At 41.7% G+C, this 288,358-nt stretch overlaps 1 protein-coding gene across 1 annotated transcript; it reads right to left on the reverse strand.

Moving 5' to 3' along the window:
• Positions 1-38,007: 38,007 nt before the first annotated feature.
• LOC141978477 (uncharacterized) lies at positions 38,008-215,937 on the reverse strand. Its single transcript, XM_074940624.1, has 14 exons — positions 215,760-215,937; positions 178,699-179,103; positions 176,864-177,223; positions 154,791-154,955; positions 147,934-148,152; positions 141,806-141,906; positions 130,716-130,866; positions 120,564-120,644; positions 111,439-111,705; positions 89,869-89,939; positions 79,889-79,999; positions 76,121-76,218; positions 63,062-63,131; positions 38,008-38,469 (listed from the first exon to the last, which is right to left on the reverse strand). Exons 1-14 carry the CDS (start codon positions 215,887-215,889, stop codon positions 38,239-38,241), a joined length of 2,460 nt encoding a protein of 819 aa, XP_074796725.1. The 5' UTR covers positions 215,890-215,937; the 3' UTR covers positions 38,008-38,238.
• Between the last annotated feature and the right edge of the window lie 72,421 nt (positions 215,938-288,358).

The raw sequence follows: 288,358 nt of genomic DNA on the forward strand, positions 1-288,358 counted from the left end.
CCTTTTCCAACAGCTAAGCGGCTCGCTAACCCGAGGAAATGAAAATGGAAAACTTGTGATGAAATGTTTGTTTTTCTTTGGGACCCTGCAATGAGGTCAGCAAACAGTGGAAAGATGGAGGCAGTACTTGAGGATGGAGGGGGAAAAAAAAGAAATGGAGCTCTCCAGAGAGAGGCTCAGAGTGACCAAAGACAGCATCACAGCGATCAGGGACAGCATTGCCATGGCAGAAGACAGTACTGAAAAAGACAGGGAGATGCTGAGGCAACTCCTGGAGGCAATACAGAGCCAGAATGCTCTGCCGCAGCGCATGCTGCAGTTAGGGCAGCAGGCAATGCGGTGCTGTAAACCAGGACCCAGCTGTGTTGTGCAGCCCCTGGATAATACTGGGCACTGTGAACACCAGCAGCTCCAACCCACCACAGTGCTCCAGGAGGCCATTCCCTTCACAAACCCAAACTCAGGGCAGTGACAACGGTTGCACCTGGAAGTCCAGCTCTTTTGAGACATCTAATGGCCCGTATAATTGAAGCCTCACCACTCAATGTCAGAAGGCCCAATAATAAGAAGAGGAAGAGCAAAGCGTACACTCACCTGTGACTTGAGTTCCAGCCCCCCTCTCCTTTGTTGTATTCTGTTCTCCACTATACTGTGCCACTTGAATCTGCGTCTCACTAGTTAGAGGTTTATTTCTGTATTTCTTTGCTATATATTACAGGCTGGAGACTCTCTTTATTCCAGTATGTCACAGTAAATCATAATTCTAAGTTAATATTGGGCACCCAACACTGTATCTCAGAACAGTGGCCCAATCCAGCAGCCTTCAATTAAAACAGAATTTATACCATTTCATACCGCTCCATGTACACAATGGAATAAAATGAAAGAGAACCCCATCAGTATCATGAGCAGGGCATAGACCACCAGGCCAAGTGATTGGAGCAGGACTCAGGCATGATTGACTGGAGTCAAGGGCTAGAGCCAGAGTCAGAGTCAAACCAAGCATCAGAGCCAGATCCAGAGTCAGGAGCAAGCAGGGAAGCAGTAGCTGGAACAGGACAGGAATAAGGCTGGGAACATAGCAGGTACAGGAGTGATCACAGCTGCAGTCATATGTGTTAAGCAGCCAGCAACATGCTGAGCTTAAAAACACCCATCTCCTGCCTCCCTTCAGCCAATCAGGCAGGCTGGCCAATCAGGTGATCCTACGGCAACCCACCTGAGCTCATTAATCTGCCTGGATGCTGGCCTGGCTAGTCTTCAATAGGTGAAGGAGCTCACTCTTGACAATGAGAACCATACCTCTCAAATGTCCCTCATGTCACTTCTGGTAATCCCCAAATTCCCTCTGTCCCACAGAAAGCCGGTCCCTCCTCACTTTTATGGTTGGAAGTCATTTAAAACAGAAACAAAGAGCCATGAAGCTGAGGTTGTAAAGAGAATTCTGTACACGGAGGGAATGAATCCCACAGTATTTTACATTTCCTTCCTCAAGAATGTCCCCCACACCTTCATTTTGGGTCTTGGTCACATTGTGCATCTCACATTAGGGCCAGGGCAGGTTGAAAGTTATGCTCAGAACCATCTTCTCATAGCAGTGGGCCCAATCCAGCACCCTTCCATTAAAACAGGACTTACACCACTCCATACCACTCCACCTACACAATAGAGAAAAATGAAGGAGAACCCTTGTCATCGGTATCACAACAAAGGCATTGATGGTCACTCCTAGTGGCTGGAGCAGAAGTCAGGTGCCAGGAACTGGAGTCAAGGATTGGAGCCAGGCCAAGTGTACAGCTGCACATCTATCTGTCCAGGTACTTATACAATTGTCATTGCCACAATATCTGAGCATCTATCTGGGATGAGAGGGGCTAAGGGAGGCAGTGAAAGAGGCCCATTGGTGATGAGAGTGGTCAACTCTTCCTGCATGCAACGGATACCAAGCCAATAAGTGAGATGGCTGTAAATGCTGACAGCTGCTCATCCCAGCCCTGCACAAAGCGTCACCTACAAAAAGAAACGAGCATGGGGTGGATTTGCAGCGATGTGCCTCTATCATAGGCTGCAACAGGAAACTGTTGTGTCTGAAATGCAAAACATGCACAGAGAGAGAGGGGGGAGATTCCAGGCTGTCATACCACAATCTGTGGAGCAGAACTGCACCATGCAGGCACATGCTGCTGAAGCACCAAACGGCCATTGACAGTGAAATGGGAGCATATAGGAAAAACAGTGCTGGGCAGACATCTCTCCCCCATAATTACATGAGCTAAAGGCCACGACAGATCACACGTGGTGCCATCAGCTCTGAAATGGCCCCATGCCCCCATATAACAGATCAGAGTAACAGATCTCTCTGCAGGGTCCTTCCTCCTATGCACATCCATACACCAGCAACCAAGCCCTACAATAAAGATGGGCAAAGAGTGGGGAAAATTATTCATGCACAACACAGTGAGTTAGGAACCAAATTTCAATGTGCCATGTTCACGTACCCTTTCCTCATTTTGTGGATGGGTCTTTTGTACTTATATTTGTGCATAAATCAAAACTCCTTTTGTGACCAATTTAAATTAGCCGCAGGTCGAAGTAGTAGCCCCCACACCCTGCAGTTTCTTTGCTGAAGAACAGCAGGTTTTGCCACTAGCCGAGGTGCCAGGCTGTGATGATACACACATATCTGCAGCTGCTGCCTATGTTAGAATTGCCTGCATGAGGCCCAACCCCATGCCATTTTGGCAGACCACTTCCGCTTACCACGCTATGTCTCGTTCACTGTGTGTGGAATGGCTGGGGATCCGTACAAGCTGTTATAAATAGAACAATGTTTAATTAGCACAACAGTAGGACAGACTTGTTGAAATGTTCCCCAGACTGCAGGTAAGTGCCCTGACAAGGAGGCTATTATGGGAATCTTAATGAATCCTTCCTAAGTAGGCCTGCTCAGGTACACGTAGGCTGCAACTGCTAATTTTGTTTGTGAAACTTATGTTGGTGAACGGTGCTGAGTGACAACAAACTGGTGACCAGTAAATTGAATAAATGTGAAATGTTGCAAACCGTCCAGAATTCGGCGCTTAACAATAGCAAGAGACCCCGGGGGCTGAGTTCCTGTAATCCCAGGCCAGAGCCTTAGCACTAATGAAGTTTAAAGAAGAGAGAGAAGGAACCCTGACCCAGAGGCAATTAAACCAAACAAGGATCTAGCTGTAACTGTAATTGCTGAGACATGCACACCCGTACCCCATGCAATTACTTTGTGTGAGTTCAACAACAGAAAATTTAAAATCAGATACCTCAGTAATGGGAGACATATGCGATTCTAGCCTATTATACACTAGCCTACTTTTTCTAATAGTGGTGTCTCAGGCATGAAGTGAGTGGCACAGAAAAAAAAGCTTTACAGTGTCCACAAACTACCTTAACATAGTAGCGTCACTCTTCCTAACTCCCACCCCCTACCCGAGACATTTCACTTGTCCTGTCAGGGGACGGAAACAACATAATATGACTAAACGGACCAACCACACAGTGGTGACAATCAATAACGAAGACGCGAGCTAGCAAAGTTTAGGAACTAGCCTATACACGTACACAGCAGTTTTATCTGAACAGGCTCTTCCTCAAACAACAAATACATTCCTAAAAGTCAGAGCTTGCAAAGACAAAATGGGCTAAAGTTACTGAATACACTGTTTGGTGTGGACAGTTCACGCACCTGTACTGGACAGCACGACACCGCACGGATAGCAGTGAATGAGGAACTGATCATTTGTGCCTGCTGCTGCAGCTCACCACTACCGGGGCAGCCTCTCCCCAGGCCCAGCTGCTCTATCTTCTCTGTCATTCTGGCTCTGAGGCTGGAAAAACTTGCTCACCCAACTGGAGCAAGATACTGCATGGGGACAGGATGTGTGGCCAGGGAACTTGGCCCAACCACCTCTCCCCTTTGGCCTGTCCATTTCCTCTCCCATGCAGGCAAGGCACGTGTCTCCTGTGCGTGAGCTGTGAATGCACAGCGGGCTAATTAACATGGTGCTAGTTTTAGTCCATGCAAAATGGCTTATTGGACCAGGAAGTGATGTGAAATAGCCCAACTATGGGCTTGCTAATTACGTAGTCTCAAGTTCTGACCTCGCAAGCCCTGGCTCACGAGCATAGTCAACAGGACTGTTCCTGAGAGTAAAGGCTACTCACAGAGGGCAGGGGGATGGACCACTTGATGATTCACGTGATGATTCTGTTCTGTTCATTCCCTCTGAAGCACATGGCATTGGCCACTGCTGGAAGACAGGATAGTGGGCTAGATGGACCTTTGGTCTGATCCAGTATGGCCGTTCTTATGTCCTTATTTTGCCCCTACAATGAAAACATCTTGTGACGTGGCTGCATCTCTCCTTCCTGTTGACTTCTTCATGACATACAACCCTGAGTCTTATTTTGCAGATTTAGATCCTACCCTACCCGCAATGCAACATATTTACTATGAATCCACCTAAACCAGACAGCAACAAGGTATATTGGTAGGTTTTAGCAGAAATCATTATTAGCATCCTGATTAGATCCAGCTGTTACTGCAGTACTAACGAGTGGTTCTCCACAGGTATGTCTGAACACCATAGTAGTGTTATGTAGAAGTTGTTTAGCATTTTACTGGGCTTGATTTACTGCCTGCTGCCAGCAGATCCCAGCCAGCAGGCTCCAGGTGGTGAAAAGTCATCTGGATGGAGAGTGCAGTGGCACAAGCTGCCCAGAATCTCCACCCTGCTGAGGGGCTTGGAGCTGCTTAGTCCAGCCACCAAAGCAGGCAGGAACGTCTGGGGCATGGATGGGGACAGGGGAGTTTAGCGTGGTGCTGATACAGCCCGTCTTCTAGGCAGGGTCCACATACAGACACCTATAGAGACCCCATTGCAAATTACAGCTGCTTCGCCCAGCACAGCCCCCCAGGGGAGAGGGTCAGCCGTGCTTGGTGCCTGCCTTCCCCTGAGGGTGAATCTCCAGTGAATCGAGCCAGCGTTTTGACAGTGATTTGCGAGACAAAAATCAATTGTTGTGCATTCTAGGTAATGCTAGGGCTTGAATCTGTTGGCTTAGCTATACCGCCACTTCCCTTCTTGTAAAATGACTATCCCGCTCCTTAAAGGCCCATCGCGTTGCATTTAATTTGTAACTATCATACTGAAATCATATTGTACGAGCATACTGCTATATATTAAATGGCTGGTTAAGTGTGGGAGGCCTTTAAAGTACAAGATTGGCAAATGAGGTGATGGGAAGGGCTTGCTAATTATGTACAGTCTCCAAGTTCAGACCTCACAAGCCATGGCTCATGAGCATAGTCAACAGGACCGTTCCTGAGAGGAAAGGCTACTCACAGAGGGCAGGCTTGTGACAGCCAAGTTCACACCGAACAGAAGTACTATTGTAGCACACAAACTGAAATCAGTGGGACTATGTGAGCAGTACAGCACCACGCACTGTGAGTAAGGGTAGCAGAATCTGACCCATGAGGATTTGAAAGATTGGGGCCTTAAATACCACCAGATTGTTTTACTGTCAGTTGTCTTCCTGGTTTATGTGTGTGTATGCTTGTTTACATATGTGCATATAAATGTGTGTGCACTTATCTGTGTGTATTGTATGTTTCTGTGCATAGCCCCCTGCACCCCCCCCCCACACACACACACAACATGGACCACTTGATATAAGCAGCTCATGAATAGGGTTTAGCACTCTGGAGGTCCATAAAGAATGAGCGCTAGTTTTATGCCTAGTATTTATACTACCAACATTGTCAGTGCTAACAAAGATCATTCACGCATTTTGTGAGACTGTTCTCTTTTTGATCTGGGGATGACAGGTGGGGAAGGAAGCTCATGTTTAGATAATATAGATTTATATTGGGCTTGGGGTACAACCTTATTTTCCCACCTTCCAATCACAATTTTTCTTTTCTTGAAACTTTAAAAAAGAATCCATTCTATATTTTTCTTCTTTTTAAAAATACCAATGTAGTGTGTGTGTGTGTGTGTGGGTTTTGGGTGGGCTGTGGAAATTGATTTACGAGTCAACCACTTTTCTCTTTTCTTGCCATCTCTCGCTTGAGTGGTTTGTAGGCCTTGGCCCTTTCTTTCACTCGAGGAGAATAAGGTTGTCTATGGAAGAGGTCAGCGTTTCAAATTGGCGGAGTTCAACTGCACAAATGACATAGAACTGACAAGAAAAGACAGGGGGTTTGGGGGTCATAGACTGTATAGGTCCTGGTTAGGGTCTTTGCTTTGTGATGGGACCTGGCACCAAAATGAATTAAATAACAGGCTTAAGGACTATTGAGGGAGGGCTGAATGCAAATCAAAGATAAGTAGAAGTTTTCTTTCCTAAAAGGGGAATGATTTTTTTTCTTACCTCCCCCTTTCCATATCTGCACAGGCAAGGTCTGCATGTTAAACATGATTTAGCAGGCATTATTCTGGGAGTCTTTTCATCAGGTTTCTGCAGTGATTGCCTATCTTGGCCTATGATTAATGATCTGCTGTGCAATTTGGAGGCTATAATGACTCAACAATCCACACACAAACTATATAGTCACATTCCTTTTGCAGATTTGCCAAGCTGTTACCAAGGGGCCCACAACTGAGCAGGATTGTTAGCGAGATAGCTAAGCATTTCGGCAAATGCCATTCTGCCCTTATCTTGCTGAGAAGTGCGTCGGGCAGCAGGCTCATTTACAAAATTCAAAGCCCAGATTTCAGTGGTTCCTTTTTTAAAAAAAAATCTGGACTGAAATAATCATTAAAAAGGCTGGTAAGAAAAGAGCCCGGTATATGGCCTTGCAGTGATTATGCAGACAAAATACTTTCTTTGTTTCCAAATTTTGAATCTGATTAATTGAGGCCTAATGCTATTAATACAATCTGAAAGAGAAAAGTTAAGCTTCAGCAACCCTTGGCATAAACAAAATCTGAAAAACGAAGCAGATTTTGAAACACAAACCTAATCTTAAATTTAGTTTTGCTATATTAATACGTTAGTATGATTTCATTATACCGTCCACTTGTATCTGCAGCCAGTGAAAAAACTACCTGTGAAACAGCCCTGTGACAAGCAGTTTAATTCAAACTGTGATCCTGATGAGGATTACTTTTTAAAAATCCCATTTCACAACAGCAGATCTGTGGTTTGGATGTTGTTTTCTGGGGGGTAGGGGGGAATTTAAAAAGGAAAAGAAGACGTGGAGACAGAGTTGAAGATGAACACCACTTTTCAGGAGGACTTTAGTTACCTTACAAAAAATAATTACGGGTCGATTTACTTTTTATGCATCACTGCTTCAATAAATAATTCCTAGATGCAACCTAAATAACTGAGCAGAAATTCAAACAGTTGTGTTGATAGTCTGTTGCAATGACATTTACTTAAATGATTCATTCCATTTTAATTTTCTTTTTTGCCTGACTTGAGGGGAGGGGAATTGGAAAGTCATACAGCATATCCATCTTGCTACATCATACTATCATTATTATTTATTATGAAAGTGCCTAGAAGCTCTAATCAATTATGGGGCCCCATTGTACTAGGCATTGCACACACACAGAACACAAAGAGAGACCTTGCCCCAGAGAGCTGCAATTTCAGGCCCTGATTCTGAAAAGCATCCCTATTCAGGACAGCATTTAAGCACATGCTTAAATTGCACTGAAATCAACTAGATTTAAGCACATGCGTAAGTGCTGGGGATGGATTTAATCAACACTTAAGTGCTTTTCTCAATCAAGATCTAAGTAAGTACGTTACACTATGAGGTAGATTGTTTACAAGTAAGGGTGGGACATTTCAAAGTGCTTAGACATTGGCCTAATTCTGCTCTCATTGAAGTCAGTGATGAAACTCTCACTGATTTCAAAGCTAGTGCTTTGGAAAATCCCATCCTTAAAGAAACCTTTTCTGTACAGTAGATTTATTTACTTAGAAGACATCAACAACTAAATTCAATCGTGTCTGTAAATCATCCCAAGTGAAATGTTATCCAAAAAGAGCAAAGGATTATTTTTATTTTGTCGGTAGATTGTTAGCAAACAGAAACTGCATCCACATTGCCTCCCTGAACTAATTGTTTCACCAAATGTGTCTAAATGGGAACTTTAAATTATAAAACTTGTATAAATTGTCTCCTCTTATTGCTCATTTTTGGAATCTTTTTTGGTGCCATCACAGTTTTAAATGGTGGGAAGAACTGCCATGTCAGACATTCATTCATCCAGATACCACTGTGATCAGCACAAAATAGATGACTGTTTGCATCCACCTATTTTCTCTTGTGTTATTCTTAGATTGTAAGCTTTTTGGGGCAGGGACCATGTCTTTCTTCTGTGCTGGTACAGCACCTCGTACAATGGGGCCTTGGTCATTGCCCGGGGCTCCTCAGCACTACTGTAATACAAATAATACATAAATAATCATTGATTAGAAAGCTAAGAACATTCCTCTTGCAACATTCTCTTGCATTCATGGAGGAAGGAATTGGAAACCCTCCTGTGAAGGGATATACAAGCAAAATATAATTCACTTTTTCTTCCCACAGGGTTCATTTTATAGTGGAATTCACCCCGTGCTGAGAGCCAACACAAGGTGTACGCACCTTTGAAGTCCTTACACACACTTTAGCGAGTTCCGCCCATAGCTTCATAATTTTAAGAAAGATTTTTGGAACAAAAAAGCTCTTCTGTGAGATTATTGTTAGGGGAACAGCAATGATAGAGTAGCTGTGCATTTAAATCTAATGGTGTATGAAAAATGCAAATGTACATGCATTTCACATAAACGAAAGGGGAATATGGCAGGTCTGTACAGAGGAAAGATTTTAACTATGAAATACGGTAGAATCTCTGTAGGGTCATAGAAGTTCACAGAAGAATAAACATTAACAAATCCTTCCTTACTTTTGTTTGTCAATGGTGCCAGATCAACATCCCTATATAATATAGTCTTCTATCCCTTGAAATGATACAAATATGGGCAGCAATAGTGCAAAGTTTCCAAACTGCCAGCATTCCTCAATTTTGACCAGCCTTGTGAGAGGGTGATGTAATTCACCTTCCCCATCCATTGGCTTCTCTACTGCGAAAAATTCATGTTGAATGTGGCAGTGGGTTTTGTGATGTGGACAACTGTCTACTAGGTATTGGGCTGAGACCACTAACCTTATTTCACTTAGGACATCAAATGGTCATCACTGATCTGGGGCTAGATTTGAACTGGTGCTTCGAGATGAAAGTTACCAAGATTTTCAAAAGTGATTTTGAATGCCTCCATTTGGGGTGCCCTCCCTGAGACATGATAAAGAGGCCTGATTTTCAGAAGGCAGATGCTCAACGCTTTCTGAAAATCAGGCCCCTTTAAGGTGTCTCACATTCAGCACCCAAAAATGGAGGCATCCCAGGTTGCTAGTCACTTTTGAAAATCTTGGTTGTAGAGCTCTGTATCTCATTAATGATCACCTGAACCACTCAGTCCCATACTTGGCTGAAATTTATGGGAACCACATAGATCTTTAAATTGCAATGGAAATTGTATGGGAAAAAGTTGTCATATGAGATTTATGGGACTTCCTTGGTCCCAGTCAAGCTGGATAGTATAAGAACATGTTCTCTTTAAGTATTTTGACATTTTAATCTCTAGCTAAAAATGGAGACTACAAATGGAAATTACAGGGAGGCATACGGGGGGTAGGGGGGAAGTTATCAGGTTCCTCCATACCTCAGAAGAGGTTCAGTTTGGGTTCAATACAAATGTGGTTAGAAATTATTTTATATGGACAGACTGGCCCATCCTTATCAAGCACAATCAGTCCAAAGGCTTGATTATAATACAAGACCTCAAATACAATACCTTGCAGGAAAACTAGATTTAGTGATCTCTGACAAAAGAGGGATTGTGTGTGTATACTGTGCAATGTTCAAATATAGAGGGATGGCCAACGATGAAACCATTGTGGGGAAGGGCCAGGGATTCCTGTCTGGGAAAATATTTTGAAAATAATTTAATGTTTTCTGATACATTCTAAAAGCAAAATGATTCCTCTTTGAAACTTGGTGCCTTGACACCAAGGTGTTGGGCTCAGCACAGAGAGAGAGAAATTAGGTAGAAGTACTATATCTTTATGATTGAGGGGTTGTTTGGCAATATTCCTCAGTTGGGAAGGGAGCGAGTGTATGAGCTTCACCATAGGCTGGGAAATCTGCCCCACAACCGGTATAGTCACTGGGGCTTATATAAAGTGGTCGCCATGAAAGGATCACCATTTGCCAACACTTAGCAGACATTAAATATCTGAGATACCTGAGCATTTCTCTACACTTGGTATAGGAAGTAACTGTACTGACTGTTGGCAAATGTTGACTTCTCAATTGCAACCACTGTTTGACTGAAATAGCTTACAAATAATGAGTATATAATTTCCAAAGAATAAACAGGACTGACTGCCTCCACTTCTAAGAAATCCTGTCCAAAAATCACTGTGTTTATAAGAACGACTCTCCATGGAATCTCCATGGTCTGTACTTTTCAATTGTCATTTGCCCACTTAATCAAAGACTTAGAAAAGGTATTTGGCCAAGATTTGTAAAAATAGGAGCTCAAAGTTAGGCTCCCGAATCCATACTTATGCACCTAAATACACAGAAGTTCTGGAGCGCTCATCCGTTTTGGAAATTACGTCACTTATTTAAAAAGAACGAGGAGTACTTGTGGCACCTTAGAAACTAACAAATTTATTTGAGCATAAGCTTTCGTGGGCTAAAACCCACTTCATCAGATGCATGCCTATTTATTTAGATGCATGCATACTTATTTAGATGCCAAAGCATGGATTTACAACCCTAATTTTAGGTATCCATTTTTAAAACGTTGGCCATTCATTTAAAATTATTTTTGAATTTTTAACCACAAAAAGCACATTATAGCTTGCCAGAAGCTGAAGTAGAGTCAACAAGAACCTGCAGGATATTTCTACAGTGGTCTGTATTTTCCACACATGTTGTGGCCTTTCAGAGTGACTTCAGAAGAAATCCTGATTGTATTCTAGGATTTAGGATCTCACACTTATATTGTATTTTACTCTCCATGGTACAATAATGTACTGTAAATATAGGCATGTATGGCAGGTACTACATTCAAATGGCTTTAATAGTGATTGTGTGGCTACCTTCCTATGCTCCAATTTGTGAATTTTCCACTATGTTTGGTCACTGCTCCTCATTCTTATCATTTGCATCAATCACCATAACCAAAAGGTTAACAGAATGAACAGCCAGATCTAAATCATACTATTTCTTAGAGTTAACCACAGAAAAATGTCTGGTTTATGACACCTCAACTCAATTCTTTTGTGGAACTCAAGATCTAGGTTTCCAATGATACCAAGTGAGGGATAATGGTCCCACAAATTGTTAATATCTGCTCTTCCAGATGTGAACTTCATTAATTTAATCTAACACATCTTGAGAGATAATAATACACATATTTTCAATTACCACAATTACTTAAATAGCCCAGATCTTGCACTTAATAAAACCATTTACATTCACTCTAATGTCAAGCTCTGCAGGATAGTATGTTAATGCCAGAAACATGACATCTTCTAATTACTGCACTTCTATAAAACAGAAGCAAAAATGACTTGGTAAAGGCTGAGCAGAGAGCAGAGCTTACACTAGAAACAGGCAGAGATGCAGACCCACGGAGACAAAGCTGCACACAGGCAGATAGTACACTTACCTGCAGATACACACTCATGCATGATTGAAAACACCCCCACACTTCTATGTATGGGCTATCACATAACATCCTTGTTATCTTTTGGGAGGGTCACACCAGCATTGACTGAGAGTTAAACAGACACTGATAGCTTCCTGAAGTACAGGTCAGAGGAGAGAATTATCATGTCACTGCTCTTATAAGCCTTAGCATCTTTGCAAGACTGAAGCAGCTGAACCAAGAGAGAAAAGGGCTACAGTCCAAAACTGCATATGAAGGGAATTGTGGATGTGCAATGTGTCCAGTGTTTCTGTCAAAACAGGAGACACCTCTGACCTCTGTGATCTATTCTGACAAGAAAGAGAGCAGTATGAAGCAACATCAGCACTTCCTTGTCTAAGAGAAACCATACTGCACTTGGCACAGACAGACTGCAAAGCATTGGCCAGATTTTGCTTTCAGGTGCTTTACTGAATTTCTGAATTCCCCTATGGTGCTGGAGATTCTGATGCTCAAGGGTTGCATGTTTGTCATGTGTCTTCCACTTTTATTTTGGTGGACAGTTCAACTCCGAGGTTCCCGTGTGGCCGCTTAGAAACAAAGGGAGTGATTTTCAAAAGCACAAGCGGGGTCAGGCCCCTAACACCCAGTGAAAGCCAATCTGCTCTTTGTGTCTTTGAATACCTCCCCTCAAGTAAATAACAATATAAACACAAACATTTGTTGCCTAATAAACTATAAAATACATAAGTAATGAGTTTTGCCATTGATTTGAATAGGATGAGGATTTGGCTCTGTAGTAATAATAGCAGACTGAGTTGAGATGGGATGAGGTGCCTCAGAATGGGATACGCAAAAGCCAGCATGCTAGGGAGTACCTTGCATAAACTAGCCAAGGGGAGGTGTCGAGCTAAACCCCCCACCCTTGGTCAGAGGTAGATGCCTAAATCTGGGCTACAGGGAGGTGCACTCCTCTGCTTAGGATTCTCAGCTGCAAACCCTCTCTTGGCATTAGGTGCCATTTTAGCAATAAACTGGGGTGGTGGGACAAGGAGGACTTTCCTCCTAACTTTTAGCTCAGTGGTTAGGGTACTTCTGACCCCTGGTTCAAGTCCCCCTTCCCCCTGAGGTGAGAAAGGATTTGAACTGGGCATCGGTACCTTTCAGGTGAGTGTGCTAACCACCAGACCGTAGAGCTCTTGAGCATGCACTCTCTCTTCCTCCCTCCCTCTTCCCACCCCAGTGGATAATTAATAAAAGAATCTTTGGGCCAAAGAGAAGCAGGCAGAAACATAGGCACCCGGGGAGCTTTTACCACACAATTTTGGCACCGAGTGACTTCAGGCACCTAGAGGGGTTCGGGGCAGCTGAATGGGGGCTTTGTGAATCCCAGTGGGGCCTGATTATGGGATTTACGCACCTGTGGCAGTTAGGTGCCTAAGTCTTTTTGTGAATCTAACCCCGAGTCTTTAGTGGAGAATCATTTCCTCACCTTCCATCCGGGCAAAATAACAGCAAATGCCAGCAAAAAAGATCTTTAGGATGCAGACAGCCCCCAAAGAAACAGGAAATATTTAGGTGATCTAATCTACTGTTGATATGTTTTAGAGAGCTAGGGCCTTTCTGTCAGGTGGTGGGAACTGAGTTTGGGAGGCCATTCCATACACAGGGACTACATGAAAGAATCCAAAAATCAGGAGTGAGACAGGCAAATTAAAGGGGCGTTGAGGTGAGCAACACTGTCAAAGCAACGTCGGTGTTGAGGGATGCAATCAGAAACATGATCTGAGATACAGGCTGGTGCAAAGTTGCACCGGGCCTGGGAGATGATGAAGAGAGTTTTAGATTTGATATAATGGGCAAGGGCAAGCCAGCAGAAGGCCTCAAAATAGAGCGTATCATGGTTTGATTGATAGATGATGAAGATAGCTTTGGCTGCTGTATTATGGATAGATTGGAGGGGAGCCGCCTGGGTATCAGCCCATGCCAGGGAGGAGGCGATTATAGTCAACAAAGGATGGGATGATGACAAGAGCATGGACAAGTGTTTTAGCCCCTAGGACAGAAGGGCACATTTGAATGTTTGAAATGTGGTGGAGAAAAGATGGGGCGAGATTTAGTAACAACCTGATGCGTGAGGAGTCAGACGATTATCCCAAGGTGGCTGGCCTGAAGGACAGGAAAGATGGCGATGCAATCAAAAATAGGGGAGAAGAAGAGAAGCAGAGAGGGTGTGTGAAGAACAAAGGAGAGCTGAGTTTTGCCATATTTAATGTGAGCAGGCAGCCTTGGGGATATGATGTCAGACAGATAATTAGACAAAGGGTTGTGGGCAGAAGGGAACAGCACAGCTGTGGAGAGAGAGATTTGCAAGTCACCAGCATAGAGATGACAGTGGAAATTATCATGGGAGAAGGTGTTGGGGACAAAGAGAAGGGGACCAGGGCATAGCCCAGGATTCCCTCAGAGACAGAGTTGAGCAGGAGGGCTCACCAAAGGAGAAGAGCAGTCAGAGGTAGGAAGAGAATCACAAGAGGAGGATGCCACAACACTGTGATAAACTCTTACAGGGTTCCGCTAGTTTGGGACAGCATCATGTTCCATTATATTAGTGGTATTTCAATTCTGCATCCACTGTTGATGATTAGGTACGTACTGTAGTTTGGTGCTGGATCCTAAAAGGGTAAAGAAGGCAGCTGAGATTTATGCATAGTGACAGATAGGTTATAGGCGGTGATAGTGGAGCACAATCATAGAAGAGGTATACAGTGCTGGAAGATCAGAATACTCTCTGAGTGACGTATTGGCCTTGAAAACTGAAAGATCTTCAGGGAAAATGGGTATCTACATGCAAATACAAAGGTTCAGATTAGCATCCCAAACACATGGCCTGATCCTACACCATTGAAGTGAGTAGGAAATTCACCATTGGCTTCATTGGGATTGAGTTTGGGCCCACAGCCATAACTATTTAGGCTGGGAGTTTGAAGGAGTTAGATGCTTAAGTCCCATGGAAATTAAATGATATTTGAGTGCCTAAGTCCCGTAGGCTTCTTTGAAAATCCCAGCCTTAAGTATATTTTTCTATTGTCTCTTGATCACTGACAATTATGTTATGTCCTAGTCATACCAATAAGTAAATAATATTATGGTAGTTTCCGAAAGCCCCAGTTGGGATTGCCGCCCCATTGTGCTGGCTGCTGTATAAATATAGAAAAGAGACAATTCCTGCCCTGATGGGTTTGCAGTCTGAAGACAGTACTTATTTGCTTGTATGTTGCATTCCCATCTCCTAGCCGTAGTAATGTGTGTTTGCCCCTTTGGGGTAGTAATGCTTTAAATTCCACCGTTTGACTTTAAATCACATCCCTCTGCAGCTGCATGCACCTGTCGAATCACAACCACAGAAACATGTCCGTTGCAGAAAGAAAAAAAAAAAAGCAAAAATATATTCCCCCTCCCCCCCCAGATTTTGCATCTCCCATCATTCTTCTTAATAGTCATTTGCCATTGGTCAGTCTGCTGATCAGGACAGTTCATACAACCACTTGGCCAAACACACAAAAGTCAAAATCAGTCTTAAAATAATGAAACAATCTCTCATATAAAAAGGGTCCACAATATAAGGCATTTCCAAAGACTGCTTCACCCAATATTTCCCCCACCCCGCAGCCCAGTATTCAATATGAAGTTATAGAAGGGAATAGGGATGGAAAGAAAAGAAGTGTGTGTGTGGGGGGGAGGGAGTTGAGACTTTTTAATTGCAATTGTTTGGGTTGCTGCTCCAAGGTAAATGACAAGAAATGGAAAAACACCCCCAACACACATATTTCAACTAAAGCAAACGCTTGGGGTTATTTTTCCCCTGTGTCTGTTTGAAGCGTATTCTCCTGAGTTGACAAGCACGTGTTTTGGAGACCATTGAAAAGTTTCTGCCATAAATAGAGGAGGCAGCTTGGCTTAAGTGTTGCTAGGGAATACCTGGCAACAAGCAACAATAGCCCTTTTAGAGAGCCCAGGGCAAACAGTGAGCGTGGTAATGGGGTGGGCCTTGAGGGAGGCTCCTTGCCCAAAGCCCCTCCACTCACACTGAGCCCTCGGCACTGGGCTGTGTTCCGGAAATTCCCTGCACAAAGCCCCCTATTCAATAGGAGGTGGGCCAATGCATGTGCTTTTTTGAGGGAGAGGGGGGGCGCTGATGAAGGAGGGTGCTTTCTTGCCAAAAAAAAAAAAAATCCAAACTTTGTTGTTTTTTTTTGCAAAGTCTCAGAGAGGCACAGAAAGTGCTAAGTTTGTAAAAGAAGCTGAAAAGGTTCAGAAAAGGAGCATAAAGGAGCCAGGGAATGCCCCGTGAATTTTGAACAGAGAGCAGAAAAGGGACCCTAAAAAGCAATTAGTGATGCTGCTTGTCGCTGAAGAGGGAGCATGAAGGGGGGTGGGGGAGATGCAAGAGGAAGAGGGCAGCTCCAATCATTTAGTAAAGTAGTAGAGAGAGAGGCAGAGGCAGAGACAGCGAGAGATTGACGCCTTCTGGAATTTTTATAGTGAAAGCGGACACACAAATAGCAATGCACAGTGACTAAGAACTGGAGGAATTGTTGAATCTTGAACCTGGAGGCACATGCCAAACTGGGGCTCGGCTTCATCAACACCCCCCCCCCCGCCCCCCCCCCACACACCTTCCCAGCTCATTTCTGCAAAGCTTGTGAAGCAGCTAGATCAGACAAGGTTTCAACTGCTTTCCTTCTCAGCCTCTCTCTCCTCTAACTACCCTCTAGATTGCAAACCCAGTGACTGGGCTGTTCGGTGAAGTGTGGGTGTGTGTGGAGGGACAGGGAGGGAAGGGGAATATAGAAAATGCCCTCCCAATAAAACCTTCATTTCAGTTTCCACTTCTCCTTCTCCCAACATGTCTCCCAATTTCGTGAGTCGTACATAAAACAGAATTTGGCCATACAGTCCTTGTGAAAAATAATATAATATGGCCTACTCATTAGCTTGAGAGTTATAAAAATATAGCTGTCTAGATTGGGACTGAATAGCTATCACCTTAATGGATTGTCAGAAATCTGCTGGCAGCGGAAGGAGGTCAGCCAGTCCTCCTCTATCTTTTGTTCTAGACATCATTTAAGATCAGCCGTAGTTCATTAGAATTGGACAGTAATATTCTTAATCCCGCAGTGCGGAGGCCCCAGACACACATCTAGCCTGGGTCATCAGTGGTTTAGCTTTTGCTGCTTCGATCCTGATGGATTGTACATTTGTGAACAGTCTGATTTATGTTTCACAGAGTGACAAAAAACTTTTAATGAATGAATTTTTTTGTGAAAAATGTTGAATTGCTACAAACAAAAGTAACCACTAAAGGGGGAGGGAAGCAGCTCATATTTACAGAATGCATCCCTGTGTTATTGCTGCTTTACAGAGAGAGAGGAAGGAAGCTGCAGGCATTAGCATTATGTCTTGGAGACCTGCGTGTAAGTCCCTGCTCTGTCACAGACTTCTCGTGTGACCTTGGGCAAGGCACTTGCCTCTCTGGCCTCAAGTTCCCATCTGTCAAAGAGGCAAAAAAATCCATTCCTATCTCATAGGGGTTTTGAGAGGATAAATCCATTAAAGATTATGAGATGCTCAAATACTACAGTGGCCGTATAAGGAAATAAAATAGATAGATTATCTTAATTATGGCTTCCTAAAAGATGACTTGAACTTTGGTTTCTAACCTCAAAGAAACCTCATCTAAATTACAACCTTGAAATAGTCTTGTAAACCATACCATATTCCAGTGTGCCCTACTAGCTAGCACTTCAGACTGGGAGTCAAGGAAGCTGGGTTCTAGTTCAGGCTCTGCCATGTCAGTGCTCTGGGCCTCAGTTTCCCCATCTGTAAAATGGGGATAATGATAGTGCCAACCTTCATAAAGAATTTTGAGATCTACTGATGAAAAGTGCTCTACAAGAGCTTGCGATTATTATTATAATATGGAGACATCATATTATATTTCGTTGGAGCAGATTGTGGCTGTTTATGTAGCTGCACAGAATGGTAGTGGGATTAAGACACACTTCTTATCTCTGCACAGCCTTCCAGGACTTTAGGTCCAGTCATTTAGGGGTAAATAAATGCTACCTGATGCCCCTAATGCAGGACAAATTGTACCAGCACAATCTAGCCCTCTCTAATATAGCCTCAATAATGGGTAAAGAAATGTAAAAGAATATTGTATTGAATTGATGATCTGAGAGCAGAACTGGATCATTTTATGGGCTTTCCCATAACTAATCAGAACTTCACATATCTCACTGCTGATCACTTAGTGACAAAGGTAAAATACTTTAACCTTCTGGGAGGTTACACTAGTTTTTATGACTGAGATTTTCAGAGTTTGAGTGAGTTGTACACTCAGCTGCCTTAGGTTCCTTTGAAAATCCCAGGCTAAATAATTATCTAGCTACTTATCTTTTTGCAAAAAATTGAGCTAGACACCTTTTTCCTGAAGAAATAGACTAGCACTCCTTTTTTAAAAAAAAAAATGCAACAAGAAGGTGGTAAATATACTAAAGTGAATGTAAAAACATTGAAGGATCATAACCAAAAGGCCAGAAAAGTGATCAGAAAAATACATGCCAGAATCTCAGCTAGTATAAATCATTAGTGCTGCTTAGTTAATGAAGCCATAACTTACACCAGCTCTCAAAGAGCTGCAGCTTGAGAATCATGGAGCCATAAAAGGCCAAGCCTCATAGAATCATAGAAATGTAGGGCTGGAAGGGACCTTGAGAGGTTGTCAAGTTGTGCACCCACCTTATAGTAATTTATTTGAGATAACAGTTCCCTAGTTTGCTTATGAGACTATCCTGTGGAATTGTGTCAAAAGCCGTACTAAAATCAAGACATGTCATGTGTACTGTTCCCCAGCATCCACTAGGCCAGTAACCCTGTCAGAGGAGGAAATAAGGGTGTTGTGGCATGATTTGTTCTTGACAAATCCATTCTGGCCAGTCTTTATATCCTTAATATCCTCTAGGTGCTTACAAATTCATTGTTTTAATAGTGTGTTCCAGTATCTTTCCAAGTACTGAAGTTAGGCTGACTGGTATACAATTCCCACGGTCCTCTTTGTTCCCCTTTTTAAAGATAGGCGCTATATTTGCCCTTTTCCCATCCTCTGGGACCTCACCCATCCTCCATGAGTTCTCAAAGATACTTGCTAACAATTCCAAGATTGCTTCCGCTAGTTTCTTAAGTACCCTGGGATCAGGCCCTGCCAACTTGAATACATCTAACTTATCCAAATATTCTTTAACCTGTTCTTTCCATATTTTGTCTTGTGTCTCTTCCCCCTTTTTAATATTGTGTTGAATACAATTACCAATAGAATTAATGTAGTCACCATTAACCTTTTTAGTGAAGACTGAAGCAAAATAGGCAAACTCCTCAGCCTTCTTGATGCCATTAGTTATTATGTCTCCTTCCCCATTATGTAGAGGACCTACACTTTCCTTCATCTTTCTCTTGCTCCTAATGTATTTACAGAACCTCTTCCTATTCCCCTTCAGTTACAGCCATGCAAACCCACCTGTATCAATAAGGTTGGGTGAGTGCAAGTGAGAAAAGATTTGGCCTCCAGTGGGTAAAACACAGAAATTCACTGGAGTGAGTAAAAGGATTATGAAACTTTTCCATAAATTCAAGGTAATTGCCTTGACTTGTGCCTCTCATTGTATCAGGTCAGGGGCAGAAGGTCAAGTCAACTATAACAGACAAACTGGTATCATTTCCCTTATGCTTAGCATAGAAAGTGAGACTTCTCTCATCAACTTTACTAGTTAATAAGGAGCATTGTTTGGATTAGTCAGATTCCTCACATTCCAATCTTGTACACTGTCTGCTTCAAAATTGCATACAGTTGTAATACTCTGAAATGTTTAGTAGCGTATTTTCAGTGCTGATTGCACTAAAGTAAATATAGAATTCCAGTTAACACTAATGGAAATAGGGTGTCAAATCTGAAAATAAGCCACATTCTCCTTTCAGTTACACCAGTGCAACCCTCATTAACTAAGAACAGAATCTGATCCACAGAGTTCAGTGAAATGGCACTGGCATGACCTAGATCAGACTTTGTCCTTTTTCATGTGAACAGAGTGGAATAAAAAATGTTTGGTTTAAGATTTACTGTAAAAAAGAAGCTATCATAGAACAGAGAGGATTTTAAAAAAAAATTAATCAAAGAGGGTTGTGCTGGGTCCTAATCCAATGTCCACTGAAGTCAATGGAAAGACTCGCTGGACTTGAATGAATTTTGAACCAGATCCCGAATTCAGAATAAAAGTGGTGGGGTAGAGTCTCTGCTCCTACCCATTCCATGTATGCCACTCAGGCAGTGCAAAGGGAGCCAACACTTCCTGTGACTCCTCTACTGGGTACATCTTGGGTGTAGGGGAGTCCTCAGCAGGCAGAGCGCCCCTGCACCTGACTCCTCTGTCTCCTTCCCCACACAGCTTGGTTCAGGGGTATATCCCTGGGTAGAATGGTGTGGGGTGAGGGAACAGCCAGTACAATGTGCTCCTGCTGTCCTCCAGTGGCAAATGGTCCCTAAGGGACTATTAGCCAGCTGGTGAAATTAGAGCAGCCTGTCAGCTGCTCTAACTTGTGTTAGGACTGGGGCAGAGAATCAGGGAGCCTTAATGAACCCCCTGGCAGTCTCCCTGAGAGCAGCAGAGAATCTTCCTCTATGTCCATAAATGTAAGAAATCAAAAGGACAACTCTAAGCTGTCACACTGTCGTATGAATAACAGGTGTATGTTTCGGGTTGTGGAGAGCACTGTAATTAAGACAGAGAAGGAAGCTTAGACCAGTTTGCTATTATTTGTTTACAGTTTGTACAGATCATTACTTCAACTTTCTGTGTATATATATTCTTCTAAGTTCTTTTAATCTTAAAAAATGGTTAAATAGGTCTCTTAAAAATCATACTTTCAGTACCATAGACAGCACACTGTACAGTGACTTTATTCCATTACCTTAGTTCCACAGGGAAAAGTGAAAATATTATGGCAGAACAATAAATCTATCCATTCTGGGGTAGTACCCATATGACTGGAGAATAACTAATATTGTATCTATATTTAAGAAGCAGGAAAAAACGATCCAGGCAATACAAGTATGCAAGGCTTCAGAACAAATTGTGATGGAAAGAATAATTAAATTCATGGAAGCAAATGATAATGAGGATGTAATGCAATGTGGGCTTACCAAGGGTAGATCACGCCAGACTAATCTGATTTCCTTTGTTGAGAAAATAACTGATTTTTTAGTTAAGGGAAGTGTAGTAGATCTAAAGCATTTGACATGGTGTCACATGGGAAATTACTAGTTAAATTAGAGAAAATGGGGATCAGTACAAGAATGATAAGGTGGATAAGGAACTGGCTAAAGGGGAGAAGGCAGCATCTTGTGCTGAATGAATTATCAGACTGGAAGGAGGTTACTACTGGAGTCACAGAGTCTTAGAATTTAAGGCTAGAAGAGAGCACGAGATCTTCCAGTCTGACCTCCTGCATATCATAGGCCATCACCACCACCCAGCACTTGCACACTACACCCAACAATGGAAATTATACCATAGTATCACAGCCCAAAGGAGACTAGACTATGATGTACCACAGACAGAGAATAGGAGGGACCAATGTTCACCAGTACCCAAGGCCCCTGAAATGTCAGGGAAATGATTAAGTGAGATATACCCAGATAATCCTGGCAGGTGACCCAGACGCTGCAGAGAAAGGCAAAAAAAAGAACTCCAACCCCAAACCAAAACCAAGGTCACTGCCAATCTGACCTTCAGGAAAATTTCTTCCCAACCCCACATATGGAGATCAGTTAGGCCCTGAGCATGTCAGCAAGAACCAGCCAGCCAAGCACCTGAGTGCAAAGGTTGCTGATAAAAATATTGAAATAAGTATTGAAATATATTGAGTAAGTTTGGTCCCAAGACTGATCCATGAAGAACTTCGCTAGTTACCTCTCTCCAGTCTGATAATCCCCCCTACAGCAAGCACAATCCCTTGCCTTCTCCCCTTTCGCCAATTCCTTATCCTCCTTACAGTGGTTGTGCTGATCCCCATCTTCCTTAATTGAACTAATATTTTCCTATTTGATACTGCATCAAATGCTTTACTGAAGTCCAGGTGTATTAGGTCTACTGCACTTCCCTTACCTAAAAATCAGTTATTTTCTCAAAATAAATAGATCTACCTTTAGTAAACCCATGTTGCATTAAATCCCCTTCACCATTTACCATTATGAATTTAATTCTTCTTTCCTTCATATTTTACCCTAAAACCTTACCTACTACCGAGGTCACACTAATAGGTCTGTAATTGCCCAGATTACCTTTTTTCCCTTTCCTAAATACAGGTATGACATCAGCTATTCTCCAGTCAGATGGGTTCTTACCCCCCTCCTCTCCCCAATAGATAGATTTATTAAAAATCCTTGCAATTGGACTAGCAATCTCAAGTGCCAGTTCTTTCAATATTCTGGGATGCCAGTTATCCGGTCCCTCTGATTTGGGTGCATTAAGTGCTTTAAGATTTTCTTCCATCTCCGATGTGATCATTGCCATTTCTAGACACTCATTTCCATCAGTCATACTGCCTTCATGCACACCTTTCATATTATCATTGATATTGAAAACCGAGGTAAAGTATTCATTTTAATTTTTGCACCAGACCTAGATTATCTTTAATCTCTTTCCCATCCTCACTGTATAGTGGCCCAATCTCATCCTTCCTTGGTCTCTTTTTATTTATAAAACTAAAAAACCTCTTATTATTTATTTTAATTTCCTTGGCAAGAACTAATTCAGCTTGACTTCTAGTAATTCTCACTTTATTCCTACATTTTCTAACCCCCATGATGTAGTGTTCTTTGCTGATCAATCTCTTTTTCCATGCCCTCTACCCTCTCTGCTTACTCCTAGTAACCTTTTTGAGGTGGTTATTCATCCAGCTGGGTCCCTACAAGATTTTTATCCTTGGGTGGGATGCAAATATGCAAATATAGTTTTTCTATAGTTGATATGAACAAATTCAAAGACTCCTCCATATTTAAGTCCCCCAGCTCTTCAGTCCAGCTGACTTCTTTAACTAGTTCCCTTAATTTCCCAAAGGCTGCCCTTTGGAAATCAACAACAATGGTTTATGACTTGGTTTTGATTATTCTTCCATTTAAATTAAATGGAGTCAACTTGTGATCACTCTCCCCAGGACAGCATTCTGTGCTGCTTCATCACAGCTGCAGCAGAGGCTAGTGCCAGGGTCAGGGTTACTACCCCATTTCCAGTAGCGATAGAGAAGTATTAAAGCCATCGTGCAGGGAACTGGTAAGACCTCATTTGCAATACTGTGTACAATTACGGTCACCTATGTTCAAGAAAGATTTATTTAAACTGGAATGGGTGCAGAGAAGAGCTACGAGGATGATTAAGGGAATGCAGGGCCTATCTTATGAGAGGAGACTGGATAATTTGATTTGTGAGGTCTTTCAGAAAGAAGGGTGAGAGGAGATATGGTTGCTCTCTATAAATACATCAAGGGATAAATAACAGGGAGGGTGAAGAGCTATTTAAGCTAAAGGACAATGCTAGGACTAGAGCAAATGGGTATAAACTAGGCATGAACAAATTCAGGCTGGAAATTAGAAAGTTTCTAACCATCATAGAAATGAGGTTCTGGAACAGCCACCAAGTAGAATTTGACACTAGTTCCATCAGAGTTAAGATGCAAGCAAGTTTCTGATTTTAAAGCCAATTTTCAGATTCATACCCACACACCCACCCTCTCTCTAAAATAAAAGAGCCCTCCAACTTTTTTATCACATGAATACTTTCTGATTGCAGTTCTAGTAGTTCTGTTTGAAGCACACTGAAATGTTTGTTGTAACATGACAAAAAATTGCTTGAGAAATGTTATAGATACAATAATTTCCATCTAAAAATATACCATGCATAATCCCTGCTGTTCCCTTTTCGTCTTGCTTCAGATTAAGGCATTTTATAATGCCCTGAAATAGATAGTTAGGAAAATCATTTAGAAAATATTCTTATAACTAGGAACAGTGAGAGAGAAGAGGCTCATTTCTATAATGTACAAAAGGTCAGAAAGTAATAAACCTTCAACTCACCCCACACACCTCGCTGCATGGGAAAGAGACCTCAACATCTCTAAATCAGAAGACAACTGGAAAAAAATAAACTCTGCTATTCATTCTAGGAAATGTTAGCAAAGACCTCATTTTGTACTTCCCAGCTAACTCTGCAATATAAGACCAGAGGCCAGACCCTTTCAGTGGCTCTGGTGGTGAACCAGGCCTGAAGGCTAGTGTAATGGGCTAGTTTGGGTTCCCACTACTGTAAGTGAGACAGATATACAAGTTCTAATCCCCTCCCCGCACTTTGCAGCCCATGGTGAAAGGGATGAGGTCAAGGAAGAAGACCTGAATGGAGGGCTGCTGCAATCTCCAGTTTGCATGCTATTACCCATCTCTTGGGGGCCATTACCAGCTGGCACCAGTTAGAGCAGCCTGAAAGCTGCCCTAGTTTATGCTGATGGTCAAACCAGCCCCAGGATTGCAGGGGGATAAAGGCAATGTAAGGCTACCCCCTTTGTTGCCTGTGTTGAGTTCTGCTCAGCTAAATTTGAGTATTGGGGCCCTTCTGGCTAATGAGCAGAGCGCACTCTGGAACTTGTATGTAAAATGGGCAGAGGTGACTGGGGTTGCTGTGACAGGGAGCATGCACCAAGGTGGGGGATTTTAAGCCCTTGTAATGAAAGTGCCCAAGAGCCAAACTCATCTGTGGAGAAATCTAGTAGAAATAAGCTAACAGCATCCCAAATAAAAACACATAAGTGAATATGAGGCACGCTGTCCTTGGACAGAACAGGGAGCCCTCCTTTCCCTTTCTCCACCTGCAAAGAACTGTAGTTCAGATCTCCAGTTGGCTGAATAACACTAGTAATTACACTGCAATCAACCGCAGAGCAGGGTGTCACTGGGAGGCATTTGGCAGTATGCAAGGGGTCCTGTGAGCTTGAAAGCCCTGCACCTGAGCAGAATTAAACTGAGAGAAAGTTTGAATTATGATCAGAATTTTGTGGCTCAAATTTGAACTAAGTTTAGTATCTTTGGAGTCCATTGTATTAAAAACTAAATGATTTATGTGTTGTGAGATTGTATGTAGCTTCTCCAGGGAAAGGGGAGTGCTAACAGTTATCAGTCATTTGAAGCTTTGCCCAGGAGAAGAGACCCATTGTTTGGCTGATTACCCCCACAGCTGCCCATCCCCTGCCCAGCAATTAATTCTTCCCAACTCAATCCTGTCCTTGCAGTTCCCACATCAGTTCTGCCCCCACCTTGTCCCCGCAGCCTCCACTCAGTTCAGCCCCAATTCAGTGCCCCTCCCCAGCTTCACCTCAGCATTTCCTGGTGTTCTTCACCTCCTCTCCCAGGCCTGGCAGGCTGCAGCGAGGTCCCCTCCTTGCTTCCAGGCTGGGGGACAGCTCTAGGAGCTTTTCTCCCCGCTCTGTTCCCTCCCAGGCTGGGCACAAAGACAGTCTCTGGCAGAGCTTGTACTAGAACTCATGCCTCCTGAGGCAGTCAAGGGCCTTGCCCACAAGACCACCCTTCCTCTCCCCAGATTCTGGTTTGTGTGACATCTTTGTTGCGCTGTTTCAAACGGAAATAAACGTGCACCATTTTTCTTCAAGCATCTGTCTTGTGATCTGATATTTTCTCACAGGGTTTTAAACTTCTTTACACATATCACAACGTTGTGACTTGAAAGATGTAATATGAAAATATGCAGTCACATGGCTTTGTGACTGGATTTTAATTTCAAACCTTTACGGATATTGTATGATGCTTAGGGCTAGATCACAGAGTTCCTGGGAGCCCTGAGTAAGAGGATTACACAGCTCCAGGAGCACAACAAGGAATGAACTGTGAGACAGTCACTGTCAGGTCCCTGACTCCTCTTTGCATCTGGAGGAAATGAGATAAACCATGGAGCAGCCTCCTGCTCCCTCCATATTGGCTGGCACACTGGGGTGGAGGGTGGCGTCCAGGTTCCATCCCTGCCTGCCCACATGCACAAGCAGAGTAGTGTCCCTGCACAGGCAGCTGCAGCCCAGAATGCAAGAAGCCTGTGCAATGGAGAAATGAAGCATCTTATGACCCCTCAGGCACCTGCGCAGGTCACCATTTGGGTCACCATTTGGTCCTTACTTAGTAAATATATTCCTGTTCAAATGAATTAGTGTTATAGTTCACGTGTAGAGACTGTGATGAACCCCTGACTAGGCTACGGTGCACCTTAGAGGTTAATCTGTATAACCATACCTCCTTTATTCAACAGCTTCTTTGGTTGTCTCTCCCCCCAGGGCAGTTGGGTGGCTGCGATTTGTGGCGATCATTACCAGGCAGAAGTTGAGACCGAGGAGTGTGGAGACCTAAGAGGGTGGGTCACAGTGTTGCCAAAGAAAAGCTCTTTCCAGCCAAAGACATTTGGCCTCAGAATCTGGCTACAAAAGAATACACGTAAGAAAGCTTTTCCTGTGCACTACCAAAACACACATGGAAAGTGAATCCTATTAGAATCAATACCCAATAAAGGAATAAGAGAAACTTCTAGTCATAAAATGTACGAGAAGAAAAATATAACTGTAGATACAGCCCTGTGAAACTAATACACGGATGGGCAGAGATGGCGGTGAAAACTAATAGTGGTAAAAGAAAAAGAAAAACTTTAGAGCATTGAACACCATATCTTTAATAGTCTGCCACGCTACTTCTTCCTTTTTTGGAGTAATATAGATAATAAAAAAGGCCGTCTTGGCGACCTATATATACCATAGTACAGTATTCAAAAACACAGTTTCAAACCCCACTCACAATTAAGGGTGAACTCTTCTTTGATTTTAGCACTCCATTTGGAAGAGAGGTCTGGTCATAATTAGGCGCTCACAGCCATTCACCAGTGTGCCTCTGTAGGAAAATAACTGTCTTTGTTCAATTATGAATCTGCATTTTCATGTGACTCTTCACTGAGTATTCTGAATGGCGAATGCTTTCTGATTAAGACAGCTAGCCCTCTCAAATGTCAAGAAAAAGGATGAATAGTAAATCTGAACCACTAATTCCCTTTGCAGGGCTTAACACATTCTGACAGAGTAAGATGGCTGTCTTATATACAAGGACTATGGGCTCATCATTTATTTAAGTGGGCAAAAATACCCCTTTTCTATCTAAGTACATTATTGAGATTCAAGCCCCACCTCTCTCTCAAAAAATTGCAGGAGATTATTCTGCAATTATATTAGACAGTCTTATTCATCAGTCATCATTTTGCATGAGCTTACCAACTCATCTTCAGTAGGAGTCTCCTAGTGGTGGCCAGTTGTTATGGGACACAAATTCCAGCTCTAATTCTTGATGTACATAATAGAAAATAAAGGAGAATGAGAGGAGCCCACTATTACTGGAAATAGCCAAGCGTCAAAGACACAAACAGGAAAGACCCTTATGCCCCAGTATGATGGTCACATTACATTACATGCATCCGATGAAGTGAGCTGTAGCTCACGAAAGCTTATGCTCAAATAAATTTCTTAGTCTCTAAGGTGCCACAAGTCCTTCTTTTCTTTTTGCGAATACAGACTAACACGGCTGCTACTCTGAAACCTGACATTACATTTAGACTTCGTACAACTTAAATTTAGTTTTTACAATTTTGCCAGGGAATATAGCTGTTTATATTTATGCTTTTTAAAATATTTTTATCAATTTGAATTTTTACAGTTGTGGGAAATTTGGGCAGGTCAGACAATTATTTAATGACAGTAGATGCTGAGATTCAAAAGGCTAAAGCTTTATAAATCATTCAAACACAAGTTGTCAGCATCACATGTCAAAATATACAAGGTAAATATCAGTCAATCAGCAAATCATATCTGTTTTTACTATTCATTTGCTAGTTCGTTTGTAACAAGCCCAACTAAGAAGTCTAAATCATTGGATTTTGACTCTAAATTCTCAAGCAGCATTTTTCTAACTCTGCCAATCTGTAAATTTCAATTATTATCAATGAAAATATAATTTCATTGGCTTGTGTGTGTACAAAGAAATCAATGTTTACCAACATTCCCCCTCCCCTCACCCAATCTAATCCTTCCAAACCTAATTATATTCAAAGTTAGTTAGTAAAGCGGGTCAATATTGTTCAAATGAAACATTTTTTTAACTGAAAAATTGCAGGTTTTTTTAAATGATTTTTTTTGTGAAAAATTGATGACGTTCACATGGTTGGGGCATTTTGTGAAAAATAGCATGTCTTTTTCCAATATTTTGGCAACGTTTTTATTGAAAATTTTTATTTGGCAAAGTCCGAGGTTTCGATAAACAAAGTTCGTCCATAGCCATTCCAATAACATTTTATGCAGCTAAAAACTATTGCAGAAACACAAATAAGGGTGCGTTTCAATCACTTCCAAACAAAAACACATTTGAATTGTTTTGTGAACTTTTGGATTTTTCAACCAGTGCTGATATTTAGATATGGACGTAACCAATGTTTTTTTGGAAGCTCATAATGGAAACTGATTCTCTTTAATGGACTTTGGATCAGGCCCTCAGAGCAGAGAGAGGAAGAGCACACATCAGGGTTCAGAGTGATGTGCGATAGCCCAGACCACTATTCCAGCTCTTTGATAGCCCCCATCAGCTTCTTCAGCATTTAAATTAAGAATCTGACTCTGTTCTCCCTTATACAACAGTGGAATTTCAAGTCTGTGGAGTTCCGCCTGATTTACACCAATCTTTAAGGAGGCTCAAACCCTAGATTGTGATGTTGTCTTATATTCCCGAGCCTGCAGATAGTTTTGAATAATTCATTTTTAAAAGCATGTCATTATATGTGTACCCTAAATACACGTGCTGTGTCAAAAATCTCCCTTCAGTGCATCCTGCTAAGCTCTAACAAAACTTTTCATTTTAGAAACACTAGACAGGTTATTGTAAATCACCGCCTTTGAAGACGTAAGTTAATGCCTTCCCTTTGCTAAGCACATTTGTAAAGCTACACACAGACATTTTCCAGAGCCTTGAACAATTTAGTCTCACAGCAAGAAGAAAAATGATTTGCTTAAACACCTGTACGGAAAGTGATATCTAATCTTTTGTAGTCACTATTGGAGAGCGCTCAGGTCAATCAACAGTCAATAGAAGGTGGTGGTAACTCTTATTTTATATTTTATTTTACAGTCAAGGCTGAGTATTTGTTTTTGAAAGATTGGAGGGGTTGGTTGGCAGTGCCAGGGAACCGGATTCTTTTTATCTACATGCTTGATATGGTGAGGAGGCAGGTGCAAAGCAAGCTTTCCAATACTGTCTGCAGCAATAATCCCCACCTTAGCCTAGACTAACCACCTGCTCTTGAGGCACAGAGATAATTCAGTCGCCAAGTTAGTTCAGCCCTAAGTATCTCCCGAGTAAAGACTGACAAATGAGCCAAATTACAGCGTGATTAAGGGTTATGTCAATACATCAATATTTGATCACTAACAGTGGCCCCTGCTTGGTTCTCCCCAGGACATGGAGCTGAACTTTAAATAGCCTAAACAGATTAATATACCTGTAATTTATGCAGGCTCTGTTCCAAATCTCATTGAAGTCAACAGATAACTTTCCAATAGCCTTTGGACCAGCCCCAAGTTACCCACATTCTTATTTAAAATATTACTAGAATTTGGACTTTCTAAAGTTTGGTAGATTTTTGTTCTTGTATTTTAGCCTACAGTTTGAAACCCAATAGCATTTAATCCAGATTTTGATACCTCAGGCACTATGCAGCTGGTCATTTTCATGACAGAATTATTCATTTTCACCGTAAAATAGTTGCACTCTGTTTAAAAATACTTCCACGCTGAAGCCTGTCAGCTCCATAGTGTTTAACTGGGCTGCTTAAAGATGTTTCAAGCAAAAAATGCAGAGGTGTGCAAAAATGAAAGCTCCCTTTCTAAGAATGGATCTGTACTGCCTTAAATAAAGGTTTACTAAAAGGATGGAACAAGATTTTGCTTCATTTCTTATTTTCTCTAAATTGCTTTACCTATCCCTAATTAATACAAATTGACCACATGGGGCCTCCATTCCTTTAGACGCTGATCCATGATAGTGGTACTTTTGGGGGAAAAAAAAACAACTGCTTGGAATGGCATTGAGTCCTAACCCCAGCTACAGTTCTGGTTAGAATCATAGAATATCAGGGTTGGAAGAGACCTGAGGAGGTCATCTAGTCCAGCCCCCTGCTCAAAGCAGGACCAACCCCAACTAAATTATCCCAGCCAAGGTTTTGTCAAGCTGGGCCTCTAAGGTTTAAGATTCCACCACCTCCCTAGGTAACCCATTCCAGTGCTTCACCACCCTCCTAGGGAAATAGTTTCCTAATATCCAACCTAGATCTCCCGCACTGCAACTTGAGACCATTGCTCCTTGTTCTGTCATCTGCCACCGCTGAGAACAGCTGAGCTCCATCCTCTTTGGAACCCTCCTTCAGGTAGTTGAAGGCTGCTATCAAATCTCCCTTCACTCTTCTCTTCTGCAGACTAAATAACCCCAGGTCCCTCAGCCTCTCCTCATAAGTCATGTGCCCCAGCCCCCTAATCATTTTCATTGCCCTCTGCTGGACCCTCTTCAATTTGTCCACATCCCTTCTGTAGTGGGGAGACCAAAACTGGACGCAATACTCCAGGTATGGCCTCACAAGTGCCGAATAGAGGGGAATAATCACTTGCCTCGATCTGCTGGCAATGCTCCTACTAATACAGCCCAATATGCCATCCGCCTTCTTGGCAACGAGGGCACACTGCTGATTCATATCCAGCTTTTCATCCACTGTAATCCCCAGTCCTTTTCTGCAGAACTGCTGCTTAGCCAGTCAGTCCCCAGCCTGTAGAGGTGCATGGGATTCTTCCTTCCTAAGTGCAAGACTCTGCACTTGTCCTTGTTGAACCTCATCAGATTTCTTTTGGCCCAATCCTCCAACTTACCTAAGTTACTCTGGACTCTATCCCTACCCTCCAGTGTATCTACCTCTCTCACCAGCTTTGTGTCATCTGCAAACTTGCGGAGGGTGCAATTAATCCCACCATCCAGATTATTGATAAAGATGTTGAACAAAACCGACCCCAGGACCGACCCCTGGGGCACTCCGCTTGATACCAGCTGCCAACTAGACATCAAGCCATTGATCATTACCTGTTGAGCCCAACAATCTAGCCAGCTTTCTATCCACCTTCTAGTCCATTCATCCAATCCATACTTTTTTATCTTGCTGGCAAGAATACTGTGGGACACCGTATCAAAAGCTTTGCAAAAGTCAAGATATATCACATCCACCATTTTCCCCATATCCACAGAGCCAGTTATCTCATCATAAAAGGCAATCAGGTTGGTCAGTCATGACTTGCCCTTTGTAAATCCATGTTGACTGTTCCTGCTCACCTTCCTCTCCTCCAAGTGCTTCAAAATGGATTCCTTGAGGACCTGCTCCATGATTTTGTTGGGGACTGAAGTGAGGCTGGACTGGACTGTAGTTCTCCGAGTTCTTTTTCTTCCCTTTTTAAAATATGGGCATTATATTTGTCTTTTTCCAATCATCCAGGACCTCCCCTGATAGCCACTAATTTTCAAAGATAATGGCCAATGGCTCTGCAATCACATCAGCCAAATCCCTCAGCACCCTTGGATGCATTAGATCTGGACCCATGGACTTGTGCACGTCCAGCTTTTCTAAATAGTCCTTAACCTGTTCTTTCACCACTGAGGGCTGCTTACCTCCTCCCGATAATGTGTTGCCCAGTGCAGCAGTCTGGGAGCTGACCTTGTCTGTGAAGACCAAGGCAAAAAAAGCATTGAGTACTTCAGCTTTTTCCACATCATCTGTCACTAGGTTGCCTCCCCCATTCAGTAAGGGTCCCACACTTTCCCTGACCTTCTTCTTGTTGCTAACATACCTGTAGAAACCCTTCTTGTTACCCTTCACATACTTTGCTAGCTGCAACTCCAATTGTGCCTTGGCCTTCCTGATTAAACCCCTGCATGCTCAAGCAATATTTTTATACTCCTCCCTAGTCATCTGTCCAAATTTCCACTTCTTGTAAGCTTCCTTTTTGAGTTTAAGCTTACTGAAGATTTCACTGTTAAGCCAAGCTGGTTGCCTGCCATATTTGCTATTCTTTCTGCACTTCGGGATGGTTTGTCCCTCTAACCTCAATAAGGCTTCTTTAAAATACAGCCAGCTATCCTGGACTCCTTGCCCCCCTCATATTAGCTTCCCAGAAGATCCTTCCCATCAGTTCCCTAAGGGAGTCTAAGCCTGCTTTTCTGAAGTCCAGGGTCTGTATTTTGCTACTCTCATTTCTTCCTTTTGTGAGGATCCTGAACTCAACCATCTCATGGTCACTGTTGCCTGCAAGCTTGTGTCTGCAAGGCTCCAACATCCTTGAGAAATTCCTTTAACTCCCTTAAAAATACAATTTTGTTTATGGTTTTTATATGACTTTTGCTTATGAAAAGTCACAGATGTACACCACTGGAAAGTGAAGTACTCTATTTGTCCAGAGACTGGGTCCAGAGGTTCTCTCTAGTATTCACCTGATTTGAAGAGTAGCTTTTTGTCAGCAGAACTTGGGGACCCTTCTCCACCATCCCATGTCTCCAGTCCAACACGTTGCCCCAACAGAGACAGGGAATTCCATCAAGTCACTGTGCCCCACAGTCAAATTATAAAAGTCCAAGTTACAAGAAGCATCCGTCTCGATAACTCCCATGCAAACGTATGGCATTCCTAGTCATCATCCTTTATTATTTGCATTACAGTAGCACCTAGGGACTCTAAATGAGAGCGGAGACACGTTGTGTTAGCTGTGGTACAGACACACACAGTAATAGACAATTGTGGCCCTGAAGAGTTTGCGATCTAAATAGACAACACAGACATTGGAGGGAAGAAAGGAACTATTACCATCTCCAGCTGCTTTAATGGAGCTGGTAGTTTTCTCTGTCACCTGAGGGGAAAAGAGAAGGTGAATAAAAGGGAGAGGGGTAAGGAGGAAAGTGAATCAGCTTCCGGGCCTATTTGCTGATGGCTTATTTCAGCTAAGCACTGATCCTTCAATAAACTTGTGGTGGCAGAGGGGAAAACATTTCCATGAGCCAAGAACACTAACATTCCCTAGCAGAGCCTGGCTTTGTCTTGCTTGGTGCTATCCCTCTCCATTTGATTGTAACATCAGGATCTATTCTTCTGAGCAACTCTGATGCATATTTTGCAGGGGTTCCACTGAGCATATTGAAGAGCCTCTTTGCTGCAAGGGCAACACTGATGACTACAGGAAGACTAATTAGAAGAGGGTTTCTGTTTCTACCAGCCTTGTTAGCCTGCAGGGGGACATGCCGTGTGTCAATACACTGTATGTGTATTGTCTCCCCTCTTACTACCTCCCGGGTCAAAATCATTCAGCAAGCTGTATGCATATAATTATGGATAGGGTGCTCATCACCATACAGCAGTGCTGGAACCTGGAGCAGATTTGAGGTCCATTCTACAGCTCTTCCATAAAATTGGTGAGCCGGTACTTTGAAGAAGATATCTCAAGCATTTCTGATTAAACACATTGCTATTATTAAGCATAAGTTAAGAAGCAAGGAAAGCTATCTGAGGCCACTTTTGCAACAATTTCCGTACAAACTAAAATAAGGCATTGCCAATTCTGCTGCATCCTTCAGGGAAGCAGCATACCCCACTGCAAATTAAAACACAAAGAACTAGAGTGCCACACAACTACTCCAGCATCAACTCAGCAAGCACAGACTAGTTCCATAAAGTCTTTGGCAGTGGCTCCCAGCTGGACTATTCCAAAGACTTCAGGAAGCCGGGACTGACCATGTAGGCTGCTATCTCCCTCCCCTAGAAGACACTGCTGGGAGCTTAGCTATCTTGCAGCCATGGGGAGCAGCCAGGAGTCACTGCCGGAGGCTGCAGGGGTCAGAGACTGGCTAAGGGGGCTCCTGCCCTTTCCTCCAGGAGACCCTGCCAAAAGCCACTTTTCTATCAGGGGGAGGGTAGAAAGAGCAGCACAGAGTCCCTGCTAGAAACTACTGGAGACAGGGGGTAGTATGTTGGGCCCCTGCTGGGAGCCACACACCCCTCCAATGGAATGAAGGGACAGGCTGTAGACATATTCGGCCAATTTGTACTTTTTTCTTTTTAGTCCCAGGCTGAAGTGGAAGCTATATTGGATGGGCAGGAGGAGGAGATGGCACCAGAAGTTGGCTGAAGAATGTAGACAGAGGGGAAAAAAGAGGTTGGTCTGTGGAAATTAAAAAATAGGGCAAGGGGGAGAGTGCAACTAGCAGTCCTGGTTGCAAAATGGTCTTATTTGAGAACAATTTTTTTCAGGAAAAATTGCATCAGGGTTGAATTTTTTGTTTTTTTTGCAAAAATATTCCTGCCTCTTTAATATATTTGATTTTTTTCATCAAAATATCATCAAAAATCATTACCAAATTTTATTTAACCCAACCATTTTTTCAGTAAGTGAAAAATGTTGATGACCATTTTGATGACACTGTTGATAACTTTTTAACTGGAAAAAAAGTGCAGAGAAAATGTTGACAAAAACGAACAACAAAAAGAGGGAGAGGGCCTCTTTTGAGCACTTCAGAATGCAAACAACTTTGATATTTTTCACGTAGGTTTCCATGTTTTGAACCAGCTCTAGAAATTAGTAAGCTCTGTGCTTTTGACGTTTTGCATATTTGTTGTTTGGCTGGGTACTTTTTCTCTCTCTGGGCTTGGCTACATAGAGAGTTACCAGATGGCAAACTGGGGTGTAAGTCTGTAGCACATTAGCCTTCTGCACACTGGCTGGATGTGTGGACCCTATTCCCACACACTAAATTTTTTGTAGTGTGTTTTGATCTTCTCCAGTTTGTAACAACAATAAATCAAAGCGCACTACAGATCTTTTTTTTAATGCGTGGTAACAGGGCCCACATGGCCAGTGCCATGGCCAGTGACATGGCCAGAAGACTAGTGTGCTGGAGATTTAGACTCCAGCTTGCCACACACTAACTCTCCATGTAGACAAACTCCCTGTTTCCATATGTCTTTCTTTTCTATGTAGATTGTAAGTTCTTTGGGGGCAGCGACTGTCTTTCACTTTCTTTATACAACACTTAGGCCTCACTCCTGTCTGGGACCTCTAGGCAATACTGTAATATAAATAAGAAGGATAATGTTCAAGTGTATGAACAGTCCAGAGTTGGAAGACCATAGATGTCTAGGAGTTCACCACACTGAAGCTGTCACTCACATCCTTCTGCAGACAGAACAGATAAATTAGGCCATACATATTTTAGCATTTTCAAAGGCAAAAAACACACACAGAGAACTGAACAACTAAAATGAAACAGGTTTCAGAGTAGCAGCCCTGTTAGTCTGTATTCGCAAAAGAAAAGGAGTACTTGTGGCACCTTAGAGACTAACAAATTTATTTGAGCATAAGCCGCAAGTACTCCTTTTCTTTTGTAAAATGAAACAGGTACAGTTGTGTAATGCTGGATTTATTTCAATACACTGTGACAAAGCTTCTCACAAAGTGCTCTGGACTGAATTCCCAGGTGAATTAGTATCATATTTAAATACTGCATGCCTATGATTTAAATAAACAGCTGTTATACTCATTAGAAACAAATCTGCTCAACTGGAAGGTATTAACTGTTTCTAAATTGCACAAATAACGTTTATTTGGAATTTGATTCAGTTACATGCTTTTGAATGTCAGTCCACTATCCGTAATCTAATAAGCCCTACCCACAGTTTACAATGATGCAATAAAATATTGATTTAACTGTTTTCACATTGAATTGATCAACCGAACATATAATTAAGTCATCCTATAACTTTCCCTTAGTGCAAGTGCATTATCTTATTATTACTTAAACAGTCTAGATATGTATTTAAAGCCTAAATCAATGAGGATTGCGAATCTCAGGCATGTTTCAAGGCAATAATTATACCAAACTACTGTATGCATTTACTGGATTCTGATTAAGGCTTTGCAGACACTCACAAAAATATGTGTAGGGTCTAAATATATATTGCCAGGACCTCAGCTTAGGGTTGCCGGTTGCCAGGTATCCAGTTTTTAACCGGAACACCCGGTTGAAAAGGGACCCTGGCGGCTCCGGTCAGCACCGCCGACGGGGCCATTAATAGTCCAATCGGCGGCACAGCAGGGGTCTGGGGCTAAGCCAGGGGTCTGCTTGCCCTGGCTCTGTGCGGCTCCCGGAAGCGGCTGCTAGGTCCTTGCGGCCCCTAGGCGCATAGGCAGCCAAGGAGGCTCCGCATGCTGCACCCACCCCTAGTGCCAGCTCTGCAGCTCCCATTGGCCAGGAACTGCAACCAGTGGGAGCTGTGGGGGCGGCGCCATCAGGCACGAGGGCAGTGCACAGAGACTACCTGGCCGTCATGCACCTAGGGGCTGCACGGACCTGGTGGCCACTTCCTGGGAGCTATAGTAAGTGCCACCGGGACCCCACACCTCCTCCTGCACCCCAACCCCCTGCCTCAGCTCGGAGTCCCCTCCCGCACCCATACTCCCTCCTGGAGCCTGCAACCCCTCCAACACCCTGCCCCAGCCTAGAGCCTGCTCCTGCACCCTAAACCCCTCATCCTGGGCCCCACCCCAGAGCCCATACCCCCAGCTGGAGCCCTCACCCCCTCCTGCACTCTGAACCCCTTGGCCCCAGCCTGGAGCTCCCTCCTTCACCCCAAACCACTCATCCCTGGTCCCACCCCAGAGCCTTCACCCCCAGCTGGAGTCCTCACATCCCGCATCCCAACACCCTGCACCAGCCTAGAGCCCACTCCCGCACCCTGAACCCCTCATTTCTGGCCCCACTGGAGCCCACATCCTAGCCCAGAGCCCATACCCCGACCCCGTACCTCAACCCCCTACCCCAGCCCTAAGCCCCCTCCTTCACCCCAAATCCCTCATCCTTGGCCCCACCCCAGAGCCCATGCCCTCAGCTGAAGCCCTCACCCCCCTCCCGCACCCCACCTACCGGGCTGCAGCCCAGTGAGAGTGAGTGAGGGCGGGGGAGAGTGAGCAACGAGGGAGCGGGGAGAGAGTGAGCACGAATGGGCCTCCGAGAAGGGGTGGGGAAGGGGCAGGGTAGGGTTGTTCTGTTTGTGTGATTAGAAAGTTGGCTATCCTACCTCAGATGGTACAATACTTTGATTTCCACCAGCTCAGGATTTGGTCCAGAGTGCTTTGCATTAGGTATCTAAGCAAAATCCTTGTGAAAGACCTGTGACTGCTACAAATACACAGTGAAAATCATTGGACATGCCTAACATTAGTAAAACAAAACTCCCCCTGAAGACAAAGCAAAGGTTCCATAGGAGTCTATCGTAAGGTCTTATAGATTGCCACCTATATACACAATTGCTTTTGCCGTATGTGACATCAACATCTCCCATGAGACAACATCCTTGCAAGCCCGCTGGGATCAGCTTTTGTCTGATACATTTTCTTACTTTTGACTCTTCTAGGCAGATCCAGGTTCCGTCACTGGCTGACTACCCTGAACCAGATGCTGTTTATCTCACTTTACCCAATGATAGTTTAACAATATAATTTCAAAACGTTTGTGATCAGATTGAAAAGGCAAAATTAATCCTTCGTGCTTTCAGCCTATTTCTCACAACACACTAGAAATAACCTGTTGATTCTCAATAGTCATAGGCCAGTCACAGTAACCAGACTTAAAAGTGCACTGGCTGAGGTAAACGGAGAAAAGGGAATTCCTACACATTACGTAAGTATTTTATAATCATTTTAAAAAAATATATTATAAAGGCAGATAACGGGTCAGATTTTCAAAAGAGCTCTGGATCCAACTCTTCCCGTTCAAGGCACCTACATGAAGTAGCCAGTCTGAGCACAATTGTGGTTGCTGAGACCTTTTGAAAATGTGGCCCCTCATGTATAAAGGGGGCTACAGCATCACAGAAACCCTGACAGTTTAATTGTTGGGAACATTTCCAGGACTGTGGCTTAGCCACTGTCTCTGTGGGTGCCAAATGTACCCTTAAAATTTACATTTACAAATCTCAGTATTTGAGCCTCTATCTGATTTACTCCTGCAAGGACTACTCAGGTGACTGAGGGCTGCAGATTAGGCCTTGCTGTATTTACATGTACTAGTGTATTGATTGGAATTGCAATTTTTGTTTCTGATATGTTGTTCCTTACCATCACCGCAATCTGTGGTGTCTGCTGGAAAATGGTAAATCAGAAGCCTTCATAAGACATCAGGTTCCCTTCTGCTAGAGTTAAGGTAGTTGGTCAGATTGTTCTCGAATCATCCAGTGGATTGGCAATGACAGAATTGTGGATAAGAACAAAAAGTGGCAGGTAAGTCAAGAAATCAAGAAGATCTAGTTTCTGGATGTGTCGCAGTTCTCTCTGCACGGCTTTCTCATGCTCTTCACTTATCCCTCCAGCCTTCAGCTCTACCAAAAGTTGGTCCACGGTGATGCTGCTGGAGTGAGAGTCAATATTCCACAGAAATAATTGCTGGAAAACAGTAAGGAGGTTATTGTTCTTATTACCAGTTTTCCTTCATTTCCAGCTTATTTTCCTCACTAACAAAGTCAGCTACCTGTCAGACAGTCTGGATGCAATCTTTGGCTCTTGCTCTGTGTAGCTGAGTATGCTGAGAAAGGCAAAGGTGGCTCTAAACCACTTTTTCCCCTCCCTTAATCCCGTGGGCAGCCAATGGCCAAGCTGTCCCCCAGCACAAACGAGAGCAACCATAGGGCTGTTCTAATTTATGCTGGCCTAGAATGATCCTCTAGGGGTCATGCTTTGCCAGCTGGAGATGAGCAGAGCAAATTTTTCTCCTGCCCCACTCCCTTCAGCCTACATCACACCCCTTTCCACTATGGAATGTCCCTGCCCAGCCCACAGCAGGACCTGTCATGTTGTCTGCGTCAGGTGGGGCTGGTGCAAAGTTGGCTCTACTAGCTGTATGCCAACCCAGGAATCTCCCTTGCCACTGCAATCTTTATCGACTGGTAAATACTTAGAAGCACTTTAGAGATGCATAGAGAATCATAACAGTATCTGGGCAATAAGCCACAAATACCTTGGGCAGGTCACATCATCTCTCTGTGCCTCAGTTTGCCCATCTGTAAAATGGTGATAAATGATACTGGGCCTCTTTGTAATGCACTTTTAGCTCTACTGATGAAATGTGATGTCTGAGAGCTAAGTAATAATAATAATACAGTGCTAAAGGAACACTAGAGGCCAGAGTTTCAAAGGGTATGTCTCCATGGCAGCAGGCAGTGAGCCTCCCAACCTGGGTGGACAGACTCATGCTAGCCTGGATTGAGCTAGGACATTAAAAATGTCAGGGTAGACACTGAAGCTTGGGCAGCAGCTCAGGCTCTCAAGCCCCCGTAACCCCCAGGGTCTGAGCTTGGCTGGCTAGCCTGAGCCTCCATCAATGCCGCAACACCTACACTGCTATTTTAAACGTGTTAGCTTGAGTTAAGCTAGCACAAGTCTGTCAATCCAGGCTGGGAGGCATATGCCCAGCTGTTGTGGAGATGTACCCAAAGGAGGGGCTTCAATCCAGCCACTAGGTTTGTGCCTGAATATTTGCCTGTGCAATTTTTTTGTGGCTGCCCACCTCTAAGTTTGCACTTGAAAATTGCATTTGCTTGTGCAAATCAGGTGGTTAGGTATCCCAGTTACTCAATTTATGTGCTTGAAGTTCTGGGTGAAAACTTGAAGGATATATCCAAGGTCAGGCTTAAAGGGTCCACAGCTGTAATGTGATACTGCCAAGCCTCACGGGCCCCAAACTGGCCCAGCCTAAAACTTGTGGGTTTTTTTAATGTGTTGCCCCCATCTAGAAAATATCCGCCCTCCAGAATGAGAGATGCAACTATCTAAACATCCCAGCTGCTGAGCTGAGTGACTCATAATAAACCAAGCCAGGACCCGGGGTTTGTTCTGAGCAAGTGGAGTTAATGCATGGATACACATTGCACCACCTCTCTGCTCCTCTACCAGCTCTAGTCTTGTGTCCCAGCAGGGGACTGAAATTGATGAGACTGTTGTACTCAAAAAGAGCACAGGATCGCATAGCTAAGCAGGGACAGGCTTAGTCAATACTTGGTCTGACCTTTCACCCATACAGAGTTTGGTCCCTGCAGATTAAGGCTGAGGTCAGCAATGAGGCTGTATAAGGAAGTTAACACCGCAGGTGCAGAATTGTATTTGAGATGGATTTAAAAAACAAACAAAAGCATTTCATTTTCCATTTCTGCTGTCTGATCGCTCATGCTGGAAGAGTACAGACACAAACACACATCCAAGAAAAACATTAAAGCAAACTATGTTTGAGTGGGTTTTTTGTTTGTTTGTTTTTTACATTTAAGGTAATATTTTTGCAAAGGGAATCTGAAACTCTTGCAGTCTGCTCTGGACATACATCCTGAGACAATCTGCGTTACCTAATGCATGTTCCATAACTCCTGATCACTCCTTCAGAACCATAATGCACTCCTTCAGAGCCAAATACAAGAACATACATATTTATACCATTTTAAAAATACAGATTGGGAAAAATTCATCCCTGATGTTACTCCCTGGAATCACTAGTCTTCTTCTTCTGCACTTCTGTCAGCACTTTGTACTTTCACTGTCTCCTTCTGCATTCTGTAGTGGAGCACAAGCCCACTGTGTTGTTCATTATTTGTATTATGGTATCATTTTGGCCCCAACCAAGATCAGGGCTGCCCTGCCCTGCCCTAGGCAAACACATAGTACAAACACATAGTGAGAGACAGTCCCTGTCCCAAAGAGCTGAAAAACTAAACAGAGAAGATAAAGAGTGGGAGAAAGGAGGGGGTATAAATAGGGAAAGATAGGGAACTGAGGCACAAAGAGATTAAACAATTTGCCTAAGGTCTCCCAGGGAGCCTGTGGCAGAGGCAGGAATTGAATCAACATGTTCTGAGAGCCAGTGCCTTAGCCCCAAGACCATCCTTCCTCTTAAACAAAGTTACTCATGTGAACTGTAATGACTACCCCTCCTCCCCACATAGGTCATCCCTAGGGTTCCAGGGGGCATTTTCAGTACTGCAGCCCTGACCACCACTACCACGTGTGCTAAATAATAACTACAGGCATTATGCCTCAGTTCCATTACTTTTCAAATAAACAGTGACAAACACCTCCTTACGAAACGCATTGGCGAGAAATCCCCAAAAGCTTTCAAGTGGCCCAAGAAATGCTTTCACGTGCAGAACAGCTTGCCGAGAACCCTCTCGCACAAGCACAGTGCAGTTAAAACCTTACCATGCCCAGTGCTTACAAAACAGAGTGCCTGTAGGCTTGCAATGGTATTCCTGCTACCTGGGGAACAAAGAGTGAGCTGTGGTTCAGAGCAGACCACAGAAATGATAATAACAGCCTTCCGCTTGTCAACTGCACTGGCAGAGTACACCAGCAAGCACTCGCATGTGTCATGGCACATCACAGCTGCATGACTTAGCATTGCCTCTTTCTTCTGTAGTGAATGCAGTGCATACTGCAAGGGCAGTTCAACATAATGATACCTCCATCTCAGTTTCCAAGCAGCTGTGCCTCCATATGCTTTGTGTCATACTAAGACAACTCAACAACAACTACTGCTGTTCTGCCGTTTACTCCCTTAGACCTCAGAAATCAACAACTGTTTCTTTTTTCCAAGAATCTTTTTATTAGCTACCTATATTTTCCAGTGTTCCCAGAAACCTCCTGCACATAGTTCCCACTAACAAAAGTGACACGTACTGTACAGCATTAAGTTCTACTCCGTGTATTCAATCCTGTCAAACAAGCCCGTCTGATATTTATTTTGTGCTGCAAAAGCAACAGGCAGGATTTACCCCCAACTCTGCCCATCTAAAATAGGGGAAAAATACTTAAAGGGACACACTCAACTCAAGGCTGTCAGACCAACCCTGATAGTATTTATTTAGTCGGAAGTTTTCAGTGGTCCAAATGGACTACTGAGTGTTTACCTCCCGCTGAGATTCAATAGGCAATAGATACCTAACTGCCATTGTGACTTCGAAAATATCCCCCTAGTTTTTTTTCCACTTGCACTTATCACGTTCTATCAACCAAAATTAAAAACATGCTGCGTGCGTCAAATTCTGAGCTAGTGCAAATCAGTGGTGCTCAAAGGGCTCCTGGTTTACATTGGCTGAGAATCTGGCCAACCAACAGGATTGAAAGCATTTTAAAAATACATTGGCGAGCAAAACACCTAACAACCTATTGCACCCACAACAAACTTCACCCCAATCAAATCCTTGCAGAAAAACCCAAGGGAAACAAGTGAATTTTGCCACGTGACCAAAAAGTCATCAAATGCAGGTTCTGGCAGACCAAGGAAGGATGAGAATGCCCTACCTTCAGCCCCTTTACATTTTAACCAAGTCTCATTTATCTTGGGAAGCTCAGTTGATCATGTCTGCTGCAGTGTGCCACAGGGAAAGAAGCAGACTGCCAAAGAAGTGGAACCCAAACCATATAAAAGGCTTTATTAGACTGTAAGCTGCCTTTCTAGTCTATAAAAAGAAAAGGAGTACATGTGGCACCTTAGAGACTAACAAATTTATTCGAGCATAAGCTTTCATGAGCTACTGCTCTAAGGTGCCACAAGTACTCCTTTTCTTTTTGTGAATACAGACTAACACGGCTGCTACTCTGAAATCTTTCTAGTCTATGTTAATACGGAGAACAATGAGGCTAGAGCTGACCTCAGGTTTTCTGACTGACTGTTCTTCTGGCAAAAAGTGCTGAATTTTGACTAACAATGATCTGAATGACTTGTTTCAATAGAGTCAAAATGTTTCATTTCAATAAAGTTTGTTCTGATTTGGAACAACAAAACAATTCAAAATTTTGGAATTTCCCACAGAATGGAAATTCCAGGTTCTGACCAGCTCTACAAGAGGGCCTGATCCTGACTGGGATCCTGACTGGAAACACTACTTGAATACAAATGAAATAACAACAACAGTAAATTAATTATTATTATTATTAGGTTAGAGCCACCACTTTAGTCTTCACCGGGAAATCAAAATTAGCCTCACCTTAAAACCTACCATCCATTATTGTACATGTTTCCCTGATGCAGAAGTTAAAAATACCAGCCCTCCTAAACTAAGGCTGGAAGAGTATAAGCCTGAAGTAGGATCAAAACAACAATCAGAATGGTGATGGGTTTTGCTGGGGTTGCAGACAGACCATGCATGTGTACTCTGCTGTCCCTAGGCTCCCCTGCTGGCTCGCATTCTTGAGAGTGAGCAGGGGACTGAAATTGCTGAGAGCCTTGACCCAGGCAATTTCAATGCCTTTGCTGGCACACAAGAATGGATCTGGCAGGGGAACATAGGGATGGGGCATCATAGGGCTGTTGTCATCTGTATACCCATGATGCCACCAACTCAGTGTGGTTTGTTTCGGTCATACAGCTTACCGGCTGGGATTTTAAGACCTTACACTAAGAATCACTTTATCTGTCAGAAACTCTCTTTTCAAGTACTGCCATCCTCTAATTAACAGAGCACAGCCATGCTATAGCACTGAGATGGCCACAGTCTTAGCTGGAAATCCTGTGCATTCTGATTAGTCAGGATAGCCAATAGCACTACTAGGAGTTGTATGCAAGATTAACATTTGGGGGCCCAACAGCTGAATGACGTTTTACTGACTCATTAGGAATTCTGGCCAAAAAGTGCCATCACAGAAGCTCCCCAGACTTCCCTATCTCTGAGCCAGCAGCTGTTTCGTCATCATTTACACAATGGATTCATATTCTGCTCTGCAGAAACTAGGAATCTGCTCTTCCATGCCACCACCCCTTTATAGCCCTGACTTCCCCAGTGGCCATATATAGAAAAGCCAAATCCGATGACATTAATAGAGATAATTAATGTCCAGAGAAGATTCTCCATCCCTGATAGAGAGCAGGCCAGCTGCACACAAACTGCAAAGAAAACAAGAGTTAAGTTCCCATTTCTCATGTAGCCAAGCAATGAGGATTCTTCATTTACGCTCAGGTTTCCTGGTATGACTTGCCAGTTTTGGAAGATGCTGTATTCTATGCTGAGCCCACAGGACTGTTTCTCCGCACTGCACCTTTCAGTACATTAGAGGTACACAGCCTTATTCTGGAACTGCTGTCTGAATGGAACCTCCCCTGAAGTCAATGGAAATTGCACATGTACAGTGACTATCAAGGTGGCTACGTCATTTGTAATAAAGTTAATGGAAGAATGTTAAAGGAAACTGTACAATTAAATCTGAGTTAGGGATGTATTAAGCAATAGGATAAGACTCAAGAAGTCAGTTCAGGTAAGTAACCCTATGAGTTTTTGTTAATGCTAGAGTTGGGACAGAGCCACAAAATTCAGATTCAAGTTTAGAGTCGGGGTCTAGTTTTGTCCAGTATAAAGACTTGCCTTAATAGTGAAATTAGAAGCCTAATTCAAGGAAGATTTTGAACCACCTCCACCACAACCGCCCTCTGGCTTCCAGTTGAAACTAATTATGAAATAGCCCTTTCCTCGGCTAAGGGTTTGATTCCTATCTTAGATATAGCACTGAGTGCTTTGTAATATCATTCATGCAAATGCAAGTGCGGTAGCTGATTTTACAAGATATGCAGAGATCCCTATGTGCTCAGACAGGTTCTTCTGTCTTACGCTGTGCTACAAATCACAGGCGACTCATTGGTTGCTCTGCACACCAGACACCCAGGATCATCAGTCCTCACTGATTAAAAAAACCCAAATACACATGAGAGAATTAGAATGATTCTGACAGAGAAATGGAGAGAACCAGCAAAGCCTTGCAGACCAAGGCAAGAGACTTTGCAAGGGATGGGACAGAGGGGAGGGTGATGGCACTGAGGGATGGTGCATCTTTGGGTTTTCATTCCTGCATCTGTCACTGCCTGCAGCAGAACATCGAACCATACCCAGGCCCAGGTGTTGAGGCAAGTGAAGGAAAGGAAGAAGAGAGCGAGGCAGGCCTTGGCTCAGAGATTTCCTTATCCTTCAAACAGAGTCTATGAGCCAAGACTAGTGTAGGTTTTTCTTGACATGACAAAGGTGCAAGCAGCCCAGCATTACTGCATACTCCAAAGGCCAGCATGAACCTATGTGATCAGCTGAGAGGAGATCTGGGAAGCATTATGCAACAGGAGCCATACCTTGTGAGGTCACCATTGCCCTAGGTTTACTAACCCACATGACTTTTCACAGGTCTGTAGGGGACACCATTGCCATCAGCCAATCTGCAGCCTCCCCTTGCCTGGAAGGCTCCCTCAGTGCCATGGGGAGGAGGATAACCAAATACACAGTGCCTTCCCCATAGACAAAAGCCAAGAGCTGGAAATGCAGACATTCTGTCTGACTACCCACTTTCAATTTTGTGGAAGTCCTGCCACACCCAGCCTCCACTTGGAAAGTTTCCCTCAAATCCAGAGCATTCTCTGATACATGGCCACAGTGCTCCCTTTGGAAATTTCCCTAAATGCTCACACCTGAGAGCGAAATGGAACCCCTAACACTTACTCCTGGGACATAATGCTTATAATACTACCATGTATATTGTCTTGAAATATACACTCCAAACCCAGTGGGGACAGCAACATGCTTCCCAAGGTTTAATCTCACAAATGAACCATGCAAACGTATGTACTTGTGCTTGAGGTGTGATTTAGAGAAAAATGTCCTGATGGTTGCAAAGTATATAAAAACAACAAATCAACAAAAAGACTACGATGAAAATATCAACAGCAAACAAATATTTTATAACAGCAAAATCATGTTTTGTTTTGTTTTGTTTTGATTTTAAGGCCTTTTTCTGTTAATTTAGAAGTCTTCTCTCTCTCTCTGGGTCTGTGCCCAGGGGTCAATCAAAGAGAATTCTCAGTTAGCAGGATACAGTTTGTAAAGGGAACTATTGGCTAGCTGATTTCAGACAGCACTATTATTCTTAGGAGTCACTTTGACTGCTGCAAAATTATTCCAGTGAAAAGGTTTTTTGAGGTAATGCACAATTAAGGGTAACCCCCTTTGCTTAAATTAAAATAAGAGTGTAATGAAGAATCTGACTCCTTCCTCTAATTTTACAAGTTCAATGGTAATCTAACCATGCCACTCATTTAGAGAAACCATTAATTTTGCTATGTGGCTGAAACTAGAAGGCCTCAGCTTTCTTTCTCTCACTTTTCCCCCCTCTTTTTGTTCTTTGTCTGTGCACCTGTTTGCACCACTTTAGCATCCCATTTAAAAAACTTTGGGTAATCCTCTGGCACTAACCCTGGTGTGATAATACTGCTGTTATTCAGCAGCATAATTACAAAGGGCAACACAGATAAAACATGTCTTTCACTTCTGCTTTGAATATGCCAGTTTTGCCAATCTTCAAGGTGAATGGTTTCCAAAACCTTCCGTATTTAATGCTAATCTAAATTCTTCACACAAATGAAACTTCCAACACCTCAGACAATGAAAAATGGTTAATTCTGATTCATTTGAATGAACAGTAATGATCAAAAGTTTTACAACAATACTTTGCCCTTCTGTAGCCTCTTCTGTGCTAAGGTATCAAAATGCTTTATAAACCTCAATGAATGGATCCAATCAGAGCCCCATGAGACAGTTAATGATTATCCCCATTTTACAGATAGGGAAACTAAGGCAGAGGGAGGCTAAGTGAGTTGCTCAGGTCATGCAGCAAGTCAGTGGCAAAGGCAGGAGGAAAAACTAGGTGTCCTGGAACCTAGTTTTTTGCTTTACCCAGTACACCATGCTCCCTTTGACTTAGAAAATACAGTTAAAATTTACAATACGTATAATTACTGATTAATGGAGATTTATTCAAAACATTAACTAATGTCTATCCAGGGCTCTTGGCATCTTTGCTATATTTTAAAAATACATTATTCACAAAATAAAACTAAATGCTACATGTTTCCCATAACCAAGGATGCAGAAAATCTCACTCTCCACTCTCAAAACCCAGACCTCGGCTCCCCACTCCCTCTCCAAAAATCTTAGGGGAATGAGACAGTGAATTCTAAAGGTTGAGGCTTTGCATTAAGAATTCCCAATGGCAGCTCACTCTCTTTCAGACCATGGCAGCTCCAGCATGAGTGCCTCAGCTGATTGCAGCTGTGGAAGTTATGGCACAATCAGCCTGGTGGTCCCAAGCCATTTATGGCTTTTTAAGGGAAAACTAATTCTTTCAACTCCACCTGGAAATCAACAGAGAGCCTGTGTAGTCCTGGAGCACAGAGATTTGTCATGTGCTCATGGGGAGAGACTGTACCTAAAAAGTGAGCGATTGCATTCGGCACTAGCTTCTGTTTCCAAGTTGATTTAAGATGTAGCCCTATGTGCAATGCCATTATAGTAGTGTAATCTCAAGGAGAAAAAAGCACAGATCATCTCTGGATAATCACAGATTCAACTACTATCTCTATGGGTTTCAGAGTAACAGCCGTGTTAGTCTGTATTCGCAAAAAGAAAAGGAGTACTTGTGGCACCTTAGAGACTAACCAATTTATTTGAGCATAAGCTTTCGTGAGCTACAGCTCACTTCATCGGATGCATACTGTGGAAAATACAGAAGATGTTTTTATACACACAAACCATGAAAAAATGGGTGATTATCACTACAAAAGGTTTTCTCTCCTCCCACCCCACTCTCCACCAGCAGGAGAGTGGGGTGGGGGGAGAGAAAACCTTTTGTAGTGATAATCACCCATTTTTTCATGGTTTGTGTGTATAAAAACATCTTCTGTATTTTCCACAGTATGCATCCGATGAAGTGAGCTGTAGCTCACGAAAGCTTATGCTCAAATAAATTGGTTAGTCTCTAAGGTGCCACAAGTACTCCTTTTCTTTTTATCTCTATGGGATGATTCATAGATCTACCTCTCTACAGACCTGTATCCTTCCACCCAAACTAAAATCTCAGCCTGTCTGGATGATATCTCCTCATGAATATCTAGCTGTCAGCTCAAGCTCAAAATGACTAAAACAGAGCTCTTAAATCTCCCTACCCCCTTCAGGCCCTCCCACACTACTTCCTTTCTCAGTCACTGTGGACAACACCACCTCCCTGCCTGTCGCTCAGCCCCATAACCTGGGCATTGTCTTCAACTCAGATCTCTCTCTAAGTCCTCAAATCCATGTTCTGTCTAAATCTTGCCAATTCTTTCTGCATAACATCTCTAAGATTCAATCTTTTCTATCCATCCACGCAGCTAAAACTCTCCTCCAGGCTCTGATCACCTTGTGTCCCCATTACTGTTATCCTTTTCTCTGGCTTGACAAATGCAATTTTGCCCATCTCATATCCATTCAGAATGCTGCCTCAAAGATGATTCTCCTAGCCCATTGCTTTGACCATGCCGCCCCTCTCATTGCATCCCTCCACTGGCTCCCCATTCTCTATTGCATCAAACATAAGCTACTTATCTTCACTTTCAAGGCCCTTCATAGCCTATCCCCACACTACCTAGCATTTCTCAGTCCCTACTGAAATATCGACTCAAGCCTCAGGTCAGTCCATGATGCCAGCTTCCCTCACCCACTTGTTAAATTTTCCACCAAGCACCTTTGTGCTTTCTCACATGCTGTCTCTCACTCTTGGGAAGAGCTTCCTGTAAACATTCACAAAACTAACTGATTATCCTACTTCAAACTCTCCTTTTCCATGATGCCTACACAAAAACTTGACAATGCTTAGTCTGCTGTTGTCCCTTGACCACTGCCTACCATGTTGACTAGTACTGCTTCCTTGTACTCCTCCGTCTAGCTGACTGTTTCCATCTGTTGTCTCTTGTCTTATTTGGGGTTCAAGTGCTCTGGAGCAGGGACCATCTCTTTTGGTCGGTGTTTGCACTGTGTGTAGCATAATGAGGTCCTGGGTCCATGACTGGGGCTCCTAGGTGCTCTGGTAATGCAAATTAAGTAAGTAAGTAATTAATTAATAATGGCAGCCAATTCTGTACCCAAAATAAATGGTCACAACCCTCCTGGACTGACGTAGATGAAAAAAAATCAGTTGGCCTTGTCTCTACTGCTTTAGGATCAACTAGCAGCAGCTGGGGATCTAATAGTTCTTCCCAAACTACAAACTTGAATCCCAAATGGTGGGTACAAACCCTCAGTTAAGAGGGCAGATATAATTACTATATTTTCTGGTTGCTTCCTTCATCCTACCAACATCACTTCTGTCTTATCTGTATTGAGCTTCAGCCAGCTAGTTGTCATCCATTCCCCAGGCTCTACCAAACCCAACATCTAGCAAACACCGAGTAACACTGGCTGGAGCAAATGAAACAGAGACGTAAAGCTGGATGCCATCAGCATAGTGAAAACAGTGCAGCCCCTGCCTCCTAACTAGCCTTCCTAACAGCCCTATGGACACAAAAAAGGAGGCATGATGGAGTCCTGAAGACCCCATGTCAAGGAACTAACAGGGCAGGAGGGTAATTGTCTAGTGCAGACTCCTGTGACCTCCCAGGAATAAGAATAAAGCCACTGAAAAATGGCCTGGCTTCCTTATCCTCCGGTTCACAGGCAGCTTAGCAAAATCTTATGATGATCAAAGGCAGCTGATAGATCTAACAGTATCAGAATGGACACCTTTATCCATCGCAAAGAGGAGATCATCTACCAAAACAATTAGTGCAGTCTCCATACAGAAAGACTCAGGTTTCATTAGTCCCTGAAAGACAAACCATGAACATGGAAGATCTGAAAAGATGTATGCCCCAACCTTGAATCACAGTCCATGCACGTCATAGGTAAAATTTTCATTTGTCCCACATCCAGTCTCACCCTGACAGCTTGATTAACAGTGAGGCCAGCTGTATGAGTTGAGCCAGACACCATTTAAGATTGCCCCACAGTTGTGAAATTCCAAGGTACTTCAGAGGAAACATCAACACTGAATCCCTGAGCACTAACAGCCTGGATGCCTCCTATGACATTTCAGCGAGGAACTTTCCACAGCTCATGCAAAAATAACATCTTCTGAATAAAGAGACTAAGAGAAACTTCACAAGATCTTCCCACAGAGTCTATTTTTCCCCAGGTAAAAGAGGGGCTTTATTCCTATGGGTGGGCAAATCTTCAAAGGTACAGTTCAACCAGAATAATTATCTAAAGATTTGGCTGCTTCTCAGAGCCTTTGCAGGAGAGAAATTGGAGTGGAAACTGTGGGTTACTGTGAATGTTTAGAGCTGCCATGAGGGGGAAGAGAGCAAGGAGTTAAGAGTTTGTGTAAACAGGAAATGAAGTCAGTCTTGCTCTGTTCACACCAATCACAGTATGCTGGGTCTCTGTAATCTCTCCATAGTGTCAGAGTGGGATCGAATAAAATTCTGACAGATCACGGAAAGGAAAAGAGAGAAGCAAGCCCTCCAGCCCAGCCAAAACAGCTTCACAGAGGTAGCAGCAGAACAGGCAGAAAAGAGGCCTGAAAAACCCAGCTCAGCGAGAACTGCTATGGTGAGTCCAGATTTTGCAACGGGGAGTGAGGGTAGGAAAGTAGGAGACACTGACACTAATGCTAGGCCCCCAACAACACCAGTTTGCCAGATGGCCACTCTGATTCCAGATATTCTGTCAGGCTTCTGGTTTAGACCAACAATCAGAGAAGAAACCAGTGAATACCTTGCTCTGTACAATGGGACCAGAAGCCTCCCAGCTTCTCAGAGGAAACAGTTCAATACTGTTAAAGAACAACTGGATAAGTATTTCATCCCACGCCACAAGGTAATTTTTGAGCAGGCATGATTTCACTTACACAAGCAAGAGAAGGGGAGTCAGGAAATGATTTCAGAACAACACTGTACAACTTCATTCAATACTGTTGCTTGGGGAAATGAGTAAAGAACTTATCAGAGATAGTGTCATTGTAGGGCTGAGGCACAACCAACTCTCAGAAAGGCTCTAAAATGACCTTAACCACACACTAGAGACAGCCAACAATGTAGTCCTCCAAAGTCAGTACATAAATAAGCAACAGACTCTTCCCAGCAATAACTTCGAGGAGGAACCCCCTGTAGAAACCATAGACATGAGGAGGAAAATGCCTCAGAATGCCCAGAAATAATACCCATGCAGATCAGTACAAGCACAAGAGGGATCCAGAGAGGGCTAGGCTAATAAGAGTAAAGAAAAGGAATAAAACAAGAGCATGAAAGAACGTGTATGGTGTGGCAAATCCCTTCACAGCAAAGAGCTTTGTCCAGCAAGGAATAGCGCATATAGGAATTTTCTAAAAAGGGGACATTGTGTCGCACTCTGCCAGGCTAAATGCATAGTAGCAGCTGTCTTTCAAGAAGATGATCCAAAAGACACTGTGATCACACACCTTGGAGCCATAGGAGATGATGAAAAAGAACCACAATGGATCACCACCATCGCCTTGGGAAAGAATGAAATAGACTTCTGATAGACAGGTGCTGATATAACAATGAATCCAAAATCACTACATAGGAGGATGAAAGCACCAACACTTCACGAGCCAAAAAAACATATTGAAAGTCTCAGGACAGCCCCCATTAAATGTGAACGGAAAACATTTGGCCATTTTAAACCTTGGAAAGAAGATTACATCCCAAGACATTTACACTGTAGGTGGCCTATGGACTTGTCTACTTATCTGCCAAGCAATCACATCCCTAGGCCTGGTTATAAGGATAGAACCAGTTACCATGGACCTAGAAACTGAGATCAGGAAGATGTTCCCTCAAATCATTCCAAGACGGGGAAATCAGAGGGAGAATACCACATTAAACTTCTGTAAATGCAAAGCCATTTGCTCTGATGACATGTAGGAGAGTCTCCCTCTCTTTAATGCCCAGGATGAAAGCAGAGCTCATACCAGATAGGTGTCATTTCCAGACTAGATACCCCCAAATGAATGGTGTGCTGGCATGGTAGTGGTTCCAAAACCAAATGACAAGGTTTGGATCTGCGTAGACCTCACCAAGGTCAATGAGAATGGCTGTAGAGAGTGACATGTACTCTCCTGTGTTGAACACACCTTTGGACAATTCAGAGAAGGAAAAGTCTTCCCAAAATTAATGTCCAATCTATTTTTTGGCAGATACCCTTGCTGCAGAATCTGCATTACTTATGAACTTCATCACACCATTTGGAAGGTTTTGTTTCATTAGGCTAACATTTGGTATATTGTCTGCTCCAGAACACTTCCAGAGCAAAATGTCACAAATCCTGGAGGGTTTGGAAGGGGTTCTCTTCCAAATGGACGATATCCTTATATACGGATCAACTCAAACCCAATGTCTCTTTTGAGTCCTGGAAGGACTAGGGAAAAAAGACTTAATGCTAAGTGACAAGTGTGAATTCCCAGAAGACAGAGTCAACTTTCTAGATCAGGTCATTGATGGAACAGGGGTCAGACCAGATCCAGAGAAAGTGCAAATGATTATCCAGATGAAAGAGCCACAGAGTGTTGGTGAAATATGCTGATTCATGGGCCTGGTGATATACCTGGGAAATGGAGAAGTCAAAGCCATTGCAAGATCTCCTCAGTCCACAAAATTCTTGCTATTGGGGAACTAAACAGAGTCGGGCATTCAGAGAACTAAAGCAAAAGCTGAGAACTCCACCAGTTTTGGCCCTATATAAGCCAAATAAATCCATCACAGTTCCAGATGATGCTTCATCTTCTGGGATATGGACAGTCTTCCTTTAGGAATAATCACCTTCACTGTGGTGCCCAGTAGTGTATGTCTCATGAGCAGCCACCAATACAGAGCAGCACTACACACAAATAGAAAAAGAAGCCCCAGTCGCTACATGGGTTTTTGAATGTTTCAGAGACTTTCTAGTGGGCATCAAATGTCATGTGGAAACTGACCACAAACTGTTAGTTGCTCTTCTAGGCTCAGAAAACCTAGATGAGTTACCACCTAAAACACAACATTTTTGAATGAGACCCATGAGGTTTCAACAATCAGTTGCTCATGGACCTGGGAAGAATCTTGCCACAGCTGATGTACCCTCCGAGGCCCTGAAATCAAACACACCACAGCAAGTTTAAACAGGAGGGGTTGCTCATAGAAGCTTTTGTAGATGCAAGACATACCACTTTACCAAGCACTGAAGAACTCTGGAAATAACTGAAAAAGAGGCAAGAGGCAAATGAACTCCTGAGTCAAGTCATAATTTATCGCAAAGAAGGCAGGATAAAACAGGCACATTCAGAAACCTCTATGAAATCATCCCAGGCAGTTTTTCTGGATCTTTCTATAAACCAAGGTCTACGGCTGAAGGGGTCCAGACTGGTTATCCCTACATAAATGCAACCGAAAATCCTTGACACGCTGCATGAGGGACAGCAAGGCATTACAAAATGCAGGGAGAGAGCTAAACAGCCCAGCCTGGGCTGAGCAAAGAACTACAACAGAGAGTTGAGAAATGTGATATTTGCGCTTGCAGGAAAGCCACCAGAACTCTAACACCATCTGCTCTACCAGACTGACCAGGACAGAAAATCAGAATGGATTTTTTTCTGTTTGAATAATAAAACCTATCTTTTGATGACTGATTATTTCTCAAGATTCATTGAAGTCGCCAGGTTGCTCAAGACCACCTGAAGTGCAGCTGTGGAGAGGAAAAAGCCTGTGTCCCTGCCTGTTTCAGGATTCCCGGGCAAGTCATCTCTGACAAGGGTCCTCAGTTCTCCTCAGAGACCTTTAAGAGGTTTTGCAGATACCTGTGGTTTATTTCATTTCACACAACGCCCACAGTTCCCTCTGAGTAATGGTGAAGCAGATTGTTCTGTGAAGACAATACAATAACTTCTTTCTAAATCCTCAGATCCTCACCTCCCCCTGTTGGCATACCAGTAAACACCTTTTGCAAATGGATTCAGCCCCAAAGAGCTATTGATGGCAAGAAAGTTGAGGTCCAATACACCCTGATTACTACCCTGAGAATGAACCTGTGAACAACATCCCACCTGCCCACATAGAACAACCAGCATGTCCTCCAGATCCTCTCCCTGCAAGGAGATATCCAGCAAGAGAAAGACGGCCTCCTGCATTCCTGGAGGCTTACATAAGATCTTGAGAATCAAGGAAGTCAGAGGACTAACAGCCAAATGTCTTAAATGGGGAGAATAAACCCCTGACCAAAGGCTGCAAGTTCAGGCAGCCTACCCTATCCTTCACAGGGCTGTTTGTTCTTGTTTTGTGTTGATATTTCATTCCTGTGATACGCTGTTGTTTAATGTAAAGTTTGAATAAAGGTTTTATGACACCCCCTTCCTTTCTCAGAAAGGGGGATGTGGTCCTATTGTGAATGTTTAGAGCTGCCACAAGGGTGCCTATTGCAGGGAGGTAAGAGTCTGTGTGACCAGGAAATAAAGAGTCTTGCATTCACCCCAACTATGGTTTGCTGGGTCTCTTTAATTTCTACAGAAACCCCACTAGAACAGGGTTTCTTGTGATATCTCTCACTTCTTTGTCCTGGCCAGATTGCTGGGTTGAAATATTGTGAATAGCCTCTGCAATGATATTTCAGTGGTTCCACTTCTGGATCCAGCTGAAACCAGAAAGTGCAAAGGAGCTGTAAATTCTAATGAAAAACAAAACAAAACAAAAACCGAAAGAGAGAAAGATAAACCAGAGTTCCAAATGTCCAAAAAAATTTCATTTCAGTTTGGGGCAAAGGCCTGGGCTGGTTTTCCTGAAGCAGTTCATCCACCCCAGTTATTTCCTGTTCTTATAATGTATAAAGTGCATTTGTTTATCTTTTTATTTGTTTATCATGAACATACCATGCAATATATGGCTGAAAAGACTTGTAGGATTGAGGACATGGCAAGAGTCCTTGGTTGGTTTGGCTGAGGATTGCTGGGTGGCAGATGCTGGTTCTGGATGCAGAAGGGTTGTGCAGGGATCTTCCCCCATCCCTTCCACTCCCATCCCACACAGCACTATATACATTTAGGACGCAGTTGCTCTAGGCCTCATCCAGCAAAATGTTTAAGTATTGGCTTATTATCCTTTTAATTCAGTAGGACACTCAATGCTTATGGTTAAGTACCGTCACGAATAGGGACGGACTTAAGTTTATTAGCTTTGCTGAAATGGGGCCATCGGCAGTGGTGAAAGTAAGCCGGTCTGGTACGGTTCGGCGTACCGGCAAGAGCCGGTACACAGCTGACTGTACTGGCAGGGGGCAACTTCCCCAGGCCTCAATTTAAAAAGGGCCCTGGGCTCCCGGCAGTGGCTGGAGCCCCTGGCCCTTTAAATCGCTGCCAGAGCCCCGCTGCTGGAGCCCTGGGGTAGCGGCGGCAGCTGGGAGCCCCGGGGCTCCAGCAGCAATTTAAAAGGCCTGGGACTCCCGGCCGCAACTACCATAGCTGGAACCCCAGGGTAGTGGCGGTGATTTAAAGGGCCTAGGGATTTAAAGGCCCTGCCCCTTCCGCCTGAGGCTCCACCCCTTCCAGTTGAGCCTCCCTCCTTGCTCAGGAACCTGGCCCTGTGTACCAGTAAGTCCCTTAAGTTACTTTCACCCCTGGTAAAAGGGCGTGATCCTGTAAGGTGCTGAGCAATTCCTAGAAGTACTGAGTGTCTTCAACTCCCAACCTCAAAGTTCATTTTGATCAAAACTTGTACTGTGTGAAATTGTCACTTAATGTTGATTTTCAACAAGTGTTGGAACACCGGGGAAGTTCCAGAAGACTGGGAGAAAGCTAATGTTGTGTCAATTTTTAAAAGGGTGAATGGGGTGATCCATGTAATTACAGGCCTGTCAGCCTGACATCAATCCCAGGGAAGATAACAGAGCAGCTGATATGGGAATCATAAGAATGGTAATGTAATTAATGCAAATCAGCAGGGGCTTACAGAAAACAGATCCTGTAAAACTAACTTGATACCTTTTCATGAGATTACAAGTTTGGTCGATAAAGGTAATAGTGTTGATATAATATACTTAGATTTATTTAAGGCATTTGACTTAGCACCGCATGACATTTTGATTAAAAATCTAGAATAATATAAAATTAACATGGCACACATTCAATGGATTAAAAACTGGCTAACTGATAGGTCTCAAAATGTAACTGTAAACCGGAAATCATTATCAATTGGCTGTGTTTCCAGAGGGATCCAATAGAGGTTGGTGTTTGGCCCTCTAACATTTCTATTAATGGCCAGGAAGAAAACATAAAATCATCCCTTTGCGGGTGACACAAAAATTGGGGAAGTGAATACTGAAGACGACCGGTCATTAATTCAGAGCAATCAGGATTGCTTGGTAAACTTGCACAAGCAAACAATACGTGTTTTCATATGGCTAAATGTAAATGCATACATACATAGGAACAAAGAACGTAGGGCATACTTACAAGATGGGGGACTCTATCCCGAGCAGCAGTGACTCTGAAAAAGATTTGGGGGCCATGGTGGACAGTAATTGAACATGAGCTCTCAATGTGACACAGTGGCCAAAAGAGTGAATGCAGTCTTGGGATGTATGAACAGGGGAATCTTAAGTAGAAGTAGCGGTGTTATTTTACCTCTATAGTTGGCACTGGTGCAACTGCTGTTGGAATACTGTGTCCTGTTCTGGTGCCCACAATTCAAGAAGGATGTTGATAAATTGGAGAGGGTTCAGAGAAGAGCCAGGAGAATGATTAAAGGATTAGACAACCTGCCTTGTAGTGCTAAACTCAACGAGTCTATTTAGCTTAACAAAGAGAAAGTTAAGGGGGTGACTTGATCACAGTCTGTAAATCCACGTGGGGAACAAATATTTAATAATGGGCTCTTTAATCTAGCAGAGAAACTATGGCTGGAAGTTGAAGCTAGACAAATTCAGAGTATAATTAATGAGTACATTTTTAATGGTCAGAGTAATTAACCACTGGAAAAATTTACCAAGGCAAGGGTCATTGTGCATTCTCCATCACTTTAAATTTTAAAATCAAGATTGGACGTTTTTATAAAAGATCTGCCCTAGGAATTACTTTGGGGAAGTTCTATGGCCTGTACAGGAGGTCAGACAAGATGGTCACAATGGTACCTTCTGGCCTTGGAATCTGTGAATCATCTGAATGGAATAAATCTATTGAATTTAATGTTTGGGCATTAAAGGCTCCTATAAAAATATGGTTCTGCATCATTTCATAGATTTGATATGTTTTGATCATACACCTTGACTGTACCTTATCTTTTCAATAGCTTGCTAGATACATTTTTTCTTTGAATAGTTAGTAGGTTGTAGATACCAGATAAACTGTGAACAATTGCTAAATCAATACAGAATGGAGAGAGACACACATCTGAAATATGTCAAAAACAAAAACAACAAAAAACAAACAAAAAAGCCATTAGAAAACACTAATTTTTCAAAAACTATCCTCACGCTATCTATAACTTTTTTCTGAGACAAAAAAGAGAGAGTTCTATGTTTTTAGAAACAGCCATGGCCTTATTCATGCTACAAGCCAAACCACTTAAGAAGCAGAACCTTTGTAGTGCCACAAGGATAATACAAAAAATAAAAAAAACACACTTGCTTCCTCTTTTATTTATGAGTATTGACATTCTTGCGCAGTATTAGGAGAGCTCATTTAGCTTCCAGTTCTAAGAATTTCTGAATCTATAGCCAGTAATTATTGGCATTCAGGGGTACAAAAGAGAAAAACAAAGCACACAAATTCTAGCACATTCATGTGGGATTGGGAGTTGAATTAAGATCTTCACACCCCATTGAATTATCAGCCCCCCTATTAGAGCCTTATTAAAATGGTAATGATTATATGCCAACTATAGGCAGGCTCCCGCACCTGTCAAAAATACCCCGATTATCCTGTTCATTCAACTGTCTGGCTCTTGAATCTGTGTCTCAGGTTTACTATTCTGTGAAGTTGGAAGGGTATTTTTAAGAAAAGATACAAGAACAAACACTTCCATAGGGGTGAGAGAAAATCCTCTCTGATTTCCTACGCCTAATGCCCATTTGGTATTATGGTATCTCGGACAGCAATAGGAGGAAACAGATACTATTTCACTGGAATTGAGGAAGAAAACAGAGAGGCAAACTACAAGCTCTTTATCAAAAAGAAAGCACTCCTGCTTTACGATCAAAAAGAACAAAACAAAATCTTCACATCATTACTCATCTAGCAACCAGAATCGTGTTATATACAGCAAGAAAGACTGCCCTGAAGTACAAAATAATACTCTAATATTTTTAAAGGAACATCCCTCTTAATTCCAACTTTTGACCAAGTCCACAGCTTTTCCTACTGAACTGCCACATTCTCCTGGCTTCTCTTTTAAAATTAATGAAAGCATTTTTCATATTGATCTTCAGTAACCAAAGCCTAATCCTGCAAATCCTTACTCACATAAGCAAGGGTTTGCAGGACTTGGAAGGATCCCCTATACCTTATATTTTAAATTAGAAGTTTTCACTTCAAAATGATAGAGAGATATTAAGCTTCCTAGAAGGAATTTTGTCCTGTTGCCTAATAAAACAGAACAATGTGCAATAGCTTCTGCTAATATTAATAGACAATCCTGAAGGAAGAAAGTATTTTTCACTGTTTCAAAAATGTCTTGATATTACCACTATTCTATTAGTTTGTCAAATACCAGAATATAAAAGAATGTTGTTATAAGGGCATTTAGGGGTTGAATGCCATCCACAGAACCTGAGATAGATGCTATGTCAGTAACTGCCCTGAGCACTTTTGAGAGGTGGAACAATCAACAAAGCAGAACTTGGTTTGCTCCCAAAAAGCATTTTTGATTTGAAGCATTTCTTGTGATGAAGTATCAGAAAGACCAGTAAACATTTTTTTAATTTAAATTTTAAATTAAAGAAATTTCTAAGAGCTGCATTTAACGGGTCTAAGCTACCAAAGATATGATTTTATGAACAACAGGCCTGATTCTGCTCACTCTGATGTCAACGGCAAAACTCCTTTTGCCTTGGGAACACAGATACAAATGTGATGGCTGCCATTATAAGAAGACAACTACTGTATACAGAGAGGTAGAACACAGAGGGATCAGGCCCCAAAGTGCCATAATTGTTAAGCTATGAATTGTGGTTGTAACTTTATTTTCTGTGACTGTATATTCCAATGGGGGGGGGAGGCGGGGGTCCTCAGTTTAACAGAACTCAGTTTTTAAGTATGTTTTAGTGGGAGTGGGAATACAAAAATAGATCACAACATCATTACAAATGTATAAATAAATAACAAAAAGATGGAACTAATAATATGTGCTCAATAGTATCACCCAGACTAACTTGTTTGTATGTTTTTTCCTGCTTCCCACCCCTTTGTCTCTGTTTGGCTTTTTGGATTCTAAATTTGTTGCAGCGAGGTCTGTCTCTTACTGTGTATTTATACTGTGGCCTAGCACAAATGTGGTCCCAAGCCTGCTTGGGGGCTTTGAGCTCTACCATAATATGGGGTGGGATATTCAAAAGCACTCAGTGTTACTTCAGTGGGGGTAGGGTTAGGCCAATGCTGAGCACATTTAGAAACCCTACTCATAAAGAATCATAATCCTTTTGGTCAAACTTTTCAAGCATCCACTAATATGAAGTGCCTCACTGCCTGGGTATGCAAATCAAACACTTGAGCCCTCACTTTGAGCAATAACAAATAGGAGGCTTTGCACCCATATTTCTACACCCTTACCCACCCCCAGTCCTAATCCTGATCAGAGGCTGAATCAACTTGTGGATCAAGTTAGTGCAGCTTCTGGGCAGCTCTAACTTGTGCTGATGGAGAACAGCCCTCAAGGAGCCACTCCACTAACCAGGATCACCAAGGACATTAAGTTCTGACCCTGCCCCAACACATCTTTCTTCTCACTCTTAGCCCACCCTATGCCAGCTCAGGATTCCCCATTTATAGGGGAATTCTCATCTCCTGCCTTAAGGCAGATATTAGTTCCTTTGTGCAGGACTTTGGAGAGCCTGTATAAATGAAGTGATAGACAAGAGCAAAAGTGTAGGGGCAGGAAGCTGTGGGAAAGATAGAGAGGCCACTGGGGGGAAAGAGGGTACCTAGTAGGGATGGTAAGTGAGAACAGGGAGGTAGGTGGGTGGAACTGAGTAAGAGAAGTGTCATCTGACTGGATTACTGTGCGGCACTCTGGTGAGAAGTTGTGGGGATCAATTTGGGGAGTGGGAGTATGTAGTATGCACAGCAGGAGAGGAGAGACAATACCAGGAGATGAGCAGTGAGGAAGGAGCTGAGACATAGCTGGGAGGAGGTCCTTCTACCTCCCTTTCTTTGATCAAAGGGCTGCTGCACAATTCTTCAAATTAAAGTTTTAAAAAATTTAAAACAAATGTTTAAAATTCTAAAATGTTGAAAAACGATGGAGAAAAATACATCTATACAGACTAAGATGACTGTGAACTAAACATCTTTAATTCACCCAAACTGAGTTTGAAAGTAATCAGAATATGAATATTTAGGAAAAAAACCCAAATTACATGTTACTTTTGAGTAATTTTTCTGCCCACGTTTCAAAAAACATAGACATTATTTTGTGTCCCTTTAATCCAAATAAATAAGTTTTGCCATCTTGGTTGAAAATAATGTTTGTAACTAGAGAAAAAAGCTGTTTTTTTCATGATTTTTAAACCACTGATGGGTCACTTACCCATTATTAGTGAGGGTTATGAGTTAAAAACCTATGAAGGGATTCACGCTAATAGAGGTCAGTGTTCACGTCATACCAGTTTGAACAAGAGGATAGATGGATAAAAGACAAGGTAATGATTTGTGACAGGGGCCCAAAATTTAATTTAAACAATTAAATTACCCTTCTAAGAGATCCCCAAGGAAATCTATTAACATACCATCTCCCCTCATCCCCAAAGCATACAAAAGCTGCCTAGTAACTGCCCAGCATCACTGCCTTTGTAAGATGTTGGATGATCCCAAGACAAAAACCATATGCTATTAGTTTAATGGTAGAGTGATCAACAAGGGTGGGCTATTCTTTAGGTTTACTTGCCCTACAAACGAGACAATTAATGCCATGCAACAAAATGTCCCAGCAGAAGCGTAGGGTCTGATTTTTCTCGCATTTCTGCTGGTTTTTCACTTAGATAATTCCATCAGTGTAGTTGGAGTTAGTCCTGAGTTACTCTTACATGAATGAAAATAGAATCAGATCCTTAGAAGGTGAGGCAGGCAAAATGAGCTCCATATTTGTGAGCCACAAAAGCAGCCATAGACACTTCCCCCTGTTTTGAGGAGCATACTCAGGATTTGAACTGAGCTGGCTCAACTGTGGTGAGCAAACGGGTCCTTTTTTCAGCCAGCCACCCTTTTGTACCGGGGCTCACACAGCCTGGCTGCCACTCAGGCTATGTCTACACTTTCGCAATAAGTCAACCTAAGTTACACAACTCCAGCTACGTGAACAATGTAGCCGGAGTCAACGTAGCTTAGGTCGACTTACTGCAGTGTCTACACCGTGCTGGGTCGACTTACCCTACTCTTCTCGTTCGGGATGGAGTATCAGGGTCGACCAGAGAGCGATCTGCAGTCTATTTGGCAGGTCTTCACTAGACCCGCTAAATCGACCCCTGGTGCATCGACCGCTGGAGCACTGATCTGGCAGTAGTGTAGACATAGCCTCAGTAAGCATCTTGCCTTGTTGGTGCCTCTGGCCAGTCAGGGTATGCAGCTGGGAGTGAGCCTCCCGGCCTGGGTAGACAGACTTGTGCTAGCAGCATTTGAGCCAGCACACTGAAAATAGCAGTGTGGATGTTGCAGCTTAGGCTGGAGCTTGGGCTCTCAAGCCTAGGGGATTAGGGACCTCAATTCTGACATTTCCTAACTTTGCTGTGCTTGACTTTGCATCCTTAACATCTTTTTAATGTAGTTTTTTGTATATAAGATACATTAAAATTACAGGACTTAGGACTTACAGTGGTTGGGGCACTAGTGGTTAGGGTACTAGCCAGGACTCAGGAGACATGGGTTCAATTCCCTGCTACCTGTGTGACCTTGGGCAAATCACTTAGTCTGTTTCTGTGCCTCCGTTTCCCCATCTGTAAAATGGGGATAACAGCACTGCCCTACCTCACAGGGGTGTTGAGAGAATAAGTATGTTAATTACTGTGAGATGTACAGCTGCTACAACAATGAGGGCATATATGACTCTAAGGGTATGCGTGTACTACCTGCCGGATCGGTGGGCAGCGATCGATCCAGCGGGGGGGTCGATTTAGTGCATCTAGTCTAGACACGATAAGTCGATCCCCGAGCACTCTCCCGTCAACTCCTGTACTCCACCAGGCTGAGAAGCACAGGCAGAGTCGACGGGGGACCGTCAGCAGTCGACTCACCGCAGTGAAGACACCGCGGTGAGTAGATCTAAGTACGTCGACTTCAGCTATGTTATTCACATAGCTGAAGTTGCGTAACTTAGATCGATCCCCCCCCTCCCCAGTGTAGACCAGGGCTAAGAAATAGATAAGATCCACTTGGCTGTTTAACACACCATCCGGCAGGGTTCTTCCCTAGAGGATATGTTCCAATGCTTTTTTCCTAGTATTGTTTTAAACTATTAAAGTGATGGGCTTTCCATCATTTACTGTACTTGGCCAAATACTCTATATCTAGATGTGATTTAAAGCTATGAAACACAAGTAAACTTTCAAAATAATAAGCTAGGAACACACACATTCTGCTGAGTTATCATACCCACTGAGTTACATCTGATTTGCCTTCAATTAGTCCCCAGTCTACATGTGTGTAACTTTGGGCTCAATCCCACAAAATAATAAGTATCCTGGTCCCAATTCAGTAAGCACATGCTTAACTTTAACCAAATGAGCAGCCCCACTGAATTCAAGGAGACTACTCATGGGTGTAAGGTTATGCACGTTTAAATCTTTGCAAGATTGGGCCTCAGAGTGGATCTCAAATCCAGTTACAAAGATCTATAGCAAATCCAGGGTGGCCACCTAACAATGAAAGTGGGGTTTCCTCATTCTAGAAGACTGGGTATTTTTAAAGTACAATAGAAAGGTTCACTTACCCTAGCATTGTACATTTTCAGTTCCAAGGCTTTAAAATCCATGCGGCCAATCAATGCTCTCATAAAATTGCTGCAAAATATCAACAACAGAAATAAAAAAGAGGCACTTTTACATAACATGATTATACTTTTTCTTGATGGTCTCTAAACTCTTTAGTGCTCCTTAGAAAAAAAGAAATAAACTACAGATGTCAAATTCCATTTTATTCTCTATCATTTTCTAATTGATTTCTTCACATATCACTACAGATGATCCTGAAGTAAAACTTTTGGATTTGAACAACTGTCCCAGTCGAAGTTGGGTCCAACTCCAGTTAGCATTAAAGTTCAGCATGTACCACTCGTATTCTGCCCTTGGTTCCTCTGGATATGCTTTCAGTACTTCCATTGAAGTAAATGGAAGCTGGATAGGTGTCTGAGGACAAAATGTGACCCATAAGGTCAAATTTTATTCTGATCTACTTAATTCAGGGCAGGATTTTGCCCATATACTAAGGTCCAGATCCTCAAAGGTATTTTGGATAACTTCTATTGATATCAATGGTAGTTAGGACCCAAAATACATTTGAGGATCTGGGCCCAAGTTCCTAATTCAACAAAGGACTTAAGTATGTGCTTAAGTGCTTTGCTGAATTGGGGCCTATAGTAACTGAGATTTTTGTATTTATTCTGCTGTACATCAAAAAAGATTTTCCTGCCAACAACAAAATTCTTGCATATGTCAAAAAAGATTTCACTGCCAACAAAGACTCATCTAACCCTTTTACATAGTAATGACTAGACAAACTGGAAGCTAAACTCACACAAGTGTGCTGACTCCCCTCCCTCTTACAATGATGTAAATCAGAGTAGCTCCACTGAAGTCGGTGGCATTCTTTCAGATTTCCCTGTTGTTTCAGAGAAAAATCTGGCCCATGAATTTACAGGGTGACTACAAACTGCTGTGAAGCAAATCATGGACATCATGCTTTGTGGAGTATTCCTGACTGACAACACTGTAGGAGGAGAAACTTGTCTGGGTGTAACATCAGTTTCGTGTAACTTTGCTGAAATCAGTGAAGATACATCAGCATTAAAGCTAGTGTAACAGCATCAAGAATCAGGCCTATTATCTTCCAAGTCCAGGTTGCAACGATATGATAGACAGCAACTCTTTGTACGGTACACCCATCCACCTCTTGTAACTGAGACCCATACTTACTGCCAGGTCTCGATGCAACCAATCCAATAAGTGGTAAATTGGCATGTTGGGATTTTTGTTCTTGATTTGCAATTATTACATAAAACTAGCTCTGCAAATATAGGCTAACAAAGTTCTTACCAGCACGGGGGGGGGAAGAAAACAGACCAGGTCTACACTTAAAACTTTTGCTGGTATAGTAATGTCAGTCCGGGATGCAATACTTTTGTGTGTGACATTTTTAATATCAGCAAAAGTCCTAGTTTGGATCCATTAAACTGGCAAAAAGTGCTTTTGCTGTTATAGCTTATGTTGTTCAGGGAATTGATGTAAGCTGCATCTACACAAAGAAGGTTTGCTGATACAACTATCCCAGCAAACCTTTTCTGTGTAGTCTAGGTGTTTCACATACTGGATCTCTCAGTGCCAGGCAAATTCACCTTTGGTCTTTATTCTGAACAAGTCAGGTCCATTCTTAATTTCTTGTTTTGTGAGAGCAAAATACAGAGACGGTGACATATCTGAAGAAACTTCCCCATGCGCCTAAATAACCAAAATCTCATTTCCCTCTTGTAGGGCCATATCCTGAAGTCCTAGGAAAAGGCCATATCCTTTACACCTAGGGAAGGAAGGATGGTCTTGCAGTAAAGACATTGCACTAGGACACAAGAGATCTGATGTCAATTCTTGGCTCTGCCACGGGGGTGACCACCCATCCATTATTTTAAGGGAGCGTCCTTTATTTGTCCCTTAGGGTGACCACCCATCACTTATTTTAAGATGTATTGAAATGTATTAAAACTGATAAACATTTTAAACATTAAATGAAGCTTATGATAATTTCACTGTATATTTGAGGGCAGGAGAAATGTACACTTGAGAGAAAAACACGATATGCTAAGGGAAATGATGTTTCCCTAAAATGTCCCTTAAAATAAAGCGTTGTCCCTTATTTTTCATAGGGTTTTCCCTTATTTCCACCCAACAAAGGTGGTTACTCTATCTACCACAGACTATGTGACCTTGGACAAGTCACTTAATCTTTGTGCCTCAATTTCCCATGTTGAAAATGGGGATAATAATACTCCCCATTTCCCTCTCTTGTCTATTTCGGCACCTTTGGGCAGGGGCTGTCCTAATACATATTTGTACAATATCTACCTCAATGGGGCCCCTAAGTCCTGCTATAATACAAAAACATAAAAAACAGTGATAGATTTCTGAATATGCCTTTTACCAGCCAAGTTTCCAATAAATACAAATGAAATGTTAACTATTACCATGACTGGAAATAAGGGAAAGCATCTGAGGAGCCTGTGAAAGGAGACTATACTCCTGGAGTCCTGCTACATGGGAGCAATCTGTGCTTCCTCATGCAGCAGGCAAGTCATAAGAGAATTCTCAGCCAAAAGCATGATGAGACCTTCCCCCACTTACGCTTACCCCTGTGTCATTTATTTCTGAGAGATTGGACCACTCCTCATTACACCTCACATTCCAATTGCTCTGTCCTTGTTTCATATCCTGCTTCTACAGAATCTTATTTTCCTTTTAGCCAGAGCTATGTCAGGGTTCCCTTCCCCCCCTCTCCTGCCCCCATCCATGCATTTGAAACAAAAGTGTAAACTACAGAAACTATTTGCATTTCACGGGTATTCACACATTGTGCCAACACGATGGCCCAAAAGTTTGGCGGGTAACCTTGCCCAGAGAATTCGTGAGCTGATGATGAATGGCTGTGAAGCCTTTGTGATTGCTCAGGCTCCATTGTTGGTCAAACAATGAAGGAGGACACAAGTCTGGCTCAGGAGAGCAACGGATAAAATTGTTGGGCAGAATGGCGGGCTCCTGCCGACATGACCACTTGTTGACATTGAAAGGATTCAACAACAAGTGAGCAGAAACAGAAACGATTCTGTTCGGCAAGGCTATTAGTTGCAACGTGTGGCACTGGCGCGGTCACTCCTGATGTGTTTCCTCACTAATGAGCTCTGAATGCCCTATTAAACTGGGAGGCTATAGGCCCAGAGCCACTAGGACAATGGTATGCATGAATGACTCCCCCAGTTCCTATTGGCTGGTCAGATGAAGGAAGCAACTGGCAACACTCAGATTTAAACAGGGCTGACAGTACAGTTAAATGATCATTAATTAGAGTTGGTGAACAGATAGGGACTCAAAGCAATTCTTAATGACAAGATAACAGTCTAACATTACTCAGCTTTGAGCAAGTTCAAGCTTGCACCATGTCTCGTTCTTTGTATTATACAGATTGTCATCACACTGATTTGAGGCTCTTTCACATATTCACAAACAAAAACACTTTGTTAAAAGTGTGTCAAGGTTCAGAATGTGAATCCATTTTAAAAATAAATAAATACACTCTTTTTATAAAAAAAAAACTAGGTTAAAAAAAAAAACCTGCTAACCAACTAAAGTCTGCAAATGGACAGATGAGGAATCCAGCCAGTTCATCTTCTGCCATATAATTCTTCATCACCCACTATCACCCTCCCTGACATAACATTGCCCATCCAACCTTAGTTTTGCCCTTTAGTTTGCTTTGTCTTCGGACATTTCAATGGATAATGAGAACATTCAGCATTACAGCAGTAAGGATTCACAAGCAAGAGTTTGGAAGGGAGATAAATCATCATGATCCAGGGCATAAACCAAACTCTATCTGATGGGGTTAGCAAGAATTTTTTTCCTGGGGCAAGTTATTTCGTAACTGCCGACTACTGGATTTCTTGAATTTCTTTCTGAAGCATGAGGTACTGAGCATTACTGGAGACAGGGCACTGGCTCAGCAGGACCGTAGGTTCGGTATGGCAGGTCCTATGTCATGGAAATATGCTATTGGATATTTATACTGTTAATTTTATATATTGCTTAGTAAATGCATAAGAAAGTTTTCTAAAGAAATATAGTACCGGGCAAATGAAATTATGTCAGAGCACTGCAAGTTCTCTCACTGTGTGATGTGTTGGTAAAGCAGAAGACTATAGTTATGATTAGCATTGGAAAGACTGATGTGTTTGTTTTTGAAATGTGTTGATTGTATGGCTTTGGAGTTTTCTGGGACTGTATGCAGATCTTGCAAATTTGTATTTTAACTATGTTAATTAAGTTCTGTAGCAACTAATTTATGTAGTTTTTCCACAGGAGGTAATGATGTAGTATATGTTAGTGATACTGCATACTGGAAATGGATTCCTTGAATGAGAGATTATACAATCTCCTGGCAACTGGGCTGTTCTGAAATGCACCCATATTTTTGCAAATGTTAGGGGGCAAAGTTAAAGTTGGGTGGGTGATGTTAGTTGGGTGTGGCAAGAGTGACCGATGAAGGGTTGTATGGCAAGGAACTGGCTGCATCCACTATTTAGACTGTAAACTCCCCAAAGCAGGGATCATCGTTTTGCTCTGGGTTTCTACCTTGCTGAGCACAATGGGGTCCTGGTCCATGACTGGGGCTCCTAGGGGCTACCACAACATAAATAATAGATTAACTCTTTGTTTCCAGCCTCCTTTTGAGGGGCAGGAGGTTTGAAGGAGCAGATTTTTTTTTTTGAAAGAAACTAATTTTTGGTGGGTGTTAGCTTGCTCTGTAGAAACACTTTCACCTTTAATGTCCTTTCAATGAATAATTTTTATTGTGAATTTCCCTGTTTGATGTTTTGTCTTTTTTTTTTTTAAAGAGTTCTGAAAGTTTAAACTGGGAACCCTTGCTCTGAATGATCTTATTATTCTGACCAAAGTGGTGCTCCAAACAGCAGCTCCTTAGGTAGTATGTGGCTGTTTGTGAGACTTCTACACAGAAGGAAAAGGAGAGGGAACCAGATGGAAAATTTTAATCATGCAAAGATTTGCATCTCGAAAATTATAAGCATTTTAGGTTTCTAATGTGCATAATAGTCTCTGCTTTCCCCTGTGGCCGTACACCTCTCTCCAGCCCAGTTGCAGGGGGGAAGTTCATAGGGGCTGGGAATTGGGCTTTTAGTGGGAAGCCAGTGTCAAACTTAACAATGGGGTAGCTCCCACTGTGCCATAATCAATTCTTGCATGAAAAATAATTTCTCAGTTTCCATGTAGGCTAGTAGGTCCCAAATGTCACTCTGTTCCCTAGATGCAGAGAGACGGTGTGATTCTGCTGCACAGGGGTGGGCAGGAGTTGATAATCCTACAGAGCCCAGATAATGTGAGGCATCCCCACACTGCCCTACGTAATGTGGCCTTAGAGGCAACAAGGATGGAGCAGAATGGAATTGGGGGAAATGGAAAATAAACCTATATTTATTCCCTAAAACCCCACAAAAAGGAGGTTTATCTATCTCTTGGAGCACCCTCTTCACCAAGTCCACCTGCTGAGGCAAGTCAGAAGAAGTTGGTGGGCTTAGAGGATTTGGTTCATAATACATTGATCCATTATGTGATGAACCCATTGTATTACCACAGTCAAAGTTAGGTTCAATTTTACACTTAAAGCAGGAGCTCAACCTCTTTGTCTTGTATGAAAAAAACAGGGTATCTGCTCTGAATATTCAGCACATAATATCTTAGCAAAGCTTGAATTTTCTGAGTTTCAAGAAATGTCTGACACTCTGTTAATGAATGTCTGAGTTCCAATAAGTTTAAAAAGTTCACGTTCTGGATCTCATGATTTTTCAGGCCCCTTTAGCTTTAAAAAAAACCCACCATACACATTATAGAAAGTCAAACATTTGTACCCAGTGAGAGTTTGGGGCCCTGTCTGGAGTTGCAGAATTAATGAACTTAACAAAAAGGAAAAAAACAAGTTGTTAGCATTATTAGAATCATAGAATATCAGGGTTGGAAGGGACCTCAGGCGGTCATCTAGTCCAACCCCCTGCTCAAAGCAGGACCAATCCCCAACTAAAATATCCCAGCCAGGACTTTGTCAAGCCTGACCTTAAAAACTTCTAAGGAAGGAGATTCCACCACGTCCCTAGGTAACCCATTCCAGTGTTTCACCACCTTCCTAGTGAAAAAGTTTTTCCTAATATCCAACCTAAACCTCCCCCACTGCAACCTGAGACCATTACTCCTCGTTCTGTCATCTGCTACCACTGAGAACAGTCTAGATCCATCCTCTTTGGAACCCCTTTCAGGTAGTTGAAAGCAGCTATCAAATCCCCCCTCATTCTTCTCTTCCGCAGACTAAACAATCCCAGTTCCCTCAGCCTCTCCTCATAAGTCATGTGTTCCCGTCCCCTAATCATTTTTGTTGCCCTCCGCTGGACGTTTTCCAATTTTTCCACATCCTTCTTGTAGTGTGGGGCCCAAAACTGGACACAGTACTCCAGATGAGGCCTCACCAATGTCGAATAGAGGGGAACGATCACGTCCCTCGATCTGCTGGCAATGCCCCTACTTATACATCCCCAAATGCCATTGGCCTTCTTGGCAACAAGGGCACACTGTTGACTCATATCCAGCTTCTCATCCACTGTAACCCCTAGATCCTTTTCTGCAGAACTGCTGCCTAGCCATTCGGTCCCTAGTCTTTAACGGTGCATGGGATTCTTCCGTCCTAAGTGCAGGACTCTGCACTTGTCCGTGTTGAACCCCATCAGATTTCTTTTGGCCCAATCCTCTAATTTGTCTAGGTCCCTCTGTATCCTATCCCTACCCTCCAGCGTATCTACCTCTCCTCCCAGTTTAGTGTCATCTGCAAACTTGCTGAGGGTGCAATCCACACCATCCTCCAGATCATTAATGAAGATATTGAATAAAACCGGCCCGAGGACCGACCCTTGGGGCACTCCACTTGATACCGGCTGCCAACTAGACATGGAGCCATTGATCACTACCCATTGAGCCCGACAATCTAGCCAGCTTTCTATCCACCTTATCGTCCATTCATCCAGCCCATACTTCTTTACCTTACTGGCAAGACTACTGTGGGAGACCGTGTCAAAAGCTTTGCTAAAGTCAAGGAACAACACATCCACTGCTTTCCCCTCATCCACAGAGCCAGTTATCTCATCACAGAAGGCAATTAGATTAGTCAGGCATGACTTGCCCTTGGTGAATCCATGCTGAGTGTTCCTGATCACCTTCCTCTCCTCTAAGTGCTTCAGAATTGATTCCTTGAGGACCTGCTCCATGATTTTTCCAGGGACTGAGGTGAGACTGACTGGCCTGTAGTTCCCAGGATCCTCCTTCTTCCCTTTTTTAAAGATGGGCACTACATTAGCCTTTTTCCAGTAGTATGGGACCTCCCCCGATCGCCATGAGTTTTCTCTCCAATCACATCCGCCAGCTCCTTTAGCACTCGGATGCAGCGCATCCAGCCCCATGGACTTGTGCTCGTCCAGCTTTTCTAAATAGTCCTGAACCACTTCTTTCTCCACAGAGGGCTGGTCATCTCCTCCCCATGCTGTGCTGCCCAGCGCAGCAGTCTGGGAGCTGACCTTGTTCGTGAAGACAGAGGCAAAAAAAGCATTGAGTACATTAGCTTTTTCCACATCCTCTGTCACTAGGTTGCCTCCCTCATTCAGTAAGGGGCCCACACTTTCCTTGACTTTCTTCTTGTTGCTAACATACCTGAAGAAACCCTTCTTGTTACTTTTAACATCTCTTGCTAGCTGCACCTCCAGGTGTGATTTGGCCTTCCTGATTTCACTCCTGCATGACCGAGCAATATTTTTATACTCTTCCCTGGTCATTTGTCCAATCTTCCACTTCTTGTAAGCTTCTTTTTTGTGTTTAAGATCAGCAAGGATTTCATTGTTAAGCCAAGCTGGTCACCTGCCATATTTACTATTCTTTCCACACATCGGGATGGTTTGTCCCTGTAACCTCAATATTCCATTATTCATTGTAATGGAATCCTCTTACATTTCTAGAGAACCCTACTGTTTTCATTCATGAAAAATTCTATAGTTTTCCCTATGGGAGGAATATAAAAATGCAAGGGAAGTACAATTGTGACGCTCAGGAGCATAGTGATGTAGCAGTTCTGGATTTAATTTCTGTAAGGTGGGTTTGTTGCCTGTCCACACTTTTGGGGTCTGAATGCATTGTTTTGTATCATTATTATTTTAAATCAATAAAGACATTGAAATATTAACAAACGCTTGTACCCATACATTTTTTAAAATTGGTTTGCTATTTTAACCATTGTATAAATATACCAGCTTTGATTTTCTGATAATTACTTCCATTATGAACTGATTAATCTTAGTTAACATTTTTATTTCAGTAGTGCCTAGCCTAGGGTGTTCCATCAAGATAGGAGCCCAACAATGCTGGACACTGTATGAACATATAGTAAATGATGAGTTATCTTAAAGCCTCTCTAATAATTACCTGTTCCTCCTAGTAAAAGGATAATTGAAAAGAAGAACTGTATATTCACTATGTATTGTTGCCTAGGCTGATCTCTCATTAGGACTAAGTGGAGTTTTGAACGTGCGCTGAGTGGAGAATATACCTGTATGCTCCACATATGAAAAGAATGTTTGGTGTGATTAAATAGGGAAGTCGGGGCACTGCTTAAGCTATGCTGTCTGGCAGTGGCCCCCAAAGGAACTGTTCTCCATCTTGGAATAGCCAGAATGGAGCAAACTCTGGCCATATCCCCTCCATGCAATGGACGGCACAGGAGCTGGCTACACTGCCTTGGGACTCCACCATACCAGGGGAATCCTCAGCTAGGGCGATCCACAGGCTTTCTAGCCTCCTTTGCACCACCCCAGCAGTTCAAATGGCCGGGGGGAAGAGGGAGAACATTAAGCCCACAGTTCTGTGTCCTCCAGATGATACATTTCCTTCACTTAGTAGCGCATAATGATGGTATTCAGATTAGACGCATCACATATAATGGTATATAGGGTTACTAGCAGACTAACACTATTTTAAAATCCTCAGTGTGATGATATCTGTTTTCTTTCTCAAGACATACATTAATATAAAATGATATTTCATGGCATTTAAAGACAGGCAGGTAATATACAGCCAGCCTCCCTCCTTACGGTCTGTAATCCATTGTTAGATACCCTGTTGATGTAAAGTTAGTTAAAAATGCAAAAAAAAACCTCTTTCAAAAAAGCATTCAGAGGAATGCCATCTCTGTGAAGATTCAATGAAAGCAAAGAACATTCAGATGCATCAAACTGTAATGTCTCCCGTCTCAGATACTTCTATACCATATGGCCAGAGAGAAGCAGATGGACTAGGTCACAGCAAAGGGAAGAGAGAGAAAGTCTGCATTGTTATCTGACCCACTGGGCCAACACTAACAGACTGTCCCTAGTGATCAGGCTATTATCATCAGAAAGATCTGATAAGAACCTGATACTTGCATTTATTTGCCCTCAAGTAGTTCTCAGATGTGGCATCTGATCAAAATGACTTTATTTTGTAGATCTATTTATTTTGAACTTGGAACATTTGAATCATAGAGGAGCAAATGACTAGGCTGCACTTGTCTTTTATTGATTTTAGAAATCAGGTTATTCCTACCTGATCACTTGCCTAAAGTTCACAAAACAGCTTGTCTAAACACAATACATTCAACAACAAATAAAGAAAAACAGGATTTTTGTTTTATTGCTGCTCGCGCTTCCACTGACAAACGTTAGCCAGCCAACTAAAGCGGTACAGTATAGTGCCTGCCAGAAAACTCCTCTGATTTTTGTCAGGATGTTAATACAGCAACATAGCAATCTTCAGTTAACACTAAATTAATTGCCTTGCATTAACAGCTACTAAAGTCCCTCAACATATTAGATCATACTGTCCTGGCTTCCAGTAGCTTCAAAGTCAAATGGAAATCATTTTAATGGATATTATTTTGGGGGATGGGGGGATTTCATGAATTAGTTCTTTTGAAAAATGCCAGAATAACAGTCCTAGAGGCAGAAGACTATTTTTTCATTGGGAATGGATGTTAAGCACCTCACAGAAAACACAGACCCGAGATAGCAGGAGCAGTTACAATGCAAGGATTATTTACTGATAGGCTTTTCTTTAATGGCACTTATTACTGTAGTTTCTGAGCACCTCACAAATATGAATGGATTTATCCCACAACTCCCTCATTAGTATCATTATTCCCAGTTTTACAGATGGGAAACTGAGGCAGAGAGAGCTTACATGACTTGTCCAAGATCCCACAAGAAATCTTTGGTAGATCCAGGAATAGAACCCAGATGGCCTGAGTCCCAGGGTCTTTAACCACAAAACTATCTTTGCTCACAACACGTGACCAATGTGCCTCAACCACATCACTGAGGGAATGACTGTTACTCAGCTTTCGGTCCCCACGTCCTTTCAGTTCTTGGTTTCTTATGGCTCTACCAACCAGAGTGCCAGCTGTGCTGGTAGACTTTATGAAACGGGGCAGTCCTCCAGGACTGGGCTGAGACCAACTCATTTTATACAGCCCATCCAATAGCCGTAAAAAAACCCCCAAAACCCTGGCATTTGATCAACGGTGACTGTGTCAGATTCAAATTGGTGACATGGAAGTGAAAGGAACACTGTTCCATTACCTGTCCTCTGAGATACTGTTGAATACTGGGCTGTAAACAAGAAACGTATGGAGTTAAATTGTGGCTCCACAGCCATGCCCATGGGTGAAGGGGCAGAGATGCATTGCCCCAGCAGGAACTCATAGGGTATGTCTACACCGCAGTTAAACGCCCATGGCTGGCCTGGGTCAGCTGAGTTGGGCTCGCAGGACTAGGGGCCATAAAACTGCAGTGTAGGCATCCGGGCTAGAGTTGGAACCCAAGGTCTGGAACTGTCCTCCCTCGCAGGGACCCAGAGACCAGGCTCCAATCTGAGCTTGAAAGTCTACACTGAAGTTTTAGAGCCCTGCAGTCCAAGTCCCATGAGCCCTAACTCAAGCACAATGCCACCTGGAGCACCAGAGAAAGGGAGACCAAAACTAACCCCTGTGAAAGAGTGCCATGTGTACTCCCTCTAGCCCTACAAGCTCGGCTGGCCAGTGCTAATGCAGAGTGCTCATAGTATTTGTGTTTGCCCTTCCCCATTTGGGGATGCCAGTGTCGCCGTCAGCTATAGCCTGGAGCAGTCCTTGTGTTCAGGTTGTGTATGGGCTGTGATTGTGAGCACAGGCTAGCAGAGTCACTGTGCAGGTGAGCAAGGTGGAGTAAGGTTTTTGGCATCCTCTGCCCCCACCCCCACATGGTGCAGTGCACAGGGCCAGGCACCAATCTAGCCTAGGAATGAAACTTGACTTTCTAATTATTGAAAAATCTTGTCTATGGTCTTTTCTGTACAAAATAAAATTAACAAAATAATTGTGTCACTATTTGTCTGTCCAACCAAGTGTAACCCTTGCCCTGGCTCCCCCGGTTTCTACCGCAGACTGAATACACAAGTTTCTTTTCAGGAGTTATTTCATAGCCCTGACACTTGGGCATACAACTGACAGAGATGGAGATGCCAATTTTACAATGAACAATGGTGCTGAGTTCTCATCCCAAATGGAAGCTATTTTGTAAAGGCAGATTCTGCTGACCAGACAGTGCTGTTTGACCTTAAGCACAACCACAAAAAGCAGGGAAATTCTGAGCTTAGAATTTCCAACCCTTATCAAAGTGATAATTTCAACCCTGTCACTCAAATGAAAACACAGCAATTTAATGTTACTAAGAGACATTATTAGGACACTCTGAACCTAAGCAATTCTTTACTGATTTTGGAATCATTGGCTAGTGTCCTTGAGTTGCATTCCCCTATTGTTACACTGTACATTTAACTCATTTAACACTTGCATGGAGAGGAGGAGATTGTGGGGGAGTCTGTGCCCCAAAGTGCTATAGAGGTGCCCTGGGGGTTCCCTGCCACTCAACATGGAGAGTAATTTTGGAGATGGACTGGAGGAAGGACAATGCATGCATGCGTCTGTCTGTGCGTAAATTGTGGGTGGTGGGCATGGGAACTAGAGAACCCTTAAGGGGAGAATTTTGGCCCTATAGCATTACATACAGTACACATGGGCCACTACACCACCTGTTTTCTAGACCTGTATGTTGGGTCTGAGATTTGGCCCAGTGCAGATTTCGTGTGCGCATAGAACTGCCCTCTGTTACCGGACTCATACTTTAACAGCAACAGCAGAGTTCCCTGAAACGAGACATTTCACACAAGAACATACATGGAAAAAGAAAGTGCCTGTGTGTGTTTCTTTTTTTTTTTTTCAAGAGGCTTGAAGTTCTGCTCCTGTATCCATATTGAGCGGTCTGAACAAGTGGCCCAGAATACAGAAATGTCAAGCACTCAGCAACTCCCAGTGCAGTCAGAGGGAGCTGCTAGGAACTTTTCAGCACTTATGAAAAACGGGCCACGCATCTGGACAGCTTCATACACTTTAAGGGCTAGGGGTGAGATCTGCAAAATTGCCCAAGTGATTTAGAAGAACAAGTCCCATTGACTTTCAGTGGGACTTCCGCTCTTAAGTCAATTAGGTGCTTTTGAAAAGCTTGCTCCAGTAACTAGAAATGGACTAAAAATGAAAGTCAAAAGTGAACTCTGTCACAATATTCTCATTGCTCTCCCATGTATTGTCTTGGCTTGACGCTGCATATACTTTTTATTAAAAGCCACACAAACAGCACTGTCTGAAGCTTGTTGGAATGTATCAGTTTCTGGATTAAGCTGTCCCATTGTTTTGACGAGAAGTTATAGTTTAGAGATCAAATAGGACATGGCCTAGCCTAATCTAATATCAACAGCCTGTAATAGTGAAGGGACACTCTGCACTAGAGAGCAATCTAAGTCTTTAATTACTTTAGCTACTGATAGATCGGCTCTCGCCCCCTCAAATTCCTTTGTCAGCGAGGAGTTAAAATTCATGAGCATCTAGGCCTCTGAATACTTACTCCAGTGCTGCTATTTTCTGTGCCAAGCTAGCCATCACTGCGAAGAGTCGGAGGTCTGTCAGGCCATCTGTTACATAATAGTCAACAATCTCTAAGATCTGGGGAAACAGAGATGGAGAAAGCAAAGATGATGAAGGGTTTAGAAAGAACAGATTGCTGCCTTGCTTTAGCAAAAAAAAAAAAAAAAAGATAATAAGCTCTGATCGAAGCAGAGACAAGATTTATTAGCATAGCCAGCAAAACAAACAAAGCAATTTCAGCAAGAAACCTGACAATGAGCCTAATAAACACTACATTGCATTGTAGGTCTGTAGGATCCCCTCAAAACATTATGGACCTGATTCACATAGAGTCACCTGCACATATGTACACCAGAGTGGTAGGTGTTTTAAGAGAATTCACTTTAAAACAGTGTATAGAAGACCACACAAAAACCTTCTACCTAATGCACAAACACTCTCTGCCACACAACTGGAAAGTCAGTGTGACTTCCTCTCCCTAACAACAAATTAAAACCAAAAAGTTCTGTACAGTATATTCATCAAGTAAGATTTTAGAATATTTTTCAAGTAAGCCCATGATACCACATGTTTGCAACATGCCCACATTTTAAACAACAGTAACTGCATCCTTAGCTAAATACTCGCAAAGCAAATTATTATTGTGTTAACTGTCTCTTAGGGCACTGCTGTAACACAAGCAATAATAATAATAGGGAGAACCATCCATGATTAATTTATATTATATTGAAATGGGTTTTCTTTGTCCTCTCTCCCCTCTGCTCATATTGTCTTCTATTTGCTCCAATACCCTACTGTTGCAGAACTCCCCATAAATATAAACACAAGCTAGCTGCCTCTACTGTGCTGACATCATGGAAGTAGCTACTTTGAAACATTGCAACATAACAAAATTTGTTACCAGACTGTACAGAATTCCCCGCGCCCCCCAAATCTATATAAAGAGCCAACTTTTGCCTCTAAAGCCTTTTAGCATGGAGGGGAAAGGACATTGGAAGTTGAATCCACTCCTGTGTTTGCTCACATCCTGATCAAAATTAGGTTTTAAAGAATAAACAAACCACACCTACTTCTCTGTCCCTCTTTGGATAGTATAGCTTTCACTAAGGACAACAGTCTTATAACACATGTGCCTAACGAGAACCCACAGGTAATCTTTTGTACAAAGCACCTTAAAGCAATAAGAACTATTATGCTCTCTCTAATTACAAGGCCCCTTTGACTGTTACGCACTCTGAATGCATAATTTCTATCTAGAAATTTGTGGCTGTGATCTAAATACCTATCACATGAAACTAGAGGAGGAGGGTTGCTGGTGTGTGTATGTGTGTGCTTTCCAATTGTCTTTGTGTTTCAGGCACTGAATGCTATCCAAAGACTTGTTCCTGGATCCTCCCTTTTTAGCCTTTCACAACAAAAACCACGAATAATAAAGTATGCCTTTAATGTTCCCATTGTGCAAAGCTGGTCTTGTACAAAATGTTGGCATAATACATATAGTCCTGCTCAGGTACCCTGCTCTTATCTTCTGTCTTAGCTTTGCAAATGATGTTTAATGTTAACAGGGAACAAAATGCATGAACACTGAGGGAGGAAAAAGGGGATGTTTACTGAAGGCACATGCACAAACAACAAAAATTGCTGGGCTAACTTTGCAGTTTAATTTTTCATAGAATAGAAACCACTGACAAAGCAAACATGGTATAATGGAAGTAATTAAAGTCTGTACTCATTTTTATTATTGCTATAAAAGAAGGCCACTCGTTAAATAAGGTCTGAGTGTATAGTGCAATGCAGCCTTTTTAGATTTATTTGTGGATCATGCACAATAATGCTGACAGATGGAAAAGATGAGCTTTCTAGAGTCAGTAAAAGTAAACAATAAATGTAGGCATCACCAAACTGGATTGTCATCATGCAATATGAGTTGTATAATGATGTTAGCATTGGCGTCTGCCATGGGGCCATTGCTTTGGAATACTAAAATTAAGCCATTTGATATGTGTTTGATGTCTGAACAAGTCACATCATTTGCCACCATGAACAAATTGCAACTGGGCCTGGCTGGGTAGTTCCAAGTTTTAGCTAAAAATGTGTTCAGATCAATCCAAGGTCACTGTCATTTATCTAAATGGCTCTCCTCTTTTTATCATATGAAATTCGTCCCCGCTCTAGTGTTAAAGTCTTATCTAACATTTCGTGCTGAGAATGTAAAGCAGGGAACCAAATACAGTAGTACAAATAACACTTTATTTACAGTTTCATGGCTTTCAGATTTCCTGTCTCCATAATCACTTCCTACTAATTTCCCTCTGTTTTTGTTTGAAGTGGTAGTCTTTTCAAAGAAAGTGTCCAAAGAAACAAAGCCTTTGTAAGGTTCAGATTAAATCATAGAGGATTTTATACTTTTCTTTATTTCTGTGTTTCCTGGTACCGGTTTTCTGTTAACCAAGTTTATGCTCTTTGTCAAATGAGTTTCTATGTTTCAAACAGGATCATGATAGAAAGACTGCAAAAAGGCAAACAACGGAGGGCCTGATTCTCAACTGGGGTAAGCTGGCACAGCTAAGGACTGGATCACTGAGTTTGCTTTTAGAAGGAAAGCAAAACTGAATGTTTATATGTTGGACATCAACAGACTTTCATACTGTACCCTAATTCTTACATAGCATGAACATTTAAGCAAAATGAAAGTAATACATTATTTAATATCTGTGCCTTTCAAAAAATACAAAGTAACCAAGGGGCTGTGCTTGGAGACTAATGTGTGTGTTTCGGTCGAAAGTTCAGATAAAGGCCTACATTTTCAACAGTGACTAGTGATTTTGGGTGCCCAGATAGAAACAACTTAGCTTAGCTCTTTATGAAAACCAGTCCCCTTTATATAAGTCTCAAATTAGGCACCCAAAAATGTTGTCTCAAATTAGACACCCCAATCATTAGTCACTGTTGAAAATGTAAGCCACCAATTTAAAAAAAAAAAACCCATCTATGCAAGAGCAAAATTTAGCCTCTGAGCAGCTTTCATGCTTCCTATTGGCTCTGTTCACACCTGCAAGGCCAAAAGTTATGTGAATCAATTTGAAAATGATTATTGCTATGTTTAAAAAAAAAATCGAACTTTCATGGGTGGCCTCCTGCCCACCATCTCTTAACTAGGCCTGGAGCCCACCCCCATCTACCCCTAATGTTTTCTGGCTTACTTGGGCCTTGCAGGTCTTTCATCCCTCCTACTACTGTAGTACAAAACAAGGACTAGCCTATCATCCCTCCTAACATGCTCATTCATTCTTGTGGTATCTTGTTGGCCATCAGTGTCCCAGGAAGGAGCTGACTGATTTGTGGTCAGAAACTAGGGTGGTAGGCTTCAATGATGATAATGTAAGTTTAAACCAAGGGTAACACAAGACAACCATGGAACATTAAAAACCCCGCACATTTTGCAGTAGGTGTGGCCTTGTAATAGCCCATTAGGTCATCAAGTGAGTTAGAGCGGCTCTTAGAATTAAAGGCCGTTTTGTGGCCTTCACATCTCTGTGCAGCTTCCCCAATGGTAAAGTGAGTATTATCCAGATTACCTACCTCACATGGATGTTATGAGGCAGAGCTTGTTTTGAGATCCTTGGATGGGATGTGTTATAGATGCATAAAATATTGCATGAAGAATAGTGTGCATATCTGTCACATTTGCTCCCTACTCCCATATCATTCAAAGCATAAACAGAGAGACTGCTTTGGATCTGATTACCCTATATACATAAAGTTCTTCGGCATCAGTTAGTACATCTGAAGGGACAATTTCTTTCAGAGCCATCAAAACTTGCAGGCAGTTCAAGTATCCATCTCCATCAGTATCCACCTAGAAAAATATCCACAATGTTAATGGTCAGCATGCTAACCATCCTTTGGGTGGGATTTAAATTTTATAGAGTTTATTTGCATTTCCCTTCTTAGGGAAGGTCCCTGAAGACTCCTAACTCCTTTTTTCTCTAGCTTTAAAACTTTTCAGCTATAAGATTCTGTGTCATGACCATGGTCTTCCTGTTTGAGGAGTAGGAGGGACACTTTTCAGATCCATCCCAAGCTTCCTTACCTCCCCACCAGGCACCCCTCACTCAGTCACTTTTCAACAGGTAATATGACTTTTAGCATGACAGGAACTTCAAGAGTGCAAATATCATGTGAATGTAAGTAGCCCCTGAAAGCAAATAAGGTAGCCATTGTATTCTAGGACTTGAAGAATGACTGTACGCTCCAATTTTCCGCATTTATCAATGGACAGAACTGAGTATTTAAGTTTCTTGAGGAGATAATGTGTTGTGCACATGTACCTCAGAAATCTAGGCTGATCCTCTCTGGGTTAGTACTAGCCCTAGAACTTGCAGTGAATGGGAGGGTCACAGGGGATTACAGGCTCCTGGGGGGAGTGGGGGAAGAAAGAGAGATAGACAGACAAAGAGATAGCTAAACCAGTTTGGTTAAGCAAGAACTGATCTGAGCTTCAACTTTCTACCCCAAACAAACATTTTTTAAAACTCCAGGAAGATTCGTATGAGGGGCTCTTCCTTCTCATCCTCTCAACTAAAGCTCCATCTCTCCCAGCCCTCATAGGCTCCCTTCCAACCTGCAACCTCAAACAGTACCCTTGTGCTGCCTTCCAGGTCTTCCTCTCCTTGACTCCCTTCTTCTCTCCCTACAACCAGAACAGGCTTCCCTGGCCCTCATCAGGTGCACCCTCCCTCCCCCCCCCCCCCCCCGCCACGCTCCGCCGCCTTCATAGGACCTTTGAAGATCCTTGCTGTATCTGAAAGGTCTAACAGTGGGCCTACTGAACTGCCAGAATGCTGTTGCAGTGAAATGCAGGACATGCTGGGGATTCTCCTACTAGGTACACTCCAAAGTGCATTGTGCATGACTTAGGAAGCCCCAAAGTGCCCGTCACACCACATTACAAATCCTCAGTGCTTACCAACCTAATAATATGAACTTCAAATCTTTGAGTACTCACAGACATTGAATTGCTCTTCAATGAACATGCAAGTTAGCCAAAGTCCCACTAAAACTCAGTTGAAGTTAATAGGATACACTCATATGCTTAAAGTTAAGTAAGTCTATCTATTTTGGAGTTTTATACTGCCTATCTCTGTAGTATCTGAATGTCTTCCACCTAAAATCAACAGCAATAGTGATGGTCTTAGGACCTTTCAGAAGTCTGGCACTTCTTAGGGTCAAAACTCTGCTTGGGGTAGTTTTCTGTTATTTTGTTTTTTAAGAGTTTAATAATTTCATTTGGCAGGGGGGACTGGAAGGGGTAGAAGGGAGAGCCAAGTGTTGTGAATGTCACTCTTATGACAAAGAAGACTGCATGCTTAAGTATTTGCAGGATCTAGGTCTTAATGGCAGGAGAGGTTGCTGGCCTTTTCTGCCACAGAACTAGTGTCTAGAAGTCTCTGAAATCATTTGATGAGGACGTCTGGCAAAAAAAAAATGCATTTTTGTTTTTTTTGTGGGAAAAAAGTGAAAACCTCAAGGGTGAAATACCAAGATATTTCTTGTTTCATGTAATCATCCAAACCTTGATTTCCCTCCCAAGAAATTCAACAGCTGTGCAAATTTTTATCCACAGTTAAATTAGTGCCATAATGTAGCAAGTACACTAAAGAGAGAATAGCAACCTAAAAATGAAAAAAAGGGACCTCCTGAAATTTGAATACGCTACTTCAATCAACTTCATAGCCCAAGTCACGGATTTGTAAGAGTAGCAGCTTAGTAAACCCCTTAAAATATGCCTTTGGTCTAGACAGATGCTTAAGAACGGAGGACTTCTCAGAAATATGGGATTTAAGAGGTCCATGAATGAAGAAGAATGTGCTCCCCGATTCTATAATGCACAAGAACACTGGCAAGGTATGGGATGCATTCAAGCTGTGAAGAGATGCAAACATTTAGTTTGTTTCCTAATGTTTGGCATCTTAGTCCATGATGCAAGACAAAAAAAAATCCCAAATGTCTAATTTGACATGGCCTAACATGACAAGGACTGAAAGAAAACCTTACCCCCCGATTGAGCTGTCACTGCCTGCACAGAAAGTGACTGTTCAGTTGAAAACACTTTGCAACCAAATGCAAACTGAACAGTCTTGAAAAGTAGAATTTTCTTTTGTGCTTCAATTTCAAGAAGAGTGAAAAGAGGCAAGAAGAGAGGCAGAAGGGAGGGAGCCGACCATTTTGCACTATCAGCACTCCCTGCTGTCTGCTCCACAGACCATCGTTGGCAGACAGCCCCAAAGGCAGCAGCTTGTTGGCCTTCCCAACTGGGTGAACCGTACTGTGATTGCAATGACAGATATGCACAGGGGAAACACATTTGGAGGGAGCTGGAGGACCGTGATGGAGTCTCAAAAATGGAGCTTTCCTAAGCCATGGGTCAGAATCTTTAGTTCAAGTTTATCTTAAAGAGTTTGGTAACTTAGAAACTACTATTTATGTGTGTGTGTGTGTGTGTGTGTGTACACACTCACACACAAACACATTCACACACTCAGATACACACACACACACACTCACACATTCAGAATAACTAGCATCAGCATATCTCAGTACAGCTGTTGAATGCACTGGATATAAATTGTGTTCAGTACTGCACTGTGATTTTATGCATTCCATGGACTAGAGCTGTACAAGACTATCCATTTCAATTAATACACTTTGCTAATTCTCACACTAGAGAATTGAGAATGTCGTGAAATTTCAAGGCATTTTCAAATTCAGCTCAGGGTGAAATTTCTCCTATACAGTTTTACTTGCAAAAATGAAAACAATTTGTACACAAACATAGAACATGTTTTCATGAAGTTTCCCCAATGTGAAATATTCCAGTTTTTGAGCAGAAAACATTTGTAATGGGGAAAATCATGGTTTTCCAACTTCAAACACCTACCTTTCTTTCTGTGGAGAACAGCTTATAACTTGAGATATTAGAAAATATTCAAGCTTTATATGAAAGTAACAAATCTATGATTTGACACCGTCTCAATTGGTGATTTGACACATTTTTAACTTTTAGAGCAGAGCTGAACTTTTGACCTTTACATCCTCTTTAGCCTGTAGTTTATACTTTAGCTTCAATACTGGAAATTTATAAGCAGTGGAGCTGTCACATTACATTCACCTGATTCATTGCTTTCAGCACCTGCCTGCATGGTAGCTCCCTTTTTCTGTAAAAAAATTACTTTAATGATTGCCTACCAATGAACTGCATAAACTGTTAACAAAAATAAGTATGGTATCATAGTGAACAGTGTTCCATTACTACCTCGGAAACACTGCATGTTCAGATCTTTACAGCACTGAACAAGTGCACATCAACTACTACTGGTAACGAATTCACCTTTTAGTAAGTGGAACATATGCCATTATAAATGACATATGTGACACAGTAAAACATAGCCAGGGCTTATGTGGTGCATGGATCTTGTGCTGGCCCCTCTGCTTAGAGGTGAGTTTTATCCTAAATGAGGCAGGTCTTTAAAAGTCCCTGCTTTGTTCACTGTGCAGTACATTGGCAAACAGCAAATGAAGCCGAAAAGCCCGACCTCCCTGAATGCAATCAAGGAATGCACCGTGAATGAGGCAGGATTCAGTTCGGACCCTACTTACATACTGTGCAGCAAAATGCTCATTTAAAGAGCTGGGCTCCACCGGAAAAAGGGGACAACCTGGTCAAAATGAGGTTTTGAAAACCTCATCGAAAATTTGAAAACTATGCACATGGGCTGAAAGCTGCCCCCAAATAAGTTTTTAACTTGTGCAAACAGTCCCTGTACAGCAGGCTGACATGGGTCTCACTGAGGCTGGCAATGCTACAGGGGTCAGAATTTCCCCTACACTGTTTCAAGCTGTGCTGGAATAAGTTTTGGCAACGTATTAGGAACAAAGGCTTTTGTCAGACTCAGACATTGTGATCTCATTGATAGGCAGTGCATCTCAGCAAGCTTAACTGTAAGTGTGGGAGCCAGTATGACAGTGTGCTGGGAGAACGTCACCACTTGTTACCTAGGAGTCAATTCCAAGTACTTGCATTTTGCAACCTACTGGAGGAAGTCGCCTCTTATGGCAAAAATCTAATGGAAAAAGTGTATTGCACAGGAATGTAGGAAAAGGCCAAGCTTGGTATTGCCAACCTTAAATGCTCAAAAATCATGTATCAGGCTCCAAAATCAGGAGATTGGCCCAAAAAGTATGGTTTGGCTTTTAAAAAAAGATCAGATCCAGGTTTTGGTCTGTTTTCTGATTTTTGAACTCCTCCTGTCTCTGAGAGAGAGAGAGAGAGAGAGAGAGAGATTACAGTGTAGCCAACTCATACATTTATCATGAGTAATGCAATTTTAGCTTCTGCTGCAGGAGCACTCACTAGAGTAGTGGTTCTCAATCAGGGGTACAAGCACCCCTGGGGGTATGCAGAGGTCTTCCGGGGGTACAGCAACTCATCTAGATATTTGCCTAGTTTTACAACAGGCTACATAAAAAGCACTAGTGAAGTCAGTACAAACTAAAATTTCATATACTGCTCTATATACACTATACACCAAAATGTAAGTACAATATTTATATTTCAATTGATTTATTTTATAGTTATATAGTAAAAATGAGAAAGTCAGCAATTTGTCAGTAATAGTGTGCTGTGAGTCTTTTTATATCTGATTTTGTAAGCAAGTGGTTATTAAGTGAGGTGAAACTTGGGGTACACACGACAAATCAGACTCCTGAAAGGGGTACAGTAGTCTGGAAAGGTTGAGAGCCACTGCACTAGAGGATCCACCGGAGACCTGGGCTCTATTGTGCTAGGCACTGTCCAAAAACTCTTTACTCCAAAGAACTTGCAATCTAGTGCACTTAACAGTGGTGGTTTATGTTGAGGGACTTGGAACTGGAGCGTACCAAGCATCCATTATTTAGGAACAATTTTTAAACCCTGATGAGCTACTCTGGAGTCAAACTGGTGACCTACAGATGAAAGGCTCTGTAGCACATTACGAACACCCTGAGTTAGTCCCCTGCTAAGAGCTAACATTGCATCTTTAAGAATGAGTCTTGCTTTCTGGAAAGATAAGTTTATTAAGTCTAATTCTGATGTTTTTGGAGCAGGATCTTCCAATCTCTGCATACAGGCAAAACCTTCTTCACATTGCTCTCAGTCTCTCAAGCATACTACAACACAGGCTCCCACCCTGTTCTTAAGGGGACAGTACTCATTAACCAAAATACAAACACGAAAAATACAAAATGAATATTAACAAGGCATTCAAATTCAATTAACTACGAAGTTTTGCAACAAAAAATCATTCCAACAATTACAATTATTTCAGAGCTCTTACGCTAATTTTATACATGTATATTTTCACCCCCAGAAGGGTAAAAAAAAGGGAGCGAAAGAGGGGAAAGGAGGGAGAAAAGGAAAGGGAAGGAGAGAAGAGGAGGAAGGGGGAGCCCTGGTGCCACACCTCCTTACAGATTGGCAGCAATGGATGCAGCTGGGGAAAGTGGGGGGCCCTTGTGTTCACTTTCCCTCCCAACTGGTATCACCAGAGGCAGATGAAGGAAAAATCTAGTGGAAGACAGATCCTCAGGCAGCAGGCACACATCTGTGTGCAGTACAGCAAGGGCATGGCAATTCATGCACATCATTCGGGGGGAACCTGACTGGACTTCTTTTTAATTGATACCTGTTTAGTTCATTTACCCTCTTGTAACTTTCCCTTTAACCATACTGTTTATTTCTTGTCTTCCTGCTTCCTTAGGGGCATGAATGCGTTTCTGATTCTATCATGGTAGCCTTCATGCTGAGTCTAAGGATTTAAATTTCTCCATTTGCCTTTTTGATAAGCTTCCTCCTTGTTTTAAATCCCCTTTTCTAATGTTTAGTGCCACGGTGCTAGTGTTTGGTATGATCCCCCTACCCTTCTCTGAGAATGTTGAACATAATTACATTTTGCACACTATTCTTTAGTGGCTCATTTATACTTAATATACATCTTATGCTGTTCCCTTACATGGTGAGCTAGAGAGTTTCTGTGTCCATATTTAAAATCCTCCTTCCACTACGCCTTCAGCCAAACTTTTCAATAGTTTGAGCACAGCTTTGTATTTTGAAGTTCTTTTGGCAAAGACACGTAAAATTGCTCATCATCTTTTTTTGCATTTGACTATGGGTTATTTCTGTCAAGGTTTTTCTTATGGTGGGCTGGAATGGTACAGAGAAGGACCTGTTTTCGCTATCCACAGTATGGGATTTAACTTAAGGTGGTGTGTTACTAGCTGAAACTATATATTAAATACCCAGAATCAAAGGTGCTGGGTGCATAAAACAGTAAAATAAATACAGGACTTTGGCTCATTTATTCTGACAAGTGATTTCAAAGACCTGAAACATTCAGGATTCACTGCTTGCCCTTATTTTGTGTGTCACTGATTTGGCTAGGATCTAAACACAGAGCTTCACAGTTATTGAACCACTGTCCCAGACTCAGCCAAGGATTGGAACACAAAGCAGGACTGAACAAACCAGCAGGCAGAGTACAAAGGAAAAGCAATTGTTCTGCTTTAGCAGCAGCACTGTTTCTGCTATGCTTAGCATCAGAACAAGTTAATTTGGGAGCACAATCTTCTTAAAGGAAATGTTCCTCAGCACAGCATCCTAAGAGTTCATGTGGTGAGATGCCCTTTTCACTAAGTACAAATTGGGAATTCTACTTGAAATTTATTTTTATGCTATTAAAATCTGTATTTCCAAATCTCTTGCTGGCATCTTGCTGAAAACTGACATGTCTGACTGTTATAATTGGTTCAATCACATCTTGGGTTAATATTAGCTTAATAAGCAGAGGAAGAATTTTACTGTTGGAAGATGAAATTTCCCTTGAAGTATCAAACTCTTTTCTTTCCAGTGTCCTTGGTAAAAGATGCTGCTCTCAATTGCCACTTCACACAGGTAAAAATATATAATTGTTAATAAAAGTATTGCTTAAAAACAAAGGGTCAGATTCTCAGCTGGTGTAGGATGGCAAAGCTCTGTTGAAGTCAATAGAGCTACAGAGATATATACTGCCTGAAGATCTGGCCAAACATTTATAAATGGTATATTGAAATATGATAATAACTAAGCAGGAAGACTTTCAGAACTGATAGGGCTGCAGCTTTGTTGAGGCCACTTTGAATCACAGCAGCAGTGCAAAGCAGCCCTAAAATTGGATTAACTGGCCATGGGAGGATCACCTCAATGTAGGGGTCTCCTCCCATGACACAGAGCCAACATAATGGTTCATATGCCCCAACCCTCCCTGCAGCCAATGTAAGGGACAAGAGTACAAGAAAACAGGTATGGCCAGGGCTTCCCTGTGACTCAACAATCCTCAGTTACCTTAACAGCTCTTTGGGACAATTGGTAGTCCACATAAACTAGATCAACCTTTAGGCTGCTCTAACTTATGCCAGGGGACCACCCTGGGGCATAGCTGGTCTAGGATAAAGGTTCCGCAAAGGTGGCTTAAAGCCACCTTTACATGCAGTGCTGACTTTCACTGTGCACTTCTCAGCTGCATGGGCCTTCGCTTCTCTCTTCATGGTGAGTAATTCCTGAGCTGGATGAAACGGTATTTTGACGTCACATTTTTTTTGTGAATGCTTGCAAAATTTCACAAAAAAACAGAACAAACACAAACACAAACAAACAAACATGAGCTGCTCCCCCAGGGCTCGGCTCACTCTCTCACCTGCCCACACAGCAGCAATCCAGGTGAACTTCTCAAGAGAACACGTGTGGGGGAGCTTTTATGCCTCTTTACTCCCCTGTGTAGCTGCAGAGGGCTAGCTACAATCTTGCCCTCAGTCATTATTCACTGACGTAGTGGGCTGAGTAAAAGTTGAATAAAGACTCAGAATTTGGCCCTTAGAATATTTGAGGGGAGAGAGGGAATTGTGCAGTACATTGAAGGCGACCGTTCAGCATTCTCAGTTCCAGAGGGGACTGAAAGGGACAGTATTACAACAGGGACAGTAATGCCGAGCCCCTTATGTTAAACACTGAACACAAGAACAAACTCAGAGCCAGATTCTACCACGCTGACTCAAGTTGTACAGTTCCTTAACTCCACCAGTAGTCTTATTTTCTTCAACGAGGATACTCACAGAAAAAGGAACAACTCCGCATGCAAATGGGTTTCACTATCAGGGCCTAAATGAATGACTATCCAGCATAGTGGTCTCTTTACCCCCATCTACCTAGATCTACTTAAAATATTAAGGCAAAACCCTGCCGTGAAGATCAAAGGATTTTCACCCTTAGTGAGAAAGGTAAAAGCAATATCACAGGCTCTAATACTTGGATTCTGCTTCTATTACACTCTCTTATTTCGTATAAAGGTAGCTACCCGATCTTGACCTCAGACTAACACTGAAGTCTATAAGGGAAGATGGCTAAAGAACTAAAGCAGAGGGCCTCATCCTCCCTGACTGAACTAACCTCGTTATCCCTCGCTTGATTCTTGCTTGCATATTTATACCTGACTCTGGAAATTTCCACTACATGCATCCGACGAAGTGGGTATTCACCCATGAAAGCTTATGCTCCAATACGTCTGTTAGTCTGTAAGGTGCCACAGGACTCTGCCGCTAAAGCAGACATAGTCATTAAGCTCAGGCAATAAAACAAATGTGATATTTTGAAGAATGTATTTCATTGCTCTGTTTATATAGATACTTTGAATTTACAACCGTTCACTAGGCATTCAGCATATGCTAAACGGACAGTGAAGTGAGTGAGTGAGAGGATAGAAAGAAATATGAGGTCTCAGAATATATTAAAGTCATGAATGAAGATGGTAAAGGTGTATATGTCTGCATTCAAATGATGTATCATCAGACAATGGTGAAAAGCACAATGAAGTTATACAATTTTAAAATGAAAATATCAACCGGGAGACAAAACACAATCATTTTATTTTAGTCCTAGCTCTCTGAGTAGAGCGGTAAAAGGGTTATCGTGCCCTGTCATATCAAACGCAGTGGAATAACCATAAGAGCCATCATTCTCCAATCACAAATGAATTTAAATAGGGAGAGGCATGCAAAAAAAAAAAAAAAGGAGTTGTTAAAGCATAAAACTACTGTATGTCTCCTGATAGCTGGACTCAAGAAGCCTGGTTAAATACTGACTTTCTTTCACAGTCAATCAGATAATAAGACCCCTTTAGAAGCACAGAATAGTTAAATTCATCACCATAATTTAATTGTGGAAGGTTATTAAAGAGCACTTCGACTCCCCTCCTGCTTCGGCGCTGCTTTTGTGTATTAAACTCAGACTAATCAAATTGCAGATTCCAAGAGTACTGTATTAGTCATCCCCATCCCTTTTAATTTGTTTAATGGCCTCCCTTCTTTGTGTGTGTGTGTGCGTGTGTGTATGTGTGTTCGTTCTGACTGGCTGTGCAGCACTAAGGCTCACGACATGTAAATAAAGAACGGACAGGGGAACAGTTCGCCGAAGAGAATAAAGCGTGCCTCCATTCTAAAGTTACATTTGATGTCAGAGTAATTCATGGGACGTGTACTGCAAGCAATGCTGCTTATTATTTCTGCTTAACTGTCTACTGACACAGGAGGAGAGGGGAGAGGGGTATTAAAAAAAAAAAAGGAAGAAAGAAAAGAAAAGAAGTCTGAATTTACACTTACCGCTTCAAAAGACCTTTTGTACTTAGCCAACTTCTCCTGGCTGAAGATGCAGTATTTTGCCAAAAAGTCGACTGAAAAAGAAGACAAAAAAAAAAGATAAAATAGGACCATAAAAGAACTCTTTCCCCCTCTTTTTTTCTTTTAGCTTTTTTTAAAAAAATTAACATAACGAACACTGTTTTTTAAAGGCACAATAATGCTGACCTCCTATAAAACCACAGAACCATCTTCCTGGTAGAAATTTCAATTTCAGATATACTTTTTAATTTTTTTTTTGGAAAAGTCTTTTCACCTGGCCCAGGGCACAAAGTCAGAGTCAGCTCTGAATAGGACATGTTTAACATGTATAACACATAGGAGCTCCATCCTGGGGAAGCTGCAGTCTGGGAGCGTGTCGAGGTTTTGTTGTTGTTTGTTTTTAACTGGCCCAGAAAGACTATTTTCAGACTTTAGTTAGATGGATAGGGTCCATCACTTTTCTCAAAATCTAACAAATACCAACACGCCCTTTTGTTTAATTTTATTGTCCAGGAAAGAAATAGAAATAGGACAAAGATATCAACACTCCCTCTTTTATGTCTAGGACAGAAATGGATATATCTCATGCTATTGTCCATCTGGCTGAAATCAGGAAGGAAATATTACACTATGGCCAAATCTATCCTCACTTGGAATTTTTCCTCTGCTTGATTTTGTTGTTGCCTGTGTCCTGACCTATCGTTTCTGGAAGGCGAGAAGGGGGAGGTATTGGATTGTATGAAGGTGGCCTCATTTCCTCACACGAACAGAAGCAGGAGACACTGCTCAAAGTAGGATGAGAAAATTTGAAGGGAAATTTTTTCTGTTATGCTAAAAGTGCAGATCTGAGGTCTGAAGTTGTGGAACCAATGAGTCCCATATAGAGTAAAGAGTAAGTAACTACCGCAGGCAGACTCTTCAAATCAGTTATTTTTTCTTTTCTTCCTTCCTCAAGTCTCTAGATCAGTGGTTCTGAACCTATTAATCATTTTGGGCCACATATGCGGCCCACAATGTGTTACCTGAGCCGCAGATTGAGAACCACAACACCTCCCACACCCCGCTATACCCAGTGCCCCCAGCCCAGAGACCTCTCCACAGAGTGGGGCCAGGAGCGAAGCCCTGGTGGTGGGGCTGGGCAGCAGGGACCCCGTACCCTGTTGTGGGGGGCCGAGTTGCAGCTCCAACCCGACCCTGCTGCCAACCCCGACCCCTGCTCTGTAGGGACAGGCAGAAGTGCCAACCCAAGACCCTGCTGTGTGGGGGCTAGGCGGCAGCCAGACCCCGAAGCTGGACCCTGTTGTGCAGGGCCAGGCGGCAGCCCTGACCCCTGTTGTGCAGGGCTGGTTGGCAGCCCCGACCCTGGACCCTGCTGCAGGGGGACAGGTGGCAGCCCCAACCCCAGACCTGCCACGTGGCAGCCCCAGCCCTGGACCCTGCTGCCCTTTAGCACAAGCTGGGCCACATGCAGCCCGCGGGTTGAGAACCACTGCTCTAGATCATTGTTTCCATAACTGTATAATAGTTTTGTTCTTCAAATGAAGCAGTTAGATACTATTTTTAGTTCAAGAAAAGTGCTGTCAACTGAGGTCCTGCAGAGAAAAAGGGCTGGATCTCAGCTCCTGTGATTTCTTTTTCATTTAGAGTGACCACAGGCAAGCAGAGCTATTTAGCTTGTGAAAGGGGCCAGGGAACCCAAGAAGAACTAAGTGATGCACTGGCTGTTAAAGAAACAACCCTGAAACGTTACTATTTGCATGTAAGTGTCATTGCTCATTTGGGGCTGTGTCCCAGATGGAACTACAGGAAAAACAAGAGTGTCTCAGTGTCATAGTCACTCATTCTCCACACACCAGATGAATCAAATCTCCATAAGAGAAGCAAAAGTCTCATTGATTTCTACAACAAAACAACAAAGGAGATTTCTGTGAAAATAAAGATATAATCATAATTTGACAGTTGCTGTTAAATCCACTGTTGTGGCACATGTATCTGCATCCTAAAGAAAACTACATTACCTAAAGACACAATGAGAAAACTATGTTTTGAAAACATGTAGTGTTTGCTTGTTATGTATCTATACTGTAGGCAGCTGCTTTGTATCTAAGAAAGAGTCCTGTCAGAGAGAATCAACTTTTCTAGTGACATACTCTGCTTCTAAAAAAGAAGTGCATCACCACAAAAAATTAGCATTTCTCCAAGATCTAACTACCTATACTTTCAGGGTGGAATTTTCATACGTGCTCAGCGTTGGCCTAGCTCTGTCCATAATGTCAATCTGAGGGCTTTACAACATCCCACCCTCTGTTAAATAGAATTTGTATGATTATCTGTATTGGCGCCACCTGGTGATTCCCAAAAATATAACACCACCCTTTTAATACAAGAAATGTTATCAAGTTTACTGTTAGAGTCTTGAAATTTTCTCTCACCAAGTATTTCAGAATACTGCTATTTAACTTCAAGCCACATTATTCAAATATTAACTTCATAACAAATGTTTCTAAATTCACTCTCCAGAGTATAATACATCACTTACTGAAGCAGGTTTTAGGAGAACTTATTTAATTAGATTCAAAGTTTTTAAGACTGGAAAAGTCTTTCAGTTCACATAGGCTGACCTCGTGCACAGTAAAAGCCATAGAATTTAATAAAGTTACTCCTATATTGAGCCCAATAAATTGTGTTTGGCTAAAGCATATTTTCTAGAGAGGCATCCAATCTTGGTCTGAAGACTTCAAGAGATGGAGAATCCAACACTTCCCTTAGTAGTTTGTTCCAATAGTTAATCACCCTCCTTGTTAAAAATGTGTGCCTTATTTGTAATTGGAATTTTTCTGGCTTTAGCTTCCACTCATTGGTTCTTGTTATGTCTTTCTTTGCTAGACTAAAGAGTCTTTTAGAACCCACCATTTTCTCCCTGAGAGGTACTTATAGACTGTAATCAAGTCACCTCTCAATTATATTTTTTTTATAAACTAAGTAGATTGAGCTCTAAGTCTCTCACCATAAGGCATTTCCTTCATCCCTAGAATAATTTTTGTGGCTCATTTCTACGCCCTCTTAAATTTTTCAACACTCTTAAAATGTGGACAACAGACCTGGACCTACTATTCCAATATTGGTCTCAACAATGCTGTATCCAGAGGTAAAATCTCCTCCCTACTCCCACTCACTAGTCCCCTCTTTATGCATTCAATGAACTATGGCTCCTACATGCTTTTCAGAGTCACTGCTTTCCAGGATAGTTCACCCCATTACATAGGTAGGGCCTGCATTCTTTGTTCCTACATATATGACCTTGCTTTTGACTGTATAAAATACATTTCATTCAAATGGGACCAAGTGATCCAAATCGCTCTGTATGGCTATCCTATCCTCATAGTTATCAATCTTTGTGTCATTCACAAATTTTATCAGCAGAGATTTTATATTAACTTCCAGATCATTGCTAAAAATATTGAACAACATTGGGGCAAGTTTTTATAAACAGCTGCCTTAGACAAATCCTCAACATCAAATGGCCAGAAAAAATGATAAATGAAGCACTTTAGAGGAGGATGAAACAGAAACTCATAGGACAGGATATGATGGGATGAAAATAGAGATGGCAAGGGCAGATAGAGAATAGAACCGAACAACATAACAAGAAGGTGTTGGACTGGAGTCCCCAGGGTAAGAAGTGACTGGACAATTTGGAAACACAACAGAAGCAGAACTGAAAGCTATTCAAATGACATGGGAAGATGCTAAAGCAGTAGCAAGACACGTTTTTTTTTGGCTCATTTTTTTTTCCACCATTTTTGCTCATTTCACCGAGGCCTTGTTTCCCCATAATTCCTTCCCTGACAGTATTGTTGCTCCTCACTTTAGCATTCATGTCTGCAGTTACTAGGAGGATATCCCTTTTTTGGACCTTGTCTACTATGCTACATAACTGATTGTAGAAGTTTTCTTTTCCTCTTGGCTAGCTTGATTTGCTAGATTATAGCATCGAATAATGTACACCTGCTGGAAATGTAATGTAAATAATGCTATTATAATTCTTTCTGAAACTGGTGCCCATTCTATCAGGCTTTTAGCAGCTCTTCTTGCTAATATCAGACCCATGCCTCTCTCTGTACATCACTGGCATTTGGTAGCCCAAAATATAGTAGGATGTGCCCATCTGACAATTATTTGTCCTGATGTTACCCATTTCACTTCATTTAGGCCTAGTTTATCTACTTTATATTTGTCCATACTTGAGCTGTGTCCATTAGCTACTTCTTAATCCCTTTAGCATCCGCTTTATATTGTATAGTGCTAATTTTTAATCAGAATGCAGTATAGAATCAAGTCAAACACCTTACAGCAGTCTAAGTATTCCCACTAAATATTCCATCTACTTAGTTACCTTTATCAACAAAATTTGTAATCTCATAAAAAATGAAACCATGTTTATTCAACAAGACCTATTTTCTATAAAGCCATGTTGACAGGCATCAATTTTATTCCTATCCTTTAATTCTTTATTGATTGAATCCCATAATAGCTTTTCAATTATTTTGCCCAGGACTGACGTCAGCCTAACCTGCCTCTAAGTACCCAGGTCATCCTGATTGTCCTTTTCAATAGTGGCAGGAAGTTAGTGCTCTTCCATTCTCATGGAATTGCCCTGGCATTCTGAGATTTATTAAAAATTAATATTAGTGTATCAGATCTCCTCATCCAACTCTTTTATGGCTCTTATATGTAAGTTATCCAGACCTGATGATTTAAAAATGTTTATCCCAAGGAAAGGTTATCTAACAACCTCCTTAGTTACTAATGGATTGGAAAGTAGTTTGTTATCCTCACATGATATGAGGACACCCATCCTGTTTCTTTCCAAACACAGAACAGAAATATTTATGGAATACTTCTGCCTTTTCTGCATCCATATCAGCAATTTTACCATCTCCATCTAGTAATGGGCCTATGCCATTGGTCAGATTTCTTTTGTCCCTGATACATTTAAAAAACTACTTCATATTGTCTTTAGCCCTACCAGACATGGATTTTTCCTTCATATATTTAGCTTCCCTTATCAATTTTCTATGCTTCAAAACTTCTAATTTTATTGACTGCTATCTATTTCCCATTTTTACAAATGATATGTAGAATTTTTATTGCTGCTTTCATTTCCACACTGAACCAGGCTTTTACCAAACTAACTCAAAAAAACAATTTATAAAGTAAACAGTACTGATTCTGCTGCTGTCTATTTTAAGTACTTATATGGCCCCATTGCTGTAATAATTAGGTGCCTCACTATCTTTAATGTATTTACTCTTACAGAACCCTTGTGAGTGTAGAGAGGTACTATTACCCCACTTTACAGATGGGGATCTGAGAAACAAAGCAATTAAGGGTGAAATCCTGGCCCCAATAAAGTCATGGGAAGTTTTGCCATGGACTTCAGTGAGGTCAAGGGTTCATCTTAAACTGAAGCTTAATCTCAGACTTGCCCAAGGCGATGCAGGACTTCTATAACACAGGAGGGAATTGAACCTGTATCTCCTGATTCCCAAGATAGCACCCTAACCACTGAACCATCAATTTTCTCTAATCTAGCCTGCCTGTATTCTCTTTCTCAATCTCTGTAACTGGCTCCTGTCTCTATGTACGAGTCTGAGAGAGCCAAAAGGAAGTGTAACAACTTCAAACTTCCTATCAAAGCTTAATCCTTTATAGCAGCTAGGTAGATTTGTACTATGGACCCGTCAGATAACATAAGGCTGGATTGTGGCTGAATAGTCACCCAAGGGCGTAAAGAGGCCTCCCCGTATCTCTACTGCAGGTGCAGAGACAGTAACTAGGAGCTGTGCACCTGGTACTTCCCCCCCTTTGTGTAGGTGGGCAGAGAGTGGGCAGTGAGAGGTGGAGTCCATAATATTATCTTGTTGCTTGGGATTGGAAATGAGGAGGCAAATCATCAGCCAGCAGCAGTCATAACAAAGAAGAAGGTTTGAGAATTAATATTAATAAGAATTAATAATATTAGTACCTAGTTGGTGAGAGGATCCACATGTACCTGCAATGGGGTTGCCAGAAAAGCCCATAGTTTACCAAAAGTAGAGCCATTAGCCCCAAAGTTTCCAGTATAAGTTTGGTTGTGCTCTAGCCACCATATAGTGAAACCATTTTTTTAAACATTATATGTTTAGATCCAATGGATACAAAATGAGTTTGGGCTATAAATGTGAGGCCAGATGTAGATGGGCTAGGCTCCACTGAAGTCAATGGAGCTGCACCCAGGTACGCTAACTGAGGATCTGGCCCATGAACTTTTAGGCATTTGTTAAAATCAAAGTGAACCTGAATAAGGTTCAATTTACAAGGAACTTAAACAATTGACAGTATGGCAAGCCATCCATTCTGGGTAAGAGAGAAATACAGTCATAGAGCACAAACTACAGAATCTTTAGATAATGGCTATAAGAGAAGATGATACTGATTTAGAGGAAGCTGAACACAGCTGCATGATTGGAGGCCAGATTAGATTCTGTTGGAATCACACTGCAGAACAAAACTGGAAAAAGAGATCTCTTGGGGTATTCCAGCAGTACTATCAGGAATATACCTACAGCAATGTAGACTGGAGGGGGGACACCAAAACAACAGTAATGCAAGTCACAACTCCAGCACATACATTTTCCCTGATTGCTACTGTTGCAGCTTGGTGGGCCATATTAGAACACTGCATTTTTCATCAGTGCAGTCGTAACTGTCTCAGTCCTTTTATCCTACAGCGGCTACGCCACCATATAGTTGGGGAAAGGGTCATACACTACTAACAAATACAGATTTCCAACTGGTGTTTCTGGGAGTGGGCATTTTAAGTCAATCTGTATGAGCTCCCAGGGCTTACTAGACTGGGTCATTCCCCTAAAAGTGGTCTGCCTCTCTTGGCTGGCACTTTCCTTTCTTGACATGCAAGACAGAAAAGTATCCAAAGTCCTTAAAATCTGTCATCCAAAAAAAATCTGTTGGATACCAGGTTCAGTGCCTTTTCATATCCTAGGTGGCCTGCTGCGTTGTTATCATGGAGGCATCCCTGTATTATTCTCTGCAAACTTGCTGGCAAGACAACCTTGTTACCTTCATACACCAGCAAGTTGGTAGTCGGATCAATGGATAATTTTTCCTGAACTGTGTTGAACCTCCCCAGTCTGGGTCTCCTTTGGTAGACCTGTTGGTGCACTGAACGTAAATCAGGATCCTTAGACTGTTCTTGCCAGATATCCTCTCAAGAGCACGCTGAGTCTATTCTCACTACTTCCACCCGGCTGTGAGCATCCACAACTGCATTGTGCTTTCCAGATTTATGGTGAACTGTGAATGTATAATCTACAGTTTGTGAATCTCACTCATCTGCCGAAGCAATGGGAGAATCCATCCACTGTGAATCCACCTTCACAGGAATCCTTCTGGGTTGTGGAGATGGATTCAGAAACTGTCTGAATATACAAATTTGCTGTTAGCCTACAACTATATTTGGAGCTGGGGGTGTGATTCCCAGCTTCAGCAGACACATTTGCACTAGCTCTTATGAAGCTAGCACACTAAAAACCAAATCATACCTGCAGAAACATGGCAGCTTAGATTAATCACCCCAAGTACAAACCCACCCCGATGCCGTGGTATGAACGGGTAGCTAGCCCATGGGGTAGCTAGCCCATGCCGACGCTCACCCTGGACTGTGCTACCACAACTACTATTTTTGGTGTGCTAGCTCAATGAGAATTAGTGCAGGCATATCTACTAAGGCTGGGACTCAGGCCCCCAGTTCCAAGTCTAGACATAGCCTTACTAAGCTGGTATAATGGCACTGCACATTTTTACAAATCTCCTATAGAATCTGCAGAGGCCTACAAACCGCTGTATCTCTTCCTCCAGGTTTTTAGGAACCTTCCAGTCCTTTATAATGTTCAGTTTCTGGGGGTTAGGGCTCCAAGACATTCTCACTGACCATATATCCCAAAAAGGTGATGCAACTCTTCGCAAACTGACATTTGTTTCCTGCAAGTTTAAACCCTGTTTCCTTACAAAGTTTTGGAATTCTTTCTGCTCCTACCAGATATTCCTCCCATATTCTGTGGAAACAAATTAAGTAACCTAAATAGGTGAGAATGTCTTCAGTTCTCAAACTTTGGGTTAGATCACTAACCACCCTCTGAAATGTCCCTGGTGAATTTGAAAGGCATTCCACCAAACTGAAAAAACCCATTAGGGTGTCACAGAGGCTGTTTTTCTCAATCCTCAGGTGCTACTTTAATCTGATGGTATCTGGATACCAAATCAAAACTACTAACATATTTAGCTCCTGACATTTTATCCAGGGTTTCTGCTATGTGGGAAAGTGGGTAACTATCTTGAACTATCCCTCTACTTATGGCACAGCTTACAGTTAAGTTTGCCTGACACTTTCCATTATAAGGACCTGTTTTCAGTTGCTTATAACTTTGCCAAACTTAAACCATTCTGGCTGAAATTTTTCACATGGGGTGTCTGCCTAATGGTAAATTTTGGACAATATTAGGGGGAAATGCATCGTTTTGCCTGTGTTAAATTAATCCCACAAAAGTTTGCCAGCAGGGACTTGAAATTTGTCAAGGTATTGAGCTGGTATCAGGGATATGACTTTTACTATCCTTCTCAAAATCCACCTAAATTTGGCCAAGTTATATCACTCTGAAAATCTTAGTTTCCACATGCTCAGTAGAGACTTTAACAAGTTGGGCAGCTAAATTCTCCTAATGTTCCATCTGTACCGAGCATTCTGCACCCCAGGGCTGTAGGGGCTGAGACAGACTTTCTCTGCAATTGCTCCTCCTAGTAGCTAAGGCCCACTATGGTGCTGGGCAGTAGAGCTGAGTGCAGAGAAACTGTCTGAACTTGTGCTCTCCCTGCTGACTGCCAGTATCTTTGAAACCCAGGGGTAACATGTGTGCCTCATCTCCCGCTAGAGGGTGGCCTACTATTGCTATAATTTACTCTGTTAGTTCAAGCAGCAGAAGACTGTGCTATAGATTTAAAGATTCTAATGCCGCTGATGAACCATGTGGAAGTCAATATAGTTCCACATGATGGAACTTCTGTTTTTTCAGTTTGCTTTTTAAAAAACCTCGGAAATTATGTACAAAAAACTACATTACAAGAACATGAAACACTCAAGCTTTTGTCCCAAGCACTCAAAAGTTAGGAAATCCATAATTAAGTAATTAAGAAAATATAATATGTGATCATGTAAATAAATACATCATAATGCATATGTACAAAGGGGCTGAATTAAGGTTGCACAGACAACCTTATGAAAGCAACAATGGAAACAAGCTCAAGGGGAAACTCACTAGCAACCTTCATTACTACTTCTCTCAACAATACACTCTAAGAATGTTTTTTACATTTACTCTGTATTTTTAAAATTATAATAAAGATCTTGTAGCACGTTACCAACATCAATGAATTAAGTATCACAACATCCCTCTGAATTATACATTATCCTTGTTTTACAGATGGGGAAACTAAGGTGCAGAGAGATAAGTAACTTTTCCAAAGTTGGTGGTAGAGTTGAAAATCCTCAGCTATTCTTTATTGTGCTTTAACCACTGGACCATGCTCTCCTCTGGGAGATCTGTGTCAGAGTTCTGAAGGACATTAAAATACTCCCACACTGTCAACAGTGCTAATAGAATAATTGGCAATTTGGTCTATGGTACTTTTCCTTTCTCGAAGGAGGGATTAGAATCTTCAGCCAATTAAGTGATGAGGCTGACTGAACAACCCTAGATGTTTATGAGACAGAGAGGAAGGAAAATACAAGTGAAGGGATAATCAGGGACTCAGGTAAATACTAAACCTGGTGGACTATTAATAGGCAGCTAAAGAGCAGATGTGCACACTCTAGCTTTGCTACAGAGTAGAAACTACCTCGTGCCTGCATCTGGGCATTCAAAAAGAGGGTTGGGGACCCAGATGCTAAGGTTCACATCAATAATTTTGAAGCAACAGTACACAGTACTGTCTATATTTGCTTGTGCAATTAACACAACTGGTCTCAAGAACCAAGCATCTTGCATGTGCAAATTGCTCTCTAGCATAGCTGATTAGATGCCTATCTGAATGTGTAAATACCCGATTTGCATGTGTAATTTTGATAATTGCATACATCAATGTAGGCATGCAAATTATTCATATGCAAAAATGTAGGGGGACCCAAGGTTTTGCTTCTGAAAAATCATGTCCATCCTGACAAATACTGTCCCCATAAACATTTAATTGTCTGACACTCCCAGAAAATCTGCCAATACACTGTAAGTTAATTATAAATGGATAACTTTCTATTTTAGTTTGAAGTGGATGTAATGCCCTTCTGTTGTGTTTCACGGACAATCATTTTATATTTACCCTGCCACAAGTAACATAGTAAAAAAGACTACAACACATCTCTAGACAATGCTTCCTAGCCGGGTGTCTTCCCATGTGCATCGTATTTGTCACAAAAATACTGAAACTGTATATTCAGACTAGATTTGACTCAACACCACCATTGTGAATCAGATTCAGAACTCCCAGAGAGAGAGAGAGTCTCTGTACTCCAGTGTAATATACATGGAATCACAAGGAACATTGTTTAAGATGAAACAGGACAACTTTTCACTAGCTCTTTGCCTTTACTAGGCTGACTCTTTAATCCATCCATCTAAACTGTTCTTACATACCTCACTTCTACCATACCACGTTTAATCTTCATTTTTGTCAAATGTCAGATAAGCTTGAATCTTTTACCTGCTGCTAGCATTTATCTAGCCGCTCAAAACATCTCCTGACACTGTAGCATAAAGCAATATGTGAACCAGACAAAGCTGAAAAACAGACGCTGCTTCTGATTCACACTTTCCTGGATAAACAAAAAACGAAAATAAGAATTTATAGAAAATTACTATGATCTACGTTACAAATGCCTTAGTTTTTTCAGAATACATCACAACTCTCCAGCACCAAGCAGACCTGGCTCTGTTAGCTTGCTTCCTTCCAAATTTTTAAGATGCTCTATTCAAGAGCATAAGTCATTAAATAATTTTCAGTTAAAGTCTTCTTATCTTAAAAGCATTACTAGACAAGGCCTCTGAGTGTTTCAAAGATCTTGCTCTATCAAAACAAACAAGTAAACAAACTCATGGTAGATATTTTCATCCCTGGCACTGATATGCAAGCTTATTAGAGGGGTGATAGAAAGCTTGTGGGCTTAATTCTTCACTTGCTTGAACTACCATAGACAGCTGGCAAAAACTTGATCAAATCAAATCAATTCAAAGGCAGTGACTGACGTGTCAGAACAAAATGGAAAGCCTTTTGTTTCTGTAGAATCCAGGCCTTATCAGCTCATTCTATCACTCATGCGTCTTCAGGCCACTTGCAAATCCTCCTGGATTTATTGCAGATGTATCAAGCTTACTGGAAACAATGGTACAAGCGAAGAGGCTAGTCCGCTATCAACTCCAAGCTCTGGATAATACCAATGGGAAATTATTCACACAAAAGGTGCGCTGGGGTGACAACTGAAGAGAACGCTTTGGCCCATTGAAGATGCTAGCAGCTTGAACAAAGCTAACACCCTAATACCAAACAGCTAGCTTTATCTGATTACATTCTTAGTGCTTGATGGCTCCTTCGCCCGCCCCAATTCCAATACCCTCCCCCGCCCCACACACTTGCACTAAAAGGACACAGGTTGCTTTCTTGCACCATGAAATGGTAATCTGAAGAACTACCACATTTAAAAAAAGAAACAAAGCAATTTATTCCAAACAAAGAAAAATACATTTTAATCTGCAATAATTTGTTTTTAATTGATCATTGAGATAGTTTGAGGGAAAAGAGCACAGAGACATGATTTAGGTTTACCACATTCTCATGTGCTTTTGAGATTAACAGATTATTCTTTTGCCCATTTTCTTACATTTGGGAGATTAGCTTTTTTTTCTTTTCCTCTGGGCCATCAGTCCATTTCTACATGTTAGATCATTGACAATTGATATGGAAAAAGACCTATTGGGTCATCTAGTACACCCTGCGAGTGAAGAAACAACCCCTAGATAAATGATGTATCAGGCAGGCCTTGGGTGCTGCTGGACTGAGTTATTAGACAGGGAATCTGGCTTGCTACTTGGCTTTGGCAAGTCACACAATATCTCAGTTTCCATCCCTGTTAGACACCCATCTCACGGTTGTGTTGTGAAAGCCCTTGGGAACTGCGGGGTGCCGAGTACATTTGAAAATCTGCCCAGTTCACTAAATGGGAGTTGAGTTCTTTAAAAATCTGGCCCCAGTGGTAAGTGCTCAGTGCCTTTGAAAATCTGGCCCTAACATTTGCAAAGCACTCTGAGAAGGTAAAAAGTCCTACATAGTGCTAAATATGATCATATTTTCCTGATAGCAAACATTACATTTCATCTTAGCCACAAGACCAAGCTAGGAACTTCTGTAATGCTGGTTTGGTTGAAATATTACTAGATACATTCACAAACTGACCAAAGCCAAAGACATCACTTCACCTCAAACATTGGTGGGATTCTTATAACAAATCTGACTCTCTGATCAGTATGACTAGAGACTAAGCCAATAAAACATTTCAGGGAGGGACAACTTTTGAGGGTTTTTTGTTTGCTTGTTTGTTTAGAAAGAAGAGGAAATGTTATTAAAAATAATCTTGGTGGCTGTTCTAAAAGAGACTTGTAATAACACCTTTGCTCCCCATAATCTGGCAATGCAAAATTATGATCTTTGTTGAATACCTCTTTAGTCATTCAAGCTCTTCCTCCATGGGGAGTGTGCCTGATCACCTGGATGACCCCTGTATACATTTAAAGAAACAGTAAAATCTCTCCACTACACTTTAAACCCTTAGATTTAAGCTGAATCTCAGCTGGATTTTGACCTTTGAGGTCAATGTCACCAACCAGTTCATTAGGTGAATGCTTGCTGGAAAAGTGCTGTCTTGCATCACACCCCGAGAGTGACAAGAATCTGGCTCAGGCTGTTCTCAGCTCTGACTGCATCCCATGCTAAGAATATCCTGCTCACAGCCTGGAGAGTCTGAACCTTGCTTTTGTCACCCTTAGAAATTCACATCCATGGCAGTTGTTGTGGCTGGGAATCACAAGTGAGAGACACTCCACTTTCAGTCCAACTTCTAAAAATAATTACCAGTACCATGAAATGGACTTAGGAGTGGATAAGCAGATTCTATAGAGTGTAGGGGTAACATGGTTGTGATGGTTTGCCCCACTTAGCAAGCAGGCCTGCTGTCATTTCTGCTTAGTCTTCACTGTCAGTCCCAGGTGAAATGTGGATGGGACTAAAGTATGGATTACTGTGGCCAGGTCTGCATCTGAGACATGAGAGGGCACTCTCCCATCTAGCCAAAGTAGTAAGAATATGATTCTGGCCACTGCTGCTATCTGGGCTTCCATGCAGTGAGGAGTCAAAGGTACCCCAAGCTTGCTCACTGCCTAACAGCTGGCAGAAAGAGACTCTCCATTGAGAAACTAATGAAATCCAGATGAGAGAAATCCAGCTTGGAGAACAAGACATAATTTACCATGACACATAATTTACCCTTTCTAATGAGACACACAGACCTACTGCCCCAACTCCACTCATTCACTAGGGGAGAAAGCTTCCTTATTAGGAGAGGGGACAGAATAGGAGGAGGGAGAAGATTAAAATTTTGTGGCTGTTTTGAGTTTTTCCTTCTGGGGGTTGGAGGTGAGTGTGTAGTTTGCCACAGGGAGTAGGAAACAATGGAGGATTTTGTTGTGTGTTTCATTCCAACTTTTGAAATCTCCTTTCAGTCACACTGTCCACGCCTCTGTTCCCCTGTTACTTGAGGGCATGCACTGAAAGACCTAGGTACTAGAGGGAGGAGGGCTTTACACATAACTTAGATATATAGATAGACACCAGCCCCCTACCTCTAAGGGTATATCTACACTGCAGCTAGGAGTGTGCTTCCCAGCATGGGTAAACAGACATGCACTAGCTCTGCTCTAGCTCATGTGCTAAAAGTGTAGCCAGGGTAGCACTGATGGCAGCTCGGGCTAGATGCCTGAGTATAAACCCTCCTGGAACACCTGTTATTTTTAGTGCAGTAGCTCAAGCAGAGCTAGCACATATCTGTCTACCCGTGTTGGGAAGCACACTCCCAGCTGCAGTATAGACATACCCGAAGAGCAGGATACTAGCCTGAAATGCATCCAGCCCCTGTCTCTCAGGGTTAATTAGACAGTTGCTCCAGCCCATCGGTTAATGGGGACTGAGGCAGCGCCATCCAGTCTCTAGGGCTGGGGTTGGGATGAGAAACACCATCACACAGAAAAACACCCTCCCTCTCAGAGAGAAAAGGGGAGGCTGGATAAGTGACAACATCTGAGTTGACATCTGTGAATGTGCTGCCCCAAACAGAACTGTCTTCAGTTCAGCCCAGACTGCGATTTACTTTTGGTGTAAGGGAGGGACCTGCAGCTAACCATGCAGAAGTAAGGAGTGTCCCACACTGCAGTTATTGTTGTAACTCATGTGCAATGTCCTAGATACCATGTGATGGGGATTAATAAACAAATAGATACTAAATGTCTGAATTCTACCCTATAAAAGATCTACCCTCTACAGAAAGAATCGGCCTCATTTTGTATTTTATTTTGGGGTCCACAATTTTATGTTTGACATTTTAAGAGTTCCTCTTTTTACTCCTATTTTCCAAGAGAAAACTTGCCATCTCTTTTAATTTTATGTGGCTTGTTTTTTTTTTTAAACAAAACAAAAAGAAAAACATTTTGATGCACATTCTTGTGGTTGGTCTTAGTCCCCGTTGCTCACTTCATCAAAAGCAGATGGTGTTTGCTGAATTTTGTTTGTTCCAAAAATAAGCAACATCCAACTGTTAGCTACAGGAGTGTGAAAAAAGGCCTGACGTGCAAACAAATTTTCTCCCTCCTTATTCTAACACAGAAAGAGTGTGACTATTTCTGTATATGCAATTCATCAAACCCTTTCCATTACCCAGAAAGTGACTTTCCCTTCTAACCTACCATTGGCACATATCACTCTAAAACAGGTCGTGTCAAACAATAAGTGTAGACAAAACTTAACCAGAGGGTACCTGATACTCTTTGTAATGAGGATTATCATCCAATGTTTAAACTGATGCAACCCACAGATGAGGGAAGACACCTGCTACCTCCTTGGATTCCTGGATTGGAACTAAGCTGCTAGTGAATTCACAGCCTGCAACTGTTCTTAGAACCCCTCTGTAAGGTATAGAGACAGAAGGCCTCTGTGGAGGTTGCATTGTCTCTCCAGGGGATATAAACAGTTCCCAGGGGAACCACAGGTTTTAGGAGCTGGACTCCTGCTTCTACTGCTAGAGTTGCGGGGAAGACAAACCTGCTCCCCTCTGGCAGAAAAGTTCAAAGCATACTCAGGGAGAAGAATCTCAGAGTTTTCCTGCCATGGTACTCTCTTCTATGGGCTTTTCCACATTGGGAGGCAATCTAAGTCAGGGGTGGGCAACCTGTGGCCTGCAGGCCACACGCGGCCCATTAGGGTAATCCGCTGGCGGGACTCCAGACCATTTGTTTACATTTGCACGGCCACCCGCAGCTCCCAGTAGCCGTGGACCACAGGTTGCCCACCACTGATCTAGGCCCTGGGAAATGGGCCTGCCCTCGATTACCATTTTCACAGGGTTAAACAATGTATGGTTCAAAACAGTTTATAAGAAATTTAAGCAGGAACAAAACCTTGTGTTATGTTTTGGCTCTGAATTTCAAATGTAAGATTCTGAGACATAGATTCCCAGGCCTGGAATTCCACAGCTGCAAGGTGTTTACCGCCTCCCATGAGCAGCTGAGCATCTTGTGTAGACTAGGCAAAAAGATGCTTTTCTTTCAATCAATGTTGCTTAACTCAGCTGAAAACCCAACTGAATAACTATGTTAGACACTGTTTAACACCTCTAGCTCAATTTTAGCAGGTCAGGTTATACCTGCCCCGCCCTCAGGCTTTAGCATAAGCTAAAGTACAATGGCTTTGTCTTGACTTGAGTTTTAGAAATAAATTAAGCTATCTAGCAAGAAACCTTTAAATCTAGTCCAGTCTATGCAAGCCCTAGTGACCTCATTGGGAGCTGAGGGCATTCGACTGCAAGCAGAAGACACTTAGCAGGACCTTAGTCTTGACATGCCAGTCCCTGCATAAATACAGGAGCATGAAGCTTCTGGGAACATCTTTTCTGAATAAAGTAAAAAAAAAAATATATATATATATATATATATATATACACCAAACCACCATCATCCCTGCAACGTGCCCTATTATGTTTTTAAACTACTCCCAGTTTGCTTAGCATGTATCCAGAAAAGTCCAATTACACTTGTCACTTAATGCAAATTGCTGGATAAATAAACATAGAAACAGGAGCTTAGTGACTGTTAGGTTTTCTTTAAAATTTGGTCTAAAGGTTCATTATACTACACACAAAAGAGAAGGGAACTCCTTACAATGAACTTATTAAAGGCACATTTTCCACAGAAATGATCATAGTGTAGTTGTATAATAGCATATCATTTGCTTTGTTGGCATTTCCAGCATGAAGCTTCCAGATAGTAGGCACGAATAGTGAAAGGAGCTGCAGGGATGCCACTTGTGCTGTGAGAGGTGTCAACAATTATTTCATGGAGGAGGATTCTTTACCCAACAAGGGGAGCATATCACAGCATTAGCAGAATATACACATTTACACGGAAGAAAAAATGTAGCACAGTTCAGCAGTCAATAAAACAAAGCAACTTATTTCAGTACATACATCCTATAAGTTGTGGAGCCCCCTGACTTCCTATGGATTCAAAACCTTGAAGGAGATAATGGTACTTTGTCTGAGCAGCCACTGAGTAAAGACTAAGGGTTTATTCTACCCCACAGCAGCTGTGAGTCAGGCTCTGCGGGTCTTGAAGCTGGGTCTACGTGAGTCCTGGGAGTCATCACACTCCAATCCTCTACCCAGCAGCTGGGATTGGAGTCCATAAAGCCCAGCAGGGGCATGATCCCTGCCGTTATGCTCTCAAGGCTCCTAATTGAGCCACACCTCTATTCAAGCCCGAGGAGGAAATGAAAAGTTGTCCATACAGCTAGGCTCCACCCTGCCTCTCTAGTATTTACCTATACATGCCTTCAGAGCCTGACCTCCTGGGAGCCTGACTCCGCCTGGTTCCTGGTAACTGACTCTTGATTCCTGCCCTCTGATTTGTCTCTCAGTTCTGATCTCCTGGTATCCCAACCCAGCCTAATTCCTGGTAATTGGTTCCTGGGCCCAGGATTCTCAGCCCACACCTGACACTAACCCGTAGGCCAGGCCACCCACACCCCGGCCCTGACACTGTACTGCTGCAGCGACATAGCATAGACACTTCCTACATGGATCAAAGGGGTTTTTCCATCCATGTAATTAATCCACCTCTCCAGCTAAGTCGCCGGAAGGATCCTTCTGTCAACTTAGCCATGTCTACACTTAGGGTTAGGTCGACCTACCTAAAGCGCTCAAGGTGCAAAATTTTTCACAGCCCTAAGCAATGTATCTAAGTCAATCTAATGTTTAAGTGGAGACCAAGCCTAAGAACAGACCTCAGCATTTTGCCCTGGGCTATTATAATGTAATAAGTTAAAGGGAACAGCTATAAAACTGGGTATATTCAATGGCATTAAACCTGACTTTGCCCCTGCACCACAGGCGATGCTCCATAGGGTTGAACAGGGTGCACAGCTGGGCATGGCATTTAAATTACTTTTAGTATCCAACCTGACCCAGAAGATACTGTCTCCGTGCATGGTGCCAAAACAACCCAAAGGTGAGCTCTGCACTACCTGCCATCTGTCATACCCAGAGCTGGAGTCTGGCTACTGATGACATCGCTCCAGGGGACTTTTCTGGTAAGAACACTTCTTTCAATTTGGTTGTAGCCAGGTTCTAGGTGTGTGGGTGGGTCAGGGCATTAATGAATGAACATAAAGGAGTTTTTTTCTTCCTCCTCTTTGTGCTCTCAAGAGACTTTTTACTTGCTAGGGCTGATGGCTGTTTTAACCTTGTCAGTCCATTCCCAGGAGTTCTGTAGTATCCTGTGCTGCTTTGGGAAATTTTGTTGTTATCCTGAAAGGGCAATTATTAGGGAAGTGGGGATTAAGTCCATTATACATTGTTTGGACAACTTTCTTTTCACTGAGGGTTGTGACTCAGAAACTTGCCAGCACATTTCAGCCTCTTTTCAGGAACTGGCAGCAAAACTAGGAGTGCTGCTGGCTGAGGACCTGGCATTTGTGCTGACTTTCATGTTGTGGAGCTGGATATTCTAGTGGGCAAATCAAGGATAGCAGAGGCAGAAGTGTCATCTCTAGGTCACTGGTACAAGCTGTACTGGGAGCATCCAAAGCCATGTCCTGGCCACTGCTGGCCACTGCTATGTCTGGCCACTGCTGGCCACTGCTATGTCTGGAGAGCACAAACCTAAGCACTTGATTCAAATCATAAAAGGTGACTGCCTAGCATTGCAGTAATTTCTAAGAGCTTTGTTATTATTATCTGTGCCATGCTGGATGCTTTACAGAATCCTTGGAACAGTCCAAATGAACAGGGAAAGAAGGCCAGTGGGTGTGGTCCGATATAGCTCATGGCGCAGATACTATAATGAGAGGTGTGTAAAAAGAATCGAGATACACAGATGCTCAGCTTGCAGGCTGAGTTTCCCTGGAAATGTGGAGCCTATGATGATGACCTTATGGCCAATGACCCCAGTGATTTCGTAGATAATGGCTGTTGTGAGGGGCTCAGCCCAGACGGCTACAGGAGAGTGCTCATATTGGGTTCCGGGAAGCGCTAAAGGACGCTCCCCCAGCCTTTGGGGAAGATCTATAAGGTCCAGGAACTCAAATAATTATGGGGGTCAACCAAAAATGTAACAGGGGCAGGTGTGAAGGTCAAAGGGTCAAAGAAAGGGAACCTGAAGGGGACACTGAGCAGAGAACCCCGGACAGTGCCCACTGCTCCTCGAAGGTGTCAAGGGAGCCAGTGGATGCCGCTCAGAGGAACTCTGCCCGGATACATGAGTGAAGGCAGGATTGGAAATATGCCCCACAGTCAGAGGAAACCCCCTCAGCCAACCTCCTGTCCCTGGTCTTATAGATGGCCACTTTGGCCGGCGCTAGGAGGAGGTTGACAAGGACATCCCTTGACTTTGTGAGGCCATGGATAGGGTGTGTGTATATGAAAAGGTGAGGGGGAAAGTGCAGCCAGAAACATAAAAGGATGGTCAGGAGGAGCTGGAACAGGGGCTGCAACCTGGCGCACTCCAGGTATACATGCACCAGGGTCTCCCTCACACTGCAAAAAGGCTAGGTGTCAGGGACGGGGGTGAACTGCATCAAGTACACGCCCGTGCTCACGGCTCCGTGGAGGAGCCACCAACTAATATCCCTGGCGGGCCTTGGGACTAGGGAGACAGGTATATTAGCTCCAGGATAAGCAGGACCTTTTCCCTTGGTAGCTGAACAGAGGTTACTCTAGGTTAATTAGGACAGCTGGGGCCCATCAAGAGCCTGCCAGAACCTTTTAAAAGCCTCCCCTCCAGCCAGACAGGAGCCTGTGATAGGAGCTGAGGGAGGAAGGTGAGCTACTAGAGAGCTGCACAGTGCAGTGCAGTGCAGTACAGTACAGTTGCTAACAAGCATTAGGAGAGAAGCCACATAGGTACAGCAGTGAAGGACAGGAGAATCCCTGCCCAACATGGCGGATGGCCCTTCCGGGCCCCGGAGGTCTGAGAGAAGAGACTCTGCCAGAGGGCAGAGACTGAACCAGGTGTCTTGTCTGTTGTCACCATGCCTGGAGGGGCTCCCAGAGACTGAGACGCTCCCCTCCCCCCATCAGGGAGGCTGGAAAGAATCCTGCTCCGACAGGCAGGGCCGGCTCTAGGCACCAGCAAAACAAGCAGGTGCTTGGGGCAGCACATTTCTAGGGGCAGCATCCCGGCGCCGGCCATGCCACCCCTAGAAATATGCCCCCACCGCCCCAGCTCGCCTCCACTCCACCGCTGCCTGCTCCCCTGAGTGCGCCACCGCTGCCGCTCCGCTTCTCCCCCCTCCCTCCCAGGCTTTCCGGGCGCAAAACAGGTGTTTCGCACAGCAAGCCTGGGAGGGAGGGAGGAGAAGCCGAGCGGCGGCACGCTCGGGGGAGGCAGAGGAGGTGAGCTGGGGCAGGGAGCGGTTCCTGGTTCTACCCCCCCCCATTACTTCCTGTGCTACCCCCCAACCCTCGCTCACTTCCGCTCCGCCTGCTCCCCTGAACGCACTGCATCTCCCTCGCCTGAGAGGGAGGGGGGAGAAGCAGAGCGGCGGTGTGTTCAGTGGAGCACGCAGAGCGGAGGTAAGCTGGGGGGGAGGTTGCGGGGCAGGGGAGCCGCAGGAAGCAATCGGGGCGGGGGATGCGGCATGCCTGGGGGAGGAGGCGGGGCTGGGGATTTGGGGAAAGGGTTGGGAAGGGGCGGAGTTGGGGTGGAGCACACAAAAAAGCAGGGGCAGCAAAAAAATGTTTTGCTTGGGGCGGCAAAAATCCTAGAGCCGGCCCTGCCGACAGGGTGTGGACAGTAAACCCAGGGGCGTGGGGAAAATTCTGAGGGAAAAGAGGAATACCCCAGCCCGCCACTAAATGGAAGCATGAGACCCACTGAGGTGGAGAGGAAGCTTTGTCACACTAGGCTTAGAATTTTTAGCCAGGGCACCATTTTGGTTAATTGTTACCTGAATTTATAAAGCTGTGGCCTATTACTTGAGCCTGAGCAGACCTCTATGTGCTTTATTTGCCAATCACATGGTGGCATGAACATCCAGTTACAATCAGCTGAAGTAATGCATGTTAAACAAGCTCTCTGGGCCAAGGTTTTTTAACATGGCTGTCTAAATTTCATATGCAAAATTTGTGCATGTACCCGTTATATGTACAAATCCCATATCTGAGTAATTGCCCATGCACAAATAGGCATATATGATGACAGTTTGTTTTACATGTACAAATGTGGACTCTGAACTATGGATAAACACAGAGATTTCACATTTACATGTACCAATGTGGACTCTGTGTGTGCACTATGGATAAATGCAGAAATTTTGCAAGCGTAATTCAGGCAGGTAGTTCTGAAAATATGGCCCTTTGTGTTTCTGCTGCTAGGAACAAGACATACCTTTTTACAGAGGAAAGAAATGTTAAAAGTGCATTCTTGTCTATCTGAATAACAGCAGGAGTAAGTTATTTTATAGTAGTGCTAATGCCTGAACTATAGCAACACAATGAAAAGTGTGGGTGCACTGGACTTATAATGTGCTTTGTAAGCAAGAATTTTGGAAGGCTACTGTTCTCTCCCCTTTTTGATCTCTGTATTTTTACTGAGTAAACAACTTCAAACGAACTCAAACATAAGAACTCACAATCTTCAAAGTTGGAGATAGTCCTAGTCTCAGGTGCTCGGAATGCAGGAATTTGAGTCTCCTGAAGTTTTGAGTAAATGTGTAAGACTTGAGCTTGTCTTCCTTCAGCTTTTCGTTGTTGCTCCATTCCCAGCAGAATGGTGTGGTCCAGTTTGGAAGGTCTTCCTCTATTTTCATGACTGGGTCTTCTGGACTCTCCAGGCCTCTTATCTCCAATCCAACAGCCATCCATATCCTTATGTGAATCTTCAACTGGTTCTTTCAGGACTGGAAGATATTTAACACAAACCACACATGAAGGTAATAGTATTAAGAATTGTTCCGAATAGGAAAACAGATGAGGGACCAGGTGTATCTCCTTTGGCCATTTCCTAAAAGATTCAAAGCACAAGATTTGGAGTCAGGGTTCTATTCCCAGCTCTGCCATCAATTTGCTGGGTGAACTTAGGGAAATCGCAACCTTTCTGTGACTCAGAGTGGGAGAATACCTGCTTCACAAACTGATGTGAGTCTTTGGTAGCTAAGGTTTGTAAAGCACTTTGAGATCCTCAGAGAGTACATATTATAGAAGTGCAAAGGGAACTTTGGGAGAAAATCAAATCCTATGGGTGCATGCTATTGTGGAGCGTTATACAAGTTGACACAAACATTTTTATTTTACATCACCTACACAGCACTATATATGAGTCACCAAGTCTCAAGAATAATTGTTAATACAGGCATCAACAGCTACAGGTTTTGTTCTGCTCCCAGTCCAGTTTACCCTTACTGATACTCTGAGTGTTAGTTCAGTGGTTCTCAAACTTTTGTACTGGTGACCCCTTTCACACAGCAAGCCTCTGATAAATTAACACTTTTTAATATATTCAACACTGTTATAAATGCTGGAGGCAAAGTGGGGTTTAGGGATGGAGGCTGACAGCTTCTGACCCCCCCCCCATGTAATAACCCCCAAATAAATTAACACTTTTTAATATATTCAACACTGTTATAAATGCTGGAGGCAAAGTGGGGTTTAGGGATGGAGGCTGACAGCTTCTGACCCCCCCCCCATGTAATAACCTCGCAACCCTCTGAGGGGTCCTAACCCCTAGTTTGAGAACCCCGTGTTAGTGTCTAAAACATGTAAAACTTCAAAATCTGGTTTACCAAATAACAGTACCTGTTGATGCATGCCAAACCCATTCCTGCTCTGCTTTCATAAAAAATGTCATCTTAAGAGACCAAAAGTATATTATTTCTTCCCATTTATAAACATATCAATGGTGCTGTCATAAATATAAAGGGAAGGGTAAACACCTTTAAATCCCTCCTGGCCAGAGGAAAACCCCTTTCACCTGTAAAGGGTTAAGAAGCTAGGATAACCTCTCTGGCACCTGACCAAAATGACCAATGAGGAGACAAGATACTTTCAAAGCTGGAGGGGGCAGAAACAAAGGTTCTCTCTGTCTGTGTGTTGCTTTTGCCGGGACCAGAGCAGGAATGCAGGTCAGAACTCCTGTAAAGGGCTAATAAGCATTCTAGTTAGATATGCATTGGATTCTGTTTTGTTTAAATGGCTGATAAAATAAGGTGTGCTGAATGGAATGTATATTCCTGTTTTTGTGTCTTTTTGTAACTTAAGGTTTTGCCTAGAGGGATTCTCTGTATTTTGAATCTGATTACCCTGTAAGGTATTTACCATCCTGATTTTACAGAGGTGATTCTTTTATTTTTTCTTTAATTAAAATTCTTCTTTTAAGAACCTGACTGCTTTTTCATTGTTCTTAAGATCCAAGGGTTTAGATCTGTGTTCACCTATGCAAATTGGTGAGGATTTTTATCAAGCCTTCCCCAGGAAAGAGGGTGTAGGGTTTGGGAGGATTCTGGGGGAAAAGACGTTTCCAAGCGGGCTCTTTCCCTGTTATATATTTGTTAGACTCTTGGTGGTGGCAGCAATAAAGTCCAAGGGCAAAAGCTAAAATAGTTTGTACCTTGGTGAGTTTTTAACCTAAGCTGGTAAAAATAAGCTTAGGGGGTTTTTCATGCAGGTCCCCACATCTGTACCCTAGAGTTCAGAGTGGGGAAGGAACCTTGACAGGTTGCCCACCCTACATTCTAGATTCTGGGAATGATCCCATTTCACCTCTTTTCTTGGAAACCCTGTGAATAAAATGATTACTAACCTTCTCATAACTGTTGTTCTTCGAGATGTGTTGATCTTGTCCATTCCAATTAGGTGTGCATGCGATTCATGCATGGCAGCTGGAAAATTTTCCTCCTAGCAGTATCCGTTGGGTCTGCCTGGGTGACCCCTGGGGTTGCGCCTTCATGTTGCTCAATATAGAGACCTGCTGACCCCCCACCTCCTCAGTTCCTTCTTGCCAGCTACTCCAACAGAGAGGTAGGATGGTGGGTATTGGAATGGATGTGAGCAACACATTTCAAAGAACAACAGTTACGAGAAGGTGAGTAACCGTTTTTTCTTCTTTGAGTGATTGCTCATGTCAATTCCAATTAGGTGACACCCAAGCCTAAATTTTGGAGGTGGGGCCAGGGCTTAAATGTTCGCTGACTGGAGCACTGCTCTACTAAAGGCTGCCTCATCTCTGGCCCGCTGGGTAATTGCATAATGCGATGTGAAAGTATGAATGGAGGACCACATTGCTGCTCTGCATATTTCCTGGGTCAGAACATGTGCCAGGTATGCTGCTCACAAAACCTGCGCCCTGATGGAGTGCGCTGTAAGCGGAGGGGACGGTACCTTCGCCAGGTCATAGGGGTCCTGGATGCAGGATTTGATCCATGACTAAATCCTTTGGTAGGAGATTGGAAGCCCTTTCATTCTGTCCGCTACTGTGACAAACAGCTGAATGGACTTCTGGAATGGTTTTGGTTCACACTGATACCCAGCAAACGTCCAACGAGTGAAGTTTTTGCTCCCTGCTGCTTAAGAGCGGCTTAGGATAGAACACCAGGAAAAAGTTGTTTTCACTGACATTAAACTGGGAAACAACCTTAGGAAGGAAAGGTGGCCCCATTAGTCTGGAAGGGACCAGACTGAGGTCCCAGGCTGCGACTGGCTGTCGGACATGGGGATATAACCCGTCAAGACCTTTCAGGAAACGGCTGGCCATAGGGTAAGCAAAGACTGACCAGCCCTCTGCGCCTGGATGGAAGGCAGAAATGGCATCCAAGTGAACCTCTATTCATGACATGGACAGCCCCTGCTGCTCAAGGTGGAGAAGGTAAGCCAGTATAAGGGGTATGGACACGAGCATCGGAGACAGGTGGTCTGCGCCGACCAGATTGAAAATCTCTTCCATTTGGCCAGGTAGGTAGCCTTGGTGGAAGGTTTCCTACTGCCCAGGAGAACTTGCCTGACTGGGTCCGAACAAGCGAGTTCCGTCAGGTTCAGCCATGCAGCCATGAGGTGCAGCAACTCAAGGTTTGGGTGCTGGAGACGGCTGTGATCCTGAGTTATCACATTTGGGAAGAGCAACAAGGTGATTGGGGCTTCCATGGACATTTTGAGGAGAGATGTGTACCAGTGTTGATGGGGCCAGGCTGGAACTATCAATATCACTGTGGCCTTGTCCCTCCGAACTTTGAGGAGCACCGTGTGAACAAGAGCAATGGGAGGGAATGCATAGAAGACGTGGCCCCCCAAAGAAGGAGGAATGCATCTGCGATGGATGGGCTGTGATTCAGGAAGGAGCAAAACTGCTGGTACTTCCTGTTGTGTCGCATGGCGAACAGGTTTATCTAGGGAAAGCCCCACTGTTGGAAGATGAAGTTTGCGACGTCCAGGCACAGGGACCACTTGTGGCTGTGGAATGACCTGCTGAGATAGTCCGCCAATTCATTCTGTACTCCGGGAAGGTATGATGCTTCCAGGTGTACCAATGAGTACACAAAAGTCCCACAGCATGAGGGCTTCCGGGCAAAGGATAGAGGAGCGTGCACCCCCTGTTTGTTTATATAAAACATTGCTGTGGTGTTGTCCGTCATAACCGATACACACTTCCTTGCCAGGTGGACATGGAAGGTCTGGAATGCTAGGTGGACCACTCTCAGCTCTCTGACGTTGATGTGGAGAGCAAGCTCTGCCTGAGACTAGAGATCTTGCGTCCTGAGGTCTTCCAGATGTGCACCCCACCTCAAGGCTGATGCATCCATCACCAGCGAGAGTGGTGGCCGAGATGTGGTGAAGAACTCATGCACACACCACCTGCAGGTCGAACCACCACAGGAGGGAGTTGAGGACCATACAAGGCAGAGTGACAACCCTGTCCAAATTGTCCCGAACTGGCCGATATACCGAGGCTAGCTATGAGTGGAGCGGCCGGAGTCTGAGCTTGGTGTGCTGCACCACATAGGTACAAGCAGCCATGTGTCCAAGGAACTTCAGGCAATTCCTTGCTGTGGTGGTAGGGAACTGCCTGAGACGTCAAATAATATTGCCCAGGACCCGGAACTGCGCTTCCGGGAGGTACGCCCTGGCCTGCGTGGAGTCCAATACTGCCCCTATAAATTCTATCCGCTGAACAGGGGACAGAGTTGATCAGTAAAGGACACTGAAAAAAGATGCTTGCTGAGGCAAGAGCTAAAGGCGTTCCAGCTAACCGTTACTGGCAGTAAGAAGGAACTGAGGGGACGGCAGGTCGGCAGGGCTCTATATTCAGTGCCATGAAGGCATGACACCGGGGAGGCCCAGGCCGACCTGACGGATACTGCTAGAGGAAAAGTTTTCTGGCTGGCATGCACGCAGCGCGTGCACACCTAATTGGAATTCATATGAACAATCACTCGAAGAAGAACTATTTTTGCCCATGCTATTGGACCGACACGTCTCATTATTAATGTTATTTTAAATGACACAATAGCTATAAACATTATCAGCTGCAGATACTGAGAATCACAATTAAACCCCTCAATATGGCAACAAGAATATGCCAAATCCCTGTAACAATTTTAGAGGTTCTACTTTTGAGGACACAGCCATAGTGGCATTCTCCTGTATTCTTCCAATATTCAGGTTTTTTCCACTGAAGACATATTCAATTTCTTTACTAAGATAGCTCCGCTCAACACAGTTTGATGAGCTAAACAGAAGAGAAACCAGCCACAAGACTTGAATGGTGAACTGTGACAGGATGTACTGTCCCACAGAGGCCCTGGGGAGTCATTCTTCTGGACCTATCAAACCCCCTCCCCAAAATGGATGCTGGGGAAAAACCCAACTATCTCGTCCTCTATTTCAGGATTTTATCCAGAACCAGTGAGGGTTAAACAAGTAGGTTATTTGGCAATTAGGTATTGTTAATATGCCAATTAGGAACCATATAATCTGCTGACTTTTGCTGGGTATGGAGAAGGGAGCTCAGAGATCAGCCAAACTGCCCACAAGTAAGGACTCTGACCCATGTAGGTGGCCTGAGTGATTTTTTCCCCCCGTGCTTTGAAATATTTATGTTTCTTTATTATAATTGCTGCCGTTAACAAACTACAAAGAAACAGTGGGGATAGAGAGGCCCACGTTTAGTTTGTTCTACTAACAGTATAAAATAAACACATAAGTGCAAGAAGTAGGAAGACAAGATATTTTTCCTGCTGGACCTGTTACTGATGGGGAAATCTGGGGTCCATTTGGGTGAACTCAATAGATTATACATAGAACACCAATGGAGACCAAATCTTGCTAACCTTACTCACATAAGTAGTTCCCTTTATTTCAATGGCGCTATACACGTGAATAGGGTGAGGTGGGTTTGGCCCCAGCTGGAGCTAAGTTAAATGAAGAGGAGACCAACAGCTCAGAATGACAGAAGAGTTAGTAATGCTATAGAGCCCATTTATGCCTGCCAGTGCGGTTGTGACAATGGGCGGAAGACAGCCATGATTCCTTTCTGGTAGGAAAAAGAAAGAAAGAGAGAGGGAAAGAAAATTGCCAGTAAAAGAAAAATTCATTCACAGGAGGGCCATCAATAGGAGGGAGATTCCTAGTTGGTGAGGAACCTCCTTTGACAGGAAATTCCCTACATGTGTTGATTCTAATCCAGCTGGCTTGATCTGAATTTGTAACCACCAGATGCAATTCAAGCAACTATGGATATTCAAAAGAAAATCAAATAAAACCTTTTTAAACCAATAAGTAGCATTCTTGTACACAGATGAAAAGTCAAGAAATGGATACAATTGTTCCCCCCCCCCCCCCAAAAAAAACTATCGAAAGACCTCTGGTATCAAGCTGCCTTTCATTTGTATACATATCAGATTATGGAAGATCTCTCTTTATACATTTTTTAGAAAGGATGGCAGCCTCAGTTCAATAGAGTTAGTGAGACAATCCTTTAAGCTGTGTCAAAATGCCAGTTATTCTCAGATGCCACCCAGATTTGAATAATTTTGAGAAAGACAAAACCACAGAAAGGCAGAATTGTTCTTTGACTGCTGCTGCCTTTGACACGGCTGCCTCCCTCTCCTTTTTACCAAAGCATCTTCCTCTCTCTATCAGCCATGACAAGTGCCAATCAAACCTTCTGCTTTCTAAGGTTCTTTTTTTGGGGGGAAAGAAACATGAAACATTTTCTAACAATCACTGAAGGCAGGTCTACTATCAGTGTGTGGTCCAGGGGAATCCAGCCTTTTCCTTTTTCACTTCTAATCTCTGACCCACTGTTTACCTCTTTTTTTATATACACTTTAATCTCTCTGTTGCTCCAAAGGATCCTAAACAAATTGTAGGTCAGCATGGATTAGGCTGCTTTGTTACCAATGATTAGTACATTTACTTTTGCTTTAACATCTTCCGCAACAGCTTAATGTCAAAAAGACCCAGCAGAAGTTTGTTTTATCTCAACTGAAACTATATCCACACTGCAGTAGAAATGCATTTTCTGGTTCAGAAAAAAAATAGAACACAATGGGTCCCCACTGCTAATATCTCAACTCTTTTAAGCAACCCCCTTAGTAATTCCAGAGCTCAGAGAAGTCTGTATTAAGCAAGCATATCACCACATTCTATGCTGTTTTTACCATGGGACAAATTAAAAATTAAACTTCAGAAAATTTTCTTAGGAGACCAAATTCTGCTCTGATTTTCACAGGTGGAACTGAGGAGCAACTCCACCAGCTTCAGAAACAATTCATAAAACAATGCTGTAGACGATTTTGCTAAAAGGGGATAGCCAGTTGCTAAGAAAATACGTTGAAGTAGGTGGCCAGGGTTTAATGAGCAGTATTATTAGATATACTGGGCTAAATTCAGAGGTGATGTTTAAGGTGGTTGAAATCAGACCTCCATAAACAATGCTATACTCAGGCCAACTCCCTTAAGCCGACTTATACCTGCTCTGCTAATGCTTAATGGAGTCGACGTTAGTGTAACTTACACACTGAGGGGCTATAGGGACGTATAAATGAAAGTACAGTAAAGTGCTTTCACTTATACCTCCTTACAGCTCCTTGACTTCTAAGGCTATGTCCACACTATGAGCGAGGCATGTGATTGCCAACTCTCAGACATACTCGTGCTAGCTCGCTCAAACAGTAGTGTAGCCATGGCAGCAGGGTAGCATGGGCTAGGTGTGCCAAGTACAAAGCTGCTTGAATCTCCTGGGTACGTACTCAGCATAGCTAACGCGGGCTGCCACCTGACACTTCCTGTGCTACCCTAGCTACACTACTACTTTTATCACATTAGCTCACTGAGAGCTAGCACGAGTGTGTCTCTGGGCAGGTCTACATTGAAAATTCTGCTGCGGTGCAGTTGTACCACTCTAGTGCTTCAGTGAAGACGCTACTATGCCGACAGGGGTTAAGTCAGTATAACTGCGTCACTCGGGGGGAAGGGGGGATTTTTCATGTCCCTGAGCGACACAGTCATACTGATGTAAGTTTATAGGGTAGACCTGGTCTCCGTGAGCTGGGAATCATACCCGCAGCTTGCAGCATAGACATAGCCTTAGTGACACCAACTTGCACTTCCTTATACATCAGCAAAGCAAATGTAAGCAAGTCTAAAAACTTTAAGACCTTACCAGCTGCTAGGATCATCTTCCTTTCCCATTGTTCTGGCCAGGTCAGACCTTGTTTTAAATCTTTCCACTGGCACCCCCATTTCCACCACACCAAGTTCAAGGTTTGTGTCATCACCTTCAGGGCCCTCTTAATCTCTCTGATTCCCTGCTTGTTTCCTCTCCTCTCTACTTGTGTCACTCCCCTGCCCTCAGTTCTACCAACAATGCCAGCCTTGGTCTCTATTTGTCTGCATCGCCAACAATCCACTTTGTTCTTTCTTCCACATCTTCCCTATGTATGTATGGAGTGGCATCCCTGAACTGAGTTATACACTCTCCTCCTTCTGATCCCCCCTCAAAAACCTCTTCTACTGTGATGTCTACAGGAAATTACCTATCTAATAACAGCTAGGCAGAGAAGAAGTTGAAGACAGCTGATATTTCTGTCAGTTTAACAAAGTTGTACATTGATCTTTATTTTAGAACTTATTTTTCTGGTTTCCATGTCTGGAATAAAATGGTGAGACAAATGGCCATGTATAATACAGTCTTTTACTGTCTCTGCTTTACAGAAAAATATATGCTTTTAAGCTGTTATCCAATAATACTTTTGAAGTTTTAGAAGGTTTAGGAACACACACACACACACACACACACATACACATACAAAGAGAAAGAGACTTACATATCACTTCTGAATCTGGCCAATAATATTGTTTGTGAAGTGCAATATATACACAGCCAGAGTTAAAATCAGAATGAGAGGGAGAGAGATCATGCACACAAATGCATACACTCCTACAGAAAAAAAAATTAATTACAAACTAACTAAGGTGACAAGTTCAACCAACCACCTTAAAAGCTAGTGTTATCTGGGAATTTATGGTGCTCAGCAGCTCCCAGGATCAGATTCTTCATGTGGACTAATGGCAGAACTGGGAGATCCAGAAAACAAATACACAAGCCAAAAGATCCTATAAACTGAGGGACTAGAAACTTACATTTCATTTTATTTGGGGACAAGTCTGTGATTTGATAACAAATCACTATCCTGTATTATTACATGGTAGGCTATGCACAATAATAAGAAAACAAACACAATTGTTCAAAAATTCACAAGCTTACCTGTATCATGCTGAGCCTTGTGAATGTGTCCAACAGAGAGAGGGTCCCTACTCTCCAGCTTGGATTCAGTTTCATTCAAGCCTGTCAGACATCATTAATATAAGCAAGACTGAAGAAATACCAAAAGTTTTTCTAAGATTCTAAACATGAAAGAGCTTATAAATATAATTCATAAGCCAGTACAAATGCATTTTTCACCACATTATTCCAGTCAAAGCAACCAAAAAAAACCCAATTCTAAACTAAAGTTCAATATAAAACTTTGTTAGATTAATGGAATCATGAGTACATATTTTTCTGTCAATCAGAGGAAGTAAAAGGCTTAATTATCAAATATTGTGATAAACACGCACTGCCTCTGGAATGCATTTATTTCATAGTTTTTAATACAATATCCTAGTTTATCTGGCAAAGTCAATGTGCAGATTCATCAAGATGTATGGCAAACATCCTCTCAATCACTTTGCTTTTATGTTTGCATACCTTCCCCATTTTCGGTCTATCTTTTTATTGTGGGCTGGGGGTTCCTTCTTATGTCTAATCCAGCATTGGTCCCACAAATGCAGACCCTTACTCCTGCATAGAGTCCTTTTGCATTTAATGGGACCCTGTGTGGAAAGAAGGTACTGTCTAGTAGATTCTTACAGTACAAGCTATTCGGGGCAGATATCCAACTTGACTTTGCAAATGTGAGGACCCTAGAAAATAGTTAGGTGCTCTATACATAAATCACCACCATCATCACATGTAAAAGCCCTGTAGATTAAGTCAACTCATTCAGGTAAAATACACAAGGATCTTAAAGCACTCTATTTCTGAATTAATGCTGTAGCCCAAGAACTCTCTAGAATGTAAAAGTATAATTAGCCAGGCCAAAAAAGACTTTGAAGAGCAACTAGCAAAAGACTCAAAAACTAACAGCAAACATTTTTTTAAGTACATCAGAAGCAGGAAGCCTGCCAAACAATCAGTGGGGTTACTGGATGATCGAGGTACTAAAGGAGCACTCAAGGATGATAAGGCTATTGTGAATAAGCTAAATGAATTCTTTGCACTGGTCTTGACTAAAGAGGGTGTGAGGGAGATTCCCACACCTGAGCCATTCTTTTTAGGTGACAAATCTGAGGAACTGTCCCAGATTGAGGTGTCAATAGAAGAAGGTTTGGAAAACTGGTAAATTAAACAGTAATAAGTCACCAGGACCAGATGGTATTCACCCAAGAGTTCTGAAGGAACTCAAATATGGAATTGCAGAACTACTAACTGTGGTATGTAACCAATCATTTAAATCAATTTCTATACCAGATGACTGGAGGGTAGCTAATGTGACATCAATTTTAAAAAAAGGCTCCAGAAGCAATCCTGGCAATTATAGGCCAGTAAGGCTAACTTCAGAACCAGGCAAATTAATTGAAACTCTAGTGAAGAACAGAATTATCAGACACTTAGATGAATACCATTTGTTGGGGAAGAGTCAACTTGGCTTTTGTAAGGGGAAATCATGCCTCACCAATCTACTAGAATTCTTTGAGAGTGTCAACAAACATGTGGACTTGGGTGAACCAGTGGGTCTAGTGTACTTGGACTTTCAGAAAGCCTTTAAAGAGGACTGTCATAAAAATAAAGGGAAGGGTAACCACCTGTCTGTATACAGTACTATAAAATCCCTCCTGGCCAGAGGCACAAAAACCTCTTACCTGTAAAGGGTTAAGAAGCTCAAGTAACCTGGCTGGCACCTGACCAAAAGGACAAATAAGGGGACAAGATACTTTCAAATCTGGAGGGGGGGGGCTTTGTCTGTTCCGTGTGGCTTTTGCCGGAGACAGAACAAGAAAGCAAGCACTCCAGCTTCTTAGTAAGTATTTAGCAAGGAAATGCATTAGATTATCTTTTGTTTTGGCTTGTGATTTTCTCTGTGCTGAGAGGAAGGTGTATTCCTGGTTTTTCTTTTTGTAACTTTAAGGCTTTGCCTAAAGGGAAATTCTCCGTGTTTTGAGTCTAATTGTCCTGTGAGATTATCTCCCATTCTAATTTCACAGAGGTGCTTCTTTTACCTTTTTTTTTTTCTAATAAAGTTCTGGGGTTTTTTTAAGAATCTGATGGGTTTTTTTGGACACTAAAAAAACCAAAGGCTTGTCTGTGCTCATCTTGTTTATTCTCAAGCCTCCCCAGGAAAGGGGGGAGGGTGTAGGTCTTGGGGGCATATTTTGGGGGAATAGGACTCCAAGTGGTCCTTTCCCTGATTCTTTGTTAAATCACTTGGTGGTGGCAGCATTTACCTAATCCAAGGTACAAGGGAGAATTTGTGCCTTGGAGAAGTTTTAACCTAAGCTGGTAGAAATAAGCTTAGGGTGTCTTTCATGCGGGTCCCCACATCTGTACCCTAAAGTTCAGAGTGGGGAGGGAACCCTGACAAGGACACTCACCAAAGGCTTTTAAGCAAAGTAAGCTGTCATGGGATAAGAGGGAAAGTCTTCTCATGGATCAGTAACCGGTTAAAAGACAGAAAGTAAAGGGTAGCAATAAATGATCAGTTTTCAGAACGGAGAGAGGTAAGTAGTGGTGTCCCCCAAGGGTCTGTACTGGGCCCAGTCCTATTTAACATATTTATAAATGATCTGGAAAAGAGGGTAAACCATGAGGTGGTAAAATCTGTAGATAATACACAATTACTCAAGATAGTTAGATACAAAGCAGACTGCAAAGAGTTACAAAGGGATCACATAAAACTGGGTGACTGAGTAACTAAATGGCAGATGAAATTCAATATTGATAAATGCAAAGTAATGCACATTGGAAAACATAATCCCAATTATTAATACAAAATGATGGGATCTAAATTAACTGTTACCACTCGAAAGAAATTTTGCAATCGTGGCTAGTTTTCTGAAAACATCTGCTCAATATACAGCGGCAGTCAAAAAAGCTAACAGAATGTTAGGAATCATTAGGAGAGTGATAGATAATAAGACAGAAAATATCATAATGCCACTATATAAATCCATGATATGCCCACACCTTGAATACTTCATTCAGTTTTGGTCACCCCATCTCAAAAAAGATACATTAGAACTGGAAAGGGTACAGAGAAGGGCAACAAACATGATTAAGGGTATGGAACAGCTTTGGTATGAGGAGAGATTAAAAAGAGTGGGATTCTTCATCTTGGAAAGGAGATGACTAAGAGGGGATATGATAGAAGTCTATCAAATCATGAATGGTGTGAAGAAAGTGAATAAGTGTTATTACTCCTTCACATAACACAAGAACCAGGGGTCACCCAATGAAATTGATAGGCAGCAGGCTGAAAACAAACCAGTGCAAGTACTTCTTCACACAATGCACTGTCAACCTGTGGAACTCATTGCCAGGGGATGTTGTGAAAGCCAAAACTATAACATGGTTCAAAAAAGAATTAGATAAGTTCATGGCTATTAGCCAAGAGGATCAGCAATGCAACCCCATGGTCTAGGTTCTCCTCACCTCTGATTGCCAGAAGCTGGGAGTGGGTGGCAGTGGATGTATCACTCTATGATTGCCTGTTCTGTTCATTCCCTCTGAAGCATCTGACATTGGCCACCATTGGAAGACAGGATACTGGGCTAGATGGACCATTGGTCTGACCCAATATGCAACTTTTATGTTTTAGATAACATAGGAAGTATGTCACAATCTGCTTCTTGATCGATTATGTATTCTCCCATACAAGACGCTTGTGACTAAGTCATAACTGACCCCCCTATTGACTATAATGGGAATTTATTTACCCCTCTATTGACTATAATGGGAATTTTGTCTGAATAAAGATTGAGTAACGTTAGCAAGAACTAAGTAGGGACCTCTAGATTTGGCCCATGGTATAAAAATCCTATGATTGAAAATGTATATTTAAAATAACACTGTCCTAACTGCAAAATATTTACAGGCAAAGTTAATTACAAAAAACAATTATTAAAATCATTTTGAGAATAGGCTTTCCCAACGCTGCACCTCATAAATGATCCTGGGTGGCTCAGACTAATTACAGTACATGCACAAATCTTTCATAAATAAAATACTATTGATGTTTTCACACTAATTGTTCAGTAACTCTCGCCCCAGATGTCCAGGAGTAGTTGTACTAAGTTCAGAGTGGGGAGGGAACCCTGACAAGGACACTCACCAAAGGCTTTTAAGCAAAGTAAGCTGTCATGGGATAAGAGGGAAAGTCTTCTCATGGATCAGTAACTGGTTAAAAGACAGAAAGTAAAGGGTAGCAATAAATGATCAGTTTTCAGAACGGAGAGAGGTAAATAGCGGTGTCCCCCAAGGGTCTGTACTGGGCCCAGTCCTATTTAACATATTTATAAATGATCTGGAAAAGAGGGTAAACCATGAGGTGGTAAAATCTGTAGATAATACACAAGTATCTACAGATGTCCAGGAGTAGTTGTACTAAAACACTGTAAATCAATTTAGCAGTTCAATTCACACACAGTGACAGATTTTGTGACAAACCAGATCATATTTCCTATATAGATAAACTCAGCTAAGCAGTCTGTTGGAACAGAGTAATTTGAACGGGTTCATTCTAAAAATATCTATCTATCTCTATCTATCCACATATGATTCTAGACGGCGGAAACTGTCATGTTCTCATTTTTACCCAAATCCCAGTAACAACGTTCTCCTCTGTTGTACTAAAAATGTTACCTCTCCAGGCAAGTCCATTATATCAATTGCAAAGAGCAACAGGAAAACATTAACCAATTAACAAAAATAATTGATTGTATCACTCTGTGAAGGGGATATTTCCACATGTTATATGTGTCAACTGTTTAAGAACACTTTACTAGAAGCCCAAAAAGCCACAATCCCACAGCTGAGGAAGAAGGTCTTATTGGTTAAAAAAAATAACCTTGTTTGAAGAGGAAGTGAAGGCAGCTATACATTTAAAAAAAAAGAGTAAGAAAGGAGAAATTGACAGTAATGAATATAAATCAGAAGCTAAGAAGAGTAGAAAAGTGATAAGGGAAGCAAAGAGACACAAGGAGATATCTCTGGCCAGCAGAATTAAAGAATTTTTAAAGTATATTAGGAACAAAAAGAATCCTAACAATGGTGCTGGTCCATTACAAGATGGAAATATTAGAATTATGAATAATAATGCAGAAAAGGCAGAAGTGTTCAATAAATATTTCTGTTCTGTATTTGGGAAAAATAGATGATTTAGTCATATCATATAAGTCTTTCCATTCTACTTGTATCTCAGGAAGATGTAAAACAGCAGCTCAGAAGTTAGACATTTTTAAATCAGCAGGTCTGGACAGCTTGCATCCAAAACTTTCAAAAGAGATGGCTGAGGACCTTGCTGGACGGCTAATGTTGATTTTCAATGACTGTTGGAACACATGGGAAGTTCCTGAGGACTGGAAAAAAGCTAATGTGCAATATTTAAAAATGATTAATGGGATGACTAGCGTAATTATAGGCTTATCAGTCTGACATTGATCCCAGGCAAAATAACTGGGCTGCTGATATGAGACTCAATTAATAAAAAATTAAAGAAGGATAATATAACTAATGCCAATCAGCATGGGTTTTATGGAAAATAGATTCTGTCAAACTAATGATATTTTTATGAGATTTCCAGTTTGGCTGATAAGGAATAGAGTTGATGTAATATTCTTAAACTTCTGTGTAAATATAATATAAATATATAATTAACAGGGCACACATTAAATGGCTTAAAAACTGGCTAATTGATAGGTTTCAAAATGTAATTGTAAATGGGGAATTTGTCATTGAGTGGGTGTGTTTCTAGTGTGCTCCCACAGGGATTGGTGCTTGGCCCTACGCTATATAACATTTTTATCAATGACCTGGAAAAAAAAAACATAAAATCAACATTGACAATGTTTGCAGGTGACACAAAAATTGGGGGTGTGGTAAATAATGAAGAGCAGTCACTTCTATAGCGAAATATGAATCACTTGTGAAACTGGGCAAAGCAAACACCATGTGTTTTAATATGGCTAATTGTAAATGTATACCTCCTAGGAACAAAGAATGTAGGCCATACTTACATGATGGGGGACTTTGTCCTGAGAAGCAGTGATTCTGAAAAAGTCTTAGGGTCATGGAGGATATCAGCTGAACATGAGCTCCCAGTGTGACTCTGTGGCCCATAGAACTAACGTTACTCTTGGATGTATAAACAGGGGAATCTCAAGTAGGAATAGAGAGATTATTTTACCTCAGTATTTGGGACTGGTCTAACTACTATGTAATACTGTGTCTGGTTCTGCTGTCCACAATTCAGAAAGGATGCTGATAAATTGGAGAGGTTTCACAGAAGAGCCATGAGAATGATTAAAGGATTAGAAAACATGCCTTACAGTGATAGACTTTAAAGAGCTCAATCTATTTAACTTAACAAATAAAAGGTTAAGGGGTGACTTTATTACAGTCTATAAGTACCTACATGGGGAACAAATATTTAATAATGGGCTCTTCAGGTATAACATGATCCAATAGCAGGAAGTTGAAGCTAGAGAAATTCAGACTGGAATTCAGTTGCCTTCTCCCACACCCCAATTGCTCCCACAAATCCCTTTCCACCCCTCTTTTCTCCTACTTCAACCCCCATGCCCTAAAACAAAGTCTCTATAATATAAATAAATATATGATCATATATTAAAATTAAACACAATGGAACTATTGAGAGAGTCTGGCCTATCATCACACTGACCACTCTGTATTTTGTACCCTTTTCCCTCACCTTTTGTTTTCTGTCCTTTAGACCATAAGTTCTTCAGGCAGGGACCTTGTTTTCCTATATGATTCCATAGCAACGAGTACATATTTGGCATTACTGCACAGTAAATAATAAATAAAATGGGGAAGCTTAAGGGAAAGCTTTGCACCATTTATTTATTCACTCTGATTCCTTCTATTTCTGTCCATCCTCCTGGACTGGTGTCACTCTGAACTTGATCAAGGAACATCTTTTAATCAGAGCCAAATCCCGGGGGGGGGGTTGCTATGTATGCTCAACTCTTCAAAGGAAGTCAAGAGTGCTCAGCCCCTGGAAGGGTAGGGTTTCAGTTTCATCAAGATCTTCAATCCCTATTAAAAGTATTTCCCATAGAGCATCCTAAGGCCCTAATCCAGCACAGCACTTAAGCACATGTCACATGTTTAACTTCAAGCATGTGTCCCACTGAAATTAATGAGACTACTCAAGTACTTAAAAATCAAGCATGTGCTTCAGTGTTTTGCTGGTTCAGGGCCTAAATTCTCAATTGCCCCCTTAGTTCCTTACAAAAAAAGGGCTTTGCTTGGTTGGTGAACTAATGTAATCTTTCCTTTTGTTTTAAATGTATTTTCCTTTTTGCATTTTGAAATTGATAGAAAAAATTATCCTAAATGTCCTACATAACCTAGAACAGAGGTTCTCAAACTGTGGTCTGTGGACCACCAGTGGTCCACGAGCTCCATTCAGGTGATCCGCGGATAGCTCCCTCTAAGGTGTGCACCTGGGCGGCCGCACACGAGAGAATGAAGGGCCACCCACCTAATTAGTGGAGCGGTGCAGGCGGGGTTCCACTAATTAGGTGCCTGGACCCTGGAGAAGACGCACATGTAAGGTGAGGTGGTGGCCTTGGGGGGAATAGGGGGTAGGTGGGAGGGGGCAGTGGGGTGAGAAGAAGGGGTGGGGGGGGATTTGGGACATGCAGGGCTGCAGGGGCCAGAGAAAGAGATGACTTTCCCCAGCTCCAGGGCTGCGGCTGCCAAGGAGAGATGGCCCTCCTTCCCAGCCTCAGCTCTGTGGCTGCTGTGGTGGGGAGATGCCCTCCCTCCTTCCCAGCCCCAGCTCAGGGGCTGCAGTGATGTGGGAGAGAGGGCACATCCATCACATTAGAAAGGTAAGACTACTGATATTAAAATATGAGTTGTGTGCTTTTATTTGTAGAACAAAAGAAGTAAATTATTATTAAGGGTTTTTTTATATAGCGCTTTTATCCAAAGTGTTTTACAATAGTTAGCTAATGGTACAAACAACATTTGGAAAGATCATTAAGTGGTCTGCCGAGACCCTCAGCAATTTTCAAGTGGTCTGCAAAAAAAATCTTTGAGAACCACTGACCTAGAACAGTACTGAAAGAAAAGTATCTCTTATAGTAAAGTAACACTAAAGATTTACTTTGTAATGAAATAATACAAAATAATGATTTTCCCATAGTATTGGAGCAGTATTGCTTTTTGATAAAGTGATATTAATTTTACCATACATTTCCCTTTGTTTGATAAGCTCTTGCTCCTGATTTTAGCTGACTCAGGTATAGATTAGTTCATTAAAATAATCTGGCCCTCCCATACTCTGCAAGTTGACAGGGTCTCAGTTCCACAGAAGGCTGAGCTATTCATCATCAAAATCATTTATGCCACAAAAGCAATGCATGTGGATTCAACCGGTGCTGGTCCTTCAGAGGATACCTAATGCTAATGAGTTATCTGCTCCCTGAAGATCACTATGCTTAATTCATCAGATGGTTTAAGCAGTAAAACTTGACTATGCTTTCATTTCAGTAGCCTTGAGAGAAACTCTAATTCCTACTTTATTAAGAAATGGAGGTTAAAAAAATTAAAAATATACCACTAATGTAATTCCATTGATTCCAATTGATTTACTCCTGATTTTAAACCCACATAACCAAGAGCAAGAATCGATCTATGGTATTTACTTAGCAGGGTGTCAGTCACCATCCATCAGAGAGCTTCATGCCTTTGGTGGCTTTAGTTTCTTAATCCTCTTCCCTCGCTAGCTAATGTCCTTTGCTGGGGAAAGACACATACCCAACATGTGTCTCAACCTCCTCAACAATACTAGGTAAAGGTAGAAGCTATTTCTGGCATAAACAGTTGTCACTAGCCGATATCTAGGGTGACCATACATCCCGTTTTGGCTGGGACAGTCCCCTTTTTAAACCCTGTCCCAGACAGCCTGTCTTTTTTGGCAAAACTGGGTATTTGTCCCATTTGCTCTTGATCTAAGGAAGTGGTATGGGGTAGGCAGAGGTCTTCCAGGGGGTACATCCACTCATCTAGATATTTGCCTAGTTTTACAACAGGCTACATAAAAAGCCCCAGCGAAGTCAGTACAAACTAAAATTTCATACAATGACTTGTTTATACTGCTCTATGTACTACACCAGTGGTTCTCAAACTTTTGTACTGGTGACCCCTTTCATGCAGCAAGCCTCTGAGTGTGACCCCCCTTATAAATTAAAAACATTTTTTATATTTAACATTATTATAAATGCTGGAAACAATGCAGGGTTTGGGGATGCTCACAGCTCGTGACCCTCTGCTGGGTCCCAACCCCAAGTCTGAGAACCCCTGCTATACACTGAAATGCAAGTACAATATTTATATTCCAATTGATTTATTTTATAGTTATATGGTAAACATGAGAAAGTCAGCAATTTTTCCGTAATAGTGGCTGTGGCACTTTCGTATTTTTACGTCTGATTTTGTAAGCAAGTAGTTTTTAAGCAAGTAGTGAAACTTGGGGGTAAACAAGACAAATCAGACTCCTGAAAGGGGTACAGTAGTCTTAAAAGGTAGAGAGCCACTGCCCTAGGTGGGCACAGAGGAACATCTGGGCAAAAGCAAACAGGACAAATGCCAAGTTTTGTCAAAATACTCTGATGTCCATGATGTTGGCATGGGTGAGCAGTGGCGGCGGGGCTCAGGCCGCCAGCTCTGCACGGGGGTGGGGCGAGCGGTGTGTGTCTTGGGCGATCAGCCTTGCGCGGAGCGCTTGGGCAAGTGGTGATGCCCAGCAGCTCTGGCCAGTCCTGTGCCAGAGGGAGACCTTCGGGCCAGCCCCACGAGGTGTCCCGTTTTCACTTTGGGGAATATGATCACCCTACTGATATCAGGAAAAATCGTGTCAGCCAAGCACAGAATAGCATATTTCCCTGTTAGGGCTTCCCTCAGCATGCTCAATTACATGCCCTTTAAGGCATTGGCGTATCCAGGAATCCCATCACACCTTCAACTATTTCTTCAACAAGGATCAATCACTATCACCTCTCTCCATGTTCCTTGAGAACAGAGAAGTAGCACATTAACATGTTGAATGTTATCACTTTTGAGAAGAAATACCTGTTAATTGGGGGAACAAACAACAGTCTTCAACCAAAGAAGCTCCAGCTATAGATGATTTTATTTCCAAGTCTGTATTTGTATGTAGTTCACTAGTAGATAAAGAACTTTCTTCATTCTTCAGAGTATTTGGTGATTTCATTCCAACAGTCTGCAAACAAAAGAATGATCAAAAAGAAAACTTAATCATTGAGTTACCATCACGAACATATAAAGCTATGTAAGACCTGATCCTGCACAATTGAAGTGAATGAGAGTTTTGCCATTGACTTCAGTAAAGCAAGATCAGACCCACAACGGAAATATATATAGTACCCTTCATAAAGGCCACAGAACATTTCACAAAGAAAACATTAGGCCACCCAGTTACTACAGTGATTTGTTGCATTAGGGCAGGGGTTCTCAAACTAGGGGTCAGGACCCCTCAGGGGTCACGAGGCTATTACATGGGGAGTCGTGAGCTGTCAGCCTCCACCCCAAACCCTGCTTTGCCTCCAGCATTTATAATGGTGTTAAATATACAAAAACGTGTTTTTAATTTATAAGGGGAGGCGGGGTCGCATTCAGAGGCTTTCTGTGTGAAAAGGGTCACCAGTAAAAAAGTTTGAGAACCACTGCATTAGGGGCTCAGTCCTGCATCATTCTGAGCACTCTGACCACAATCCAACAATGCACTTACGCACATGAGCAGTATTGACTTCAATGGAGCTATACACGTGCTTTAAGTTAAGCACTCACTTTGCTGGAGTGAGGCCAGAGTGATCAGCACAATGCAGGACTGAGCTCTAGGAATGTGTAAGCAGACAGACAATTGGATAGGCCAGTTAGTTTAGAAGGTAAGAATCAAGGCCAAGATTTTCAAAGTGGGGCTGTGTGACAAAGTTCCTCCTCTACCTTGGTGGGTCTTGCACTTATTGGTGGATTTGCTCGCCTTGGAGCTTCATGGCAGCCCTCAGTTTGGCCGTTTTTGTGAATTCACAGTCCAGGTCAATGCCTCCTGTGTCTGACCAGGAGTTGGGAGGTTTGGGGGGAACCCGGGCCCGCCCTCTACAAACCCAAACCCGCCTTCAGGTTCCAGCCCAGGGCCCTGTGGAATGCAGCTGTCTAGAGTGCCTCCTGGAACAGCTGTGTGACAGCTACAACTCCCTGGGCTACTTCCCCATGGCCTCCTCCCAACACCTTCTTTATTCTCACCATAGGACCTTCCTCCCGGTGTCTGATAATGTTTGTACACCTCAGTCCTCCAACAGTCCGTGTTCTCACTCTCAGCTCCTAGTGCCTCCTGCTCCCAGCTCCTCACACGCACACCACAAACTGAAGTGAGCTTCTTTTTAAACCCAGGTGCCCTGATTAGCCTGCCTTAATTGATTCTAGCAGTTTCTTGATTGGCTGCAGGTGTTCTAATCAGCCTGTCTGTCTTAATTGTCTCCAGAAGGTTCCTGATTGTTCTGGAACCTTCCCTGTTACCTTACCCAGGGAAAAGGGACCTACTTAACCTGGGGCTAATATATCTGCCTACTCTCCTGTAGCCATGTGGCCCAACCCTGTCACAGGCTGTTACAAACCCATGTAAATCAGAGCAGGCCCAGAGGTTGAATTGGTGTACTCTGTTGACTAAAACAGCCCCATGGGTCAGGGATCACCAAGATGGTTTACATTCACTTTTATCCCTCCCCATATACTCAGATGCACTGAGTAGAGCTCTACTCTACTCCTGAGGTTCGGGACCATAATATCGATAAAAAGTAGCCACATAGGAAGGGTGTTAACTATTGAAATGGTCAAATTGGAAAAAAAAAAAAAAAGCTACAACTTACCCTAACATAGTTTCCCCATAAATCCTCACCACAAGAACTCTGAACTTGGAAACCAAGTTGGCCTTAATTACTTCTTGTTAATTGAGCGTATAAATAGCAAGCCCATTTTAAAAGTGGCTGGTTTTGTAGCTATTACAAGTTTATTTGGTTGAAGTGTTTTTTGTTGTTTATAAAATATCGCTGTAATTGAGAGGAAACAGTAAAAACTCATTCTTAAATACTTACAAGAAAAACACCCACATGCTCAGAGAGTTAGCTCAACCTTTTACACCTAAGAAAGACATTGAAGTCCCAATTCACTGTTGCTCTGCACCTGGTATAGTCATTTGCAGCACTGTAAAGTGGATGTAAAAATATTATTTATTTGTATCACTGTAGTGCCCAGAAGCCCTAGTCAGGACCGCATTTTGCTAGGCAATGTGCAAACACAGAAAATGCTCACCATTCTGATTCAGTAGCATTTTACACTCATCTTGCACTTATTTTGAATTGGGGTAAGTGATGACACATGATGCAGGACAATGGTGAATAAGGCCTCAGAGCTCTTCTTTTTCTAACTTAGCCTTTTTCATTTTTTTTTTTTGGCTCAGATATGGATTCCTGAGTTTGTATATATTTTTAATGTAGAAATTTCATAACTCTCTCTCTGTGTATAGTTACACTGGTGGGAACAATAACAGAAATGTGAATTTAAAAAACACCCTTAAAAAGTTTGAAACTGACTTCTTTGTAATAAGAAGCAGACTTTCTATCAACTAAACTGCAAAATCTATGGTTATAATATGTATTAGCATTTAGAGGTATTGTTTTGACCACTGGAGGGCTCCTGTATTTTCCATTTATTAAATAAAAGCATTAAACAACAGCTGGTACCATCTAGGACTGAATAATTTGTAACTAACAATCTATTTGATGAATATCATCTTTCCTTCTGTCTATACTGTCTGCAGACAAATTGTGAAACTACCAGATGTATTAATTATTCAAAATTATTCACAAATGTCTTCATCAAATGTTTCCTGATTTGTAAAGCACTCAAATTTTGACATTACAATTAAATATACACCTCACAATTTGCACTGTAACTAACAAACCTTAAGTAGTGAGCATAAACTTTGAATTTTATATTCACTTGTACCAGTTGCAGTTTTCAATGGCCTAATCCAAAGCCCATTTAAGCCAATGGAAAGGCTCCCATTGACTATATAAGGTTTTGGGTTAGGACAAGTTTGCACACTATTCATTAGTTGCACAGTTACATCAGGAGGGAATAGAAACAAATCCCGATAGCTTACATCAAGAGCTAATGCAGCTAGAATTTTCAAATTTTACATTCAAATTCACAATTCAAATTTTCCTTTTAGTGAATCTTTGAGCTAAAATTTTGCTTTTTATGTGTTTTTGAGCTAGGAAAGCTTGAGTGCTCAATTGTTTGTAGAAGCAAACACAGCCAAATAGTCTTTCACTTTCAAATTCAAACACACAGCTCTCAGCTCATTGATCCTCACTGGGTAAACAAGTGACAATCAAAGTAAATTGCAGGCTATTTATTGGACCAACTTCTGTACTCAGAGTACCTTTCTCAGACCTGGGGAAGAGCTCTGTGGGGTGTCTCTCTCACCAACAGAAGTAGGTCCAATAAAAGATATTACCTCACCTGCCTTGTCTCTCTAATATTCTGGGACCGAAATGCTATGACAACACTGCATAGGCTAATTACAGTCTATTTAATAATGGGCCAGATCCCCTGATGGGGCAAATCAGTGGACCTTTGCTGAAATCAGTGGAGCTGTACCAATTCACCCTGAGAATGTGGCCCTATATAGCTAGTTATAATCTTTAACTCTCTAACTTGTGGGACCACAAAAGCCCTTCAGATCCCAGAGGGCCTGTGCCTCCACGTCGGCTCTATGGCTTTGACAATTCTGGCCTTTGTAATAAGCTTCAATAAGTCTGTGTTAACAGGACTCCTCTGGCTGCAGCTGCCCCTGAAACCCCATCAAAGGTATATTCCTGCCACAGGCAGTGCTCTACATGAAGGACCCAGACTGGTTACCTTTCCTGGCCACAAGGGGGATGTTGTCAAACCTCCTGACCTGCCCTGGATTACCTACTCCTCCCCTGCCTGGCCCTCTTCCTACACATGGGTCCTCAGACCAGCAAAGCAGCCTTCACAGGATCTGGAGGAAGGTGACATGGAGATGACTTCCCAGATTTCTTGCAGGATAGCGACAGAGAGAGAGAGAGCCTTCCTATGCAGAGATTTGGGGACCCCATTCATCTCCCCACATAGGTAAGTGTCACTTCTTATATGAGACTTTTTCTCCCTCCCCATCACTTGCAAGTCCTAATCATCGTGAGGATATTCCGGGCAGACAATACAAACCTGGCATAATTTCCATTAGAAAGCCAAATTAAACATGTCATGTTGACAAAAATCTCCTAATGCAAATTAAAAAAACGACTTTATGCAATCCTGATGAAAGATTAATGTTTCATATGCACTTTAAAATGAGGAGGTTGCTGGGAGCCCGAGAAACTAAAAACCCAGAACTCTCTGGTCTGCCATAAAAGACTTACTAAAGTAAATATTTATTTTCTAAAATGATAGGCTAAGCTCATGAAGTAATTGCTTTCTAGTTTTTTTTACAGCAATGACCAAATGTCCTCTTCACAACTCCAGCATCCACACAAATAAATTCCTATTTTTACAGATTTTAACTTTATTTTTAAAAAAAATTATGAAGGAACTTTAGTGTGAGGCCTTCATTCCCTTAGGCTTTTCGTTTTTTGGTAAACATTTTTTAAGTGCCACCAAGTGCGATTTCTGCATGATTGCATTTTCACATAAGACCCACTGCATTTATGTGTACATTTGCCTCTTGAGTTACTGCTGGATAGATAGACACTGGTTTTGATTTGCAGTACACTGCTATTGTGCTCACTTTACTGCTTCCTAGTGTGCTACATTATCTATTTTTTTCGGGGGTGGGGTGGGGGGTGGGGATGTACTGTTGCCCATCACCGTGGTATCTGAGCATATTCAACATAAAATTGATTGACATTAGCAAAATCCTTAATCGGCTTCATGGAGTCTGTGGGTTGTCTTCTCCTTTTTGAGTTACAGAAAGCTCTCCTTCGGGTATTTTTGTTTGTTTTTGTCTGGTTTTCTTTTCACTAGGGGAGGGGAAGAAAGGTTGAATGTCATTCTCGCGGAAAACCTTTATCTAGTAGGAACATTCAGCAGTAACTTGCTAAAGGTGCTCAGAATCTGGATCTGCCTATTCCCCTCTGGAAGTGTGTCCCACAGTTACAGCCCCTCATCTGAGAATGATTTTTGTGCCCAGTTCTCCCATACTTCATGCTGGGCTTTGTGATCTGCATTGTTCCAAAGAACACAATTGTATGGACGGTGCATAGATAGAGAGGTGGACACAAAAATGAAGCAGAAAAATCCCTAAGGTAAAACTCCAGAGTCAAATTTCTTTACTAAAGCTTTATAGAGAAAGCTAGAGTTAAGGTTACATTACAATACAGACTTCCATTTTTATGTGGTCGCTACCAGAGGTGGATTAATGTATTGCAATGCATAATTTATCCAATGAATGTAGCCACTTTTTCTGTTGATGGAAAATCATCAAGCAGCTTGCAAGTCCTTTGAATTTATTTGATGTTCAATGACATATTTTTGCAAATTGAATTTTTCTCTGCAAGTATTTGATATTCAATATTGGTTATTTGAGAGGTGTAAATTAGTTGTGATTGGTCAGATGAGCCACATGGGTATTAGGTGAGACTTGCACTGGAGTGGCTGAGGAGCATCCAGAGGAAGAAGCGTTCCCATTCCCTGTATGTTTCCAATATGCTGCAGCCATTGTACCATGACAAGGTATGCATGCCAGCCAAGGCCAAAGTGGTGATGAAGTCCTTCATGAGTGATCTCTACAGGCAGAGGAAGCACAGCTGCATTCACACCACTAACTCCTCCAAAATGCAACCCATCTTATCGTGGGTGATGCCGGAGGAAGTGGTCAAGCATTCAGCCACACACATGATGGGTCTCCCCCTAGAGAAACATCTCTACCTTTCCCCCTAGGGCACATATCAGGCGGGAAAAAGAGAGAGAACAAGAAAGGAGCCATGTGACTCCCATGATGCACCATGCTGCTCAGTCAGAGGAGAGATTGTGTTGCATTATGGGAGATGTAGTTCACCCAGGTAGCCCAGTCCACAGGTGAGAATGGGGGAATCAAGCATCTGAACTATAGCTCCTATACCCACAGAAAAATGCAGTTAAATGTTGATCTGACTTGAAATGAAATATTTCAGGTCAGTTTAACAAAATCTTGTTTCATTTTTCCTGACAGAAAATGGAAACTTTTTGACAAAATGAAAATCTTCCTGCAGAAAATTTGAATTCAGCAGAAACTGAATTTTTCACTAAAAATGATTCAGATGGAAAATTTCCAATCAGCTCTATTCTTCAGTCTTTTTACATTTCCTTAAAAATTATACCCAGTCCAAAATGGCAAAAATCCATCAAGGCTACCACTGCTGCCTGGGAATTTAGGATCAGTAAAGGTTCCAGGAAGAACACAATATTTTAAATATCTCAGCCAAAGAGTAGGCATATCCTTTCCACAGAGGAACAGTCTCAGTCCCCTCCAGTTCAGTAGGATTTATTCCCCTTCCTATCAACGTGACCTGGGTCTAGTTTGGATTGAGCTGCAGCCACTCGGTTTCTTCCAGATTGCTATCTCTGCTAGATACTAGAGCACAAGCTCTTTTGAGTGGGCTTTAGAGGGGCATTTTGCAGGTGGCTGGGTAACATTTAGCCGGAACCCTAAGACCATTCTGCTGTAGCGCTCTGGGAGATAGTGTGAAAACTGATGTGACTTCTTTCAACAACACAGCCACAGTTCTTATCTTTTAATGTAGGAATTTTGACCCTGGAAGATTTGTTGTTTAGAGCTATTGGTCAGATTTCATTATGAAAACCTGAAACACAACTTAATGGGCTCCGATTACAGAGTGAAAATAATTCTATACCACAAAGTGTACCAATGGAGGAAGGGCAGCCTTGTGGTTAAGGCACATGATAGGGACTCATGAGAGCTGGGTTCAGTTCTCAGACTCTGGCATAGACTTTCTTGATCCCCTTAAGGGAATCACATAAGCTCTCCATTCCCAGCTAATCATACTACTTCCTTTCTCCCACTTTTTGTCTGTCTTGGCCATTTAGAATGTAACCTCTTTGTGGCAGGGACTGTCTCTCACTATGTTTGTACAAGTGAATAGTTCAAGAAGACCCTGCTCCCAGTTGGAGCTTCTGGGCACTACTATAATATAAATAATAATTATTAAGGTGCTGAGTAAATAAAAACAAAATGAGTGTTATGGCACACCCATACTTTTTGTGATTTTTTTTTCAGTTTGATCATAAAAATTTGACAAAACAAAATCCAGACTTTCCTTAGTGTGAACTGCTGGATAGTAAGACTAATTTTCAGAGAAATACTATGTTTTATCGTATCTACTACACTGCACAAATAGCCTCTTCCTTTGTACCTTGCACACCGTAAGCTTCCATTTGACTTCACAAGGAATACAGGATTGGGATCAAAATACCCAATCCTAAGGATGGGAAAAGGACCCGTCACCTAAGGACCTCCCAGCTGTGTCACTATGATGCATACAAATACAGCTCAGATATTCACAGTAACAGCAGGAAGAAGACTCGGTCATGCTCCAAAATAACAGGCATCTACAACTCAAGCTTAAGGAGAATCACTGTTGGCAGAACTGAACCTATGATGCAGAGTGGACAGTTTTGATTCCATCCAGTAGAAGGCAATGGTCTAACCAGCCCTTCACACTGTTAAACATATTTCTCTCCTGGAAAACAGTCTCTTATTTCACTCCTACCTTTAGCTGTGCTAATAAAGATTTACCCCGTGAATTAAATGCAATTAAGTCGACTTTTAACCCCCTGAAAATGAATCCCTTAATGTTTTTAATCTTTAATGTAGCTAATTTACAGAGGTCCCTTTAAGAGTGCTTGTTAGGTGTGTACATCATAAATGAATAAAACACAAAAGAGAGGCATGAAAGCTGTTTGTTATGGGCTCTGCTGACATAGCATACTGTTTCAATCTAATATAAGAAAAATAAGGTGCAATTTGAGCAATGTGACACCAGCTGTTAACTTTATAGGCTACACTTTAAAAAAAAACAAACCAAACATGCATACTGTATTTTCAAAAAGCTTCTTAGTCAGGTGCAAAGAAAGACACAGGTGATCAGCAAGTCCTTCTGAAGGAACATCTGTTGTAAAAAAGACGAGAGAGATGGGGAAGGTGCCATTTTCTATCACTATAGTAAACACCTAATGCACCGTAAACAGAACAGGTCATGCGGTAAAACATGAAGAAGCTCTTTTTAATCATCTGAATAGAAATTTAATATCTTTGCATTTGCTAAGCAAGGCGACTTGCCCAAGCAACCAGATACACAAAGCTCTATATATTTGTTCTGCTTTTGTTGCTACTGAGTGAAGCTTCTAAGTCACAAGCATTAAGGCTGGTTTTTATTAAGTAGTTTTGCCATTGAGTAGACATTAGGAAAATTAGGGTATCTGAACACGTAATAGTGGAGTGTAAGGAAACCTGATAGATCAAAGGAAAATAGCCACATATACAATATAACAAACACCTACAACCTCCTTTTTATTATTATTATTTTGTTTTTTTTGCTATTGAGTTTCTGGGTCCAATTCTAGGCCTGATTCACCAGTTCATTACCCCTGTTGTATATCAATGTAATGCAGCAGAATTACAGCATCATAAAAATGGAGTCATGCAGTGGTGAATCAGGACCTCTGGCTAGTGCTGAATGACATGAGGAAAAAACATTGGCAACCAGCCTACATTAATGTCTCCACCCATTGCTCTCACACGTAGCGCTACACCAGGGCTGGGGTAACAGCAGGAGAACCTGAACAAATCATCATCCACACGAGGCCCATCGACTCATGATGACGTTTAAGCAGTATATCAGTGCAGTCATTTTGCAACAAGTGAATGGAAAATCAGCCTGCCTCCAGGCATATGCAAAAATGTGGCCCTGATGTTCAAAAGGGAGACCTTGCAATATAGCAACATTAATATTCCAGTGAGTATGTTTTAGCTTTGGCCGTGTTACCTGATGCATTACCTCCATGAAGGATGATCTCTGCCAAAAGCATGAGTCTCCTGAGCGCACTAGGAAAGCAAAATTTTCAGTTGGGGGGGGAATGAGGGGGAGAGGTGAGCACACAGTTGCTGTCCAAAACATATTAATAATAGAAGTGGGCTGCATTCAAAATGCCAGCAAAGCCACCACAGTGACATTAGAGCAGCAGTTTACCACATTTCCTGGCACTGCAATGTTATTCCTTGAAGTATTGCTTTTGAGGGTGGTCTTCCAGGAATTATGCCAAATATATAGGGCACCCACTGCTATTCACACTAGATGTGTTAATGCCGAATATACTAGCCAGACTGGCAGGCCTTAACAGAGCATGTTACATTTTTCTGAAGCTGTTCAGCCCATGCTAAGTTAGCCAAGTTATCCTAGATAGCAAAGCGACTATCAGTTTTGCAGAAAGCTGAGATATCCTGCCTTTCCAAAGGCAGAAAATAAAATGTGACCATAGGTGAAGACTGGGAAGAATATAAATGAGGATAAATGCCAACTCAGAATATTGGTGTAAAGAATACTTTCTGAAGCAATAGAAGCAAGGAGAAGTTAATATATATTCAAACAGAAGGGCTCTATATTTGAAACAAATTTTGGCCCTACTACTTTGAGCCAAGAGCTACATACAAGCACCATTTCATACACACCAGACTTAGACCAAATTAACTTTATGTCTTTTGTTCATGCGTTTGTTTAGATTTTGTGAAAGGTGCCAGACAGAGCCCCGGAAACTGACATTCTCTGTTTAATAACAGAACAGCTACCCTGCAGGCAGCTGCAGGGCAAGCTTCCCCCACACTGCCTGATCAAAACACCTCAACACTTATCTGGAGGGGCCCTCTTTATCGTGAGAGTATAGGTCGGCCCTTGGCCACTGTGATGAGACTGCCAGTGGGGCTGCCAGTTAGTGCCAGTTGTGGTGATGGTAACTGTGGTGTGGACACTTATCCCTGGGAACTAGACTGAAACCATCAAAGAGCCTCAGGTGTATAAGCAACAACTTTAGGCCACTGGTAGCCTTGGCCACAATCCAAACAACAATCGAGAAGCTAGGCTTTGTTTAAAAAAACGATGTATTTTTCCTTACATGTTTGTTTTTATAGTTAGCAGATCAGACTATCATTATATGGCTGCATTGTTCTTACTCTTAACATATGAAATGTTTTGGATCAGATACAGGAACCTAGCTAGAGACTTTATCTACCTAAGGAACTTTTACTCAGTCTTTAATGTATTTCTCCTCACAACATACCAGTGAGCTAAGGAAGCACTATTTTACAGATGGAAAATGAGGCACAGTAGAGCTAAATGCACCAAAGCACCTATGCTTGAGGTAGAACTAGAACCCAGCTCTCCCATACTCCAGGCTAGGGCCCTAACAATCAGACCATCCATTTCTCTTGAAGCATAGCTTTTGCTGCTCCAGATTAGCATTGTATCCTGCTCCAATCATGGCTAACAGTCTGCATTTGTTTTTAGATATTTTTGGTAGCCCCATATAACTTCTCATTCGATGTTTGTGAATAAGAATTCCATATGCTCTATTAATGGATAGCTCCCACCATTTTCTTCATATACAGACTCATAGTTTGATTAGTTTTTCTTTTTTTTTTCCTTTATTTGTGTGTTGGCTATATAATACATGTCCCAATAAACATAATGCATATATGAATGCATCATACTGGATCAACCTCAAATGAATATTTGATTTTGTTTTAATTTGCTTCCACATTGTTTGCTTGGATCCCCAGGGCCTATGAGTGAGATGCAGTTGCATAATGGTTTGAGAGATGAGAATTTGATATTGATATTCCTACATTTATGCAGAAGGTGCAGGTGTTTTAAAGTATTTATGAAATTGCTTGATTGACTCTCATATAGAAGCCTATTGATGATAAATTTAAGCTTTGCAGCTAGGGTGTAAAATTATTATATTAACATTACTACCGGTCATGGATGTCATAAATCTTAAGAGAAAGGATGCATATGTCACATACAGTGCATGAAAAAGTTGTTCTTTTACCATGGATAACTTACCATTGTGTAGATACTCTGCTGATCAGCTATTCCATTATTTGAATAAGTATCTGATGTCTTGTTTTCTTTCAAGAAGGCAGGTGCAAGATGAAGCAGGAAACCTGCCAAGAAAGATAATAAAGTGCTATTTGGTGCTGAGGACCAATGCTTAACATTAATGCAATGCTGCTAGCAATTAAAGTGGCTAGTATAGTAATAAGAAACTGGGAAGAAAATAATTTCTGATCCCAAGTGTAAGAGGTTCATTTCTTTAATTGTCATCATCTTTAGTACATATAAAATATTTGTTGGGATTGTCTGATTGCAGACAAAATGAAACGAATAAAAAACCTATAATGCACAAGCCATTAATATGTTACAATATGATCAATTGCTATTCCAATGGAGAGGAATCTTACAAACTGAAGCAAACAAAATTACAATAAAATTAAACAGGAAAATAATGGGAAAAAATTAAAGGCCATACACACATTGGGGAGCAATTATCCACTTGAATAATCCAACTGCCTTTTATGTGCTTCACAATCTAGACTAAAGCAAGAGAGGTCTCAGAAAGAACAGCCAGAGTTTCCCTATGTACTGTATTCACCTTTGCAATATTAAATTTGGGTTTGTTTAAACAACTTCAAAAAGGATCCCATGCAATTTCAGTATTTTATTTGGTTCAACAAAGAGTGGCAAATCCAACATGTTGTTCAAAACTTTTAAGTTCAGTATTGCAAGAACCAAAAGCTATGGAGGTGGAGCTGCCAGGGTTTTTGTTTGATTAGCTATAACCACCTATGTCCTAAGAGATTCTGGATCCAGGAGACTTTCTGAAAGAAACATGATTCCGTCGATTTTATAAATTGTGTTAAAATTCATTAAACAAATGAAAATAAAATCAAGAAAACATATAATCAAACCTAAGCCATTGTTAATACTAAGCTAAACTAAAATAATACTATACAACCATCAACTCAATATCAAACCAAGGTCAAATTAAAAAAATTAGCAAGTTAGTCTCAGTGCTGGAATGGAATTAAATCATCAAATTAATTCTAAAAATAATCAATCCTTACAAATTCTAAAGGGGATTCCAAGTGGGCAGTTGTCCATTTGGTTATAAATCCCAGATGAAGAATATTACAAAAGTCCATCGTATTTGTAACTTGGAGCTGGTTAAATGTCTTAATACTGAAACCAAATTATTATCTAATGTCTGAACCACAACCTCAGAGCTAATTATAAAGCTTCCTACTTAGAATTCTATTCTTAGGTGTTGACTAATAGCCCCTCCACCCCCCACCCCACATCCAACAAAGAAATAATACAGACTTTAACACAATACTCTCAATAAGCAGAAGTTTAACAACTCTTATCTACCAGATGTTACAGGTAACGATTTCAGGACTATTAAACGACCCAGGACTATTAAACACAGACCACACTTTAATAAGTATCTTTATGAGATGATATTTAGGGATTTCTAAACCTGGGAGCTTTCCTATGTGAACTCTATGGGTTTTTACAGACACACATGCATACACTTTCAGACCTTAAAATTAAAAGACTATAAAAAAGCTGGGATGTCTCCCAGCTAATAAAAACAAAAGACAAACATAGAAAAAAGGAAAACTAAGACACCAAACTGGGGGGGTCTCAAACTCTTCAGCTCTCGCAATCTTCTGGACACTTGTAGAGTAGGACCTGGAATTGTGGTCAAGGAGTCAGACAGTGACATTCTGCTGAGACAGTGCTTCTTGCTAGCAGCTCTTCTTTGGGTGCAGGGAGACTGGTCAAAGGCTGCTGTTTATGTCTTGATTTCCTCTCCCCAACGTGGCTGGAATTCTGGAATGTTGGGTGGGTTGTTGCCAGACAGGAAAGACTTCTTGGCTTAAAATCTTTATTTCTGTGTTGGATGTGGGGTGGGGGAGGGGCTATTAGTCAGCACCCAAAAACAGAACTCTAAGTAGGAAACTTTGTAATTAACTCTCAGGTTGTGGTTCAGACATGTATGGTTTCCTATCTTTGCTTACTTCTTCTTGCAGCACTTTCCTCCAAGGCCATCAGACAAATCAGTGAACTTCTGTTTGAAACAGCAATTTTAAAAAATATTCAGTGTTTACATACCACAGATATTGTAAGTCTGTGACACTTATTTTGTGGAAAGGAGGGAATTGCTAGGGTTCTTTTTCAACAACTAGTCACTCAACATTCATCCATCAGCAAAATTAAAAATAATTTGACTTATGATCAATGTCATTACTCTTCTCACAAACAAGAAAATTTACAGCAATCTTTCTATTTTGGAACTGGGCTGTGTGTCAAACAGCTTATCTTGTGGAATATTCATCTTGATAGAGAAAAGTGGCTTTAAGACCTATCAAGATGAAATCCATTTAAGAAATATAATTTTTAAAATTTATAAGAGGTCTTTTATTCCCCTATATGCTATTTCTCTCACAGTACACCCAGAGTAATGCAAGTCTTTTAGAATTAATGAGGCAAAGTCGTGTCCTTTTTAATCTTCTCCACAGCTACTTCAGAACTACAAGCCAGATCATGGAGGCAAAGGAAGGCTGTGAGATGGGAAGTTGGCTCAAGATTTAATTGTTGATTTTCCATGTTTTATATCCTTCTGCAAGTTCCAACCTTAAAAAATTCTTTTTGCAAATGTGGATGGCTTCTCAGCTTTATTAATAACGTGTGCAATGTTTGTGCCCATGTCTCAAGTTATCTTTACTATAACAAATTTCCTCTTTGCAGCTGTGACTTTGTCAGGATTATTTTCTTTTATCACACAGAGTGGACAATAAGAAACCAAAGCCAGCAAAAAAATTCAAAATACATATCAAGCCAGTGACATAAGACACCTTTTAGAGCAGATGCCCTAAGGGAGAAAATAAGAGTAGGAAGAGATGTCAGAGAAGACATGCCACTGTGCTAGCTACTGTAATTATCTGGGGCATGTATAATGTGCACTGAAAACAATAACATAGATGAGGTAATTTATCAGTGTGGAGGAGGTGCAAATTCTAGTATTTTTGTGTTACACTCACACAACTGCATAACCTCACTAGGATTGTACAAGTAACTGAGGGAAGAATCTAGCCCTAATATAGGTAACCATTTTTCAGTTCTCGGTGTTGCAAATTTAAAGAGAAAATTGTAAATATTCTGCCATTATAAAAAATACATGTTCCTTAATATCACTACTGCCTTTGTATTGATAAAGGCATTCATAGCCTCATCCTACAAAGTCTTATTACTAAGTGTAGTGACTACACATGGTAGTTAGGAAGTTTTTGTGGGATTGGGCCTTTAATGGGGTCATTGATAGGAAGTCAGGTTACGAGCCTAAACATGGCAGGTAAACCATGCACTCAGAAAAAAGACACTTCCTCTGCCCTGTCTCTCCACCTCGCACCATTCCTCACCCCTAACTCTGGCTGGAGGAAAATGGGAACAACTAGGACACGCTTGCAGCTGCAGGTTTGGCCCCTTGGGGCCCTCAGATTGCTCTAACAATGCAGGTGAACTGGCCCTATCCAGAGGCTCTACCACAATTGGGGAAGTACAAAGTTGAGATTTGCACCACCTTAGTACACTGCTCCCTGAGCAGCACTCCCCTCCCCTCGCCCTCCCACGCCCAACATATGGCCCTTTGTCATCTGTCCTTTATTAATTTTCTAATCCATAAGAATACTTGACTTCTCACTTCATGACTACTTAGTACTGTTCGATAAGAGACTTTTCCTTTGGCCTTTAGAAAGTGCATACAAATTATGTCAAACGGTCCTCTTCTATTCACCACTTTGCTGACATGCTCAAAGGATTCAAACAGATAAGAGAGGCATGATTTTCTTTTGCCGAAGTCATAACCACACTTTGTTTTCATTTCTCTTTTTTCCTTTTGCGGTATACTTCTGTGATTCTAAATAGTCTCCATATTGAGCCCAAGGATTTTAATTTCTCTCTTTCTCTCTTTTTTGTTTAATGTTTGCCTTTAGGGTCTCCTTGATTAGCTTATTCATTTTCATTTAAGTCTCTTTTCTAAAATTTAGTTTGCACAAGGGGAATACTCAGGGAAACTGTTGAGCCAGTTTTCCCACTGCTTTGTGCTGCTAGAGATTTTGTGTTCAGGGGAAAAGGAAAAGGAGTACTTGTGGCACCTTAGAGACTAACCAGTTTATTTGAGCATGAGCTTTCGTGAGCTACAGCTCACTTCATCGGATGCATAGCATATCGTGGAAACTGCAGAAGACATTATATACACACAGAGACCATGAAACAAAACTTCCTCCCACCCCACTGTCCTGCTGCTAACAGCTTATCTAAAGTGATCATCAAGGAAGGCCATTTCCAGCACAAATCCAGGTTTTCTCACCCTTCCCCCCCCCCCACAGACACACATACAAACTCACTCTCCTGCTGGTAATAGCCCATCCCTCTTTGAAACCTCTCTTTATAATGCGCATGATAATCAAGGTGGGTCATTTCCAGCACTAATCCAGGTTTTCTCACCACCCCCCCCCACACACACCCCCCTCCAAAAACCACACACACAAACTCACTCTCCTGCTGGCAATAGCTCATCTTACAATGTGCACAGCAATAATCCAAGTTTAACCAGAACGTCTTGGGGGGGGGTTTGTAGGAAAAAAACAAGGGGAGATAGGCTACCTTGCATAATGACTTAGCCACTCCCAGTCTCTATTCAAGCCCAAATTAATAGTATCCAATTTGCAAATGAATTCCAATTCAGCAGTTTCTCGCTGGAGTCTGGATTTGAAGTTTTTTTGCTTTAAGATAGCGACCCTCATGTCTGTGATTGCGTGACCAGAGAGATTGAAGTGTTCTCCGACTGGTTTATGAATGTTATAATTCTTAACATCTGATTTGTGTCCATTTATTCTTTTACGTAGAGACTGTCCAGTTTGACCAATGTACATGGCAGAGGGGCATTGCTGGCACATGATGGCATATATCACATTGGTGGATGTGCAGGTGAACGAGCCTCTGATAGTGTGGCTGATGTTGTTAGGCCCTGTGATGGTGTTCCCCGAATAGATATGTGGGCACAGTTGGCAACGGGCTTTGTTGCAAGGATAGGTTCCTGGGTTAGTGGTTCTGTTGTGTGGTATGTGGTTGTTGGCGAGTATTCGCTTCAGGTTGGGGGGCTGTCTGTAGGCAAGGACTGGCCTTTCTCCCAAGATTTGTGAGAGTGTTGGGTCATCCTTCAGGATAGGTTGTAGATCCTTAATAATGCGTTGGAGGGGTTTTAGTTGGGGGCTGAAGGTGACGGCTAGTGGCGTTCTGTTATTTTCTTTGTTAGGCCTGTCCTGTAGTAGGTGACTTCTGGGAACTCTTCTGGCTCTATCAATCTGTTTCTTCACTTCCGCAGGTGGGTATTGTAGTTGTAAGAATGCTTGATAGAGATCTTGTAGGTGTTGGAGCAAATGCGGTTGTATCGTAGCCTATCTCCCCTTGTTTTTTTCCTACAAACCCCCCCCCCCCCCCAAGACGTTCTGGTTAAACTTGGATTATTGCTGTGCACATTGTAAGATGAGCTATTGCCAGCAGGAGAGTGAGTTTGTGTGTGTGGTTTTTGGAGGGGGGTGTGTGGGGGGGGGGTGAGAAAACCTGGATTAGTGCTGGAAATGACCCACCTTGATTATCATGCGCATTATAAAGAGAGGTTTCAAAGAGGGATGGGCTATTACCAGCAGGAGAGTGAGTTTGTATGTGTGTCTGTGGGGGGGGGGAAGGGTGAGAAAACCTCGATTTGTGCTGGAAATGGCCTTCCTTGATGATCACTTTAGATAAGCTGTTAGCAGCAGGACAGTGGGGTGGGAGGAAGTTTTGTTTCATGGTCTCTGTGTGTATATAATGTCTTCTGCAGTTTCCACGATATGCTATGCATCCGATGAAGTGAGCTGTAGCTCACGAAAGCTCATGCTCAAATAAACTGGTTAGTCTCTAAGGTGCCACAAGTACTCCTTTTCTTTTTTCTTTTTACGAATACAGACTAACACGGCTGTTACTCTGAAACCTGTGTTCAGGGGGTTTCTTTGGAAAATATACTAGTGACTGGCTTGAACTAATTATTTGCTATAAAGCCTGTTTTAATTTAAATTTCTCCTTACCATTGGCATCCAGGGCTGCAGATCCAATATCATGTTTCATCCGATATCCCAAAATGTCTTCTGAGGCATTGTACCATTCTTCCACATCATTCTGAATACCTTCATCTTGGCCTGTCTTTTCCCAACTCTGGTGATCCAACAAGGAAAGCCTGATTTCAGCGAGTGATTCATCTTCACTTACACACCCAATGTTCAAAGACGCAGTCCTTTTAGAAAGTTCTGTTGCAACACAAGAAAACATTACTCTTATAAATTCCACTGACTTGGTCTGAAAGGGGTATGTGAAGCATCTGATTAAAGTGAATTCACTTGAAAAATCACAGTAGCATTAGGGAGAAGTAAAACTCTGGGAATAGTTAATATAATTATGAATAATATCAATTCTGTCCTTCATTCCTAAGATTGAAAGACCAAGAAATATGTGATGAAGCACATTCTCAATACCCCCTTATATGAAAAGGAAATATGAAAATTAAATATCATGAGTCTGATTCTTCATTGCTTTGCACGTCCGTGTAGTCATTTGTGATGTATGGGAAGTAGGTGTAAGAAGCTACAAAATCAAAAATCCTCCACTCAATCACAATAATGGCAGCACAAACAGTGGTAAAGTTAGCACCACTTTTCACAGGGGTAAGTCATGACCCAAGCTACAAGTCAGTGGAGAATCATCAGGCCCCAGGACTGCTTTAATTATACTGTATATTTTACAGATTTATGTTGTTGATGTTGTTGAATTAAAAAATGTTACACTTTTGGAAAATATTTGAAACAAATATTTGAAACATTCATCTTGCAACCAATGTTCAGATTATCTGCTGTGGTCCTAGTCTTCCAGCATCAACATAAATGTATTTCAAACTAAAGTTAGGCTCAGTTAGAATGATTATTGGACCTGATTCTGCATTCATTGAAGTAAATGGCAAAATTCTTATTAGACTTCAGTGAGAACAGAATCAAGTCTGCTTTCTGTATGAGTTAGAGCCAGTTTCCCAAACTTGGGACACCGCTTGTTCAGGGAAAGCCCCTGGCGGGCTGGGCCAGTTTGTTTACCTGCCGCGTTCGCAGGTTCGGCCGATCACGGCTCCCACTGGCCGTGGTTCGCCGCTGCAGGCCAATGGGGGCTGTGGGAAGTGGCAGCCAGTACGTCCCTCGGCCCGCGCCCGGTTCGCCTCTCCAGGCCAATGGGGGCTGTGGGAAGTGGCGGCTGGTATGTCCCTCGGCCCACACCGCTTCCTGGAGCCCCCATTGGCCTGCAGCGGCGAACTGCAGCCAGTGGGAGCTGCGATTGGCCAAACCTGCAGATGCGGCAGGTAAACAAACCAGCCCGGCCCACCAGGGGCTTTCCCTGAACAAGCAGCGTCCCAAGTTTGGGAAACACTGAGTCAGAGAATAAGGAACTTATCCATCAGTCTGTACTTATCCATCAGTGCATAAGCAGCCTCTCTACATCAGTGAGCTACTTCCAAGAGTACAGACTGGGAATTAGATTCTAAGGTGTGAACTCTTTTCTGTGTTTTAACATCAAGATCATAACACCTTGAACCAGAATTGTTACCCCTTTTGAACCTGAACAGCTACTCAAAGTTCAGGGCCTTAGGATGTCTTTGGAGCAGAAATTGATGATAGACTAGTATATTTTCTTTGATGCAGCCTTCTTTATTTACAAAGAACATACAAAGTCCTGCTTCTCTGAATGCAAGAGGGGCCAAAAGCAAAAGGAGCCATTTCTTAGTTTACAGCTTTGTTCAGCCAGCACCCTTAATTCTAACCTCTCTCTAGACTTCTCCAGTGACAAACTGTGCTTATAGGCTGACACACACACACACCCCCTTACCCAAACAGTACTCATTCGACCCTCTCCACCCACTCAGTCCAAAACTTCAGGGCAGGTTTATAACTGCTTTTGTTTTAGGTGGGGGCTTGTGATTAATTTATCGTGACAGTTATGTTAACTGAATTGTGTTTTCATACCCAGTCTCAAAGAGGTTCGTGATCCATGCAGTCACCAGTACCTCTCAGCATAACAATATGCTTAAATTTGGCTCCAAATGTGGGCTAACTGGGTAGTAATCATGGGGTGTTTTATATTTCATACCTAAATAGGTCAGACATGGAACAGACAAAAATGTATACAGAAAACTACTGAAAAGAAGGAGGACTGGTCGGAACCCAAAATTCCTGCTGAAGTGGAAAGAAAATTCAAATTTTTCTGTGGAACAGGGAATCTGAATTTTTGTTTTGGAATAACTGAAAGGTTTAATTTCAACTTTACAGTTTTGACTTCTATGTTATATTATACATTAAAATATAAATCATAATAAAAGTAAAAACAGTATTGTCAAAATGAAATATTATGACCTTATTCAAATGAATAATTTCAATACTTTTTGGTCAAAATTTTTGGCTAAGTTGATACTTCTCATGGAAGATTTTGATTTTGCTAAATCTGGTTTCTGATGAGAAAACATTCTGTCACAAAAATGTGGACCGGCTTTCATAATACATGGAATTCATCTCAGTGAAGAGGGCCTGTGGCATTCAGCACCACTTAAGCCCCACATTAAGGTTTTACATGGGATTCAAAGTGGTGCAGAGGGCTTTGCATGGCCCTATGCACTGAGGTAAATTCTTCCAAGAAGAATATATCAGTAGCTGTGACATTATAATGAAGTGACAGGTTTCAGAGTGGTAGCTGTGTTAGTCTGTATCAGCAGAAACAACGAGGACTCCCTGTGACACCTTAGAGACTAACAATTTTATTTGGGAATAAGCTTTCGTGGGCTAGAACCCACTTCATCAGATGCATGGAGTGGAAAATACAGGAGCAGGTATAAATACATGAAAAAAATGGGAGTTGCCTTACCAAGTGTGAGGTCAGTCTAACGAGACAATTCAATTAACAGTAGGATACCAAGGGAGGAAAAATAACTTTTGTAGTGGTAATGAGAGTGGCCCATTTCAAACAGCTGACAAGAAGGTGTGAGTAACATTAGGGGGAACTTAGTAGGGGGGAAATTAGGTTTAGGTTTTGTAATGACCCAACCACTCCCAGTCTTTATTCAGGCCTAATGTGATGGTGTCCAGTTTGCAAATTAATTCCAGTTCTGCAGTTCCACATTGGAGTCTGTTTTTGAAGGTTTTTTGTTGAAGAATTGCTACTTTTAGGTCTTTTATTGAGTGACCAGGGAGACTGAAGTGCTCTCCTACTGGTTGTTGAATGTTATGATTCCTGATGTCAGATTTGTGTCCATTTATTCTTTTGCGTAGAGTCTGTCCGGTCTGGCCAATGTACATGGCAGAGGGGCATTGCTGGCACATGATGGCATATATCACATTGGTAGATGTGCAGGTGAACAAGACCCTGATGGTGTGGCTGATGTGATTAGGTCCTATGATGGTGTCACTTGAATAGATATGTGGACAGAGTTGGCACCAGGGTTTGTTGCAGGGTTTGGTTCCTGAGTTGGTTTTTTTGTTGTGTGGTGTGTAGTTGCTGGTGAGTATTTGCTTCAGGTTGGGGGGCTGTCTGTAAACGAGGACTAGCCTGACTCCCAAGGTCTGTGAGAGTGAGGGATCATCCTTCAGGATAGGTTGTAGATCTTGATGATGTGCTGGAGAGGTTTTAGTTGGGGGTTGTAGGTGACGGCTAGTGGCGTTCTATTACTTTCTTTGTTGGGCCTGTCTTGTTGTAGATGACTTCTGGGTACCCTTCTGGCTCCGTCAATCTGTTTCTTCATTTCACCAGGTGGGTATTGTAGTTTTAAGAATGCTTGAGATCCTGTAGGTGTTTGCCTCTGTCTGAGGAATCGGAGCAAATGCGGTTGTATCTTAGAGCTTGGCTGTAGACAATGGACCATGTGATGTGGTCTGGATGAAAGCTGGAGGCATATAGGTAAGTATAACCGTCAGTAGGTTTCCGGTATAGGGTGGTGTTTATGTGACCATTGCTTATTAGCACTGTAGTGTCTAGGAAGTGGACCTCTTGTGTGGACTGGTCCAGGCTGAGGTTGATGGTGGGGTGGAAATTGTTGAAATCCTGGTGGAATTCCTCAAGGGCCTCCTTCCCATGGGTCCAGATGATGAAGATGTCATCAATGTAGCGCAAGTAGAGTAGGGTCTTTAGGGGACGAGAGCTGAGAAAACTTTGTTCTAAGTCAGCCATAAAAATGTTGGTATACTGTGGGGCCATGCGGGTACACATAGCAGTCCCGCTGACTTGAAGGTATAAATTGTGCCCAAATCTGAAATAGTTGTGGGTGAGGAAAAAAAGTCACAAATTTCAGCCACCAGGTTTGCTGTGATAGTATTGGGGATGGTATTCCTGACGGCTTGTAGTCCATCTTTGTGTGGAATGTTCGTGTAGAGAGATTCTACATCCATAGTGGCTAGGATGGTGTTTTCTGGAAGATCACCAAAGGACTGTAGTTTCCTCAGAAAGTCAGTGGTGTCTCAAAGATAGCTGGGAGTGCTGGTAGCATAGGGCCTGAGGAGAGAGTCTATATAGCTAGATAATCCTACTGTCAGGGTGCCAATGCCTGAGATGATGGGGCATCCAGGATTCCCAGGTTTATGGATTATGGGTAGTAGATAGAATACCCCTGATCAGGGCTCTAGGGGTGTGTCAGTGTAGTTTTGTTCCTGTGCTTCTTTAGGGAGTTTCTTGAGCAGATGGTGTAGTTTCTTTTGGTAATCCTCAGTGGGGTCAGATGGTAATGGCCTGTAGGATGTAGAGTCAGAGAGTTATCTCGCAGCCTCTCGTTCATATTCCAACCTATTCATGATGACGACAGCACCTCCTTTGTCAGCCTTTTTGATTATAATGTCAGAGTTGCTTCCGAGGCTGTGGATGGCGTTGTGTTCTGCACAGCTGAGGTTATGGGCCAAGTGATGCTGCTTTTCCTCAATTTCAGCCCGTGCATGCTGGCAGAAGCACTCTATGTAGAAGTCCAGTCTGTTGTTTCAACCTTCAGGAGGAGTCCACGCAGAATCCTTCTTTTTGTAGTGTTGGTAGGAAGCTTTCTGTAGGTTAGTGTGCTGTTCAGTAGTGTGTTGGAAATATTCCTTGAGTCGGAGACATCAAAAGTAGGATTCTAGGTCACCGCAGAACTGTATCATGTTTGTGGGGGTGGTGGGGCAGGAGGACACTTCAGTCTCCCTGGTCACTCAATAACAGACCTAAAAGTGGCAATTCTTCAACAAAAAACCTTGAAAAACAGACTCCAATGTGAAACGGGAGAACTGGAATTAATTTGCAAACTGGACACCATCACATTAGGCCTGAATAAAGACTGGGAGTGGTTGGGTCATTACAAAACCTAAACCTAATTTCCCCCATACTAAGTTCCCCCTACTGTTACTCACACCTTCTTGTCAGCTGTTTGAAATGGGCCACTCTCATTACCACTACAAAAGTTATTTTTCCTTCCTTGGTATCCTACTGTTAATTGAATTGTCTCATTAGACTGACCTCACACTTGGTAAGGCAACTCCCATCTTTTCATGTATTAATACCTGCTCCCGTATTTTCCACTCCATGCATCTGATGAAGTGGGTTCTAGCCCACGAAAGCTTATGCCCAAATAAATTTGTTAGTCTCTAAGGTGCCACTAGGACTCCTCGTTGTTTTTATTATAATGAAGTGGGCTCTAGAAATATTTGAGATAGGCAGACATTAGTATTGGAGGCAATTTCACTCTCAGACTACACTTCACAAAGTTCACCACTAAGCAGGCAATGCAGCCAAGTGCGTATTAAACAGATAAGGAAATCAAGTTGTAAATGTGTGTGGAACAGATTTACAAAACAACTATACCAATATTAAATAACACATTTCAACCAGATTACACATTTTAAACACATCTAAAAACCCACATTTATAGGCTGCTTACAGTGTTGTTGTAGCTGTGATGGTCCCAGCATACTAGAGAAAAAAGGCGGGTGAGGTAATATCTTTTATTGGACCAACAAGAGATATTGCCTCACCCACCTTCTCTCTCTAATTGACAGGCTGCAATATACGAGATTAATCTCGCCGAGAGAGAGATTCACTTTCAAATGAGTGCATTTGGATATAGGGGCAGGGAGAGATCTTACAGCTGGACACTCTATTAGAAGTCTGGTTTGCTGAAGGAGGATAGATTTAATCACGTGCTTAAAGTTAAGCTTGTGCTTAAGTGCTCTACTGAACTGGGGTCACAAGTATGAGTCTCAGGAGCTGTAATTTCTGTAATTATTTTGACAGACAAGATAAATGAGATTAAAAATGTTTTGGTCCATCCTCTTTGTCATGTAGCAATGAGTTATGCTGGCTACCTGCTTTGTTAAATACAGTATCTGAATTCATGCATTCATATTCTGAAGCCTTCTTTTAGTGGATTTTATTATTAAGTATTATTATTACAGAACATTGACATCCTTAGAGAAAGCAGAACCATACTTTGGGTAATTCTGAACATAACTGAATATTCTGAGTTCAAAATTCCCAGAAAAGATCTAGATTGTCAATGGTCTGCTCACATGCTTACCATTCAGCAAATGCTTAAGCACTTTGCTGGATAGGGGTTTAAGTTGTGGTCTCAATTAAAACAAACATTCCCAGCAATTTGGAAAATCATGCTATATAGGGCCTGATCCAAAGCTCATTAAAGTGAGTTATAAGATGCTTATCAACTTCATTGGGCTTTGAATCAGCCCCGTATTTAGCTACGTAAATATGGAGTTATGAGCCTAACTTTATACTCTCATTTTTAAAAGTTTTAGCCAAAATGTTTTGTCATAAACATTTGTAGAGTGCTATATACATTTATGTTATTACACAAAAGGGGAAAAAATCAGGAATCAGATAGGAAATCAACCTGAGAGATCTGATATGTCTTCCTCAGAGGAGTTCCCTTCATCGCACTGAGACAAAGAACAGCTTGTTCGTGGATTAATTCCTTCAAGTTCATTGAATGCATCTTGTGTACCACCACTAAGTTTGGATGTCTGAGATCTGACATCAGATGTAGTATCCGAGCATGCTAAAATATACAGGATAATGAAAGTAGATTAAAGAATATTTCAAGAAAAGCTTGTTTCATTTCTTTTTAATCAAGACATTTGTATTCATTCAACTTCACAATCTTTTAAAAGAATCAAAACTGTGGGTCTGAAAGTAGCTGACAGTGTCCAAGCTGATCCTGCAGCCTTTCTGCACACCCAACTCCGGACAATGGCACCGGCCTAACAAATTGCTCCTCCCAAGGGAAGGGAAGTTAGTTTTCAAAACGTACTCTTGCCCTCCTCTCTCCACCTTGACTGGCTCTTTCTCTCTTCTTTGGGCCTGGAGGTGCTCCCATACACAGGCAGCAACAAGTTAGTGGCTTCTGATATGATGCCAGGACAAAATAATCTTGCAGCAATCCATTCCCTTGGATCATTTTGCATCCTGGCTGGCTGCAGTGACCCTTAGGGAGTGCGTCACCCTGGGGATCGTTCTCCTCATTGGGCCAGTGACTTATCATAAGATCTTCTTCCCTCCCTTGGAACCGCAGAAAAAAATCTGCTGTATGTGGCCAGCAGAACAAGGATATCATTTGTCTGGTGGGAAGGACTGGACAACATTTTTGCCCCATTTACTTCCTCTTGGCCTTTTGCCTATTCCCTCGTCATGGCGATCTGCAATGCTAGGGGCAAAGAAGAGAGCCACATTTCAAAACCAGAGCCACAGATTCTGCACTCCTGCTCTCCTGGAGAGAATGTCAGGCCTACTCAAGTGTTGTCTCTATGGGCCTCATCTGAAGCCTAGGGAAGTCAATGGAAAGGCTCCCATTGATTTTAATGGGCTTTGGATTATATTCTATGTCATCTCTTCTAGTCACTTCCTCAAAGACGATATAAAGCTTAGTATTTCTCGGGCTAATGGAGATACTTCTTTAGCTCAAGGGGTAGGTGTAAGCACTCAGGAGTTAGGTTAGCTGGAGCGAAGGCAAAGCACTTTTAACAGCTGGAATAGTTGCTCAGTCTGAATCTGCTCAGGATTCTGGAACCATCAAGTTCACGTTGGACATGCTCAAAGGATTAACATGCGCATTACCATAGTCAACTCCCACATTAGCAGCTTTACATTCTCCAGTTTGCATTGTGTCCCACATGATAGTAACATGCTATCAATCCTTACACTTAGGGGCCTGTGCTTTTGGAACAGAAGGTATAGATTTCTATCTCCACTGACAACCGTGAAGTCTATATGGCTAGGGCAAGCAAAATAGTTGACAGCCATGAAGTTTATACAGCCAGTGAATTGTTACCATGAACATATTATGATGCATCAGTAGGCTGTGAAAAATCTTTGCAGATTTTGTGAGTAGGTCTGCACTAAAAGGGCAGTTGCTTTTATTTTACTGAAGATAGCCCTATTGAAATTTCAGATGCTGATCATGTAATAATAGCTAGCTCTTTCATGACTATAAGGGGGCTGCTGCTATGTGTATACTGCACTCCTGTGAAAAAGGCATTGGCTCCCCTTCAAATTGTTCAGCTATGAGTGTCTTCAAACAATGAAAGGAAAGCCCTAAGACATAACATGATGCATGTTGTCCCAATAAATTCTTGTTCTGCATGTCCCTTGGTCTCATTATCTCAACTACCAAAATAGCTTATAAGTTTGGTTATGTAAAACCTTGTGAAGTAAATTCTCAGCACTTCATTTTGTCCTTAGTTGAAAAATGTCAAAGATCTTAAAATCAGATCATCACATGATACCTACTGATTATAGTTGGCACTGGTAGCTACACCTACAGTTAAGATTGCCCAGCAAACTGTACTGCAAGACCCTGTTTTCAGTTGCTTACAGCTTTATCAAATTGTAACAGTTTGGTCTGGAATTCAGCCATTTCCAAGAACAAAGTTAAAGGAAAATATGTTGTTTTGTGCATGTAAACAAAACATCTTATGACCATTTCATTGAGTTCTAGCACCTCCAAGCACTGGAGCAGGGACTTGAAACTTGGAAAGAGGTGGCCTTTTTGTCATAATTGTGTCTTACTATTCCTGTGGAGAAACTGCACACAAGTTGCAAAGTGATAAGCCTTTGAAAATGTAAGTTTGCATACGCTCAGTAGAGGCTTGCTGGAGATTGTCAGCTAAATTCTCTGAAGATTCCATCTGTGCTGAGCATGCTCCAGCCCAGGAGGGCACGGGGAGGGGCAGGACTTTCCCTGCAATTGCTTCTCCAAGCATCTGGGAGCCACTTTGGCACCAGGCACCAGAATTGAGAGCATGAAGATGCTCTTTCTTGTAGTCTCAATGCTGCCCCTGCTGGCTCCCAGATAGCATGGAGGAGGAAGACAACAGCCTACTTCACAACACAACCCTAATTCAGCCCCAGAGTAGATCTATCCTGTTCACTGAATGAGGTATAGGTCCTGTGGAAAAAACAGTATGTGATCATGTAATTAAAGACTGTATCATAATGCATACACACAAGGGGGCTGAATTAAGCAAATTTAATTTTGGCATTTCCTACCTTTTGAGTGCTTGACTTTGCAACCTTAATATTCTTTTAATGTTTTTTTATCTGTAATATAGAGTCACAGTATATGAGTCATACTCACTGCAGGTCAAATTCATCCTTGGATAATTTATCCAAGCATAAATTTTGCTCTATATGGGTGTGATATTCTTTAAGGGACATATATTAAAATCATTTAAAAAGATATCCCTACTTCTGTTACAAATAACATCTTTCGTTATCAAAACAAAGAAGTTTACAAATCTTATTTATACAGAATCTAAATTTGGGGCAAGTTTGACAAGTCTTTTTGTATATATGTTATCTCCCTGTACTCTGTTTCTAAATCTGGAATTTATCTTCAGCCATAAGTTTTAAAGTCAATGAAGGGCGTGACAAGATGGCTGATGTTAGTCTGGTGGGTCCTGCGCTTTTCTTGGCGGGGAGCTAAGATGCCACCCCTTGCTCCTGTTCTTGGGGCGTTGATAGCCCCGCTAGTGGCCCAGGAAGGTGGTAAAGGAGGGAAGTGGGGGAGGGGTCTGGGTTTGCTCCTCACTCTGAGCCCCAGCCCCTCTCAACCTCTGCGGGTTTTTACCCCCTTCCTCCTTGGGTGGGGTACCTTCAGTCCTTAGATGCTGGGGAAGGGAGTCTCCCTCCCCTACTGGGGCAGGGTCCCCCTTACTTTGGTTTTCTGATTTTCCAAGTCTCACGGCACTCCTCCAAGCTCCAGTCCTCCTCCTCCTCTGTCTGCCTGAAGCAGGGGGGTTTTATTAGGTTCCTAGCAGGGCCTTAATTGACTGCAGGTGCTCCAATTAACCTGCAGCCACCTTCCCTAGTGTACAGGGAACCACACCTTAATTAGCCTTGAGCTTATATATTTCCCCTCTAGCAGTCTCCCACTGCTCCCTGGCTCTCCTGTATCACAAGGGTTAAAACATATTATAAAACCTCCATGCACATTGGCTGAGGGGCATTCATGGTTGATAATGGTTGTGTTCTGACATAATTTAAATATATATGATCAGAAATAAAAAGCAAGAAACATGTTCTATATTATCATTACACTGATGGGCTTCACCTAATTATTAGCCAGTACCTGAATAGATTTGCTGTCAAGATTAGCAGAAACATGTAGGCAGAGAAGATGAACTGCATGAACTATAGTACTTTTAGAATAACAGAGTTACTAAAAAATGAGACATGTGGCACCTTGTTTTTCATGACTTACTTTCAAAAGCTGGATTTCCAATATAAAATTTAATTAATAAAGGAAGTTACTGAATGGGGACAAAATGGCCAGCTATTCCAAGGAATCATTTACTAAAAACTAACCTAAATTCTGTCGGGACTATTCTGTGACTCTGATTCAGGACAGTAGTTAAGCATATGCTCAACTTTAAGCCAGTACTTTAGTTCCTTTTACGTCATGTTTGGATGTTTTTCTTCAAGATTGGATTTTTTTTCTAAACAATATACTCTAGGAGTTATTTGGGGGAAAATAGCCTGTGCTATACAGGAGGTCAGACTAGATGATCACAGTGGTCCCTTCTGGCCTTGGAATCCGTGTTTAAGCGCTATCCTGGATAGGAATGCTTTTCTGAATCGTAGCCTACGTTAGTAAACTGCAACAAGTATCTTGTGACCATTTTCATGATCAAAACCACAAATGAAAAAACAAATTTCATCAAATCAGATGAAGTAAAATGGTTTCTAATGTAATAAATGCTCTGTTCATTACACATCATCATGCTAGATACATCTTTTTTTCTATCAACATTTTTAAAAAATGTTTCATATGAGTGTACTTATGTATGTTGAGATATTATGACAAATATTTTTTACAAAATGAACTCTGAAAGTAAGTCTCCAAAATCCATATTTAAGACACTAAATAATTGGCCTGACTTCCAAAGATATTGAGCACCCAGAAATTTCCACTGAAGCCAATGGCAGCTGTTAGAGGCTCACACTTTTGTAAATCAGCCCATTTATTTAGTCACCTAAGTATGGATTTTGGAGAATTAACTTTAGGCATCCATTTTTGAAAATCTTGGCCTAGACCTTTTAAATCACAATGCACAGGCCAAAAAGAACAAAATTTAGCCCTAAAAATTAAACAACATAAAACGTCAAATTGGTAAAGCCACAGAAAACACAAACATATGGGTAATAGAATAAGACAGAAAGCATACTAACATGCGTGAGTCCCAATGTCATCTCTGGATCACCAGTGTAACACAGCATTATTATTTGTTATTTGTACTGAGGTAGTGGCTAGCAGACCCCTGCCCCATTGCACTAGTAATATATAAATATATAAATGTGTAACGTGGCAAGACACCTGTTGTGACTAAGATAAATAATAATAATGAAACAAAATCTCTTTGCAAGGGAAAAAAAGCCATATAAAGCTTTAGATTCGGAATAGCTTCTTACTTAGTCTATAATCAGTTTTGATTTAGTGATGGCACTGTTAATTTTAGCCCACATATTGTTACTAATCTGAAGATGTGAAAAGCTAAAACTTTTCTGCTCTAAAGAGCACTGAATCTGTCTTTTCTAATTAGATATAGTTAGTTCAAGCCACAGATGAGATTATGAAATGATTTTATTTAGGGTCACGCTTTTTGAATGTATGCTAACTCTTCCTCTATTAACATTATCATTTTTCTGAGTTATAACTCTTGGGATCATTATCAAAAGGTCAGGAGAGAGGTCTGTAGCACTGCTGTTTGCCTTTACATCAGGGTTAGTGACATGTATGCGAAGGACCTTTAGAAAAAGTGAGATAGTGAGATAGAAAGAAGGAATGGAAGGCATCACCACACTAAATGAAAAGCAAACAATATGCATATCAGCATCCTAAGGAGCCATACCACTCTGCTGGGAAAAGCCAAGACAAAAGAATTATCTGACACAACAGTTCAAAGCATATTGCACCTGTCAAAATGTCTGTCATCTTCTATAGAAATGCACCATTCTAAAGGAGAAAAGGGAAACTCTAGCAAAGTCACTCAGAAACAACAGACCACTTTGTCTCTTTCCTTCCAGCCAACTCCTTCATCTGAAAGCCATTTAACTCAGTGCTAAAGATTGCCTGGAAGGACCAGACAATAGGAAGTTCTCTTTCATTGTCAAGGACAGTTACACTTTGAAGATGATGCTCAAAAGGGGTTAAAATGGGTCAACAAGCAATTGTTGGTCCTATCCAAGGAAATGTGAACAGAACATTGTTAAAGCCACCAAAAAAAAATCTATCTAAAAGAACACATCTTTAAACTAGGGGAGGTGTGGGAAGGGGGGGGAACCCAACACATGATATTGATTTAATCACAAAGAGAAATAAAGATAAAAAATCAGTAGCACAAATGGATTAATGGGGAGTTTGGGTCTAGGCATTGCAGTTGCTAGCTATATGCATCCAAGTTGCAGAAAAGGTGAGAAAAACAGGAGGCAAACAATGGGAAAAGAGGAAAAACTAATTATAAACTAACAATGTTTTTACCTTGGTGAGATGTGAATCTTCAGGAGAGCCTCATTTTATATTGCATGTTAGTTAACTACATGGAACCAGGATTTCATTAGCAATGTATTTGATTTTACCAATTACTTAATCTAAAAACAAAACAGAAAGCCAGCTCCATGCCTACATACATACATATCTTGGTTAATATTTTTATAGCTTTAGTGAAGTGAACCTCAATGTTTTTGATTTCAAGCCTATGGGGAAATAATAAATGCTTCTCATGTAAAGAGGTTTTAGAGGTAACTCATGACTTTAAATCCTAAATTAAATCTTTTGTAAGGCAATAAAGTAACTTTATGCTATCCCACTTACCTAAAAACAATTATTATTTAGGATTATTTGTTGTTATTAATGGAACCCTTGTTCTCTGCTCCTCTCTTCTGGTCTATTTCTAGCATTTACTTGGGGCATCATGTGTGAATAGAGGCACTGATCCTGCAAACACTTTAGTTCAATGCTACTATGAACTGTAAAGTTACTCACCTGTATCAATCTTTGCAGCACTGGGCTTTAGATTATAAATTCCTTAGGGAGGGGAACATGTGTGAAATCTTGGCTCCATTGAAGTCAATGGTAAAACTCCCATTGACTTCAATGGGACCCCATGTATTTAGATGTTTCTATAAAGAACCTAACACAACTGTAAGTTCTCAAAATGTTTATCACCATGATAGTTTCACATACATTTTTCATAAAGTAACATTTCTCCTCTTTTACTTAATTTCCGTACTGCAGGCATAATGACAACAAGAATAGAACATACGTGTAGCTGAATTAGAGGGCATATAAATTGAAACAGCAGATCAAGCCCCCCCGAGTGTTGGAATGTGAACTCCCTAAGGATTTTGGAGAGTGCACAGGTATGGAGCCAGATTCTCAGGTAGTGTAAATTGCACTAGCTCCTGAAGGCCATGGAGCTATGTCAATTTCAAGAAGGCAGACTTTAGTAAACTCAGGGAGTTGATAGGTATGATCCCATGGGCAGCACATCTAAGGGAAAAAACAGTTCAAGAGCACTGGCAGTTTGTCAAAAAGACGTTTTTAAGGGCACAAGAGCAAAACTATCTCACTGCATCAGAAACATATGAAGTATGGTAAGAGACCACCCTGGCTTAACCAAAAGATCTTTAATGATCTGAAACACAAAAAAGAGTCCTACAAAAAAGTGGAAAACAGGTAAAATTATGAAGGATGAATACAAACAACACAAGCATGTAGGGACAGAGTTAGAAAGGCCAAGGCACAAAATGAGATTATCTAGCTAGAGACATAAAGGGTAGCAAGAAAACATTCTACAAATAGAAGCAAGAGGAAGACCAAAGACAGGGTAGGCCCATTAATCAATGAGGGGGAAAAACAATAACAGAAAATGTGGAAATGGCGGAAGTGCTGAGCAGCACCATCCCTACCCATACGCAAAGTACGCAGCTGCGTAGGGCACCAGGAAATTTGGTGCCCCAAATTTCCTGGTGCCCTGTGCAGCTGTGTGCTGCTCCAGCCCCTGCCCCAGTCCAACCCAGCCCTGCCTCTTTCCATCCCTGGTCCGCCCCAGCCCCTCCCCCGCTCCACCGCTTCCCCAAAGCCCCCTCCATGCTCCGCACCCGCCCCTTCCCACCCCCACTCCATCCCTTCCCCAAAGTCTCTGCCATGCCCATTCCTGCCCCTGCTCCACCCCAGCCCTGCCCCCACTCCCTTGAGGACTGCAGCAGGGTCAGGCCTGCACTCACTGGTGGCGGGAAGTGCAGCAACCCGGTCCCAGCTGCGCCGCAGGTGAGTGCTGGGGGGTGGTTCCCCCTGCCCCACAAGCCAGCCCCACCCCACCCCCGCAGAGGCCTGAGGCCCCACACATCCCTCCCCCATGAGTGGGGGGGGCTGTGTAGGGCCCCAGAATAGCTAGGGACAGCCCTGGTGCTAAGTGCCTTTTTTGTTTCAGTTTTCACCAAAAAGATTAGTAGCGATCAGACGTCTAACACAGTGAACGCGGGGGTAGGGGTATGTATGTGGGGTAGGAGCTGAGGCTAAAATAGGGAAAGAACAAGTTAAAAATTACACTGACAAATTAGATGTCTTCAAGTTGGCATGGCCTGATGAAATGGATCCTAGAATACTTAAGGAGCTGACTGAGGAGATATCTGAGCCATTAGCAATTATCTTTGAAAACTCATGGAAGACAGAAGAAATTCCAGAGGACTGGAAGAGGGCAAATACAGTACAAATCTATAAAAAGGGAAATAAGGACAACCCAGGGGAATTACCGACCGATCAGCATAACTTCAGTACCCAGAAAGATAATGGAGCAAATAATTAAGCAATCAATTTGCAAACATCTAGAAGACAATAAGGTGATAAGTAACAGTCAACATGGATTTATCTAGAACAAATCATGTCAAATCAAGCTAATAGCTTTCTTTGACAGGGTAACAAAGAAGGGGTAGAGTGGGGGGGGTAGTGGCAGATGTGGTATGTATTGACTTTAATAAGGCTTTTGATATTGTCTCACATAACATTTTCATAAACTAACTAAGGAAAGATACCTTAGATGGAGCTACTATAAGTTGAGTGCATAACTCGTTGGAAAACCGTTCCCAGAGAGTAGTTATCAGTGATTCAATCAAACTTGAAGGGCATATCGAGTGGCAACCCACAGGGACTGGTTCTCGGTCTAGGTCTGTTCAATATCTTCATCAACGATTTAGATAATGGCATAAAGAATACACTTATAATATTTTCAGACAATACCAACTTGGGAGGGGTTGCAAGTGCTCTGGATGATAGGATTAACATTCAAAATGATCTGGACAAACTGGAGAAATGATCTAAGGTAAATAGGATGAAATTCAATATAGACAAATGCAAAGTACTCCACTTAGGAAGAATCAATTGCACACATACAAAATGGGAAATGACTGCCTAGGAAGGAGTACTGCAGAAAGGGATCTGGGGTTATAGTAGATCACAAGCTAAATATGACTCAACAGTGTTACACTGTTGCAAAAAAAGTGAACATCATTCTGGAATGCATCAGCAGCAGTATTGTAAGCAAGACAAGTGAAGTAATTCTTCCACTCTATTCCGTGCTGATAAGGCCTCGACTGGAGTATTATGTCCAATTCTGGGCACCACATTTCAGGACAGATGTGAATAAATTGGAGAAAGTCCAGAGGCAAGCAACAAAAATGATAAAAAGTCTAGAAAACATGACCTATGAGGGAAGATTGAAAAAATTGGGCTTGTTTAGTCTGGAGAAGAGAAGACTGAGGGGAAGGGGGGACATGATAATAGTTTTCATGTATATAAAAGATTTTTACAAGGAGGAGGGAGATACATTTTTCTTCTTAACCTCTGAGGATAGGACAAGAAGCAATGGGCTTAAATTCCAGCAAGGGAGGTTTAGGTTGGACATTAGGAACTGTAAGGGTAGTTAAGCACTAGAACAAATTGCCTAGGGAAGTTGTGGAATCTCCATTATTGCAGGTTTTTAACAGCAAGTTAAACAAACACCCGCCAGGAATTATCTAGTTAATATTTAGTCCTGCCTTGAATGCAGGGGATTGGACTAGATGACCGATGGTGGTCCCTTCCAGGCCTACTCATCTACGATTCTATGATTCTATAATTTACAACAGCTGAGAATCTAACCCCTTGTGTTCCGTTTAGGCCATCATAGAGTGATCAGAGTCATGAAGCTCAAGTATATAATGGCCTAACAGAACAACGAATCTGCAAACACTTGAAATTAGGGGAAGTTCAGATTCAAATCTGATCCCAGAACCAAGATTACAACTTGGACACACCTCTAACAAGAGTTACAGATGGCAAGCATAACAATATATAGAATATAGATACCTATAAATAAGTTAACCTTACAACTCTCTCAATATTTTGATTTTTAGGCTGAAATTTGCTATGCTTGCTCTAAATCAGAGTGAACTTTTCCTGAAAGATTAATCAAAAATGGTAGCACCAATGCCAAATATTTGCAAGGCCGTTTTTTAGTTAAGAAATATTTCATGACTTTTTTTGACCAGTTCAGATCAGTAGAAGCCACTTGAAATGTAAAATTTAGCAGGGTCATAGGTTTTCCTAGGTTTGGTGACAATCCAGTTTTATTTGGCCACGTTATTTTCTTCACAAACATGAACCAGATTGTATTAAACAATTAAAAAGAATGATCTCCCAACGTTACACTGGCACTTAGCACATCTACGTATAAAAACTGAGTGAAAAGTTCCACTGAACATGCCTCGTATATTGCACACTCTTCAAATACTGCTTGGAATACAGTATTATTTATTTCTTCAGGGACTTTTTATGGCAATCATCACTATAGGATCTGAGTACTTCACAAACATTCATTAATTTATCTTCATAACACCCTTGTGAGATAGAGTGGCATTTTCATCTCCATTTTACAGATGAACTGAATCACAGAAAGATTAAGCTAAAAATAGTCAAAGATTTGTGGGTGCCCAATCTGAGATGCCTAGGGCTTAATTTTTCATACTATATATTATTTTGTAGCACATTCAGCGCATGCCTCCCACAGATTTCAGTTGCAGCTGTGAGTGCTCACAACACGTCTGCAAACCAGACCCAAGGGTCTCAAGCAGGGCACCCAAAAAATAAGGAACCCACCATTAATGACCACCTGTAAAAAGTCTGGCTTTTGTGACATGCCCTGCATCACACAGGAATTCTTTGGCAGAGGCAGGGATAGAAGCCACTTCTCCAGGGCGGCATTCAACTGCTTTAACCCTGAGACTTGTCCTGTCTCTTTGTACAATCCTCTGCCTCATTCTCCCTACTTCTGCAATAAATGGGGCTGGGATTCTGCAGACAACAGCTTCCTTCACTTCACAGACTTCACTTATACCCAGAACACAGTCTCCCCTAAGGACTGAATTAAGAGGGGGCCTGTGGAAAAACAGTATGTGATCATATAATTAAAGACTATAGCATAATACATGCATACAAGGGGGCTGAATTAAGGTTGTACAGACAACTATAATTCTGGCATTTCCTAAATTTTAAATGCACAATTTTGTAACCTTAACATTCTTTCAATTTAGTTTTTTGTCTGTAATTACATAGATGTTGGTTTAAAAAGCAAACAAAAAAACAGAAATTTCATTATGTGGAATCATATTGACTCCCACCTGCATTATCAACAGGGTTAGAACTGTCAGATCCATAGCATGGGCCTCTACCACTTGAGCTATCAGGGTAGGCAATAGCAGTAGTACATTGTAAGCTTCTATGTGGATCAACCACCAGAGGGAAATGAGAAACATTTTACCAGTGGGTTTCAAAGGTACGTGCTGACAGCACAGGAATGCTGAACCTTGGGAATCCTAGGTTCATTTCCATTTTCTTAGGGATGGGTGTTCTAGTGTTTACAAACATCTCTTCACTTCTCTCTCTATTTAGTTCTCCAATCCCTAACTAGCCTCTTCCTGTCCTAGTCTTCTTCCCTAGACAACCCTGTCCCTGTCCCAGCCTTCCTCTTTCATCTTTTGTCTCAGTCTCGCCTTGCCCCAAGCTCCTCACCCCTCTGCATTCCAGTCAGGCTACTTCCTTCCATGCAATCTGGGCATCAGCAGTGGGGGCACTTAGCCCACAGGACACACAGTCTCCATGTTTTTAGTTTTGGTGCTTGGTGCCACGGTGGCCTTTGGCAGCCAAAAGACACTACTGTAGGGAAAGTTTTGCTATACCTGGAGCTCCTGGGGTGGAGCATGCTAAGTCACCATGTCAGGACAGCACAAGCACAGTCTCATCAGCACATAGACACTGCCTAGGGATAGAGCATGCTCAGTGCAGATGGAATCTCTGGAGAATTTAGATGATGAAGTCTAACAAATCTCTACTGAATGTGTGGAAAGTATGGTTTTCATAGTTTATAATTTGTCAGAAGTTGGGCATATTTTCACGAGACTAGCAAAGGGCACTTTCTTGATACCAGGGTGGCACCCTCTGCTAAATTTCATATCCATGCTCCAAAGTAGAAACACTAGAACTTCTCAGTGCAACACCTGTATGGATTTTTAACATAGGCAAAACAGCATATTTTGTTCCCTCCTTCTGTTCTCAGAAACTGCCAGAACATATTTGCCGAAACTTTCCAAAAAATTCAGCCTGAGGCAGACACCCAGAAGGAAAATTTCAGCCTTAATCGTTAAAACTTGGCTAAGTTATAAGCAACTGAAAAGAGGGTTTTAAAATGGAAAGTGTTAGGCAACCTTAACTATAGACATAGCTACCAGCACTGTAACTGGCATAAACTGAAAATATACTGACATGTACAAACACTACATTTCTGAATAATTTTTAAATGCATTAAGGTGTGGTTAGCAATTAGATCTTGCTGTGATTGCTAGAGCTGTTTGAATATTGCAAAACTTTTGAGCCAACTTTTCCGTTGGTGTAACTCCATTGAAGACAAGCAGGAAATTCAGCTCATTGTTTGCAAAAATTCATTTGAAATATTAGTGGCTATTCACTTTGACCATGGTGATGCCCCACTTTCATTCACTATTCATATATAAGTCTGCACAAATGTTAGGAAGGACAGCCATGCTCCAGTGAATACCTGTATTCACATATGAATAAGTGCACAAGCATGAATAATGAATAGCTAAGGGTCAGAGTGAACAATTCATAGACAATACAGACTGAGGTTTGTTTGCGCAAACTATTAGAATACTTTTCAGTAATGAATAAATTCATAAAAAGCACAAGTCTGTTCATGAATGACTCATAAAAAGAAATGCTAAATTCATCTGACAATTTATCTGCAATAAATCATTTAACCAGCTATAGTGATTGTGCACTTCATAAATACCTCAACAGAATTGTTTTTAAAAAGTGTTTACATAAACATGGCTCTGTTAAGAGTAGGTTTTTTTAGTCCTGTTGCTCTATCAGGGTGTCCCCCCCGCCACCATAATGAATCAATTTCCTGTGTGACCTCACAGTCATAACTGCTACCTTATTGACCAAACAAAGTTTGCTTATTACCATTAGCATGGCAGAACCAATATAGTTGGGAGATTAAGCAGGCTTCATCCTGTTTCATGAATCAACAAAATGGCTAGCTAAATTCTAATTTCAGAATCTCTATAAAGAGGATAATCTAACAGACAATGAGAACACAGCTTGACTTGGAAACCTCAGTCCAAGTTAGCTCTGATGACAGTCAGAAAAATAATCTTTTAACTTACAAACTGACCACGTTTTATGAGGGAGCAAGAAGAGGCAGAGAGAGAATATGCATGGATGTAACTTTTTGCAGAACTTTTTTTTTTTTTTTTTAGTGTAAGTGTTCTCTCTACAATTAGTGATAGGCAAATTGGTCTGATTAAGAAAGAGATTCCCCTAGTTCAGGCTGATTGATGTAATTGAGGTGATCATGGATATATTCACCTTAACTTGAAACAACTGAGTGGATGGCACAGATTCAAAGAGCAAAAGCCATATCATCTTGAGCATTAAGACTCCAAGGAGCCAATACCTACTTGATCTTTGACCTGAGGCTACAGTTCACCTTGAAAAATCTAGTAATAAAGAGAAAGAGGCCTTATGGGACAACTTATTTTTCTCCAGTCCCTATGGCTGAAGTAGATACTTTTTTGAGCCCTAGCTATTTTCTCTAATCCCTCTGTAAAAATCTATACAGTGTAACTGAGGGTTTCTAGGGAATTGCCCCCTTTCTCATCACAGTAGCGGAAAATCTCTTCCTATATCTTGTAATAGGCACTAGATATCATGCAGAGCCTTTATATGCCAGTTACAAATACTTCCAGGCACTAGTTCCTCTCATATACTAAGTACTGAAACTTCGCAGGAAGCATAGGATCAGAGAAAATGTTACTGGCAACATACTTTAGGAGGCTAGCAAGAGCAGGCAAGGGAGCTTAGAGAACAAACTAGATGCTACTTAATGCACTACTGGAAGGCACTCAGATCCTACTGCATTAGGGAGGTATAAGAATCTATATAGAATAGAAACGTATAAATTTCTCTTGGCTTCTCCTAGAGGCTTTGACACTTTGGAGAGAGGAATAAATAAATACCATGAGTGGACATTGTCCAGAGAAGGAGCAAACAGCTATCACCAAGGCCTTCAGTTTCTAAACCCTTCTTGATATTTAGATGATCTTTTATGGCCAATTTTGTGTTAGAGGTTTCTACAAATTCAAGCCCATTAGTGGTTTAATAAAAAAAAATTCTGATTCATATAAAATCATTTAAATGTAGGCAAAAATAAATCCTTCACAAACAAATGATGAAATTTCCCTGAAAAAAAAATTTCACCTGAAGGAAAATTTGGGGATATTTATTATTTTGACCATGGAAAAATGCTACCTAGTTCACAGCTGAAATGGAAAAAATTCTAGTCTGGATCAAGATTTTGTATATACCTTGCTGTTAAGCAATTAAAAAAATTAATTGTGATTAATCACACAATTAATCGCACTGTTAAACAATAATAGAATACCATTTATTTAAATATTTTTGGATGTTTTCTACATGTTCAAATATATTGATTTCAATTATAACACTGAATACAAAATGTACAGTGCTCCCTTTATATTTATTTTTATTACAAATATTTGCACTGTAAAAAACAAAATAAATTGTATTTTTCAATTCACCTAAGTACTGTAGTGCAATCTCTTTATCATGAAAGTTGAACTTATAAATGTAGAATTATGTACAAAAAAACTGCATTCAAAAATACAACCATATAAAACTTTGGAGCCTCCAAGTCCACTCAGTCCTACTTCTTGTTCAGCCAATTGCTCAGACAAACAAAGTTTGTTTACATTTGCAGGAGATAATGCTGCCTGCTTCTTGTTCACAATGTCACCTGAAAGGGAGAACAGGCATTCATATAGCCCTGTTGCAGCTGGCGTCGCAAGATATTTACCTGCCAGATGCGCTAAAGATTCATATGTCCCTTCATGCTTCAACCACCATCCCAGAGGACATGCATCCATCCTGATGACGGATTCTGCTTGATAACAATCCAAAGCAGTGCAGACCAAAGCATGTTCATTTTCATCATCTGAGGCAGATGCCACCAGCAGAAGGTTGATTTTCTTTTTTGGTGGTTTGGGTTCTGTAGTTTTTGCATTGCAGTGTTGCTTTTTTAAGACTTCTGAAAGCATTCTCCACACCTCGTCCCTCTCAGATTTTGGAAGGCACTTCAGATTCTTAAATCTTGGGTTGAGTGCTGTAGCTATCTTTAGAAATTTCACATTGGTACCTTCTTTGCATTTTATCAAATCTGCAGCAAAAGTGTTCTTAAAATGAACCACATGTGCTGGGTCATCATATGAGACTGCTATAACATGAAATATATGGCAGAATGCCAGTAAAATAGAGCTGGAGACATACCATTCTCCCCCAAGGTGTTCAGTCACAAATTTAATTAATGCATTATTTTTTTAATGAGCATCATCAGCATGGAAGCATGTCTTCTGGAATGGTGGCCAAAGTATGAAGAGGCATATGAATGTTTAGCATATCCGGCACAGAAATACCTTGCAATGCCAGCCACAAAAGTCCCATGTGAACACCTGTTCTCACTTTCTGATGACATTGTAAATAAGAAGTGGACAGCATTATCTCCTGCAAATGTAAACAAACTTTGTCTGAGCGATTGGCGGAACAAGAAATAGGACTGAGTGGACTTGGAGGCTCTAAAGTTTTGCATTGTTTTGTTTTTGAGTGCAGTTTTGTAACCAAAAAAAAAATCTACATTTGTAAGTTGCACTTTCATGATAAAGATATTGCACTACAGTACTTGTATGAGGTGAATTGTAAAATACTGTTTCTTTTGTTTATAATTTTTACAGTGCAAATATTTGTAATAAAAAATAATAACATAAAGTGAGCACTGTACACTTTGTAATTGAGATCAATATTTGAAAATGTGGAAAAACATCCAAAAATATTTAATAAATTTCAATTGGTATTCTATTGTTTAACAGTGTGATTAAAACTGCGATTAAACACAATTAATTTTTTAATCACGATTAATTTTTTTGAGTTAATCGAGTGAGTTAACTGCGATTAATCAACAGCCCTAATATATATATATATATATATATATATATATATATATATATATATATATCCAAGTCAGCAGGTGATTTTAAAGCACTTAGAATAACCCCCCTTTAAAGAGAAAGTGACGCTCAACCTTAACTATAGAATATCTGGTATGCTGTTATAATCTTCATGATGAAAACGAACAGTTTCACACAATTCTATTTGTACTGTTTCCCGTCAGTTGAAGAGATGATAGAAGAATTATTAGCTGATTTCCCAGTCCTCTAAATGTTCTCTTTCTCTCCTGGTCATGCAATTGGCCTACATGTTTTGAATTACTGAGAGACAGAGCACTTTTCATATTCTCTTACAGGTCTCTGCATGGTCTTGTCATTAGGCATGGTCTTGTCATTATCATCAAATCCAATGGGACTTTTATTTGAGTATAAAAATATTGGGGTGTGGTCTATTATTTTGGCTATAGAGGAGCAGACAATGTACAGCTCCAAGTTTCTTTGACAAACTGACCGGACTACAAAACCTACTAGTGGTTCTTTCCAATCCAAATAACTTTATTATTAATTTGTGACCAAAACAGATGTTGCTGTCTATTCTAATTAACTAGGATGCCCAAGAGTGTGTGTCATTTCCCCTGTATACACAAGGTGCCAAAGGAAAATCAAGGATAGTTTAAATCCAGATATACAACTTAATCTGCATATGCACCCAAGACTACACAATAGGCACGTTTTATAAATCTAACATAAGGTACTGATATGAACTTCTAAGAAGAGCAAGCATCTTTATCAGAATGACTTTGACTACTGGTGTTATCTTCAGTGTGGATCACATTGTCCTTGGTTAATATTCTGAAAAGAAATAATTGAAGATAATTTTATAAATGGAAACTTACATGAAATTTTGTAAAAATCTGAAATTTTGATGAAAGGTCAAGATTTTTGAGAAAAAATAATCCATTCTTCCCCCCGCCCACACACACACACAGTCTCCTTTTTCAACTAGCTCTTGAAATAACTGAGTCACGATGGAGCTGGAAAAACATGTGGCTGCTACTGATGCTCTTGTTCAAGCAATGGAACAACAAGTCAAGAGAGACTTAAGATAATAGAATCATAGAAACGTAAGACTGAAAGAGACCTCAGCTGGTCACCTATTCCAGCCCCATCTCCTGCCATGCTGAGACAGGTTTATGTATACCTTGACAATCCCTGACAGATTTTTGTCTAACCTGTTCTTAAATGTTCTTCAATGACAGAGATTCCCCAACTAGAAAGAGAAAGGAAAATCCTGAAGGTTATATAGCGAGGGATACGTTTAGCACAAGGCCTCTAACTACTTGAACTGTGGGATCAGATGTAGATTGTAGTTAGATTATTATTTAATATTTGTATTGCTGTAGCATCTAGAGTTCACAACTGAGATCAGGGCTCCATTGTGTCAGCACTATATAAATGCATAATAAGAGAGTGTCTCTGTCCCAAAGAACTTACAAGGGTGGGAGGGGAAACAGACACATAGAGGCTTGTCAAAGACTGATGAGGAGCAGAACTGGGAAGAGAACCCAGGTTTCCTGCATCATAATCCAGTACTTAAGTCACTGGACCATGATATCATCTATGGCTATAAATATTTGCACACATAGTTACAGTGCAAATTGAGCACACAAACCAAAGATGATGGTTTTTAAAAATCAAGTCCTAAAGGTAGCAGTAGGAACTCATTATTAGGAAGTAATCTAAAAAGGCGGCTGCAAACTGGCTGCAGAATTTCAGGAGATCCCATGGAAGCCATAAGTCTCCCACATTTTAAAAGTGATGGCACTGTACTCTGGATACTGTGGTTAATAATCAGTGTTTTTTAAGCTGCTGACTAATCCCATTTCAAAGAGGAGTAGATCAACGTCCATTAACTGTTAATATGCATCAGCAGGGTCCATATGAACAATTCGTGCACGGCAGATTTACACCCTAGCTTGGCGTGAACTAATTATGATTTTGCAAACTAATTTTTGTGATATTACAGTGTGCATTTTGATAGGCATATCTGACTCAGAAAACACATAAATGTGTTGGTGGATGTATTAAACATATTTGTTTTGTTTGGCTTTAATGTATTTTGGCATCATTAATGTAATGCAGAGGTGGCCAAACCGTGGCTTGCAAGCCGCATGCAGCTCTTTTACAGTTTAAGTGTGGCTCATGGAGCTCCCCCCATATGCCACCCCATTCTCCACCTACAAGACTGGGGTTGGGGGAGCTCAGGGCTTCTGCCCTGCAGCAGCGTGGTGAGTATAAGGGCTTCTGCCCTGCAGAGAGGGGAGTCTTGGGCCTTCAGCCCTGTGGGAGGTCTTGCTGGAACTCGGGGCTTTAGCAGGAGTGGGGCTGAAGTCCTGAGACCTGGCTGGCGCACCCCACAGGGCTGAAACCCCAAATTCTGGCTGACGTGCCCTTCAGGGCTGAAGCCCAGGCTGACACACCCAGCTCTCGAACTTCTGAAGATTATCGTATGTGGCTCCGAGGGTCAGTAAGTTTGGCCACCCCAATGTAATGCATTAGAAAAATATTTTTTCTACTGTAACTTACAGAAGTGTACCAATGGCAGCATTCATATGGCGGGTTAGGGGATCCTGTCTCTCCCATCATTTTCAGCAATGATGGTCCTGCCTTTATCTGGTTTTTTTCTTTTATATTCTGTGAAAACTGGAAGGTATAGAAGGATTGAAATGAATTATTATTAATTATTATTATTATTAAAATAAAATTCTAAAATATTTTGTGAAGTGGAAGAAATCTTGAGAAATGTCTAAAATTTTCATGAAAACATAGAATTTCTCCATGTTCTCTGATTCCTAATTTCTGTCACTTACAATCACATTGTGAATTTTCAAATGTTAGGAATCATTTTAAATAAGATGTTTTCCCCCCCTGAGGGTTTTGGTAGCATACCAAAAGAAAAGAAAAGAAAAAGAAAAGAAAAGTGCAGCTAAAGTCAGAAGCAGGACTATTTTATGTACATTACCCAACAGATATGCTACCTCTGTGTAATCCAGTCACATTTGTTTAATTACAAAAATAAGTTTTTAAGACTTCTTACTTCCATCAGCTTTACAGAGCTAATACCTGCACTGCATCTTTAAGCCGGGGTGGGGGGGTGGCTGTTGTCCAGCTTGTTGAGGGAGAAGGAACAGTGTTACGGGTGGGACGGGGGAGAAATGGTCAGAAGCTGCTGCAAAAGGGAATGGGTCAGCATGGGGATGCTGATTCATGGGACCGGAAGGGCTGAGGAGTTTAAAAGGGGCAAGCCTGGCTGGGAGAACCCCTTTTGCCCGGAGCAGGGGAAGCAGCACCCACCTTCCTGCCCCTTGATGTGGCAAAGTACCAGGTTTGGTCAGGACCTGCTGTGAGCATCACACTAGCCACTCCTTTTTAGGGGGCTGGGAAGGAATTTTTCCCTCATCACCCGTTTGGCCTAGGTGGAGTGGGGTGGGTTTCACCTTCCCCACAGTGGGTTCAGGAAGGGCTTTGTTATGGTGAGTAGGGAAGGGACTTAGGCTACAATGTCATAACTCATGATGTAAGTGTGGGGCGGATGTCCAGTGCAGGTACTCCATAGGGAGGATATATAGCGACCAGATAAATGGCTTCGTAAAGGACTTAAAACAGCAGAACAGGAGGGTTCAGGGCTCCTAGGACTAATACGGCAGGGAGTCAACCCCATTTCTTATAGCCCACCTTAACCCTTGTTCGAAGGGGGGATGATAAGGTCCCAGCAATGTATTCGCTGGGAGATCTGGACAGAAAAAGTGGGGGCTGGCGGAACCCCCTCCCCTTCAGATAGATATTGAATGAACATGGAGTACCTGCACTGTACACTTTTATCTACTGGATAGTCCCAGACATCTAATAATATAGTTGCAGCCTGATTAAAACATATCAAGGGTTTCCTGTCCTTCTTTCCATATAGCTGGACAGTGCTGGCTTTTTTCTGGCTCACACATCAACAAAACAGTTAACTAAGTTCTGATTGCAGAACCTTAATTTCGGGTGGTAATGCATTAGCCAGAAAGAACACTGCTTGACTTCGAGACTGCAGGTTACATTTGGAAGGTGGCAGTTAGAAAAGATCATCCTTTTACTCGTCTTGATATGGAACATTCAGAGGCAAACCTGGAATTCTAGAGTAATTTTGAAGTGTTTTTCTGTACTTTAAATTTGTGACTTTAATAACTGATTGAAAGATATGCTGTAAAGATATGCCGTTAATGTGACACTCATTTTTCTTCCCAACAAAAAGGATATGATGTTCAATCTTGCACACCACGTCATATCAACTCAGAGTTACTGGAAACCATTGTTTCCTTAGGAAACCATGGCAACCAGCATTTACAATATGTACCTCCTGTTGTAACAATTGCCAAAGCTCAGGGCCTAACAATGGTGCATGGATGTGCAGTGACATTTTGTAAATGTGGACTACACAGGAAAATGAACACCAACAAAAATCAGCTGAACTATAGTGCAGAATATTAGAGGCTTAAATGTATCAGTGCCAATGCCTAGAATGATACGCTGTAATACAGTTGCAGTGACTTAAATTTTATTTTGGGCCTTGTCTTGTTCCCTGCTAACACAGAAGGTAGCCTGTCTATATATCATATAATATATATTACTACTGTAGCCATAAAACATGTCAAAATGCAATCTCCATTGCCAGATAGAAACAGTCTGACTTTCTATGAATGAATCATAGCCTAGAAGTAAGGGACTACTTACAATATGAAGTAACCTTAGTACCATACTGGACTTAGACACGCACATGTAAGTCTTTCTACTTTCCCCCAAATATCAAGATCCCAACAGATCCCAAAAAAGCAAAGTACAATGCACAGAAATCAAATACATCTCGTAAATGTTCTCCATAGCGCTAGGTTGATTTAATAGAGGCTACTGTATCCTAGAAATGGTGACATTACCTACAAATTAAACTTCTGTTTAAGGACAATCTGAGTTTGTTGCTATTACATACTACACGGCATACAATGAACTGTAGTGAGTCTCCAATTAATTAGAGTTTCTTTCACCATAAATTGTCATCAGGATTTAGATTCAAGGATTTTAAAGCCAGTAAGGACCAATGCGATCATCTTTGACCGTAGTGATCATTGTTTCTCAGTGCATAAAGCAAAAGGCTTTAGACTTAATTTAATTATGAGTTACGCAACAACACACAGAGGAAACTCACTGAAATAGCATCTAATTGAATTCAATATTTCATTTTCCTTCACTTCATTCCTGCATCATTAACATTTGATCATACTGTATTTTGTGGCATTTAGCTTCATTTAAAACAGTAACCTTCAAAATGAAGATGATTATTTAACAAAAGAAACATTTAAGTTAAAAGATGGGAGTTCTCCTTGGAAAAAGAAAAAGGCTTTATATTAAAAAAAAAAAAAACCCACGTAGCAAAGTGGCACGCGATACACCAGATTCCCATTGTGAAGCTCAAATTCTTCACAACACTGGGAGACATCACAGAACAAAAAAATACTATTAGAGCTGTTTCAAAAGGAACATTTTTGGCTAGGATAGAGACTTTTGACATTATTTATTAGGTTTAAAAATGCTTCACAAAAGCCTAACAATGGTCCTGTGGAAACCACTACATCTGAGGCACTTTCTGTTGTTATGTGCAGGCATTGATTTGAAGATGGCCGGCATTCGTGGAACAATTCCCTCACAGCAGTCAATGCAAGTGAGCATTCATACACATACAAGCAAAAGCCTGTGAACAAACCATATGGAAACAGGGAAAAAAAATAAACATTTATTAACCTCTTTGTGGGGAGATCGGTGGAAGAACAGGCCAGTGGTGCAGGAGACGGTCATGCCAAATTTCTACGAAAGAAGGTGCTTGCCCTGAGCATTTTTTCACAGAATATGATGAAGCCTGGAGAATGTTTGCAGTGCCATGGTAACTGGAGCTGTTCAGACTGGGGCTCAGAAAGCCACTGCAGTAACCACTTGCCACCAACAGAGAGCCTGGATGCAGAATGGGTTGGTTGGAGGTTTGGCTACTGCTACTGGCTGCTTCAAGTTCTGTGTCTGAGGAAGCCATTGCAGACATGGAAAAAGAGAAAGAGTGAATCTGAGAAAGAGGTGTGCTGGTTGCACTGGAAAGTTTTCTAGAAAAATCTGTAAAATAGAGATTTTGTTAAGTACCTGTGCAAATATATACAGAAACACACTGCTATTTTCTCGGTGCACATGTAGTTTATATAACTCTCACTATATATACATAAAATATACATAGAATAAATTGTATCAGCAAGGGGCACATCACTCATGAGTCAGGCTACGTTTTAGTCATGGGTATTTTCAGTAAAAGTCATGGACAGGTCATGGGCAGTAAACAAAAATTCACCGCCCGTGACCTGTCCAAAACTTGTACTATATACCCCTGACTAAATCTTGGGGGAGGGGGGGCGGCCCAGGGTGTGCCACGGGTGCTCATGGGGGAAGCCAGGAGCACCACAAATGCTCTGGGGGGAGCAGCCCAAAACCCCTGCTGGTGCTGAGGGGTGAGGGGTTGGCAGGGTTGGCAGGCAACTTACCCTAACCAGGCTCAGTGTGGCTTCCTGGAAGCAGTGATATGTGTCCCTCCCTCAGCTCTTGGGTGGTCTTCACGCTGCCTCCGCCCCAAGCACCAGCTCCACAGCTCCCATTGGCCGGGAACCATGGCCAATGGGAGCTGCGGGAGCAGTGCCAGCAGGCAGAGGCAGCGCGTGGCCTCCACCTAGGAACTGAGGGAAAGAAACGTCACCACTTTTTGGGAGCCCCCTGAGGTAAGCACCACAAAAGCCCTCACCCCCTCCCACGCCTCAGCCCTGAAACCCCTCCCACACCCAAACTCCTGCTGCTGCTGGCGGGGAGGAGCAGCGGAACAAGTCTGCCCCAGCAGCAGCTGGTGTGACCGGCTGCTGCAAAAGTCCCGGAAGACCCGGAAAGTCACAGAATCCGTGACTTCTGTGACCTCCGTGACAAACTCGCAGCCTTACTCATGAGTGACAAAGACACAAATAATCTCTGCAAGTCATCCCAAGTGAGTGCTGATAAAGTCTTTGTACCATGTGAGCCCTAAAATGGTTTATCCATCCTCAGCAAGGTTTGAAACACCATCCCCCTTACATTGCACATGTTCATCAGTGACCCAGTGGGGTTACTTTAGTGAATAAGCATTCTTCACTGGGAGTCAGGGTTGTAGAATCAAGCCCTTTATTTTTGCAGTTTGATTTCTTTTCCTTGTCATTAGCCCTAACGTACAGAGAACATGAGTATCCTTAAGAATTGAATTTGATTCCTTATCAGGTTTCAAAGACAGGAGCGTTTAGCACTCCAAAGGCTCTTGGCAGGGGGAGAGGGGGGAGTGGAAAATCAAAGAAGTTGAATATTGAATTATTTAATTTGCAACAGAAAATATGGTGACTCTTCAACTGGTTTTGGAAGCATGTTACACAGGATAATTGATTCAAACATTTCTTAATATATCATCTATCCACCTACAGTACTAGTCCCTATCTTGCTGAAGATTAGGCTAAAAGTAAAATGGAGTAAATGAATACTGGTAGAAAAATATGAGAGAGACAGGAATTTATATATATAGTACATACCTGACCAGTCAGTTTCTCTCTCAAAGCTGAACAGTGTCTGGTTGCTCTTTATACTTGAAGTCGGCCTACCGAAATCTGAGGGAGTGTGTTCTGTTTCAGAAAGTAATCGAGAACCACTGTCCCAAAGCTTGTCTAACTCATCTAACTCTGTATCTTTGTCCATTTCTGTGTTAGTCCATAAGAGCTCAGGTTCTTTGGGTTCTTTTTTCTTTTCTTCTGTTCCAATAGTCTGTGTTAAAGGGGTCTCCTGGTTTCTAACTGATGGAGTAGGTGGGTGGATAATTGCTTCAGCCAGATCTTCCTCACTGGAAGCCAAACTTGGTGGAGGTAATTTTGGAACTTTATATTCATGGTGAATGGGTATATTTGTTTGCACAACCTGTTTCTGTCCTCTTCTAAAGCAGACTGAAATGGAGAAAAAATAAGTTAAAATACACACTTTAGTATTACATTTACCAAGCTGCAGCAGAATTAAGCCAGATGGATAATTAACTGTTTCATGAGAGTGTTGCCAGCTCTCATGCTATTTGGTGATTTTCTTAAAGACACAGCTACTGGGATCAGGCTGCTGCCCGAGAATCTCAGATTTCATTTTAAATAAAAAGTATGTTTCTAGCTCTTGCAGTTGTGGAGAAAAGCCTCAAAACATGAATCTTGAACTCTCTAACACCAGAAGGCAAATAAAAAGAACACAAAATGTATTATTTTGAAAACTTTCATTATTTTTAAGCCAAGCTCATAAGGGAGGGCCTGGCCTGACTCATGATTTCTTAATTCTTGGAGTTGGCCATACTTTGGTTCTGAGGATCAAATTTTCAAAAACAGCCTCTAAATCTGTGATGCCAATTTTCAGCATGCAATCAAGTTGCATACATCAAATTCTCTGCGCTGTGCACCAAGAGCACCTGCATACATAAATCAAGCAGTTGGATTTCTAGCTGTCTTGAGTTTTTGCATGATTGCAGGTTGGTTTTTTTTATTTTTCACATGAATTTGGTTGTTATTGACTTGCCCCAAAGCCCAAAGAATTTAACTGGAGTCTTTCCATCAACTTTAACAGGCACTGGATCATGCCCTAAGTGAGACAGAGAATTGACAGCTCAGGAAACTGCAGTCTTTTTATCCAGAGGGTAAGTACAACCCACCCAATGGCAATGTAAGTTTTTGCACACTGCCTCAACACTGAGTTGGAGGAAGACCCCCCCGCCCGCAGTCAAAATCTTTAATAGATTAAATATACCTAGCTAATTTTAATATGGCAGTATCATAATTACAATACTTAGGAGAAAACACTAAGTCATAAATATTAATGCTTATATTTAGAACTGCAAAAATTAAATATATTCTTGATGCATTCAAAAGTTATATATTTTATAACCCCGATAAATCAATGTATTTACATGTGTACTTAAGTACCTTATTGAATCAGGGCCTAAAGCATTTAAACATGCACTTAAAGTTAAACATGTGCTGAAGCATGTCCATTCCTATTCAGGACAACACTTAGACCAGGGGTGCGCAAAATACGGCCCGCGGGCTGGATACGGCCCATCTAACATTTCTGTCTGGCCCGCCATGACTCTGGTGGTGCAGTGGGGCACTCAGGCAGGCTGCATGCCTGCCGTGGCCCCATGCTGCTCCCGGAAGTGGATGGCTGCTGCTGGCGTGTCTCTGCACGCCCCTTGGGGTAGCGGGGCAGCAGGTCTCCGTGCGCTGCCCTCGCCCCCAGCACTGTCCTCACAGCTCCCATTGGCTAGAGCTGTGGGGATGGTACTTATGGGCGGGGACAGAAATGTGGGCGCCTAGAGGCTGAATTTGAACAGCCAGAGATCAGGGCTATTAGAGGGGCGCAGCGCGGGGCCATAAGGATCAGGGATGCCTTGAGCCAGCAATCTGAAGCTGAAAGCCACTAATATTTGTTGCTATGCTCGGGAGTGCAGTGCTTGTAATGCTAGGAGGTGATTTTGATTGGTGCAGATGATGCACTATGAAGGTTTAAGAAAATTGCCTGTAGCTTTGCAGGGCTCTGTCTGCTTTCAGTTAATGGAATAGAGATCGCTTTCAAACCAACACAACACTTTTATTAAAAAACAACAACCGGAGAAGAGAGGCAAACAAAAAAACACATCAGCACTGAGGGGGATGGGGGAAGGGAGGGTCCAAGTAGGAGGTGGGGTCTCAGGACGGTTAAAGATTTGTGTATGTCCAGGTATTATATCCAACCTTCTCCTTTGGAGTAGAGTGCAGGGGGTGCTATACTTCAGCAGGGATAAACTGCAGAGGGATGGGTGTTCAGTGCAGTGAGTACTGGAACTCCGCAGGGCTGGACTGTGATGGGGCAGAGCGGAATGCAGCGGGTACAGACTGGAGCCAGGAGATTGATAAGACTGTGTTGGCGGTATCTTGGGGGCACATGGGAGAGTTTTGTGACAGTAGCTGTAGGGGAGGGGGGGTTCAGAGCTGCTCAGTTTGCAGTGCTAGTAGCACCTGGAACGTGTCCACTTGGCGGTCCATAACTTTTAAGAACTGCTCCGTGGCTTTGTTCTGGCGCGCTGCATTCTCCTTTCAGTCCCTCTTCTCGCTGTCATGCCACTCTTTCAATTTCTGTTTTTCGGCCGCGGAGTGCATCATGACAGCACACAGAAAATCCTCTTTAGTTCTTCATGGCCGCTTTCTAATTCTGCACAGCTGTGCAGCCAATGATAATGAAGAGGGAGGTGGGGCTCCCAAGGTCATAGCTGTGAAGCCTTATAATCATTACTGTCCCCACATTTTCCACAGGCTGTGCTCATTATGGAAGATATCTTGCTGCTGAGCATGAGCAGCGAATTAAGGGAGGGTCTTCTCCAAAACTGCAGCTTTCTCCCTGGCCCTTATGCAGCTCACCTGTGTGCAACAATGGTCCCTGCCAAGTGATGGCAGAGTGGCATGGGAAAGTTACCCTTTATGGGGCAAGAAACAAAGCAGCTCTGCAAAAGAACCTGCAGCAGCAGATTGCCCAGTATCTCCATGAGAGTTTCGTGGAGATCTCTGAGGCAGATTCCCATGAAATGGCAGAGTCAACACCCTGTTCCGCCACTCAGACAACCAGGCATGTGGAAGTACATGCATCATACAGACAAGCCTGCTTTCTGCAACCCTCCTGCCCCCAACAACTTGCTTTAGCGATTCCCAAAATCAAAGCCACTTACCAGGGGTCTCCTGTCCTGTTTGTGCTTCACCAAGCTCTGACAGCTGTGACTGGCTAGCCTCCTCTGGAGTAGAAAAGAGCTCCTGGCTGTGTGCATCTCTGACCTCTGAGTCATCCTCTGCCTCTGGGTCCACCTCCCGCTTCACATCCTCATCCAATATTTCCTTCTCCTGGCTCGGTCCACTCTCAGCTGGCACGTGAGCCACTGAAGTATCCACAGGGGCCTCCGCAGTGGAGGTGGGGTCGCCGCTGAGTATCACGTCCAGCTCTTTGTAGAACCAGCAGCTCGTGGGCACAGTACCGGAGCAGTGGTTTGCTTCCCACACCTTGTGCTAGGCATTCCACAACTCATTCGCTTTGACTCTGCACTGCAGAGTCATGGCTCCTTTCTGTCATACATCGTGAAATCTGCCTGTAGGTATCATCATTCCTATGGCTGGAGTGCAGCTGGGACTGGACAGCCTCCTCTCCCCAAAAGCTGATGAGGTCCAGCAGCTCGGCATTGCTCTAAGTGGGGGAGCAGGCCTGGCCACCTGGAAAGATGCGCTGAGACCACTGTACGCGTCAGCAAGCAAACAGGAAGGGGGCTTTCAAAATTCCCAAGGAATTTAAGGGGTGGGGCTCATGGTTGGTCACCTGAGGACAGGGCAGCAGAGTTCAAACTGATGACCAGAGAGGCGAGAACAGGCATTGGGGGACACCTCCTGGAGGCCAATTGCAGCACTGTAATCGCCACTGTGTCTACACTGGCACGGCATTGTAGCCCCCAGCGCAGAAAGCCATATGCCTCGTCATGGTGGTTTTTTTACAGCACTGCAACTGTGCAGTTTCTGCGCACTAAGTGGCTTGGCAGTGTGTGCACCTTGGGAGTTACAGCACAGAAAGCTGCTTTACTGCACAGAAACTTGTCAGTGTAGACAGGACCTATGTCACTAATAGAAAAACACCTTCTAAAAGCAATAGAGATATTTGTCTAATTATTAATTGCTATCAGCAACCCAGAAGTCTTCAGCCTTTTGGCACCCTACACTTTTTTTAATTGTTAGAGCATTTGTTAAGACAATAGTTATCTGTATGTTGATGTGCCAGACTTTGGAAACTAGTGGCAACCTGGATATTAAGAGTCTAATCTTGCAAAGAACTGAATGCCCTCAACTCCCATTCAATTCAACAGGAGTTGAAGGAATGTGGGAATTCACTGGAATTTTTCAGCACTTTCCAGGATGAGGCTGTACTTATCTGACGGATTTTAGATTGAAACTGTACAGCTTGCTTGCAGCATTACTCATTAATACTAAAGCGGGTTTAAAATACTTATCTGGAGGAGCTGTCAAAAATGTTCCTTCTGCAAATTAAAAATAACAAGAACAAAGCTCTAAAAAATGGTGTGTCATAGCCCAAGAGAAATATAAACATAAAAATGGAAACAAACACAAACACTTGGAAGCATATTAATTGTTAGGAATATGTCATGGATCTGTTTGTAATGTATTTTTGGAATTAGAATCACAATTGGTGTAAAATTTATGTTCAAACTAAGCTTTTGGATGCAAGCACCTGTGAAGTGGTCAGCAAAATAAATGTGACAGCCCTATTCTTACACTAAAATGATTCACTGTGTATAGAGCGAACATAATCATCTACGCTTGATTAATTAGGTTTGTAAGTATTGTTCAAGAACTAAACAATATTTCTAAAGATTTCAATAGTTCAAAGATTGCCCTGTGGCCGTCTGACTAATACATCTTCCAGCACACGCAGTTTACAAGCATTTTTCTTCCCAATATGTTGTCTTTGGTTGGTGCGACATTGTTTGAGTGCAGGTCTATTTGGGTCAAAGTGGTTTTCTTCACATCACAGCAGTGGTGCTGAGTACAGCACTTTGACCATACATCTTCCATGTCATTTCAATCAAAGGCACATGATGCTTCCTGGTGACCAATCAGGAATGGTCCAGCATTCTAACAGAGGGTCATATTGGCAATCCACGCTTTCTTAATGACAGGCATTGTTCAAGACAAACAAAAGCATGGTCCTGAATATTAACATGTGGCCTTGTGTAAAGGTCAGCTGTATGTTACATTTATCATATTTCAAAAACAGGGGGGAAAGCATTTTACAAATTCTGTCAAAACCCGCTATTGTAAGAATAAATTTACAAACTGACAGCTGATGCAAACATAGCAAACTATTTTGAATGATTTGCTTTATGAAAACAACTTTGCAATCCTTTGAAGCTGCAGTAACAATTCTGAGAGTGAACTTAAGACAATGCATATGGTTCCTTGCTTCTCTCTGGTGGGGGGGTTATTTTAATTATGTTGTCCAATTAAAAAAATAATGTAATAATCTGTAATAATTAGACTGAAAATGGTTCCCTTTAACAGGAAGGACTTCCATAAAAATCCCTGTAGATTAGTATTTGCTGAATATTAACCAAGATCATGTAGTCACAATAAGTGCTCTGTTTCATGAGGAATAAATAAATATATATATGCTTCTCACTTGTAAAGCTGTTAGAAATTTTACATGACTGGAACACAATACATCGTGGTAAAATCTCAGATGTGATCCTGGAATAGAGCCTTGTAAATGTCAGTGGTATTACTCAGATGAGTAACTGTTTGTCAGTGAAAGAGGTTCATAGTTTAGCCCTTAGAAGGCATGGAAGGAACAAATTCTTTTCAAGCAATTTACTGAACTTTTAAGTAAAATTAACATAGTACAAAAAGATGCTTTCAATAATATTGGTGTTCATTTAATTTATCAAATTAAATGGTTTGATTCATTTATTCAATATACAGATTTCTCTTTAATTTTATGGTGCCCCAAGCTAGTTAAGAGCCTGTATGGGATTATTTATTTAATATTTATAAACCCTTCTTTATCCAGGTTTTCAATTTATAATACAATAGAAATACAAAGTCACTTTTAAAGTGAAATTTTGCATGCAACATGTCATTTTAAATTCAAATTATTTTTAAAAAATTGGCTTTAGTTGGTGTGGTTACTTTTTCTGGCAGTCATGAGATGGAGAAGAAAGGGACTGTGATGCTTCCAGATCATTTTTACATGCTTAGCTTAAAACCACCAGTTTTTGTAAATAATTTTGTTTCACAGGTGAGGGGCTAAAGTCTGGCTTTGCCCCAAGCTCTGGGTATGATGCAGTATGTTGTGCTACCCTAGAAGCAGTGGGGAAAATATTGTAACTGAAACTGCCATAGATTCACAGATTTTAAGGCCAGAGAGGCTCCTGATCAGTTACTTTGACATTCTGCTTAATACAGGCTGCAAAATTTCACTAAGTGGTCCCTGCATCAAGTCCATACCTTCTAGTGAAACTAGAGTGCACCTTTTAGAAAGATATTCAGTCTTGATTTAAAGACTTTGGGTGATGAAGAATCTACCACATCCCTAGTTAAGGTGCTTCCATGGCCAATGATCCTCACTGTTGAAAATGTCCTCCTTATTTCCAATCTGAATTCGTCTAGCTTCAGCTTCCAGCCTTTGGAACTTGTTATGCCCAATCACAACCCTTCCTCCCAGTTTCTCCCTGCGCTGATGGAGACATACCAAACCCATACCTGTCAAAGGGAGTCCAGCCTCTGCTCAATTCCTGTCCCTTCCCAACCATGTTGTGTGGGAGCTGGGAGCCCTATGCACACTACTGCTTCATGGTGCTGCTACCTACAGTCAGTGCAGGACTTACTTCTATTGTATACATCTGGGGCACAGAAGACGTCGAAAATCCACAGCCAAAGACAAAATATTCAGAATTTGAGGGGGTTGCTTTTAGCACATTTTGTTACAAACACAAATATAAGCTCATTTCAGCCTCACACAGACATATTTCATGAATTTATGGCTAGATAATAGGCCCATTCTGAGCCCATTTTTGTGAAGGAAACCTACAGCCAGACCAGGGCCGCTCACTCAGCTGCACTGACTCATGTGGGGCCTATTTCCAATTGTCCCTTAAGTCAGGTCTCCAGGCAGAGTTCCTCTGGGCCACATCCATTGGCTTCCTAGATGCCTTTGGGGAGCAGTGGCACTGACCAGGGTTCTCTGCTCAGTGTCCCACTCTGGATCCCTGCTTTTGACCCTGTGACCCTCACTCCTGCCCCCGTTTTTTCATTTGTTGTCCCCCATGATCATTTGATGCCTGGGTCCAGTGGCTCCTCCCATTAGGCGGGGGGGGGAGTGGGTGGCCTTTAGAGCCTCAGTAGGTGCACTGACTCATCTGTGAAGGAGAACCTGCTGTGACTCATCCCTCAGGCCTGCGGCTGCAGACTATTCTTGGGCAGGGCCAGGGTCAGATGACCCACCCAGGCACAAGTATTCCATTCTCACTGACATACCCACAAGTTCGTCTCTGCAACAGCATCACACAGCTAGGAACCCTCTTGGTGCCTCACGATGTTACAGACTCCCCAGGCTTCCAGTCTGCCCTCAATCCTGTCCCTGTTCTTGCCCCAGCCTTGTTCCAACACACTTCAGCCTTGTCCGTACCCTATTCCAACCCCACTCCAGCCCTGTTCCTGACCCACTCTAACACTGCACCCACCTCCTGACCCCCAGACCCTTAGACTGACTTCAACCCAGCTTCGACCTTTGGCCTGCATCCAGACTCCAACTACAATCATTATTTGGCTTGTCTACAGACTCTGAGCCTGGTTCTGACCCATGGCCTGTCCCTGGACCACAGTTTCAGAGCTGCCCTTGGCTCGGTCCCAACTCTACTTCTGGCTTCAACCCTTGGTACCTCTTCTCCACCACCACTCCAACCACCAGGTCTGACCACCTAGAACCCAGAGCTTGACAATTATTCAAGTGAAACTGGAATTCACAGTAAGTGAATGGTGGCTTTGAAATTGGAATTTTGGCAGGCTTTCATTCTGAAGTTAGCTATTGCATCAAATTTCACAGGAAAGCAAAGGCTGAAGAGTGCAAAGTTGCCAAAACAGAGTGACAAATAATTCCCTTTGAAATATTGCAGAAAATCTTACACCAGCTCTGTGGTTTTATTTCAAAAAGAGACACTATGGCCATGTCTACACTACGAAATTAGGTCGAATTTCTAGAATTCGGTTTTGTAGAAAGCATTTTTATACAGTCGATTGTGTGTGTCCCCACATAAATGCTCTAAGTGCATTTAGTTGGCGGAGTGCATCCACAGTACCGAGGCAACCGTCGACTTCTGGAGCGTTGCACTGTGGGTAGCTATCCCACAGTTCCCGCAGTCTCTGCCACCCATTTGAATTCTGGGTAGAAATCCCAATGCCTGATGGGGCAAAAACATTGTCACGGGTGCTTCTGAGTACATATCGTCAGGCCCCCCTTCCCTCCCTCCTTCCATGAAAGCAAGGGGAGACAATCGTTTTGCACCTTTTTTCTTGAGTTACCTGTGCAGACGCCATACCACGGCAAGCATGGAGCTCGCTCAGCTAACCGTCACCGTATGTCTCCTGGGTGCTGGCAGATGCGGTACTGCATTGGTACACAGCAGCAGTTTATTGCCTTTTGGCAGCAGACAGTGCAGTATGACTGGTATCCGTCGTCGACGTAGTCCTGGGTGCTCTTTTAACCGACCTCGATGAGGTCAAGGGTGCCTGGGCAAACATGGGAGTGACTCAGCCAGGTCATTTCCCTTTTAAGTTTCGTCTCATGGCAATTGAGTCCTACTGGCAGTGCACTGTCTTTTAATCAGCAGCCAGGAGACGATGATGGCCAGCAGTCATACTGCACCGTCTTCTGCCGAGCACCCAGGACATGATGATGGCCAGCCGTCGTACTGCACAGTCTGCTGCCAGCAAGATGTATAAAGATAGATGAAGTGGATCAAAACAAGAAATAGACCAGATTTGTTTTGTATTCATTTTCTCCTCCCTCCCTCCGTGAAATCAACAGTATGCTAAACCTAGGGTTTTGAGTTCTATCCTTGAGGGGGCCATTCTGTTTCTCCTTGATGCAAAGCCACTCCCTTTGTTGATTTTAATTCCCTATAAGCCAACCCTGTAAGCCATGTTGTCAGTTGCCCCCCCTCCATCAGAGCAACGGCAGACAATCTTTTCACGCCCTTTTCCCTGGATTGCCCGAGCAGATGCCATAGCACAACAAGCAAGGAGCCCGTTCAGCTCACCGCAGCCGTTATGACCATTGTAAACACCTCACGCATTATCGTGCAGTTTATGGAGAACCAGCACCTGAGAAACCAGGCGAGGAGGCGACGGCAGTGCGGTGATGAGGACATGAACACAGATTTCTCTAAAACTGCGGTCCCCAGCAATTTGGAGATCATGGTGTAACTGGGGCAGACTCATGCCATGGAACGCCGATTTTGGGCCCGGGAAACAAGCACAGATTGGTGGGACCGCATAGTGTTGCACGTTTGGGATGATTTCCTGTGGCTCCAAAACTTTCACATGCGTTAAGGGCACTTTCATGGAACTTTGTGACTTGCTTTCCCCTGCCCTGAAGCGCAAGAATACCAAGATGAGAGCAGCCCTCACAGTTCACAAGCGAGTGGCGATAACCCTGTGGAAGCTTGAAAAGCCAGACAGCTACCGGTCAGTCGGTAATCAATTTGGAGTGGGGAAATCTACTGTAGGGGTTGCTGTGATGCAAGTAGCCAATGCAATCATTGAGCTGCTTCTATCAAAGGTAGCGACTCTGGGAAATGTGCAGGTCATACTAGATGGCTTTGCTGCAATGGGATTCCCTAACTGTGGTGGGGCTATAGACGGAACACATATCCCTATCTTGGGACCAGACCACCAGGGCAGCCAGTACATAAACCGCAAGGGGTACTTTTCAATGGTGCTGCAAGCACTGGTGGATCACAAGGGACATTTCACCGACATCAATGTGGGATGGCCAGGAAAGTTTCATGACGCTCGCGTCTTCAGGAACTCTGGTCTGTTTAAATGACTGCAGGAAGGGATTTACTTCCCAGACCAGAAAATAACTGTTGGGGATGTTGAAATGCCTATAGTTATCCTTGGGGACCCAGCCTACCCCTTAAAGCCCTGGCTCATGAAGCCATACACAGGCACCCTGGACAGTAGTCAGGAGCTGTTCAACTATAGGCTGAGCAAGTGCAGAATGGTGGTAGAGTGTGCATTTGGACATTTAAAGGGTCGCTGGTGCAGTTTACTGACTCAGTCAGACCTCAGCGAAACCAATATTCCCATTGTTATTGCTGCTTGCTGTGTGCTCCACAATCTCTGTGAGAGTAAGGGGGAGACGTTTATGGCGGGGTGGGAGGTTGATGCAAATCGCCTGGCCGCTGAATACGCACAGCCAGACATCAGGACGGTTAGAAGAGCACAGCAGGAAGCGTTGAGCATCAGAGAAGCTTTGAAAACCAGTTTCATGACTGGCCAGGGTACTGTGTGACACTTCTGTTTGTTTCTCCTTGATTGCCTCTAAATTCCCTGTAAGCCACCTGCCCTACCCCCTTCGATCATAGCTTGCTTGCAAAGGAAATAAAGTCATTATCGTTTAAAAAGCATGTATTCTTTATTAATTGATTATAAAAATAGGGAGATAACTCACAAGGTAGACCGGATAGGGTGTGGGAGGAGGGTAGGAGGGAAGGAAAAGGCCACTTTAAAACTTCTTGAATGACAGCCTTCTGTTGCTTGGGCTGTCCACTGGGGTGGAGTGGTTGGGTGCCCAGAGCCTCCCCTTCTGCATTCCTGGGCATCTGGGTGAGGAGGCTATGGAACTTGGGGAGGAGGGAAGGCGGTTAAACAGGGGCTGCAGCAGCAGTCTGTGATCCTGCTGCCGTTCATGAACCTCCACCAGACGCTGGAGCATGTCCATTTGATCCTGCAGTAGACCCAGCGTTTCCTCATGCCTCCTCTGATCTTCCTGCCGCCACCTCTCCTCACGTTCATCGGCCACTTTCCTGTACTCTGCTATTGTGTCCCTCCACACAGCTCTGTCAGTGCTGGATGACTGCATGAGCTCAGAGAACATTTCATCGCGTGTGCGGTTTTTTTTGCAACCTTATCTGAGGTAGACTTTGGGACGGAGGAGGGAGGCTTGAAACATTTGCAGCTGCTGGAGGGAAAAAAAGGGAGTGAAGTATTTTAAAAGATACATTTTACAGAACAATGGTATACTCTTTCACGGTGAACAACACTATTCACATTACATAGCACATGTGATTTTGGTACAAGGTTGCATTTTGCATCTTATATTGAGTGCCTGCAGCTTTGGTGTTAGAGATCACACATGCAGTGCCAGGCAACAGAATTCGGCTTGCAGGCAGCCATGGTAAGCCATAGTCTTTTGGCTTCTGCAACCTTCATAACAGCAGCGCCCTCCTATCCCATACCAAGCAAAGCACGTTGAGTTGGCCATTTAGTGCTGCGGTTTTCCTGTTAACATGCAGCATCAGAAACCAAACTAACCCTCCCCCCCCATCCAATTCTCCGGGATGATCGCTTTACCCCTCCCCACACTGCGTGGCTGGTATCAGGGAAGATCCTGCTAGCCAAATGCGAACAGCTCAGCGCAAAATGCCCCCCTCCCCCACCGCGTGGCTAACTGCGGGGAGGATTTCTTTTCAGGCACAGGCAAACAGCCAAGTAGGAACGGCCACCTCTGAATGGCCAAGTAGGAACGGCCACCTCTTAATTAAATTCCCCTATTTCAACCAGGTTACCATGAACGATATCACTCTCCTGAGGATAACACAGAGAGATAAAGAACAGATGTTGCTTGAATGCCAGCACACACCGGGACCGTACGCTACCAGGCTTTGTCATGGAATGATACCAGATTACTTGCTACTAGCATGGCGTGGTAAAGTGTCCTACCATGGAGGACGGAATAAGGCTGCTCTCCCCAGAAACCTTCTGCAAAGGCTTTTAGAGTACCTCCAGGAGAACTTCATGGAGATGTCCCTGGAGGATTTCCGCTCCATCCCCAGACACGTTAACAGACTTTTCCAGTAGCTGTACTGGCCACGAATGCATCCCAAGTCCTCAGGGCTACTTAATCATTAAAAAACACTTGCTTTTATAACGTGTATTATATTTAAAAAGGTACACTCACCAGAGGTCCCTTCTCTGGCCCCGTTGGGTTGGGAGGGTATTTCAGTCAGGGTGAGAAAAGATCCTGGCTGTCAGGGAGAACGGTGTGCTGTGTGCTCTCCTCAAGCTCATCCTCCTCCTCCTCATCTTCCCCATCCGCAAAATCCTCAGGCATGGCGGAGAGTACCCCATCATCGGAGTCCACGGACAGGGGTGTGGTAGTGGTGGTGGCCCCCCCTAGAATTGCAATGCAACTCAGCGTAGAAGCGGCATGTCTGGGGCTCTGTCCCGGAGCATCCATTTGATTCTTTGGTTTTCTGGTACACTTGTCTGAGCTCCTTAAGTTTCATGCAGCACTGTGTTGCATCCCTGCTGTAGCCTCTGTTCCTCATGGCCTCAGAGATTTTTTGAAATGTTTTGGCATTTTGTCTTTTGGAACATAGTTCTGATAGCACAGATTCCTCTCCCCACACAGCAATCAGATCTAGTACCTCCCGTTCGGTCCATGCTGGAGCTCTTTTTCGATTCTGGGACTGCATAGTCACCTGTGCTGATAAGCTCTGCATGGTCACCTGTGCTGATGAGCTCGCCTGGCCAAACAGGAAATGAGATTCAAAAGTTCCCGGGGCTTTTCCTGTACACCTGGCCAGTGCATCCGAGTTCAGAGTGCTGTCCAGAGAGGTCACAATGGTGCACTATGAGATAGCTCCCAGAGGCCAATACCTTCGAATTGCATCCACACTAACCCTAATTCGAAACGGTGATGTCAATTTCAGCGCTAATCCCCTTGTTGGGGAGGAGTACAGAAATCGGTTTTAAATGCCCTTTATGTCGAAAAAAATGGCTTCGTTGTGTGGATGGGTGCAGGGTTAATTCAATGTAACACTGTTAAATCTGACATAAACTCATAGTGTAGACCAGGCCTATGAATATAGTCTCCTGGGGTTTCAGGTCTTTGTCTGTCAGGGCTCAATCACATAAGGGGTTGAACACTCTGGCTTCTGTTCAGCAAAGCATTTAAGCACATTCGTAACTTTATACACTAGGACTGAAGTCAACAGGACTCAATCCCATTGCACCCTTAATACCAATTTATCAAATCTGTTCTGGTTAAAAGTCAAAATACATTTCTCCTAATTAGAGAGGGAAGGTGGTGAGATAATATCTTGGGACTGACACAGCCGCAACAACACTGCCTACATTTCTTCAAACTGACAGCCTGGTGGAGTCAATATAGGATCTCAACATTCAGTAGTAGTATTTCTGGCTCACCCTTCACCACCAATAAAAAAATATTCTACAATCAGAATTTAGTTAAGAATTCCATTGATGATGCCTGAATTACGCAGACACACTTGGAATAATGACGATAGTCTATAAGAGTATAATGAACTAATAAATCTAGACAGGAGCAGCAGCCAGCTTCAGTAGATGGCCTAGTCTGATCCCTAACCAGGATCCTTTCCCACTCTTGTAAATTTGGCATCATAACACTACTGAATCTGACTGTCATGTGCACTGAGCCACTCTGAGTATACATTCAGAGTACATGTTGGGGGATAGGCCATGTATCTATTCCAGCAAGCTATTTCTGTTAGCATTGGCAGCTCACCGATATTTCTCTGCTCATTTGTGAATCTCATACAGAAATAATAATCATCAATTCCTCTTTAAACAGTTTTCATAACTACAACTACAAGAGAATAAAATAAAAAACATGCAAACCCCAGCTTTAGCACAGCCAAGCTGCACATAAGAGCATACAGTACACAAGTGTCACCATTGCAAAGCAGCACAGAGTAAATAAGCTCCCACATAGCAAAAGTATGTATAAATCTAGTGATGGTGGAATCTCAAAAGATTGAAATTTCAGTTCAAATATCCAAAAGCTTACCTGACCTAACTAAGCTTAGAACAGTTTCCCTAGGTACCACAGTTCTGTGTTCCCAAATAATTGTGCTCTGCTTAAAAGCTTTACAGAAAACCCACCCTCTGATGACTCTTATCATTCCAACCTGAGTAGTTGTCTTTTTTAGGTGAATGGCTGGTCTGGTCATCAGCTACTTCACTTTGCTGTCCTTGGAAGATGACAGGTGACTTCCACTCTCTGATGCCTTGGGTGGGTGTCAACAGGCAAAGCCACAGCTCCCTCTGAATCCAGAACAGTATTTCGTGGAGGCTGAAGTTTGGTAAGTAGCCCTCCCATCACACTACAGCAGGCAGGCATACTGAGATGCTTTTCTGTGGCTGCCACTGTGGGAATGGGGACCTGGGGTTGTGGTGGCTAAAGAAACTCCAGACCTTAAATTCAACTGCAAGCTCCTGGGGCAGAAGACCAATGTCATCAAATGTGCTTGCAAAGTGCCTAGCACAAAGAGGCCCTGATGCTCACTGTAGCCTCTTGCTACTACCATGGTACAAATATTGAACAACAGATAATAACAACCAGGCCCATGGGAAAATAACAGATGCTATTTTTTTTCTGATTGGCAGTAGCTCAGAAAGAGCACACAAAATACAGCCCTTCCCTTTGAAAAAAAGTGAGTCATTCTTCAGTACTAAGGACAAGGGCTGGTCAAAACAAATTTGACAAAAAATTTATTAATTGAAAAATGGGGTTAATTAATTATATTTGATGAAATTGACTTTAGTGGGAGCAGAGTTAGGAAGGCCAATGCTGAGCACTTTTGAAAATCCCATTGTAACACTCTCCAGACCAAATCATAGCCCTATTTCCTAAATGACATAGAGCTTGGCCAGATCTGTATAACCCATTATAATTAGACTCCACACTCACAGGATGGTACTGGTATCGAGAGGGGAAGATTTTTCCTTTGGCACCAGTATGTACCATAACAGCACATCCCAGATTGGGATGCATGAATCCCACTGAGGTTATCATCTGGGTGTCCCTTTGACTCAATAGCATTAGAGCTGTCAGTCAGTTCAGGTCACCCTTAAAAAGGCTGTATGCACCTCTTAACTACATTTCTGGCAGACAGCCACTCCCCAAGGGAATTAGTCCCACATTACCATGGGCAAGGATTTGGCTTTAACTCAGGTTATTATTAATACAAATCAATTTGGCATAATGTAACATCCTATAGCCACTTCTGTGTTGGGATGGGGTAATTATGGCTCAGACAAAAGGACAGGCTCCTGTATTGGCTACAAAGTAGCATTTGTGCAAAGTTTGAGAGAGCAGCCAAACAGACAAATACGCATGAAAATTAAATTTAGGCATAGGGAACTTTCCTTTTCGAACCATAGAAGAACTGATTACATGTTCACAGCTGGAATTTGTGTTGGCAGTGAGACTTTATTCACTGAAGTAGTAAGTATCCGAATTTGTGCAACACTCTCCCAGCAAAGATAAAATGCCAACATAAAAGAGTTACAAACACAGACATTTTTCAGCTATCAGAGCCAACAAGCTCCTCCCCTTTATATCCTTTTCTTTAAAAAAAATATAATTAGCTCTTTCAAGAAAAAAATAATTGAGTATTCTGTGAAAACAAAAACACTTTCTTAACATACATATCTATATAACATTGAGAACAAATGTTTTCTCATCACAAAACACTGAAATGTTTGACTTTAACCCAGAGAGACAGCTAATATCATGGGATCAACACTGCAAACAAGTTTTTAACCCTGCTTTTTTGTTCCATCTTAGTGTGTGTGAGGGTTTCTTTAGCAGGCACTAGGTACTTCAGAGACAGCTTTTGTGTCATGGGAAACAGTTGTTGCTCCGGTTAGTGTCTGTGCTAGGTGGCTACAGCAAAATACGGTCCTGACCTTGCGACTGGATCCATGTGGGCAAAGTCTAACATCTAAGGCAATGGGACTCAGTACAGGGGCAGCATTCTACTTGCAAGCATATGATTGCAGAAATGAGACCCAAAATCTCTTGGAAGAGAGCCAAGACACATGACAAAAGATGATTGGACAAGATTAATTTATGTCTTGAATGAATTACAGATGGACCTAACCTGGAGCATTTAATCTGCAAATATAGTGGACAAGGTATATTGGCATTCTAACCCATTGCAGCATGGATTTGGCTCTACTTCAAAGCAGCCACCTATCAAAACACGCATCTCCTCCACTGCATTAGTGTGGCCACTGAGAAGTGTCTGAAAGTCTGCTGTGCCATCAGGTGATTTTTGGATCTTTGTGCCTCTATTGTGCCATTGACTGTCATGGCTCACTCAATGAGGTGCAACAAAGCAATTCATTTAAGGAGCCAGAGTAATACATGTGATATTTTTGCTCATCTAACTGACATAGGGTTGCCCTGTCTAGAGAGTGTGAAAACCACCCTATTCCCAAGGTGCTAATTATTTCTATTCCAAATTTGCAAGGGAGAGTTTCCTTTAGCTACTTTTGGTCTGTCTCTTTGTGTGACCGCGGGTCCATTCCTCAAAGGGTCAGCAGCATCTTGCTGTATCCATTGTGTTCTTAGCGGTCCTAGAGTTGCAAGCAGGATCACCCAGAGTAGGAGAATATTGGTTAATTCCATCAGAACTCTGAGGATAAAACATTTGAAGCACAAGGAACCATGTCATGTACAACTTTCAATAAGTAACAATACAATCCATACAAAATCCCAGTGTCACACAGCGGAACCATAAATTTTTGTTAGGCAAGGTCATCTACTCACTTAAAGTCAACCTGCTGCTAACTTTTACTCTGATTTAAGTATATGCCTATATATGGTCCTAGCCTGTGCCATATATGTGATTGTAGAGAATGTCCCCTTGCATCCCTTATTGTTGTCACAAGTAAACTACTGCTACTTTGCTGTGCCCTACTAGCTGTTTCTTGCATAGTATCACTAAAATTGAAGTGCACAGCCCGAGATGATCTTACAAGTTCATGCGGTCCAGTATTCATACAGCATATATAACACAGTACTTGTGAAAGGAAATTAAAAGATCAAAAGTGGAACAACATTAAACACACTATTATAAAGAAAGTTTATCTAGATATTAAAAAAATTAATAAGAAATATTTACAGGGGATCTTTCTTATGTAAAATTTTGCAATACAAAAAAGCTGAGGCTGACAGATGTTGAATGATGTGCATATAAGGTGGCCAGAAGATCAAATAAAAAATAGGACTTTATATAGCAACAGGAAGAGGACAAGGTTATAAGATCACAGGAGTGTAGACAGCATTGTAATAAGATTAACCCTATTAGTGTCAATGAGAAATCCCTACACGTCAAGCTATTTGTAGCTAATTTGAACTAACTCACTTTAATAAGTGAAATAACTGAAATAACTGGACATTCTGGCCTGCAAAATTGAAGAATTTCAGGGGCCCAAGCTAAATAGCTAGCAAGTTCAGTGATGGTCCTATCACAAACATCAAACCCAGTTCCATGAGAAAAGAGAGATCCAGCATTACTGACTCCATAACAAAGATGAAGTGAAACACCCGGGTTTATTACAAAGTTTAACAAAAGTCACTGGGGAAAAAAATCACTGCATAATTTCATTCATTACATTTGTAGTGTAAAGGAAAAATGTGCTCTAGATTCCTGATCAGGATTTGGACAGCCAAAGAAGAGACAGTGGGATAATACTTTAAGTTCACCCTCTAAACTGACTACTCATAACTATACAAACATCAATAAAGCTCTAGTCATCAGATAAGCATTAAACCCCAGAGTCTTAATACTTTGCTCTAAGGAGCTTTCAATAACCATGGATACTTGCTGCTCCTTTTTGGTTTTAATCAGTGACACTTGTAAGAGACTTGAGGAAGAGAACTCGTTCAATTTATTTTTTGTACTACAATGTAGGATGAGAACTAAAAGTGCTTCCCGCCACTTAAAATGCCTGCATTTTGTACGTGTGTGTGTGTGCATAGATAGATAGATAGATAGATAGTATGACCTTCCAAAAGTGTTTATGTAGTTTTAATTGTCTAACTTTGAAGTGAACCTCACAGAACTAATCCTGCCTAAAGTGATTTAATAAAATGTTACAAAAGCAAATATTCTTTGGGGATGACAAATTAATGGCTTGTTTAAATTCAGAGCAGTGTTTTATGTCTGAGTTATGGACCCCCTAAAATATGAGATCATAATAGTGTAATGCAGACAAACCCATCATGATATCAGAAAGCAAAGCATTGCTTCATTTCTATTTGAGGTGTTATACAAATATTATTCTTTTGCAATAACTGTTGTCCTAGGATTAAAAAAGAAGAGGACTGAAACAAAATTAAAGATACTCTAATGTATACAGTATAGTCAAGAAAAAAGCTAAAAACACAGTGAAGGCATTCACAATACACTATACTGTTACAGTGAGTGTCACTGGGTGGAATGATAACACATAATTTTACTAGCATTTTTAGCAACTTTTTCTTAGCCTGTTCAGTCTCTGAAGAGATGTTGTATTGTTGTTAGTTTTATGATGTATTTTCTTTTGAGGGGAGTTGTTGCAAACAGCTGAAAAGTTTGCACTTGGCCTTAATCTCTCTAACTACAGTCAACTGCTGGTGCAGGGTTGCTTCCTGGGAACCAGGCATTAGTGCTTTAGCTGAGATTCGTGAAAGAGGAGATTGCCTGTGTGCTGTTTGACCACATCTTTTGAAAGCATTATGTATATTGGGTAAATAAAACACGTTACACTAAGAAAATACCCAAAGGCCATATCACTGATTTCTCCTCCAATGGAAAATTGATTTGCAAGGTCCTGAAAACTACTACTGCATGACAAAAGAATGACAATATAGAATTTCCAAAGATATATTGAATTAATGACATGATGACCAGTTTCAGCACAGGATAGATGGTAGCAAAGCAGAAGGTTATAAAAAAGTATAATAAATATTTGATTCACAAATGAGGTTGCTGAAGTAGAAACAAGGATCATCCAGGAAACATTAGGACATTACTCCTGGAAAAATCTATATTCATATTTTTATTGCTCTGTATATTGGCGAATATAAAGAATACATACAGTGAAAGTTTAAATAACAGCACTAACACTTGGAAACTTGCAATTACCATCTATCCCCTTACTTAATCCGCCATTTAAACTAATTTAATTTATATCATCTACAAAAGATGAGTATTAATTAAGGGGAGAGTAATTAAGTTCAGCTGTTCTGAGGGTAAAATGCATTTTAGCCTACCAACAGAATAAACAACATATTCTATCCAAATGGATGAGTCCATCAGTTCAACAAAGTGACTATAAAGGTCTGTGCAATGATTTAGGGGTGTGGACAAATTAGCAAACTCTGGATACCAGGCCTGAGCTGTAGCCCTCAAATTTGTCATTCCTGCATGTACACCAGAATTTGACAGTACTGCAGTCAGCCATTTTGTATGTTCAGCCACTGCCAGCTGAAACCCAAACATCACACCACTAGGGATAATCTTTTTAGGACCCTGAGAAGGCAAGGCCATGCAGCTGCATGTTTGCAGCTCTGCTAATCAGAATCGGAGGTTGGGACAGGGACTTAAGGTTCCATGAAAACGGAAGGAATGTTTGGATAGCCTTGGTTTTAGGTGCCTCTTACATGTAAGTTTCACTGTTGTTATGACTAGAAATGTTTTGCTAATAAGGAAAATAATGAATTATTACTGATTGTTGCTAGGGAAATTGTTAGCCTATTTGGGGCTGTTATGAGTTATGTGCTTTGTTTGGAGAGAATTTATAAAAACTTTAGTTAGAAACTGTGCTTTTGGAGCAGTCCAAGGAAGTTTTCTTTGGGCGAGGATCTGATACCTAAGTTCCCCAGCAGCTAGACGGAAGGTGGGGACTCCCTGAAGTCTGGCTGATGATTCTTCGAAACCATCTCTTAATTTTTGGTAAATATAAATATTTTTGAGATACTCTGAACCTACTGCGACAGCATGTGTATATGTGTCTAAGATCTAATAAAAAGTAGTTTTAGGTAAAAGCATTCTGGTTTGTATCGATCACATATCAGTTGGAGCAACTGTGTCCCCATTGATTTATTCCTGACACCATCTGGAGAAAAACAGTAAAGTTACCATTGCTTTGGGTTCTGAAAACCCTGGGTAACAGAGCCAGATAAGGCTGGACTGACGCAAACCCAAAATTTATGCCAATTCATACAGATATGGATGTTTTTCCCAGTCAGGCATTTACCCAACTTCCCAGATGAAGGATGTAGACACTCTTATGACCCAACATATAAAAAGAAAAGATTTCCTTAGAATTTAGGGCGATGTAAATAGGAATGTGATGTGGTCAGTTTGCTGGTAACTTGGGTAGGACCTGAGGTAGAACCAAATCATCTATACATAGCAGAAAGGAGAGACTTTCTTGGGAAAATGTTTTGAAAAAAAAATAAAGCTTAATACAAAATAATAGAAAAACTTAAGATTTCTTGTCACCCTAATTGTAAATGTTTTAATACCTGACTTTTTTGTTCACTATTTTTATCCAGAATGTTTGCATTTTTCCTACACAACTTCTTTTATAAAACTGACAGTTATTAAAACAAACACAGCTATCACCTTTTTAAAAAGCTACATCAGAATGTTAAGGTCATCATCAAATGAACATTTTTAAAAAGCAAAAAGCTCAAAGCAAAGTTGCTATACACACCTAATGGAAAACTAAGAAAAAAACCTCCGGTTTAGAATGACTTTTGCTGATCTTTAGCATATATTATCCTATTTCCCCCTCTTTTATTACTAAAGATATTTAGAAAAACATAGGATCTTTCCATCCTAGGAATTCTTCTGCTCCTATTGCTCATCTCTTACCTGAAATCATAGTATTCAAAAGCAACTTTCACATCCCTCCTCATCTAGCGTCCCATCTCCAGCCATTGGCGGGCCATACACTGTTGTAGGCAATCTCATCGTACCATCCTCTCCATAAACTTATTAAGTTCAGTCTTGAAACAAGTTAGGTATTGTCATAAATATAAAGGGAAGGGTAACCACCTTTCTGTATACAGAACTATAAAATCCCTCCTGGCCAGAGGCAAAACCCTTTCACCTGTAAAGGGTTAAGAAGCGAAGATAACCTCGCTGGCACCTGACCAAAATGACCAATGAGGAGACAAGATACTTTCGCATCTAGATACGATAAATCAACCCCCGCTGGATCGATCGCTGCCCACTGATACAGTGGGTAGTATAGACATATCCTGAGAGTAATTGGTACTCATTGTGAGTAAGGCCCCTAAAGAAGCAGAGATATTTTTAAGTTCCAGGAATGCCAAAAAGAGTTTGAATTAGAGCTGGACAAATTATCCATTGCAAATAATACTTGTGAATTTAACCCTTTTTTATGCATGTGAATCAAACCTTATTTTTACAAACGTCTTCATTATTCTTAAAATTTCATCAGCTAATTTATGTGAGCAAATGTAAACCTCTGTGTGTGTGGGTGTGTGTCTAGAGTATGGGCTGTGAAATGTGACTCCACTCTACCTGTGTGTGCCTTTCAGAAGTTACATGATATTGTTTCTTGTCTTTGACTGGATGATAAACTTCTTAAATAGAAGAATCATTAACACATGAGAGATCATACTTTTCAGATAAAAGCTGTTCATGCTAAAACTTGTGAAACTTTTAGGATTAACAAACACTTACATTCATGCCCAGCAGCCACCTGAAAACTTATGAACAATAAATAATGTCACTCCACAACAAAAATATTCACTTCATTATTTATTTTGTATTGTTTAAACCTCGAGTTTGAATCTATAAGAGACTGTCTTTTCTGTAATGCTATCATTTAAACATGATCAGAGAATTTTGTGGTTCACACACACAGGGTGGAAAAAAGGAGGGTCCTGAGCCCAGACCTTGGATACTACCTTTCCGTTTGGAAGCCATTTTTTTTTAAAGAGACAGGCTCAAACTACAAAATTTAGGTGTAGATACAAACTTTTTGGATATTTAGTTTGGGGCCACTTTCTCATTTTATAACCAAGATAAATGATACTCATCATGACCAGCATCAGAGTGGTAACTGAATAAATACAGTACAAGAATGGCACTGTAAATACCTGTATTGCACACTCACTTTTCCTTTTGTTAAGAACAGTCATGTAGGAAGAGATAGAAGAAAGTTCTGATCTGAGCTGCCATGATCTACCACAGATAATTAAAATTTAATTTGCTTACAATCAATGGTTCAAGGTAATCTGATTGTTATTTTAGAAGACATAAAAATCCTAGAAAATCTCCTGTTGGCAACTTTCACCTTCTTCCCCATTTTTTACGTCTTTGGAACAATGTAAAATCCAGAAAGCACACAAGTTGCAAGTGCAGCATGTTCAAATTAATCTTACCCTCCCTTCCTAAGCTCCTCTGGAATAAAACACTAACTCATTTCAGGTTTGAGTATTCTGAATCTAAAACAGCTCTTATCTTAACTTGCCTATGTGAGATTTACAAATGAGAAGAGAACAAATAAGCAGTAATTTAAATTTTAATTTAAACCCCCTCCATTTTCTTATCCCTTATCAAACTGCCAGCATTTTTCCTGCTAACAATGAGCTGAGTGTCATTGCCATAGCACAAGCCCCTACCACAAACCAAGTAATCTCTTTCATCTAAAACCCTGATCCCTTTAATAAACAAAATACGAAAAGGCAGTCAAAATTACACTCTGGCTTTATGAAAGAAGCAGGGAAATCCTTAGAGTACAATCCCCTGCTTGTTATTTTCACAGACCATGTGACCCAAAGTCATTCTGAAGGATAAAAAGACAGAGGCTGCCACCAGATCTCTGCCATGATTTTTCCACAGTTCCCAGCCTTAGCCCATCTGTTATTCAGAGGCCACATGAATGGCATGTGTCAAGAGAGTCATCGCTGTGCAAACTGCCCAAAGAAATCAACCAGCCAACTTCCTTTTGCTTCCATGGCTTCAGCAATTGTTGCTGAGCCAGCCACCATATGGTGAATAATTAGTTTTTCGACCCCACTCCAGAAAAATGTTCGCCCCATTGCCAGGCATTAGCAATATGTGTGTTAATGAACAGCAGATGATGAATGCCTATACATTAACAAAAGTTTAGATTTTTGTGCTGCAAGCTGTATCCCTTTTCAAGAATCTTGACATTCCTAATACACGGTACATTGTATAGCATTTTACTTTGTTTGAAAAGTACAGACACATTGAATTTTACAATCTTTTAACATTAAAACAATTTATTCTTAATAAACGAATACACTTCTTTAATCTCACCACCAATACCCCACCCCCTTTCATAAAATGATTAATTCAGTGCACATAAAAGATTAGCAAATTAGAGCTTTAAAACAGACCTCTTCTGTTCTTGTGCAAGTGAGGTGCATTGTATAAATACCCAGAATGCAGGTTGCACTACACTTCTCTCTGTCTGAGTGCTTGATTTATATGAATTTATATTGAAAACCTCCAGTGTGCATTCTCCTTGAAGATTTAGTCTTGGGCCTCTGAGTAAACACTCACCTCCTAAGATCACTGATGGTAAGCTATTGTGCAAAAGATCCCATCAAATGGACTTAAAAGCTCAGCAGAGACCACTAAGCATATTTCACTTGGGGAAGGAATGTTTTTTAGGCATCTAATTAGAAAAGAAATCTTGACTAATTTTTTCTATAGAACGAAATATCTTTTTATTACACAAAAAATTGGATTCTTGATCATATAAAGAGTATATGGTGGTATCAGGCAATTGTCAGTCATTATTAAGCTTCTCAAATGCACACTGGTGGGAATTTTGAAGTTAAAAATAATTTATAAAGAGGCATGCATATAATTATATAGAACTGATGAAAATATAGACATCTTAGTGTGTATAATGGGTACAGCCCATGAATCCACACTTCATGTGTCGCAATTAGGCACAATATTATTGGAGAAAGATGATCCAATAGAAAGGGAATGAGATAAGAAATCAGGAGGAGACCTCAGTCTCCTTCACTAAAAATCTGTGATTGTGAGCATGGTATGAAAACCTAGGTAGACAGACGGACTTGGGTTCAGTTTCTGGCTCGGCTGCTAACTAACTGTGTGACATAGGACAAATCACTTAACCTCTCTGCAGCAGTTTCCCCTTCTATAAAATGGGGAGTTAATGCTAATTACCCACCTTTTTGAAGCACCCTGATTTATGTATGAATAACACTGAGACAAGAACACTGAAACAAGCAAAGATGCTTACTGAGACATACAAGTCAGCAAGACCTCAATGACCACATATTTGGCCAAATCCTGAAATTTTCACTCAGTCATTTATATCAGAGTGAGTCTTACCTAGGTAAAGACCAAACTAAATTGAGAAAAGACCTCAGGATTTGTCCCATAGCATTTAAAGCTCTGAGAGCATTTTGTGTTGAAACAAAACTATGGATACATCTACATGGCAAGCAGAAACTCACAGCAGAGAGTCTCTATAGACTTGGGCTTGTGCTACAGCACTAAAAACAGCAATGTAGTTGTTTGGGCTTGGTCTGGAGCTCAGGCTCTGAAATTCAGGGAGGGGGGTGGTCTTCAGAGCCCAAGCATGACTATCTACACAGCTATTTTCAGCACCATAGCGCAAACCTGATTCTGTAGATCCAAGCTCTGAGAATTGCTGCGGTGGGTTTCTGCTTGCCTTGCAGACATACCCTAAAAGGTCTTCAATGACCTTATTGTTACCAAGCCAGGGTGAACTCCCAATGGGATTGTTTATCATCTCAATGATGTTCCCTTTAGTTTACTCAGAGGTCCTTTTGACTACAGGCTATGATAAAATAAAAGGACTCTTCAAGAAAGTTATAGGAATTGACTGACTTTGATTGTGGTTGAGAGATGAATATTTCAAGGGAATCTCTTGCCTTCCACAGGCAAAAATCACTGTTCCCATGCTTATAGGATTTAAGAGAAACAAAGAAAGCCTTCCACCTCACCTGGATTTCTCAAAGAGACACCATTTCACAAGGGCTGATATCACATTGCTTAATCATGACAGCCCATAATGGATATTTTAACATTGCAAACAAGCCACTAGGTTGTGCTTTTCCCTTTCTCAGACAAGCAATGTCACAAACGCAGAATACTAATAAAATAATAGACCGTACCATCTGTCCATTTTTATGGAAGAAAAAAATCCTGACCAGCTAAGAAATCTTGATGGAGAACAACTTCAGAGACTACAAAAATGAAATATTTTGTGCAAAACAATAAACCACTTTTACCAATAATACTTACAAGATTATATCCATTTGTGAAGGTCAGAATGGGTATCTATATGAAAAATTGACCACCAAATAACCATAAGACAGAGCTCCACCCTGTGTGGCTCCACCCCTGTTTGCAGAACTGGTCACCCCATCACAAAAATGATACTGTTAAATTAAAGGGGGTTCAGAGGAGGGCAGCAAGAATGATAAAGAGCCTCAAAACACTCTCCTATGAAGAGAGACTGAAGATTGGTATTGTTTACCTTAAAAAGGAAACTAATAAGAGGGGACATGATATAAGTATATAAAGAAGGTATATCAGGGACTTTTATTCTTATTGTCTCAACCCAAAACAACAAGGGGATATTGAATTGCAATTGCTATATTGCTTCAATTACAAATTATAAAGTGTATTTACCAAGGAATGCCACTATAAGGCCAGTGATCACATGGTTGCCAAAAGTTTCAGTGGCATGATAAGATCACCAATGATGGACATATACTGAATATCCAGCCAGACCATCTTAAGGACCTAGATAGAGACTCTGCCGATCCAGGTGGCACTCCATCTGCAAAGGTCTCGCTGGGATATGCAATGATGCTGCTGCTATTTTTCATTTTCTGTATTGCAAATATAGCAATATTTTTTCTAACTGCCAGCCCACAAACTAACTCTAGGTTCTGATAGTCCATCTAGGATCTTTTTGTCTTGTATCTCATGAGCAGTCATAAAGGTTCTCTAGGCAAAATTCAATAATTTCACCTGTGCAACCCCAGTGTCTTCAGACTATGACTTTGATAGTACTGTATCTGTGCAACCTCATTAGCCACCAGAGGGTTTGTGGACATGTTAACTGAGGACATAATCTGAAGGCAATGTGTTTGCACAGGTGTAGCTAAGGGCCTAACTGAGCTCACTGAAGTTTTACTGCTAGTGATGACGTGAAGTATGGGAAGTATACATCTTGACTCTGAGAAGCAAGGGAGAATTCGTGGGGCTCATAGCTAGAAAGAAAACACCTTTTTATTTGCAGCCTGAGCAAATTGGATGTGGAAATCAGTGCAACACAATGACCTTAGAATCCCAAAATCCCATTTCTACAGAGTCACTTTTCAAGGCAGAACCAGAATTCAGATAATGGGTTCCAAAGAGTTTGCAAATCTGTGAATGTACTCACATAGAAATGAATGCAACTAAGTAGCTGTATTAGTTTTAAAGACAAAAATGTATCAAATGTGATTCTGAAAACAAAAAGTGTATGTGTCCAGAATAAAATGCAAAATGAAAGAATACATGCCTATGATTTTCTTGCCAGTTGATTTATAGTGATGTTTAATTTAAAATCATTCTTAGTAAATAAAAGATATTGGAAACACAGAAACACAAAACCATAGTTCAATTTAACTATTTTTGAAAAAATCATTCAGAGTAATGAAATTAAGATGTTCCTAAAATCTTGCATTGAAAATCCATGAATATCTTTTTCAGCTAGCCTGTGAACAAAGTTTTTCCACTTCAAAAAGAATATCTTTAAAAGTCATTATGTAGTTGAATGATCTTAAAAGAAGGCATATAGGCAGCCAAGGAAAATTCCTGACATGCATTTTAATGGCATTTGTGAAGTAGCATTTATAGTAATGTTTCAGCAGGAACAAGAACGGATTCCATTATTTTCTTTATTTGTTGATTGTTCATTTAACTGAAGCACTACTCGCGATTCATCATAGTAAATAAAGAACGACATCGCTTTAAGAGATTTTTAAAAAATATTTGTCCATAAAATGCTGAAAACATTTTGACGAAATAAAGGTCTTTGAAGCAAAGGGGTATGCTTTAAGCCAGATGAATCAAAATTTAGCCAAAGAGGGCCACACTGGCACCCTGCCAGGAGCTTTAGGGCTGAAGCTAATTTGCATGTAATGGAGGAAATTGCAGCTGCCCTCATCTTTGATATGGAGGTGCAGCCAGCCCCAACCAAGATAGAGCATCACACATTGAGAATTGCAAATATGACGTGCCACACTTCCTTATTAAAGATGAAGGTAGCCATAGGCAACACTGTAGGACTCCATGGAACCCACGTAATTACCTCTTCCCTCACCTTTCACCTCCAGAGACATCATTTCAAGTCCAGGTGTAGGTCATAAGTAGAAATGAAGTGAGGTCCTGGGAATCATTCCTTTTCAGGAAGGGTGCTTAAGCATGTGTAAATGCCATTGAAGTGCTTTCCTGAAAATGGATGGACAGGCTTACATGCTTGCCTGAATCAGGGCCCTGATGACCTCCTCCTTCTCCTGGTAGTTTCCACTTCCTAGTGGTCATTGTCCACATTGGAAAAAGCACCACAATGTCAGAGAAACCCATGAGTGGAATATCTGTAGTTTTGGTGAATAGAGTTGTGGGTGTGGGATGCTTGCACATGTCTATCATACAAATGGGGGCAGCCACCCTTTTAAAACTACCTTTCTCAGGGGTTTGATTAAAAAAACACCACACCAATGTTAGTTCACATTATTAGGGTCAAATGTCTGTTTAACATTATTTTCAGTGGTAGCTGGCACTTAATTATTATATCTCTCAATGGAGGGAGAAAATATTGCATTAGGTTTTTATTATCCTTGCCATTCTATTCCCATGCAATGCTGAGTTGGCCCTTTAAAAAAACTTATGTTTTATTGGCCAGTGCTGTAAGATGCAAACAAGCATAGATCAAGATAAAGGATGTGCAGGCAGCCTGAGTTGCAGAATAGAAGCACTTGTCGCCATAATGGTACATTCTGATACACCCCAGAACAGCAGTCCAAAAACACACACACCCCAAAAAAAACCCTGAAGCCAGACACACAGGTAGGTTGTCAATCAAAACATATAATAACCCTGAACCAGGGTCAGCAACAGTCTGAACAAAACATGACAACAGTCCAAACAGAATATATGTTGCACCTGACCCTGAGTAGCTGCACCACACCTAACACTATGCACACACACAGAGCCTTAAACAGGAACACTGAGTTCAGGGAGCAAGAACCAAGAAACAAAACAAAAACAAAACAAGCAGGAAGCAGAGAGGCAACATACGCACCAGTCATCACACTATCGTATCCCCTTACACCTTGAGTATAACGAAGAGCACTTCTGTCCAGAAATTACTGGACATACCCACCATGTTGGAATGGATCCTGTAAGAGCCATTACAATCTATCCAGCAGGGTGTGAGCGGCTTCCGCTTTGGGACTGATCAGATGATGTTTTGATGGATAGCTGAGTCCTTCCATCACAGCCACTCAAGACTGCTTCTGGGATGAAACTATGGGAGGAAACCATCTTGTGCAGTGAGCAAAAAACTGGTTATGTTGGAAGCCATGACAGTACCACTGTGGGCATTACAACTGTGAGAGGCAAGTGGGCATCTCACCATGTGTGGGTTCCCCCAAGGCTGATGCTTGGGCCCATGTTTGAGACCTACGATCCCTCACATCTTCACCTCCAAAATTCAGTCTGATTGCCTGGGAGGATAAAAATCATCTGACCTGTTCCCAAATCACAGCAGCTTAGCACCCCTGTTTGAAAGGCAATAACAGCCCTTATAGGGTCTATTACAAGATATTGGTGTGTGTGTCTTTCTCCTTCCGTCATAGCTTCCTCAGAGCTCAGGTGAGTGATGTATGTTGAAATGCCATTATTATCACCCCCACTCAAATATCATGAAGCTCCAAAAATTCATCAGATTGGCTTAAAAACTATAAGATTTCTTAGAAAAATCATAAATTTTAGGTTCCTTTTATTTCCTTATGGTTTATTAGCCTTTAGTTTGTATTCAGGTCTCCTTTTCAAGCTTTGCTCTGCAACCCATAAGGCCTAGCAAGTTAATTTCTCCTTTAATGAAAGCTGAGATTCTCTTGTAGTTAATTGCATCCAGTTGCTGGAGCTTTAAGCAAAATATCGACTACAGCGAGACTCATGCTAACATTGCAAGAGCTGGCAACACAAACTCCTACAGAAACAGAGGAACCACTTTGCTATAATTCTCTTAGGCTACAATGACCTGTCAAGTCAGTATATCAACAGAAATAAAGCAAAAATGGTTGGGGGCTTGTTTGTTTGTTCGTTCAAAATGGGTTTTGCTATGTTATAATAAATACCAATGGTTTAAATATGGAACAAGTTCTCTTACAGGTCAGACAGTCAGTTAATAATTATAGTAGATATTAAAGGTACAATTCCAGCACCACAATGGCCTTCAGGCCTTTGGCTGCAAATAGGGCTGGACTGAATACACAGGAAATGCTGTATTTAGAGAAGGATTTTTAAGGTTGATTAGCATCTGGAGGATGGAACTCACCAATTCTATTAACCTAAAATTTGACTACATAAACAAGTGAAGATAATGGAAGCTGCTGGGTGTTCAGCACTTGAGAATCATCAGGTGCCTCAATATAGACTTAGGAGCCTAACTTAAGGCACCCATTTTTTAACACTGTTGGCCTTACACCAGGGGTGCCCACAAGAACGGAGGACCCAATCTCCAGTAAAGTACTTAAACATGGGTTTAAGTGTTTTTCTAGTTTGGAGTCAGAATCCCTAACTCATTATTAAAGGGGAACACAAAGAGCTCATAAATAGAAACTTACTATGCTACAACACAGACTGAGTTGTGATGGCACCTACATCCCTCGGAAGGAACTTCACGTACTGAGGAGATAACCTAAAGTCAGATACCAGGATACACCTTTTTGTGGTATCCAGGGGACTGAAGGCGTGGGTTTCCTATTCATATGCATGTCAGACTGCTATATCAGACCAAGTTACTTTCCATAAGGGCTTGGTCCGCTCAGCTTAACCTAGTGGTCCCCAAAGATGGAGTTTCCATAGGCTAAAAGACGATGGGCAAGATTTTTCAGCTACACCAGTGCAAACCCACTGAAGTCAGTGGGTAAATAGAATGCTGATAAAAATCTTTATATTACAACCCACATTCTGTGTATGCTACACATTATACAGAAGAGCTATTTTAGAGAGTTTTTAATTTGGACTATTTTTTATTCCTCTGACTTCAAACCATGTATCATAGTTAACATGTATCCACTGTACAGAGTTCAGAATGACAAACATTAAAACTGAAATCTAAAACACCTCTAAAATAGTTTTTCTGTACATAAAAGTGTCACAACTTTTGAGCCACATACATCAGAATAGCCAAGACAAGAAGCAAGTTCTGTGTGTGTCCTATGGGTTGCTGGGGAACTTCCTTTTCCAAATGATATAAGGGCTCCAGCTTTTATCTCTCATGGGTAATGATATAGACATTTAACCTATCATCACCGGTGAGAGACTGAATATTGCCCATATTGGGCCTTGGGCCAGTACAATGGGAGGGAGAAGTGAATTCCACATTTGAGAAACAGAAGGGAATACTTTTGTGGAGGTTGGCTTCTGTAAAAAGTAAGGGGAGATGAAGACAGAGTACAGATGAAGCGATCAAAGGTACATGACAGTTGCAGCTTATCACATGGTTTCACAATTTGTTACATTTATAGAACTAGGATATATTTTAAGTGTACGTATTTTTTATATAAAATGCATGAATATGTAGAATGAGAATTTAAAAAAAAAATCTATATTGGAAGGGCAGCACCTCCCAGCCTAAAGGCCTCAATGTGTAGCAAGTTGCACCATGGGTCTGAAAGTCATTAGAGTTGAGCGTTTCTCTGAAAGGACCCCTGACAACAACCTCCATCCACTCTTTTGCAAGTGACTGAAATGACATGTAGTTTTTTGCACCACAACACACAGTTTAAATTATGAGTGTTCCAATGTATGGTTTTAATTGCATCACTCTCTTAAAGCAGGAACAAACAAAAAAATCCACAGTACATAGATTTTGAAGCTCAAGATGATCAATATAAATATTAAAACAAACCAAGGGCTTAGCACATAGAAAAATTCAAGACACATATTGGTATGCAGAAAAATTTAGGAAACATACCTTATACCGGGGGAGTTTTATCAAAGACCCAGTGCCTATGGTACTCATATAAATTCTCTTTCTTTTGTTCCTGCAGGGTTCCAAAGGCTAAAGAAAGAAAATACAAAGCAGAGGAGGCACCACTGAGTGAATGCAACAGTGTTTTATTAATCCATGTGATTAATCCAGCATGCTGAGGAAGATTCTTTACAGAATCAAAACGTTCATGTTTTTGATCCACATGGATTAAGGAAACAGTGTTGCGTTCACTCAGTGGTGCCTCCTCCGCTTTGTGTTTTGGTTTTATTCTTTGGCGTCCTGCAGGAACAAAAGAGGGAGCATTTATATGTGTACAGCAGCATGGGGACTTTGATAACGCCCCTTCCTGAAGGATGCTTCCTGAATTTTTCTGAGAGTTAAGCCTCCTGTTTGTATTTGCATCATTCCGCCAGATAAACCGAACTACTACCAAATAATAAAAGGCTCTCTCTGCCGGCTCATGAAAGGCAGTTGTGCTGCTGTGTGGGTGGACTGTAAATCAGCCTGTTGATGCCTGCATAAAGTAATCAGACAATTATCTGGGATAACTAACTCAAAAATTTATTTTGGAAAACCAGCATCTTCCACTAAGAGCAAGACTGCAGACTTCTTTCTGACCGAGCAAAAGGCTTCAGGCATCAAGGACACGGAAATGTTTCGGGCCTCATGGCAAAGCATGAGCTTCCATCCAACCTTGCTCAGCAATGTTCTAACACACGTGCTTACCTTTTTATGTGCTTAAATGCTTCACTGTATAGGGGCCTGAGCTCTCTCTTGTGAAGCACAAAACTGAGTGGGTGAGACAGCAAGTTTACTTGGTTCTTTGTAGCTAATTTTAATCTGATTCAGAACCCAGTAGAATCAACTATCACCATAAATAATAAAGCATCAGATCTGCCTTTGCTTGAGCCAAAGACAGATGTCCAGGGAACCTTTTCTTTTTTTTCTCCTCTCCACTTTACCAGGAATCAGGAAATAAGCATGCCATATCCAACAAACTAACTCCAAAAACAAGGGAGATCATTTCCTCATATGTGTCTGACAGCAGGAACACTTTGCTGCATTCTCAACAGCTATCAACTGACTCCACCTCTGTTTCAGAATCTTATATAAAGCCTTCCAACTAGTCTTCATGATTCTCCACTGATTTGTTCCCTTCACACATCTCTTTGACCTAATTTCTTCTTATTTTTCATCTTATTGCTACTTTTATCAAAATATACCATCATAAGAATTTGGCTGAATTTTATGCTCCCTAGACTTGGAACGTGGAATAGAAATGTATAGTTTTGAATAAAAAGACTAACTCCATCAGTTGATGGCAAACTAAATGACTGTATAAACTCTAGAATGCATTGATGTAGCAACGTATCTCATGTCAAAACACATACACATACATACACATTAATATCTTCTTTCTTTTCTGTATCCTCCTGCATCCACAGATTCATAGAGAGTCCACCAATTTCCACCATTTATTTTGGTCTTGCGCTGGTCTGTTCAGGTTTCTGAGTGCCACGTTGGTGAATTTGGCTTCTTTCTCTGTTGTTCTGCGTTTCCCTAGGTTGCCCTCTCTCTGATTCTTTCCAGGTCGTGTCCACATTATCACTTGCCATGGAAGTCTTGTTGGTGGCATCCTTAAAGCGTGTCCTAAATACATGCATCGTCTCCTTACCGTATTTGATGCTTTGTATTGGTTTGCTCTACGTACAATTTCTGATATTGCAAGAAATTCTAATGGACTCGGACAAACTTCTGCAGGCATTTATTCTGGAATGAATTGAGCTTATCAATTTCTGTTGTAGATGTCCATGACTCTGCTTTATAAAGGAGGACAGACATGATGCCAGTATTAAAAATCTGTACATATGTGTCAGTGCCAATTATACTACTTTCAAATATTTTCAAGTGTATGAAAGTTGTTTGGTGCTTTTGGTATTCGTTGCTTGACATCTAGCATGATGTTACCCTCATTGCACTCCAAATAGGTAAAATGACTTCTAGTGTTTTGTCATCCACTCTGATAATTACTTTTGGGACAGTAATGGCCATATCATTTGTCTTCCCCTTGTTGATAAAAAAACTTGTTTCGCTGTAAACAAAAGTTGGGTCTTTTCTTCCATTAAGTGATATGTTAAACTACACAGGACAATGTCATCACCCACAAACGAAGTTATCCTTTATCATTTGCTCATCATGCTTTATCATTTGTCCATAAAATTCCTCGGTTGCCGTCTGCAGTTACTTTCCTCATGGCAAGTCAATAACCAGTGCAAACAAAAATTTGGACATAATACACCCCTGTGTTACTCCATTGTCACTGCAAACCATGCGCTGAAGATGTCACTATCTCTGACTGCACATTCAGCTTTATCATATAGATCCTTGATTATTCTAATTATATTTGCTGGTGTTCCACAGTACACCATAATTTTCCTCCCCTGTTGTCCACTAAAGTCAGGTAGCTTCTTCCCTCTAATCCTCATGGCCTGGAAGCCAGCAGGGGGAGCACTGAGAGCCCAGGGGAGACTTTATCCATGCTCTCAACTCCTGTGCCTGCGGCCACAGTGACCTGGGCAGCTGAGAAGAGCAGTTGCAGAGCAGAGCTCAGTCCCTCCACTCTTGGGCTGAAGCATGTTCAGTCTAGGGATGGAGCATGTAAAGTCTAGGTTGCCACGCAGCTGGTTTTTGTAGTGCCTTGCCAGTCAATCATGAAAACATGCTAGGGTGCTTTTTATCCACTGCACCAACATTCCCTTGTAAGCTGGCCAGTCATGCAGTGATCTTGTAATTACCAGCAAGCACACGTTGCATGGCTAGGAGCAGAGCATGACCAGCCCAGCACCTAGGTCCTGCTCTGAGTGCCAGGCCCTCAACCTGCTGAAGCTGCAGTGGCTCCTTCCAGCACTGGGGACCAGGAATTGGGATGGGCCGAGGCTCACCGGCAAGCTGGCGTTGGAAACAGGGATTGGGGTCGGGGAGGTAGGGGCTCCTGAGAGGGGGTTGGTGTAGGGGGTAGTGGGAAGGTAAGAGGAAAAGAGGCCTTGAACCGCCCCCAGTCCCCCACCTGCACTCCTGCTAGAATGAGCGGGGCAGAGGAGTAGAGGAGGGTAAGGCTGGTGGGGACAAGCAGTGCATCTCAGAGATGGCAACCCTACAATCTGGCCACATGTAGGAGCTGTAAGTGGAAGGGGCATGCTCTGTGAAGGCAGAATTTAGCTGCCAAATTCCAACAAGTCTCCACTGAGCACATGTGAACTGAGATTTTTCAGACATCTACAACTGCCAAATGGGGGTGAGTTTTTCTCGAAGACAACAAAAGGCACATTCTTGTCACCAGCATGACCCCCACACACACACACCAAATTCTAAGTCCCTGTTACAATAAATTGCTTTTTAACATGGGCAAAAGAACATATTTCCCCTAACATCTTTTTCAGAAACAGACGAACCATTTGAACTTACACTTCAAAAACAAAACACAAACAGGAAACAAACAAACAAAATGGCCTGAGGCAGACACCCAACATAAAACATTTCAGTCCAAACCGTTAAAGTTTGGCAGTGTTCTAAGACCCTGTTTTCAGTTGCTTACAATGGGAAGTGTTGGGCAGACTTTACCGTAGGCATTGCTACCTGTGCTGCCTATAATGAAAGAGCATAAAAATAGCAGCAACAATATGCAGTAATTTAACCTTGATTTTGCATTACATCAGCCGCCATACGTGACTTGCACAGTAATCAAGAAAAGATGCATAAGCATATTCCTCTAAGAATTTACAAAAAGAACTGTATACACTTTTTAATTCACATATTTTCCAAAAGCATTCCTAGCCACCCCTGTGGATCAACGGATTTGTATAGCTCACTGGTTATACCCGGGGCTTTCCCTTTTGATGCACTGTTATTTTGGAATATGTTTACATACAGTATGGGAGCATTTTGGTCAATTAATTCTCTGCTATAGAACACTTACTAGCTAATTATCTACAAACACAAAAGGCATATTTTGATTTTTCATGTATATTACTGTGGTGGCTAGGCTTATGTAATGTTTGGTCTATAATCTTCAAAATACTTTCCAGAAAAATCTCAAAGGTCGCTCCATCTGGGAAATGTAACAATTAAACTTCATTTCCTATTCAGACCAAATAGCCTTAACGTAGAAACTCTCATATTCTTCATGTATTTTCCAGACACCTGTTGTTAAATAGTTTCCACTCAGATTTGAAGAATTTGAGACAGGTCCTAAATTTGAGCCTCTTAAATTGAGACTCCCTGGGGTGAACCTGTGCCCTTTCTAAGCAATCATTTGAGATAAACTGTAGCCCTTAGTATATCAGGAGGAATTTCCACAGCACTTGGCATTTGGCCTCACACCAATTCTCCTTTGAAGCTGAAGACTATAGAGAAAATGTCTGACACCTGCTGAGTAAACATTTGACCCTAGACTACTGGGAAGAGACGAACTAGAGCTTCTGCTTTTCAGAGACAGCTAAAAGGTTACACAACGCCTCCTGCAGAGTCCTAACAACTCAAGGCAATATTCTTAAGTAGGTTTTGTAGGCTGAGGTGTCGTCATGGCTCTTTCAAAGACATAGTATTCATGAAAATCAGTATGACATGTTTCTAGTGCACTTGCACCCAATCCTGAAGTCAGTGAGATTTTATGCCAAATCATACAAACATACCAAGAAAACATTAAGAACACGAAGTCTGCTGGCAGACTGACCTGATACAATATAGGACAACAACAACAGTTCAAAAGGCAGATATGTACACCTGAAAAAAATAAACTGGCAATTGGGTCAATCAGTGCTGTATTTTTGTTGTATAATGAGATCCACTGGCTGACAGTTGAAGTTAGAACATTTAAGCTGAAAATATAGCACCGATTTTTAACAGTAAGAGTGGTTTAACCATGGGAACAGATTACCAAGGAGAGATTCTCTGTCACTTTAAATCTTCAAATCATGACTCCATGTCTTTCTAAAAGTTAGGCTCTAGTTCAATCACAACTGATTGGTTTAATTCAGGAGTTGTTGGGTGAAAATTAACGGACTATGCAAGAGGCTAAACCAGATTATCACAATAGCCCCATTTAGCCTGAAATTTTATTAATCTATTTGGGACGATGGTTACAGTGATCACCATTATAAAGTTAACAGCTCCTCAAAAGTGGTATCCCATGTACACTCAGATCTTTAATGGTAAGAAGTAAGTGTGTGAAATTAGTTGTCAATTCTAATTTTGGATACATCTACAATTGTTGCCATTTAGAAATAATACAGTCTACATTTTTGTTTTGAATATACAGGACTGGTGTTGATTACTGAAATACTATACCATTGAATTGTACTGCCACCATGTACAGTACCAGAATTAAATAACAAAAAGTGTGGTTATTGCAAATAATGCACTTCTCAGGTATACTGTGGGCCTGCAAGAAAATATTTTTTTCAAAGTTAATGTACTTAAGAGTATATACTCTGTGTGGGTGTGCAATACAACAGAATGCACAAAGTAGTCATAGGTCTTTATTTTCTCTATTACATTCTCCATTATACTTTTGGAAACAAAGTGAGATGACAACAGAGGTTCACATTTGTATTGCTGACAGTCTTATAAGACTATTATTTAAAGCACAAATATTTTACCTGAATCTCTCCAGGTGTTTCTCTGAGTTGGGAAAATTTTCTTGTTTTCACTCATCTGTTTGACTGGAAAGCCCCGGAACTTGGTGCTGAGCATCTGGGGAGACTCAAGGATACCAGGTGAAATTTTCATATGAGCTGTAAACCTGGGGCATAGTAATGAAGGTCTCTCATGGTGACGATTGTGCTGGGGAAAGAAAAACAAGAGTGAGAATCCACCAGTCTTCTGTGTGTGCAGAAAAAGCCACCACTCTTCTATTCAATAGATTAAGCCAACAGCAACAAATGAAAGGGTAGAGGAATCACCAGTATTTTCTAGCTCATTTTCCATTCTTTAAATTCTAAGAACTTGAAGTTGAGACCCTCTACATACAGGAAAGAAAACCATGTATTGATTTGAGGTATATACATTAGAATGAATATCATTAATTGTCATGTAAGAGAATTCATTTTCTGTTAAAGATTTGTTTTTAAAGTACCGTAGGCTGGACCATTTAACATTCCCACTCGGTTAAGCAGGAGAGCCCAGGTTATGAGCCTAGCACACACTCCTGCACCGATTAAATGAGACTCCATGTTTGTACAGGGGGGTCTAATTAATGCTTTTGCTTACAGGCTTGGGGACCAAACAAGAGCAAACAGCAGCAGAACAGAGGAGTCTATAGTTCACTAGCAATTGGGGTAATTGTTTTGGAAGTTCTAAATGTTGCCCCATCTCAATAGTTGTGTAGATTTTAGGAGCTGATATTTTTATGGAATACAGGCATAAGGACTAGGTTTTGTCTAATTCCCCTTTATATTGTTTGCTATTGGAGAATGTGTTTTGGCTTTTGCTGGACTAACATTTATCAGATTTACTGACCCAGAGCCATAATCCTGCAACTAACTTTGTGCATGGGCCACTGCAACCACACAAAGTCTTATTCACTTCCTGTAGTGGGGTCGACACCCACTCAGGCCCAAAAGGGTTTAAGATAGCCCTAGAAGAGGGCTGGGGCAGGGGAAGAGCTGGGCTGATTGGCAGAGCAGCTGCAGCTGGGGGCCATGCCCCAAACAGACCCAGCGGGCCTTATAAAAGCCAGGAGTAGAAGCGCACTCTCTCTTTAGCGCTGAGAGGGAGGGACCTGGCTGCAGAGACCTGAATAGAGGACCTCGTTTGGAGCAGGGGTAGGGAAAGGCCAAGGAAGCTGGGGAGCTCTGGCCTAGGAAAGCCTCAGGCTGCAGGCCTGGGAAGGCCTATTGGGTATGGGGGTTGCAGGGACAGCCACAGGTAGGCAGAGGCAGCAGGTCCAAACCCAACCTTGCCTGTGATGAGTGGCTCATACTGCAGTCTGCCCCAGGGTGCGGGGGCTAGCTGGTGACTGACAGGAGCCTACAACTGAGATGAGGTAGGGATACTAGGTGGAGGGTTCCCCTGGGAGTAGGAGACCCAGAACTGTGGGGTACTGCCAGGGGGTAGCACCCAGTGAAAGGGGCACTGGGGTCCTGGGAGGGATATGGGAGCCAGCAGCAAAGTGAGACACCGGCCTGAAGAGGGCACTCTGGAGGCTGGAACACTAATTCCCTAAGATGACCAGCAGGAGGCACCGCCGGTGAGTCTGCACCTGGTTACACTTCCATTACTTGCAGATTCAGGACGCTGGTTACTGATTTGGTAACCTCACCCAGCCACAGATTAACTCCAGACTAGAGCTCTCCTCCCATTTCAAATGGACTCCATCTACACAGGATTGAGTGGAATGAGATCTTGTATCTTTACTGTTCCTTAATGGCGAATTGTCAGGATAAAAATCCTATGGTCCTAATTGTTCTCTTGGTTTTCTTTTGTGCTGCCCCTCACACTTGGGAAGAGTTCCACATAAACATCCACAAAACTACCTCCTTGTCCTCCTTCACACTCTCCATTGCTGTGATGCCTACAAAAAATTATCAGCTAGGCAACTGGTATACAAAGATCAAAGCCTATAGTACTGACCAATATTGTCTCATTGTTTCCTTGTCCCCTTTCCCCCACCTGTTTGTTGTATCTTGCCTTATACTTAAATTGTAAACTCTTTGGGGCTGGGACCAGCTTTTTGTTTTTTGTATGTACATCACATAGGACAACAGGGCTCTGGTCCATGCCTAGGACTCATAGGTCTTCCCACAATACAAATAAACAATAATAATCATAATTTTAGACAATGAAGTAGACTAGCAAGTTTCTAGTCAACTTCACTTTCATGTTCTCATGTACTAACACAATGCTGAAATGTAAGGGGTGTGAACTCTGCAGGACAATATCTGCTTCTTTAAAAGAAGTATTACATATATTTCTTCACCTCCTCAATTTCCTTTATGGCTTAAAGGTTATAATGTTGTCTATAGACAAATGCTACCTATGTTTAACTGATATCCTCAAGATCAGCACATGTGAAGCAACAATGTGGACAATGCAGAGATTCCAGAGTATTGTAGCTTTCTTGCTAAAGGGGTCCAAAAAATTGAGGACATCCAGTGAAAAAGGAGTGTTTTATGAACTTTTACTATTGTTTCTGTGTCACTCCAATTTTCCACAAACCACAATGAAAAATTACAATAGTACTCAAACATTATATTTCACATTTGGGGTTTTTTTGCCAATGCATTGATATTTTTACAAAATACAGGTTTAAAGCCCCTGTTAAACTGTAATCTGAAATACAAGTTAATCTATGGAATCATGAACTGAGACTTCATAATAAATGAGACAGTGATAGAAGAGTGAGAACTGTAAACCTAAACAAGGCAGTTAACAATTGACAAGAATTTGCATTCCCTGCATTGAAAGCAATTTGTCACTTTCATGCATCTGAAGAAGTGAGGTTTTTTACCCACAAAAGCTTATGCCCAACTAAATCTGTTAGTCTTTAAGGTGCCACCGGACTCCTTGTTGTTTTTGTCACTTCCAGTTTCACATAACTTGCCTACATTCAGCATATGGAAATTGTGAACAGTATGGACTATCTCTAGCTTTCTTCTCCTTGTTGATACATTTTCCCCTAAAATCTAAGATGATAAATTAAAGTTGAAAGCCTTGGACTAGAAAAAGGTCACATGAGAAGTTACAATTGATTAGTTCATAGCCAAAAAAAATTCAAAGCAAAATGGAGTTCTGAACTTTTTCAATGAAGGGTAGTCTCAAAATTGATGTATAGAGTATTAAACCATTATTGCTATAAGTCTAGTTATGCAACTTTTTATTGTATTATTCAATAAAACTGTGTTTCCTTGAGATCAAAAGTTTTTTCCTTGAGACCCATATTTCAGTTCTTATTGTTGTGATCCTTCTGATGTGCACAAAATAGACTCTAGCTGGGAATCGGGGGTTAGAACTGCTGTGCTAGGAAGGCTCAGTGTTTAGAGGTTCCCACATTTTTACAAAGCACTCACATTTTCAGCAGGTATAGAAACAGAGTTTTTACCATCCCACACAAAGCACATTATTTAGCTTAAGTATATTTTAAAAAGAAATATGACTGCAATCAGATTTCAAATTTAACAATTCCATTATTTTTCAGTGTGTTTTATGCAAAATTTATAAGCAGACTAGAAAGAAATATGGAACTTCTAGGGGTTAAATGTGACTCATTGTAAAGAATGCGCCCTTTTCAATAACACTTCTCTTTTGATTAACTAAAAGCCAGGCCTTGTATATTATACACAATCCTCTTTTTAAACAAGGCAGACTCCCACACCACAAAGATACTAGAACAGTAAATATTGATTTTCTTGACTGATGGTACATCTCATGCTACCCAGACCACTCAAGCATCTGCTTGTTACCACAAGCTATTCCCTTTGTCAAGGAATAAAGCAAAGTGGCGTTACGTGCTATCGGTTGTGGATTGCAAATACTTAAATACATTTCTCAGAATGAAAGGCACCTTCTTTTGATTTTTTTTAACTGTTTGCTTTAGCCCCATACACACTCCTAGCACCTGTACTTTTCAATGGTTGGTTTGCCAAGATCACTATGGTTTTCTTGCTGTCGTCTTTATAACTGTTTATTATAAGTAAAGCACCTAGTGAAGCCATAAATGATTTATTTATTTATTGCTAGAAAAGAAAGACACGAAAACAAAACCTCCAGATTCTGGTGCAAGTTTTGCATGTACCCTGATACATTAACAAGTGCTAAATATGAGATTATAAAACAAGTGTGATGTATTGGGGAAAAGGCTTGGCTTGTTCACTGTATTTAATTATTATTTGGAACGTCTTTTTCTTTTGATTTTTGGGGTGGCTCCAAAACCATGCCCTGCTGAAAGATCACCACAACAGCACAAACTGGGCAGGCATTTATGCCTGCTAAATACTTCAGAAGTGAGAGTGAGGAGGCTTTGCAGCACTGAGCACACTTTTACCGCTCTACAGATGCTAAATTATCAGCACTGCAAAGTAAGAGATGCTATTCAATGGGAAAATGTGTTTTTTTTCATTGAAAAATTCTTTTTTTGACCAAACTAGAAAAGAAGAAAAAATCCCCTCTCCCCCCAGTTTTTCAGTTTATAATTTTTCCACACTAGCACCTGATGGGAGGAGAATCACCTAGGCTGGGAGTCGACTATTTGCCTTTCTCTGCAGGACGATCTGCTTCCCCCCACCCGCCGCTGGTTCCTCTTCCCTTGTGGGAGGGTAAAGTAGTCTTCCTCTCCTCTTCTTCCTCCAGTCCAGAGGAAAACGGAAACGTTTCCACCTGCTGCTTCTTCCTCAGCCAGAATATTTAGTCAACAGAATGGGCTGGTCAGTTCCTTTTCCCCTTCTGGCTTTCCATAGTGGGGACAGAGGTTGGAAACACAAAGGTGGTCCCCTGTTGTACTAAATTTAGATAGAATCTATCTGCTAATGGTGTTAACACAACCCAGTCACTGTCCAACATTAAACAGTGTTAAACAAGGTTCAGGATTTGGTATTCATAGACCTTAACCTGCTTAGTACCATGGCAAGGACACCATTAAACAGCCTTTTAACTTTTTATTAAAGATACAGAAAAGAAGGGAAAACAGTTAAAGCATTTGAAATGCAAAGTATTAAGAAAGGCTTTCGTTTTAACAGCATCCCCCCTTTCCCTTTAGCTGGAGCAAATCTTTTGAAGAAGACCACCTCTGGCTTGACAGTCTTTTAGCTGGTGTCAAAGATAATTGTTCATTTGAAGGAAAAGCGAAGTCGTCAGTTGAGATGGGCTGGAGCTGTCATTGTTGCTGCTGTTAAAGTCAGATCCTGTTTTCTACAAAGACTCTTCATCCTGATCCTAAAAGATGTCCTGACCAACCAGGCCAAAGAGAGAAAGTCGGACATCCCAGGAGATGACGGTGGTGGCAGCCATGATGAAAACTTGTTCCAGTAGCCAATTTTTCTCCCCAAAGTCTCCTTCCTCAAGGACCCACAAAAGGGTGTGCTGGGCAGAATTGCCCATCCCATCATTATTTTGTCCACCAGTTAGGCCTAGTTTCTGACCAATTTTGGTTCACCGATTTCTGGTTCCACAGTTTTCTTGCTTAGTAGGCATGATCACAACACAGTCTGTGTTATATCAGTAGGACTTTTTGTTTAGACTAATTCAGTCTGTTGCCATTTTGGACCTTTTCCCATCAACATTTGTTGTTATAGGTTATCATGAGAATTTACGAACTTTACAACTGAGATCACAATTAGGGTAAATTTGTAGGCCCAATTATTATAACACCCCTATTGTGCATACATACACACACTTATTTGGCTGGCTGTTGGCCTGCTTTCAGACATGAAGTCCTTTCAGGTACATTTATCCTCCTTGTTACTATTCTCTTCCCACAAGATGATACTGTCACTTCCCTATAGAACATCAGTACCTGGCCTTGATGCTAATCAACAAAACCAGTGGGCTTCCTTTCCTGTTTTGCTGCACCTTACCACTGCATTTAAGACTTCATTTAGCAAAACCCAGCCAGAGGAGATGACACATTTAAAAACCTCCTATTTTCATACTGTACTAACAGATCTGATTACTTTTTTCATCAAAATGGATGGAAAAGTATTCACTGTGCAAGGAACTTGAACCTGAAACAGGTAAGTGAGATTTGGGGAGGAATTGGTTAATCTAGGAGTAATGATATTCAATCAATTAACTGAGCAAATGACTTATTAGGCTGAAAGAACTATATATATATATAACGGTGAAATTTATTAGACTGCATTCATTAAAATGAGTGTGTACTCAACAATTGAGAATCTGCTGTAACAAACATTACTGAAATGAAAGACACAATGTGGACATATAAATCAGGTCTTGTCCACTCCTGAGAAGGTATCCTCTGAGGAAGGCATCATTTGGTAATGGTTAAAGCACAGGACTTGGAATCAGACTTGGACTCTATTCCTACCTTTGCCGCTGGCTTCCTGTATGCCATTGGGCAAATCACTTAATGGTCCTGTACCTCAATTTTCCTATCAGTAAAAGGAGGATAATACTACTTGGCTAACATTGTAAACTGCTCCAAGTCCCTAGCCTCACAAACCCCAAATGCATACATCTCCCATGCCCATGTTCAAAGAATAATGATTTAGTAATTGTCCTTATGTGCTTTGAAAATAAGGAACCAATACATGCAAGTGGGGTTTTAAAAAAAGGAAATACGAAAGACACATGGGAGAAAAGAGACATCCTCAAAATGCAATAAAGCTATCTTCAAAGTCTGACATAGTGAGTAAAAAATAAATAAACTATGCCATGAACACAGTCTTCTTGCTTGTAAAATAGGCCCATATATTAAAGATCTAAACTGTGGTACAGAACTTCCTAAGATGCTCATTTTCTGGTTTTATTTTTTTGGGTGAAGTAATCATAATTCAATTACTTAAAGATTTATTACGAAACACTTTGCCCACACAAGATTTTTCAGTATGTAAACACCATACTATTACAGGCCTAGTATTTCAGATTTCATTAGTCAATAAAGCCAGGTTTATTTGTAATAAAGTTAAGCCCTTCCAACCACTGACCATGGAAACCAGATTTTGAAATAATTCAGATTTGTGTTTCTGTTCTTTCTAATTAAGGGTAATATCAGGAAGGACAGACAGTGGGTAGCATTGTTCAAGCACCATGGATTTAAGCAAGAAAATCTGATTATCAGCTCATGTCAGAAGCCAAGCGATAATGCAGCTTAGCATTTGTTTGGGCTTTTTCTTTAGCCAAAAGATAATTACTGTTCGTTAAGTCTTACGTAAGTGTATCTAATATCTATGGTCCTAAAAATTATGAATAGTAAAAGCACACAATAGGCAAAGAAGAATTACTGTATTTATTATTTACTTGGGCTGTTCCATCAAGATAATTTCATTAGCCAGGAAAGTTAAACTTAATGTCAAAGTATAATTTCTTAGAGGCCAAAAAGTTAAATATCAATTCTCATGCAACTTGTATGAGAAGTTGCATTTTTATCAACACACAAAAGCCATATTAAAGTAACACTAAGATCCCAGTCTTACCATTCTTACTTAAACAAAACTCACTGACTTTAATGGGAGTCATCTTGCCATAGTATTGACTGCAGGATCTTGCCTTTAAGATCCATTTTTTTTTGCTGTGCTGAATGCCTTCAGCGTCCATTGACTGCACTATGTTCCCCATCGTGCAGAATTGGACCCTACGTTTTTTGAACAAACTGACAAAATCATATTTCAGACCAAAAGTTGCAGCTCTGTTTCTAGGTATTGGAAACTAATATGATGACATGTTCACTAAACAATGCAGGAGCATTGTTACCCTGACAAATGTTATGTTCTATGAAAGTTTTATAAAAAGATGTTTTATGAAGTAGTTAATAGGGATGAGAGAGAGGTTCGTTCACACTTATGGCCTTATCAACCCTTCTGCTTATAGGAGCAGATAGAATTAGCAAATGTTGGTCAAGAGGAACCAGAAAGCATGACACTGAAATGAGCAAAGAGGATCCTAAGTAACAGAAGCAGCAGCATCCTCAAATTGAACCTCTTGTGAACACCATGTGCTTAGGTCCCTGTAGGCTTTGGTGGGGTACTATAGAGTCATGACTACTCCACAGGGAAATACCTGATGGAATTTAACCTAGTGGGTAGTTGAAAATTTACATGCACATTTTCACTGAAATTTCAAACTTCAATGAAAAACAGAAACAATGTCAACTAACTTTTCTTCACTATTTGGTGTGCAGTCTTGACTGGGAAGAAGGGAGGAGAGAGTGTGTATGTGTAAAAGGGGGCAAGGGGAGTGAGCTCATTTCACTGACAGTTATTGCAACCTTAACTACACTTAAACACATTTTTGTATGTGTGAGAATTTCCTTAGTTTTAAAATAATCATAACACAATTCTGGGTAGTGAATAAAACTGGGGGAGGAGGCAGTTCTCCCCCTTCCTCCTGATGTTCTAAGATCTGCAGAAGAAGTATCTCACTAATGCGTATCTTCTACACTCTTAGGAGGGGAGCCAGTCTGTAGACTTTAGGAGATACACAAAGTAGAGATCCGCCTAGGTATATGAATCAACCACCTGGCGAGCCTTATGACAAATTAATTTGACAAAGTCAACTCTGACCATCTGTATTTGTCCACAAGCCAAATACTTCCACAAACCAAATACTGCCTTTAAAAGAATTGACATTTACACAACCACCTCTCTATGCAAATTCTATATAGCACTTTACAACAGGCAAAATGGTCGATTAGGTGAAATGCGCAGTAGAGATGAAAGCTAAACAGCTACATGTAGAGAGAAAAAAAGCAATTTGAAAAAGACATTTGGAGCCATCTGCAATAGGAAATAATTCACAGCTAACCAGCTTAGAACACAAACAGATGAATACATGTGTGAAGTAAAGGTGATGAACTTGTTTTGACTTTCAATGAAAGTTTTTGTGAAAAAATGTGTGAAAAGTTTCTGCTCTTTTTCCATCAGCTATATTACCAAGTAAAATACAGTGTTGGGGCCTGATCGTTAGCAGTCATCCATTCTAACACTTAGAATCACAGGCGCTGAGCATCTCACAGGATAGGACCCTAGTTTACTAATATTTAATAGTATGAGATGGAATCTACACATGAAATGAAAATACAATATCAGTAGCCGAGAACTGGTCTCTGAATTGGTACTCAGAAGATATTCACTCAGGCCCTGATTCAGCAAAACGCTCGTGCACATGTTTAAATTTAACCATGTGAACCGTCCCATACTACTCACATGCTTGAAGGTTAAGCACATGCTTATGGATTTTGTAGAATTTGGGCTTCAGTAAGTATTATCCTAAAAGTCAAATACAATTTTTGGATAATAAATTATTAGCCAATCAAAAGTAGAGGACAAAACTAAAGGGAAATAAAAGCTTTTTTATTCAAGTTATGCAATACAAGCATACTGTGAACTAACTTAACAAGATGAACTACAGATGAAAAAATAATCAGCATTTTGTGCACCATTTATATAACAATTCCAGGCTATAAACCAATGATATACAAAAATGATTATGAAATTAAGATCTCTTTTGCAGGAAGGAATTCAGAAATACCTTGTCACCGTGACTTTATTGAATGTAATTATAACATTTGGATTAGTGAAAATGTGTGTGTCTACTGGAAATTAGCAACAAACAACAGGGAAGGTAATATTAAGGTGTAACCTAAGTTAGTTACTTCAAAGAGACAGTTTTTATAAGTAATACAATACCACACAAGAATTAAGAAAAACCTGCAGATAAGAAGCGAAAAAAGAGAAATAATCATTAAATACTGCCTTGTGTTTATTTTTTATTCACAGATTTTAAGGCCAGAATGATCTATTATGCTCATTAGTCTACACTAGGGCTGTCAAACTATTTAAAAGATTAATCGCGATTAATCACAAGATTTAAAGAAAATATTAGTTTTAATCATACTGTTAAACAATAGTAGAATACCATTTATTTAAATATTTTGATCGTTTTTCTACATTTTCAAATAATTGATTTCCATTACAACACAGAATACAAAGTGTACAGTGCTCATTTTATATTATTATTTTTATTACAAATATTTGCACAGTAAAAAAGATTCAAAAATATTTTTCAATTCACCTCATACAAGTACGATAGTGCAATCTCTTTATCGTGAAAGTGCAACTTGCAACTGTAGGGGTTTTTTTACATAACTGCACTCAAAAATAAAACAATGTAAAACTTTAGATTCCACAAGTCCACTCTACCCTACTTCTTGTTCAGCCAATCGCTATGACAAGCAAGTTTGTTTACATTTACGGGAGATAATGCTGCCCGCTTCTTATTTACAATGTCATCTGAAAGTGAGAACATGTGTGCATGTGGCACTTTTGTAGCCAGTGTTGCAAGGTATTTACTTGGGCTGTCAAGCAATTAAAAAAATTAATCACGATTAATCATGCAATTAATCGCACTGCTAATAATAGAATACCATTTATTTAAATATTTTTGGATGTTTTCTAAATTTTCAAAAATATTTATTTCAATTACAACACAGAATACACAGTGTATAGTGCTCATTTAATATTTATTTTTGATACAAGTATTTGCCCTGTAAAAAAACAAAATAAATAGTATTTCGCAATTCACCTAATAGAAGTACTGCAGTGCAATCTCTTTATCATGAAAGTTGAACTTACAAATGTAGAATTATGTACAAAATAAACTGCATTCAAAAATAAAACAATGTAAAATTTTAGAGCCTGCAAATCCACTCAGTCCTACTTCTTGTTCAGCCAATCGTTCAGACAAAGAAGTTTGTTTACATTTACAGGAGATTATGCTACCCTCTTCTTAGAATCATAGACGATTAGGGTTGGAAGAGACCTCAGGAGGTCATCTAGTCCAACCCCCTGCTCAAAGCAGGACCAACCCTGACTAAATCATCCCAGCCAGGGCTTTGTCAAGCTGGGCCTTAAAAACCTCTCAGGATGGAGATTCCACCACCTCCCTAGGTAACCCATTCCACCCTCCTAGTGAAATAGTTTTTCCTAATATCCAACCTGGACCTCCCCACTGCAACTTGAGACCATTGATCCTTGTTCTGTCATCTGCCACCACTGAGAACAGCCTAGCTCCATCCTCTTTGGAACCCCCCTTCAGGTAGCTGAAGGCTGCTGTCAAATCCCCCCTCACTCTTCTCTTCTGCAGACTAAATAAGCCCATTTCCCTCAGCCTCTCCTCATAAATCATGTACCGCAGCCCCCTAATCATTTTCATTGCCCTCCGCTGGACTCTCTCCAATTTGTCCACATCCTTTCTGCAGTGGGGGGCCCAAAACCGGACACAATACTCCAGATTTGGCCTCAGCAGTGCCAAGTAGAGGGGAATAATCACTTCTCTCAATCTGCTGGCAATGCTCCTACTTTTGTAGCCGGCATTGCAAGGTATTTACGTGCCAGATATGCTAAACATTCGTTTGTCCCTTTGTGCTTCAGACATCATTCCAGAGGACACGCTTCCACACTGATGACCCTCATTAAAAAAATAATGTGTTAATTAAATTTGTGACTGAACTCCTTGGGGGAGAATTGTATGTCCCCTGCTGTTTTACCCACATTCTGCCATATATTTCATGTTATAGCAGTCTCAGATGATGACCCAGCACATGTGGTTCATTTTAAGAACACTTTCACTGCAGATCTGACAAAACGCAGAGAAGGTACCAATGTGAGATTTCTAAAGATAGCTTCAGCACTTGACCCAAGATTTAAGAATCTCAAGTGCCTTCCAAAATCTGATTGGGACGGGGTGTGGAGCATGCTTTCAGAAGTCTTAAAAGAGCAACACTCCAATGCGAAAACTACAGAACTTGAACCACCAAAAAAGAAAATCAACCTTCTGCTAGTGGCCTCTGACTCAGATAATGAAAATGAACATGCATCGGTCCACACTGCTTTGAATTGTTATCAAGCAGAACCTGTCATCAGCACGGACACATGTGCCCTGGAATGGAGGTTGAAGCATGAAGGGACAGATGAATCTTTAGCACATCTGGCACCTAAATATCTTGTGACACCAGCTACAACAGGGCCATGCGAATGCCTACTCTCACTTGCAGGTGACATTGTAAACAAGAAGGTGGTAGCATTACCTCCTGCAAATGTAAATAAACTTCTTTGTCTTAGCAATTGGCTGAACAAAAAGGAGGACTGAGTGGACTTGTAGGCTCTGAAGTTTTAAATTGCTTTGTTTTTGTACACTTTTTTATTTCAATTACCACACAGAATACAATATATATGAAAATGTAGAAAAACATTCAAAGTATTTAATAAATTTCAATTGGTATGCTATTGTTGAACAGTGCGATTAAAACTGCGATTAATTGCGATTAATTTTTTTTAGTTAATCGCGAGTTAACTGCGACTAACTGACAGCCCTAGTATTTACGTGCCAGATATGGTAAATATTTCTATGCCCCCTCATGTTTCAACTACCATTCCAGAGGACATGCTTCTATGCTATTAACGGGTTCTGCTCAATAATGATCCAAAGCAGTGCAGACTGATGCACGTTCATTTTCATCATCTGAGTCAGATGCCGCCAACAGAAGGTTGATTTTCTTTTTCTGGTGGTTCAGGTTCTGTAGTTTTTGCATTGTAGTGTTGCTCTTTTAAGACTTCTGACAGCATGTTCAACACCTCATCCACCTCAGATTTTGGAAGGCACTTCAGATTCTTAAATCTTGGGTCGAGTGCTGTAGCTATCTTTAGAAATCTCACATTGGTACCTTCTTTGTATTTTGACAAATCTGCAGTGAAAGTGTTCTTAAATCGAACAACATGTGCAGGGCCGTCATCAGAGACTACCATAACACAAAATACATGGCAGAATGTGGGTAAAACCACAGAGAAGGAGACATACAGTTCTCCCCCAAGGAGTTCAGTCTCAAATTTAATTAACACATTTTTTTTAATGAGAGTCATATAGAAAGAGATGTACAGAAAAAAAAATACTTTTTTTTTGTTTAAATAAAGTTGATAATAACCCTCCCCAAAATAATCACACTATGACTGTTAATAATAATTAAGGCTAAGATTTAGTCATGGGTATTTTTGGTAAAAGTCATAGACAGGCCACGGGCAATAAATAAAAATTCATGGCCCCGATCTGTCCGTGACTCTTACCAAAAATACCCCTGACTAAATCTCTACTTCTGGGGCCCTGCTGCTCCGGGGCACCCCTGCCGGTCAGGGGTCCTGCTCCAGTGCTTGGGGTTGACTGCCCCCCAGCCACTGCTCCCTGGGGACTGCTCTCTGGACGTCCTCCAGGTGCCCTGGACTGCTGCTCAGGCCCTCCCCAGAGCCAGCCACATCGGCCACTTTTCCAGCAGTCCCCAGAGCTAAATGCCCAGGGGCTCCTGAGCAGCAGCCGGTGCAGCTGCCCCCAGGGTCACCCCCAGGGCTGTTGCTTGGGCAGTCCCTGGGACCAGCCACACTGGCCGCTGCTTGTATGGTCCCTAGAGCCAGCTGCCAGGGACCGCCCGAGCAGTGGCCGGTGCAGCTGGCTCCCAGGACCGCTGCTAGGGTGCTCCCAGGAACTGCAGCCAATGGGAGCTGCAGGGGCGGTACCTGTGGGCAGCAGTGCACAGAGAGCCCCTGTCCCCGCACCCACCTAGGAGACATTGCCAGAGGGGCGTGCCAGTCGCTTTGGGAGACATGCCGCCCAAGGTAAGTGCTGCCCCCCTGACCCCTCCTGCACCCCAACTCCCTGCCCCAGCCCAGAGCCCGCACCCCACACCCAAACTTCCTCCCAGATCCTGCACCCCTCACCCCCTCCCACACCCTGCCCCAGCCCAGAGCTTGCATCCAGCACCCAAACTCCCTCCCAGAGCCCGACCCCCGCACCCCCACTGCAATCGAAGTACCTCACTTTATTTTCATTTACTTCCTATTACTTATAATATAGGAGAAGGATGAAGAAAAAAATGAAAAACAGGGTTGGGGGGGAAGAGAAGAGAATATTCTTTTTCTTGGCTGGGTCCTGGGTTGGGGGGAGCCCCAAAAATGAAGCTGCACACAGCTGCCCACTTACTCTAAATCCACCACTGACTCCTTCCCTCCCTGGATACCATCACTGCTAGTCAAACCTATTCATTCATAATGATGTTGCTCTATCACAAAAAAGCAGATTCTTTTCTCTTCCCTAATTGTGTTCTGTGATGGAACAATACCAGAATGAACACCTTACCAGGATATCATTGTAGGCAGGCAGGATCAAGCAAAGTAACTAGGAAATATAGGCCAAATACAGTTTTTAAATCTGGATCTGGAAGTTCTTAAGAGGGAAACATACCTACACACAGAGAAGGAGGAGAGACTAGGCATAAGAACCCTGTTTCTGGATTGGTTACTACTTTGTCTGATAGAAAGATGAGGACTCACACATTGGTCCATAGCACTGTTGCCACATCACAGAAATAATTAGCTGCATAAGTTAAAAATTGTTTTTCTTTTTACTCTTAGGTATTTGTAACACACTTATCAGCATACTCCTAATGGCCCTGATCTTTCGAACATTTATGCACCCAATTAACCTTGCTCACGTGAGTAGTCCCACAACATTCAATTAAACTATTTGTGTGAGACAAGTTACTTGTGCTTAAAGGTTTGCAGGTCAGTAGAACACCTGGGTATTAGAGGACTGGAATGATATTTGGCACAGCCCTTCAATTAGTCATTCTGAGAGAAATTTATTTGGTAACTAAACACCACATTGTCCTTTTTCAAGTTACAAGTTATTTAGTTATACTGATGGCCAAAGGTATGTTGTAGGTATAAAGTCCATCTGAGTATCGCAATACCTGACTATCTATAAGTCTAACATACATTCCTCCCTTTTCTCTTGATGTAAATATTACTATTATAAAAACAACATCCTTGTTACTTTTTTTAAAGTGATCTAAAAATTAACTAAATATCTACCATATGGAGGGTTTTTTTAAGCAAACACTTACCATTGTGCAGTGCCCCATTGTTTTCACTCCTTCAATAGATGTCTTTTAAAAGTACACATAAAGAGAATGAGACGCTGTGTCAAACCTACTGGCACTGCATGTTTAAACACCTGCTTCTCTTCATCAGCCCTTCATAATATTGTTAAACGATAATTATACATACTGATGAGTAACGAATCAAAATACTGTAATCTGTCTTGAAAGGGTTTGTACTAATATTACAAGTACAGCATTAATAGGCTATTTAGCCTGTTCTTTTGAAAGAAAACATACCTTCATATACAGATATCTCAACAAAAAAAACTTGGAAAAACTTACTGCATGTTTCTCCCTGAGCTACACCACTGTATGTTATATGGTTTACTACTTCAGATATATGTGTAGTCATTTGTTTTATGTATATATTTTACTATTTTTGAACTTTACCTAATAAATTAGGCCACATCCATAATTAATGCTGCTATTTTGTCCATTTATTTTCTTGGAAAAATTGAGTCACATACCTGAGCCATTTTTAAAATGTTTCTTGTAGACACTGTGTTAAGGCTGAGTTCCATTTTTTAGTCTAACCACCCTTTTTATTTCCTCATAACTTTAAAGAAAAAAAGATTTTTTGGAGATGAAATGTTCTATACTTGGTCTGAGCTTAGTCTCAACAAGTCAAATATTGTGTGTGTGTGTGTGTGGGGGAGACCACAAATACTCACCAAAGATTTATTTGAATTTAAAAAAAACCACCATGTTTCACTGGTGGTTGCTAAGCCCTTTTATTCACTTTCAACAAATATTCGTGCAAGTGAATGCCTGTGCACGAGAATGTTTGCAGAGAGTATTCCAAATATTCATGTGAATGGATGAACTTATGATGGTAGGCACTGAATGTGTTAATATTGGAGGTCTCTCTGCACCCAGAAGTGGTTCTGACACTGATGTCACATGTCCCGGATAGCACAAATAAATCACTTACTCTTACTGAACCCGCATGTGCTTCTGTGTGTTCCTTGTTCCTGCCTGCACCACACCATGACACGGTGTGAAATCTGGGATCCAAATCCAAACCTCTGGGCCTATCAACACAACACACGCACAAATATTTGTGCCAGCAATGATCACATCCCGACAACTCCTAGTGGGTTTGGGAGACAAATCACTGACAATGAACACTCAGCACAAGTCATGGTGATGAGCTCGTAGGTAATCTATAGATTGAAATACAGCTACGTGGAACCATCTGTCAAATGGTTTGGAATAACAAACGCATTTGTTAAATTAAAATCAATGACTATTGATAATTTAATCAATAGAAAAAGGGGCCAAATTCAAATTCTGGTGTGACTAGTTCACTTGATGATAGTCTCAGCCCAAAAGTTAGTTTGTTTTTTTAAAGTTTTAGCAAAATTGGCTCAGCAGTTTGACTAATGCACTGCGGCAGTGGGGGAAGAAGGGGAAATACCCTTCCCATATCTTATGTTCCAGGTGCTATTTTTCACTCTCATGTGGCTCAAAAATAACTGAAGCTAGACACTCCATGCTGGTTGTGTTTCATAATTCTCAGTGAAGCAGGGGTGAAAAATTCATGTTTGGAAAAAAATTAGTTCCATCTTTTAAAGTTATGAATATTAACATTTGGAATGTGTGAGTTATAACACAGAAAAGACTGCCCAAGCTAAGGGTCATCCTGCTAGAGCAATTCAGGAGTATGGAGATAAATGTAAGGCCATTTACCAATAGTACAATACTGGAGCAGTTTTAAAGCAATGTAGCAATGGTTGTCCCTTCTTGCCCTCGCCTCCGTCCCCTGCATATAACAGTCAAATCCTTTGCATAAATGAACACGCAATCCTGTAATTGGATCTATATGGTGACTCAAGGACGATAAGGCCATTGCGGAGAAACTAAATGAATTCTTTGCATCTGTCTTCACAGTTGAGGATGTGAGGGAGATTCCCAAACCTGAGCCATTCTTTTTAGGTGACAAATCTGAGGAACTGTCCCAGATTGAGGTGTCATCAGAGAAGGTTTTAGAACAAATTGATAAATCAAACAGTAATAAGTCACCAGGACCAGATGGTATTCACCCAAGAGTTCTGAAGGAACTCAAATATGAAATTGCAGGACTACTAACTACAGTCTGTAACCTATGATTTAAATCAGCTTCTGTACCAAATGACTGGATGACAGCTAATGTGATGCCAGTTTTTAAAAAGGGCTCCAGAGATGACCCCAGCAATTACAGTCAAGCCTGACTTCAGAACTGGACAAACTGGTTGCAACTGCAGTAAAGAACAAAATTGTCAGACACATAGATGAACATAATTAGTTGGGGAATAGTCAACATGGTTTCTGTAAAGGGAAATCATGCCTCACCAATCTACTAGAATTCAAGCATGTGGACAAGGGGGATCCAGTGGATATAGTGTATTTAGATTTTCAGAAAGCCTTTGACAAGGTCCCTCAACAGAGGCTCTTAAGCAAAGTAAGCAAAGCAAAGCAAAGTTAAAAGATAGGAAACAAAGTGTAGGAATAAATAGTCAGTTTTCAGAATGGAGAGAGGTAAATATTAGTATTCCCCAGGGGTCTGTACTGGGCCCAGTCCTATTTAACATATTCATAAATGATCTGGGGAAAGGGGTAAACACTGAGGTGGCAAAAATTGCAGATGTGGAACTCCTTGCCAGAGAATGTTATGAAGGCCACACTATAACAGGGTTCAAAAAAGAACTTTTAGATAAATTCATGGAGGATAGGTCCATCAATGGCTATTAGCCAGGATGGGCAGGGATGGTGTCCCTAGCCTCTGTTGTCAGAAGCTGGGAATGGGCAACAGGGATTAGATCACTTGATGATTACCTGCTCTGTTCATTCCCTCTGGGGTACCTGGCATTGGCTACTGTCGGAAGACAGGATACTGAGCTACATGGACCTTTGGTCTGACCCAGTAGGGCCGTTCTTATGACTCATGGTCCCCATCACCATAGAAGCTAAGCACCTCCCAAAAGTAAACACAACACATAAACCTCTTCTTTTCCTGCCTACAAAAATCAGGCTTGGTGATCTTTTTATTTTTAAATGTTGGTTTTTAACTGGATGGAAGTGAGACAGTCAACAGCAGCACCCTGGTGATACCAAATTTAATATGGACAAAAAGGAGAATCAGGGTCAGAAACACGTTAGGCTGTGACCAACATGAACCAGCAAATGCCTGTTAATGGAACACACCTAAACAAGATATGTAGGATTTTATCAGTTAAAACTGAAAAACACAAATAATACACCCTCAATACCAAAAAGAAATCAGTGTTTATCCAATAAACACCGGTAAAGCACCCAAAATGGTTACTTGTATTTAAGGGCTAGTCTACCTAGTGCAGTAACATACTACAGGGTGTGATTTATAAAGCAAACTACCATGTTGTGCATTAATTGGTCTATGGAGACCCTGCTGGTGCACACTGAAGGTTCTCTAATATGCTTTAATGTAGAGCTGTTTGAAACAATACTACATTAAAATGCACTTCGGAACTATGAGGCAGTATACTCGTCACGCCCTCTTGTGTCAGGGACTGTGATGCCCTTACTTCCATCACCTGCTGCAGGCCATCTGCCTCTCACCAGGTCTTCCATAGCTCAACCCTCCCACAGAGTCACATAAAGTTCATTCCTCATCGGGGGTAACGAAAAGGTCCAACGTGAAACTTCACAAAACATCCCAACATGAAAGAGCCTTCAGCCTCTACCCCAACTTTTGGCGGTGCTTCAGACCATCTTTTGGGGTCAGTCTTCAGCCCTACCCTGGGTTCAATATTCCTTCTGTTGGGCTTGCATGTCAGGGTTGGTAAGGGAACCTAGGCCCACCCTCTACTCTGGATTCCAGCCGATGGACCCTGTATTAAGCAGCTAGGTCCGCTTCTTCAAATATGCTGCTGTTTCCCTGAGTTGCTTCCTACCTCCAAGAACCTTTGTGCTGCTTATCCCCAGCTTGTACTTAACACAGCCTCCCTTTGGTTCTCAGGCCTTTGGCTTCTCCTTTCTCTACTGAACTAACTACTCTTCTGCCCTGACCTGCTCTCTGTGGGTTTCTCACCTGTCTCTTCTGCAGTTTGTCCCTCCACCCCCACCAAGTTCCCTCAGCTTCTTTATATGGGCCAAGTGTCTATTGATTATCTAGCCCCACCCCCTCTGGCCATGAGGCAATCTATCAATCACAGGCGCACTACCTGGCTCTTAACCCCTTGACTAACAAGTGATGGGAGTAAGCACCGTCAGAGGAACATTACAGAGATTACACTCATTACCAGTATATGCAAAAAGAATAGCCCTGAAAAACCCTGATTTTGGGACATCTACAGAAACCTCAGAATTTGCTAAAAATGAACTCCAAAAAATGAAATTAATAAAACCTGAAAAACAAAAGCCCTAAAGATGTGGCTTTCTTAAGTCAACTGTCCACAGGAGTTCAGTCAGTCTGGCTCTGAAAGCCTTCCAAGTGCCTCTATGGGTAAGGTCAAGAGCATCACCGTCTATTACCTATTCCGTAGACTCCAGACACTATGGAGTCATCTATTTTCAAAATCTGAAATCTCTGATTTCCTCTTGATCTAAAGCCTTAATTTCTACTGTAAAGATTCAGAACTCACTAACACGTCACTGATTATCAATCCAAAAAATGCACTCCTACTGCTGCTGCTGCTGGGGGCTTGCCCACACTGCGCAGCCGTGCAGACAACGGAGGTGTGAACTGCAGAGTGCACCAAAGCTATGCCGCTAACTGCCCCATGGGAACACTGCCGGAGCAAACCAAAAGGTGCCCAGTTCGTGGCAATGCAGTCCTGTTTCAAAGAGGACTATGCTAATAGCCTTTTAATTCTGTGCCTCGGTTTCCCCATCTGTAAAACTGGGATAAACGATTCCTACCCCTCCTTTGTACAGTGCTTCGAGAGCTATGGATGTGGGGGGGGGGGAGCATAGAGCTGTTAAGTATTATTATTATCTAGATGTGTAAAAAAGTAAAATTAGAACCCCAGGGACTCCTGGGTGTTTAAGTCTGGTTACATCCCTCACTTTCTAGTATGCTGTTATACTGTTTATCAAGGATGGTTGTAATATTAAACCGTTATACTTTTAGAGTCTTAACAGATCAACCGTGTAAGACTGCACAGAAGCTTAATAGAAAGTGGGGTTGGCACCAGACTATCTGATTTAGCTGCAGGGGTTGTTCACATGCTGTTACTGCTACATGTTTGGAGATAAGCTAGTGCATACTGCCTACCCTTCAAGTCTCCAGCTGAGATGAAAATACTTTATATGAGAGAAATTTCTGAAAGGGAGCATTCTCAAAGGACCTGCCTCTTATCTGAATTGAAGTCACTTATACCTGGAGGGAAGATTATGCTTTTTTTTTTTTCGGTCCACACATCTCTTTCCCTGTTGTATACTTCTTTCACATCATATGATATGGAGTAACCTCACATAACCCTATATGATAATGTCCTATTATTTTATGTTTATAATGTATGATTCATTCCCTTGAAGAGAAACAGTCCATAGACAAACTATCAGTAGCTGGTAACTAGACCAGTTTTCCAACAATTTTCTTTCATCTTATTCAACATATTTTTTACTGTCACAATCATTTAGACCACTGTTTAGAGAGCAATCTTTAATGATGCTTCTAATATTTGTGTTTCATTTTGTTTCTCTCAGAACAAGTTAAGGTAATACAATGGCAATATCCAGATACACCTACACAAAAGTAACGTTACAAACTAATTGTTCAGTACAGTTGGGAGTTTCAAAGCTGCCATTTGATTTCAGTGGACTCTACCTTTATGGACAAGGTGGGACGTCATTCCTACCAAATATTGTTACAAATGGAGTCACTGTCCTCATTGTTATTCTAGGGGCCCCACAAGCCCCCTTTTGCCAGGGCTTATGAAACTGTACTCTGATCACAGAGAGCTTGAAATAAAAGAAGGATCAACTACCTGTTCAGAAGCTGTTGGACGGTGATGGTATGTGCATTGGGGCAGATTGAAATCTCTACCTTCCAAACCATTTGGATGCCAGCTGCATTTTTGTGGCCTACTTTGCGCTGCACAATGTCTGTGAGGACAAAAGTGAGCCATTTTCCTAGGAGTGGACTCAAGACACTGATGGATTGCTGGACCAGTATACTCAACCAGAAAGTGCACCAATCATTTATCAGGGCAGGATTCACACGTGCAACAGAAGTCAGGTATATGTGTGCCCTCATAATGGGACTTCACAATGCAATGGAGAGAGGGAATGACATAGTATTTGTAATTATGCCACACTCATTCCACTATTTCTGGGGCTGCAGTAGCTTGGAAGATTTTATTTTTATGAAATTTTATTATGCATTTCATGCACTATTTATGTGCCTCACTGCACAGTTTCTGGATTACAGTGATGAAATTTCATACATTTTGTTATGCATGTTTAAGGCTAAGATTTTGTCATGGATATTTTTAGTAAAAGTCGGGGCAACTCACAGACAATAAAGAAAAATTCACGGAAGGCCATGACCTGTCCCTGATTTTTACTAAAAATATCCATGACCAAATGGAGAGCTCAGCTGCCGGGTCCCCTCACTTTCCTGTAGTGGCTAGGCAGCTGTTAGGGCCCACTCTGAACTCTGGGGGCTTGGAACTCCATGTTCCCCCCACCGCCCCTGCCAGCTGCCATGGGCTGAAGTCACGGAGGTCGCGGGAAGTCACGGATTCTGTGACTTCCCGCAACCTCCGTGAAAAAATCATAGCCTTATGCACGTTATAGAAACTGGTCATGTACCTCAACACACAGTTTATGGATACCATGGTGTTGCATTTTATAAAATTAATGAAACCTGCTCGTGCAACCTCGTGTGCAAATTGAGCACAAGAATTGTGCAAAGGCTGCAGACATTGTAGGACAAGATAGCGCGGAGGGGATTCAGTGCGTGGCGCTAGCGCTGGAGCTTGAGCCTGCAGTCTGGTGGCCAGGAGACTGAGCGACCTCTCAAAAAGCTCCTTCTGCTGTGCTGTCTCTTCCTCCCTCAACTTGTGATCATGGTCCAGGAACTGAAGAGCCCCTTGTGCTGCACAGCCTCTCTTTCCAGCTCTCTTTTCCTCTCCGATACTCAGTGCTGATAGGCTTTGACCAAATGTCTGCCTTCACTTCATCAATGGCTTTCTTCCTTCTTGTGCATTGGTTGAGAGTCCGCACCCCCATGCTCCTGATCCCTTGCCTCTGCCCCACAGAGGCAGGACCTGACAAGGCAAGTGAAAGAGCACATTATTGTCTGACTGTGGGGAAAAAATAAATTTCTACTAAGATCAAAGGATGATAACTTTTGTCATTTGGTTTTATTTTATTCACAAACACACACACACACCATTGGCCAGTGTAGGTCCTGCAAGCTACACTGAAAGCCAACACACATTCTGGGAAGATGCACATAGCAAAATCAATTAAAACAATATATATGTCCCCAAAATTTTTCCTGGGGAGTGAGGATTTCCTATGACAAATGTCGTTATGAGCTATGGTTTTACAATCCTTTCAGGCAGGGCAAGCTCTGGAGAATATTGTTGTTCTGGAGGTGTTAGTGTGTAAATCTGACCTTCTGTTCCAGGCCAGCAGAGGAGAACCATCCATCTATGGCAAGAAGACTTTTAGGTGGCTGGTAACCGACTAGCACAACTACAAAGGGAGGGGGATCATGAGATACAGAGGCGGCCCTAACAAATATGCCCTGCCCCGGAATTTAACCAACTGTCTAGAGTTCCTACATCATGAAAAGTTCACATGTATCATCAGCTAGGAATGGGTGGAATTCATGGTAAAAATCAAAAAGGTGCTGAATTCAGCTGGAGACACATTACATGCTCCTTACAAGCACCCTGCATACCCGCACAGATCTGATTGGCAGCCCAGGACTATATACATTCTCTGCTACCATTTGGACCCCTTATACAGGCAGATGTAGAGTAAATACAGCCTCAGGTACTATTTGGATTCAGAATACAGGTAGTTAGGATAGTCCAGCATGGCCAACCTTTAAGTTCCCTTTCTTGCAAGTAAAATGTAATATAAGGCTCATAAATCTAATACCCCAACCCATCTTTCTAACAGTAGGCATGATCTAGTAAAAATTCATCAGAGTTGTTTGTTTAATCTCCCCCGCCATTTTCTGGTATCTATTTTGAATCCCACGTGGTGTCTGGGGGAGGAGGGCACTAGGGAAGTGGCATGGATTTCACCCTCAGGAGAAGCACACTATGACCCTGGCTTGTATGGACAATGTAATTTGGCATAGCCCAGAAATCCATCCAATTCCTACATGAACAACAACAAATCCGGCGGACAAAACATACCAGGCTCTGGCACTTCTTCTGCTGCTGCTTCAGATGCAGGCTGATCTTCAGTGCCATCCCCAAACAGGTCCTCTGAACACAGACCTACCACGTGCTGTCGCTGCTCAGGTGGCACAGCCTGATCAAGGACCAGTGTCAGCACCAGGGTTACCTTGGGTGCTTGATCTGGCAGCTACAGGTTCTCCCCCAGTGGTGCCTGTGATTGTGGAGTTATAAGAGTGCCATCCCTGCTCAGCAGATTGTATACACCACTGCAGGATCAGTGCTTGGTGTAGCTCCCAGCACCCGACTGAATTCCTCATCGAAGGCGCAGGTAGACAGGGAGTTCCCTGAGGTCTGGTAATCATCCCTGGTTTAGCAGTAGTCAGTCTTGAGGCGCTTGACTCGCTCTCCACATTGATCGGTGCTCCAGATGATCCCCAACGCTGCAAGCCTCTCCGAGAGGATCATGTGTACAAAGTTATTTCTTGCACTCTTGTTGAAGTCAAATGTCTTGCTCGCCTCACACCAGAGATTTACTAGAATCCAGCTATGTTCCTCTGGCCAGCAAGCACTGCACATGATGTAGGGGTTCTTCATAGTTCTGGCCATAGCTAACACACAATAGGGTTAACTGTTTTCAGTTGAGGAGTCCACATGAAAAGAAAGGGCTAAATGCCAAGCCGTTGTATGGGAACCAGGAGGTTGCTTCTGGTTACAGGGAATCAAGTGGGAAGTATGGGCATAGAAGGGCCAGGAGACACAGGCCTAGGGGATTGTGGGATAGCATTGGCAGACTCTCTGGACACAAGCTTGGCGATCCCAAGCTGGAGCAGCAGCCACCCTATGAAATGAGTGGGCTTGGATCTGTGCCACAGTGGAACTCAGCCCGAAGGGAGTTCACAGGCCTGAGTCCTGAGAGGATTCTGACTTGAGTCAGAAGGCTTTGGGTGTGAACGGCAGTAGGGTTTGGGCTTAAAACTGAGTCTCGGCCAGAGGTTAATATGCAGTGCAGACATACCCTAAGAGGTAGCTTGAAAATCTGAGCCCAAAGGAACAAGTAACATACTGGGGGCTAATTGAGGCACTTGTGTAAATCCAAAGCAGCTCCATTGAGTTCCACAGAGTTACTTCAGATTTCAATTGAATATCAACTGCATTGTCAGCGCTCATCTCCTATGAAAGTCAGCCCCTCGATGTCTAAAGTGAACCTAAAATTTGAGGCATTCAAAATTAGAGGTCACTTCTGAAAATGTGGCCTAACTTTCCAGTCTTCCAGGTTGTGAGGAAAACCCTGACATTGTAAACTGAGCTAAATGGTGGTCCAAAACCAAAAGTAATGCAAACTTTCCACACTGATCTTAATGAGGTGGTTAATTCTAAAGGCTATTTGCACGTTCTTAAATATCAACATTGTTAGCCTTTTTTCCCCTGTTGGCCATCACACTAGAAACATTCAACTAATATAGCTTGTCTCAATTTGATATTCCATATGTTTGTAAGAACAATCTCATCTGCAAATAGCTAAATATTATGTTACTTGTGTATCCGAGGCATTTCCTACAAGCCTTAAAGGAAACATAAAAGTGATGTCAGTCGTGTCATTAGACAAATATTAGATTTGTGATGCAGCTTTTCGGAATGTGAGGGTTTATGTATAAAACTTGGTCCAGCAACAGTAAAGGCGCTTAAGTCAATAAATATCTTTGAATATCCCTAGCTAATATATTCTAAGTTTCAATTATATACTTAGATTTAATAAGTTACCTAGACTGTAAACTCTTTGGGGCAGGAGCTATCTTTTTGTTCTGCGTTTGTACAGCACCTAGCATAATGAGGTCTTGGTCCATGGTCGGGGCTCCTTGGTGCTACCACATTGCAAATCAATCATAATATCTCATAATGAAATACAGAAGTTAGGACATAGAGAGCAGAAACAGATTCCAGTCCTGTTCCTCTAAAATCAATAGCAACTTCAATAGCGTAGGAGTGGTCCCCAGATTAATGAGCATTGCAAGAAATGCAAGGATATTTAATTAAAAAGCCCACATAAATTCTGACAAAACATCTTGCAGATTTCTCCGGACTGTGCAAATGACAAGGAAAGAAAAGTTTAGGTTAATTTTGTTCATTCATTAGGTTTGCTTCCTCCATTTCATTATACTTCAGCAGCAGAAACTTCAAGCACCATAAAGTTTGGGGGTGGGTCAAGGAATGGCAGAATATATAGTACTATATAGTGGCAACATTTTAAAAATTTCCACCAGTTTGAAATTATCACCAGTGTTATCTGTGCTCCCCAGTATAGATACAGGAAAATCTCAGACAGCTAAAAATGTGCACATTGGTAGAAAAAGGCTTGGCCTGAATCTTGGGTAGTAGTTTACATCAATGCAAAATGAGCCTCAAACGCGAACAAGTGTAATGTTTTACACCCACGTTGCACTCACATTGCACTGGTGCAAATAACTCCATTAAGGAGAAGGTAACAAAGAGTCAGGCCCTTTAACTGCAACCACCTATGTATGCATTGGGCTTTTCATGTACAAATCAAGATTTTCCATTGTGAAGCCTAAATTGAGACAACACAACCAATAACAGCAAGAGACCACGAGGAACAGTAGCGCCAGACTTGACACGCTGCACAACCTGAAGTCACAGAGGGACCCCACCGGGGAAACTCGTATAGGTCAAATTTGCATAGGGCACAAAGGTTTTGTGCATGCTTGCTACTTCCAAATACACCATCTTGGTCCTAAGTGCTAGAGTGCCAAGCCAAACCTCTTACTCTATGCATCTTAGACCCACAGCCTTCAGGCCTGGCCCAGTGTTTGGAGCTTCCCAGAGCTACAAGCCCAACCCAAAACCCAACCAAAACCAAGCAAGACAAATGGGGATTCTGGGCCAGGAGATACATAAAAGGGAAAGTGTATCAATATCCTCTTTCTTCCCTAGCTTCCAGATTCCTCAACCCATTCCTGACATGGGCTGAAATTTCTCTCCCACCCCCAACTTCCATGGACTGTTCTCATTGAGATTCCTTCAAGGCCCCTGTTCCCTGACGCTGCTCATCCCCGCTCGGCTGTGGCCTAGCGGAGCTTCCTTTGTAGTCCCTCTTACCAGTGCTATGATACTCTAAGTGGAACAGCCTCTCTGCCTCCATGAGGCAACTCCTGTCCCAAGCAAGGATTGCTCCAAGGCCCGCCTCCTACCCAAAGACACATCTTCTTCTCTACCCTCTATGAGTTTTCTGTCACAAGCACACATTCCTTTGGGCCTACCTTCCTAGAGTCTGTTCCTGTTCCTGCTCCCCGCAGTTGCTTCATGCTGCCCCAATGGGGCACATCCTCTACCACCACCTCTTCCTTGCTGCTACCTGTCCCTACATGCCGTTTTCACTCAGCCATCTTCCCACCCAGCCTGCCCATCTCTACATTCCCAGTCCTCTCAGCCCACCCCTATCAAGCCTGCCCTGTCCTCCTATCCCACACTCATCTGTGAGTAATGGGAAAACGTACAGTTCAAGTTTTTGCTAATTGTATATGTTTATAATGTATGAAGGATGGAATGATTTCTTAGGAAGGGCACCAAGCTAAGCAAGTCCTCATGGGGCCTAGCTGTTCTTGAATCTATCCTGGTGAGTACCAGGTTAGGGAAATAGAGACAAGGGCTGGCTGGAAAACAATCATTCAGTTTTTGCAAAAAAAATTGAGGTTTTTACTTTTGTTTTCATTCTGCATCAAAATGAAACTGAGACCTTCCAAAATTTTCCACAACAAAGCCCAGAGACAGATCCACCTAAAAACAGCCAATAGCCAGGGCACTCACCTGGGATGTCCCAATCAGGCATAGCAGTGACTTGAACCCAGGCTTCCCTAACCATTAGCCATTCTCAGGTGGGGCTCTTTCTCTCTCCCCAGAAAATTCTATCTTGGACCTGAGAAATCTTCCCCACTAAAATTTTGTTGCAATGTTTCCTCAGAAACTTCCATTTTCTACAAATTAGCATTTTCCAACGAAAAAATGTTTCACTGAAAAATTCCTAACCCTCTCTAGCGGAGACAGCCTGCTTGGGTGTGAACCACATAGCTATTAACTCCAAGGCATTCACTCCAATTAGAGAGTAGGTATTGTAATTCTGCAAACAGCACGCCACAGCAGATAGCATTTCTTCTCCCTAACCTTAGTTGAACCGTGATGCAGCACAGTGCTAGGAGCAGGGTTTGTCAGCTCCCTCTGCCGGGTGGCCAGCTCTACAGCTGCGGAGCCAACAAACTGTAAGCTCATGTCTGAACAATGGGTAGTGTTTGTTATTTTTAAAGTCTTAGTGGAAGAGTGCAAATTATTTTTTACAAGAGATATTTAGTATCCACTGGCAGAGTGAGAACACACTTCTACGGACAGTCTGTACAAAGAAATGCCCACTGGCTCTTGACAGTCATACTTTCTGGGTCACATGACCTCCTTTGACTCAAAGACACGGATGAGGAAAAATTAATCACAAAACTCTGAATTTAAACTCACATGGGGAGACTCATTCTTCCTGCAAAGAGAAGGAGTCAGCACCAATTGGCAGGGGGCAAGACCTCTCCCTCAGACAGAACCCCAAAGAAGTCCAGGCCCCAAGGCAGCCATGCCCAGTGAAAGCCCCTCTGCACTAGTATCCAGGCTCTGACTCTGCACAGACAACACCGCCAGCTCAGTGGCAATGCTGCCATGGAGTTTCCCTTCTGTAATGGTACTCTGTGAGGTCTCCTGGGGGCTCAGAAAGAGCAAAGTGCCAGTTAATGCTGCCCTTGCCCATTCTTTCTGTATAACATCTCTATGATAAGTAAGGTTAAGAGTTTGTCACAGAATGAAAGATAGCGCTCCAGTTAGTCCCAAAACTCCGCTACGTGGTTTGCACTTAAGGCCTTCCACAGACCCTGGAGAATGGGGAGATTGTGCCACAGGAGCGCCATTTACCCCCTTTATGCACATACGTCTCATTCAGCCAGGATTTACTGAGTTTGCTCCCCAGCAAAGAGCATCATGTGGGAGCATCCAGGGCTTTAGCTGGCCACCATGCACTGCCCATGTCAGACCCTGGATTCCAAAGCTTTAAAAAAAAATGTAGCACCCTCTACAGGGGAGCATCTTCCCGAGTTTCTAACTACGGAGGCAGGATGAGTCCCAGAAGGGAGTTTTGTTTTCAGACTTACTGTGTGAGTGCCAGTATTTCCAACTCCAAGGGTCCCAATTCCAAACTTGTGAGATTTAAAGGATAAATTGTGATTTTTGGCCTGTTGTTTGGTTTTGATCTCCTCCTGATTTTGCTTGACAATTACAAGTCAAAAATTGACCCTTAAATGAATACAAAATGTGCACCCAAATTTACAGTCCCCAACTCCCCTGTGCAGTCACCCTGCACTCCTCCCAACTGCCCAGAGCCCCTCCCTACTCCCCACTGGCAGATTCCTGCATTCCCCCATTATCCCAGCACGACTCTGTAGCCCCCCATTTCCACAGCCACCAACTTCCTCAGCCCCCAATCCCTGGCAAGCACCAGCAGCCGTCCCCTCTCCAACCTACAGGAGAGGGTCTTCTCCTGGACTACCTCCTTTAACTCCTTCTTCCTGGACTAACACTGCTGAAGAGGCACTGCTATGCAGAACCTGCTCCAGAGTCCTGCTCAGGGGCACCCCAATATAGCAGGCAACTGCTAAGGCTGCCAGCAGCACAAGTGGCACAGTGGCCTCTAGTGGCCATAAGGGAATCTTCAGGTAGTTCAGGCAAAAGTCCTGAACTGTTGCATTTCTTCGCAAGATGGCAAGCACCGCACAAAATTGGCCCACCATCAGAATGCTCACAAGATCGTGGACGTTGATGACATCCGAATTTTGTTCAGGTGAATCCAACCTGCAGCATTCAAAGTGCTCATTTCCTTTTAAAGATAATTTTGCAGCAGGTGCTATTCAAATAAAAAAGTTTAACTAAACTAGAAGGTCAATTTGTTGCTTCCGTAGGCTATGCGCACTGCACACATGAAGGGCTCCTCGCATCCCTCCATTCCCTCCCTCCCCCCAGGTCCCTATTTGCCACCCTCTCTTCCCCTTCTATTTCAGGGACTCCCTCTAACCACGCTTCCTCCCTTACACCAGAAGCTGTGTGTGTCCCCCATTGACCCCTTCCCCAGGTCCTCAATAACGTGTAGGAGAACACTTCAACCACCCTGGACACACAATGGCAGATTTAAAGGTAGCCATCCTGCAGCAAAATAACTTCAGGACCAGACTTCAAAGAGAAACTGCTGAGCTTCAGTTCATTTGCAAATTTGACACCATCAGCTCAGGATTAAACAAAGACTGTGAATGGCTAGCCAACGACAAAAGCAGTTACTCCTCCCTTGGTGTTCACACCTCAACTTCTAGAAGAGGGCCTCATCCTCCCTGATTGAACTAACCTCGTTATCCCTAGCCTGATTCTTGCTTGCATATTTATACATGCCTCTGGAAATTTCCACTACATGCATCCGATGCATCCGTATGCTCCAACACGTCTGTTAGTCTATAAGGTGCCATAGGACTCTTTGTTACTTGGCTCTAGTTACTTTAATCGGGGATCAGATGGTGGGGAGTTAAATCATGGGGATGGATGGGCCTGCAGCCCTTACATGTACAACTGTCATTAACTTTATGGAAACCTAAGGGTTGTAGGATCACATCTGTTGACTTCAGTGTTGCATGCAGTACCTCTGCAGGATGGAAGGGAAAAGGAGAACAAGCAAATGTGTCTTCTAACAGCAAAGCAACCTTTAGAAAGCAGAGCTATAGTAGGGCAGGAAGTGAACTCAGTGTGTTTAACTCCTTGATTATATTTATTACAGAGGAAAGAAAGATGAGCCACTGGTAGAAAAGTAGTACGTATCCCTCCCAGAAGTTGATAATATAAGGGGTAAAACCACTTGTCTCTTTGTCTTCCCCACCACCTTGCAGTGAATTTGTTTGGCAAAAGCACATATACCTTGGACATTGCTGTATACTTCCATTGATAAATCCTGTTCTTTCTTTAGACTCCCACTCAGACGATCTATTGTTACAGCAGTGCCCACTGGCCAACAACTAATAGGGCCCATTGTGCTAGGCACTGTACAAAGATAGAATAAGATGCTCATGCCCCAGAGAGGTTATTACCTGAATGAACAAGACAGATGCAGTGGAAGGGAAGGAGTATAACACGAGCAGAGTGAACAATACAATGACAGCAAATGTCATGTTAGTTCAGTGATTTTTTTATTTGTTTTTAAATCCTTTCAGTGGGGTAATGTTAGGAGGGATTAGCTTGATGGAAAGACAAAGGAAGGCACAAAAGTGACAAGTGGGTGAAGATCACACGAGGGAGGGAACAAACAGCCAATCAACACAGGAGAGACAATGTTCAGAGTGAAAACTGCCAAAAGCAGTCTGATGACATCATCTGCATCCTTAGGTGCCGGTTTGAACTGCTTTCTGTATCTGCTCTGCCTACTTTCTGCTTTGGCTGGCTCCTCTTCACAGCGTCTTTCTCAAACACCACATGGGTGAGGGGAAGAGAGGAGGCCGCATGGGTTCAAGTGACCCTGAAGGGTGTGTGCCCTGAGCAGTTCTGGATCATCCAGAGTTGCAGCAGGGGAGGGGTGTGTGTGGCCCAGTTCTCTTCCCCTTCACTCACCTCCCCCTTACGCACACTTGTGCGCAGTACCTGCCTGAACTGTTTTCTGCAGCTACTCTGATACATTCACATCATACTAGTGACTGTGGAAAGTAAAAATGTAAGATGTGACCTAAATTATTATTACTGGACTGGACATATTATGTTTTGCATACAACCACCAGCAAGATTTACCTGAACAAAATGAAAGAAGGGAGGAAACAAACAAAAGTTGGAACTTTCTACCTAGTTCATGTAGAACTTTAATACCTGGTCAGGCTGCTGGTGTGCAGAGAACACTTCCTAGCATGCTGCCCAATACTGTCTCATTGTTTCCCTGGACTCCCTCATCCATCTGTATCTATCTGTTGTCTCTTGTCTTAGATTGTAAGCTCTTTAGGGCAGGGACCACCTTTTTGTTCTGTATTTGTACAGCGCCTCGCACAAGGGAATTTTAGTCCATGATTAGGGCTCCAAGGTGCTACCACCATACAAATAAATTATTAATAATAATATAAATAATGTGGCATATCAGACGCCACAAACATAGGTTATATTTCTTTATTAATTAATGTGTATTTGTGATAGTGAATCAGAGGTAATTTATTTCAGTTATAGCGCTTAATGTGGTCTTTGACACAGACAGTCTGGAACAATTGTAAACATAACTAGCCAAATTCAGGTTAAAGGTGTTCATCACCAGAATGGAAAACAACAACAACAACAAAACAATCCACTTAGCATATTTAGAAACACACAGGGATAGATTCTCATTTATCCTAATGTTCCTTTACACCACTTTATTCAAGTAAAGGGACCTTAAAGTAGGCAGAAATTATATTGACACCTTTACATCCCCTTAAGGCCCTTTTATACTGCTAGAGTGGTGGCAGAATAAGGTCCAATCTCTCTATAGATATACAGTAGCTATCTATATCTAGAAAGAGAAAGTGAGAGATATGACGTGTGTGAATTCCTACTAGGAGACAAATACAGCCAGGAAACACGGAGAGATTTCTGCAGATCCTTTAGTGCAGGTAACTATAGGACCAGCAAAAGGCAATGTATCATAATACTGGTTCCTCAGTTCCCTGCAGGATTTCACACACTTCATATTCCTCACGGCAGGCCCTACAAGCAGGCAATATAGATGGTACTGTTCTAGTCAGTCATTTTCTCTCTGTACATTAATCTAAACCAGTAGCCTACAATGCTAGACTTTCAGGGTCATTGTGTCCCTGACTTCCTCCCACAGTAGTGCCAGTGGCACTAGCTCAACTACTTGTGCTGCAAGGGTTTGATACCTGACTGGTAGTCACAGAAGCCTCAAAGTTTTCTCAGAAATAAACCAAACACTTAACACAAACATGAACAGAGTATTTTGAAAGAAACAATCGGGATTTATTTTGAGGGGGGGGGGTCAGATCCCTGGCAAAACTCTACCAAGCATCATAGGTAATGAAGTCAGGGAGAAAATAAAATTCAAGTGATTGTTTTGTAATCTTCACACTAAAGGAACATGTTTGTAGACGACCTTCTAGATGGATGTAATGAGTCTAAGATAAAGTAAGTTGCCAGGTCTATTTATTCCACACAAAGAGACTTTCAGGGCTAAATTTCTATCATCAGTTATAACCCCTTAATCCCAAGGTTACACAGGAAAAAAAATGACGGCAGAGCATAGCCCTTTGGCTTGAGCTTTAAAAACCATGGGGTCATCACTGAAGGTTACTGTCCTTACTATTCACACTAAATAGGAAGGAAATTAGTACAATTAGAACTGTTAAAATGTAAATTACAAAAATAGCTGAAAACCATTTTTCCTCAGTTCCTACTTGTATAAACAAAGCCCTGACAAGCTACAATCAGAGAGGCCTGCAATGGATCCATGGCAACGAAAAGCACTAGCCTACGGCTACCATCTTCATAGGCATACTTACATTAATTTACTAGATGTACGTGTACACATTTCAGAAAAACCAGTTGGCTCAAGCTTAATTCACTGAAAAGGGGGATCATTAGCAAATGAAAGAAAAAACAGGTCAGCAATTTCCTTGATGAACTCAGCTATTTATTTTTATTTGAAAGAGAAAGATGAAATTATTCTTGTAATTTTTGTGCTTTGTAGCTCTACTGAAGAGAAAATTACACCTATACTGCTGATTTTGATTCTTAGCAAGCAGATGAATAATAAAATCAATATCACAATGTCTATACAGTCTAAAATACTCTGTATATAGACATTTGAATAGTGCATTAAATGGTAAAGGTGATAATACTAGAGAACACTGAGGAAGATTACATAGAGCGAACACTTCAAGGTTTTATTTGTTCAGGGGGGGAGATTTGTATTGTTTTATAATCCTTTTTGGGGGAGGGGATTTAAGGGATTGGAAGTTTGAGAGCTATCCAATAATGTGACCAAGAGCAGCTCAAAATCTGATCAGAACATAAATGCCCCAAAACACAGCAAGAAATGAAACAAGCACAAAAACAAAAACAAAAAATCCCAGACAGTTGTAGTGTGAGTTTCAGGTATGCTGGTGTGGTATTGATGTTGCAGTAATACTGTTCAGCTAATAAGGAGTTAAAGAGTTAGGTAGTATGGGTAAGGGGGAGAAGGTAAGATTATGTTTCCTGTTAAATATTTTCTTGTTGCAGATTGATAGGTCCAGCTAGTCTAGTAACAAGACACATTATAAAAAGAATCCCTGCAATACCTAGGCTGAGTTCTGTCTGTCTACAATATCCATCACCCTGGTAACCAACACTTGTCTTTCCAGTTGCAGACACTTATTTACTTGGATGGTGTTAATGCTATTGAGTTATCTACCTAGGTATTTTTGACATGTCCATGGCTGTGGTTTCTGAGTTATGTCTTTGTGTCTCGTTGATTTCAGAATTAATACACACATCATTTTGTTCAATGCAAGGAGAGGAAATAGCTCAAGCAGAGACTATTCTCTGAGTCAGATACTGAGCCATTGTCAGTGGCCCTGGACAAGGCCCCTTCAGCACAGAGCACTTAAAGACAAAGTATCCCTGCCGGAATGGAGAATTGGTGTGGGTAGAGCAGCCATGCACAGGATACAAAACAACAATTAATGCAATACAGTGGTACTGAGATAGTACTTACAGCAGGATGGTAAATGCCTCTATCCCACAAAGTTGCGCCACTCACAAAGGTTGTGTAGTAAGGGACCACCTGTAAGTATAAATATAAGTAGTTCAGTTTATCATAATCTAGTTTCTCAGGTTAAAACACACCATTTCTAAGAGCAATGTTTAAAAATGTCAATAGTATGGTAGGTCTAAAGTGACTTTCACAACATTGCTGTAAATATCAGATCAGACTGAAAAATATAAAATTTAACTGTTGAGTTAATTATTTGCTTTTATGGGATTGTTTTACTCTTTCCTCTCCATTTTTCTCCAGCCCATTTTCTTTAGGAAGTTTCTGGACTATGTAGTTGTGACTCACTAGCAAACAGCTTCTGGAAATGCTTAACTGATATCTTATTACAAATTAAACCATTTGGCTAGACATGACCCTCTTGCCTAGGGTCTCTCTTCTCTGAGCAGGATGTGAAGAAAGACATATTTTCTCCAGCATGTCCTGGTTGACCTTCTTAACATGACCAAAGCAATAGGAAATAAATAAAATTCAATATCTGAGTCCTTGTCCAAATATCGTTCTTATGCTTTGTCAAAGTAGCATTCTGATACTAAGTGGAGAAATTTCCCTCTCTATTCTAGGCTCTGGGACCCAGCCTCTGTACTTTCTACAACCAGATAAAGCTTCCAGCATAAAAGATATTACAACAATCTGTCTTGTGCCCCAGCTCAGCAGTCAATCCCTATTCAGCACAGCACTTAAGTATGTGCTTAACTTCAGGCACATGCTTAAGTGCTTTGAGATTCCGTCCTGCAAAGTGCTAATCATTCTGGCTCCAATCCAGCAAACCATTAACTTTAAGCACATCAACAGTGTCATTGAAGTCATTCTGGCTATTCACATGCTTAAAATTAAGCATTTGCTTAAGTGTTTTGCTGGAGATCAAGGGCTAGTTGAATAGGGATGGACTTAAACGTATACCTAAGTGTTTTGCTGAATTGGGGTCCTAATCCTGAGTATGTGATCTTGATTACTACCAAACTGTAGGTTTCAGAGTAGCAGCCGTGTTAGTCTGTATCTGCAAAAAGAAAAGGAGTACTTGTGGCACCTTAGAGACTAACAAATTTGCTCAAATAAATTTGTTAGTCTCTAAGGTGCCACAAGTACTCCTTTTCTTTTTACCAAACTGTACTGGCCAGCATTAACTAGAAACAGTTATGCCCTTTGTAAAGAATATAGGTAGTTGAATACTTTTCACTAAGTATTAAACAAATTTTGCTACTTTGCACTTGAATAACTTCTACCAATATTCCTGGCAGTACTATTTCATCTCACAATTTATTTGATAAGAACATTATAATCAGGCAATTAAATTTTTCAACTTTTTTTTTAAATAGTCTACCCGTTCAAGTAAACAATGGCAGTCAGAACAGAAACTCACAATATTCCTTTTCCAAACAGTTTATCATTTGTAATTAGGGTAAAACTGTGCCTCTACGTTTTAATTAGCAATGATGAATAATTACTGAGTTACCTCCAGGACCATTCTGTATGTAGTCCCACAGGGACCATGTTTACCACCTTTGTAATTCAAATGATCTCCTGCATGGAGAACTTGTGGATGCTCCAAGGCCCCAGGGCCAACCGAGCCTCAGATTCAATGACTTGAAAACTTTCAACATCCACATCACAAACTAGGAAGATGCAGCTAGCAACATGCTACACTGGAAGGCAGTGCTGCACCAGGGAGTAAAAGAGGCAAGAGAGGTGGTTGTAAGACAGGAAAGCAAAGAGACTGAAGGGGAAAGCACAGCAGGCCTCAAGCGCTAGGAATGCACCAGCTTCATTTTCTGGCTCCATGCTTTTTTGCCTGCATTATCTGTGACAAGGACTGTTGCTTGAGAATTGGACTTTTCAGCCACTCGTGATGCTGTGGCACACCATATAATAACCGAACTGCTTTGGCACCTGTAGCATTGTCTTAAGGCAAACAGTTGTCACTCATTGGTTCAATGTGCAGCTGAAGCCACTCCAAGATCCACTAAGGTGACACAGTGAGGTATCACAAGTCGAGCTGAGTGAATTATTGGATTTTGCAGTTCAGTGGCTGAAAAATGGGGAAAAAAATCAGTTTGTTTCAAATTGAGACTGCAATTTTATTTATCTTGGTGAAACAAAACAAAAATATCATCTTGTTATATATGGGGGGGGTTTCCCTTTAAAAAATGTTTTTAAAAATCTCACTAAATTTCTAAACAAAACACTGTTTCAGAATGAAGTCAAAACACTTCCTTTTGAAAATGCAAAAAGAACTATTTTGCCTTTTTCAATGTTTTCCCTTTTTTATTCAGCCAAAACTATTTGCCAAATTCAGCCCAAATTTGGGAATAGTGTTGGTTGCCCTGAAGCTTCATTTTTCAGCAAATTTACTATTTGACCAAAAAAAATTCATGCAACTCTAATCACAAGTGTGCTGATGAAATGCATGATTGTCAATGTATCCATTGATGGATGTGCTCTTTCCTGAACCTAGGAAGAACAGCAGTTTCAGCTCAAGCTCCAGTAGGATTTCCAGGCTTTGATGTGACTATGGAAGAAGCCCTCAGTGAACTAAGACAAGCCAGTTATTTACAAAAGAGAAAATATGAAATATACTTATAGCCTAGCTGTAATTTTCCAAATTGCCAGGTCATTTTGGATGAAAGAGGCTCACATGTACTTCAAAAGGCAAAAGATACTATGCAAAGTTGCTTACTTTTAAAGAACCTGTGTAAGCTGCGGGGGCAGTCTCCATCCAGGAAAAATGAGTAATTTGAACAAATAATAAGAGCCACATTTTCAAAGAGCACACATAACAAAGCCTTCCAAATTTGCAGGTAAAACCATTTGCATGTCAAATACAAATGTTGTGTGACCAAGAGAAACATTTTCAAAAGCATTTAAGTGACACAGAAGCCCAAGTCAGATTTTCAGACGTGAATAAGACCATGTCTACACTAGCACTTATGTCAGCAAAACTCTGAAAAAAACACAAACCTGTGTGACATACGTTTTGATAGCATAGGCGCTCATGTGCACAGCACTATATTGGCGGGAGATGCTCTCCCACCAACATAGCTACCACCGCTTGTTGGGCTGGTTTTATTATGTCGATGGGAGAGCTTTCTCCCATCAGCACAATGCAGCTACACGAGCGCTCTTATAGCAGAAAAGCTGTATCAGTACCGCTGTGCCCCTATAAGCTTGTCTTGTAGACATGGCGTAAGCCCTGGTCTACACTAGGACTTTAGGTCAAATTTAGCAGCGTTAAATCGATGTAAACCTGCACCCGTCCACACGATGAAGCCCTTTATTTCAACTTAAAGGGCTCTTAAAATCGATTTCCTTACTCCACCCCTGACAAATGGATTGGCGCTTAAATCGGCCTTGCCGGGTCGAATTTGGGGTACTGTGGACACAATTCGACGGTATTGGCCTCCGGGAGCTATCCCAGAGTGCTCCATTGTGACTGCTCGGGACAGCACTCTCAACTCAGATGCACGATTGTTTGCCGTTGCTCTGACGCAGGTAGGGGCGACTGACGACACGGCTTACAGGGTTGGCTTACAGGGAGTTAAAATCAACAAAGGGGGTGGCTTTACATCAATGAGTATTTCAGGCAGGACTTCACGGAGGGTTCCAATAAGAAATGGTGCACCTAGGTTATTGTTCTTATTGGAACAAGGAGGTTAGTCTGGCCTCTGATTGATACATGGCTAGATTTACCTCGCTGCACCTTCTCTGTGAGTGACTGCAGTGTGACCTAGAGGAATGAGTCCCCTACACGGGGGGCGAGGGGGGGTTGCAAATGAGTAAAAAACAAATCTGGCCTATTTCTTGTTTTGATCCACTCCATCTATCTTTTACATCTTTGGCTGGCAGCAGACGGTGCAGAAGGACTGCATGCCATCCACATCTCATGGCTGCTCGGCAGAAGATGGTACAATAGGACTGCTAGCCATCCTCATCTCTTCCCTGCCCGGCAGAAGATGGTGTAATAGGACTGCTAGCAATCCGTATCACCTGCCTGCTCACCATAAGATGGTTCAATAGGACTGACTGCAGGACTAAAGAGAATGACCTGATCAAGTCACTCCAAATTTAGTCCCTGCGCCCATGTCTGCCCAGGCGCTCCTGATCGACCTCACAGAGGCAACCAGGAGCACCTCAGACATGACGATGACGACTACCAGTCCTATTGCACCGTCTGCTGCCACAAGGCAAGGGGTTGCTGCTGCTGTGTAGCAATGCAGTACCGCGTCTGCCAGCATCCAGGAGACATACGGTGACGGTTACCTGAGCGGGCTCCATGCTTGCCATGGTATGGCGTCTGCACAGGTAACTCAGGAAAAAAGGCGCGAAACGATTGTCTGCCCTTGCTTTCACAGAGGGAGGGAGGGAACGGGGGCCTGACGATATGTACCCAGAACCACCCGTGACAATGTTTTAGCCCCATCAGGCATTGGGATCTCAACCCAGAATTCCAATGGGCAGCAGAGACTGCGGGAACTGTGGGATAGCTACCCACAGTGCAACACTCCAGAAGTCGACTCTAGCCTCGGTACTGTGGAAGCACTCCGCCGAGTTAATGCACTTAGAGCATTTTCTGTGGGGGGACACACACTCAAATATATAAAACCGATTTCTAAAAAACCGACTTCTATAAATTCGACCTAATTTCGTAGTGTAGACATACCCTTAGACACATAGAAACCCACGTCCCATTGACTTTCACACCTTTAAGTTCCCAAGTCAATTAGCTGCTTTTAAAAATGTTACCCCAAGCCTTGATTTTTGAATGTCAGTGAGGGAGGCCATTTGAACATTTGGCCTGAAATATGATTTATATCTGAAAAAAAGTGCCAGATATCTTTTACTGATCAATGTAATACCTTAAATGACAAAACCCTTTATATGGATACATAATTTATATTTCAGTTTCCAAACTCTTGTGCATACATACATGTGCATGTGTGATATATAGTCACACTATATACATATATATACACACACAATCATAGAAGTGTAGGATGGGAAGGGATCTTGAGAGGTCATCTAGTCCAGTCCCCTGCAATCAGGGCAGGACTACGTAATAACTAGACCAGGCCCGACAGGTGTTTGTCCAACTGTTCTTTAAAACCTTCAATGATGGAGATTCCACAAACCTCCCTGGCCGTGTTCCCTCTATTTTTTTACATCCATGTGCGGAATGAATTTTGTTAGGTGCACCAATATGGAGGTGATGTGTGGCAGGGATGGGGCTGAGGGGTTCGGAGAGGGGAGGGGGTTCAGGGCTGGAGCAGAGGATTGGGTGCAGGGAGCTGGGGGTAAGGGATCTGGAGTGGAGCCAGGGATGAGGGGTTTCGGGTGCAGCTGGCCCATGGCTATGGCGGGGAGAGAGGACTTCCCCTCAGCCCTCTATCACTGCAGGAGCCCAGGGCCAGGGGAGAGCGCCTCTCCCCGCTGAGGCAGCTCTGGGGCCGGTGCCAGGGGAGCGGTGTCTCTCCCTGCCTGTGCGGCCCTTGATAGCCTGCTGTGAGGCCGTGCAGCTTATAGGGAACTTAGTCCCTAAGCAATTTGTCCCCGTGCTTAACTTACTCTGACAGTTAGGAAGTTTTTCCCAATGACCAGCCTAAATCTTCTTTGTTGCAATTTAAGCCCATTACTTCTTGTCCTATTCTCAGAGATTAAGAAGAAAAATTTTTCATCTTCCTCCTTGTAACAGCCTTTTATGTACTTAAAAACTGTTATGTACCCTCTCACTGTTCTCCTCTCCAGATTAAACAAACCCAATTTTTTCAGTCTTTCCTTAGAGTTCATTTTCTAGACCTCAGAGCTGGCAGTAGGGATAAGCAAACTAAGCAATTGCTTAGGGCCCCAAGCAGCTCAATGGGGCCCCCTATTAATTATTAGAATGTGTTGGGGGGGGCAAAATATTCCTGTGTACGGCCCCCACTGGGCTAGCAACAGCACTGCTAGACCGTTAATCATTTTTGTTGCTTTTATCTGGATTTTCTCCAATTTTCCACATCCTTCTTGAAATGTGGCACCCAGAACTGGACACAATTCTCCAGCTGAGGCTTTATCAGCATGGAGTAAAGCAGAAGAATTACTTCTCGTATCTTGCTTATAACACTGCTGCTAATACATCCCAGAATGATGTTTGCTTTTTTTTTTTTTTTTGGAACAGTGTTACACTGTTGACACATATTTAGCCTGTGATCCACTATGACCCCCAGATCCCTTTCCACAGTACTCCTTCCTAGGCAGTCATTTCCCATTTTGTATGTGTGCAACTGATTGTTCTTTCCTAAGTGGAGTACTTTGCATTTGTCCTTATTGAATTTCATCCCATTTACTTCAGACCATTTCTCCAGTTTGTCCAGATGATTTTTAATTTTAATCCTATCCTCTAAAACACCCGCAACCCCTCCCAGCTTGGTATTGTCCGCAAACTTTAAAAGTATATTCTCTCTGTCATTACCTAAATCATTTATGAAGATACTGAACAGAACCCAGGACCAATCCCTGTAAGACCCCACTCGTTATGCCCTTCCAGCTTGACTGTGAACCACTGGTAACTACTCTCTGAGAATGGTTTTCCAACCAATTATGCACCCACTGTATAGTAGCTCCATCTAGGTTGTATTTCCCTAGTTGTTTATAAAAAGGTCATGGAGGACAGTATCAAAAGCCTTACTAAAGTCAAGATATACCACATCGACTGCTTCCCCCCGTCTACAAGGCTTGTTACCCTGTCAAAGAAAACTATTAGCTTGGTTTGACATGACATGTTTTTGACAAATCCATGCTGACTGTAATTTATCACCTTATTATCTTCTAGGTGTTTGCAAATTGATTGTTAGATTATTTGCTCTATTATCTTCCAAAGTACTGAAGTTAAGCTGACTAGTCTGTAATTCCCTGGGTTGTCCTTATTCCTATTTTATAGATTGGCACTATATTTTCCCTTTTCCAGTCCTCTGGAATCTCTCCCGTCTACCATAAGTTTTCAAAGATAATCGCTAATGGCTCAGATATCACCTCTGTCAGCTCCTTGAGTATTTTAGGGTGTATTTCATCAGGCCCTGCTGACTTGAAGACATCTAACTTGTGTCAGTAATTTTATTCTTTCCCAGCCTCAGATCCTACCTCATTTTCACTGGCTTCCACTATGTTAGACGTCCAATCGCTACTAACCTTTTTTGGTGAAAACTGAAACAAAAAATTCTCTTAGCACTTCTGCCATTTCCACATTTTCTGTTATTGTCTCCCCGGCCCCCCTCCCATTGAGTAATGGGCTTACCTTGTGCTTAGTCTTATTCTGTATTTTTAGGATGTTTTCTTGTTATCCTTTATGTCCCTAGCTAGTTTAATCTCATCTTGTGCCTTGGGCTTTCTAATTTTGTCCCCACATACTTGTGTTATTTGTTTATATTCATCCTTTGCAACTTGACCTAGTTTCCACTTTTTGTAGGACTCTTTTGTGTGTGTGTGTGTTTCAGATCATTGAAGATCTCCTAGTTAAGCCAGCGCAGTCTCTTGCCATACCTCCTATTTTTCCTGTGCAGTGGGATAGTTTGCTCGTGTCCTTAATAATGTCTCTTTCAAAAACTGCCAACTGACTCAAAGCGTTTTTCCCCACAGACATGCTTTGCATGGGATTTTACCTACCAACTCCCTGAGTTTGCTAAATAGTCTGACTTCTTGAAATCCCTTATTTTTATTGTGCTTTTTTCCCCTCCTACTGTTTGTTAGAATCAGGAACTCTATCTTTTCAGGATCGCTTTCACCCGAGCTGCCTTCCACTTTCAAATTCTCAACCAATTCCTCCCTAGTTGTCAAAATCAAGTCTAGAACAGCTGCTCCCCTAGTAGCTTTCTCCACCTTCTGAAATAAAAAATGGTCTCCAATGCATTCCAAGCACTTGCTGGAGAATTTGTGCCTTGCCGTATTACTTTCCCAACAGATGTCTGGGTAGTTGAAGTCCCCCATCACCACCAAGTCCGGTGCTTTGGATGATTTTGTTAGTTGTTTAAAAAAAGCCTCATCCACCTCTTCTTCTTGGTTAGATGGTCTGTAGTAGACCCCTATCATGATATCACCCTTGGTTTTTACCCCTTTTATCTTTATCCAGAGACTTTCGACAAATCTGACTCCTATTTCCACCTCCACCTCAGTCCAAGTGTATACAACTTTGATACACAAGGCTTACACATTGTGACAGGGTCGGGCCAGATGGCTACAGGAGAGTAATAAAAGGCAGATATATTAGCCCCAGGTTAGGTAGGTCCCTTTTTCCTGGGTAAGGTAACAGGGAAGATTCCAGAACAATCAGGAACCTTCTGGAGACAATTAAGACAGGCTGATTAGAACACCTGCAGCCAATCAAGAAGTTGTTAGAATCAATTAAGGCAGGCTAATCAGGGCTCACTTCAGTTTGTGGTGCGTGTGTGAGGAGCTGGGAGCAAGAGCATTAGGAGCTGAGAGTGAGAACGTGGACTGTTGGAGAACTGAGGAGTACAAGCATTATCAGACACCAGGAGGAAGGTCCTATGGTGAGAATAAAGAAGGGTGTTGGGAGGAGGCCATGGGGAAGTAGCCCAGGGAGCTGCAGCTGTCACACAGTTGTTCCAGGAGGCACTCTAGACAGCTGCATTCCACAGGGCCCTGGGCTGGAACCCAGAGAAAAGGGCAGGCCTGGGTTCCCCCCAAACCTCCCAACTCCTAGTCAGACACAGGAGAAGTCGACCTGGACTGTGGGTTCAGAAAAACGGCCAAGCTGAGGGCTGCCATGAAGCTCCAAGGTGAGCAAATCCGCCAATAAGCACAAGACCCACCAAGGTAGAGGAGGAATTTTGTCACAACATGCACATGTATGTATGATGTATGCTTGGAAAGTAGTCATGTAAATTATGCCTACCAAGCTTCAGTAAGTTAAAATACAAAATTTGAAAAATAGTACATAATATTACACACATAAGAATTACTTCACCCATCAGGAAAATGTAGCCACCTTTGCGATGGAATGCAGCAACATGAAAATATCACTAACATAACTACACTATAATGTTAGAGACAGGAAGTTAAGACGCATTATCCTGTGGCAGAACAAGGGAATTTGGGTAGGCAAAATGTAATTTGATCAGGATACCAAGGCAAATTCTTTTACCTATTATTGTGATAAGTATATTGGGGTCTTTACATGACCAAACATGGTCAAGACCTCAGTTTTATGTCTAGTCCCATACTGGTCCTTCCCACAGAACACAATGTTGAAAGCCTAATGCCCTTCCCATGCCTTCAAAGCAGAACTGCATTTCTTGTGTCTGAAATGACATCAGACTAGGCTTCCTGCTGGGAAGTGTCAATAAATGCCAGCTTTCAATGCTATATGCACACCACAGCATCTGGAGTTATGCAGATATTAAAACAGCGACACATTTTTTTCCCCAAAAGTTGCTTTGTAAATTCATAAGGGCAGATGCTCAGCTGATGTAAATTGTCACAGCTTCATTGACAGACCTGTGACAATTTACACCAGCTGAAGATCTACACCATGGTGTGTATAGACGCGCACACACACTCATTTATTTATAAACTATATATAGAAATAGAAAATATTATTGGTACATACACATTCGGTAACCTACAACTAATTACTTCATTTACCTTTAGTGTCTCCTGCTCCTTCTCCCTCAGCAGTGAAAGTGACAGTATATATAGTTTTTAATGTTTATGTTGCCATACTCCCACAAAGGGAACTGTTGTCCTACATATCTGAAACTCCCATATGTACCAGCAGGATAGGCAGAAGCCTATCAAAGAAAATAATCTCCTCTTCTCCAAATTTCTAATGATTGTTCAGAAGCAACATGTAGTGCTTCCTGGGGCTCTTACTAAAATAAAATAGCTTTAAATGTATGAAACCAATTATGAGGAGCCCCCTTACTATGTTAAACATACACTAATAACAAATTGGCTGCCACAAATTTAGATTTGTTTATTAATTCGTATCCAGCGCTCCTTTTAAAGTCAAAGCACCTGCCGTGCAGCAGGGAAGCAGTTATAGGGTGTTCACAAAGGTTTGATCTCAAAATGTTTTAGTCAGATTAAAAGACACGTAAGATTTCTTTATAAATAAAAGGGTATTGTAATTAACAAGAAAAAACACACTGGAAAGTACCAAGTAGCTCAGATATTCATTGCTAGCCATTAACCTGATTTTCTAATGAATCTGACATTAGGAATTCATTAACAATCATTTGTGTTTATGTGGCTGTATAATGAAGGTTGATAAATGAATGCAAATGAAACAAGGGAGTTTTGGACACTTATAAAGCAATGAACTTGTTTGGCAGTAATTATATATGGAAAGCTAAATCAAGTACATTTGGAAAGCCGCAAAGGTAGAGCCACAAACTAAATGTACATAGATATAAAGGAATAGAAAAGCTTTATTTCTTTTAAAATACCTTATGAGAGAGACAGCCTAAGTAAGATATTAATGGCAAACAGTCCATTTCTAGCAAAAAGAAATAGGACTGCAGCCTGCATGTTAATAAAGAACAAAGTTAACAAAAAGCAAAACAACTTAGCTAATAAAAAACCCCTCACAGTTAACAATAAAGTGCAAACAGGTGGTGTACTAGAGGGTTAATGTTTTTGTTTCTTTAAGACCAACAAGTGTTCATATACTTGAATGTACACTAATAAATGAAACCACCTAGCAAATTGGATGCAAGAGATGAATGAATGTTGAAGCTTGTTTTACCATTATCAGGGTGCATTCCCTCTAATGAGTTGGGAACATGATCTTTCCAATCAGTTTTTGACCACTTTATTTCCGCTCACAGTGGCCCCAATCCTGCCCCTGGACAGAGAGCTATTAACTGCACTGGAACTCTGTACAGGTTCAGGTGTCTGCCCCAGCGTATTTGTTTGCAGGATCAGGACCTATATTTATGTTAATGATCAGAGGTGAGTGAATCATTAATAGCAAAGATGATGAAACTTTTGCTTGAGTGGCTACAGGCCTGCTTGGGGACATGTATCTGAAAGGAATCTATTTATTCCTTAGTCTCCATGTCATGCCCCATCACACATGACGATGCAGTGTCATTTCACCACATGATATCAACATGCTTAACCATATATAGACACCGAAGTGACCTTCCTCCTCCTATTTTGATCTACTTTGACCATTGGTTCCAGTGCCTCTGGGCTGGGTGGCATAGTTCTTCCTCTGCCCTAAGCGGGGAAGGACTCTCACCTGAGTCAGTCTTTCTGCTACCACTGGTGTTGTAGAGTTTACAACAGTGGCGGGCAACCTGCTTCCTGCAGCTCCCATTGGCCAGGAACAGCGAACCGCGGCCACTGGCAGCTGCAGGCAGCCGTCCAAATGTAAGCAAATGGTCTGGTGGCCCGCCAACAGATTATCCTGATTGGCCACGTGCAGCCCGCAGGTTGCCCACCACTGGCTTACAAGCGTGGCAGAGTAACACTTGCCAGCAAAGTGCATTCCTGCAACCTTAGAGCCTCGTCATCCACAGCAGCATCCAGAAACAGATGCAGGTTGCCCCTCAATCACAAGTTCACACCCTATGTAAGACTTCTGACCCACCCCAAGTGGGTAGGTGCCAGTGCCAGTGATCTGGCTGGTTCAAATCCTCACCCAGGCATTTCAGGGGTGGGAAAGAACCTACCCATGATGCCTTGGACATAGGGGTATACCTTAGTGAAGTATATATGTGGTTTAAATTTTCTCTCCCTTAAACACACACACACACACTTCAAATCAGGAGACCTTTCAATAAGGTTTACTATTTCGAAAACATCCAATAAACAAGCTGGGCAGAACTTAGCTCCTTCAAAACTAATTGCACTCTTCAGTCTGGATCAAAAACGTTTTGTTTCTGAGAATCAATAACAGCCTTTGTCAGGAATCAAATATTTAGATTTAGACAAAGTCAAGCATAAGCAAACTCAAGACCTGAAACAGATAATCTATCTCCAGGTGTTTAAAATTAATCAACAATCCATATAAATACAGTGTACCATAACAAGGAATTTAATATTTTCTTCTGTGTAGAAAATAAATTTGCATGGCATAGGAAAATTAAATAAATCATGTCTATTTTCAATTATTCTCGTTCAATAAATAATAAAAAATTTTATTGGATGGTCAACATCAAAGTTACTGCTGGTCACAAATCTATGCATAACCAAGATCATGTAATACAGTTTCATTTAGACTATACCAAATTACCTCCAAAAAAGTATGATTAGCCTAATTTGAAATTTATAAAAATCTGTTTTAAATTGTTTGAGCATAGTTCTACTCCATAGTTTTGATACTTCTACATTATGAGAGAACCCTGTGGAATGTTAGGGAGGAACCAATACATCTAAAGGAAATCACAAATACTGAACTAACATATGCTAACTTTTCTTCTGGGAACAAAAGGAGCATCTTTGTTTTCCCCTCACCAGCAAACACCAAGCAATCAAAGAAGAACCTTTTCAGCAACAAACATTAGCAGGGAAATTCAGTTGTATTTAATTAAGTTCTTCCGAAAGAAAGTGCACGCTGTCACACTGAAGAGGTTATCAGAGGTCAGATGCCTGCATTGACTTTGTGACCTCTAAAAGGCAAAATAAAAGGTAGTGGCATCCCTGCTGGTAAGATGGGCTTCCACGTTTGTTTCTCTCCCTTTCTGCTTTAATTTAATAGCAATCAGCACAATATGGCTGCTTTTCTTTTAACAATAGGATGGGCAGAAGTTAGATTTACAACACCATAAGGGGTAAGATAGGACACAAGTGCAGCTCGCTATGACTCTTGATCTACAATAGGAGCATCACTTTGATACACATAAATAACATGCAAATCTACTTAAGATTCATTGTTGTCAAAACTAGACAGATGTGCACTTCTTAAAATTTTGTATTACCTTCTGGAACTTCTCACATATGCAATTTATCTTAGATAAAATAGTTCTCTCTAAAATTAAAGATAATCAGATTTATAAATTAGGGCTGTGCAAAGAATGTATTGTCAGTATTTCTTTGATCATTTATAGCGGAGCTGTTATGACAATATTTGCGTGCGCATATCAAAAATATAAAAAAAACCCAGTCAGGACAGTAAATATAACTGCAAGGTATTCTAAAAGAACCCTGGCAATATCATTACTCAGAGAAAATTCCCATCGTAGGCAGTTGGGCTACACAAGTAGAGTGACCAGATAGCAAGTGTGAAAAATTGGAACAGTTTTTTTTCAGGGGAGGGGGATAGTTGCCTACATAAGACAAAACCTGTAATACCAGGATGTCTGGTCACCCTATACACAAATGAGTAAGCGGAGCAGAATTTATCCCAAAGTTGTATAATTGCACTTATTAATAAAGCTGCATGATTTCTGAGCAGCTATTCTTACACTGATGTCCTAACAATGAATAAAAAGCATTCACCATCCACATTAATTCTATTGCATCAAAAATCCAGTTTCTCTTTTTAGTAACCTGAAGCTAAAAATGGATCTGGTTATCCTCTAAGCTTCCTTTAAGTGCTTTATATTAAGACAACTTTAGACATGCACGTTATCTTCATGAGGAAACAACTCTTCCTTTCCTTAATCAAGCTATTTGCATAATAGTTACCATGAGTTTTTAAAACTATTTCTCCCTACTTCATTTGTCAGCTATCGTGCTTCATCCCCTTGACTATTTCCCTATTTCATCCCCTCAGCGTGAGATGCCTTCCACTGGACTTCTCAGTCTTGGAAAACTCACCAACACAAATCTTCAGATGGTGGAAATGTAGAGTTCCTCCTGTATAGGATAACACTCTCCACTATCAATGCAGTTAATAATTAGATGACATCCTGGTCCCATTGACTTCAGTGAGGCCAGGGTAGCACCTATTATCTCTTTCAAGCCCAAACTCATACTCCATACAGGGCCAAATCCTGCCTGCCCACCTTCACAAGTGGGGAAGACCCTAAATACAATGGAAATACTGCAGTTCCATTATGGAGGTGAGATGGGAGGGGGATTAAAGCAACCTGTGAAGGGGCAGCGGCAACTCAGAGAGGGAATTTAAGGGCACTGTAAGGGAACAATCAGTAGATCTCCAGAGTGGGTACAGGGAAGCTCTACCTACTGCTACAGCCCATGAGTTGTAATAAAGATGTTGGAGCAGCTGTGCCAAGTCACTAGCCTGGAGAAGAGCAGTTTACTTGGGTCTGGGGGGAACTAGGGTGGAGGAATGAAGGCAATATTTTGTTTTCAGTCTTTATTATGGCAAAGCTCCTATTAAAATCAGTGGGAGTTTTGTTTGCATCACACCCCTCAAATGACATATCAGACTATATACTTTAAAATATATATATATTATTAAATGTAGGAAATATTTGAATTTTTTAAAATAACTACAGTATTTGATCTCAGTTCATCACAGTATTAAATCCCACAGACCAGCAATAGTTAGATTAATTACAGCAGGGAAGACACCTTTTCTAAATCATCCACTTAGCAATGCCGTATCGACACTTTTGCCTGTCAGATTTATCCATCAGGAAATGTAGCTGCTCCCCCAAAACATAGTTACACTATAATAGTTGACACAAAGCCTTTGAAAATGCCAATCTCAACGACTGCATCACTTCTAGTAACTACAGCTATATAGTACAATAGTATAAACTTGAAAGTGACTGAAAATAAATTAGAAAACAGATCTTGAGATGAAAGATATCAAAGGATAACAAGGGGGGAGAAAACTACCGTTAATTTTCTTCAACCCCAAACAAGCCTTTTCTTCCCTGTGCTTTAAATTTTCTCTCTTGCTGAAACTAGTTGCAGTCATGATGCTTTAGTCAATACACAAAGCAATTACTTTCTAAAGTAAAACAACCTTAGGTCAACGAAAGATAAGGGCAATCATACAGTGTGTCTTGGTGATATCTAAATGCCAAGCTTCTGGTTTCCCTTCCAGCCAAATCCAAGTTACTTGAAGGAGCACAATATTTATTTTCCCTGGTAACGTGCTGGGATACCAGAGTGTACACTTTAGCTAACTACAGTCTGCTGTGTTTATCCTCATCTTGTTCCACATAATTCAGTAAAATACACAGACAAGTGCCACATCTGGATTTGTTACCTAGGCAGCAAATAAACTTAGTCTGAAACCTCACAGCAAAACATACTGTTTTAAATTTTAAACTAGTGTGGAGGGCTACTCATTTATCAAACTCTGCAAAAATAAAAACAAATTCCAGGTTTCCAACTTTGTCTCAATTAAAAGTTAGATTACTTGGGTGTGGGAGTGTCCTAAATGTCAAGGCTCTTATTTTCTCTGTAGGATTTAATATTGAATTGAGCAGCAGTGTCTCAACAATGCAGCAATTCTGTACATTGGGACAAACTCAGAGCCCTGTTTAGAAAAGGCAAACAACTAAAATCATCTTCATAATAGCATAATTAAATTAATAACAAAAATGCAAAAGGGTACCTGTATGTAATTTTTGTTTTGTTTTTACAAACATTACAGCTTCAAAAAATTAAGCATGAGAACAACCACAGTTCACTTAAGTGAGGAAAAAATACTTAACAAAAAGTCCAGTCAGTGCTTTTACATTTCACTAAAATTCAAGATAAAGGCTATCAAAAGCAGGTTTCATGTGTGTTCATAATTAGCATTTGATTTGTTTCAACACTATTTTCAAGAACCTTACAAAGTTTTGGCCTTTGTCTTGAATCCATTAGAAGCCTTATGAAACAGTAAGTTAATGAAATATTGGACCTCACACTCACCTTACACATAGCAGAGTTTTTTAACATAAATTTCTTGAAAACATTTTCCTGGGAAGATAGGCAAGGCTGCCATGATGGAGAGCTGGTCAATTTAAAGTTTTTCCTGCTCTCATGAAAATAAAGTGTCCTTTGCCTTCTGTTGCATGTGAAGTCATTTACACCTTTTGTGGCAGAGTAACTGGTCTGGTTTGTTTGACAAAGAAGAACAGGTGTCTTTGCCTTCACTTCAAAGTGCTTCATATTTGCATTTTATCCTTCTCCACTTTGGTTCAAGACAGAAAGTTCAAAATCTGAAGAGAAGAGGGAGAGTGCAATGGGGGAAAAATGCTAGCCTGAAAATGATCTACACACAGTGCCTATGGTAGCCAAGAGAGTTTTCTCAGGTATTTTCACAAGGGTATGAGCTCATCCTGTAAATGATAAACTAAAGGAGGAATGTAAACTCTTGAGGCCTGAAAAAGTATAGGAGGGTAGTCAAATGCATCCAAGCTAGTTACCTTAAGGCTAAGCAACATAAAAAAAACCTAAATTAAGTATCACAATTTTTAGAAAAAGAGATCAAAATTGTTCAGTGTAAGAAAAATCAAGTTTATACTACTGTTCGTGGTTAAGAAAAAAAGATAAAACACTTGAAGACAGAAAATGTAATGGCATTGATCAGAAGTGACAGTGAAAATTTACAGTTCTTGTGACTTTAAGGTCTTACCACTATTTTTGATGATTTCTACAGAATCCAAGCTTTCATTTAAAACCAAATCAAATTTCAAGCCCTAGAACAGATTTTCTTTTTAGCAATACAACTCAAGTTATCTCAAATCACTTTGGTAAGTGGTGGATTTGACTGTGTAAGCAAATGTAGCAGCAGTAATTATGTACTTGTCCAACAGGGCACTCAAAGCCTTTGGCCGCGACCCTGTTACGCTTATGCTTGCCATTAATGAGACCAGTCCCATTGACTTCAATGTGACTACTCAACATGCCTAAAGTTAAGCACATGCATAAGCCTTTCTAGAATTGTGCCTTGGACATTACAGACCATTTTACTGAAAGAGAGAATATTGCTGAGCACACCATCTTAACTCCCTAACCCTAACAAACAAACTAGCAGATCCATGGGATGATTTAGTCCTACCTGACCAGCGAAGTTGAGCAGAAGGATCCTTTGTTTAACATCTTAGTCATAGATCCGCATCATTAAGAGCACCGCAATCCTCAGCGTCAACATTATACAAATGATTTGGACAGATTATCCCCTCCCCTGTGAAAAGCCATGGGAAGGGACTTTTTACTTGAAAATCTCTATGAGGAATCCCTCACTGAGATTAACCCAAATTGTGGATATCCACACCCTCCCCCTCCCCCTGCCAATCCTCCAAAGCCTCCTCCAGGCCTGAAGGATCATTTGGGACCCACAGAAGGCAAGGGTCATCCACACAGACACCCTGCACCCTCTGCTGTGGTTCTAGACACTGCTGTTGCTCTCTCACACACACACTCCACTGGATGCAGTGGATCCCAAGGAAAGAGGTGTGTAGAGATATTCATGAAAGAGATAGTACTTTACTATGCCAATACAGTCCCAAATTGTATCTTCCACAGGCCTGGAGGAGGAACGCTGTGCTCTCCCTGACCATGCCCTCATCTCATCCACTCCTCCCCTAGCCTACCTTAACTCCAGCCTCCTCCGCCCCCATACAGACTTTGAATCAAATGAAGAGGTCTGTACAGAGTCTGTAGCTGTGGGGGAGAGACAAGGAGGAAGGACAGTGCCATGAAGCCACCTAAGTTCAAAATCTACACGGGGGTGGTGGAGGGCAAGAGGAGGAACAATCTGTGTTTGGGGGGAGGGGGTTGTTTTGAGGGACAGTGGTCTTGATATCCCACATTGAGGAGGGCACTGTAAAGCAGAGATCAGCAACCTCTGGCCTGTGGCCCACCAGGATAAGCCGCCTGGTGAGCTGGGCCAGTTTGTTTACCTTCCGCATCCGCAGGTTCGGCCAATCGCGGCTCCCACTAGCCGCGGTTCACCTCTCCAGACCAATGGGGGCTGCAGGAAGGGCGGACAGCACATTCCTCGGCCCGTGCCGCTTCCCGCAGCCCCCATTGGCCTGGAGCGGCGAACCGTGGCCAGTGGGAGCCGCGATCGGCCGAACCTGCAGACGCGGCAGGTAAACAAACTGGCCCAGCCCGCCAGTGGGCTTACCCTGGTGGGCCGCGGGCCAAAAGTTGCCGATCCCTGCACTATTGCTTTTGGTGTCAATTAGTTTTCTGCTTTGCTCTGTATGGGCCTTTTGGAATTAACTCCAGCTACTTTTAGTCTTTATGAATCATCATTTAGAATAAGAAATAGCAATCCTAGAATTTATAATTATTTTCTGTTAAAACTACCTCTGCAACAAAAAGCTTGATTTGAATGAAAAACTATAGCTTTGTGAACTGGAAAATATGGTTGCCTTGTATGCTAATTTAACAGCAAACCACTCAAAACCTTTCACCAGAGGAATTCTTTTACATTAATAATATTGAATACAAATAATAATTAAAAAAAATAAAACCAAAACAGCCTTTCTTCCTGCAATTGAACTAGAGCTGTTATAAAAGAAGAAAGAGTAAAAATAGCTGGAGTTAATTCCAAAAGGCCTAAACAGAGCACAGAAGAAAACTAATCCAGACAAAACAATATATTACAGAGAACCCACAGCTGAATACTCAATTCCATAATCATTTTAAAAGTAGTTATTTATTACACACACTAAAGGTGGGATTTTCAGAAGTGTTCTCCCATTAGAGCAGGATTAGGCCAACACTGGGCACTTCTGAAAATCCCACCCTAAAGACCCAAAGCCTGATCCAAAACTCATTAAAATCAAACAAAAGACATCAGGTTGCCCTCACTGGATATGAGGTGGGGCCCTGATCCTTCAACTCCTCAGTCATGTGAGTAGTCCTTACTCCTCCTGATTTCAGTAGAAATGCTTGTAAATAAGTAAGGGTTGCTTATATGAGAGCTGCAGGATCAGGCCTCATACCTCCACCTTGATTAGCCAGCCTAGAAATGATGTTTGGTAAAAGATCTGTTTAGCATGCAACTTGAAGAACCAAATCTAAGAAAGAGTTTGGGGATCATCCTATCCTCTCCCATAGAGAAACAGAGGAAAAGCTCTTCAAATGGAAAGGGTTAGAAGAGAAGGCATCAATCTTTCTTCTCCCCACCTCTCATCCCCATGTGCTTACCAGCCACTTCTGGGAAGTCTTCCCACAGCTTTTACTCCCCTCTATGACTAAAAGTGAAGAGGATGGTCTGGGCCTTTGGTTTTGCTCTTCATTCCAGGCTGGCAAAGTTCATTCAAATCCCTTTAAACTCACTGAACCTGTTTCCGTACTGAAAAGGTAGAGCTTTAAAAGCAAAGGAAAGAAATCTCTGAAATGCTAATTAAATGGACCATTTTCGGTCATTTCAAGAAATAATCTAATCTTTAACAAAATCTGCAAAGAGCTCGTTTTAATGAACCATATTTGGTATATGATAAGCAGTTACAATTCAACTAAAACAATATCACAGCCATGTTTTCCTGAGCTGAGAAAATAAAAACACCGTCAGAGGGGGGAAAGGACACATTTTTTTAAGAACACACAATCTGTTTCATTACCATTTCTGTAGATCACACTGCAGTAAGCTATACTTAGTCATTTGTGCAGGACTGGTTTATTTTGGAGCAACATATCAATTTATTTTAATGCACTTTGAAGCAAGAAAACGCTTAGCTTGCATCTGTCAGAAGAAGTCTCATGGAATGGGAATTAAAAATATATAGATAAAAATACAAACACAGAAGTACTTAATATGATGCCAGCAACTGAGCGCTTGGGTGATTAAAAGACTAGGCAGGGCACTACACTCTCTCTGGAAACATAGAAAAGACACTGTGTTCCAATATTACTAGCTGAACTAAATTACAGATCTGGGAACATAAAAAACACCTTCAAAAGAAAAATAAAACAATGCTACTAAAATAGGCCTGATTATGTGGGTCACTAAGTACTGTGTATTTCCCCTGTAGCATTTCATAGTAGTTACTGTTGCCAAGGGAAGCTTGATCCTCTCATTATGTATGTTTGTCTTTCACATCGGAGCTAGCCTCTTTCTTTCTATACCCCAGAACTGTAACAGAAATAAAAATAAGGAATGAACCCCCATTATTACACAAATACCTACAAAGCAGAGGGAGTGACCCTTGCAGGTCAGAGGGTCAGCCCCCTAATCATTGATGCACTTGCTCCAGCAGACCCCTGCCTTTTGTAGAAGGGTCAAAGCCAAGACCTCTGCTGAGTGTCCCCAGTGAAGAATTAACAAGTGTGACAATTTGTGGTCCCTCCCCCTAAGGCCCCTAGTCCTGTCTGTTTGAATGCTGTAAATAGAGACATCTGGATGGAGCCCTTTCACTGCAGTAATTGAAAATGAACATGGATCAAGTTCTGGCCTGTTGTATTCATAAATCTTGAGGCTTAATTACATTAAAGGGAAATCTAGGGCCTAGCTCTATGGAAACGGCAGATTCTATCAGGCTCTCTGATCTTGAATCTTTAGGATAAGTGTTTTTGCTCTATTTTAGCACAGTCAGATGAGAATTTTTTGATCAGACGTTACAGCATTAGAACACCGATAAGACTTTTAAAGATGTTTGTTGTCATTCTCTTTGCATATACATTTCAGTTACATTTTCATTATCTGACAGTTGAAAGAGTTATATATTTAAGGAAATAAATTATTATATTTTTGTGATTAATTATGAGGGGCCACATAAATTTCCAAAATGTATTTTTTAGAAGGAGAGAAAAAAAATGCAGCTAATTAAATATAATGATTTATAAGAAAAATATGATTTGGCCTACAAACCTCTTGTTCCTATTCAAAAATAAGAAAAAGAGAAAACAACCAGCCAGGGTTTATAATCCCAGTTTAATAATATACACAGTAGAGCTGGTCAAAAAATTTCCCTTTTTTTTTTTTTTTAAATCAGGGTTTAAATCAACTTTTTGTTGAAGGAGTGAACATCCAAAGACCAATTTTCTAAAACTTTTCAGCTTTCAGCAGTTTTTGGCTGAAAATGTTCACTGAAAATTATGAGTTTGCAGGGTTCTCTTTTTTTGAAAAAAAGTAAAAATTTTCAGCAGAATTTTTTTTTCAGACCAGCTACATCACATTGTGGACTTTGCAATTACATTTTCAATTCACAGAGTAAAACATCTTTGCTAAAAAGAGCACTGTGATTGCAAGAAAAATTCAGAAGAGCTGAGAAATTTAATGTGGGAAAAAATGATTTATTAGGCTCCTGAACCCCCTCACTCCTTCTGACTGTATTTGCATGATCAGGGTCTGTGGCCCTAACCCTAAATATGAGAGCATGTGGGCAGACTGCTGTGCTCACACATAGCTCCAATGGGTTTCTGTGTGGGCAGAGCAGTCTGCTCTCATGCTGTTAATTACAGGATCAGAGCCTTAGTGAACACATACTAAGATTATATCTACATTAGGAGTGCTTTATTGGTATAGGAATGCTGGTATGCTATACTAGCAAGGAGTTCCTAGGGTGAACACAATTTATTTCAGCAAAGCTGTGGTTTGTATCTGTATAGTAAAACCACTCCCCATGAGTGAAATGAATTATACTGGGGAAATCACAGCTTTGCCAGTATAACTGTGTTTATACAAGGGACTTCTGCCAACACAGCCAGGGAATCACACTTCTTCATGCCCCTGACCCACACAGCTATAGTGGCAGAACTCTATAGCGTAGATCTGGCCTATAGTATGTGATAGATGTAGGCCTTTAAAAGAGAAATTCTGAACTAATTACTTTTAAATTGTGTCTTCTTTTTATTTCCAAACATTTTTAAAGGAACATTAATATACATCCGAAAAATCCTATCTTTTCCCTCCCTTTTTGACAATTACAAAAAGAAAAAAGCTTGATATTTTGAAAACATTTTCCAAACAGTGGTTTTACTTCCATCAAATTTCAGCCTGGAGTGAACTGTATGTATGTCATAGAAACAACGTAGTCATTCACTAGAGGGAAGGGTGACAGATATACCACTAACGGTACATGTTTCTCACCATCCCATGCAGCTACCTAAACAATCAACAACAGAGAAATCACTTGTCTTGCCTTCTCACTTAAAGGCATGCTGCAATAAATGCAGTCACTGAAACCTCTCTAAAGAAAAAATGAAGGGAAAACCCACCACATTATCCCTGCCCAAGTCTGAATCCTATTATATGAGTTGGTAGAACCTGCTGTGGCAGAAAAACTTCTATATTGTTTGCCTGTGCTCTGCAGTATAAGTGGAGTTACTTTTACCCATTACTGGTGTTGACTTTGGCTGTCTTATTGGTAAAAGGGGACGGCAATTAGGCCCTAATTATGTATTTGAAACTCCAAACCAATGGCACTGCAGATTTTTGAAAGAGGATGAAATCACAAAGCAGCTGTACTATATCCAGACTGAAAGAGATGAATGGGGAGGGGGGCTATAGCTGCTGAATTAAACTCTTCACATGTGAATGCATAGAGAAGTTTTTCACCAAAGGAGAAGAGGGGTAAAAATTCTAATATATTTTTAAATGAAAACAGACTTCTGCTCAGCAACACAATATTTATCTAAAATGTTTACCTGTGATTGCACTCCTGAGACATTTCACTCTGAGTTCTAGGTAAATGTGTAATTAAAGTGCAGTCTACTTTATGTCAGTCCATTTATCATACACGTAGGAAATATGTTAACAGGGCACTTTAAATTATGGGTCAGATTCTGAAACCTATACTCATGTTGAGTAGCACTTTACACCAGTGGGCAAAGTCTGGGAGTAAAGTACTCCTCCATATGAGCAAGAATGGCAGAATGTAATGCTTTTAAAAAATTAATATTGATATTAATAATCACCTGAGACTCAAAACAAATTTATTTTCAAATCCAAACTCTAAGCATGCGCCAGTGTCCAGACTAATCCCTGTTCTATATTTGCACCTTACTTTTCCTGACATATGTCATTCCACTCCCCCACCATATCACCTGGTTCCCCCACAAGCTGATTTTGCCCACATCCCTCTCCCCTGCTGTATAGTTTTCTCTCTGGTATCTTCCAGTATCTGCCTCGGCCCACACACTCAATTAGCAGGTCAGAATTAAGGTCATACACTACAGTGTGATTTTCAGATCTTTGGTATGTGCACACAGGGTGATGGTATTCTAGAACTGAAAGTTAATGTGTTAGGCTCCAGTCCTTGAAACACACACGTGTTTAACTTCAAACAAATGAATCATGCTTTTGGCTTCAGTAGAACTACTCCCATACTTAAAGTTAAGCACATGTCCATTTGCAGGATGAGGGCCTCAAAGAAGTACATCAACATGAGCTCGTGCTTGGAGATAGGTATGGTGCTAGATGTGAAGGTAGCTTTAACTTTTGAAAATCCCACCCTTTAATAATATTTGTGCGTGATTTTGTAGTGTATATTGAATAGTTGATTTGATTGTCATTATGTAAATATGGAAGAGTCTGTCTTTATGATGAGGTAAGAAATGCTGAGTATGTCATCAACTTTGCATTCTCTTTTTTGCTTGGCATATAGTATATGACAATACTGCATTACTAATATTAAGATTAATTATCATGGTAGGCCCAGCTCTGTGACTAGCTCGATGTTGGTAAACAAGTGTACCTGCAGAGTCCCATTAAAGTAAATGGGCCTGTATACAGGTGCAAGAGCCACCTACATGAGCCAGGTGTAAGACCCGGATCTACATTATTAAATGTAGGATTTAAAAGCTGGCATTGTGGTTGTGCTGTGCACTGTCCTGCAATGACTGCATTGAAGTTGATAGTGTTGCTGAATTAAAGTGTTTGTGTTAAAGATGGTTGGCTAATGCTTGGTGATTAAAAATAATATATTTTGGCAGGAATGTTCACAGAACAAAGTTTGGTCATTTCAGAGGAGCCTAGGGAAGTTAAACACCCAAATTCTATGGGAGTTAGGAGCCTAACTCCCTTAGGCACCTTTGAAATGACCAAACTTTGTTATATTTTTATATAGATCATATGCCATACACTTCTCAAAATGTATATGAGAACATAATCTTCAGAAGTCTGGATGTAAATATTTTGTGAAGTCAATTATGGTACGGTTAACTTTATATTTTCCTGTAAAAAAGCCAAATAGGCAGTGATAGAGCTTTATTTCCATTAGACATATGTTTTTCTTCCTCCGTCATCAATTTATGATGTTGGTGGGTATGACCCTAGAAGTATCTAAGCCAAAAGGCAAGGGGATCCCTTGTGTCTAGCAGTGAGTTTCAGCTGGCCTGACCAGCGCAGTGTACCCCAACACACTACTGTTATAATCTGTATCTAAAAGGTGTCATGTAACATATCACTGGAAAATAACTCATTAATGTTCGTGCCTGATGTATGTAGGGTCAACTCACAAAGGATTAGGCAGATTAAATTATAATTAAAATGTGTTTAAACCAGCAATGTCAGAGGAAGTTCATTTAAACATGTTTTTCTCCAGACAAAGACCAGGGGCCAACACCTCAAACCCGGTGTGGCCAAATTCAACCAGCTATTCATTTGTATGGGAGGTTGTGTGAAGAGATCATATGCATTGTAAAAAATCACCAGCAGGGAACAGCATGGAATCTATACCAGACAGCATGGTGTCCACACCCAGCAGGGAAAAGGAACTTTATCTGGGGATGCTTTTCAGAATATGTTTCAAAGGATTACTGAACTATAATGAGAGGTGGAACAAACCCCTAAATTATTCTTCACCTGAGAAGGAAAGGAAAACTAGCACCTTGGACTGTGTGGGGAGCCTGACTAAAAGCTAGCCCATGGCTGGAAAAGAAAGCTGGGTAAGGAAACTACCTGGAAAACAGCCCATAGCTTGTTAAATTAGAAAGTGTATTTTTTTACTTCTGATTATTTGTAATCCTTTCTATCTTTATCCCTTATACTAGAATTCACTTAAAACCTCTCCTTTTAATTAAACAAACTTGATTTACTTATCTAAACCAATCCAGTGCTTTGATTGAATTGAAGTGTTAACTGCAGTCAAGATAACAAGCTGTTGTTTCTGTCTCTTTAAAGGAACAGCAAACTTAACATCTTCTGTGAATGTATAGTGACAGGGACAGTGCACTGCAGAGAGACATCACTGAGGGGTGGGGTTCACTGATTGTTACCTCCAATCAAGGTTTGGGCTGGGAGAGCCCTGAGAGTTTGCTGGCAAGGCAGACAAGCTTGTGTAGCAGGATGCTCTCCCATAGCTTAGCTGCAGCAAAGCTCCCATTTGCTGAGGCTGAGGGGTCGCACAGTGGGTCACATTAACCATACCTTAAGTGAAGAGCAGCAGTTTCATCTCGAACAGATGCTAATGGGATCCTGCTGGTTGCTCAGCAGCAGTATGGCCAAACTCTATCCAGCTGAAAGCCTCCCGCAAAAACTGATCCCAGTTTCCTTTGCCCAAAGTCTTGTATAAAAGAATGTGTTTCAGATAGATCTATCCCCGTTATTGGTGCAGAGCCCTACTGCTGCATCAGCTAACTCACCTAAGAGGGTCTTTAAGCAGCTGGTTAAGACAAAATCATTTAAGCCTTAATCATAAAACCATTTACACACCTTTAAATTTATGCATACAACTAGCCCCACTGAAGTAATCAGAACTACCCACATTTTAAGCACATGGGTAAATTTTTGCACAATCAGGGCTAAATTGTAACTCTACAATCTGCCCTGAATAAGGGGTGGCATATAGGTGGACTGCCGCAGGTGCAGCACAGTAGAGAACGAATTGTGACTCACTCACCATTTCTCCCTTGCCTTCCCATTGCTGTGGGGGAGGAAGTGAATTATTTCACCTATTCCATGGACCAGTTTACTCCTCCCCTGAACTCCCAGCCAGCTACTCTAGCCAGAGGATGGTAAGGAGGTGGAGCTAGAGCTCTTCCCCATTCCTCTCTGCCCACTTGTTTGCAGGACAACGTGCAGTAGGGGTCTCCCCTGCTCTAGCCCAGAGAACTGGTTTCACAATCTGAGCAAGGAGGGCTTTCTCCCTTGCACAGCTAAGCAAAGGTTGTACCAAGCTCAGTCTGTGATTTTAAAGTGTAATGCAACTTTCCAACAACCTTAAAGCAAAGAGTAAATCAAGTGTTTGAGCCCCAAAATAAGTGTTTGAGCCCCTCTGCACAAGAGCCTAATGGACTAGTTACACCTAAGCACTCCAAGTAGATTTAAGTGACACAGATTTGTGCTGGCTCGTTGCATTGCAGTGAATTGCACCCTGACAGCATACAGATGTAAATCTCAACATTTCAGAAGAAGAGTTTAAAAAATAAACTGTTAGGATTTGTTACCTGCACAGCCATGATTTCAATATGTCACTTGCATGAGCTAGTGGCTTGTCTAAGCCCTAAAATAGAGCGTTTCCTGCATTGACTCAGAAGTCAACGTCATCAACTCTTCAAGAAAAAGAAGTTTCACTCTGAACTTGGTGGTTGGCAAGCGAGTAAAAGAAAAAAATAATGATTTTCAGCTTCTATCTTCAAATATGTTTGGGTCAAATCTTCAGCCCACAGAAAGCAAATGAGCTCTGCAGATTTACACCAGCCAAGGATGTGGCCCATATTTACAGTGTTACATATCTACAGTGAAATTAAACACTGGAAAACTTGCTCCTTTTTGAGTTTGTATGTCTTCAGAGAATTTTTGCATGGATTTTTTTTTTTTTTATGTAAGACAAGTCTTTGGAGGCAAGCATGATATTTCCCTTTCCCACCTACCATCTCTCTCTCTCTCTCTCACACACACACACAATCTGTATACCTCTGGAAGTGTCACAGCATATTTTGCTGTCCATTTTTGAATTTTCGGTTGGGACTGGTCCCAAGTGTACCATACTCAGTTCCTTGATTGGCTGAGCCCACTTCATGAGGCGAGTGCAGTAAGAAGCCAGTGATTTTTGAGGAAAAGGCAATAACTTATGCTGCTCTATGAGCTATAAAAGGAAAACAAAAAAACATTGTGCCTGTACAGCTTTTCCAAATTATTTTTACAGTCAGAATGAGTTAAGAACTGATCAGTTATATTATGACATTTTTAGAATATTTCCTTCACATTACTGTAGTGTTATGTACCAATTCCTAAAGGCAAAGATCCTTTAATATGCTGTTCTGTCATGCTTATGGTGTTAGTACAGGCCTAGTATGCCTATTACATAATTGAGCCCAGATTCCTTGAAATACAAACAACATAAATTTAGGCCACTGCCTTGTTTAATTCCCCATGACCATATCTCCTGGAACAGACTGGATACATTTTCCCTTAGAGTTAGGCTTACATTTAAACTGAACTGCAATATAACATCCCAAGAAACATCAAATGAGTCTTCCATTGCACAGATGCCTCCAAGTGATCCTGCACACACTGAAAAGGAGAGGACCATTGACATCAGTTACTGGTTACTAGCTCCTTCAGTGATTCTATTTAAGAAAAAAAAATATTTAGGGCCAAATCCACTGATGCTCTGCAATTGCATTGATGCAAAGTTAATGGAACACCTTACCAAATTAGAATAATGGTAATTTATGCCCATTTTGAGCAATGGTGAATTGGACCCCTACAGAGGAAGAATTGCCTTCTCCCTCTTATTTGGGAGTTTATACTCCACACTTTGGTGCTTAATTAGGAAATAATTGCTTTCGCACAGCGGGTTGTTTCTTCCATAGATATTAGCAGTGCTGGGAGTTACCAACGGGCTTTGAATAGACTAGCTGTCTGTACAGTCAGAAAAATGATAGTGAGTCTATTGAATTCCTAACAAGTGTATTATAGAGAAACATTCCTCCCTTTTTCCATATAGAGTAGAAATCATACTGGAGAGAGATAAAACACATTCTATAAACACAACCTTTGAGGGTACATTTCTGCCATGTGGGGCTGGCACTCATGGTAATTGGACAACGTTCTTATATATCTAAGTTTTGCTAGAATAAAATCCTTTCTAATAGCCCAGTGGAAAGTTTAGACCTTCCTCCAGGAAGACTTACTTACACTTATACAGGTTTCAGAGTAGTTCACAGCAGAAATTTGGTCAACATTTTGTTGTGGTTAGACACAGAAGGGGGCTCTCTTTCTCCCTGGGGTTCATGGAGGCCCTATTTATCTATGAAGTCAATGGAGGAACGACTGTCCAGCAGTCAAGACACTGGACCAGGAGCTCTGGGTTAAAAACTCACCTCTGCCACAAACTCACTGTGTAACCTTTAGAAATCACTTAATCTCTTTTAGACTCATTTTCCCATCTATGAAATGGGAATAATAATACTCCCGGTGACAGGTTTCAGAGAGGTAGCTGTGTTAGTCTGTATCAGTAAAAATAACGAGGAGTCCTTGTGGCACCTTAGAGACTAACAAATGTATTTGGGCATAAGCTTTCATGGGATATAACCCACTTCATCAGATGCATGGAGTGGAAAATACAGTAAGCAAGGTATAAATATACTCCTGGTGTTTGTCTTGCCTAGCTTGTAAACTCCTTAGGACAGGAAATGTGTCTTACTGTGCATTTTTACAGCATCTAACACACTAGGGACCTGAACGCAGATGTGGCATTTAGGTGCTGCTAATATTAATAAAAACAGTTATACCAGGGATGAATTTGGCCTCCACATTTTTTAACTTGAAAATTATAATAATTTTCTTATAATAAAGAAACAAAAAATCAATTAAGACTCTCTGCAGTTCTCCTTTTCTTCTAAAACTAGGCAAGTAAAATCAATAACTGAATCAGAAGAGTCATTATGTATGAACCTACACTCTCATTCATGAAGAACAGTAGGTAGAGGGCACTTAGGCTATGTCTACACTGCCCTGGCGTTTGGACTATGGGGGAGTAAATAGCAATATGCACCAGAGTGTTGCGCTGTAACTCCCCCGTGTGGACACTGCATAAATGAACAAAAGGGTTCCTAGTTTGCATTAATGAAATCCTGTTTGAAGCGGGCTATGTTAACACAAACTAGGAACCTTTTAGTTTGCATCCACCAGAACATTACATCCACACCAGGACATTACACGCAGCATCTTTGCGCACACTGTTGTTTACGCCCCAGTAGTCTGAACTGCAAGGCAATACAGACAAGCCCTTAATGCCTTCTACTATGGTATAGCTGTATTTTTAGTAAGCACCCTGGGAGTACAAATGCTTCCTTACCAGAAGAGCCACGTAACTTCAAAAAGCTGTCTTCCATTGAGAGGACAATTGTTTTCTATAGAGATGAGAAACAAATACCCCTGACCCAGGTCACCTTGCCCCAGCAGGCTTTTGCAACAGCTTCCTCTGTGCAAATACAACAAAGTCTGGCAGCAGTCAATCCTGCGAGCCCACACTGAGTCACCACAGAGTGCACTGCTATTTACCCTTTCTATTAATCTGTCAGTGTTCTAGTTAAACACGTAAAACAATATGGTGTGTGCATATCTTGATTAGTCATTGCTAAGTTACTGAGGGGAAACGTGAATGAGTGGGAAAACAATCCCACAAACTATAAAACAACGTTGTAGGTATGAAATATTTGAGTACACAGCTGTCAAATTACAGGAAGCATCTATGTTATTAGTAACATGGAAGCAATCATGTGAAATCTATGCATAGGATCCAGGTTGCCTCTTTCAACATGTGATGGACTAGAATTCATTAAAAGTTATGGTATACATTTGCTAAAATAGTATATTTAATCTTGATTTCTTTATAGGCTCCCGGTCCTATGGAAGGGAGAAAATTATTAGGAAATTTGGGCTTCAAGGTAATCCACACAAGCAGATTGCTGCACCAGTGTGGAGCCCACTGAAGTCAACGTGGTAACTTCGAGAATCAGGGTATAGGTTGGAGAGGGAAGGCCTAGATGTTGATGCAGACTTGGAATATTCTACTAGCCATTGGTGAGTAATCCAGTTGAATCAAAAACCCACCCCTACTGGATAATCCTTTACGGTCCAATCTAATAATCCTCACTCACAAAATTCTACTGAATCTTAGTGCATAAGGGCTACAAGAACAGGCCCTTATGTTTTCTCAAGCCTTTCACCTCAGAAAGAATAAACATTAGATGATGCTCCTGGCCAGCAGTGAAAGTCACACTGTCTGCTATTTGTGGGAAGAGATTTGGGAAGGCGCATTTGTGTGACTTGGAAATATTACAAAACCCCTTCGAAAAATAAAATACAGTTCATGATAATCAGCAATGTTTACTGGGTTTGATTTAATGCTTGCTTTATACTTAAGAAGGAAAAGTTTCATTTTGGTATTACTGGGAAAGAAGAATTTTTTTTTCAAAGGTAGTTCATATATGCCAAACGAACCTTGTCACTTCATGATGAAAAATAAATACAGATTAAAGACCCAATCTTGCAACCACTTCTTCACATGCTTAACTTTACATATATGAGTGATCTATCTGCGTGTGAAGTTAAGCATGTGAGGAAGTGGTTGCCGCTTCAGGGTCTATGAGCCCAAGCCTGCAAAACCTTCAACGAGACTACCCAGAAAGAATGATTCTGTAGTCCAGTAGTGAGGGCACCTAGATGGTAAGATCCTTAGTCCGGATCCTTTACTCCAATCACTCTTTTCATTATTTATCCAAAGTGGAACAGCTTCAGCAGGAGAGATGGGAGCCCCGCATCAGAATATCCCATAGCCTAGTGGTTAGAGCACTCTGAGAGGAGGGAGACCCCTGTTGAAATCCATTCTCTCCCCTCTGGCAGGGATGAGGGAGTTGAACCTGGATTTCCCACATCGCAGGTGAGAGCTCTAACCACTGGGCTAAAAGTTATAAGGTGGGCAGCACCACTTCTTCCTCTGGTTGGATTTTGAATAGAACCCAGTAGGGTTCCAGTAGTTACGCTCAGAGGCTACCTACAGGATCAGGCCCCGCATACAACTTAGGCACACCTATCTTCCCTGGTTCACAAATCATTCTGGAGCTTAGATGGGAGATAGGCATCTAGATGCCTAGAGGGAGGTAGCAGTGCGCATGCCCCAGTGTATGAAACTTTGGCACTTAGGGAACTTTTACAGTGGAAAATTACATGCCAAGTGAGTTTAGGTGCCTACAGGGTTAGGCAGTGGTCATGCAGGTGATGCATGGATCACAGTAGTGCTGCACTTGGGGACTTAGGTGCCTAACTCTGGACACCTAGACACCTAAGTTGCTTTGTGTTTCTCATCCATAATACGCTTAAAATCATTATGGCAATAAATAAAAATCAATAAGCTATGCAAAAAAAGTTAATATAAAGCTTACTTAAAAGACTCATTGTCTGGTCAGTCTCAGGTTGAAAGGGACGTCATCCAGCACTGTTAGCCTGTTGCACTTGGGACTTTGTCTTGGACCCTTGAAAGGTGGGTGGTACTGGGGCAGCACTGAAGGATATCTGGAAGTCATCCCAAAGACAAAACCCAACTATTAATCTCAGTCCATGCTCTTGCAAGCATCAAGAGAAGTGCAAACGGCAGGAGTTATTCAGATCCTATCCAACCAATAACCAAACTGTCCCAATCTCAAGGTACCTACAAGTGTAAGATCACTCTATTTGGTAACCACAGCTGATCATATTACATCAGTCTAACCTCAGTGACACAAAGGTACGTATGCAACAGCATCATCAAGTGAGAGATGTAATCATAATCTGGGGGTGACATTTTAATGGTGGTAAAAATCTCTGGCCACAGCTGACATACTGTCTTCTAAAGTCAGACCCAAATAAACAGCTATGACTAGATGTCAACCCACACTATCTCTTTATGTGACTTCATAAAAACTTGCAAGGAAATGCTCTCTACTCCCAATTCTCTTCTGGTTCAACCAATATAACTTAGGATTAACCTTAGCAGTTCTAAGCCACGGGATCATGGAGTGTCTCGACACAGATGCCAAGATACCTAACAACCACCCAGAGTCTGAAGAGGCAGAAACATACAGTGACTGTGTACAGGACCAGCTCTAAGTTTTTTGCCACCCCAAGAAAAAATTTTTTGCTTCCCTCATCCCTTTTTTTTGGCTTTTACACCCGTTTGCATTTTGCAATTTCTTTTTTTATTTTGTTTTGTTTTTCTGTTTAAAATTTTTTAAAAAATGAAAACAGAGAATTTGTAGTTAGTGAAATAAAACAATTTCCTACTAGTGTGCTCATTTAATTTTAAGCATTGAGAAATGTTTGAGAAACGCTTGTCTTGGTCTAATCAACTGTGAATAATTTACGTCCTGAGTCCAATTTTTCAGTATAAGTGAATCTGACTTTTCTCAAAGCTGTATGTGTGTTTGAAAGAATAATTTCCCCGATTTTCTAAATATATTCTCCTGTTTAGCACTTTCTTTACTGAAGTGACAGAATCTGCCAATCCTATTGCTGTTCCAGTGCCACATTTCCATGTTATGCTAAGCCAGTCCTTCTGCAGGGAGTATTTCTTGTTAGTATGGCACAGGAAAAAAGGTAAAGCACACACACAAAATCTGTGGAGGTTCCTTTGCTCTGGCAGGAGAGGGAAAAAATAACTGGCAAATCTGGTTCACAACTGAGATCAGACTGATTGACTGCAGTAACAAAGCCAAGTAAAGTTTAAAATGGATTTAAAGTTAACAGTGTGGCCTTGTAAAAGACCATTTGAGCTTTTTGACTACAGTCTCTGGCTTTTGTCCTTTTGGGGCACAACCTGAAAGTTACTTGTTATCTGTATGTATTTTTTGGAGTTCTGATCTCAGAGCATAACTTTCTGAAGAATATGTTGGTACATCTGTAAAACAATTTACAGCTAGAGTGGAGGAGCTGGCAGCAGCAGCTGTGCACAAGGCTGCTCAGCACGGGCAATTATTGCTCCAGCTCTTTGGACAAAGAGACAAAATCCTAAGAGGGGAAAGGGTGGCGGATTTGGCAGCCCAGGAGCGGCGGCTGCATTGCCTGCCTGGAGCCGGGCTCGTGTGGACTGAGCTGGCAGGCTCAGAGTGACTGGGATTTCCATCCTCTCCCTCCCACGGGAGGCTGGCACTGGGGAGAGGCGTCAGGCACCTGCCCGGATATGCCGCCAGAGAGCGGGTGGACCGCGCAGCTGGGGAGGGGGGCTGCCACGGCCGCCGGAGTGCCTGCCAGTGCCCTCTGCGCTCACCAACATGTTTTACTTCGAGATGGTGATCATGGCAGGGACCATGATGCTGGCCTATTACTTCGAGTACACAGACACCTTAACAGTCAATGTGCAGGTCTTCTTCCGCTACAAGGGCTCCTACCCAGGGCCGTCTCTAGGCTGCCGCCTCTGGAAATGTGCTGCCCCAAGCACATGCTTGCTTTGCTGGGGCCTAGAGCCGGTCCTGACTGTGTATTATCTGCATAATAGTAATAACCTAACCTAGGTTTCTCACCAAGTTCTCCAGGGCTCATCCACACTAGAGCTTTTGGTTGTGCTGTAACTCAAGTGAATTGATTACCAATTAGTTAAAGGTAACTGACATTACTGTAGACAAACACTTGTAAATACTAACGTAGACACCAGCCACAAATATTTGTTACTTGTTATGGTTCATCCTAGGTCTTATCCCAGAAACAAAGCCCTTTGTAGATAGTCTATAACAACTGTATTAGTTAACTCAAGTCAATTGGCAGTCAGTCAATCAGCTTGAGTTCCAGCACAATCAAAAACTCTAGTGTGGACTTACTCTTGTGTTATATCCAAAAACTGAAGAGCATCAAAGCCAACTCCAGTCCCTTGGTGACAGACTGTTTCAACAGAAAAGAAGGGTGTGGGGAATTCTAGAAAAACAAAATGTAAAAGAGAAAACTTCAGTCAATCGTATTAGGGAAGTTCTACCACTAATCCAATTTCCTGCATATAACATATTGGCAAAGGGTGTATCTTCATGGTAAAACACTTAACAAAATTAGCATTCAGTATTATGGGCCACCTCCTAAGCTGGTGGAATATAGACCCATTGAAACGAATGTAACTATTGTGATTTACACCAGCTGGTGATCTAACCCTAAATGACGTATTGTCTATTAAATAGGGCCCCTTGTGCTCATATTTGATATGAAATTCACAGTCAAATTTTCTTTAATTCTTTCCTCAGAGCCTGGGGTTGCAGCCAAATGTTTTGAACATTGTCCAGCCTAAGCACTGTGCAGCAATTGTGACAATCAGTAAACACTTACTGTACAGAGACTTTAAGTTACTGAACTAGCAGGATCTATTCTAACTCAATTGCACATTTCGAGCCTGATCCAAAGCCCACAGAACTCAATAGAGTCTCATGGACTTCAACGGACTTTGGATCAGGTCCATAGAGAGGATCTATCTAAGGGTGTAAAAACTCTTCTTTCTGTGACCTTAATAAGCTGATGGCTCTCCTGCTACAGAATCTCCGAAACAGCAGGAATTTTACTCCAGGAACTGATGCCTTGAACTACAACCTTTGAAAAAGACTTAATAGTCCAAGCTAGCCCCCTACTAGGTTAAATTACAACGTAAGAGCTTCCATGCTCAATTCTTCTTTCCTCATTGAAATGCTAGTGCTAATGTCCTCAAATTGCTTAGATAAAAACAAAAAAAACAAAAACAAACAAAAAAAAAAACCCTAATACGTCTTGGAAGAAAAGGACAAAACTTCCCTTATGAAAACGTATTCAGGTTGTGCAAAGAATGGAGAAAAGAAATTTACAATTTAAACTATTAAAAAAATGAGCAACCTGATACTGCTCTAATTTTTCCTTTATCATAGTGGTATCTTCTATGATCTAAACTAAAAGTTTTGTTATTGTTTCAAATAGCCTGTTCTGATTTAATTGTTAATGGTTGCAATGGCAAGGCATGTGGTAAACAACTGATGATCTTACAATAATAAACCTATGCATAACTTATGTCTGTGATAACAGGCATACATAGAAAGATAACATTTTTCCTGACTGTTTCATCTTCTCCAATCTTATATGGAGGCAGTATACTATTTTTTATAATTATTTTTATTATATTAGTGCCTAGAAGCTTCAATTGAGATCAGGACCCCATTGTGTTAGGCACTGTACAAACACCTAGTAAAGGACAATACCTGCCCTCAAAGAGATTATAGTCTAAATAGACAAAACAGGAAAATGGTGGGAAGAGAAAGTGACTTGCCCAAAGTCACACATGAGTTCAGTGGCAGGCCTAGGATAGGCAGCTTGGTCTTCTGATTCCTAGTCCAGCATCCTAACCAATGTGCCACGGTGGTTTTCAGGTGAAGTTTGTACAAATCTACTCCATAAGTGCTTCATCAAGGCACATAAAATCTACAGTATTTAGGAAAACAAGATAAACACTGATGTGCACAGACATTAAGGTTACAGGCATGCCCACAAGATAATCGAGACAAGACAACAGCCAACAGTTCAGATAAGGAAGGGAGTGGGGCAAAGTATGTAGGAAAAATTCCTGGAAGAACTGGATTTTAAAGGAGAGATTGGCCTGGTTTTTTACCTTGAAACTCTAGTTGCCCAGTGTATAAACTAATCTTACTCTTAAACATAAAACACGCTTTTAAACATTTGTTGCAAACATTTACAACAAATCTCAGCTCAGACTTTTCAAAGGGAGCTTTCTGATGCTTTTGCATGAAAATTCGCCTCTCAGGCTGTTATATAGGAGGCTTTTCACTATACACATTCTATTGATATCATGTCAAATTCTGAATGTCTGTCTTGGCTCACTGAAGACCACAGGGTACTTTTTGATCAGTTTAAGATAACTGAAGTTTAAATATAGATAGTGAGAGGATGGCCAAATCAGAAAAGCACCTTGAAGAAACAGGTATAGGCTGAAAAATGGTAACTCTGAAGATAAAAAGAGGAAGAAGGAAACATTGCAAAGGGGACAGTATGTTTTTTAAAAAAATAATTAAAGAAAGTTTGCTTTACATAGCATTTTGATTTTATGAAATACTCTGAAAGTGTGGCCAGTTTTGGAGGGGGAAATGGCGAAGGCTTCTCCCTAGACCCAACTCCTTCGGACACTATCGATCACCCTCAATTTGTTTTTGAAAGGCTAATAAGTGTGAAAAGGAACCTTCCCAGAGCTGATTAATATTCTGAGGTGGGTGAGGGAGTACTTACCTCACGACTCTTTCTGTGAGGTTGCTCTGTTGAGTGACCTCTCTCACAAAATACTTGCCAAGTAGGAAATCCATGACTGCAGGGACAGACATTTCACCAATCAACAGAAGAAAGGAAAATGTAAAAACTTCTAGTTATATTTTATTACTAACTGGGAGTAGGGACTTTATGTTGTTTTTAATGCAATTGCCTTTAATTTACCTGACTGCCTAGCTACCATAAGAATCTGAGGTTCAAGAATATGATGTTACGCACTGTTAGGCCAGATCCTTAACTGGTGTAAATCAGCCTAGCTCCATTGACTTCAGAGCTACACTGGTTTACATCTGCTGAGGATCTGGCCCCGTTGCCTCTACTCTCCTCTGTATTCTCAAAGTTGTGTTAGAAACGTGCCTCAGAAGGCATGAGAAAGACTCATCGCCTGCAACATCTTCACACAATGACACAGGCTTTAAGCCAGAACTTTCTGTTTCTTTTGTCTGCTTTTTTTCTGCCCCAACCTTAACATTCCTTAAATGTTGGTATTTGTATCAAATAGCATTTCTGAGGCTTTATTAGACTCCATAGCCTCTGACAAGTTAAAGGAAAACTATTGTGCCCACTTGGTACATGGGGTATAACTCAAAAACAATAGCTCCGCTCCTTTATTTATATATTTAGTCTATTGCAACCCCCTCTTAGTAAACCCCAGGTGTTTGTGGGCATAATGCTCCCAATGCAGCAGAAAAGAGTTTATTGTGAGGAGTCTTTTCTTCGCCACTTGTCCTAAACCTGTTCGCAAAGTGCTACATGCGTTCTACCGATCACCATAAAAATCAAGAAACAAGAAGTCCTCTGTAAGCCTGCCCAGCAGTGTCACTATGACATTAGTTGTGACAGCTTTGTGACCCTGTATTGTCTGGGCTTCATTCACAAGCCTCTTTCTTTTCTTTTTGCTCTCTGTCTGTCTCTCTCTCTCTCCTTGTTGTGAGGCGGGGGGGGAGGAGAGAAGAGAGCCTTTATAGGCATTTCTATTTACTGTAAAAAAAAAAAAAAAAAAAAAGCAGTGGGCAAAGGGAAGAGTTGATTTTTTTTTAAACTACAGGGCAGCTACATTAGAAAACATTGGATGGAGTTACTGTAGTTATGGTTTCAAAAACCATCTGCAAACAAGTACAGATACCGTAGCAAACTGTGCCCTTAGGAATTCTTTCTTTTTAAGTTCCCTCTTGCTATTATAAGCCCAAGTTTGGCAACGAATTTATGTGACAGCTATGAAGGTAGTATTAAAATTGTGAATAGTGGCTAACAGTTTTCATGCCTCAATGCTAGCATCTTCACAATTTGCTACACAGCAGTGAATGCTAGACTGAGGTTGATGAATGAGATGGGAGGGGGCTGCAGACTGAAAGGCCCTGGTTCTTGTTCTTATTATCAGCGTATGTTATGGGGAGGGCTGTGGAAAGGGAGAGATGTGACCTGTGGGGCCCTTTTTTTTTTTTTCCTTTCTCATGTTTCTGTGAGTGTGTGTTTGAGAAGGGGTGAGAATGAATGGAGGGGGACAGCCCGGGGGTTCCCTTTTTGTGACCCTCTGTTTTGAAGGTAAGGAGAGTGCAAATGGGAGGGAAGAAATGGGGGTGCAGACTGAAGGGCAATGGATTTCTCTCTCATTTAACACCAAGTCTGAGGAAAGTGGATGGGGAGGGGGGGCTTACAGACTCTGGGCCCTTTCTAATGTGTGTGAGAGAGAGATGAGAGTGAGGTGTGAATGCAAGTGGACAGCTGAGAGGGAGGCAGACTGTGGAATGCTCACTCTCTCCTGGGCATACATATAGCTGTGTTTGATGGGCTTTGGGGGAGCTAATTCTGAGGTGCCTCAGTCTCTTTCTCCCATTTCTGTTCAGCTGGTAAAGGGGGGTGAGGGAGTGGGGATGCAGGGTGTGTGCAGATGAGGGTGAAGGGCTTTCGAAAGGGGAACAGGCTGTGGAGTTCGGGTATGTCAGTGTGTACTGAAATAGCGGGAGAGGGAAGTTGAGAAGGGCGGGGTGTGCCTAAGGGGAAGAGAAGTCTGGGGTTTCTGAATAGCATGACAAAAGGGAAAACAGACTGTCTTCTATTTTTTATGTGTGTGATTGTTGGGTCAGGTTGTGGATAGGCAGGAGCAGCTGAAGGGATGACAGAATACAGGGCCCTCCTTTTCTCCTCTGCACTTGTGCTGAATTTGAGGGAGAGAGGGTTGAAGAGGAGGAGGAGGTGGTTGGAGGAGTGCGGGGGTGAGCTGGCTGAAGTGGCAGTATTGGGGGTTAAGGATGGGCGTGCAACCATAGAGGAGAGACAGTGTGCGGTCCCCTTTCTTCCTCCTTTTTGTAAAGGGTCTTGTGGGGGAGTGGAGGCAAGTCAGAGTGTTTGAGCTCTCTACCTCCCCCACATCATGAACTACTCTTGGGGTGGGTGGGAGGAGGAGAAGCCATAATGAT

This window comes from Natator depressus, chromosome 1, assembly GCF_965152275.1.
Source record: "Natator depressus isolate rNatDep1 chromosome 1, rNatDep2.hap1, whole genome shotgun sequence".
Taxonomy (NCBI): Eukaryota; Metazoa; Chordata; order Testudines; family Cheloniidae; genus Natator; species Natator depressus.

What these genes read in the sequence shown, in the direction of transcription:
- LOC141978477 (XM_074940624.1), bottom strand. Translation starts at nt 215,889, where the DNA reads ATGAAAATTTCACCTGGTATCCTTGAGTCTCCCCAGATGCTCAGCACC. An exon ending in ACCGATCTCCCCACAAAGAG is followed by an intron (nt 154,956 to 176,863) that starts GTTAATAAATGT and finishes TGTATATTTTAG; the next exon opens with CATGCTCGGATACTACATCT. An exon ending in TGAAAATGTACAATGCTAGG is followed by an intron (nt 38,470 to 63,061) that starts GTAAGTGAACCT and finishes ACTGTTTTCCAG; the next exon opens with CAATTATTTCTGTGGAATAT.